The 288,358-nt window shown below is 44.0% G+C and overlaps 1 protein-coding gene across 2 annotated transcripts; it reads right to left on the bottom strand.

The window, feature by feature from the left end:
- Nucleotides 1–67,558: 67,558 nt before the first annotated feature.
- Nucleotides 67,559–193,334, bottom strand: LOC130356404 (potassium voltage-gated channel subfamily C member 4-like). Of its 2 annotated transcripts, XM_056557928.1 has the most exons (4): nt 191,972–193,334; nt 190,351–191,281; nt 154,405–154,540; nt 67,922–68,062 (listed from the first exon to the last, which is right to left on the bottom strand). In XM_056557928.1, the coding sequence occupies exons 1-4, from the start codon at nt 192,578–192,580 to the stop codon at nt 68,056–68,058; spliced, it is 1,683 nt and encodes a 560-aa protein (XP_056413903.1). In that variant the 5' UTR covers nt 192,581–193,334; the 3' UTR covers nt 67,922–68,055. The 2 variants fall into 2 exon arrangements, with proteins under 2 accessions (XP_056413902.1, XP_056413903.1); XM_056557927.1 differs by lacking the exon at nt 154,405–154,540 and having other exon boundaries at nt 67,559–68,062; nt 191,972–193,223.
- Between the last annotated feature and the right edge of the window lie 95,024 nt (nt 193,335–288,358).

Genomic DNA, 288,358 nt, shown 5'->3' with positions numbered 1-288,358 from the left:
CGCCCAGTTTAGAAGAGGTTTGCTATGGGGATTTGCTTCTAAACTGGGCGTTTCCCGAGACAGGTCCCATAGGGGACTATAACATGCAATCCTTTGATTGCATACACTGAAAAATGCTATGCCATGGCATAGCATTGATCAGTGTTATCTGTGCTCGATTGCTCAAGCGATGATCGGACAAGGGGAAGGAAGGTAAGTACCCTCTCACGGTCCTCTGAGCTGTTCGGGACACCGCGGCGTTCCCGAACAGCCCACTAAGCTAACAGGCAATGGCAAGCTCCCGTTTTAGACACCGCAATCAACTTTGATCGCGGCTTCCAAAGGGTTAATACCAGACATCAGCCCGATCGGTGATGTCCGGTATTAGCCGCGGGTTCTGGTTGCTCATAGCAACTGGGACCCACCGGGTATGATGCGTGCTCCCCTGCTGAGCGCGTGTCATTTGGCGGGATCCCGCAGTGGACGTGAATGTACGTCCATTTGCGGGAAAGGGTTAAAAAGTACAACTGTCACCAAAAAATAAGCCTTCATATGGCTCTGTAATGAAAAAATAAAAGAGTTGTGAATGGTTCTCAGAAGGCAAGGATTTACAAAAGTGCCAAAAATTGCTGTTGGGTGAAGGGGTAAAGTGATATGCCTTCATGGATGTCCCATATGTTTATTATTGTATCATTTTTGACACAAAAAGGTTTTCTCAACCCAATATATTTAAACCTGGCAAGTTTCACCGTATGGGTTAGCCTTCATTCCCTATGTGCATCAGTGTGCCTTGGGCAACCCTGACCCTCTTGCTGGTTCACCATTCATCCTTCCTTGGACCACTATAAGTCGTTCCTTGCCATTGCGTTCTGGGAACACCCCACAATATCTACCATCTTGGAGATCCTCTGACACCAGTCCAGCTAGCACAACTAGATCCTCAAATCCTTACACATGTTAATTATTCCTGCTTCCAAAACATCAATTTTAAAGTGTACCTGTCGTCAACAAAACTTTTTATATAATGTAGATAATACAATTATATGTATATTTGTAATATACATTGGTTAAAAAATGTGTATATTTATGGGTCAAAAAGTGCTGTCCCTGCAGCTATTGCCTGTGAGGAGTCCAAATACAGGAAGTGAGGACAGGACAAGCTTGTCCTCACTGCACAGAACCCTGCTTGTCCACCCTCCCATTCTGTATTTGGACTCCTCATAGAGACACAAAGGCAATAGCTGCAGGGACAAAAATATACATATTTTTTAACCAATGTATATTAAAAATATACATAAAATGGTATTATCTATGTTATATAAAAAGTTTTTGTTGATGACAGGTACACTTTAAGAAGTGACTGTACCTTTTCTGGCTAAGAAGTCCCACCTCTTGACGTATGTCTTAAGATAGTTAATGTTACTCACCTGTAGGTGGTTTTAATATTATGGCTGATCAGTGTTTATGAATATACACCCTTTTAAGTATTCTTACTTTGTTTTAAGTGCAGGGTTTTCTGTTTACTACTTTGCATCCTTATTTTGCATTAGGAATGCAGCCCATATTTGCTTAGTACTGTTATACCATTAGGAATAATTTAGCACCACAACAATACCCCATAGACCATTAACCTAAATGTACTGTAAATGTTCTCTAGCATGGTAGCACTTATTAAATATTTTTTTTCTTCCTTTCTCTATAAGTCTATAAAGTTACATGCATTAAATATGAAAATAAAACTATCAAAGGAAATAGGAACATGCTCCCTAATTGTACCATTTGAAAAAGATGGACCTAGTTTTAAAGCTGTAAATTTCACAGGTCAAGAAGTTAACCAGTCTTAGTAATCATTTTATAAATATATAAAGTGTCCTTCACCTACTACTGTATGTGGATGTCATTGAAGTGATAGATGAATTTGTCCCAAACGCCTCTCAAAGTGACTTCTTTCACTGAGGTCACCACTGCTATGATTTGAGGTCATCCAGATTAGTCACAGGTTGTAATGTCTTGGGATCTTTGGGGCCAAGAGTGTTGCATCAAGTCTTGGGGTTCTATGTAACCCATCCAACCTTTAGACAGTGTGTCATCTAGAAAGAGTCTGCAGATGCCAATGTTGCATTATTTGCTAAAAAATGAAGACATCAGAATGTTCATTAAGTTATTTAAGAAAAATCCAGTTCAGCATACAATGACGGATGACAGCATACAATGACGGATTATTTGACAAAACATTACTTAATCACTAAAATATGGTAAGAAGATGTCGTCCTCTATCTTCTGTAACATTGCATCACTAAATTGCACACACTTTCCTTTGTCACCTGCATAAAAAGCCTGTACCAGTTGCAACCAGTATGGGCCCATGAGTAAACGTCGCCTTAATAAACACTAAACTGGAGCTTTCCAAACTTTTTTTTTATGTTGGTGACACCCTCTCTAGACATGCTTGGTTTAGTGACTCACTCCTAGCCGTACCGCCAGTGTCATGCTGCTAGCCCCCTGTGCCAGTTTATCACCACCTTCATCTTTCCCTGTGCCATTTCATCCTGTTTTCATCAGCTCCCTGTGCCAATTCATCTTCCCCTCTTGATCACTCCCTGTGCTACAACATTACCATCCTTTGATCCCACCTTATTCTATTTCAATCCTTCCCTCTATCACCCCATGTAACATGTCATTCACCGCTCTAATCCCCCTGTACCATTTAATTCCCACCTTTATCCCCCTTTGCCTTTTCAAGTTCCCTCTTTAGCACCCCCTATGCCACATCATACCCCCATTTTCCTACCTCTGATCCCCCGCTGTGCCACTGGCCTGTGTTTCCTGGTTCGCTCCCACAGCTGCAGGTCCAGGCTCACCGTCCTTACCACGACATTAGGGGTGCGACTTGTCAGTCCTGGCACTCACAGCTGGTGCTGACGAGTGGCAAGACAAGTGAACTTTCGTGGGCTAAGACTGAGATCTGGTGACTGTAGAGGCCATTGGAGAAGAGTGAACTCATTGTCACGTTCAAGAAACCAGTTTGAGATGATATGAACTTTGTAATATGGAGCATTACCCTTCTGAAAGTAGCCATCAGAAGATGGGTACACTGTGGTCATAAAGGAATGGACATATGGTCAGAAACAATATTTAGATAGGCTGTTGAATTTAAACAATGTTCAATTGCTTTTTTTTTCCCCGACAATATAAATTTTAGCATATTAGCCACCAAGGAGATTCATGACCATATAAAGTAGAGGCATACCAAGTGTATTTAAACAGGACATGGAACGCCAAGGGTTTATTTAATATTGAATAAATAAAAAGATAGCCCAGTCTAAACCACATGGCCCTTGTGGCAGGCAGGGAAACACATATAATGGTATAATAGTATTAAAAAGGAAATATAAAATGATTACATATTCTTATTTTTAGTAAATTTTTTTTACAAATAATTTTTTTTTAGTTAGTTACATACGTCCCTGGAGTGTGAAATATTTAAGATGTTTCCGTGAATATGTTGCTGTTATTTGATCTTATCTCATGGCAAAAATGTTAACAACCGTAAAACAATGTCGTAGTAATGGCAGAATCTGTTAAATTAACCCCTTAAGGACCCAGCCAATTTTCACTGTAGGACCCGCCCATTTTTTGAACCTCTGACCACTTTCACTTTAAGCATTAATAACTCTGGGATGCTTTTACCTTTCATTCTTATTCCCAGAATGTTTTTTCGTGACATATTCTACTTTATGTTAGTGGTAAAATTTTGTCGATACTTGCATCCTTTCTTGGTGAAAAATTCCAAAATTTGATGAAAAAAATTGGCTCTATGGGGGCTTTGTAAACATACGTGGCCTTCAATTCCAGACAAATTTTCTCTTCAAAATCCCAATGGTGCTCCTTCTGTTCCGAGCATTGTAGCGCACCCGCAGAGCACTTTACATCCACATATGGGGTATTTTCTTACTCAGAAGAAATGGGGTTACAAATTTTGGGGGGCTTTTTTCCTATTTTTCCTTGTGAAAATGAAAAATTTAGGGTAACACCAGCATTTTAGTGAAAAAATATTTTTTTTCATTTTTCCATCCAACTTTAATGAAAATTCGTCAAACACCTGTGGGGTGTTAAGGCGCACTATACCCCTTGTTACGTTCCATGAGGAGTGTAGTTTCCAAAATGGGGTCACGTGTGGGTATTTCTTTTTTTGCGTTTATGACAGAACCGCTGTAAAATCAGCCACCCCTGTGCAAAGCACCAATTTAGGCTTCAAATGTACATGGTGTGCTCTCTCTCCTGAGCCTTGTTGTGCGTCCGCAGAGCATTTTCATATGGGGTATTTCCATACTCAGGAGAAATTGCGTTACAAATTTTGGGGGTCTTTTTTTCCTTTTAACACTTGTGAAAATAAAAAGTATGGGGCAACACCAGTATGTCAGTGTAAAATGTTTTACTTATTTACACTAACAGGCTGGTGTAGCCCCCAACTTTTCTTTTTCATAAGGGGTAAAAGGAGAAAAAGTGTTGTTTTGCAACAGCTGGAGGCTCCGTTTTGGAAACACTGCTGTACAATACGTGTTTCATTTTTATTGGGGGGGGGGCAGTGTAAGGGGGTGTTTATGTAGTGTTTTACCCTTTATTATGTGTTAATGTAGTGTAGTGTTTTTAGGGTACATTGACACAGGTGCAGGTTTACAGTGAGCTTCCCGCTAGAAATTTGCGCTGCGGCAAAAAAATTTGCCGCAGCTCATACTTGAAGCAGGAAACTTACTGTAAACCTGCCCGTGTGAATATACCCTGTACGTTCACTTGGGGGCAAACCTCCAGCTGTTTCAAAACTACAACTCCCAGCATGTACTGACAGACCGTGCATGCTGGGAGTTGTAGTAACAATGTAATTATGTTACTGTATGTTAACATATACTATACAGTATTATACTGTACAATATACAAGAAGACTGCTATCTCATTATGAGTATTCTCCTGTATATTTATATATATAATGTGATTCCTTAATAAGTTAATGTCACAAAATGCAGATCTAATCTTTAAAGTGTTAGTATAATTTAAAGAGTTAAAGAGACCTCTCAAGAGTTTTGATCAGTCAGTGGGCGTAGCCCCCCAGGATCAATAGAGAGCTGAGCACTTTTCCCCAGATTTTATAAACTTTCTGTAAAATTTACTGTATCTCCTGCTAAGGGAACAGCAGGGAGATGAGTGGTTAGCTCAGCTATTCTTTCTGCTCTCGCTACAGTACTCCCCCCTCATGCTCCCGTTTCTTGGGACCAACACGAGAGAAGGGCAACGGCAAGTCCAATAAACATGCATGGGTCAGCAGACAGACAGGCAGACTGGTTTCAGGACACAGAGACTTAGCAGAGCAGGAAGGACAACCAGAATTCAACCTTGCTGAAGTATCAGACAGTAGGTAAGGGATGTTTATATAGGGAGTGGCAGGCAGGAGGAGCATCCATTAGGCAGTGCACGCTGACTCTATAAAACACAGCCAAAATTTGCCCGCGGCCCCTAGTGGACCGAGTGGAAACAGTAAGAGACACACCCGATCAGAAAGACCAGGAAACACAGCAAACGTAGGACACAGAAAGCATAGACCGATGCTGGTAAGACCCAGGACACATGGTACGGAGGTGGTTACCAACCAGCAGCATAACAGATGTTCACTGCCACAGGCAAAAGCATTGAATGAATATTACAGTGATGTTGGGTAATTTTGGAAAGCCTGTTTCTTGCCTTTTTTGATTATTATTGCAATGTGTACCATTTTGAATGATTTTATCAAGATCACACTTGACAGTGTCTTTGGATATAAGTTATTACACACACTGTTTATGATAGTTATTACTCCTGCAAGAGACTACCCTCTGTTATTTTGTGACTATTGTTACAGTTCCTAGGGGCTAGGGTATCTAGGGTGGGCTTGAGTATGTAATTGCCCTTATCAGGGAACCTTGCAATGATCAGAAGCCCCGTAGAGAATCAACGGAGTGCTAATGGAGTGCTAATGTTTTTATGATTGGGTGAAGTCCCAGTGGTCGGATCCCCACCCATCAGCCAGTTATCCCCTGTCCTATAGAAAATAGCTCATAGGATAATGATAGCCCTAATTGGGTTACTTTACACAACAATACTGCATTTAATCATATTATTTTTTATCTCCTTTACAGTCTTGCAGGCATGATCTTATGTTACCTGGAATATTACAGATCAACATAGCATACAATCAGAAATGTCAAATGCTGAAAGTCCGTGTTTTCTGGGAAATGTGTAATTTCTATTATCATTATGCAGGTCAAATGAATGTCATTCAGAACAGAAATTTCACATAATAGACACTTGTTGCAGTGCTGGTGTTACTGTATTAAAATAGACAGGTCTTCTATGACAGAATCTGTGAGTGAGTATAAAAGGCAACTGTTGAGTCTTCTCCATAGATTGAAAGGACTGGACATAATCAAAGTGCTCATGACAATAATAGAAAATGCTGTTCATACATAATCTGGACTTCAGATCATAAGTCATCCAGGGTGAGCAAAAAGAGATGAAGCTGGCAGAATCCTCAGTACACAAATACATTTTCACGAAATGCGACTTAATTTGTTGTGGATTTACCAACAGAAATGTTGCCGATTTTCGCTGTAAAAATTCTGCTCTATTTTTGTCCCATTTTGCCTGTCCCATGTGTCTCACTAAAATAATGTTTTCCTTTTAAGGGGGTGCACTGGGGAAGTTAAGAAAAAAAAAATCCCTCAAAGCCACCACAATACCTGTTCTGTATCCCCTGTAGTTATCCATGTGATTTTACCAGCTCCTGTGGCCCCTGTTGTCTCCTGAATATCATTTTTTCTTGCTTGCAGCCCATACTACAACTCCCAGCAGTCAGTGCAGCTCTGTGCAATGGCTGGCAACCAATTGCTTTTACTATCTGTGTGCATGCGGTGTGCATGCTGCACAGTGTACAGGTTTTTTCTTTCAAAAAGAAGCTGAGAGAAAGAAGAAGGCAGCATGGAGAGCGGGGTAAGTGACAGGCTGGGATTCACATGCGGGTGCGTCCTGCGATGCCAATCCCAGCCCCGCCGGCAGAGTAGGAGAGGGAAGGAGGAGAGTGCTCACGGCCAGAGTGTCTGGCCAGAGTGCAGGACGTGACAGTACCCCCCCTTTGGTCTCCCCATCTCCTTTTGGTTCAAGAAATGACTGAGAAGTTTATAATACAAGATATTCTCCTCCGGCTCCCAAGATCTTTCCTCTGGACCAAAACCTTTCCAGTCACTCAAAAAATATTGTCTCCCCCTCATAGACTTAGTCGCCAGTATCTCTTTGACCACAAAAATGTCCGAGGACCCAGACACCGGAGTAGGGGCGATGTGCTTTTGAGAAAACCTGTTGATTATGAATGGTTTGAAAAGGGAGCCGTGAAAAGAATTAGGGATGGCAAGGAAGGAGCTGGCAGGAAGATGGCAAACAGAGATTATAGGAGACCAGATTAATTTTCTGCATGACCTCGAAGGGACCCAGGAAACGAGGACCCAACTTGCAACTGTAAATTTTAAAACGTATGTATCTGGAGGATAACCAAAGTTTATCACCGGGAGAGAAGGACGGAGGAGGTCTTTTTTTTCTTATCTGCCTGGATTTTCATAAGGGTAGAGGCTTGAGAGAGAAAATGCAGAGTCTGTTGCCAGATGGAGGAGAAGTCATGAACAAGTTCGTCAACAGCTAACACACCAGAAGAGACTGGAATGGGTAGAGGAAAACGGAGATGATGACCATAAACAATGAAAAACAGAGAAGTCCTCATAGATTCATTATCTTTAAGATTATAAAAAAACTCTTCCCAAGGTAGAAGGTCGACCCAATCGTCCTGTCGAGTAGATACAAAATGTCGGAGATACCCTTCCAGGATTTGATTCACCCTCTCCACTTGACCATTGGTCTGAGGGTGGTAGGCAGAGGAGAAGTCCAAATTGATGTTCAGTCGGGAACAGAGAGCACGCCAGAACTTGGAAACGAGCTGTACTCTTCAATCTGAGACAATGTGATTAGGGAGACCATGTAGGCGGAAAATATGCTGAATGAAATGTTTCGCCAGTTGTGGAGCAGATGGAAGACCTGGTAACGGAATGAAGTGAGCCATCTTGGAGAATCGATCAACCAACACCCAGATGACCGTATTATTACGGGAAGGTGGCAGATCGGTGATGAAGTCCATAGCAATATGAGACCAGGGAGTCTCTGGAATGGGCAAAGGCTATAAGAGTCCTGCAGGTCTCTGCAGAGAGGTCTTGTCACGGGCACAGGTAACAGGTAACACAGGAACAGACAAAATCTGTGACATCATGTTCAAGGAGTGGCCACCAGTAAACAAAGTGACCAGCCAACAAAGAATCTCCCCAATTTAAGACTTTACGTCTCAGTTCCCAGGGGGAATTTGCTGAAGATAGGCAGGAGCTCCAAAAATTAAATGCTCCGAAGGGATAACATGCTTTGGCGTGGAGTCCAATCTTATGACATCGGAGGAGCTGGAAAGAGTATCAGCTCTGACAATCTTGTTTGCGGGCCAGAAATGAATGAAAAAATTAAAATCTGGAAAAGAAAAGAGACCGTCTTGCCTGATGGGGATTTAAATGCTGAGCAGACTGGAGGTATAAGAGATTCTTATGGTCTGAGTAGATGAAACCGGATGAGGAGACCCATCTAGCAAATGTCGCCATTCTTCCAAGGCAAGCTTAATAGCAAGGAATTCACAATCTCCAATGGAGTAGTTCCTCTCAGCAGGCGAGAAAGTCTTGGAAAAGAAACCACAGGTTACAGTCTTGCCCTTGGAGTTTTTCTGAGTAAAAATGGCTCCGGCTCCTACGGATGAAGCATCTACTTCCAAAGTAAAGGGTTTCTCTGGATCAGGTCTAGTAAGCACAGGAGCAGAGGCAAATGCTGTCTTTAAGCAAGAGAAGGCCACTTTGGCGTAAGGAGGCCATGACTTAGGGTTAGAGCTCTTTTTAGTAAGAGCCACAATCGGAGCGACCAAGGAGGAGAAATGTGGGATGAAATGACGATAATAATTGGCAAATCCCAAGAAGTGTTAAATAGCCCGAAGTTCAGTAGGGCGAGGCCAATCTAGTAACGGAGTCAGTTTATCAGGATCCATCTGAAGGCCTTGATGAGAAACAATGTAACCGAGAAACGGAAGACTAGACTTCTTGAACAGGCATTTCTCCAGTTTGGCATATAGATGATTCTTCCGAAGGCGCTTAAGGACCAGACGAACGTTAGATCGATGCTTCTCTAAGTTGAATGAGAAGATCAAGATGTCATCAAGATATACAACTTCACAGGTGTAAAGAAGATCTCGGAAGATATCGTTGTCAAATTCTTGAAAGACGGCTGGAGCATTTCAGAGGCCGAAAGGTATCAGGAGGTACTCATCGTACTCATCGCAAATCCAATTTGGAGAAGATCTTAGCACTCCGTAGACGATAAAAAAGTTCAGAGATTAGAGGTAGGGGATAGCAAATTTTAATCGTGATCTTGTTAAGACCCCTATAGTCAATACATGGACAGAGAGAACCATCCTTCTTCCCGACAAAGAAGAAACCAGCTAAGGCCGGGGAGGTAGATTTTCGGATGAATCCCTTTTGGAAGTTCTCCTGGATTTATAGCTTGAGTCTCTGGAACAGATAATGGATATATTCTTCGAGGAAGCATGGTCCCAGGCTGTAAATCAATGGGGCAATCGTACGGACGATGTGGTGGTAAGGTCTCGGCCTGCTTCTCGCAGAATACATCTCAATAATCTTGATATGGAAGAGGCAGACCTGGCATAGGAGGACGAGAAGAGACTATTTTTGACTGTACTGGCACAAGACAGTGATTATGACAAAAGTGTCCCCAGCGTGTGATTTCACAAACTCCCGTCAAGTTGCAGAGAATGCCCTTGGAGCCAAAGTAGTTCAAGAAGAAGCTCCGAAGTACAATGAGGAAGCACATAGAATAACATTTTCTCTTTATGCAAGACTCCCACTTGCATGACGAGAGGCTCTGTGCGGAATAGCCCCTTACAGTCCAGTATTTGTCCATTAACAGAAGAAATGAGCAAGGGCTTTGGAAGCCGAGTCACAGGAAGATCGTATTTGTTTACCAAGGAGGAATAAATTAAGTCACCAGGGGAACCAGAGTCCAAAAATGCAGAAGCGATCAATATAGACTTGGCATAAGTGTAGATTTAAACAGAAATGGTGAAACGAGGAGAGGTAGTAATCACACCTAGGGACGCCTCTTCCACGTGTCCTAGGTGCGAACATTTCCCGAACGCTGTGGACGTATAGAACAGTCTTTGAGAAAGTGCTTCCGACTGGCACATTATAGGCCAGTCTCATTGCGTCGTCTGGATCTTTCCAGCTGCGATAAGCGAGATCGGTCCACTTGCATAGCATCTTCGGCAAGAGACAAATAAGATTGTAGAGGTGGACGTTGGAACATGGGAGCCAAGCGAGGGCAGGTTCTCTTTCCATGCGAAGTTCCTCCGGCCTCTCGGCAAAATGCACATCAATACGAGAGGCTAAAGGATTAATTCACACAGGGTAGACGGAGGATCTCGTGCAGCGAGAGCATCCATAATTTTGCTAGAAAGTCCTTTTTTTAAAGTTGCACACAAGGCCTAATCGTTCCATGCCAGTTCAGAGGCAAGAGTGCGAAATTAAACTGCCTAGTCGCCAACGGAGGAATTCCCTTGGCTGAGGTTCAGAAGAGCTGTCTCAGCAGAGGAGGCTTGTGCGGGTTCTTATAAAACACGGCGAAATTCAGCTAGGAAGGCTTTCAGGTTTGAGGAGACTGAATCATTACGATCCCAGAGAGGTGTAGCCAAAGCCAGGGCCTTTCCGGACTACAGACTGACCACGAATGCCACCTTAGCTCGTTCCATCGGGAACTGATCCGCCATGAGCTCCAGATGCATGGAACACTAAGTCACGAAGCCTCTACACATATTTGGATCACCATCATACTTCATGGGTAAGGGTTAACGAAGTTTGGATCCGGATGAATTGACTCAGTTGTTGCGCCTGAGGGGCTAACTGCTGCGACTGACGAACCACGATGGAGGGGAGATGCGAAACTTCAGGCACAGCTTCCAAGTAGGACATGTTTTTGATTCCCTGTCACTGAAAAATATACTTGGTGACAGTACAGAGCACAGGGACGGCCCTTTTCTAGATACCATATTAACACCTTCCCCAACAATTTCTTTTAAGATTGGATCCACCTCTAACACAGGAATATATTTCTCTATAATCCTTCTAATGCTACTGAACTGTATACTGTATGCTGTAATGAAAGTGGGTTTTCTACCACTAACACTCTTTTTTTTTTTACTATTAGAGCTAGTTAGTAGATCCCTGTTCACATTATTAATTCTGTTTTTCCCACTGTTAATAGTTTTATCCTTATAACCTCTTTCTTTTAATCGGGTATGAAGATACACAGCTTCTGCTTCAAAGGTACTAGCACTAGAGCAATTACTTTTTAAACGACACAACTTCCCATATGGGATGTTATTTACTACATGCCTGGGGTGGCACGAGGATGCTTTCAGGAAGTTGTTGCTAACTATACCTTTTCTATATGGAGAGATTACAATTTTATTGGAAATGTTAATGTCCCAAAAATTTACTGTGGTTTTATGATGGTGTGATGTAAATCTCAAATTGAGATTATTTGAATTGATGTAATCAACACACTCCTCAAACTCTGTGCCCCTCCACACCAACAGGAGGTCATCTTTAAAACATCCCACCCATTGTATATGTTGAAAAAATGGGTTAGATGGTGTGAAGATGTACTGGATTTCCCAACTGATCATAAAGATATTTGCCATGGACAGCGAATATTTCGCGCCCTTGGGAGCTCCCCTGGTCTGAAGGTAGTATTATCCCTCGAACATGAAGAAATTATGATGTAATAAAAAATCAATTGCTAAGATGAGGAACTCCTTCAAACCAGGGGAGTATGTGCTGAATTGATCCAAGTGTCAGGAAAGAGCCAGCAGACTTCCTCCCATTGTATGGAAGCGTACAGAGCTATGACATCACATGTTGCCCATAAGCAATCTGACTGCCACACCACATTTTCTAATGTGCCAATGACGTGTTTAGTGTCACGGATATAGGTAGGGGTCACCTGTGTGAGAGGTTGTAAAAAGTGATCCACCCACTCACCCAATTTCTCCACAAGGGAACCTATCCCTGTCACAATAGGTCTTAAAGGTGGCAGGAAGGCTCCCTTGTGGACCTTCCCGCCATTTGGAATGCCATTTTTATTTTGAGTGTGACTCCATATCCATGGGTTGATAAATTTGATTTCCATTGCTAATTTTTGTGTGATTTTGTTGTCAGCACATTCAACTATGTAAAGAGGAAAGTATTTCATATGATTAGTTAATTCATTCAGATCAAGGATGTGTTATCTTAGTGTTCCCTTTATTTTTTTGAGCAATGTATAAAACATATGATATAGGTCATTTAGACATTATGAAATACAAGAAACACTTATGGAGTCTATTATCTTATTGTGTTTTATCTATGAATTATAACTGCTGCGGAAGATAATACAAAAGATGAAACCTTGGGTTCAGACGTGTTGCATTAACCTCAAGCTTTTATGAACAGCGAATAGTGCTTTTGTTTATAAACATTGAGAGAATAAGGAATACACCTCTATCAGTATTCCTTCTTTTGTATCTTATGCAGGAACATATGCTGAATTACGTTTGCTATGTCATTGGGCAAAAGATTGCGCCTGCAACATCTGTGCATAAGGATTCAATCTTGTAAAGCTGCTCAGAAACCTTCTGTGATTGTTACTATTTGCATTTTTATTGACATCATCAGAATTTATTTTTATCCACATTATTAAATAGACAATCAATGTTAAAGCGGGACTGTCAGCAGTAAAAAAAAAAAAAAAGGGGGTATTAATAAACACATGGCAAGCCCATGTTCTCTTTATCTGGTGGCTGTCATTCATATGGGGTAACCGGAAGCAAGCAATGACTGTAATATAGAGGACATTGGCTGGACTTACCTGTACTCTAACCATGCTGGCTTTAAAACTCTTGCCCTTAGCTTTAACCCCTTAATGATGCAGAGATTTTATATTTTTTCTCGTTTAAATTTTTTTCCGCTAGCCTTTTAAAATCCATTACTATTCCGAATTATAATTATTTTTTTTAATCAATTTTCCATCTATAGGGCTTTTTGTTTGCGGGACCTATTGTGCTGTGTAATGACATCCCTCATTTTTACCACAAAATGTATGGTAAGCCAAAATAAGTTATTTGTGGGGAAAATTGAAAAAAAAAAATCAAATTTGCAACTTTTAGGAGGTTGCATTTCTATGTATTGCACTTTTTGGTACAAATGACACCAGGCTAGAGGTGGCCCAACATTGTACTAAAGTCTCCTCTCTCCAATAAACTTATCCTTGTGTTGTAATCAAATCACTTCCATACATCATCATTACATTCACAAATATAAAGTTTAATTCCAGCAATTCCTTTGTGCGACATTTATTTATGTGTTTTTTTTTTGTGTAAATCTGCACCTTTGTTTCCTTGCTTAAGGGGTACTCCAGTGGAAAAAAAAATGTTTTAAATAACCTGGGGCCAGAAACTTAGAAAGATTATTCAATTACTTCCATAAAAAATCTTAACATTTCAGCCACTGTATGCTCCACAGGACGTTCTTTGCTTTTTAAATTTATTTTCTGTCTGGCCACAGTGCTCTCTGCTGACACATCTGTCCATGTCAGGAACTGTCCAGAGTAGGAGCAAATCCCCATACCAAACCTATCCTGCTCTGGACAGTTCCTGACATGGACAGAAGTGTCAGTAGAGAGCAATGTAGTCAGATTAAAAAATAAATAAAAAAAAGGAGCATACAACAGCTGATAAACACTGGAAGGATTAAGATTTAAAAAAAAATGTAATTTACAAATTTGTTTAATTTTGTGATTTAAAAAAAAAAAAAACAGTTTTCCATCGGAAGGGATACTTAAGGGTTTTCTGTACAACCAGTTTTAACCCCTTAAGGACTCAGCCCATTTTGGCCTTAAGGACTCAGACAATTTAATTTTTACGTTTTCATTTTTTCCTCCTCGCCTTCTAAAAATCATAACTCTTTTATATTTTCATCCACAGACTAGTATGAGGGCTTGTTTTTTGCGCGACCAGTTGTCCTTTGTAATGACATCACTCATTATATCATAAAATGTATGGCGCAACCAAAAAACACTATTTTGTGGGGAAATTAAAACGAAAAACGCAATTTTGCTAATTTTGGAAGGTTTTGTTTTCACGCCGTACAATTTATGGTAAAAATGACATGTGTTCTTTATTCTGAGGGTCAATACGATTAAAATGATACCCATTATTATATACTTTTATATTATTGTTGCGCTTAAAAAAAATCACAAACTTTTTAACCAAATTATTACGTTTATAATCCCTTTATTTTGATGACCTTTTTTGCGCCATGATCTGTACTTTTTTTTGATACCACATTTGCATATAAAAAACTTTTAATACATTTTTTATAATTTTTTTTTAATAAAATGTATTAAAAAAGTAGGAATTTTGGACTTTTTTAAATTTTTTTTCGTTCATGCCGTTCACCGTACGGGATCATTAACATTTTATTTTAATAGTTCGGACATTTACGCACGCGGCGATACCAAATATGTCTATAAAAATGTTTTTTACGCTTTTTGGGGGTAAAATAGGAAAAAACGGACGTTTTACTTTTTTATTGGGGGAGGGGATTTTTCACTTTTTTTTTACTTTTACTTTTACATTTTTTTACATTTTTTTTTACACTTGAATAGTCCCCATAGGGGACTATTCATAGCAATACCATGATTGCTAATACTGATCTGTTCTATGTATAGGACATAGAACAGATCAGTATTATCGGTCATCTCCTGCTCTGGTCTGCTCGATCACAGACCAGAGCAGGAGACGCCGGGAGCCGCACGGAGGAAGGTGAGGGGACCTCCGTGCGGCGTTATGAATGATCGGATCCCCGCAGCAGCGCTGCGGGCGATCCGATCGTTCATTTAAATTGCGAACTGCCGCAGATGCCGGGTTCTGTATTGATCCCGGCACCTGAGGGGTTAATGACGGACGCCCGCGAGATCGCGGGCGTCGGCCATTGCTGGCGGGTCCCTGGCTGCGATCAGCAGCCGGGATCAGCCGCGCGTGACACGGGCATCGCTCCGATGCCCGCGGTTATGCTTAGGACGTAAATGTACGTCCTGGTGCGTTAAGTACCACCTCACCAGGACGTACATTTACGTCCTGCGTCCTTAAGGGGTTAAAAGGCCGGCTGTTGTCTGTACAACCAGTTTTAAAAGGCCGGCTGTTGGATTAGGAAAATATAAGATGTTTTTCTGCTCCTAGGGCAAAACCCTCTTAAAGAAAAAGAAACTTAAAGAGTAACTTTGATGTTGGTCCAGTGGCAGGATACGAGTTTAAAATTGCTGGCTACTTTGTAGCCGGGGACTTGCCTACTGCTAAAGTGAGAAGGCTAAGAATTTGCTTGAAGTCCCATAGATTAGCATGAGATTTCCTGCAAATCTGTATCCTGTTCACTTTAGCAGTGGGCAAGTCTCAGGCTACAAATTTACTGACAGTTTTTGGGTCAGTTAAAATGTGTGCATTTTCTGGGCAGCAAATTGGCATCTGCTGGAGCAAATTGGCAGCTGAAATTACAGATGTGTGAACTGACCCTCAAACTAATATATTGCTGCTGGACCAACATCGGCATTACAATTTAAGTTTTGTTTGGGATGTTGTGCACTCTGATCCCCAGGGCATGTTGCACACTAAGCTCTGAGCCCCATTGTAAAAACTGGAAAAATGCCCCTGTCTACCATGTGCCATTAACCACTTAGGGACCCAAGACGTTCAGGAACGCCTTTGCTCCCTGGTACTTAAGGATCCAGGGCGTACCGGGCAGGGATCGGACCGGGGTGACTGCTGATATCTATCAGCAGGTACCCCATGCAAATGCCCAGGTGGTCCTGAGACCCCCCATGTCGGTGATCACACCGGAATTCACACCGGCGATTTGCGGTGATTCCGGTCATACGGGTCATGTGTGACCTGATGACCTGGAGATACATGGTGATCGGGGGGTAGAATCACCAATCACCACCTGCATCTATGGGGACGTCACCCCCCCCCCCCCAGGAGCGCTGCTATTGGCTGGACGATCGTCCAACTAATAGCAGCCGGCAGAGGAGGGGTTAATGTCCCCTTCTCGCAGCTCTGCTAGCCCACTGAGTTCAGTCAGCGGGCAGAGCTGTGAGAAGGAGCCAGGGATCTCTGCCGAGATCGGAGCCCCTCAGGACCGAAGAAGGATCCTTTAGTCAAGGTGAGTTTTTTCCCCCCTTGACCCCCTAATAGGTCCTCAAGGGTCTGCCGCAGTTTTTTCAGCATGACCCGGGTCCTATTAGGGGTTCAGGGCGCTGCATTTGACCCCTCATTTTTTTTGCAACAGCGTTTTTTTTTTGTTTTGTTTTATAACGGTGTTAAAGGAGTAGTCCAGTGGTGAACCCAGTGGTGAACAACTTATCCCCTATCCTAAGAATAGGGGATAAGTTTGAGATCGCGGGGGGGTCCGACCGCTGGGGCCCCCTGCGATCTCCTGTACGGAGCCCCGACAGCCCGCGGGAAGGGGGTGTGTTGACCTCCACACGAAGCGGCGGCCGACACGCCCCCTCAATACAACTCTATGGCAGAGCCGAAGCGCTGCCTTTGGCAATCTCCGGCTCTGCCATAGAGATGTATTGAGGGGGCGTGTCGGCCGCGCTTCGTGCGGAGGTCGACCCCCGCTATCTGGCCGGAGAGCCTGGCCCCCGTACAGAGAGATCGCAGGGGGGCCCAGCGGTCGGACCCCCCGCGATCTGAAACTTATCCCCTATCCTTAGGATAGGGGATATACGTTTTTCACCACTGGACTACCCCTTTAATCACACACCGTTATATAAAGTATACACCAAACACACACACACACTACATACTTCCAAGCTCCCCCCCACACACCCCCTCCCCACGCCATTTCCCCCTCCACCACCTTAGAAAAAAGACGATAGCTCGCCGGGCATTTTCAGCAGAGGAGGCATACGCTTTACTGGCCTCCGACTCCGAATCTGCCAGTGAGGACAAGGATGATCCTACTTTCCTGTGTTCCTCCTCGTCCTCCTCATCATCTAGCACTGATGATGAGTCCCCTGTATGGTGGTGGAGACGCCGCAAGGCGAGGCCACGCACCCAGTGGCTGACACTAGTACGAGCGTCCATGCCGCTTGTAATAGGAGTCCGACCCCCAGACAAGCATACCAGAGCCCCCTTCCAGTGAACCTGTCTGGAGACCCCCAGAGTGATATCAGCCATGGATTCCTGAGTTTGTTAGCGACTAAGGAATCCGTATTGATACGGCCAGATACACTGAAATTGACTATTTTAGTAACTTTTTCAGTGACAGCTTTGTCAATCTAATGGTGGAGCAAACAAACTTCTACACCCAGCAGTTCATTGCAAACCACCCTGATTCTTTTTTGGCAAGGTCCAATGAATGGTACGCCATTGATGCAGCCGAAATGAGAACATTTTGGGGCTTCGTGCTTCATATGGGCCTGGTCAAAAAAAACAGTGTCAAACAGTTCTGGAGCGGGAACGTCCTCTACCAAACCACGCTTTACAGTATGGTCATGACATGGAAGCGGTTCAAGGCCATTCGGAAATGCCTCCATCACACTGATAATGCGGCATGTCCCCCCCCCGTCCCCCCCCCCCCCCGAAGTGATTCCGCCTATGACCGGCTTTGCAAAGTGAGGCCGGTCATCGATCACTTTGGGGCCAAATTTTTGGAGGCCTACGTACCCTTCAGGGAGCTCTCGATAGATGAGTCTCTTATCTGTTTTAAGGGGAGACTCATCTTCCACCAGTATATTCCCTCGACCCCCTAATAGGTCCTCAAGGGTCTGCCGCAGTTTTTTCAGCATGACCCGGGTCCTATTAGGGGTTCAGGGCGCTGCATTTGGCCCCTCATTTTTTTTTGCAACAGCATTTTTTTTGTTTTGTTTTATAACGGTGTTAATCACACACCGTTATATAAAGTATACACCAAACACACACACTACATACCTCCAAGCCCCCCTCACACACACCCCCTCCCCACGCCACCGCCCCCTCCACCACCTTAGAAAAAAAACGATGGCTCGCCGGGCATTTTCGGCAGAGGAGGCATACGCTTTACTTGCCTCCGACTCCGAATCTGCCAGTGAGGACAAGGGTGATCCTACTTTCTTGTGTTCCTCCTCGTCCTCCTCATCATCTAGCACTGATGATGAGTCCCCTGTATAGTGGTGGAGACGCCGCAAGGCGAGGCCACGAACCCAGTGGCTGACACTAGTACGAGCGTCCATGCCGCTTGTAATAGGAGTCCGACCCCCCAGACAAGCATACCGGAGCCCCCTTCCAGTGAACCTGTCTGGAGACCCCCAGAGTGATATCAGCCATGGATTCCTGAGTTTGTTGGCGACTAAGGAATCCGGATTGACACGGCCAGATACACTGAAATTGACTATTTTAGTTACTTTTTCAGTGACAGCTTTGTCAATCTAATGGTGGAGCAAACAAACTTCTACACCCAGCAGTTCATTGCAAACCACCCTGATTCTTTTTTGGCAAGGTCCAATGAATGGTACGCCATTGATGAAGCCAAAATGAGAACATTTTGGGGCTTCGTGCTGCATATGGGCCTGGTAAAAAAAAACAGTGTCAGACAGTTCTGGAGCGGGGATGTCCTCTACCAAACCACGCTTTACAGTATGGTCATGACATGGAAGCGGTTCGAGGCCATTTGGAAATGCCTCCATCACACTGATAATGTGGCATGTCCCCCCCCCCCCCCCCCGAAGTAAACCCGCCTATGACCGGCTTTACAAAGTGAGGCCGGTAATCGATCACTTTGGGGCCAAATTTTTGGAGGCCTACATACACTTCAGGGAGCTCTCTATAGATGAGTCTCTTATCAGTTTTAAGGGGAGACTCATCTTCCACCAGTATATTCCCTCGAAGCGGGCGCGGTATGGCGTGAAAATCTACAAACTTTGTGAGAGTACCTCTGGGTACACTTACAATTTTAGAGTATATGAGGGACGAGATTCCCGTATTGAACCCCCAGAATCTCCCCCACTCTGGGTGTTAGCGGGAAAATCGTTTGAGACCTTGTGCACCAATTGCTGGATAAGGGTTACCACCTTTACGTGAACAACTTTTATACCAGCATCCTTCTGTTCACATCCCTTGCCACCAGATCCACGTCCATTTGTGGGACCGTGCGGAAGAACCAGAGAGGCCTCCCTCTAAATTTTGTTAAGACACCTATGCCTAAGGGTCCCTTACCCATTTACTTACCAGCCTGTTGCTGGTCAGGTATAAGGATAAGAGGGATGTCCTTATGCTGACCACAATTCATGATAACCTATCCCTGTGCGAGGTACCACAACAACGGTCCTCAAGCCCGATTGTATTCTGGACTACAATCGGTATATGGGCTCAAATCCTCAAGCCATACAACGCCATGGGTATGTTACAAAAAAGTTGCGGTCTACTTGGTTCAGGTTGCCATGTACAACTCTTTTTTACTGTCCCAGCACGCTGGCAACACAGAGACATACCTTCAGTTCCAAGAAGAAGCCCTAAAGGCCCTGATCTTTGGCATCCGGGAAAGAGCAGGCCGGAGTTCCCAAGGAACTGAAGTTATAGGTGCCAGGATCGTCCCAGGCCAACACTTTCCAGGTGAAGTCCCCCACACTGGTAAGAAGGGACGATCCCAGAAAAAATGCAGAGTGTGTCACAAGAGGGGGATACGGAAAGACACCACCCCTCAATGTGACACTTGCCCCGATCATCCGGGCCTCTGCATTAAAAACTGCTTTCGGGAATATCACATTTCCATGGAGTACTAAATTTTCCCTTTTCATTTTAATTTCCCATAACTTTACCCCAATGTACCAAGTCCATAGTACATTCCAAGTTTTAACCTCCTTCTGAGCCTTGTAGTGCACCCAAAGAGCACTTGACATACACATATGATGTATTTCCTTACTCGAGAGAAATTGGGTTACAAATTTTAGGAAGATTTCTTTCCTCTTACACCTTGTAAAAATTCAAAAACTGGGTCTACAAGAACATGCGAGTGTAAAAAAAGATTTTTGAATTTTTTCCTTCAATTTGCTGCTATTCCTGAGGAACACCTAAAGGGTTAACAAAGTTTTTGAATGTCATTTTAAATACTTTGAGGGGTGCAGTTTTTATAATGGGGTCATTTATGGGGAATTTCTAATATGAAGGCCCTTCAACTCCACTTTAAAATGGAACTGGTCCCTAAAAAATTTTGTTTTGAAAATTTTGTGAAAAAATTGAAAATTGCTGCTAAATTTGAAGCCTCCAAAAGTAAAAACATGTCAACTTTATGATGCAAACATAAAGTAAACATATTGTATATGTGAATCAATATATAATTTATTTGGAATATCCATTTTCCTTATAAGCAGAGAGCTTCAAAGTAAAAAAAAATGCAAAATTTTCAATTTTTTCATTCAATTTTTGATTTTTTCACCAAGAAATGATGCAAGTATCGATAAAATTTTACAACTTACATAAAGTAGAATATGTCATGAAAAAATGATCTCGGAATCAGAATGAAAGGTAAAAGCATCCCAGAGTTATTAATGCTTAAAGTGACAGTGGTCAGATGTGCAAAAAATGGCCGGGTCCTTAAGGTGAAAATGGGCTGGGTCCTTAAGGGGTTAATACTGCTTGTGCATTCTTATGGGGCAAAAGTGCCTTGGAGTCCCCTCAGGCTCCGGGGCCCCAGTGTGACTGCTAACTCTCCGCCCCTATAGTTACATGTCACAGTTTTCACCTTTTCTCCATTCCACTACTTGCCTTTTTGGCAGACAGCAGTCTTAATACTAACAAGCAGCATCTTGTTTCCCTAACTACCAGCTAATTAGCCAGGCCTTTCCCTACTGGGCCCTGCCTATTTAACTGCAGCAGTTTATAGTTTGCCTCTGCCCTTGTGCGGTCTCTGATCTCCAGGAGAATTCATGATTGTGATTCTGTGTATGACCCTGACCTTGGTGACATTCACTCTGGTTCCTCATACTGGTTCAGACTGACTATGCTGCATCGGGTATCCTGACTTCAGCTATTTCTGTTTTGGCTGCTGACCCCTGGCAGTGTTTGACCAAGTCCATGGATTCTATTGTTTTTTTTTACTTTAGTATTTATTATTATTTTATTAAAGGTGTGATTTGTAATGCATCTGGTTTTGTGGTTCCTGTTGTGACACATTTTAACGTGCAGAAGACCTAGGATTTGTGCTTTGTAATATTTAAGTTTTTCTTTAGCTGCTTCTCAACATTTGAATCCCAGCCATTTAATCCCTCTAGATGCCATTGCTAATATCAATATCAGCATCTAAGAGGTTACATGCTGGTTGCTGCTCCTGTCTGGGCTGTGATTGCCCGGGGGCAATTTGAGGCAGAGTAATTATTATTACTTTTCTTAACCCATTAGGACGTACAACGTCCTCTTCTGTGATGCGCGTTCAGGAGCTGAGCGGGCGTCATAGCAGGATGGTCCCAGCGTCTATCAGCTGCTAAAACCCATGGCTATTGCCAGATCTCACCGATCAAGATGATGCCTTAACTATTGTGATGCTGTGAGTAACCCTTTAAGGACCAAGGACGTACAGGTACGCCTTTGCTCCCTGGTACTTAAGGACCAAGGGCGTACCTGTACGCCCGTGGGAATTTCGGTCCCTGCCGAGCGGGGACCGGACGGGGGTGACTGCTGATATCTATCAGCAGGCACCCTGCGCAAATGCCCAGGGGGCCATCAGACCCCCCCATGTCGGCGATCGCCGCAAATCGCAAGTGAATTCACACTTGTGATTTGCAGCTATTCCGGGTCATACGGGTCTATGGTGACCCAGTGACCCGGAATATAACGGGGATCACGGTTGTCCAAGACTTTCAGTTTCCCCGTTCTGCCCACCCACAATAGGCGGGGCAGAACGCGGAACCGATATCCGGCGCCGACGTCCACTTACCCCGCGGGTGAGGCTGCGGGCGACCATCGGTGGAGGAGATCGGAGTCCGGCGATGTCGTGCGGCTGGCTCCCTGGATCTGACGGAAGCCGATAAGTTGCCTAGCAACATCTGGAGGGTACAGTTTGAGACCACAATACAGTGGTCTCTAAACTGTAACCCTCCAGATGTTGCAAAACTACAACTCCCAGCATGCCCAGACAGCTGTTAGGGCATGCAGGGATTTGTAGTTTTGCAACAGCTGGAGGGCCCCAGTTTGGAGATCACTGGCAGTGATCTCTAACTGTGGCCCTTCAGATGTTGCAAAACTGCAACTCCTAGCATGCCCAAACAGCAGTTTGCGCTCAGGACATGCTGGGATTTGTAGTTTTGCAACAGCTGGGGGTCCACAGTTTGGAGATCTCTAAATTGTAGCCCTCCAGATGTTGCAAAACTGCAAATCCCTGCATGCCCTAACAGCAAACAGCTGTCTCGGCATGCTGGGAGTTGTAGTTGTGTACCTCCAGCTGTTGCATAACTACATCTCCCAGCATGCCCTTTGGCGATCAGTACATGCTGGGAGTTGTAGTTTTGCAACAGCTGGAGGCACACTGGTTGGTAAATACTGAGTTAGGTAACAGAACCTAACTGAAGGTTTTCCAACCAGTGTGCCTCCAGCTGTTGCAAAAGTACAACTCCCAGCATGCACTGTCTGTCAGTGCATGCTGGGAGTTGTAGTTTTGAAACAGCTGGAGGTTTGCCCCCCCCCCCCATGTGAGTGTACAGAGTACATTCACACAGGCAGGTTTACAGTAAGTTTCCTGCTTCAAGTATGAGCTGCGGCAAATTTTTCGCCGCAGAGCATACTCCTAGAGGTAAGCTCACTGTAAACCGCCGCCAGTGTGAATGTACCCTAAAAACACTACACTACACTAACACATAATAAAGGGTAAAACACTACATATGCACCCCCTTACACTGTCCCCCCCAATAAAAAAAAAACGCATTGTACGGCAGTGTTTCCAAAACAGAGCCTCCAGCTGTTGCAAAACAACAACTCCCAGCATTTACGGACAGCCACTGACTGTCCAGGCATGCTGGGAGTTTAGCAACAGCTGGAGACACCCTGTTTGGGAATCACTGTCGTAGAATACCCCTATGTCCACCCCTATGCAATCCCTTATTTAGTCGTAAAATGCGCATGGCGCTCTCTCACTTCGGAGCCCTGTCGTATTTCAAGGAAACAGTTTAGGGCCACATATGGGGTATTTCCGTACTCGGGAGAAATTGCACTACAAATTTTGAGGGGCTTTTTCTCCTTTTACCCCTTATGAAAAAGAAAAGTTGGGGTCTACACCAGTGTAAAAAAAAATAATAATAATTTTACACTGGTGTTGGCCTTTTTATTTTCACAAGAGGTAAAAGGAAAAAAAGACCCCAAAATTTGTAACGCAATTTCTCCGGAGTACGGAAATACCCCATATGTGGGCGTAAAATGCTTGGCGGGGGCACAACGAGGCTCAGGAGTGAGAGCACACTATGTACATTTGAGGCCTAAATTGGTGATTTGCACAGGGGTGGCTGATTTTACAGCGGTTCTGACATAAATGCAAAAAAAAAAAAAAATACCCACATGTGACCCCATTTTGGAAACTACACCCCTCATGTAATGTAATAAGGGGTACAGTGAGCATTTACGCCCCACAGGGGTCTGACAGATTTTTGGAACAGTGGTCCGTGAAAATGAAAAATTTTAATTTTTCATTTGCACAGTCCACTGTTCCAAAGATCTGTCAAACGCCAGTGGGGTGTAAGTGCTCACTGCACCCCTTATTAAATTCTGTGAGGGGTGTAGTTTCCAAAATGGGGTCACATGTTGGGGGAGGGGTCCACTGTTCTGGCACCACGGGGGGGCTTTGTAAACGCACATGGCCCCTGACTTCCATTCCAAACAAATTCCCTTTTCAAAAGCTTAATGGCGCTCCTTCTCTTCTGAGCATTGTAGTGCGCCAGCAGAGCACATGACGTCCACACATGGGGTATTTCCATACTCAGAAGAAATGGGGTTACAAATTTCGGGGGTCATTTTCTCCTATTACCCCTTGTAAAAATTTTAAATTTGGGGAAAAACAAGCATTTTTGCATTTTTTTCATTTACACATCCGACTTTAACAAAAAGTAGTGAAATACCTGTGAGGTGTTAAGGCTCCCTGTACCCCTCGTTACATTCCTTGAGGGGTGTAGTTTCCAAAATAGTATGCCATGTTTTTTTTTTTTTTTTTTTTTGCTGTTCTGGCACCATAGGGGCTTCCTAAATGTGACATGCCCCCCAAAAACCATTTCAGAAAAACTCACTCTCCAAAATCCCATTGTCGCTCCCTCCCTTCTGAGCCCTCTACAGCACCCGCCGCACACTTGACATACACATATGAGGTATTTTCTTACTCGAGAGGAATTTTTAGAGTTTTTTTTTTCCTTTTACCTCTTGTAAAAATTATAAAACTGGATCTACAAGAACATGCGAGTGTAAAAAATGAAGATTTTGAATTTTCTCCTTCACTTTGCTGCTATTCCTGTGAAACACCTAAAGGGTTAACACACTTACTGAATGTCATTTTGAATACATGCCGTTTTTATAATGGGGTCATTTGTGGGGTATTTCTAATATGAAGGCCCGGCAAATCCACTTCAAACCTGAACTGGTCCATGAAAAATTCCGATTTTGAAAATTTGGTGAAAAATTGGAAAATTGCTGCTTTACTTTGAAGCCCTCTGATGTCTTCGAAAAGTAAAAACATGTCAACTTTATGATGCAAACATAAAGTAGACATATTGTATATGTGAATCAAAATATTATTTATTTAGAATGTTTATTCTCCTTACAAGTAGAGAGCTTCAAAGTTAGGAAAATGCAAAATTTTCAATTTTTTCATCAAATTTTGGAATTTTTCACCAAGAAATGATGCAAGTATCGCCAAAATGTTACCAATAACATAAAGTAGAACATGTCATGAAAAAACTATCTCGGAATCAGAATGATAGGTAATAAAAGTTATTAATGCTTAAAGTGAAAGTGGTCAGATGTGCAAAAAACACTCTGGTCCTACAGTGAAAATTGGCCTGGTCCTTAAGGGGTTAAAGTTGATTGCGACGTCTAAAATGTAAAAAACAATAACACGGTGATTAGTTGGGCTGATTGGGATCACCGCGGTGAAACCACGGTGCCCCTATCAGCTGGGAGGACGGGGGGAGGGCCCTTATCTGCCTCCTCGCGGTCTGATCAGTGCTACTGTGCTCCAGTCAGCCATGGCAGGCTGGAGCAATCGAGCACCAACACTGATCAGGGCTATGCTGTGGCAATGCATTGAACAGTGTATGCAAGTCAAGGATCGCATATATAATAGTCCCCTAAAAAATAGTGTAAAAAAAATTGAAAGAAATGTGATTTAACCCCTTCCATAATAAAAGTTTGAATCATCCCCTGTTCCTATTTAAAAAAAATATGTAAACAAAATAAACATAAGCATATTTTGTATCGCCATGTACGTAAATGTTCAAACTATAAAAATATAATGTAAATTTTACTGGAAGGTCAATGGCATATACGTAAAAAAATATCACTTTTATGGTCACTTGGTATACCACAAAAAAATGTATAAAAAGTGATTAAAAAGTCCCATCAAAACAAAAATGATACCGATAAAAACTACAGATCATGGCACAAAAAATTAGCCCTCACACATCCCCTCATACGAAAAAAGAAAAGAGGACAATTTTAAACATACAATACTAATTTTCGTACAAAAAGTTATAAGCCAACCTATATACAGTGGGGCAAAAAAGGATTTAGTCAGCCACCAATTGTGCATGTTCTCTCACTTAAAAAAAGATGTGAGAGGCCTGTAATTTTCATCATAGGTATACCTCAACATAATGAGAAAATTATGTTGCTTGGGCGGTGTGTTTGGTATCATTGTCCTGCTGGAAGACCCAGCCACGTTTCATCTTCAATGCCCTTGCTGATGGAAGGAGGTTTTCACTCAAAATTTCACGATATATGGCCCCATTCATTCTTTACCTTACACGGATCAGCCATCCTGGTCCCTTAGCAGAAAAACAGCCCCAAAGCATGATGTTTCCACCCTTATGCTTCACAGTAGGTACGGTGGGGATCAAAAGTTTGAGCACCCCAGGTAAAAATTGGTATTAATGTGCATAAAGAAGCCAAGGAAAGATGGGAAAATCTCCAAAAGGCATCAAATTACAGATTTGACATTCTTATAATATGTCAACAAAAGTTAGATTTTATTTCCATCATTTACACTTTTTAAAATAACAGAAAACAAAAAAATGGCATCTGCAAAAGTTTGAGCACCCTGCAGAATTTATAGCATGCACTGCCCCCTTTGCAAAGCTGAGACCTGCCAGTGTCATGGATTGTTCTCAATCATCATCTGGGAAGATCAGGTGATGTCAATCTCAAAGATTTTTTATTGCCCAGAAATGGCAGTCATCAGGAACAGCGGAAGTTAAAGCAAGATCTGTAAGACCAAGAAAAATATCAGACAGAACAGCTTGCAGGATTATGAGAAAAACAATTCAAAAACCACGTTTGACTGCACAATCCCTCCAGAAAGATCTGGCAGACACTGGAGTTGTGGTACACTATTCCACTATAAAGAGATACTTGTACAAATATGGTCTTCATGGAAGAGTCATCAGAAGAAAACCTCTTCTACGTCCTCACCACAAAAATCAGCATTTGAACTTTGCAAATGAACATATAGACAAGCCTTATGCATTTTGGAAACAAGTTCTGTGAACCGATGAGGTTAAAATTGAACTTTTTGGCCGGAGTGAGCAGAGATACGTTTGGAGAAGAAGGGGAACCGAATTTAATGGAAAGAACCTCTGTCCAACTGTTAAGCATGGGGGTGGATCAATCATGCTTTGGGGTTGTATTGCAGCCAGTGGCACAGGGAACATCTCACGAGTAGAAGGAAAAATGGATTCAATAAAATTTCAGCAAATTTTGGATGCTAACTTGATGCCATCTGTGAAAAAGCTGAAGTTAAAGGGGTATTCCATCAACTGGCTCCAGAAAGTTAAACAGATTTGTAAATTACTTCTACTAAAAATCTTAATCCTTTCAGTACTTATGAGCTTCTGAAGTTAAGGTTATTCTTTTCTGTCTAAATCCTCTCTGATGACACGTGTCTCGGGAACTGCCCAGTTTAGAAGAGGTTTGCTATGGGGATTTGCTTCTAAACTGGGCGTTTCCCGAGACAGGTGTCATCAGAGAGGATTTAGACAGAAAAGAACAACCTTAACTTCAGAAGCTCATAAGTACTGAAAGGATTAGGATTTTTTAATAGAAGTAAATTACAAATCTGTTTAACTTTCTGGAGCCAGTTGATATATAAAAAAAAGTTTTTTCCTGGAATACCCCTTTAAAGAGAGGATCGCTTCTACAAATGGATATCCACGGTGGATTACATCAAGAGGCGTAAACTGAAGGTTTTGCAATGGCCTTCACAATCTCCTGACCTCAACTTAATTGAAAATCTATGGATAGACCTTAACCCCTTAAGGACTCAGGGTTTTTCCGTTTTTGCACTTTCGTTTTTTCCTCCTTACCTTTTAAAAATCATAACCCTTTCAATTTTCCACCTAAAATCCATATTATGGCTTATTTTTTGCGTCGCCAATTCTACTTTGCAGTGAAATTAGTCATTTTACCCAAAAATGCACGGCGAAACGGAAAAAAATCATTGTGCGACAAAATCGAAAAAAACGCCATTTTGTAACTTTTGGGGGCTTCCGTTTCTACGCAGTGCATATTTCTGTAAAAATTACACCTTATCATTATTCTGTAGGTCCATACAGTTAAAATGATACCCTAAATCATAACTACATGCAGGAAAATTTATACGTTTAAAAATGTCATCTTCTGACCCCTATAACTGAGGACTCATTTTTTGCGCCGTGATCTGAAGTTTTTATCGGTATGATTTTTGTTTTGATCTGACTTTTTGATCACTTTTTAATTCATTTTTTAATATTATAAAAAGTGACCAAAATAAGCTTTTTTGGACTTTGGAATTTTTTTGCGCGTACGCCATTGACCGTACGGCTTAATTAATGATATATTTTTATAGTTCGGACATTTACGCACGCAGCGATACCACATATGTTTATTTATTTATTTTTTTACACTGTTTTATTTTTTTTATGGGAAAAGGGGGGTGTTTCAAACTTTTATTAGGGAAGGGGTTAAATGACCTTTATTAACACTTTTTTTTAAACTTTTTTTTTGCAGTGTTATAGGTCCCATAGGGACCTATAACACTGCACACACTGATCGCTCATCCTGATCACAGGCGTGTATTAACACGCCTGTGATCAGCATTATCGGCACTTGACTGCTCCTGCCTGGATCTCAGGCACGGAGCAGTCATTCGTCGATCGGACACCGAGGAGGCAGGTAAGAGCCCTCCCGGTGTCCGATCAGCTGTTCGGGACGCCGCGATTTCACCGCGGCGGTCCCGAACAGCCCGACTGAGCAGCCGGAATACTTTCAGTTTCGCTTTAGAAGCGGCGGTCAGCTTTGACCGCCGCTTCTAAAGGGTTAATACCGCACATCGCCACGATCGGCGATGTGTGGTATTAGCCGCGGGTCCCGGCCGTTGATTAGCGCCGGGACCGACGCGATATGATGCGGGATGGCGGCGCGATCCCGCTTCATATCGCGGGAGCCGGCGCAGGACGTAAATATACGTCCTGCGTCGTTAAGGGGTTAAAAGAGCAGTGCGTGACAGACAGCCCAGAAATCTCAGAAGAACTGGAAGACTTTTGTAAGGAAGAATGGGCAAAGATACCTCAAACAAGAATTTAAAGACTCTTGGCTGGCTACTAGTGTTGAGCGGCATAGGCCATATTCGAATTCGCGAATATTCATCATATATTCGCGAATATTCGCATATTCGTAATATTCTCATTTTATTTTCGCATATGTGAAAATTCGCGTATGCGAAAATTGACAAATGCGAAAATTAGCATATACAAAAAATAGTGTAAGCGAAAATTCGCATATGCGAAAAGTTGCATATGCAAAATTTCGCATATGCGAAAATTCACACACCAGTCTCACACAGTAGTATTAGAGCCTTCTTTACACCACACAAGCTGGAAGCAGAGAGGGATGATCACTGTGATGTGTGCTATGAAAAAAAAAAAAAAAACGAATATTCGTCTTTACGAATATATAGTGCTATATTCGCGAATATTCGCGAATTCGCGAATATGCTATATTCGCGAATAAAATTTGCATTGTGAATATTCGCGAGCAACACTACTGGCTACAAAAAGCATTTACAAGCTGTGATACTTGCCAAAGGGGGCAGTACAAAATATTAACTCTGGAGGGTGCCCAAACTTTTGCAGACACCATTTTTATTTCTGTTATTTTGAAAGTGTAAATGATGGAAATAAAATCTAACTTTTGTTGACATATTATAAGAATGTCTAGTCTGTAATTTGATGCCTTTTGGAGATTTTTCCATCTTTCCTTGGCTTCTTTATGCACATTACTACAAATTTTTACCTGGGGTGCCCAAACTTTTGATCCCCACTGGTGTTCCTTGGATGCAACTCAGCATTCTTTCTCCTCCAAACACGACGAGTTGAGTTTTTACCAAAAAGTTCTACTTTGGTTTCATCTGACCATATGACATTCTCCCATTCCTCTTCTGGATCATCCAAATGCTCTCTAGCAAACTTCAGATGGGTCCGGACATGTACGTGGAGCCCCAGATCAAGAGAGATTATCAGTGGTGTTGTATGTCTTCCATTTTCTAATAATTGCTCCCACAGTTGATTTCTTCACACCGAGTTACTTGGCTACTGCAGATTCAGTCTTTCCAGCCTGGTGCAGATCTGCAGTTTTGTTTCTGGTGTGCTTCGACAGCTCTTTGTCTTGGCGATAGTGGAGTTTGGAGTGTGACTGTTTGAGGTTGTGGACAGGTGTCTTTTATACTGATAACAAGTTCAAACAGGTGCCATTAATACAGGTAATGAGTGGAGAACAGATGAGACTTTTAACCCCTTAACTACCTTTTTTTTTTTTCCGTTTTTGCACTTTAGTTTTTTCCTCCTTACCTTGAAAAAATCATACCTCTTTAAATTTTGCACCTAAAAATCCATATGCTGGCTTTTCTTTTGCGCCACCAATTCTACTTTGTAATTAAATCAGTCATTTTACCCAAAAATCTATGGGGAAACGGAAAAAAAATCATTGTGTGACAAAATTGAAGAAAGAACACTATTTTGTAACTTTTGGGGGCTTCCATTTCCAGGCAGGACATTTTTCTGTCATCTTCTCTTCATTCTGTAGGTCCATACGATTAAAATGATCCCGACTTATTTAGGTTTGATTTTGTCGTACTTCTGGAAGAAATCATAACTACATGCAGGAAAATGTATACATATAAAATTGTCATCTTCTGACCCCTATAACTTTTTTATTTTTCCGGATACGGGGCGGTATGAGGGCTCATTCTTTGTGCCGTGAACGGTACCATTTTTGTATAGATTGGACTTTTTGATCGCTTTTTATTCATTTTTTTATGATATAAAAAGTGACCAAAAATACGCTATTTTGGACTTTGGAATTTTTTTGCGCATACGCCATTGACCATGTGGTTTAATTAATGATATATTTTTATAATTCGGACATTTCCGCACGTGGGGATACCACATATGTTTATTTTTATTTGCACTCTTTTTTTTTTTTTTTTAAATGGGAAAAAATATATCATTCTTACTTTTATTAGAAGGTGTTAAATGATCTTTGTTAACTTTTTTTTTTCACTTTCTTTTGCAATGTCATAGCCCCCATAGGGGGATATAACACTGCACACACTGATCTTTTACATTCATTATTGTTATCCCCTAGGATAACATTGACCAATAATTCTGCCGCTTGACTGCTTATGCCTGGATCTCAGGCACGGAGCAGTCATTTGGCAATCGGACATGCAGGAGGAAGGTAGGGGACCCTACACGTGTCCTCCAGCTGTTCAGGATGCCATAATTTTGCTGCCACGGTCCAGAACAGCGCACTGAGCTAGCCGGGGGTAGTTTACTTTCACTTTAGACACAGCGATCAACTTTGAACGCCGCGTCTATATGGTCAGTGCCGTATGGAAAAAACTACGCTAGGGTAGTAAGGGGCCAAAATCAGACTCAATAACTAAACCCCAAGGCCGAAGCCCGGGGTGTAAACCCCTATTGCTTACCCCTTAAAAGTTAACTTTTATTAATATTGGTTAAAAAGTAATTCCCACAACAAAACGATTAAAACTGACAACCATGTGATCCAAATATATCAGTGGGTGCATCTATAGGATCAATGTCCTCTCAGGTACTAGGTAGCCCTGCAGTGGCTGCCTGTTCAGGGGATCACTCTGGTGTCGCTTAAAAAATACACACAATTGCCGCCTCTACATGTTTCGCCGCCTCCGCGGCTTTCTCAAGAGGCAATGGTGGCAATGGCAGCTGCCAAAATGGCGGAGGGGGTATATATAACCCATCCCTCAGATGTCATCAATGTGGGCCCAGTCATGTTCTCCAATGTAGTCCATTGTAACAAACATTGCCACTAGGGCAACCAATAAAATGTAACTTGTAATCAGCACCATCTGTGTGCGAAAATCATTCACCAATGCGGGACCTGAATTACCTAATCCGACGATCCCACGTCATACTCCGTCATCAATTGATGTCAGCACTTACTACCGACATCATCAAGATGCGCGGCGCATGTCAGAAGCCGTCTACGGAGAACTTCAAACATCCGCCGGCCTGCTGGAATCAGCTGCGCCTGCGCTAATGTCTCCACAAATATTCTCAAATAGAGGCCGCGCATGCGCTAAAACTTAGAAAAAAACAGTGACTTGATGCTCTCTCATAGTTAGCAAATACATAATTCTAAATGCCCTCAATCTAACCCTTAGCCTTATATATAAAATACATAACGACCAGCTCTTTAAGGTAACAGTATATAGCTGTCAAGAAAAAAAGAAGAAAAGAAAAAAGGGGGAGGAAGGGGGGCATATAGTCATTTATCTTATCAGTTAGTAACCTTGTTATAATATTCCCATTCAAAACATAATAGATATAAGACAAATGGGATGAATTAACAGTGTACAACGGGGTTGGTGAAAAAAGAAATAGAGGAGTGGGGTATATAGTCATTTCACATTAGGCATATAACCTCCTTATAATGTGCCAACTTGGAACACAATAAGCAGCACAATGAAGATTCCAACTATTCCTCAAGGTATATGGACTAACATCTAAAAAAAAGGGGATCATGACGGGACTGCCGATACAAAATAAAATAAATTTATTAATATTAGGTCAGTTGCCAACCGGCTGCTACCAAAAAAATAGTAAATATAACTTGGGGAAATTGATAATATGCACTTATTAGAAAATATTTATAAGAAAGCTGCGAAAGAAAAGCCTTCATTCAGGCCCAACGGTGACTGACTACGTAGTCGCCAAATCCATCTCGCCTCTTCTTGTAAGAGGCGAGTATCTATGTTTCCTTTTCGGGGTCCTAATTTCAATTGGCAAAGCCCAGCAAATTTAAGATCCTCCAATCTCCCATTATGGATTGCGAGCATATGCCTCGCCAGGGGAGTATCCTTACCCGTTCTAATATTGCTTAAGTGTTGTGAGATGCTCTTCCTTAGTTCTTGGGTTGTTTTTCCCACATAGATTTTGGGACATGTGCATTTGGCCACATAGATGACATTATGTGAGCTACAGTTGATGAACTGCCTAATTTCATATGTACGGCCATCCACCGGATTAGTTATTTCTTTAGTCTTTTGAACATGACGGCATAGGTTACAGTGGCCACAAGTATACATACCCACTGTCCTAGTTTGTAGCCAACTTTCCTTATTGGCTGTGGTTCTGAGATGACTATGTACCAATTGATCTTTGAGGTTAGGACCTTTGCGGAATGTCACGCTCGGGGTCTTGCCTATGACTGGCAAGAGATCCATGTCTCTTGCCAGTAAATGCCAATGTCGTTTAAGGACAGCCATAACTTGATCTGTATGGCCATCGTAAGTACCAATGCATCTGACTTTTTTTGAGGTATCGAATACCCTTGTTTCTGTTAGTAGTCGATTCCTTTCTGAGTGACAAGCTCTGTAATAGGCTCTCTTCAGATGCTTACGGGGATAACCCCTCTGTCTGAATCGATTAAACAGGTTCGAACTCTCCTGTTGGAAACTGGTTTCTTCAGAACAGTTCCTCCTTGCCCTGAGATACTGGCCAACCGGGATACTCTTTTTAAGAGACCCCGGGTGCCAGCTATCCCAGTGCAGGAGAGAATTAGTAGAGGTGGGCTTGCGATAAATATCCGTCTGGATATGGTTCTCCTCATCGATGTAGATTCTCAAATCCAAAAAGTTGATGCTTCTACCCCCGATCTCCGAAGTGAAGGTCATACCAATATCATTGATATTTAATTTGTTGGTGAACTCCTGAAAGAGCTCAATCGGTCCGTCCCACAGTATCAGGACGTCATCTATATATCGTCCAAAAAATAAAATGTGCTCTGTGTATAAACTCAACTCATCGGAAAAAACAAACGTGCTCTCCCACCACCCTAAAAACAGATTTGCATAATTTGGTGCACATGAAGCCCCCATAGCTGTGCCCTGTATCTGGTGAAAAAAGGTGCCATTAAATAAGAAATAATTATGTGTAAGAATAAATTCCAAAAGTGCTAAAATAAATTTATTGTGCCCGTGAAAGCGAGTGCTCTTGGTGCTTAAATATCTGGAGACTGCGGCAAGTCCTAGCTGATGCCGTATATTACTATACAAACTCTCAACGTCCAGACTTGTGAGTATGGTAGTGTCTGTGACAGTAATATCTGTCAGTTTGAGGACAGTGTCCTTAGTGTCCCGCAGAAAGGAAGGAAGTGTGGTGACAAAGGTGAAAGTATGTGATCCAAATAAAGACTACCCCCATGTGTGAGACAGTCATTCCCCGAAACTATAGGTCTACCTCTAATGGGGATGGTGGACTTGTGCATCTTAGGTAGTGCATAAAACGTGGCTATAGTGGGACGGGAATTGAATATAAATTTAAATTCATCTTCGGAGATAAATCCATCATCTCTAGCAGTAACCAGAAGGGTTTTATATTCTTGCAGATAGGCTGTAGTGGGATCTGATCTCAGTTTTTCATACTTGGTGTGATCCGACAGTAAGTCCGTTACCATCTCAATGTATTTTGGTCTATCCATAACAACCACATTGCCGCCCTTGTCACTGGGCTTAATCACAATGTCCTCATTGTCTCTCAATGTGGTTAGGGCTAGTTGTTCCTCCTTCTCCAGATTGGAGTTAATTCTTCTCCCTTCTGGTCGAATCTTACTTATTTCTTGAGTGACAATGTCAACAAAAATATCAATAAAAATATCAACATCTCGCAGGGTGCACGAGGAGGCCCGATACATACAGTGGGCAATCCAATAACACCTATTTCCCAGGGGCCATCATCCCAGATAAACACTGTACCAAATACTTCTTTTTTAGGGACACTCCCTTCACTTTTTCCACCTCCGACACTCTTCTAATTAATGCAGGTGAAAATAAAGAAACATCCCACCCTAAAGATACACTTCAAATCTTTAATATCTCCAAATACGCCCTAAATGAGGCGGAGAAATCTCTATTGGGTAAGGGGCTGTCCTTCACTCCAGTACCGAGATTTGATCACTTTACTTGGGTGAAGGACGTCAACCTGTTTGCACGCAAATTGGCGTTGCATAAATGGCATACACAAAGAGAACGAGACTCTAGATCACAGCTGCAACAAGATGAAATGGTTAGACATACTTTACACGAACTATTGTTGGAAAGTGAAGGGAATGACCCAGGTTTTGAGGCACCCATAACGGGACTCAAACCCAAATCCAAATTGACTCCTTGCTTCTCCCAGTATCCAAATATTGATATTTTTGTTGACATTGTCACTCAAGAAATAAGTAAGATTCGACCAGAAGGGAGAAGAGTTAACTCCAATCTGGAGAAGGAGGAACAACTAGCCCTAACCACATTGAGAAACAATGAGGACATTGTGATTAAGCCCAGTGACAAGGGCGGCAATGTGGTTGTTATGGATAGACCAAAATACATTGAGATGGTAACGGACTTACTGTCGGATCACACCAAGTATGAAAAACTGAGATCAGATCCCACTACAGCCTATCTGCAAGAATATAAGACCCTTCTGGTTACTGCTAGAGATGATGGATTTATCTCCGAAGATGAATTTAAATTTATATTCAATTCCCGTCCCACTATAGCCACGTTTTATGCACTACCTAAGATGCACAAGTCCACCATCCCCATTAGAGGTAGACCTATAGTTTCGGGGAATGACTGTCTCACACATGGGGGTAGTCTTTATTTGGATCACATACTTTCACCTTTTGTCACCACACTTCCTTCCTATCTGCGGGACACTAAGGACACTGTCCTCAAACTGACAGATATTACTGTCACAGACACTACCATACTCACAAGTCTGGACGTTGAGAGTTTGTATAGTAATATACGGCATCAGCTAGGACTTGCCGCAGTCTCCAGATATTTAAGCACCAAGAGCACTCGCTTTCACGGGCACAATAAATTTATTTTAGCACTTTTGGAATTTATTCTTACACATAATTATTTCTTATTTAATGGCACCTTTTTTCACCAGATACAGGGCACAGCTATGGGGGCTTCATGTGCACCAAATTATGCAAATCTGTTTTTAGGGTGGTGGGAGAGCACGTTTGTTTTTTCCGATGAGTTGAGTTTATACACAGAGCACATTTTATTTTTTGGACGATATATAGATGACGTCCTGATACTGTGGGACGGACCGATTGAGCTCTTTCAGGAGTTCACCAACAAATTAAATATCAATGATATTGGTATGACCTTCACTTCGGAGATCGGGGGTAGAAGCATCAACTTTTTGGATTTGAGAATCTACATCGATGAGGAGAACCATATCCAGACGGATATTTATCGCAAGCCCACCTCTACTAATTCTCTCCTGCACTGGGATAGCTGGCACCCGGGGTCTCTTAAAAAGAGTATCCCGGTTGGCCAGTATCTCAGGGCAAGGAGGAACTGTTCTGAAGAAACCAGTTTCCAACAGGAGAGTTCGAACCTGTTTAATCGATTCAGACAGAGGGGTTATCCCCGTAAGCATCTGAAGAGAGCCTATTACAGAGCTTGTCACTCAGAAAGGAATCGACTACTAACAGAAACAAGGGTAGTCGATACCTCAAAAAAAGTCAGATGCATTGGTACTTACGATGGCCATACAGATCAAGTTATGGCTGTCCTTAAACGACATTGGCATTTACTGGCAAGAGACATGGATCTCTTGCCAGTCATAGGCAAGACCCCGAGCGTGACATTCCGCAAAGGTCCTAACCTCAAAGATCAATTGGTACATAGTCATCTCAGAACCACAGCCAATAAGGAAAGTTGGCTACAAACTAGGACAGTGGGTATGTATACTTGTGGCCACTGTAACCTATGCCGTCATGTTCAAAAGACTAAAGAAATAACTAATCCGGTGGATGGCCGTACATATGAAATTAGGCAGTTCATCAACTGTAGCTCACATAATGTCATCTATGTGGCCAAATGCACATGTCCCAAAATCTATGTGGGAAAAACAACCCAAGAACTAAGGAAGAGGATCTCACAACACTTAAGCAATATTAGAACGGGTAAGGATACTCCCCTGGCGAGGCATATGCTCGCAATCCATAATGGGAGATTGGAGGATCTTAAATTTGCTGGGCTTTGCCAATTGAAATTAGGACCCCGAAAAGGAAACATAGATACTCGCCTCTTACAAGAAGAGGCGAGATGGATTTGGCGACTACGTAGTCAGTCACCGTTGGGCCTGAATGAAGGCTTTTCTTTCGCTGCTTTCTTATAAATATTTTCTAATAAGTGCATATTATCAATTTCCCCAAGTTATATTTACAATTTTTTTGGTAGCAGCCGGTTGGCAACTGACCTAATATTAATAAATTTATTTTATTTTGTATCGGCAGTCCCGTCATGATCCCCTTTTTTTAGATGTTAGTCCATATACCTTGAGGAATAGTTGGAATCTTCATTGTGCTGCTTATTGTGTTCCAAGTTGGCACATTATAAGGAGGTTATATGCCTAATGTGAAATGACTATATACCCCACTCCTCTATTTCTTTTTTCACCAACCCCGTTGTACACTGATAATTCATCCCATTTGTCTTATATCTATTATGTTTTGAATGGGAATATTATAACAAGGTTACTAACCGATAAGATAAATGACTATATGCCCCACTTCCTCCCCCTTTTTTCTTTTCTTCTTTTTTTCTTGACAGCTATATACTGTTACCTTAAAGAGCTGGTCGTTATGTATTTTATATATAAGGCTAAGGGTTAGATTGAGGGCATTTAGAATTATGTATTTGCTAACTATGAGAGAGCATCAAGTCACTGTTTTTTTCTAAGTTTTAGCGCATGCGCGGCCTCTATTTGAGAATATTTGTGGAGACATTAGCGCAGGCGCAGCTGATTCCAGCAGGCCAGCGGATGTTTGAAGTTCTCCGTAGACGGCTTCTGACATGCGCCGCGCATCTTGATGATGTCGGTAGTAAGTGCTGACATCAATTGATGACGGAGTATGATGTGGGATCGTCGGATTAGGTAATTCAGGTCCCGCATTGGTGAATGATTTTCGCACACAGATGGTGCTGATTACAAGTTACATTTTATTGGTTGCCCTAGTGGCAATGTTTGTTACAATGGACTACATTGGAGAACATGACTGGGCCCACATTGATGACATCTGAGGGATGGGTTATATATACCCCCCTCCGCCATTTTGGGCAGCTGCCATTGCCACCATTGCCTCATGAGAAAGCCGCGGAGGCGGCGAAACATGTAGAGGCGGCAATTGTGTGTATTTTTTAAGCGACACCAGAGTGATCCCCTGAACAGGCAGCCACTGCAGGGCTACCTAGTACCTGAGGAGGACATTGATCCTATAGATGCACCCACTGATATATTTGGATCACCCCGCTAAAGGGAGAGAACTCAGGACGTACTGGTACGTCCTGGGTGATTATGGGTTAAAGAAGAACTTACAGGTCTGTGAGAGCCAGAAATCTTGCTTGTTTGTAGGTGACCAAAACTTATTTTCCACCATAATTTGCTAATAAATTCTTAAAAATCAGACAATGTGATTTTATGGCTTTTTTTTCTCATTATGTCTCTCATAGTTGAGGTATACCTATGATGAAAATTACAGGCCTCTCTCATCTTTTTAAGTGGGAGAACTTAAAAAGGGTATCATTTTATTAATCTTATGGACCTAAAGAATAAAGATTGTGTGTTATTTTTATCGAAAAGTGCTCTGCGCAGAATCAGAAGCCCCAAAAATTTACAAAATGGCATTTTATTTTACATTTTGTCCCACAAATTTTTTTTTGTTTCACTGTAGATTATATGGTAAAATGATTTATGTCATTACAAGGTGTTATGATATTTAGGATGTCCGGAGGAAAAACAAAAGTGAAAAAATTAAGGAAAAAAAAATGTGAGTCCTTAAGGGGTTAAAACAAGTACAACATAACAGATAATACCTTCATGCGGCTCTGTCCGTAAAATAGTTATGGACATAACTTCACTGTAGGCCATTGCTCATTCATTAACCCCTTAACGACCCAGGGTTTTTCCGTTTTTGCATTTTCGTTTTTTCCTCCTTACCTTTAAAAAATCATAACTGTTTCAATTTTGCACCTAAAAATCCAAATGATGGCTTATTTTTTGCGCCACCAATTCTACTTTGTAATGACGTTAGTCATTTTACCCAAAAATGTACGGCGAAACAGAAAAAAAAATCATTGTGAGACAAAATAGAAAAAAATGCCAATTTGTAAATTTTGGGGCTTCCGTTTCTACGCTGTAAATTTTCGTTAACAATGACACCTTATCTTTATACTGTAGGTCCATACGGTTAAAATGATACCCTACCTATATAGGTTTGATGTTGTCGTACTTCTGGAAAAAATCATAACTACATGCAGGAAAATTTATACGTTTAAAATTGTCATCTTCTGACCACTATAGCTTTTTTATCTCAGGCACTGAGCAGTCATTCGGCGAGCGGATAGCATGGAGGCAGTTTAGGGACCCTCCGGCTGTCATGTAAGCTGTTCGGGATGCCGCGATTTCATCGCGGCGATCCCGAACAGCTCTCTGAGCTAACCTGCATTAGTTTACTTTCATTTTAGACGCGACGTTCAACTTTGAACTCTGCGTCTAAAGGGTTACTAGCGCGCGGCACCGCGATCAGTGCCGCGCGCTATTAGCCACGGGTCCCGCCCATTGTTAGAGGCAAGGCCCCGCGTTATAGAATGGGAGCGGACTCATGACGTACCGGTATGTCATGGGGTCCTTAAGGGGTTAAAACATGACTAGGGTTTATCCTCAAAGGAGAATTTCCTCCAAAAAGATTTACCCACATTACCCCCTATTACCCACTACCTAAGAACCAAATGAAACTGGATGAGGATGATGTTTGATTGGAGGGAAATATGTCCCCAGTCAGCCTGAAATGTCTGTATTAGGGGACAGCGATCTTTGAGCTAATAAAGTTACAATATATATAATTAAATAATGATGAAAGGTTTTCGCAAGTAATTTTCTTTTCATTTTCTATTTTTGTTGCCAAGCTGTAACCTTTATTGTAGCTTAAAAATGAACATTCTGTATCATCAGTAATATTTTTGTAATGCTTTCCCTTTTATCTTTTTCTTACCATTGATGTAAGCCACATAGGCTTTGATTTTATTTTTTTACATTTAATCCTCACAGGAATTAGCCGACTAAGTGGGTTTTTAAATCCCTAAAAAGGATTTTTATAGTTTTTCTCCTTGCTCATATTTGAGAAAACCATGTCCCCGTTTATAGACAGAGTGATTCTCTCAGCTTAGAAATTGGTCTATCAAGACTTTTTACTTAATTCCTATTGCCATATTTCATACATGATGCAAATCAAGGGTGCACAACCCAATAATTGTACCTGCATCCTGTACAGAAATACAGCTAGTCCACGTGCTCTGCTGTGTGCTCTGACTACCAGAGAAGGAAAGAAACCCCCATCCTGTTATATTTATCATGGGTAGCTCTCCAATCCCTAGCTACTCCATAGAGAAGAAAGAGGAGAAGGAACCAACAGAAAGGGTCCAACCCAGTCATACACACCAAGTACCAGAGGGACTTTCCTGCCCTGAAAATGGACCCCCCAATTCAGGGTCAGTGCAAGGATTTTTTCCTACACAGGCAAAGGTGCACTTTGATGTCTCCCCCCCACCACTGATATAAGGTAGGTTGAAAGCCCCCGGGGCAAAGGCAGAATATTTTGCATCTCCCTGGTATGTAAATGTAAGGTTATGGTGATGTATACAGTGTATGCATCGCCGCTCACCAGAGGTGCACACATGATTTTCACAAGGGTTGGGGTTTAACCCCTTCAGGACCAAGCCCATTTTGGCCTTAAGGACCAGAGCGTTTTTTGCACATCTGACCACTGTCACTTTAAACATTAATAACTCTGGAATGCTTTTAGTTATCATTCTGATTCCGAGATTGTTTTTTCGTGACATATTCTACTTTAACATGGTGGTAAATTTTTGTGGTAACTTGCATCCTTTCCTTGTGAAAAATCCTAAAATTTTATGAAAAATTAGAAAATTTTGCATTTTTCTAACTTTGAAGCTCTCTGCTTGTAAGGAAAATGTATATTACAAATAAAAAAAAAATTTATTCACATATACAATATGTCTACTTTATGTCTGCATCATAAAAGTGACGAGTTTTTACTTTTGGAAGACACCAGAGGGCTTCAAAGTTCAGCATCAATTTTCCAATTTTTCACAAAATTTTCAAACTCACTATTTTTCAGGGACCAGTTCAGGTTTGAAGTGGATTTGAAGGGTCTTCATATTAGAAATACCCCACAAAAGACCCCATTATAAAAACTGCACCCCCCAAAGTATTCAAAATGACATTCAGTCATCATTTTAACCCTTTAGGTGTTTCACAGGAATAGAAGCAAAGTGAAGGAGAAAATTCACAATCTTCATTTTTTACACTCGCATGTTCTTGTAGACCCTATTTTTGAATTTTCACAAGGGGTAAAAGGATAAAATTTATACTTATATTTGTAGCCCGATTTCTCTCGAGTAAGCACATACCTCATATGTCTATGTAAAGTGTTCGGCAGGCGCAGTAGAGGGCTCAAAAGCGAAAGAGCGACAAGGGGATTTTGGAGAGTACGTTTTTCTGAAATGGTTTTTGGGGGCATGTTGCATTTAGGAAGCTCCTATGGTGCCAGAACAGCAAAAAAAACCACATGGCATACCATTTTGGAAACTAGACCCCTTGAGGAACATAACAAGGAATAAAGTGAGCCTTAATACCCCACAGGTGTTTCACGACTTTTGCATATGTAAAAAAAAAAAAATTTGTTTTCACTAAAATGTGTGTTTCCCCCCAAATTTCACATTTTTCCAAGGGTTAATAGCAGGAAATACCCCCCAAAATGTGTAACCCCTTCTCTTCTGAGTATGGAGGTATCCCATAAGTTGACCTGAAGTGCACTATGGGCGAACTACAATGCTCAGAAGAGAAGGAGTCATATTTGGCTTTTTGAGAGCAAATTTTGCTCGGGGGGCATGTCGCATTTAGGAAGCCCCTATGGTGCCAGAACAGCAAAAAAAAAACACATGGCATACCATTTTGGAAACTAGACCCCTTGAGGAATGTAATAAGGAATAAAGTGAGCCTTATTACCCCACAGGTGTTTCACGACTTTTGCATATGTAAAAAAAAAAAAAAATTTCCACTAAAATGTGTGTTTCCCCCCAAATTTCACATTTTTTGCAAGGGTTAATAGCAGGAAATACCCCCAATATTTGTAACCCCTTCTCTTCTGAGTATGGAGGTACCCCATAAGTTGACCTGAAGTGCACTATGGGCGAACTACAATGCTCAGAAGAGAAGGAGTCATATTTGGCTTTTTGAGAGCAAATTTTGCTCGGGGGGCATATCGCATTTAGGAAGCCCCTCTGGTGCCAGAACAGCAAAAAAAAACCACATGGCATACCATTTTGGAAACGAGACCCCTTGAGGAACATAACAAGCGGTACAGTGAGCATTTGCCCCCCACTGGTGTCTGACAGATCTTTGGAACAGTGGGCTGTACAAGTTTTCATTTTCACGGACCACTGTTCCAAAGATCCGTCAGACACCTGTGGGGGGTAAATTCTCACTGCACCCCTCATTACATTCCGTGAGGGGTGTCGTTTCCGAAATGGGGTCACATGTGGGGTTTTGTTTTTTTTGCGTTTGTCAAAACCGCTGTAACAATCAGCCACCCCTGTGCAAATCACCTCAAATGTACATGGTGCGCTCTCCCTTCTGGGCCTTGTTGTGCGCCCCCAGAGCACTTTGCGCTCACATATGGGGTATCTCTGTAGTCGGGAGAAATTGCGTTACAAATTTTGGGGGGCGTTTTTCCCTTTTACCTCTTGTGAAAATGTAAAGTATAGGGCAACATCAGCATGTTAGTGTAAAAAATTAAATTTTTTTACACTAACATTCTGGTGTGGATCCCAACATTTCCTTTTCATGAAGGGTTAAAGAAGAAAAAGCCCCCCAAACCTTGTAACGCAATTTCTCCAGAGTACAGCGATACCCCATATGTGGCCCTAAACTGTTGCCTTGAAATACGACAGGGCTCCAAAGTGAGAGCGCCGTGCGCATTTGAGGCCTAAATTAGGGATTTGCATAGGGGTGGACATAGGGGTATTCTACGCCAGTGATTCCCAAACAGGGTGCCTCCAGCTGTTGCAAAACTCCCAGCATGCGTGGACAGTCAACGGCTGTCCAGCAATACTGGGAGTTGTTGTTTTTCAACAGCTGGAGGCTCTGCTTTGGAAACAGTGGCGTACCGGACGTTCTTATTGGGGGAGGGGGGCTGTGTAGGGGTATGTGTATATCTAGTGTTTTTAACTTTTTATTTTATTTTGTGTTAGTGTAGTGTAGTGTTTTTAGGGTACAGTCACAGGGGCGGGGGATTACAGCGAGTTTCCCAGCGCAAAATTTGCTGCATCTCAAGATGCGAGAAACCTACTGTAAAAGCCTCGCCCATGTGAATGTACCCTGTACATTCACAGGGGGGGGGGGGGGGGGGGGTGCACCAGCACCAGCTGTTGCAAAACCACAACTCCCAGCATGCATGGTCTGTTAGTGCATGCTGGGAGTTATAGTTTTGCAACAGCTGGAGGTGTGTCTCCAGTTGTTCCAACCAGTGTGTCTCCAGTTGCTGCAAAACTACAACTCCCAGCATGCCCAGACAGCTGAAGGGCATGTTGGGAGTTGTAGTTCGGCAACATCTGAAGGGCCAGATGTTGCTGAACTAAAACTCCCAGCATGTCTGGACAGTCAGTGCATAATGGGAGTTGTAGTTTTGCAACAGCTGGAAGAGCACAGATTGGAGACCATTATACAATGGTCTCCAAACTGGGGCCCTCCAGATGTTGCAAAACTACAACTCTCAGCATGCATGGTCTGTTAGTGCATGCTGGGAGTTATAGTTTTGCAACAGCTGGAGGCACACAGGTCAGGAAACACTGAGTTAGAAACAATGTTTCCCAACCAGTGTGTCTCCAGTTGTTGCAAAACTACAACTCCCAGCATGCCCAGACAGCTGAAGGGCATGCTGGGAGTTGTAGTTCGGCAACATCTGAAGGGCCAGATGTTGCTGAACTAAAACTCCCAGCATGCCTGGACAGTCAGTGCATGCTGGGAGTTGTAGTTTTGCAACAGCTGGAAGAGCACAGATTGGAGACCATTATACAATGGTCTCCAAACTGGGGCCCTCCAGATGTTGCAAAACTACAACTCCCAGCATGCCCAGACAGCCAAAGGCTGAGGACCATATACTTACCTGCCGGTCCTGTCGCTGCTCGCCCACGTGGCCGGTCCCGCAGTGCTCCTCGGTCCCGCCAGGTAAGTCCGCCGGTCCCCTGATGTTCCCCCCCCTATGCCGCAGGTCCCCGCAGCCATCGTCCCCCGTTCTGCCCGACTTCCAGGGGCGGGCAGTGCGGGGGATCTCAACTTTCACCCCAGATCACTGTGATTGGTCCACAGGGACCAATCACAGTGATCGCTGACCAGGACCATCAATGGATGGTCCTGGGGGTGAAGCAGAAGTTGTCCCCTGCTGGAAACAGCTGGACTTCTGCCAGTTAACCCGTGCGATGCTGCGCATCGCCGGGTTAACTGAATGTCATTTATAAACGCCGGGATGCGCGAACGCACTGCACAACCCGGCGTTTATATATGACATTCTGCAGGAAGGGGTTAAAGACTTGAAATAATGCTTCCACATCAGGAAAAATATTATCACTGCAGTGACTAATACCATTATACTGTTTTTATATAAAACCCACTATACAGATACCAATATCATCACTATACGAAGGATAAATAATTGCACCACACCATGACCACTGCCATGTAGTGACGGGATACAACAACAACTACTACTTCTGTACTGATACTGAATAGAAACCTCTGTACAGTGTACACATGATATAACAGATTAAAGTGCAGTTAAAGGGGTACTCCGGTGGTTATGATTTTTGGCTATGTTACATTCTTTTAATGTTCATGTTTTTTTTGCAATTGACATGTATTATATGTTTGTGTAGCATGTGTCTTTTTTTCCTGTTTGTGGGCCAGGAAGTTCTGTAGTTCTGTGTTGGATCTCTTACTGTTGTCCACCACGTCGGCCATGTTAGGATTAGGCTGTGGACAACACGTCAGGGCTTTCTCTGTTCTTTCAGAGCCCGGAGGACGCAGGTCTGTATGAGAGAAAGAAGCCACGCCCCCTCGTCTCCCCCTCCCGGAGGACATAGGTCTGCATGAGAGAAAGAAGCCACGCCCCCTAATCTCCCCCTCCCGGAGGACGCAGGTCTGCATGAGAGAAAGAAGCCACGCCCCCTCATCTCCCCTTCCCGGAAGACGCGGGTCTGCATGAGAGAAAGAAGCCACGCCCCCTCATCTCCCCCTCCCGGAGGACATAGGTCTGCATGAGAGAAAGAAGCCAGAGCAGAGGGAGAGAGGACTACACAGTTCCTCATCTCCCCTCCCCCTGCTCTGTCTTCTGAGGATGCAGGTCTGCACTTAAAGAAAACAGAGAAGATAAGAGTGTTATCTGAAGGGGAGGATAACAAAGTGCACGGGCTGGGGATGTATAGTCTGCAGGGGAATAGATCTCGGACTGGGGATGATTTTTGTGTGTGATGGGGGGGGGGGACTCTGAATGACACATGCTGGGAGTTGTAGTCCCTGTTATGTGTGTGTGTGTGTGTGTGTATGCTAGTGTTCACAAACCAGTGTGCCTCCAGCTGTTGTAAAACTACAACTCCCAGCATGCCTGGACAGACTTTGGGAATGCTGGGAGTTGAAGTTTTGCAACACCTGGAGGCACCCTGGTTGGGAAACACTGGTGTATGCCCCATAGCGGTGTGGTGAACTACAACCCCCAGGAGCCTACAGAGGTAGCATGCTGGTGTTATACTGAAGACTCCTGAATGACACATGCTGGGAGTTGTAGTCCCTTTTGTGTGTGTATGACAGTGTATCCCAACCAGGGCTGATTGTATAAGGTGGCCGACCCGGGAAAATAGTAGGGTGGGTAAAGGGCGGAACAAAAAAAAAAAAGGAGCCGCCCCAAAGCAGCAAGGCATGTGGCATGCTGGGATTTGTAGTTTTCAGCACAGAAAGAAACAGGAAATAGAAGCAAAGATAGAAAAACAAAGTGGGGGATAAAAAGACAACAAAGAACGGAAATAGAGTAGCCTAAACAACAAGAATAGAAATGAAACAATACAAATAGGGTAAGTCAAAAACATGTTGACCACCGGAGTACCCCTTTAAGTATAGTGACTCACAGGGGGCGTCTTCGTCTTTGTGGAGCCATTCTCTTTCCTTTTCTTCTCTGTCTTGCTCATAACGCCATGATGTCTTCTTTCAACCATAACCTGCCACCACAGAATATGTCAAAAAACATGCTAGGCTCTGAACATTTCCAGCACATTTCCCAACTTTTTCCTATCCTGAGTGACCCAAATAATGCCTCCCTTGGAGCCCTTTATAGTATAAGTGAGTAGGTTAACAAGCTGGGGGAGAGTTGGGGGATTAGTTAATGGAGGGTAGGTATTTTTTTGCCCCCAATAGGTAGGTAGATAATCCCCCAAAGTAGGTAGTAGGTAATCCCCCCCTCCCTATTAGGAAGATGCTCCCAGTAGATAGGTAGGGATTCCAGAGGAATAGGTTGGGAATAGGAGGGATTCCAGACTTCCAGCAAAGCCCCTAGTAGTACACATAGGGGGAAATTTGTCAATACCTGTGCAGAGGAAAGGTTGACCAGTTATCCATAGCAACCAATCAGATAATCAAATCATTTCTTTCATTTATTTTAGGTCTTTTATAAGAATGAAAGAAGCAATCTGATTGGTTGCTATGGACAACTGGTTAACTTTTATTCTGCACAAGTTTTAATAAATCTCCCTCATAGTATACTTATAGTATACACAAAGGGGACCAGTTTTCAATAGCAAACTGTCAGAACCTATAGGGTTAAAAGTTTCTGACAGGTTCTTTGTTGTTTCTTGTTGCTGGGTTACTACCGGCTGTCTGGACTGGTCAGCTGACCTTGATTGGAGCACCTATTCTGGCTCCATATAAGCTGGAAGTCTACTCCCAATCCTTGCTACTGTGTACTCCTAGCTAGCATTTATAGTGTATCTGTTTTATCTGGTATTTTGACCCATTGGCTCCGCTCTCTGACTCTTCTCTTGGGTTTGCGAATTAGCTTATCTGTAACCTCTTTGTATCAACTCGGACTGTGGACAGCGACTTATTGTGTGTATGTTTAGTTATTTTTTTTGTGATTCCATTCTGTGTCCCGACCTCCATCTGCATTATAGTTTATTATTTTAACTGGACTGCCCTCATTTATTGTAATTAGGGACCATCACCATGGTTACGGACCCACTACCTAGGGCGGGTACGTAAGTAGGGCAGGGATAGGGGGAGTGGGCAAGAATAGTGTGCATTCCTTCCCAGACTTGACACAACCAATCAGATTCCAGCTTTCACTTTTCAGAGGCCTTTTTAAAAACAAAAGCTGAAATCTGATTGGCTGCAATGACTGTTTGCTCCCCCACATTATATGCCAGTGTTTTCCAACCAGTTTGCCTCCAGGTGTTGCTACAACTACAACTCCCAGCATGCCCGGACAGCTTTTGGTTGCCTGGTCATTCTGGGAGTTGTAGTTGTGCAACAGTTGGAGGCACCATAGTTGGAAAACACTGGTATATATGTTACAGTTAAAACTAGTTTTTAGTTAAAACTGGTTTTCTCTAGTGAAAACTAGTTTTGACTAAAATGCCTTTGCGAAAATTAGAAATGACTACTTTCCCCAGTGAAAACTACGTTGCTCAAAAAAATAAAGGGAACACTAAGATAACACATCCTAGATCTGAATTAATTAACTAATCGTATGAAATACTTTCATCTTTACATAGTTGAATTTGCTGACAACAAAATCACACAAAAATTATCAATGGAAATCAAATTTATCAACCAATGGAGGTCTGGATATGGAGTCATACTCAAAATCAAAGTGGAAAACCACACTACAGGCTGATCCAACTTTGATGTAATGTCCTTAAAACAAGACAAAATGAGGCTCAGAAGTGTGTGTTTGTGTCCTCCACGTACCATATGATCTCCCTACAACACCTGGGCATTCTCCTGATGAGGTGATCTCCAGAGGGATGTCCTCCTAGACCTGGACTAAAGCATCTGACTACTCCTGGACAGTCTGTGGTGCAACATGGTGCTGGTGGATGGATGTCCCAGATGTGCTCAATCGGATTCAGGTCTGGGGAACGGGTGGGCCAGTCCATAGCATCAATGCATTCCTCTTGCAAGAACTGCTGACACACTCCAGCCACATGTGGTCTAGCATTGTCTTACATTAGGAGGAACCCAGGGACAACCGCACCAGCATATGGTCTCACAAGGGGTCTGAGGTTCTCATCTCGGTACCTATTGGCAGTCAGGCTACCTCTGGCAAGCACATGGAGGGCTGTGCGGCCCCCCAAAGAAATGCCACCCCACACCATTACTGACCCACCACCAAACCTGTCATGCTGGAAGATGTTGAAGGCAGCAGAACATTCTCCACAGTGTCTCCAGACTCTGTCACGTCTGTCACATGTGCTCAGTGTGAACCTGCTTTCATCTGTGAAGAGCACAGGGTGCCAGTGGTGAATTTGCCAATCTTGGTGTTCTCTGCCAAATGCCAAACATCCTGCATGTGGACGTCCACACTTGTGGACACATGCACATTTGTGGCCTGCTGGCAGTGCTTCTCCTTGCACAAAGGCGGAGGTAGCGGTCCTGCTGCTGGGTGTTTGCCCTCCTACGGCCTCCTCCACGTCTCCTAATGTACTGGCCTGTCTCCTGGTAGCACCTCCATGTTCTGGAAACTATGTTGACAGACACAGCAAACCTTCTTGCCACAGCTCACATTGATGTGCCATCCTGGATGAGCTGCACTACCTGAGCCACTTCTGTGGGTTGTAGACTCCGTCTCATGCTACCACTAGAGTGAAAGCACCGACAGCATTCAAAAGTGACCAAAATATCAGCCAGGAAGCATAGGAACTGAGAAGTGTTCTGTGGTCACCACCTGCAGAACCACTCCTTTATTGGGGGTGTCTTGCTAATTGCCTACAATTTCCACCTGTTGTCTGTTCCATTTGCACAACAGCATGTGAAATTGATTGTCAATCTGTGTTGCTTCCTGAGGGGACAGTGTGATTTCACAGAAGTGTGATTGACTTGGAGTTACATTGTGTTGTTTAAGTGTTCCCTTTATTTATTTTTTTGAGCAGTGTAGTTTCGAATGAATGTCTTTGTGAAAACTAGAATTGACTGGTCTTCTCCAGTGAAAACTAGTTTTGACTGAATGCCTTTTTGAAAACTGGAATTTAAGGTTTTTTCTTAGTTAAAACCAGTTTTTACAGAACACCTTTGTTGAAACACCAGTTTTTACTAAATGCCTTCTTACAAACTAGAATATTTACTGAATGCCTTCGTACAAACTAGAATTTACTGCTAATTAAAAACTGAATGTCAATTGAAACTTGTTTAAAGTAGAGAAGAGTAGTTGTAACAAAATGACTCAGTTCAAACTGTTTCCACAGAGGTCAAAGTTCATCTAGCTTACTCGTGGCGCTTGCAATTCTAGTTTTCACAAGGGGTTCAGTCAAAACTAGTTTTCACTGGGGAAAAGCAGTCAATACTAGCTTTCACAAAGGCATTTAGTCAAAACTAGTTTTCACTAGGGAAAACCAGTTTTAACTAAAAACTAGTTTTAACTGTAACATGTTATACAGTAGTATACACACATAATAACACACAGCAGTATACATAGCATATACACATTTAACACACAGATACACAGCTTACACACAGTAGTATACAAATGACTCCCCTTAAAGGGACAGATATTAAGGGCTTTAATAATTCAGCCCCCACTCGGCCTACAAATTACATTCCCCCATTGTGCTGTCTACAGTTAGCTTCTCTCTTGCTGCTGTGCTTATCTTCGGCCGGTTACAGGTGGTGCCGGGACTGCATGGAGCACCGCGCTGCCGCCGCCCACTGCTACAGCGCTGGCAGTCACCCAGCCCCACAATCACTGACAACAGCTATGCTGCCGTGCGCCCATGTTGCTCTGTGAATGAGGGCCGCACGGCGCACACAGCACCCCAGCCTGGCACATGGCACAAGTGATTTAGAAAAAAGTTCATTTTTCCCCCTCAGCTCTGTAATCTCTGTGCCCTAAGGCAGCCGATTGGCCTGCCTTATTATAGCGCCTGGCCTGTCCCAATTTGCCCCTGAGTCTAAACATTCACATGTGTAAGACATCCATTAGGAAACCCGGGAAGAATAGCGGGAGAAAAACTACATCATGCAACGTCTTTTTCTTCTGCTACTCTTGTCAAAAAACAAGGGTGCCCAACGGACCCATAATAGTAAATGGGAGATATCGGGTACTATTGTTGGATGATCTCCGATGGGGCACAATGGCAGTGTGAAAGGAGCCTAAGACAGGTATGTTAAATCACCATAGGTGTAAGTGTGTCTGCTGGAGGCTCTCAACTCCAGTACTCAAGCAGTTCCAATAATAAGACACTTACCACAGAATCCCTTTGCATCAAATTTCTCTTTATCCAGAAATCTTCAAAAATACATACATATATCCAAAAGTAAATATTCACCCAGGTGTGGTCAGCAGAACATTAGGCAAACATGGGATTCATTCACTCCGCATGGAGTCTTTCAATCGCAGTCATTTCCTTGGCGTTCACCGTGGGCTGTGTGTTGCGGTTCTGTACCCCCGTAAGCACCAGTGGATGCACATGCAGAGTGAATGAATCCTGTGTTTGCCTAATGTTCTGCTGACCACACCTGGGTGAATATTTAATTTTGGATATATGTATGTATTTTTAAAGATTTCTGGATAAAGAGAAAGTTGATGCAAAGGGATTTTTTGGTACATGTCTCATTATTGGAACTGCTTGAATACTGAAGTTGAGAGCCTCCAGCAGACACGCTTACACCTATGGTGATTTAACATACCTGTCTTACACGTGTGAATGTTTGGACTTGTGCTAGATTGCTCTAAAGACGAGGCACTGGATAAAGTTTGGGAACATCCATTATTAACATTATTATCTGCTTATTTTTCTCTAATCCTTACTTTTTAAATTTAGGTGTTAACATTTAATGGTGTGTTAGGAACCACTTTTTATGCATCATATTGAAACGAATATCCCAGAACAAAACCTGTGTTGTAACTTGAGGGACCACTATACCTGTCCTATCACTAATGCATTGGCTGTCTTAATAAAAGACTTTGGCCTGCACTAGAGCCCTGCATTGGGTTTGCGATCCTGTGGGTCCCACAAACCTCTAAAATGCCACAGGGGGTTAATGAAAAGGCACAAGAAGGTAATGAAATAGTACAAGGGGTGATGAAATGGAACAAGGGGGTAATAAAATGTCACAGGGGGTAATGAAATGCAGCAAGGGGTACTATTTCTAATAGCTATGATTAAATATTTGGGGGGGAGGGCAAGATTGGACACCAACTGGGCAGTAATGGTCAGAAATCCAGCGGGAACGGGATTAAGAAAACAGTCCTGTGCAGGGCTCATGCCTCCATTATGATCCCTTTAATTGTCTAGTCTGTTCTGCAGCCCATATTTTGTAGTTACCCAAAGTTAATTCAGGCGAAAAGAGATGTCAGATGTAGGGGGCATGATAATGCTGTAAAAGACACAAATAAGGTATTATTACTCTGTGAGAAACAATGTGAGACATTATGAAGTGAACAATTATTGTATGAAAAACAAAAGGTGATACTATTAGACTAGAGCTACATGGCTCCTTTGCCTGTGACATGGGTGATGCAGTTAAAGATTGCCTTGTTGCGCTTCCTGAATCATGCTGCATCTCAGCTAATGTATCTGACTAGGCCCGACTTGCAATGCACAAATTGCCATGGCCAGAAATCCATCATGGATAGAGTTATCGAGTACCTGCTGAAGAGACACATCATCATAGTGTGGTAGCCCTTGGGGGGTGTATGGTAGGGGTGGTATGGTGTTGATATATGAGGGGTTAATATTAACCCTGTCACTCATGATGCCAGGGTGAGGGCTGGTATGCTGAGTCTATATTCTGGCCTATCGCCGCCCTTCCCAGAAGCAGATTTAACTTGAACTTGAATAACTTTACTGCAGTGCTTGCAATATCCAATGCGTAGTAACAGTCTCATATAACAGTTCTTAGGTTGCTTAGCGACTGGCAGAAGTTGCGGACCTTGCATTAAACTTGTAGTCTCTGAATTTAGGGAGTAATGGTCAGATCCGTCCGGATTTAGGGGAATTATTGGTTCCGGTGATACTGCAGAGTGCTTAGGGGATGACAACTCTATAATTTAGATCATTCAGCCGTTGCCGCAAGGCTCAGGCCTAACTCACTGCGATTACTGCGATATAGGTCTTCTCTCATAGAGAGCCAGGAGAAAGAGAGCAAGAAGATGGCCGCCGCTCCCTTATATGGGCAGGGGGCATGGCGATTCTAACTAATCCGAATGTCTACCATTCACCAGTGTTACGATTCGGCAGGCTGGATGTGGATCCTCTGTGTCAGCGAGGGATTGGCGTGGACCGTGTCGGTGGACCGGTTCTAGGGTTGCTACTGGTTTTCACCAGAGCCCGCCGCAATGCGGGATGGTCTTGCTGCGGCGGTAGCAACCAGGTCGTATCCACCTGCAACGGCTCAACCTCGCTGACTGCTGAGAAGGCGTGGGACAGAAGGACTAGGCAGAGGCAAGGTCAGACGTAGCAGAAGGTCGGGGCAGGCGGCAAGGTTCGTAGTCAAAAAGGATAGCAGGAGATCTGGAACACAGGCTTTGGACAGCACTAAACGCTTTCACTGGCACAAGGCAACAAGATCCGGCAAGGAAGTGCAGGGGAAGTGAGGTTATATGGACAGGGAGCAGGTGGAAGCTAATTAGGCTGATTGGGCAAGGGCACCAATCATTGGTGCATTGGCCCTTTAAATCTTAGAGAGCTGGCGCGCGCGCGCCCTAAGAAGCGGAGCCGCGCGCGCCAGGACATGACAACCGGGGGCCGGGACAGGTGAGTGACTTGGGATGCGATTCGCGAGCGGGCGCGTCCCGCTATGCAAATCGCATCCCCGTCGGCAATGTTAGTGCAGCGCTCCTGGTCAGCGGGTCTGACCGGGGCGCTGCAGAGAGAGAGACGCCACGAGCGCTCCGGGGAGGAGCAGGGACCCGGAGAGCTCGGCGTAACAACCAGTACATGGCGTGATGGGATTACTGACGTAAGAGGGCCTCCAAAGGTCCTTAAGCTAAAACCATAGAGTTCACCTTGTCACATGACCCGCAGGTCCTGCAACGCTAATAGAAACAGGTAATTAACCATTTATATACAGAAATAATACTATATACATTATTCTATGGACAAATTAGAAATCTATATACTATAATAGAGGCGACTAGGGGCGGACTGACTAACAGAGATTACTAAGTCCTAGGGACTCTGGCTACGGGGACCCATAGATAAATAAGTACCGTATGAAATGCGGTACTGGGACACCACAATAGCATGATGCTGCTACCATGGGAATGGTGTGCTCAAAGTGATGGGCAGTGTTGAGTATCCGACCGCACACAGTGTTTTTTGGTCTAATCTAACCAGAGACCCTTTTCCACATCTTTGCTTTGTCTCCCTCATGGCTTGTGGCAAACTCCAAAGACGATTTCTTGTGGCTCACTTTCAAAAACAGCTTTCTTCTTGCCACTCTTCCATAAAGGCCAGATTTGTGACATGTACAACTAATAGTTGTCCTGTGGACAGATTTTCCTATGTCAGCTGTTAATCTTTTCAGCTCCTCCAGAGTAGCCTTTTGGTTGCTTCGCTGATTAATTCTCTCCTTACTTGACTTGCCAGTGTGTTTTCTTTGGGGGGGAACCTAACCCTATTTGGACTTCTCCACAACTTTATCCCTAACCTGTTTGATTAGCTCCTTGGTCTTCATGTTGCTGTCCAGTAATGCTCTATGACAAACTCTGAGGCCTTCACAGAACAGATGTATTCATACTGAGTTAAATTGCAGACAGAGGGACCCTATTCATTCATTAATTTTGTGACTTGTAAATGTGACTTGAGAAGGAAGTTGGTTGCACCAGATCTTTTTTTTTAGATGTTTCACAGTAAAGGCAGTGAATACATATGCACACAACACTTTTCACATATCTATTTGTAACTAATTTGTTCCCCACCTTTAAATGATGGACTATTTTTGTGTTAGTCCATTACATAAAATTTCAATTAAATAAATATTAATCTGTGGTTATACCATGACAAAATAAAAAAAAATAACTAGGGGAGTGAATAGTTATGCAAGGCACTGTAATGTCTTGGTTATATTGCATGATAAAGGAAGGAAAGCTTTCTGTGCACACAATAGTGAAGACAATGGATGGGACTTACAAAGCATTGTATATTGGTTTTCTGGTAATGCAAATTATTTTTAGCTCACCTCCATTTGGTCTTGCACGGATCCAAGCTTGGCCACGCTTCATACAAATGAGTAAAGAAAAGTAGGTAGATGATCCAGCAATTCCGTATATAATAGTAGACTTTATTCCAAATGACAAAACATGTAGAACAACACTTTACCTTGTCGGCAACACACCTACAATGGAGGCGTTTTGAACGCATGCGCGTTCATGAACATCAGTGCACGTCATCTCCTCTAAGTACAAGACCCATTTGTGAAAGCCAGCATTGCGCAGCCACGTGTTCACACTTGGCGTTTCAGATGAAACCAGGCTTGCTGACACCTCTGTCCATGTCAGGAACTGTCAAGAGCAGGAGCAAATCCCCATAGCAAACATATGCTATAGAGGTGTCAGCAGAGAGCACTGTGGACAGAGAGAAAAGGATTTCTAAAAGAAAATCATTTCCTGCTATCAAGTACTGGAAGGATTAAGATTTTTATTAGAAGTGATTTACAAATCTGTTTAACTTTCTGGTACCAGTTCATTTGAAAAACAAAATGTTATCCACCTGTAAACTCTTTCCACCATCTAAGACCCTTGCTGTTGTACATGAAAAAGATCCATGGATGTTGAAGGAATATGTGTTTTCTGTACTTTCTCTGATTTATTTTTTAAAAATATTTCTTGAATCTTAAACAATAACAACCCAAAGAAGACAGTCACTTAGACATGTTTCAACTGTGCTGCCAAGGTCATAGTGCTTTTACAACACTTAGACATGTTTTAACAATGTCATTGAGGTCATAGAGCTTTTAAAACATCAGCAACTAATCCCTTAGATTGGAAGTAAAAATTCTAATATGTATAACATAAATTTCAATTTTTCTGCTACACTTAAAACTTATTCCCCTTCCCATGATTCAATTAGAATACCATTTAGCATTTTAAAATAATTGAATATTTTTTAAACTGGTATAGCTTCTATTCCATATGCCACTAAAAACATGTTCTCCAGCTGACCTAATGTGGTCTATAAATTACCGCATCGACTCCCCCCTCTCATCTAGTTCCATCACTTTTTAATCTCCTTAGTAATATGTTCCTTATAACAAATTTCATTATGGTGCAATATGTTTTCTGTACAATAAATATATTAGCTTACTATATAACCAATACCCTATTAAAATCTACCTTTTATTATATCTTGTTAAAATGATATTATAACTTTTTAATATCCCGCAATCTGCTGTATATGCAAATATACAATGATGCTCACCTAGAGCTGATAACTATACATGTCAGAGGTATGTATACTTTAGACAAAAATATATATACAAATTGACAATACAGTGAAGCAATAACGTTAGATGGCCCTTACGTACTGCAGACTGTGCTTTCTTTTCAGTCCTTTGGGAGGAGACTGTCGTAGGATAAGATAAAGTTAGAATAGTGCTCGGATGTATACAATATTGATAATATGATCTAACTAGCACTCCTATTGCAACACAATCTTACCCTACCTAACAGCGGGGGAGGCGCGGTTTGCATTTTATCTTCCTTTATTAATATTTTTTCTATTATCCTATTTTTTGGTGAAGGATTGATTTATTTATTGTTTAATCACTAATTGTACACATAGATGTGCTGTATAATGATGCATCATTATATACATTAAATAATGGCTTTGTATTGTCATGTATGTCTACAATGGTTTTAGTCAGCCTTAGGGAGTGGAGAGTCAACGGTTGAAGTGGGGGCGCCTCCCCCGCTGTTAGGTAGGGTAAGATTGTGTTGCAATAGGAGTGCTATTTAGATCATATTATCAATATTGTATACATCCGAGCACTATTCTAACTTTATCTTACCCTTCGACAGTCTCCTCCCAAAGGACTGAAAAGAAAGCACAATCTGCAGTACGTAAGTGCCATCTAACGTTATTGCTTCACTGTATTGTCAATTTGTATATATATTTTTGTCTATCATTGTATATTTGCATATACAGCAGATCGCTGGATATTAAAAAGTTATAATATCATTTTAACAAGATATAATAAAAGGTAGATTTTAATAGGGTATTGGTTATATAGTTAGCTAGTTTCACACATACCCACAACATATGGTAATTATTTTGTAAGTTTTCTTACAATAAATATATTCCAATAAAGATTTTAGAAGATTTCTCTTAAATACCAGACCTCCCTTATTACACCAAAGCAAAAGGCATGCATGTACAATAGCTAAGGGTGCGTTCACACGGCTGTCTGCCCCCATTTTTTTTATCCTCCTTTGTTTTCTTTTTTGCAGGCTGTAAACGGATTCAAAACGGTTTTAAAAAAATCCCATTCATGTCAATGGGATTTTTTTACAATCCGTTTGCACCCGTTTGGACTCATTTCTGGACGGAAGAAAAAAATACTGCATGTGCCGTTTTTTCTGCCGTAAAAAAAAACGGCACATGCAGTATTTTTTTCTTCCATCCAAAACACGGAAGAAAAAGCGGATACAGTAAATTTAATATTGAAGTCTATGGAAAACGGATGAGCCTTTAATGTCATCCGTTTGCATCCGTTTTTTCAATCCGTTTTTTGATCCGTTTTTACTTTTGAGTACGCTCAGAACAAAAAAATGTTTTACATCCGTTTGCATCCGTTATTGTCCGTTTTTTTAAAGTCCGTTTTTAATTTTGACGGCAGAAGAACGGAACGGGTCTAGACGGCCGTGTGAACGCAGCCTTAAACCTAAAATCCTTCTGCACTGATCCAGAGGAAAGCAAAAAACCCTATGAAGCTGATACCAATTGTCCCATAATAGGCTGTAAGCCAGCACGGTGCACTACACATTATCATTTTACTGGCACCCTGTATATATTGCCTTATCTGTGTACAACTATAATACTAAGCAACTACCCCCCCTTATGAGTAGGAGGTGTGTGAGTGATTGTTCATCAGTATTTTGTACCTGTGCGACCTCCCCTTATATAGCATTGAGACTGATCTACATCATAATGGGAATAGGTGCCTCGACTGCCCTTGTATCAGTAACCAGTAAGTGGCCTTTTTTCTGTGACATTTGCAAAGTGGTTATTATTTTGTATTATGTTTTTTTCTTTGTATAGATTAACCTGTGCCTCTGCTTTTACTGCTGTATGGTAGTACAATTCACATCTTTTAATTGTAAAGGGCTTATTTCTCTATTTAAAGGTCTATAGCAGGGGTAGGCAACCTTTTGGTTGTGCTGTGACCATATTTTTTTCGAAGTCGCTTGGTGTGCCGGATAGATGGGTGTGGCTTATTGTGGGTGTGGCTTATTGTGGGTGGGGTTTGTTTGGGTGTGGCTTGTCACAGGGTGGGTTTTTTTCAGAATTGTTTCCCTATATATTGTTCAGACTATACATTGTTCAGACCCCAGAATCAGCCCCCACCATAACAGACCCCAGAATCAGTCCCCACCATAATACAGACCCCAGAGTCACCACCCACCACAATACATACCCCAAAATCAGACCCCACCATAATACAGATCCCAGAATCAGACCCCACCATAATACAGACTCCAGAATCAGTCCCCACCATAATACAGACCCCATAATCACCACCCACCATAATACAGACCCCAGAATCACCACCCACCATAATACAGACCCCAGAATCACCACCCACCATAATACAGACCCCCAGAACCAGACCTCACCATAATACAGACCCCAGAATCACCACCCACCATAATACAGACCCCAGAATCAGTCCCCACCATAATACAGACCCCAGAATCAGTCCCCACCATAATACAGACTCCAGAATCAGACTCCACCATAATACAGACCCCAGAATCAGACCCCAGAATCAGACCCCACCACAATACAGACCCTCCCCCCCTCCCCCTTTACACAATACAGACCCCAGGATCAGACCCCAGTCAAGTTGCGCAATAATATAAATACAGTTACATTAACTGACTTACATTCACATATTTTACGGTTGGCGGCATCCTCTTTCCCTCTGTTCTCCTTCTGGCTCTGACCACCATGACGACTTCTTCCAGCCAAAACTCATCACTGCAGCATCTGCAAGAGAAACATCTTAGTTTCTGCATTGTTCCAGTGCAGTCCCCAGAAGTGTAGAATTCAGTGCAGTTTATTCCATTTCAAATTGTGTTACAGAGCAAGCTACGTTTCAGCGACCTGTCTTCGCCTGTGTATGAGAGGCGACAAAACATAGCCTGCTCTATATCACTGTTTGAAGTGGAATAAACTGCACTGAATTCTGCAGTTTATACTTTGGTGAGCTATGATTTTCCTTGAATATAAGTAGGTAGGTAGGTAGCTATGCAGGTAGGTAAGTAGATATGGAGGTAAGTTCATAGGTAGGTAGCAAGGTAGGTAAATGGGTAGCTATGTATGTAGGAAGGTAGGTACTTAGGTTGCTATGTAGGTAAGGTGATATGTAGGTAGGTAGCTATGTAGGTAGGTAGCCAGGTGGCTAAGTAGGTGGGTATGTAACCAGGAAATTAATAAGGTAGGTAGCCAGGCAGGTAATTGTGTAGATAGCCAGGTAGGGAAGTAGCCAGTGCACCTTCACATCTAAATCATCATCCCCCTCCCTGTCACCTGCACCCCCTTTTCCCTGTCATCTGCATCCCCCTCCCCGTCACCTGCACCCCCTTCCTCATCACTTGCACCATCACTTGCACCCCCTTCCCCATCACTTACACCCCCCATCACTTGCACCACCACCCCTTCACTTGCACCCCCATCATCACTTGCACCCCCATCATTACTTGCACCCCCATCATCACTTGCACACCCCCCATCATCACTTGCAACCCCCTCATTTTCATCACTTTGCACCACCTCTCATCATCACTTTGCATCCCCTCATCATCATCTCTTTTCCCCCCCTCGTCATCATCATCATCACTTTGCACCCCCCCTCATCATCATCATCACTTTGCACCCCCCTCCCACATCATCATCCTCACTTTGCACCCCCCTCCCCTCATTATCATCACTTTGCCCCCCCATCATCATCACTTTGCACCCCCCTCCCCTCATTATCATCACTTTGCACCCCCCATCATCATCATCACTTTGCCCCCCTCATCATCATCCTCACCACTTTGCACCCCCTCATCATCATCACTTTGCACCCCCCATTATCATCACTTTGCATGCCACCATCATCATCATCCCTTTGCACCCCCCAACATCATCACTTTGCACCCCCTCTCCCCTCATCATCTTGTACCCATCCCCCATCATCAACACTTTGCACCCTCATCATCACTTTGCACCCCCCCTCCCCTCATCATCATCACTTTGCACCCCCTACTCCCCTCATCATCATCACTTTACAAACCCCCATCCCCCCTCCCGTCACCTTGCTTCCCTTGTTCTGCTAATGCCAGGATGATTAAAATAAAACAAACTTGTACTCACCCATTTCCCACTGAAGGTTTTGCCATGGCCTTCACAATCTCCTGACCTCAACATAATTGAAAATCTATGGATAGACCTTAAGAGCAGTGCGTGACAGACAGCCCTGAAATCTCAAAGAACAATGGGCAAAGATACCTCAAACAAGAATTGAAAGACTCTTGGCTGGTTACAAAAAGTGTTTACAAGCTGTGACACTTGCCAAAGGGGGCAGTACAAGATATTAACTCTGCAGGGTGCCCAAACTTTTGCAGACGCCATTTTTTTGTTTTCTGTTATTTTGAAAGTGTAAATGATGGAAATAAAATATAACTTTTGTTGACATATTATAAGAATATCTAATCTGTAGTTTGAAGCCTTTTGGAGATTTTTCCATCTTTCCTTGGCTTCTTTATGCACATTAATACAAATTTTTACCTGGGGTGCCAAAACTTTAGATCCCCACTGTATATATGTTCATCTAACCACCAATATAAGGGTGGGTTCACACCACAGTTTTTCCCCATGGTTTTCTATCAGTTTTTTTTAGTCAAAACCGTATTCCTCAAAACCGGACCAAACTGTGTGCAACTGTGTGCTTAAAAAGAACCCGCATATGGTTTTTAATCGTATAAGGTTTGCATGTTTTTTGTCTGGTTGCATACGGTTTTTAACAATTTCATCAAATCCGGATTTAAGATTTTTGTTCTTTTTTAAATAAAGTTTCAATTGTTCAGTAGGTGTCACTTTAGAATCGCAATGCGCATGTGCAAAGTTAAAAACCGTATAGTTAAAACCGGATTAAACCGTAGACACAGCATGCACTGACAGCCAAAAAGCATGCTGTGAGCTGTAGTTATGCAACAGCAGGAGGCACACCACAACAAATTTCAGCATGCCCTTTGGCTGTCTGTGCATGCTTGAAGTTGTAGTTATGCAACAGCTACTGTTGCATAACTACAACTCCCATCATGCACGGACAACAATAGAGCATGCTGGGAGTTGTAGTGGCATACCTCCAGCTGTTGAATAACTACACCTCCCAGCATGCCGAACAGCTGAAGGTTTGCGCCCCCACCCCCCACCCCTGTAAATGAACATGGTACATTCACATGGATGGGAGTTTACAGTGAGTTTCCCGCTGAAAGTTTGAGCTGCGGAAAATTTTCCGCCACAGCTTAAACTCCAAGCATGGAACTTGCTGTAAACCCTGCCTGTTTGAATGTACCCTAAAAACACTACACTACACAAAATAAAAAGTAAAACACTACATACACACCCTTAGGGTATGTTCACATTACGGATTTTAAACTAAATCTCCGCTTGCAGAAACTTGTGAGTGGAGATTCTATTCTGGCGGCTGACGCCGAAATACTTCTATGGTAGGACCGTGCGTCACTGCGCCGTCAACACTGACGGCTATGTAGTGCTTGCGGACTTCCGCGCAAAGAATGAACATGTTCTTTTTTTGCAAGGAACAATTTTTAATTGTTAAATGTGAACGGGTCTCACGGAAGACCCATTCACACTGATGTTATGTTAACAGCGTGTAATTTCGATCGCGTAATTCCACTCATGGAATTCCGTAGTGTGAACATAACCTTACACTGCCCCCCCCCCCCCCCCCCCTCACAATAAAAATGAAAAACTGCACTGTTTCCAAAATTGGGCCTCAAGCTGTTGCAAAACAACAACCCCCAGCAAATCAATAGTCAATAGCTGTCCAGGCATGCTGGGAGCTTTGAAACAGCTGGAGGCACCCTGTTTGGGAAACACTGTCATAGGGTTTTTTGGTGGCGGAGGCAATTGTAACACTTGCATCCGGGTCCGCCTCTATGCAAATCCCTAATTTAGGCCTCAAATGCGCATGGAGCTCTCTCACTCCGGAGCCCTGTCGTATTTCAAGGCAAGAGTTAAAGGAGTACTCTAGTGCAGAGTATTCCTGCTCCATCCTGCCAGGGCTGCAAAATAAATGAAAACGAACCATCACTCACCTCCCTGGGTTCCCGCGGAGCATCACTACAGCTGATCGGTCCTCCGGTGCATCTCCTTCATACTTCAGGGTGTAACAAAGCGTCACATGGCGCTCAGCCTATCGCCGGCCGAGGCTGAACATCGCGGCGGCCGGCTATAGGCTGAGCGCCATGTGACGCTTCGTTACACCCGGAAGTATGAAGGAGATGGATCGGAGGACCAAACAGCTGTAGTGACGCTCCGCGGGAACCCAGGGAGGTGAGTGATGGTTCATTTTCATTTATTTTGCAGCCCGGGCCGGACGGAGCAGGAATACTCTGCACTAGAGTACTCCTTTAAGGGCCACATTGGGTATTTTTGTACTCAGGAGAAATTGTGCTGGTGTTGCCCCAAAAAAGGACAAAATAAAATTGTAACACAATTTCTCCTGAGTACGCAAATTCCCCATATGTGGACGCAAAGCGATCTGCGGGTGCACTAAAGGGCTCAGTAGTGAGAGAGCACATGTACATTTGAGGCCTAAATTGGTGATTTGCACAGGGGTGGCTGACATGAACGCAAAAACACCCCATGTGACCCCATTTTGGAAACCACACCCCTCAAGCAAGGTAATAAGGGGTATAGTGAGCATTTACACCCCACAGGTGTTTGATGAATTTTCATTAAAGTTGGATGTGAAAATAAATTTTTTTATTTTTTTCACTAAAATGCTGGTGTTACCCCAAATTTTTCATTTTCACAAAGGGAAATGTGTAACCCCATTTCTTCTGCATAAGGAAATACCTAATATGTGGACGTAAAGTGCTCTGTGGTCACACTACAATGCTCAGAAGAGAAGGAGCAAATTTTTTTTTTGGAGAGAGAATTTAGCTGGAATTGACCTGTTGGGGACGAAGGGCGTATGCATACGCCCTTGCGTCCTGGTACTTAAGGACAAAGGGCGTATCCATATGCCCGTGGGAATTTTGGTCCCCGCCGCGCGCCGGGCGGGGACCGGACCGGGGTGACTGCTGATATCTATCAGCAGGCACCCCGTGCAAATGCCCAGGGGGGTCATATAAGGGAATATAAGGGGGATTGCGGGTGTCTAAGACACCCACGATCCCCCTGAAGCGATAGGAGTGAGGTGGCACGGGTGCCACCCCTCCTATCCCTGCTATTGGTGGTCTAGACGCGACCACCAATAGCAGATCGGGGGCGGGGGGGTTTACTTTCGTTTTCCCCGGGCCAGAACGGGGAAGGCGAAGAGGAGTGGCGCCGAAGATCACTTACCCGTCCGGAGGCAGCGGAGCGATGGTGATCGGTGGGCGTCGACGGAGATCTGCAGGCGGCATGCGGCAGAAGAGGACGGCTCCCTGGATGCGACGGAAGCCGGTGAGTTGCCTAGCAGCATCTAGAGGGCTACAGTCTTAGACCACTATAGTGGTCTCTAGACTGTAGCCCTCCAGATGTTGCAAAACTACAACTCCCAGCATGCCCAGACAGCTGTTTGCTGTGTGGGCATGCTGGGATTTGTAGTTTTGCAACAGCTGGAGGTGTACAGTTTAGAGACCACTGCACAGTGATCTCTATGCTGCCCTCTAGATCTTGCAAAACTACAACTCCTAGCATGCCCACACAGCTGTTTGCTGTCTGGGCATGCTGGGAGTTGTAGTTTTGCAACATCTGGAGGTCCACAGTTTGGAGTTCACTGTTCAGTGGTCTCTAAATTGTAGCACTCCAGATGTTGCAAAACTGCAAATCGCAGCATGCTCAAACAGCAAACAGCTGTCTCGGCATGCTGGGAGTTGTAGTTGCGTACCTCCAGCTGTTGCATAACTACATCTCCCAGCATGCCCTTCTGTGATCAGAACATGCTGGGAATTGTAGTTTTGCAACAGCTGGAGGCACACTGGTTGGAAAATACTGAGTTAGGTAACAGAACCTAACTGAAGGTTTTCCAACCAGTGTGCCTCCAGCTGTTGCAAAACTACAACTCCCAGCATGCACGGTCTGTCAGTACATGCTGGGAGTTGTAGTTTTGCAACAGCTGGAGGCACACTGGTTGGAAAATACTGAGTTAGGTAACAGAACCTAACTGAAGGTTTTACAACCAGTGTGCCTCCAGCTGTTGCAAAACTACAACTCCCAGCATGCACGGTCTGTCAGTACATGCTGGGAGTTGTAGTTTTGAAACAGCTGGAGGTTTGTAATGTGAACGTACAGGGTACATTCACACGGGTGGGTTTACAGTAAGTTGCCTGCTTCAAGTATGAGCTGCAGCAAATTTTTCACCGCAGCGCAAATTCCTAGCGGGAAACTCAGCGTAACCCACCAGTGTGAATGTACCCTAAAAACACTACACTACAATAACACATAATAAAGGGTAAAACACTACATATACACCCCCTTACACTGTCCCCCCCAATAAAAATGAAAAACGTATTGTACGGCAGTGTTTCCAAAACGGAGCCTGCTGGAGGCACCCTGTTTGGGAATCACTGGCGTAGAATACCCCTAATTCCACCCCTATGCAATCCCCAATTTAGGCCTCAAATGCACATGGCGCGATCTCACTTCGGAGCCCTGCCGTATTTCAAGGAAACAGTTTAGGGCCACATATGGGGTATTTCCGTACTCGAGAGAAATTGCACTACAAATTTTGTGGGTCTTTTTCTCCTTTTACCCCTTATGAAAAGGAAAAGTTGGGGTCTACACCAGCCTGTTAGTGTAAAAAAAATTTTTTTTACACTAACATGCTGGTGTTGCCCTTTAATTTTTATTTTCACAAGAGGTAAAAGGACAAAAACACCCCCAAAATTTGTAACACAATTTCTCCTGAGTACGGAAATACCCCATATGTGGGCGTAAAATGCTCTGCGAGCTCAGGAAAAGAGAGCACACTATGTACATTTGAGGCCAAAATTGGTGATTTGCACAGGTGTGGCTGATTTTACAGCGGTTCTGACATAAACCCAAAAAAATAAATAACCACATGTGACCCCATTTTGGAAACTACACCCCTCACGTAATGTAATAAGGGGTACAGTGAGCATTTACGCCCCACAAGTGTCTGACAGATTTTTGGAAGTGGTCAGTGAAAATGAAAAATGTAATTTTTTTGTTTGCACAGCCCACTGTTCCAAAGATCTGTCAAACGACAGTAGGGTGTAAATGCTCACTGTACCCCTTATTACATTCCGTGAGGGGTGTAGTTTCCAAAATGGGGTCACATGTGGAGGGGTCCACTGTTTTGAAAAAATGGAAAATTGCTGCTGAACTTTGAAGCCCTCTGATGTTTTCCAAAAGTAAAAACTTGTCAACTTTATGATGCAAATATAAAGTAGACATATTGTATATGTGAATCAATATATAATTTATTTGGAATGTCTATTTTCCTTACAAGCAGAGAGCTTCATAGTTAGAAAAATGCAAAATTTTCTAATTTTTCATGAAATTTTTGAATTTTTCACCAGGAAATGATGCAAGTATCGACGAAAATTTACCACTAACATAAAGTAGAATATGTCACGAAAAAACCATCTCGGAATCAAATTTATAAGTAAAAGCATCCCAGAGTTATTAATGCTTAAAGTGACAGTGGTCAGATTTGCAAAAAATGCTCCCGTCCTTAGGGTCATAATGGGCTCCATCCCCAAGGGGTTAAAGGCCATGTGCAGTTACAAAGCCCCTATGCTGCCAGAACAGTGAAACCCCCCATATGTGACCCCATTTTGGAAAACTACACCCCTCATGAAATGTAATAAGAGGTACAGTGAGCATTTACACCCCACAGGTGTCCGTGAAAATGAAATTTTTTTTATTTTATTTGCACAGCCCACTTTTCCAAAGATCTGTCAAACGCCAGTGGGGTGTAAATGCTCAATGCACCCCTATTATATTCTGTGAGGGGGGGGGGGTAGTTTCCAAAATGGGGTCACATGTGGGGTTATACTGTTCTGGCACTATGGGGGCTTTGTAAACACACATGGCCCCCGACTTCAATTCCAGCAAAATCCTCTCTCTCCAAAAGCCCAATGGCACTCCTTCTGTTCTGAGACCTGTAGTGCACCAGAAGAGCACTTTGCGTCCACATTTGTGATATTTCCATACTTGGGAGAAATTAGGTTTCATATTTTGGGGCCTTTTCCTCCTTTTACCCCTTGAGAAATGAAAAATTTGGGGTAGCACCAACATTTTAGTGTTTAAAATCAAATTTTTCATTTTCACGTCCAACTTCAACGCGAAGCCATCAAACACCTGTGAGGTGTTAAGGCTCACTATACCCCTTGTTCCTTGAGGGGTGTAGTTTCCAAAATAGTATGCCATGTAGAGTTTTTTTTTGCTGATCTGGCACATTGGGGCTTCCTAAATGCAACATAACCTCCAAAAACCATGACAGCAAAATTCGCTCTTCAAAATCCTACAGTTGCTCTTTCCCTCTTGAGCCGTGTTGTGAGCCCCCAGAGCACTTTATGTCAATATATGAGGTATTTCCATACTCGAGAGAAATTGGGTTACAAATTTTGGGGGGCTTTTTCTCCTTATACCACTTGTAAAAACAAAGAAAAAAAAAATGTGGCTACAAGAACATGTTAGTGTAAAAAAGGCCCCTCAAATCCACTTCAAACTTATTTTAGACAGAGAAATGCATTGGTGCTGAATTTATCAAAAGTGACTTTTCAGCGACAAGTCGCATCGGCTGAAAGTACGCCGAAATGTCAGTCCATGTTGGAGCAGGTTTAAATACAGTCTAGAGCATAGATCCTGAAGTCTGTGCGCAGAATTTATCAAGAGCTTTGTGGCTTTTGATAAACCAGGCGCACAATAGACCAGCCTAACTCTCTGTAGTTTGGTCTATATTGATGCGAGACATAGACAACTTTGATAAATCTCCCCCATTTTATATGTGAATCAATATATATCATTTATTTGGTATGTCCATTAATTATAAAGATAGAAAAATGCTAAATTTTCAAAAAGTTTTGAATTTTTCATCAAGTATTGACAAAAATTTACCACCAACATAAAGTAGAATATGTCACAAAAAAAAACAATCTTGGAATCATAGGGGGAGATTTATCAAAACCTGTGCAGAGGAAGAGTGGTGCAATTGCCCCTAGCAACCAATCAGATCACTTCTTTCATTTTTAAAGAGGCCTGTGAAAAATGAAAGAAGGGATCTGATTGGTTGCTATGGGCAACTGCACCAGTCTTCCTCTACACAGGTTTTGATAAATCTCCCACATAATGATTAGTAAAAGCATCCCAGAGTTATTAATGCATTAAGTGACAGTGGTCAGATTTGCAAAAAAGGGCTGAGTCCTTAAAGGGGTACTCCACTGGCCAGCATTCGGAACTAAATGTTCTGAACGCTGTTTTCGCGCTGTGGAGGTTGGCCACGCCCCTCCTATAGACTTGCATTGATGGGGCGTGCCGTGACATCACAAGGGGCGTGGCCAACCCCCACAGCGCGAAAACAGCGTTCAGAACGTTTAGTTCCGAACGCTGGCAAGTGGAGTACCCCTTTAAGGTGAAAATGGGCTGAGTCGTTAAGGGGTTAAAACAGTTGTCTATACTAATAGCATAGCTGTGGATCCAAGGTTGTACTCAGCAGAGCTCTATGGGCCCCATCTTTTTAGAAACTTACAAGCACCTCAGCTCTTGCGCCCCCCTGATGAAGTCTACTAGTGTGCCTCATTGACACGTTAAAAGAGAAAGTGGGAGCCACATGTGAATATTTTTGCAGTTTATTTTATTTTCTGACACAGAACAAATTTATTTAGATTTTCTTTCAGACAAAGATAAAAGATATGAATAAGAAACATTTTACCACACAGGTGACCAGGAACAAATTGTAGCACTTCACCTATGCACTTTTCATCAATTTTCTATGGGAAGACTATGAAATTGATGTTAATATTGATGTTAATATTACATCCAGGTCAAAATTACTATGGAATATTTCTTTTATGAGGGACCTAGGAGAATCTGTGAGTCCATCTCTATATCTATATCTCGTAAACCTTTCTTTATTCCACCATCAGCAGCACAGGAATAATCTCCAGAACTCAGCAGAAAGCATGAGGCCCCGGACTTGTTTTTGTCTTTGGCACTGGCACGACGAATAATTCGCTTGTCTTCCAGCGGATGAAATGGTGGAGGGTCTTCATGGTCTTCATCTGACATCACTGTATTGGCATCCCCATTTTGCTTAGAATCTGAGAAAAACATGAAGTGTCAAATAATAAGACTATATTAATAAAATTAAGTATATTTTATATGACATGTAACACCATGAGGGAGATTTATCAAAACCTGTTTAGAGGAAAAGTTGCCCAGTTGCCCATAGCAACCAATCAGATCCCTTCTTTCATTTTTAACAAGGCCTCTACAAAATGAAAGAAGCAATCTGATTGGTTGCTATGGGCAACTGGGCAACTTTTCCTTTGCACAGGTTTTAATAAATCTCCCCCCATATTCTTAATGGAATATTATAACAGATGAATGCAATCTTATAACACCAAAAGAAAAACTAGAGTGTAAATACCTTTAAAATCACAAAAACTTTATTACAGCAATTGATAAAATACACTATAAATGGACGAGATGAATAGTAGAACAATACCTGGACTGCTGCCAAGGCACTAAATAATCATGTATCATATAGCCAATAGCACTATGCAAGAAACAATATACAAATGTAGTCTAATAGTTCACACTGGGCAACGATACCAAATACAATTATAAACAGAGAGTGAGCTAACAGCGTACCACATATCGGAGACTCTAAAGTGCATCCGGCATCCTCTCAAAAAATAGCGAGTCCTGCTGCATCAAGCCAAACTCTAATGTGCAAAAATAAGCGAATTGTAAACGCATTAGTAAAGTGATCAGGGCTGTAAACAAAAATGATCTAAAGCTAAGTGCTGAGTGCTTACCCATCTTATGTCAGCGTGCCTCATCTCCCCAACGCCGTTTCCTTCCCTACTTTTTCAAGGAGCTGCCATTATATGGCATGATGTATAGACAAGAAGGGTGTCAGTTTGGGTTCTTTTGGTGTTTATGTGAATACAATCTTATGTAGATACCATATTTGTATAGGCAGTCTTTATTGTGTTCACACATATTATGTTCTGAAAGAGAAGTATAGCAGAAGCTGTATAGCATCCTCCCTCCCTGTCTAACTGATATAATCCATGGGTCCTGCTGGAAAGCATATCACTAAAAGTGAGGCAACACTTTCCCAGAACTTGACGCTCTCTTTATTTTACCTTCCTCAGCCAGCATTCATTTGTAACAAGATAAAAATAGAAGGAATATGTTGACTTTTTGACTTGGCTTTCTTCAGTCTTAAAAAAAAATCATATATTTTATTCTTTTGGGAAATGGTCTCATCTTTTGTCTTACAAACAGTTTAGTTCCTCACCAATACAGCCTGTGAAATGGAGGAATATGTTTCTAATGTTTCTATGTTAACCATTTAAAAGTATAGGGTGTATTGCCTCATACCTAATCACCTAACCAAAAATCATTAGCAATTATTCACTTCCTAGTTTAAGCCCCTTTAATGGGGTAGTCCAGTGGTGAAAAACGTATCCCTTATCCTAAGGATAGGGGATAAGTTTGAGATCGCGGGGGGTCTGACCGCTGGGGCCCCCTGCGATCTCTCTGCACGGGGGCCAGGCTCTCCGGCCAGATAGCGGGTGTCGACCCCCGCACAAAGCGGTGGCCAACACGCCCCTCAATACATCTCTATGGCAGAGCCGGAGATTGCCGAAGGCAGCGCTTCGGCTCTGCTGTAGAGTTGTATTGAGGGGGCGTGTCGGCCGCCGCTTCGTGCGGAGGTCAACACGCCCCCTTCCCGCGGGCTGTCGGGGCTCCGTACAGGAGATCGCAGGGGGCTCCAGCGGTCGGACCCCCCGCAATCTCAAACTTATCCCCTATACTTAGAATAGGGGATAAGTTGTTCACCACTGGGTCTCCACTGGACTACTCCTTTAACATGCGTAGGGTCCGCGATGAAACGTTTGTTCTTCAGCTGATTTATTCTTTTGTGCAGCCAATAAAATGATTGTAATGAATTTAATGGGCCACACGAATGAGCCTTGTAAACCATGCAAACAAGCGCAGATTATTCAGGACAGTCTCAGCTGCCAGTTTGTAAGAAGAGGAGCCAGCATCAGCACAGACCCAAATAGATCCCGATGTTAACATTGGGGTGGCATAGTGTTGTGCATTGGGGTGCTGACACATGAGGACTCAAGGAGGTGCCTGGCAATCTAAGCAAAGTCATTGGTGAAGCCCCAGTTAAGCGTCTTAGGGGGGATATGATAAACGTATATAAGTATATTAATGGCCCATACAAAAAATATGGAGAAAAACTGTTCCAGGTTAAACCCCCCCAAAGGACGAGGGGGCACTCCCTCCGTCTGGAGAAGTAAAGGTTTAGTCTAAAGGGGCGGCACGCCTTCTTTACCGTGAGGACTGTGAATTTATGGAACGGTCTACCTCAGGAACTGGTCACAGCAGGAACAATTAACAGCTTTAAAACAGGGTTAGATACATTCCTGGAACAAAATAACATTAAAGCTTATGCAGAATTATAAAACTACATCCCTTTCCCTTATCCCCTTACATCCTTCCCTTCAATCCCCTGGTTGGACTTGATGGACGTATGTCTTTTTTCAACCACACTAACTATGTAACTATGTAACTATGTCTTAACTACTTTAGAATGAACAAAAGCCAACAGTCACTTTGGGCAGAACCTGACTGTTAGACATGTTAAAGCTCCTCATGATCTCTGGACCCGGTATATGGACCACTGAGAAATTGGTTATGCCAATAATGTTCTGCAACCATTACATGAACTGAGACACTAAGTGTATTCTGAAATCATCGTGCATATTGTGCCACTGTTGTTGAAGATTTTCAACTGCAAAAATTCTCCTGTGGCATGTGGCTGTAAGTATCATAGATGTGGCTAGCAATTTTATTGGAGCATGCAAATGTTGCATCCATGTTAACAGGGTACTTCACCCCTAGACATCTTATCCCCTAGCCACGCCTCCTCCCATAGACTTATATTGAGGTGGCAGGTCGTGACATCACGAGGGGCGGAGCCGTGACATCATGATGCTCCGGCCCCTGTATTGCCCATCATTACGTACAGAGCGAGTTTCTTCTGTGCAGTAATGACAGCGGGGGGCTGAAGCCGAGAACCCAGGGGTCCCCAGCAGCGGTACCCCCGCGATCAGACATCTTATCCGCAATCCTTTGGAAAGGGGATTAGTGTTGAGCACAAATATTTGTTATGCAAATTTTTATGGCGAATATCGGGACTTCGTGATTTTGCGGATATTTAGAATATAGTGCTATATATTCGTAATGACGAATATTTGTTTTTTTTGGGTTTTTTTCACATGAAAATTTTTATGTGAATTTTTATGCGAAGTTTCCATGCCTATTTTCATCTTTTTCCATGCTAATTTTTATGCAAATTTTCCATGCGAACAAAAAAGAGAATGAACATAGCGAATATGCTAATTTCGCAAACATAGGACGAATAATAGTTAATATATTCGCGAAATATCGCAAATTCGAATATGGCCCCTGCTGCTCATCACTATAGGGGATAAGATGTCTAGGGGCAGAGTATCCCTTTAATGCTTTAGAAGACCTGTTGAAAATTATACTGCATATTCTCCCGATCAGCACCATGTCAACAAGTAAACCTCTTAACAGCTTCGCTGAGCTTTCATAACACAACCCATTCTACTTTACCAATTTCTGGAAGATTTATTTATTCCCCACAAAAGAGTGTTGTGCAGCCCCTGCAGAAAGGACAATGCTTCCTGGAATTCAAATCATTGATTTTATTGAGAAAGGGATGCAGGAAGGCATGTACAATTCTGAATACAACACTGAATAGGATATAAGAAAAGCTGTGAAGATAAGCAAAGCAATGTTCTTGTGTAAATGTCTCCCTTGTGCCAAACAAAAACAGTACAGTAACCGGAAAGAAAAAACTGTATCATTCAAAAGTTAAAATATTCTCTTCCTTTACTGGTTAGCCCAGGGGTCCTCAAACTTTTTAAACAGGGGGCCAGTTCACGGTCCCTCAGACTGTTGGAGGGCCGGACTATAGATAAAAAAACATGAACAAATTCCTAGGCACACTTATATATCTTATTAGTGGACTACCCCTTTAAGTACGCAGCACAGTTCCCCCCACATTAGGTTGGCAGTATAGATCCCCCACATTAGGTTGTAGTTCCCCCACATTAGGGTTGACAGTACAGTTCCCCCACATTAGGTGTAGTACAGTTCCCCCACATTAGGTGCAGTACAGTTCCCCCACATTAGGTGCAGTAAAAATTCCCCCACATTAGGTGCAGTACAGTTCCCCCATATTAGGTGCAGTACAGTTCCCCCACATTAGGTGCAGTATAGTTCCCCCACATTAGGTGCAGTATAGTTCCCCCACATTAGGTGCAGTGTAGTTCCCCCACATTAGGTGCAGTACAGTTCCCCCACATTAGGTGAAGTACAGTTCCCCCACATTAGGTGCAGTATAGTTCCCCCACATTAGGTGCAGTATAGTTCCCCCACATTAGGTGCAGTATAGTTCCCCCACATTGGGTGCAGTATATTCCCCCACATTAGGTGCAGTATATTCCCCCACATTAGGTGCAGTATAGTTCCCCCACATTAGGTGCAGTATAGTTCCCCCACATTAGGTGCAGTATGTTCCCCCACATTAGGTGCAGTATAGTTCCCCCACATTAGGTGCAGTATAGTTCCCCCACATTAGGTGCAGTATAGTTCCCCCACATTAGGTGCAGTATGTTCCCCCACATTAGGTGCAGTATGTTCCCCCACATTAGGTGCAGTATGTTCCTCCACATTAGGTGCAGTATAGTTAACCCCCATTAGGTGCAGTATGTTCCCCCACATTAGGTGCAGTATAGTTCCCCCACATTAGGTGCAGCATGTTCCCCAAATTAGGTGCAGTATAGCTCCCCACATTAGATGCAGTATGTTCCCCCACAGACATACAGCCTCCAGCCATACAGTGTATGGCTGGAGGCTGTGTGCCTGTGTTCTGCCCCACTTCAGTGCTCTGACCCCTGCTCCTCCGGTCCGGACATAGCAGTAAGTCCCGGGACCGAAGGAGCGGTGGTCGGAGCACCGAAGCTGACGTGCTGCTGGTAACACTTATCAAGCTGGCCAGCGCACGTCCTCATCGCTGCCCCGCTCGTCCACGCCTCCGCGCTCCGTTGCTATGGGCGCATGCACGGGACGTCAGTGACATCCCTGCGTGTGCCACCTTCCCGGCAGCCCCTGCGTTTGTAAAGTAAACGTGGGACCGCCGAGAGCGCATCCCTGTGTCCCGGGATGTCCTTAGGCAGCGGTGGGCTGGATAATTGTCCTCGGCGGGCCGCATGTGGCCCGCAGGCCATAGTTTGAGGACCCCTGGCTTAGCCTATTAGAAGCTAAGGTTATTATCTTTAAACTAGAGACGTAAGTTGTAACTTCTTGGCCCCGATGCTAAATCTGCCAAAATATGCCATGTGCCAATTATAACACTGGACTTTTATGAGGCAGATGTGCTTTGGGGCCCCCTAGGCACCAGGGCCCCAGTGCGACTGCTACCTCTGCACGCTCTATAGCTACATCCCTGCTATAGACAACTGTTCATTGGTGATACTTTCCCTAACATCACATTCAATAATATTTCAAACACATTCAATAATATTTCTGATCAGTGCAAGACACAGACAAGTGGGCTCTCTTCTGTCATCACGCAGCTTAAATCTTCTTATTTTTCTAGTATCCAAAAATCATAATGACTGAAAAAAAATATTAATGCTAAACAATCTTCATGTCCCCAAAAGCAGGGACCTTTATAAATCCCTGTGTATGAAAAACCTGATCACAGTGCTCATTTTTCTAAGGTTGGACAATGAAAGCAGCAGCCTGTTTAGATGCTTTAGGCAGAGATGTTCAAAGTTCTGTGGTGTCCCAGTATGAGATATGGTCCTTCTGTCCCGTCAGGTTGAGTCCCTGTCTGTCCCCAGGGCTCTCGTGTACTGTCTCCCCCTGTGTATATAGGTTTCACATAAAGGGTTTTCACATAAAGAGTAAAGGACCTTTATTGTTTGCCACATGATTATATTTGTACCACATGATTGTGTTTAAGTCACATGTTCAAGTCATATGATTGTATTGTTACCCAGAGAACACCAGTGACCAGGTGACCTCGCTAGTAACCTATGGGCTCCTTGCACAGCCCCCTTTATAAGATAGGGAGGAGCTGCAATCCCTCTCTTTGATCACACTTCATTTCCTGCTGAGGTCAAGTCCAGTCATCTGTCCCAGTGCCTGTGTCCAGCCATTGGCGGCCTCAAGCCTAAAGTCTGCAGCCACCTGTCAATTGCAAGTAAGCTCAAGTCATCTAATAGTCATCAAGTCAGTCAAGTCAAGTCTACTGTCTATTCACTGCGGCCTGCATTATAGTCAGTCTACCTACTGCAAGTCCCAGCAAGCCTGCGAGGTCTCTGTGTCACTGGCCACCTCTCTGGGATACTGAACTGTATAGACTGTAACCCTGTCTAACCTCAGTAAAAGCTACTGTTACCCTTAACCTGGCCTTGGACTCTTTATTGCCCCTGCCTAACCTAGGACTAGGGGTACTACCTTCGGGTGGTTACATAGGCAAACAAAGGGGTTAATACCATCTACCCCTGGGCAACACCATCTGCCCCTTACACCTCACTTCACACTGCGTGGCTCACCACAGTTCTTTATAATAGAAAAGTGCAAACACAGAAGATACCATAGACCATTAAGAACAGTTCACCTGCTTGCTAACAAAAGAGCCTAATAGAAGCATCATAGTTCTGCAGTCCACTCTTTCTTCCTATAGTTCATCTTGGTACAATCTCTTTCCCAGGTAAGCAATACATATACACCTGACCATTCACATGCTGTAAAAAATAGCTTGATTTATTAGATCAGACCATCTTCTTCCATTGATCAGTCCTCCAGTTCTTATGTTCACATGCCTACTGCAGATGCTTTTGGTGGTGGACAAGGTCACTCTGACCGGTCTGCCAGTACGAAGCCCCATACCCAGCATGCTGTAATGAATGCATGTTCTGAAACCTATCATAAACACTAGTAACTTTTTTTTCTCTCTTCTGTGGGATCAGACCACACTAGCTAGCCTTCACTCTCTATGTGCATGGTGACCCTTTGACACCCATTACCCTGTTACTGGTTATCCAGTTTACCTTCTTTGGATCACATTAACCTCTTCAGGACATAGGGCGTATGGATACGCCCTGCATCCCGAGTCCTTAAGGACCGAGGGCGTATCCATACGCCCGTGGGAATTCCGGCCCCCACCGCTAGCCGGTTGGGGACCGGAGCCGGATGCCTGCTGAAATCGTTCAGCAGGCATCCCGGCATATCGCCCAGGGGGGTCATTATGCCCCCCCCATGTCGGCGATCGCCGCAGATCGCTGGACAATTAAGTCCAGCGATCTGCGGAGATTCCGGGTCAATCGGGTCTCCAGTGACCCGATGACCCGGAATTACTGGCTGTTCGGGGCCGTCTCTGATGGCCCTGAACAGCCAGAGCCTGCAGGGGTGAGGTGGCACTGGTGCCACCTCACGATCGCCCTGATTTGTCGGCCGGATTACCGGCCGACCAATCAGGGCGCCTGCTGCGGGTGTCACTCCCGCACCCGCTCCGCCCCTCTTCTGGAGGACGTTAGCGGGTGCGGGACGTGCACCCCGGGTGCTGGGGACCCCGATCCCCGGCGTTAATGTTGGGATCGGGGCCCCAGGAGCAGCGGCGGCGGCGGGACTGACCTGCACCGTCTGGATCGTTGGAGGTGAGTGACAGCCTCCTGCTGTTGCTTAGCAACAGCTCCCAGCATGCAAAAAGGGCATGCTGGGAGCTGTAGTTATGCAACAGCAGGAGGCAGACCACCACAACTCCCAGCATTCCCTTATGGGCATGCTGGGACTTATGGTTTTGCAACAGCTGGAGGCACATTCTTTCTATGGAAAAGTGTACCTTCAGCTGTTGTATAACTACAACTCCCAGCTTGCACAAACAGCTAAAGTGCATGCTGAGAGTTGTAGTGGTGCATCTGCTGGTTGCATAACTACAACTCCCAGCATGCCCGTTGGCTGTCGGTGACTGCTGAGAGTTGTAGTTTTGCAACAGCTGAAGGCACACTAGTTGTGAAACTCAGAGTTTTTTTTTTTACCTAACTCAGTGTTTCACGACCGGTGTGCCTCCAGCTGTTGCAAACTACAACTCTCAGCAGTCACCGTACACCATGCACCGTACATGCTGGGAGTTGTAGTTTTGCAACAGCTGGAGGCACACTGGTTGTGAAACACTGAGTTAGGTCACAAACTCAGTGATACATAACCAGTGTGCCTACAGTTGTTGCAAAACTACAACTCTCAGCAGTCACCGACAGCCAACGGGCATGCTGGGAGTTGTAGTTATGCAACAGCTGGATGTCCCCCCCCCCCCCCCCCCCAATGTGAACGTACAGGGTACACTCACATGGGCGGAGGATTACAGTAAGTATCTGGCTGCAAATTTGAGCTGCCGCAAACTTTCTGCTGCAGCTCAAATTGCCAGCGAGAAACTACTGTGAACCCCCCGCCCGTGCGACTGTACCCTAAAAACACTACACTATACTAACACAAAAAATAAAATAAAAAGTAAAAAACACTACGTATACACATACCCCTACACAGCCCCCCTCCCCTCCCCAATAAAAATGAAAAACGTCTGGTACGCCCCTGTTTCCAGAACGGAGCCTCCAGCTGTTGCAAAACAACTCCCAGTATTGTCGGACAGCCGTTGACTGTCCAGGCATGCTGGGAGTTTTGCAACAGCTGGAGGCACCCTTTTTGGGAATCACTGGCGTAGAATTCCCCTATGTCCATCCCTATGCAAGTCCCTAATTTAGGCCTCAAATGCGTATGGCGCTCTCACTTTGGAGCCCTGTCGTATTTCAAGGCAACAGTTAAGGGTCACATATGGGGTATCGCCGTACTCGTAAGAAATTGGGTTACAAATTTTGGGGGGTATTTTCTGCTTTTACCCTTTTTAAAAATGTAAATTTTTTGGGAAAACAAGCATTTTAGGTAAAAAAAATTTTTTTTTTTACATATGCAAAAGTCGTGAAACACCTGTGGGGTATAAAGGTTCACTTAACCCCTTGTTACGTTCCCTGAGGGGTCTAGTTTCCAAAATGGTATGCCATGTGGTTTTTTTTTTGCTGTCCTGGCACCATAGGGGCTTTCTAAATGCGGCATGCCCCCAGAGCAAAATTTGCTTTCAAAAAGCCAAATGTGACTCCTTCTCTTCCGAGACCTGTAGTGCGCCAGCAGAGCACTTTTCACCCCCATATGGGGTGTTTTCTGAATCGGGAGAAATTGGGCTTCAAATTTTTAGGGGTATTTTCTGCTATTATCCTTTTTAAAAATAAAAACATTTTGGGAAAACAAGCATTTTAGGTAAACATTTTTTTTTTTTTTTACATTTGCAAAAGTCGTGAAACACCTGTGGGGTATTAAGGTTCACTTTATCCCATGTTACATTCCCCGAGGGGTCTAGTTTCCAAAATGGTATGCCATGTGTTTTTTTTTTGCTGTTCTGGCACCATAAGGGCTTCCTAAAGGTAACATGCCCCCCAAAAACCATTTCAGAAAAACGTACTCTCCAAAATCCCCTTGTCGCTCCTTCCCTTCTGAGCCCTCTACTGCGCCCGCCGAACACTTTACATAGACATATGAGGTATGTGCTTACTCGAGAGAAATTGGGCTACAAATTCAAGTAAAAATTTTGTCCTTTTACCCCTTGTAAAAATTCTAAAATTGGGTCTACAAGAACATGTAAGTGTAAAAAATGAAGATTGTGAATTTTCTCCTTCACTTTGCTGCTATTCGTGTGAAACACCTAAAGGGTTAAAACGCTGACTGAATGTCATTTTGAATACTTTGTGGGGTGTAGTTTTTATAATGGGGTCATTTATGGGGTATTTCTAATATGAAGACCCTTCAAATCCACTTCAAACCTGAACTGGTCCCTGAAAAATACTGAGTTTGAAAATTTTGTGAAAAATCGGAAAATTGCTGCTGACCATTGAAGCCCTCTGGTGTCTTCCAAAAGTAAAAACACGTCAATTTTATGATGCAAACATAAAGTGGACATATTGCATATGTGAACCAAAAAAAATGTATTCGTAATATCCATTTTCCTTACATGCAGAGAGCTTCAAAGTTAGAAAAATGCAAAATTTTCAAATTTTTCATCAAATTTACGGATTTTTCACCAAGAAAGGATGCAAGTATCGACAAAAATTTACCACTATGTTAAAGTAGAATGTGTCACGAAAAAACAATCTCGGAATCAGAATGATAACTAAAAGCATTCCAGAGTTATTAATGTTTAAAGTGACAGTGGTCAGATGTACAAAAAACGCTCCGGTCCTTAAGGCCAAAATGGGCTCCGTCCTGAAGGGGTTAAAGGGGTACTCCCGTGGAAAACTTTTTTTTTTTTTTTTAAATCAACTGGTGCCAGAAAGTTAAACAGATTTGTAATTACTTCTATTACAAAATCTTAATCCTTCCAGTACATTTTAGGGGCTATATACTACAGAAGAAATGCTTTTCCTTTTGGATTTCTCTGATGTCACGACCACACTGCTCTCTGCTGACCTCTGAGAAATAATTTTATCCAATGTAACTAATGGCAACACGTTATATGGGGTAAAATCTGCTTTCTCTCCAGTTGTTCTCCACACTCGTGAAGATGGTTGCCCTGATTTATCATGTGTGCGAGAAAAACTGGAGAGATATAAGTCTCGGGCCATTTTTCATTTTTGCACTTATGTTTTTTTCTCCTCACCTTCTAAAAATCATAACACTTTCAATGTTCCACGTAAAGACTCATATGAGGGCTTGGATTTTGCGCCACCGATGTTCTCTACTGGCTCTGTGTCATATGATCACAATGCAAAAAAGCTATGTAATATGGGTATTTTTTTTTAATACACTGCTCAAAAAAATAAACGGAACACTTAAACAACACAATGTACAGTGATCCCTCAACATACGATGGTAATCCGTTCCAAATGAACCATTGTTTGTTAAAACCATCGTATGTTGAGGGATCTGTGCAATGGAAAGAATAAGAAGTTATACTCACCTATCCCTGCCGCTCCGGACCGTCACCACTCGTCACCGCTGCCCTGGGTGTCACCCTCCATCGCTGTGGCCACGTCCCCTTGGTGTCCCCGAGGCTCCCAACGTCTCTGCTTCCCCAGGATCCTCGCTCTCCGTCGCTGCCATCATGTCACTACGCACACCGCTCCTATTGAATGACGGGACGGTGTGCACTGCGACGTGATGACGAAGGAGAGCGCCAGCGATGCAGGGGATCCCGAATAGGACGCTCCGGAGCCCTGAGGACAGGTAAGAGACTATCACCGCAGCACACGGGGCACCGTAAACGTTTATGCGATGGCCCCGACATACAAAAGCATTGTGTTGATGCTGCCTTCAACATGCGATGGCCTCTGAGAGGCCATCGCATGTTGAAATTATCGTATGTCGGGGCCATCGTAGGTCGGGGGGGTCACTGTAACTCCAAGTCAATCACACTTCTGTGAAATCACACTGCCCACTCATTAAGACACCCTTAATAAAGGAGTGGTTCTGCAGGTGGTGACCACAGGCCACTTCTCAGTTCCTATGCTTCCTGGCTGATGCTTTGGTCTCTTTTGAATGCTGGCGGAGAATTCACCCTAGTGGTAGCATGAGAGGAAGTCTACAACCTACAAAAGTTGCTCAGGTAACGCAGCTCATCCAGGATGGCACATCAATGTGAGCTGTGGCAGGAAGGTTTGCTGTGTCTGTCAGCGTAGTGTCCAGAGCATGGAGGCACTACCAGGAGACAGGCCAGTTTATCAGGAGACGTAGAGGAGGCTGTAGGAGGGCAACAACGCAGCAGCAGGACCGCTACTTCCGTCTTTGTGCAAGGAGGAGCAGGAGGAGCACTGCCAGAGCCCTGCAAAATGACCTCCAGCAGGCTACAAATGTGCATGTGTCAACTCAAACGGTCAGAAACAGACTCCATGAGGGTGGTATGAGGGCTCGATGTCCACAAGTGGGGTTGTGCTTACAGCCCAACACCGTGCAGGATGTTTGGCATTTGCCAGAGAATATCAAGATTGGCAAATTCGCCACTTGCGCCCTGTGCTCTTCACGGATGAAAGCAGGTTCAGACTGAGCACATGTGACAGACGTGACAGAGTATGGAGATGCCGTGAAGAACATTCTGCTGCCTACAACATCCTCCAGCATGACCGGTTTGGCGGTGGTCAGTAATGGTGTGGGGTGGCATTTCATTATATGGTTTAAGGGGTACTCTCCTGCTCTGCATTTGGAACAAACTGAGCTTGTAATGTCATAGCCCCACCCCCTCAATGCAAGTCTATGGGAGGGGGCATAATGGCTGTCACGCCCCCTCCCATAGACTTGCCTTGAGGGGCTGGGACATGATGTCACGAGGGGCCGGGGCTATGACATCACAAGCTCCCGGCGCCAGCTGCAGAATTCGGAACAGTTTGTTCTAAACGCTGAGCAGCGGAGTACCCCTTTAAGGTGATTATGGTAAAGGAAATGTAAAATTGGTCCCGCAAAAAACAAGCCCTCATGTGGCTCTGTGGATGGAAAAAGAGGTGTTAAAAGGAGAGGAGAAAAAAACACAAAAGTGTTGATCCTTAAGTGGATAAATGTTTTTATAAGGGGTTAAAATCCCCAAAATGTTATTCTCAGCAAGTTTTTTTTCTCATTTAAGCACATGGTGGGCTTAATTGGCCTTGTTGCCCAAACCATAAAATTAAATCTCTGCATATACAGTATACCATATTTATTGGCATATAACATGCATTATTTAAACTAAGATACTTACTGGATGGTCACTTACAAAAGCAGTTCTCTTTGCTACCTTGTCCTTTTCTCTTAAACAACTCATCTTTCCTTTTGGTCCATTCTCACATATAGTCACTTCTGTATATAATTCCCCGTCTTGCAGCAATGAGCTGATACCATTTTCTAGCTCCAAAAACCTTTCTACATGTCTGAATACTGTCCTGTACTCACTCCTGAGTGTAATCACCTATAATACACAATAAAAGGGAATATTACAGTAGAATCTCCCAGTGTCGTTTCATCTCCCTTCATCACCCCCTGTATCATTTCATCCCCCTTTTATACCCTGTGCCACCTTATTCCCCCATGCATTGTGCCAAATGATCCCCCCTACCCCCTATGCAACATAATTTCCCCATGATCCCCCCTTCCCATTCCATGAATTTACACAGAGGGCATTAAAGGGGGAATTAAATAGCACGGTGGGGATCAAGAGGAAATAATATGGCACAGGGGGTAATAAGGGGGGGGTGATTTGGCACAAGAATGAAGTGGCACGGGAGGATCAGGGAAGGAGGGGGGGGTGAATGATTTGGCAGGTGGATGTACAGAAGCAGGAGACCACTATTTAAACATTAGGGGACACCTCCCAATAGCTTCTGTGCTGGGGCTTCTGCAGGGGGGGTGCAGCAGGGGCCTGGATCCCTTACTGGGGAATTGGCTGTACCCCCTTACGATGGCCCTGTGTACAAGGTAGGGCCAGCACATAAGCCTGATTGTCCCCTATTGGGAGTATATAGAAGCAAAATGGGCTATACACTTAATTCAAATGAATTCCAGTACAGCTTTGCAGTCTAGCAGAGGTCTTAGTTCACTAGCTGGGAGCCATCAGGGTCATGACGCGACGTTTCGGGGGACCTCCCCCTTACTCATGCGTACTAGATCCTGGATATCGGAAGGAAGATATAGGAGTCTCACACCTGATTGACATTTAATTAGTACCGGGAAGGTAGGAAAGCTAATGGGAGTGTTTTGTCCCCTACTGTCACCTATTGGGTGTGTTTTGTCCCCTACTGTCCCCTATTGGGAGTGTTTTGTTCCCTATTGTCCCCTATTGGGAGTGTTTTGTCCTCTAATGGGAGTGTGTTTAGTCCCTTATTGTCCCCTATTGGGTGTGTCCGCATCCGCTATTGGGAATGTCCCCTATTCAGAGGGTGCAAATACATTAAGTTTTATGGGACCCTGCTAGGGAATTAAAAACTGTCCACAATTGGGAGGTGTCCGCTATGGGAGATTTTATTGTTTTTGAGCTACCATCAGGATTGGTATTAATACACATCTTCTGTTTTAATATCCATGCCTGGATTTGGATAAAAAATAGTGCTGAGCGTGAATATTCGAATAGCAAATTTTTATCGCGAATATCGGCACTTTGCGATTTTTCATGCAAAAAATCTTTTTTAGAAATAATCAATAAAATATACATAAAATAGAACTGGTACAGTATGATAGCAACATGGATGACAATGACATGGGGAAGGTTGTTACATAGTTACAAGCCATAGAGATCATAAAGAGCAACCTATCATGAATTCATAAATGGAATACAAGTGTACATAATAATCAGATAGGGAACATAAATAAGGAACCAGTACCCACAGATATAGAGACCTTACCCAGGTCAATGTCAGACCCCCTACATCCCTAGCAACCAATAGGAAAGTAGTTAGTTGAAAGATATAATTGCGCATGTGTATTTTGCGAATTTTATTATGAATTTTGCATGAAAACATTTACGAATATGCGAAATTTGCGAATATAGGATGAATATGTGTCCATATATTCGCGAAATATTGCGAATTCGAATATGGGCTATGCCGCTCATCACTAATAAACAACACTATAGTGAAAGAACTGCATGAGACACATTACTGTGCGTTCCTGACCTAAAGGTTCCCCCGTATTCTAGGTTGAATTTATACAGGGAATTGTATAATGAAGCTTTTTTGCTAGACTCAAAGCAAAAGCAATTTCTATAAAGAGCTCTTTGTACATAATATGACTTTACATGGTTGGCAGGTTGAAGAAAGCGCACAAATTATTTTCACCAGAAATGTTTGTATAGCTCTACAAATATTTTTGGTGTTTATATAACATGAAGGTATCATTTCAGAATAATAAGACACAACCTTTTTGGCTAGGATAAATGTAATAGACTTTAAAGCGTACCCAAACAAGTTGTTACGCCGAGCGCTCCGGGTCCCTGCTCCTCCCCGGAGCGCTCACGGCGTCTCTCTCCCTGCAGCGCCCCGGTCGGTCCCGCTGACCGGGAGCGCTGCACTGACATGGCCGTCGGGGATGCGATTCGCACAGCGGGACGCACCCGCTCGCGAATCGCATCCCAAGTCACTTACCCGTCCCGATCCCCTGCTGTCATGTGCTGGCGCGCGCGGCTCCGCTCTCTAGGGCGCGCGCGCGCCGGCTCTCTGAGACTTAAAGGGCCAGTGCACCAATGATTGGTGCCTGGCCCAATTAGCTTAATTGGCTTCCACCTGCTCCCTGGCTATATCACATCACTTCCCCTGCACTCCCTTGCCGGATCTTGTTGCCTTGTGCCAGTGAAAGCGTTTAGTGTTGTCCAAAGCCTGTGTTACCTGAACTCCTGCTATCCATCTTGACTACGAACCTTGCCGCCTGCCCCGACCTTCTGCTACGTCTGACCTTGCCTCTGCCTAGTCCTTCTGTCCCACGCCTTCTCAGCAGTCAGCGAGGTTGAGCCGTTGCTAGTGGATACGACCCGGTTGCTACTGCCGCAGCAAGACCATCCCGCTTTGCGGCGGGCTCTGGTGAACACCAGTAGCCTCTTAGAACCGGTCCACCAGCACGGTCCACGCCAATCCCTCGCTGACACAGAGGATCCACTACCTGTAAGCCGAATCGTGACAGTAGATCCGGCCATGGATCCCGCTGAGGTGCCGCTGCCAAGTCTCGCTGACCTTCCCACGGTGGTCGCTCAGCAATCGCAGCAGATTGCCCAACAAGGACAGCAGCTGTCGCAGTTGACCGCCATGTTACAGCAACTTCTGCCTCTGCTACAGCAGCAACCATCTCCTCCGCCAGCTCCTGCACCTCCTCCGCAGCGAGTGGCCGCTCCTAGCCTCCGCTTGTCCCTGCCGGACAAATTTGATGGGGACTCTAGACTCTGCCGTGGATTTCTGTCTCAGTGTTCCCTGCATATGGAGATGTTGTCGGACTTGTTTCCTACAGAACGGTCTAAGGTGGCGTTCGTAGTGAGCCTTCTTTCAGGAAAGGCCTTGTCTTGGGCCACACCGCTCTGGGACCGCAATGATCCTGCCACAGCCATAGTCCAGTCCTTCTTCGCTGAGGTCCGTAGTGTCTTCGAGGAGCCAGCCCGAGCTTCTTCTGCCGAGACTGCCCTGCTTAACCTGGTCCAGGGTAATTCTTCAGTGGGCGAGTACGCCATCCAATTTCGTACTCTTGCTTCCGAATTATCATGGAATAACGAGGCTCTCTGCGCGACCTTTAAAAAAGGCCTATCCAGTAGCATCAAGGATGTGCTGGCCGCACGAGAGATTCCTGCCAACCTGCAAGAACTTATCCATTTGGCCACCCGCATTGACATGCGTTTTTCTGAGAGACATCAGGAGCTCCGCCAGGAAAAAGACTTAGATCTCTGGGCACCTCTCCCACAGTATCCTTTGCAATCTACGCCTGGGTCTCCCGCCGAGGAGGCCATGCAAGTGGATCGGTCTCGCCTGACCCAGGAAGAGAGGAATCGCCGTAGGGAAGAAAATCTTTGTCTGTACTGTGCCAGTACCGAGCATTTCTTGGTGGATTGCCCTATTCGTCCTCCACGTCTGGGAAACGCACGCACGCACCCAGCTCACGTGGGTGTGGCGTCTCTTGGTTCAAAGTCTGCTTCTCCACGTCTCACGGTGCCCGTGCGGATTTCTCCTTCAGCCAACTCCTGCCTCTCAGCAGTGGCCTGCTTGGACTCTGGTGCCTCTGGGAATTTCATTTTGGAGTCTTTGGTGAATAAATTCTGCATCCCGGTGACCCGTCTCGTCAAGCCGCTCTACATTTCCGCGGTCAACGGAGTCAGATTGGATTGCACCGTGCGTTACCGCACAGAACCCCTCTTGATGTGTATTGGACCCCATCACGAAGTGATTGAGTTCTTCGTCCTTCCCAACTGTACCTCTGAGGTCCTCCTCGGTCTGCCATGGCTCCGGCTTCATTCTCCCACCCTTGACTGGACCACCGGGGAGATCAAGAACTGGGACTCTGCTTGCCATAGGAAGTGCCTCTCCCCCCCTCCCAGTCCCGTCAGGCAAGCCTCAGTGCCTCCTCATGGCCCCCGTCCTGGTGACACACTGCCCCGTGCCAGGCTTCGCCCTCTGCCCTCCCTCCCCATTCCCACTCCTGCTGTACTGCCTGCCTTTGAGGAAACCCTCCATTCACTCCCGGTGTCCTCGTCCCAGGTAAAGCAGTTGTCGGACAAAAAAAGGGGGAGACCTAAGGGGGGGGGGGTACTGTTACGCCGAGCGCTCCGGGTCCCTGCTCCTCCCCGGAGCGCTCACGGCGTCTCTCTCCCTGCAGCGCCCCGGTCGGTCCCGCTGACCGGGAGCGCTGCACTGACATGGCCGTCGGGGATGCGATTCGCACAGCGGGATGCACCCGCTCGCGAATCGCATCCCAAGTCACTTACCCTGCTGTCATGTGCTGGCGCGCGCGGCTCCGCTCTCTAGGGCGCGCGCGCGCCGGCTCTCTGAGACTTAAAGGGCCAGTGCACCAATGATTGGTGCCTGGCCCAATTAGCTTAATTGGCTTCCACCTGCTCCCTGGCTATATCACATCACTTCCCCTGCACTCCCTTGCCGGATCTTGTTGCCTTGTGCCAGTGAAAGCGTTTAGTGTTGTCCAAAGCCTGTGTTACCTGAACTCCTGCTATCCATCTTGACTACGAACCTTGCCGCCTGCCCCGACCTTCTGCTACGTCTGACCTTGCCTCTGCCTAGTCCTTCTGTCCCACGCCTTCTCAGCAGTCAGCGAGGTTGAGCCGTTGCTAGTGGATACGACCCGGTTGCTACTGCCGCAGCAAGACCATCCCGCTTTGCGGCGGGCTCTGGTGAACACCAGTAGCCTCTTAGAACCGGTCCACCAGCACGGTCCACGCCAATCCCTCGCTGACACAGAGGATCCACTACCTGTAAGCCGAATCGTGACAGTAGATCCGGCCATGGATCCCGCTGAGGTGCCGCTGCCAAGTCTCGCTGACCTTCCCACGGTGGTCGCTCAGCAATCGCAGCAGATTGCCCAACAAGGACAGCAGCTGTCGCAGTTGACCGCCATGTTACAGCAACTTCTGCCTCTGCTACAGCAGCAACCATCTCCTCCGCCAGCTCCTGCACCTCCTCCGCAGCGAGTGGCCGCTCCTAGCCTCCGGAGCAAGACCATCCCGCTTTGCGGCGGGCTCTGGTGAACACCAGTAGCCTCTTAGAACTGGTCCACCAGCACGGTCCACGCCAATCCCTCGCTGACACAGAGGATCCACTACCTTTAAGCCGAATCGTGACACAAGTGTTGAAAATGATATTTCTCAGACATTTTAGGGGCTGCACTTTGTGCTAAGGCACTTAAAGCCATTGCTGATGTCTTAGATACAAGTCTTTCCAATTCTCTTTAGAATAGCATCCATTTAACTTTTACTTTGGCTTCAAGTCATACACCCCACTCCCATGAGAAAGTTCTCATTACAATTCTCCACATGCTCGTGTTACATTTTACTTGGAGAAATAAAACAATGTGGACTCTGTGCCATAAAGCTTATCTCCAAAATTGTTGGAGACAAAGGAGATAATTTATTATAAGACAGGATGCTTATATGTCACCTGGATTGGTGGTACAGATGGTATAGCCACGGCCATTTGGTAGTCGTGATCTAACCCTTGATAGAAGACCTTGACTAGAGTGGCATTTTTGCCCTGCCTACCTCCACGGCGGGGAGTCACTACAATTTAAGAAGAGGGGCTGCATCTCATTTTTTAGTCCTTAGTCCCCTGGGGCAATCCCTGGTAAACAATGTCCTGGCTGGTGGTAAGTGGCATCTCCTTGGTGGTCTACTAGTTGGGACCGAAAAACCAGAAATCAGGGAATTGTTTCTAAACAGGTTACTTTACTTAAAGAGGCACTGTCATTGTTAAAAACTTTTCATATATTGCAGGACTCATTATAATATGGCATTTCACAATATACACCTGTTACATTTTTTTTTAATGTTCACCTGAAATTCAAGCTCAAAATAGCCACCACTAGGGGGTTGCCTGTCTTTTAGCCAGACAGACTAGTCTAGATTTTACAGCATACTGGATACCGGCCGTAAAGCATATCGGTATCCAGTATAGGAGATTTATATTGTGTATGCAAAACTACAGATAAAGGATGTGTGGACATGCTTGGAGCTGTAGTTTTAAAACAGCTGGAGGCAACACTGTTCTAAAACAGTTATTTACAAACATTGCAGCTTCAGTTGTTACTAAACTACAACTCCCAGCATGCTGAAATAGTCAAAGCTTTCTCGGACTCCTTTGATCAGACATTCAGGAGTCTGTGAAAGATGAATGACACACATAGGACAGCTATGCTGATTAGGATCCAGCTTTATTAGGAGAAGATAAAACAGATAGAACATGTATTCATAAAAATGCTGTACTTAAGTCCCAAAAAAAAATTCTTGCACTAATTTTTATAAAGATCCATTCTTATATTTATACATTTTATCCTGTTATGAATTCACCATAATGTCTTCTGATTACTGCAGGCAAGCTCCAAGTATCTTCCTCTGACACATGACACAGCATAAAACCAGAGAGGAAAGGGTTACAGAGTAGAGAGTACTGATTGGCTGATTGCTCAGGCTTCCTCCTGTGAGGGAGACAGACTGACACGCCCCCTCCAGCCTGCACAATGAAAAAGTAACTCACCAGCAGATAAATTCTTATATCTCTGGATATATAGGTCCCAGACACATAAAAATGATATGCACATGATCAGGATTGGGTCCTGAGTAACATATCACTTTTTATCATTTTTTTGCACTATGACAGGTACGCTTTAAACATAAAAACTTAAAAGTAGCTTAGGGGTGGAGAAGGAGATAGCAGAATTCTGGGCAATTAATAAAGGATCCACGGGGATACACATTGTGTGGGACACATTAAAGGCCTTTTTTAGAGGTAACTTAATTAAAAGAAAAGCAAATTTTAGAAGGAAATGTAAAGAAAAAGAGAATCAATTGGTGAAAGAAATTAAAGAAATAGAAACTATATACTCACAAACTAGGGAACCTAAAGACTGGAAGAATTTGATGTTAGCACAAAATAGATATAAAGATTACACGTTGGAAAAAGCACAACATATATTATTTTTTAGGGGACAAAAGCAGTATGTAGAAGGGGGTAAAACAAATAAATGGCTTATGGGTATAATTAAAAACCAAAGAACAAACCAAGAGATAAAAGCTGTAAAGGACAAAAACAAAAGATTCATTTATACTAAGGATGGGATAGAGCAGATTATTATTAATTATTGTAAAGAACTGTATAAGAGCGAAAGTTCTCAAATAGACCTTAACACAGAAGAGTACTTAGGAGGATTAAATTTATCAAAAATTCTTGAAGAACAAAAACAGGAAATAAACAGGGAAATTAGTTTGGAGGAGCTTAAAATAGCATTAAAATCATGCAATGGGAATTCCACCCCAGGGAGTGACGGATTTATGTTAGAAATATATAGAACATTTGGGGCTACTCTATTACCTTATTTTCTGGAATTATGTAATGAATCCTTGGTTTTGGGGAAACTATCCCCTTCAATGGCGGAAGCCTGTATTGTTCTTATTCCAAAAAAGGGTAAAGATGAGCAAGAAGTGGGGTCCTACCATCCAATATCTTTGCTGAACAAGATTATAAATTGTTTGCAAAAATTTGGGCTCTCCGTTTACAGAAAGTGATTAAGGGCATTATTGGTGAAGAGCAAAGAGGTTTTATACAAGGTAGAAATATATATAGCAACATTCAGAGAACCTTTTTGAATATACAGATCAGATCAGATGAGCCCCACTCTATCCTATCCTTAGATGCTAATAAGGCGTTTGATAGGGTAGAGTAGGGATATCTTGAAAAAGTAGTGGAAGAGATGAACCTGGGTGACAGTAAAGAGGGCTATAAAAGTAATATATCACTCCCCTACTGCAAGAATAAAAATAAATGGAAACATATCATCCAGTTTTACCTTGGGAAGAGGCACGAGACAACGGTGTCCACTCTCACCCACCTTATTTGCTATCGCGATTGAACCATTGGCCCAGATGATCAGAAATACTGATAAATTTGAGGGGTTTGGGATTAATGGTACAAAAGAAAAATGTAACTTTATGCAGATGATGTCCTACTTTTTGTTAAAAATCCATCTGAGAAAAGGTTATAAGAGAAATACGGTAAGCACTCCGGTTACAAGATTAACTGGTCAAAATCAGGTCTTCTTCCACTAGATAACCAATCAAATCCGCCGGTAGATAATATACCCATCTTTAGGTCAAATGAAGTACTGGAATATCTAGGAACTAAAATCACAAAAGATTTTTCACAATATATTAACCCCTTAAAGGGGTAGTCCAGTGGTGAAAAACGTATCCCCTATCCTAAGGATAGGGGATAAGTTTGAGATCGCGGGGGGTCCGACCACTGGGGCCCCCTGCAATCTCTCTGTAAGGGGCCCCGGCTCTCGGCCCAGATAGCGGGTGTCGACCCCCGCACGAAGCGGCGACCGACACGCCCCCTCAATACATCTCAATGGCAGAGCTGGAGATTGCCGAAGGCAGCGCTTCGGCTCTGCCATAGAGTTGTATTGAGGGGGCGTGTCGGCTGCCGCCTCGTGCGGAGGTCGACACGCCCCCTTCCTGTGGGTTGTCGGGGCTCCGTACAGGAGATCACAGGGGGCCCCAGCGGTCGGACCCCCCGCGATCTGCAACTTATCCCCTATCCTTAGGATAGGGGATAAGTTGCTCACCACTGAGTCACCACTGGACTACTCCTTTAAGGACGCAGGGTTTTTCAGTTTTTGCATTTTCGTTTTTTCCTCCTTACCTTTTGAAAATCATAACCCTTTCAATTTTCCCCCTAAAAATCCATATTATGGCTTATTTTTTGCGTCGCCAATTCTACTTTGTAGTGACATTAGTAATTTTACCCAAAAATCCACAGCGAAGCAGAAAAAAAAATCATTGTAACTTTTGGGGGCTTCCGTTTCTACGTAGTGCATATTTCAGTAAAAATGACACCTTATCTTTATTCTGTAGGTCCATACCATTAAAATGATACCCTACTTATACAGGTTTAATTTTGTCGTACTTCTGGAAAAATCATAACTACATGCAGGAAAATGTATACGTTTAAAAATGTCATCTTCTGACCCCTATAACTTTTTTATTTTTCCATGTACAGGGCGGTATGAGGGCTAATTTTTTTGCGCTGTGATCTGAAGTTTTTATTGGTACCATTTTTGTTTTGATCTGACTTTTTGATTACTTTTTATTCATTTTTTAATGGTATAAAAAGTTACCAAAAATACGCTTTTTTGGACTTTGGAATTTTTTTTTTTACGTGTACTCCATTGACCGTGAGGTTTAATTAACAATATATTTTTATAGTTCGGACAATTACACTCGCGGCGATACCACATATGTTTATTTTTATTTACACTGTTTTATTTTTTTAATGGGAAAAGGGGGGTGATTCAAACTTTTATTAGAGAAGGGGTTAAATGATCTTTATTAACACTTTTTTTCCTTTTTTTTTTCAATGTTATAGCTCCCATAGGGACCTATAACACTGCACACACTGATCTTTTAGACAGATCACTGGCGTGTATTAACAAGCCTGTGATCATTGTTATCGGCGCTTGACTGCTCCTGCCTGGATCTCAGGCACAGAGCAGTCATTCGCCGATCGGACACCAAGGAGGCAGGTAAGGTCCCTCCCTGTGTCCTGTAAGCTGTTCGGAACACTGCTATTACACCGCGGCAATCTCGAACAGCCCGACTGAGCAGCCTGGATACTTTCACTTTTGCTTCAGAGGCGGCTTTGATCGCCATGTCTGAAGGGTTAATACAGGGCATCACCGCGATCGGTGATGTCCTGTATTAGCCGTGGTTCCCGGGCCGTTGATGGGCGCCGGGATCGACCCGATATGACACGGGGTCACCACGTGACCCCGCGGCATATCGTGGGAGCCGGCGGAGGACGTAAATATACGTCCTTCGTCGTTAAGGAGTTAAATTTAATATTTTACCAACCATATAAAAAATTTAAAGTAAGATTAATATTTGGAATAGGTTGCCGTTATCTTTTGCTGACAGAATTACATTAATAAAAAGTATTCTTTTACCGATATTACTCCACCCACTTAGAGCAGCCCCAATTTGGGTCCCAGATAAATATTTTAAATGGGCACTGTCATGAAAACAAAAAATTGATATGTTGTAGTACTTAAGTACTACAACATATCTCTAATATAGTTTAATTAAAAAAAGTGATTTTAAAACAGTTTAAAATCACTTTTACATTCGGCCACTAGGGGTCGGGCTGCGGGCTGCGTGACGGGGAGCGGTATGTGCTCCGGTGTTCACCTATACAGGGTGCCTGCAGTTGTTTCCCCACTACAACTCCCAGCATGCCCTGACAGCCAATAGACGTCAGGGCAAGCTGGGAGTTGCAGTGGGGAAACAGCTGGAGGCACCCTGTATAGGTGAACTACGGGCGGAAGTTTCGGCCCCAGCAGGCATCAGTGACGTGGTGCCTGCTGGGGAAGTCTGCCTGGTAGTGAGCATACTACCAGGCAGACAAAAAAGCATTTTTAATATGTAAAAAAAAAAAAAAATTAAAGGCAGGTAGGGGGTTAGGGATAGATGGGTAATAGATGGAGGCAAATAGGCACTATCTCATTGTCTCTTAAAGGAAAAGTCTCATGCTCAAAATCTTTCCCTTATCTAAATGATAAGGGATAAGCTTTAGATCGCGAGGGGGGGTCCGACCGCTGGGGCACTAGCACAGGAGCGCATCACGACCTTCGCCTGAAGCGGAAGCCGCCACGCCCCCTCCATATAGTTCTATGGGAGAGCCGCGCTCTTGTGCTAGTGCATGAGAGCTCCAAACAAGTGATCGCAGGGGGCAGCAGTGGTCGGACCTCCCGCAATCTAAAACTTCGGATAGGGGAATTGTTTTTGAGCATGAAACTTATCCTTTAATCAGGGTGCCTCTAGCTATGGCAAAACTACAACTCCCACCATGTCTACATTGCCAAAGGCATGTTGGGAGGTGTAGTTTTGCAACAGCTGGAGGCACCCTGGTTGAGAAACAATGAGATGGAGGTTTGTAGGCACTCTCTCATTGATTCTTAACCAGGGTGCCTCCAGCTGTGGCAAAACTATAACTCCCAGTATGCCCACATTGTGTAGTATGGGCTAGCCAGTTCAGAGGACACTGAGCTGTACCCACTGCCCTGGCTGCTATATATATATATATATATATCAGGTACCTCACACAGCTTAGCAGTATATCACTCCATACCAATGTCTGTGCTGTGCCCTCCGGCTGCCCCATACTGCATATACTACTTTGTATATAGTGTAGGCCAGACAGGTCGTAGGGCACAGCACAGACTGACATTACATCATACATGCTGCCAGGCCCGGCCACAGTCACTTGGACTTCAGGACGGGCTGACCTCCTACTGACCTGCTGCTTTTTACAAAGATGCCGGCACCGTTACAGGGGCATCCTGGAGCTCCTCTTAGGCTGGGTTCACACCACGTTTTTGCAATACAGTTTTTTTTCAGTTTTTTTAAATAAAAAAACAGATTCCTCATAACCTGACTAAACTGTATCAAAACGTGTGTACAAAGTTTTATCTGTATATGGTTTGAAAAGGGATGTCCGGTTGCATCCGTTTTTTAAGAAAAAAAAAGCATGCGTTTTGAACTTTTCACTCCATTATGATTAAAGTTTCACTTGTTTGATTGAAATTCCAAGAAAAAAAAATGTGCAAGTCAAAAACCGTATGGTAAAAACTGGATGGAACTGTACACACATACAGTTCTGTACAGTTCCCATTGACTCCCATGTTAAAAAAAAAACGTATACGGGTCTATACGGTTTTTCACCTGGACCAAAAACCGTGGTAGGCCACGGTTTTCTGTCCAGAATTTTTTTTTTTTAATCATGTGGTGTGAAAAACGGAGACAACCGTATGCAATACGGTGCATACGGTTTTGAATGGAAAGTCTATGGGCACGGTTTTCTGTACAGTTGCATACGTTTTTTTTTTTTTTTTTAAACCGTATCCAAAAACTGTATAGAAAATTGTGGTGTGAACCCACCCTTACAGGTGGGGAGGCAGAGCCACAGAGGGTGTGAGGCAGTGTCCGTCTGTTTTCTCTCTGAGGTGAGCAGGGGGGGTCTGGGGGGTTTCAGGAGGTCTTTCATCAGTCCTTTTTCCGATCAGCAGCAGTTTCTATAGCAGGCGACCAGCCCCAGCAGCCCTTTCTCTTAAAGTGGCGGAGGATCAGCAGGGGCGGGTCGGGCGCAGCGCTGGGGCTCCCCGTCTGCAGGCAGGAGGGAACCGGAACTGCTGTATTAAACTTCAATCCCGGCGGTCAGCCGGAGAGTGAGGAGTAACTTGAGCTAGTCGGGGCCCTGAGCGAGGCCCCCCACTAACGCGAGGACTGAGGCGGTGGCCTATTATGCTAGAGCCACCTCTGCTGTCTGCTGGCCAGCCTGCTGCAGTCAGCCCAGGAAGCTCAGTGGAGGGCGCCTGCAGCCCCGGAAATCTGAGGGCATAACACACCTGGTAATGCTCGATCTCGCAATTGATCGTGCAAAGGTAGGGGGTTATTAAAGCCTCTTGGGTACTGCTGAGGCCTACTCTTGACTGCTCCTGGTGCAATGTATGGGGTAATTAAACACTCTTGGGTAGTGTTTTTTTTTTTATTAACGGATAATTTTATCGGTAATTAAATTGAATTTTCCAGAATGCTAATCGTTACACAACGGAACGCTTGTTGCGTGTGATTTTTTCATGAAAGTAAAAAAAAAAACGGACAGGGATTAACTCTGCTTCATCATTTTGGGCGAAAAAAGTCCTTTGGTGATCTGATCTTTTGGAGACAGATGCGCTTACACACATATTGAATTAGTTTTTGTAAAAAAATTTCAAACATTGTGTGGTTTATTATTTTTGAGAAGAATGTCTTTGGGTGGTCCTCCGTCCTGCATTATAGAGTCTTGTGAACTGTTGAATATGAGCTTGTTCTTACACAAAGGTATTTCTTTAAAACATTTCTAAAAAGTTGTTGTTTTTTGGAGGGGATTGTGAAGCCCGGGTGTGTACTGGTGCATCAGCCAACTCCAGGCTGTGTCCTTCAAGCAATATATGGGTTCCTGATGCCGCAGAGGTGGGGCCTGGGTCTTGAAATTTCTAATTTTTGGATAGCGGGTGCTACCTATGAGAAATCTTTGTCAAAAATTTCATATATTGTGTTGTTTTTTGGTGGGGGATTGTGAAGCCCTGGTGTGCACTCTTGCATCAGCCAACTCCAGGCTGTGTCATGCAGGCAATATATGGGTTACTGATGCCGCAGAGGTGGGGCCTGGTTTTGGAAATTTCTAATTTTTGGATAGCGGGTGCTACCAATGAGAAATCTTTGACAAAAATTTCTCATTGTGTTGTTTTTGGAGGGGGGATTGTGAAGCCCTGGTGTGTACAGGTGCATCAGCCAACTCCAGGCTGTGTCCTTCAGGCAATATATGGGTTACTGATGCCGCAGAGGTGGGGCCTGGGTCTGTTAATTTTAAATTTTTGGATTACGGGTGCTACCAATGAGAAATCTATGTCAAAAATTTCATATATTGTGTTGTTTTTTTGGGGGGGATTGTGAAGCCCTGGTGTGTAGTGTACTAGTGCATCAGCCAACTCCACGCTGTGCCATTCAGCCACTAAATGGTCTCCTCTTGCTGCCAACATGTCCACGCTATATCATTCAGTCACTATATGGTCTCCTGACACTGATGCCACCACCAGGCTCTGTCATTGTACTACTGTGTGGCAGTGATTCTAAGAGCGATGCCGGTAATCTGCATGCTATTCTGAATAACAGTATTATTTCACTACCCCAGCACACTCCATATGCGTTTTAGGACACAAGAAAGTGTTCTATACCCCTATAGAGGCTGTATGTAGGCTAAAAATAGCCTTTTTTAATATCGATTCGCCACAAACAAATTCGGATCGAAACAAACCTTTCGGGAAAATTCGGCGAATCGGCCGAATCGAGTATGGAAATACCCCATATGTGGATGTAAAGTGCTCTGCACGCACACTACAATGCTCAGAAGAAAAGGAGCTTTTGAAGAGAGAATTTGGTTGGAATGGAATGCGGTTTTACAAAGCCCCCATGGTGCCAGAACAGTGGAGCACCCCCACATGTGACCCCATTTTGGAAACTACACCACTCACAGAATTTTACAAGGGGTGCAGTGAGTATTTACACCCCACTGGTGTTTGACAGATCTTTGGAACAGTGGGCTGTGCAAATAAAAAATTTAAAATTTCATTTTCACTGTTCCAAAAATCTGTCAGACACCCGTGGGGTGTAAATGCTCACTGTACCCCTTATTACATTACATGTGGAGTGTAGTTTCCAAAATGGGGTCACATGTGGGGGGGTCCACTGTTCTGGCAGCATGGGGGCTTTGTAAATGCACATGGCCTTCAATTTTAGCCTAATGCTCTCTCCAAAAGCCCAATGGCGCTCATTCTCTTCTGAGCCTTGTAGTTCACCAGCAGAGCACTTTACATCCACATATGGAGTATTTCCATACTCAGAAGAAATGGGGTTACAAATTTTGGGAGTCTTTTTTCCTATTACTCCTGGTGAAAATGAAAAGTTTGGGGTAACACCACCATTTCAGGGTAAAGAAATTTTTTTTTTATTTTCACGTCCAACTTTAATGAAAATTTGCTAAACGCCTGTGGGGTGTAAAGGCTCACTATACCCCTTGTTACATTCTGTGAGGAGTGTAGTTTCCAAAATGGGGTCACATGTGGGTATTTTTTCTTTTGTTTTTATGTCAGAACTGCTGTAACCAGCAGCCACCCCTGTGCAAATCACCAATTTAGACCTCAAATATACATGGTGCGCTCTCACTCCTGACACTTGTTGTGCGCCCACAGAGCACTTTGCGTTCACATATGGGGTATTTCCATACTTGGGAGAAATTGCGTTACAAATTTTGGTTGTCTTTTTCTCCTTTTACCTCTTGTGAAAATGAAAAGTATGGGGCAACACCAACATGTAAGTGTAAACATTTTTATTTTTTACACTAACATGCTGGTGTAGCCCCTAACTTTTTCTTTTCATAAGGGGTAAAAGGAGAAAAATCCCCCCAAAATTTGTAACACAATTTCTCCTGAGTACGGAAATACCCCATATGTGGCCCTAAACTGTTGCCTTGAAATACGATAGGGCTCTGAAGTGAGAGAGCACCATGCGCATTTGAGGCCTAAATTGGGACTTTGCAATAGGTTGTGGACCCGGATACAAGTGTTTCCCAATCAGGGTGCCTCCAGCTGTTGCAAGTCTATGGTTGTCCGGCAATGCTGGGAGTTGTTGTTTTGCAACAGCTGGAGGCTCCGTTTAGGAAACACTGCTTAATGAGACGTTTTTCATTTTTATTGGGGGGGACGTGTGAGGGGTGTATATGTAGTGTTTTATTTTTTATTATGTGTAAGTGTAGTGTAGTGTAGTGTTTTAGGGTACATTCACACAGGCGGGGGTTCACAGTGAGTTTTCCACTGGAAGTTTGAGTTGCGGCGGAAAATTTGCCGCAGCTCAAACTTGTAGAAGGAAACTCACTGTAAAACCTGAGTGGAATGTAGCCTGAGAGGTCTCAGGACCCTCCTAGGCATTGCCATGGGATGCCTGCTGATAGATATCAGCAGTCATCCCCATCCGATCACCGCCCAGCGAGCGGCGGGGATTGGAAATGCGGAGGGCGTACAGGTGCGCCCGCCGTTCTTAAGTACCGGGATGCAAGGGCGTATCCATACGCCCTCCGTCCCCAACAGGTTAAGGGAAATCTCTCACCAGTGTCACCTGCACTAACCTGTCGGTACCTTCAGATGTGCAGGTGACACTGATGACAATGGTACTCCCCTTTTCCCGTTCTGTGCAGGGGATCTCCGGTAATCTCCTCCATTAACTTCAGCTCTGACCCGGCTTGGGGCCCGGGCGGAGCTTAGTGACTTTACTGCTGTCCTCTAGCAGCGGGACACAGCAGAGGTAACGTCGCTAAGCTCTGCCCATGCCCCAAGCCGCTGCCACTTTCTGCTGGCGTCCACTGCTGGAGAACAGCAGCAGTGACATCACTAAGTTCCGCCCGTGTCCCAAGCCGGAGCTGAAGTTAATGGAGGAGATTACTGGAGATACCCTGCACGGAACAGGACAAGGTACGTACCGTTGTCATCAGTGTCACCTGCACTACCTGTCGCTACCAACAGGTTAATGCAGGTTTCCATTAAGGTTTGGGGGGGGGGGGATTTATCAATAGGGTGGGCATTCCATTGATGAATCTGTACCTGTCTAAATGCTAGTTTGGATATGTTGCACAGTGCAGAAGCCTTACTCCAAACACCATCATTTCCATCCTATTTCTCTCAGAATACTGGTGTAGATATATTAAAAAATCTGCCATAGGGTGCTAATTTTAATTTAATTTGGAACCAAATAATATTTGAATGCTGCAGCCTATAACCTGCTTTGCAAACAATCTATACAGACAGAATGCATATGTACACATAGACTATAGGTTTTGGGGTGCTTTGGGGGCTATGCAAGTGCAACTGTGGATGTATTAACCCCTTAAAGCACACCTGTCAGATCACCAAAAAAAATTAATAAATAAACTGTTATATGTTGCTCCGTATCTCATCCTAATCATGTACATATAATTTGTATGTGTCTATGATCTATATTTCTCTCAGAATTAGCTTTATTTCTGAATTACCTTAATGTTGTCGACCAGAAGCAGGGGGGCGGGTCCCTTTCTTCTCCTCAGGTGATAACCACTCCCCCTCCTCCCCCTCCCTCACTTTCCTCAGTCACTGGTCTCGGGAAGTGAGATTTGCAACCCTTTCCTATCTGGTTTTATTCTATACACACACACACACACACACACTGTGTGCTTACAGCTTTTGCAAAACTACAGCTCCCAGCATGCCCACACATCCTTTTAGTTGTAGTTTTGCAACAGCTGGAGGCATATGATTGGTAAAACTCAGATTTACAGCAGTGTTGCTGCAGGTTGTGTTCCCCCTACTGTTGCAAAACTACAACTCCCAACATGCCCACACATAATTTGGCTGTGCAGGCATGCTGGGAGTTGTAGTTTTGCAACAGCTGGAGGCATATGATTGTAGTCCCCCTGTATTAGATACACACACACACATTGGCCCTCATTTACTAAGAGTGAGTGTAGGTTTCTTTGTGGGTTTTAATTCCCTACAATTTATTTTCCACGGTATTTACTAAGGTTTCCCTACAGTTTCCCCTTTCCCTACACTTTGCTTTTTTTTTACACATGCTCTGATCTGTAGGGGTTTCCTCAGCTCAAATCCAGCACATTTTATGTGGAAACCTTAGTAAATATGTTGGGTTTTTGTGAAAATGTTGGGAACACGCCCCTTTTCGGAGACCACTCCCCCTTTTCCCGGCGGCCATGCCCCTTTTTTCATTTTTTCTTAGCAAAATGGAGAGATAGTCGGGGTTTCTTCAATTCTGGTGCAAATTCTGGCGCAGATTCTGGTGCAGACAGAATTTCTGGCGCAATGCGACAGAATCTGGCGCACAACCCGACAAAACATGTCGGGTTTGCAATAGTAAATGAGGGCCATTGACTTCATTTATTCATACACATGCACACTACCTAGACAACACAGATTTACACACATACATATATATCCACACACATATATACATGCAGGGACACTAGCTTCTTAAAGAAAAAAATACTCCATTCAGTCCCCATCTTCAGTCACCAGCTTCTTTCATCATCTGCTCACAGGCAGCAGTGTACTCCCGCCCCTGCCCCCTTATCCTCACAGAGGAGACTGTGAAGTAAACACAGACAGTGAGGGTGCCGATCACAGCCGCTTTAGATCTGCAGATCTGTCAATGATGAAGTGGGTCCATGACGTAGGTGATGATCAGTGGACACAGCCAGGTTGTTATTGATCCCAGGGGTCAGGGAGGCAGTTTTATGACTGGCTTTTTCAGTATGAAATACTGATTTTTTTTTTTTTTTATGAAAGCAATTGCAAAACCTATTGGTTTTGCATGCTTTACCACATATCAAACATTTTTATATCTGACAGTGCCCATTTAACCTTTTAAAGGGGTACTCCCACCCTAGACATCTAAGATGTCTGATCTTGGGGGTCCCGCCGCTGGGGACCCCCGCAGTATTGCATGCGGCACCCATCTGTTTTTTGTCCTTAAGCGCTGGAGGGTCTGAGTCGCGACTACGGGAATGGAAGTCCGTGACGTCAGGACTCCGCCCCGTGTGACGTCACGCCCGTCTATGGGAGGGGGCGTGGCGGCCGTCACTCCCCCTCCCATAGACTTGCATTGAGGGTACGGGCGTGACGTCACACGGGGGCGGAGTCCTGCTGTCACGAACTTCCGTTCCCGTAGTCGCGACTCAGACTCTCAGATAGATAGTCGCGACTCAGACCCTCAGATGGGCTGACAGCTCTTCAACGGAGGAAAGTGAGTTAAAGTTTATTTTGTTTATCTTTTGCAGCCCGGGCATAGGGATACAATGTACAGTACAGAATTCCAGCGCCGGCAGCCCGCAACAAACAGGAGGAAGAGGAGGGCAGCACTTGTGGGTCACATATGATTGGTTCCCCGATGTGGGGACAGCGCAGCGCTGGGTTGATAATTCATTCATTCCCTAGGGGGAAGGGGTTAATGTGTGTTTTTAAACTTTGTAAAACTTTTTTTTATAACACTTTTAGTCCCCTTAGAACCACATTGACCTGTGTGCTCTGCGCTCGATTGATAAAGTCTGGTCCTGCTAGGCTTTATTATTGTCAGAGCCGCAGCCAACATATGACGTCAGGTAAGCCCTACGGTTACCTTCACAGTGGATTGCGGGGGGGGGGGGGGGGGGGGGCATGCGATCCACCCCACTGGACCACCAGAGAGCAGTTAAAGGTACCTTTAGACATTGCTGTCAGCTATTAACGCCGGCCCTCAGCTACAAGAATCAGCTGTGGGCCGGTATGGCGCCATACCTGTCAGTCGGGAGCCCGCGCCATACCGCATGTATAAACGTCCATGGTAGTTAAGGGGTTAAAGCCAGGGTTTTTAATTGATGTTTTATTCTTAGCTTACACCATCAATGCATGATCAATGGGGATTAAGACAGCTTACTAATTATCACAATGAAGGAAGCATGCAAATCCCCATAGCAATTCCTGACATGGACAGATGTGTCAGCAGAGAGCACTGTGGTCAGACAGAAAATTAATTAAAAAAGAAAATAAATCCTGTGGAGCATAAAGCAGCTGATAAGTACTGGAAGGGTTAAGATTTTTAAATAGAAGTAATTTACAAATGTGTTTACCTTTCTGGCACCAGTTGATTAACAAAATGATTTCCACTGGAGTACACCTTTAACCCCTTAACGACCACGGACGTATATTTACATCCATGGCCGGCTCCCGTTATGCCGTCAGGAGCTGAGCGCACTTCGTACCTGTTGGGTCCTGGTTGCTATCAGCAACCAAGACCCGTGGCTAATACCAGACATCGCTGATCGGGCTGATGTCCGGTATTAACCCTTTAGCGGCATCTAAACCGGAAGAAAATACTGCCGGTTTGCTCAGTGGAGCTGTTCAGGACCGCCGCTGTGAAATTGCGGCAACCCCAACAGCTGAGAGGACAGCGGGAGGGGCCTTACCTTGCTCCTCGCTGTCACATCAGCATTTGATTGCTCCAAGCCTGAGATCCAGGCTGGAGCAATCGAGCACATATTACACTGATCAATGCTATGCTATGTCATAGCATTGTTCAGTGTATGCAATCAAAGGATTGCATGTAATAGTCCTCTATGGGGGCTAAAAAAAAAGTGTAGAGAGAGTAAAAAATAAAAGTGAATAACTGTGATTTAACCCCTTTCTGAATAAAAGTTTGAATCACCCCCTTTCCCCATTTAAAAAAAATATACCGTATATGTAAACAAAAATAAACATATGTGGTATCGCTGCATGTGTAAAAATATAATGTAAATTAAACCGCATGGTCAATGGCGTACACATAAAAAAATTCCAAAGTCCAAAATTGCGTACTTTTGGTTAAAAAAAAAGGGATCAAAAAGTCCCATCAAAACAATTATTGTACCTATAAAAAGTTCAGATCAAAAAAATGAGCCCTCATACCACCCCGTATGCGGAAAAATGAAAAAGTTATAAGGATCAGAAGATGACAATTTTAAACATACTAATTTTGGTGCATGTAGTTATAATTTTTTTTATGTAGTAAAATAATTTTTTTTTAAATATAAATTGGGTATCATTGTAACTGTATGGATCTACAGAATAAATATGTGGTGTCATTTTTACAGAAAAGTGCACTGCGTAGAATCGGAAGCCCCCAAAATTTCCAAAATAGCATTTTTTGCCCAATTTTGCTCCACAAATATTTTTTTTCTGGTTTCACCATAAATTTTTGGGTGAAATGATTGATGTCATTACAAAGTACAATTGGTGGCGCAAAAAAAAAGTCCTCATATGGGTCTGTAGGTGCACAATTTAAAGCGTTCAGATTTTTAGAAGCTGAGGTGGAAAATACAAAAGTGCAAAAACGAAAAAACCTGTTGTCCTTAATGGGTTAAGGATACAAACTGGGAAGAACTATAGGATGGGCAGGCAATTCTTTCTCAAATTCTGGAGTCAGCTTGAATAGCCATTCACTGACATGCAAAAAAAAAAACTTCAAAGTAGATAGATAGAAACAAAAAAGAAGATAACTGCAGTACTCCAGGTAATGAATAAAGTGAGTAGCGTTTATTCCATCAAAAAACACAGGGCACCGTTTCAGCTGTTACAAGGCAGCCGTTCTCAAGAGCTTTAGAATGGCTGCCTTGTAGCAGCTGTAATGTTGCCCAGTGTTTTTTGATGGAATAAACGCTACTCATATTATTCATTACCTGGAGTACTGTAGTTATCCTCTTTTGTGTATCCTGAACCGGAGTCCTGCGACCAAGGAACTTCGCACTACTATGCACCCAATTCCACCTGTTTACTAAGAGTGCTGCTACCTTCTTTTTTCTACTAGATAGATAGATAAAACTACAATAGAAATAGCACACCCATAATTGTAGTCTTTCAATAGAGGGTATGGCAGGTATAGGACTGTGGTTACATGCTCCAGTAGGGACATGCACACATAGGACTCAAACTGGGCTCTAGCCCCTGCCCTTTTTATGCCCTTTTTTTCCCCCAAAGATGTTGTCCCAGCAACCCAACCATTACAAGCACACTCCCCCGGTCCGCTCTCGGCACTGCCCCTGGCCACCCTCCCCGGTGTTGCAGGAACGGATCCAGAGTCTAGTTTCGGGAGGGGCACTATTAGAGTATTTTGTGTTGGCGGACGGAAAATAAGGTGTTGCTTAACCACTTAAGGACCGGGGTTTTTTCCGTTTTTGCATTTTCGTTTTTTGCTCCTTGCCTTTAAAAAATCATAACTCTTTCAATTTTGCACCTAAAAATCCATATGATTGCTTATTTTTTGCGCCACCAATTCTACTTTGTAATGATGTCAGTCATTTTGCCCAAAAATGTACGGTGAAATGGAAAAAAAAATCATTGTGCGACAAAATAAAAAAAAAAAAAAAACGCAGTTTTTGGGGCTTTCGTTTCTGCGTAGTAAATTTTTCGGTAAAAATGACACCTTATCTTTATTCTGTAGGTCCATGATACCCTACTTAGATAGGTTTGATTTTGTCGTACTTCTGGAGAAAATCATAACTACATGCAGGAAAATTAATACGTTTAAAATTGTCATCTTCTGACCCCTATAATTTTTTTATTTTTCCACGTATAGGGCGGTATGAGGGCTAATTTTTTGCGCCGTGATCTGAAGTTTTTAACGGTACCATTTTTGCATTGATAGGACTTATTGATCGCTTTTTATTCATTTTTAAATGATATAAAAAGTGACCAAAAATGCACTATTTTGGACTTTGGAATTTTTTTGCGCGCACGCCATTGACCGAGCGGTTTAATTAATGATATATTTTTATAATCTGGACATTTCCGCACACGGTGATACCATATATGTTTATTTTTATTTACACTGTGTTTTTTTTTTTTTTATGGGAAAAGGGGGGGGATTCAAACTTTTAATAGGGGAGGGGTTAAATGATACTCATTCACTTTTTTTTTTCACTTTTTTTTTGCAGTGTTATAGCTCCCATAGGGACCTATAACACTGCACACACTGATCTTTATCATTGATCACTGGTTTCTCATAGAAAACCAGTGATCGATGATTCTGCGCATGACTGCTCATGCCTGGATCTCAGGCACTGAGCAGTCATTCGGCGATCGGACAGCGAGGAGGCAGGTAGGGGCCCTCCCGCTGTCCTGTAAGCTGTTCGGGATGCAGCTCTGAGCGTGCGGCTAAAGGGTTAATAGCGCGCGGCGCCGCGATCGGCGCTGCGCGCTATTAGCGGCGGGTCCCGGCTTCACTATGAGGCCGGGCCCGCCGTGATATGATGCGGGGTTACCGTGTAACCCCGCGTTATATCACCGGAGCAGGACCAAGGACGTACCAGTCCGTCCTTGGTCCTTAAGGGGTTAAGGTACTTACAATATTATTAAATGTATCATACAGTCCTAACCTTGTTTAAGACTTACAGGCCAAGTTCACACGTCAGAATTTCCAATGTGGAATTCGGCACGGGCATTCCGCTGTAACAGAGTCCTGTTGAATTCAACAGGATTATGCTGCTCTGTGCACGTGGCAGAATATCCATGTCAGGTGTTTCCAGCACGGAAATTCAGTTTTCTGGATCCGTAGAAAGAATGAACATGTTCATTCTTTCTGTCGACACCGCGCGGAATGCTTAGCCATCTAGGAGACGGCTGTCCGCGAGATTTTCCCTGCAGACATTCTGTAGTGTGAAAATGGCCTTATATTACAAACAGATAGGATATGTATATAAACAGATATAGCAATATTACAAAAGTCATAAGACATTTTAAGCAGTTTACGTATAATATATTAAAATGTTTACATAAACAGGACTACACAAAGGACACATGGTCACATATTTAGTGGGAGATTTATCAAATCCTGTCCAGAGGAAACGTTGACCAGTTGCCCATAGCAACCAATCAGATTGCTTCTTTCACTTTTCACAGGCATTTTTAAAAATGAAAGAAGCGATCTGATTGGTTGCTATGGGCAACTCAGCAACTTTTCCTCTGGACAGGTTTTGATAAAGCTGCTCCTTAGACTGGAAGAAAGGTGATTTTGTCTAAGACAAAGGAAAGGGTTTTTTACACTAAGAACAATTAGGATGTGGAATCTTCTGCTGCAGACGCGGTTTTATGAGAGTCTATGCAGACGTTTAAACAGCAACTGGATGAATACTTGCAAAAACATAACATTAAGGGATATAGGCCCTAATTTTTTTTTAGCATGTTTAAAAAATTATTTCCAGTACAATAAATCAAATATATCAATTGCCACAGAATGGAAAAGTGCTGAAGAAGTTTTTACCATTTAAAGCTACATCTCCCAGAATGACTTAAGCAGTGGTAAGGTTATGCTGGGAGTTGTTGTTTCACCCATCATTACTGCAAAACTTACAAGTGACTCAAGCTCTGATAGGACATAGTGAGGAGAATACACAATAATATCAGTGACTACATGTGATGTCTTCTCTATAGTGAGGAGAATACACAATGACATCAGTGACTACAGGTGACATCTTCTCTATAGTGAGGATAATACACAATGATATGAGTGACTACAGGTGACGTCTTCTCTATAGTGAGGAGAATACAGAATGATATAAGTGACAACAGGTGAAATCTCTATAGTGAAGAGAATACAGAATGATATCAGTGACTACAGGTGACGTCTCCTCTATAGTGAGGAGAATACACAATGATATCATTGACTACAGGTGACGTCTCCTCTATAGTGAGGAGAATATAGAATGATATCTGTGACTTCAAGTGACGTCTTCTCTATAGTGAGGATAATACAGAATGATATCAGTGACTACAGGTGACGTCTTCTCTATAGTGAGGAGAATACACAATGATATCATTGACTACAGGTGACGTCTTCTCTATAGTGAGGAGAATATAGAATGATATCAGTGACTACAGGTGATGTCTTCTCTATAGTGAGGAGAACACAGAATGATATCAGGGACTACAGATGACGTCTTCTCTATAGTGAGGAGAATACAGAATGATATCAGTGACTACAGGTGACGTCTTCTCTATAGTAAGGAGAATACACAATGATATCAGTGATTACAGGTGACATCTCCTCTATAGTGAAGAGAATACAGAATTATATCAGTAACAACAGGTGATGTCTCCTCTATAGTTAGGAGAATACACAATGATTTCAGTGACTACAGGTGAGGTCTCCTCTATAGTTTGGAGAATACATAAGGATATCAGTGACTACAGGTGACGTCTTCTCTATAGTGAGGAGAATACACAATGATATCAGTGACTACAGGTGACGTCTTCTCTATAGTGAGGAGAATACAGAATGATATCAGTAACTACAGGTGGCGTCTTCTATATAGTGAGGAGAATACAGAATGATATCAGTGACAACAGGTGACGTCTCCTCTATAGTGAGAAGAATACAGAAGGATATCAGTGACTACAGATGACGTCTTCTCTATAGTGAGGAGAGTACACAATGATATCAGTGACTACAGGTGACGTCTTCTCTATAGTGAGGAGAATGCAGAATGATATCAGTAACTAAAGGTGGCGTCTTCTATATAGTGAGGAGAATACAGAATGATATCAGTAACTACAGGTGGCATCTTCTCTATAGTTAGGAGAATACACAATGATATCAGTGACTACAGGTGACGTCTCCTCTATAGTGAGGAGAATACACAATGATATCAGTGACTACAGGTGATGTCTTCTCTATAGTGAGGAAAATACAGAATGATATCAGTGACTACAGGTGACGTCTTCTCTATAGTGAGGAGAATACACAATGATATCAGTGACTACAGGTGATGTCTTTTCTATAGTGAGGAGAATACACAATGATATCATTGACTACAGGTGACGTCTCCTCTATAGTGAGGAGAATACAGAATGATATCAGTCACTACAGGTGACATCTTCTGAATAGTGAGTAGAATACAGAATTATATCAGTGACTACAGGTGAAGTCTCCTCTATAGTGAGGAGAATACACAATGATATCAGTGACTACAGGTGAAATATTCTATATAGTGAGGAGAATACAGAATGATATCTGTGACTACAGGTGACGTCTCCTCTATAGTGAGGAGAATACACAATGATATCAGTGACTACAGGTGACGTCTTCTCTATAGTGAGGAGAATACACAATGATATCAGTGACTACAGGTGACGTCTTTTCTATAGTCTTTCCTTATCTAATTCAGATGGAACATACCACCATGACTTATTCCAGCTAAATGTTCACTCAGCAGAACTTGACGCCTAGATGTCTCCTCATTATTTCAGTGGATTCGGATCCTCTATATGAAAACAATACCTATTATAATACTGCCAAACACTGTGTCCTTTGAATATAATACTAGCACACACCCTCTGAATATAATTCTGACACACTGTACACACTCTGAAAATACTACAACATACTGTACCCTCTGAATATAAATACCCCACACCGTACCCTATATATATAAAGCCGCCACACACCGTAACCTCTGAATATAACACTACTACACACTGAAGGCTCTGAATATATTACTACAACACACTGTACCCTCTGAATATAATACTACCACATACTGTGTTCTCTGAATATAACTTTACCTGAGGGGCGAGATATTGCAGAACTAAACTACAATGCCCAGCATCCCTGACTGTCTGTCTATACGGTGGTCTTCAAAATGTAGCCCTCCAGATGTTGCAAAACTACAATTCCCAGCATGCCCAGACAGTCAGGGATGCTGGGCGGTGTAGTTCTGCAATATCTGGCCATTCACATGTTGCAGAACTACAACTCCCAGCATGCCTGGACAGTCTGGACATGCTTGGAGTTGTACTTTTGCAACATCTGAAGGGCTAAAGTTTGGAGACCACTACTTAGAGGTCTTCAAACTGTTCTTCCCCAGTTGTTGCCTAACTACAACTCCTAGCATGCCTTTCGGCTGTCAGTGCATGCTGGGAGTTGTAGTTTTGAAACAGCTGTAGGCACACTGGTTGGGAAACACTGAGCTAGAGTCTGTTTCCTAACTCAGTGATTACAGCTGTTGCAAAACTACAACTCCCAGAATGCACTGACAGACCATACATGCTGGGAGTTGTAGTTTTGCAACAGCTGGAGGCAAACTGGTTGGAATCACTGAGCTAGAGTCAGTTCCCTAACTCAGTAGTTCCCCACTAGTGTGCCTACAGCTGTTGCAAAACTACAACTCCCAGCATCTACAGTCATTCTGTAAGTGCATTCTGGGAGATGTAGTTTTGATACAGCTGAAGGTTTGGGGCCCGGGGCGCGCCCCCCCATGTGACTGTACAGGGTACAGTCACACGGGCGGGATTTAACGTGGGTTTCCTTCTACAAGTTCGAGCTGCTGCAAATTTTCCGCCGCAGCTCAAACCCCCGCCCAAATAAAAATTAAAACACTACATACAAACCCTTACATGTTCCCCTCCTAATAAAAATGAAAAATGTCTCATACGGCTGTGTTTCCTAAACGGAGCCTCCAGCTGTTGCAAAACAACAACTCCCAGTATTGCCGGACAGCCATTGACTGTGCTGACAGGCAGGGAGTTTTGCAACAGCTGGAGGCACCCTGCTTGGAAAACACTGCCTAGGGTTTTGGTGGAGACAAGCCCCATCCTTGAATCTGGGTCTGCCCCTATTGCAAATTCCTCATTTAGGCCTCAAATGCGCATGGCGCTCTCTCACTCCGAAGTCCTGTCGTATTTTAAGGCAACAGTTTCGGCCCACATATTTTTCTCCTTTTACCTCTTGTGAAAATGAAAAGTATGATTTGCACATAAATAAATCACAGAGTGTTAATAACAAACCAAAGCACTTACAAGATAATGATATTAGTGCAACGTCTCGTCTGTAGGTTAGTAAAGGTCAGCTAGTGTCAGGTTAGGTCACTATCAGTTTAGTAGTTAGGTAAATAACCAATATAGTAGCAAAGAACCATAATTAGATAAAGAACAACATTTCAAATGGGTGAACTGATATAACACCAAGTGGTCCATAGGGTACAGATAGCACTTGAATTGAGTTCCTGCCTCAATTATGGTAAATTCATATAAATGCAAAGACCCCTGTTATTTCTTTGGAGTATATAAAAGAGTATGATAATTAATAGGTCCAGATGGAGACCGACCAATTATAGACAGTCACCCCAGATATAGGGCGAAAGTAAGAAAAGGAGCGGGCAGGCAGTGATAGAGTTAAACGTGATATGAGTCACTGGGCTTACGATGACATAAACCAGGAAGAGTGATGATATAAAGAACTGTGAAGATGGTCCAATAAAGACATAGCCGCCAGATATAGCAGAATCACAGAACTGATGTAGAGGTTCACATGTGCGCACTGCCAAGATGCCCAAGGACGCCACTGTAAATGCTCACTGCACCCCTTATTACATTCTGCTGTGAGGGGGGTGGGAGGTTGGGGTAGTTTCCAAAATGGGGTCACATGTGGGGGGTCCACTGTTCTGGCACCATGGAGGCTTTGTAAACACACAAGGCCCCCGACATCCATTCCAACCAAATTCTCTCTCCAAAAGCCCAATGGCGCTCCTCCTCTTCTAAGCATTGTAGTTCGCCAGAACTACCTCTGGGATATTTCCATACTCAGAAGAAATGGGGTTACACATTTTTGGTGGCTTTTTCTCCTATTACCCCTTGTGAAAATGAAAAATATGGGGTAACACCAGCATTTTATTGCAATTTTTTTTTTTTTTATACATCTCACTTTAACGAAAGTTTGTCAAACACCTGGGGGTGTTAAGGCTCACTTTACCCCTTGTTACGTTCCTTGAGGGGTGTAGTTTCCAAAATAGTGTGCCATGTGTTTTTTTTTTTTTTTGCTGTTTAGGAACCATGGGGCTTCCTAAATGCGACATGCCCCTCCAAAAACCATTTCAGCAAAATTCGCTCTCCAAAAGCCCAATGCCGCTCCTTCCCTTCTAAGCCCTCTAGTGCACGCACATAGCACTTTACATCCACATATGAGGTATTTCCTTACTCGAGAGAAATGGAATTACAAATTTTGGGGGGCATTTTCTCCTATTATTCCTAGTGAAAACGAAAAGTTTGGGGTAACACCAGCATTTTAGTGTTAAAAATAAGATTTTTCATTTTCACATCCCACTTTAACGAACGTTTGTCAAGCACCTGTGGGGTAAAAAGACTCAATTTACCCCTTGTTACATTCCTTGAGGGGTGTAGTTTCCAAAAAAGTGTGCTATGTGTTTATTTTTTTTTACAGTTCTGGTATCATGGGGGCTTCCTAAATGCTACATGCCCCCAAAAACCATTTCATCAAAATTCGCTCTCCAAAATGCCATTGTCGCTCCTTCCCTTCTGAGCCCTCTAGTGCACCCACAGAGCACTTTACATCCACATATGAGGCATTTCCTTACTCGACAGAAAATGATTTACAACTTTTGGAGGGCTTTTTTTCCCCTTACCCCTTGTAAAAATGAAAAAAATGGGGCTACAATAACATGTTAATGTAAAAAATGGAGATTTTGATTTCTCTTCTCCATTTTGCTGCTATTCCTGCGAAACACCTAAAGGGTTAACAAACTTTTTGAATGTCATTTTGAATACTTTGAGGGGTGCAGTTTTCATAATGCGGTCCATTATAGGGGATTTCCAACATAAAGACCCTCATATTTACTTCAAAACTTAACTGGTCCCTGAAATATGCCAACATTTGGAAAATTGCTGCTATACTTTGAAGCCCTATGATGTCTTCAAAAAGTAAAAACATGTTAACTTTATGATGCCAACATAAAGTAGACATATTGGGGGATATTTATCAAAGTTGTCTATGTTCCGCATCAATATAGACCAAACAACAGATGGTCAGGCTAGTCTATTGTGCGCCTAATTTATCAAAAGGTGCACGGCTCTTAATAAATTCTGTGCACAGACTTTGTGATCTATGCTCTAGACTGTATTTAAACCTGCTCCAACATGGTCTGACATTTCGGCGTACTTTCAGCCGATGCGACTTGTCGCTGAAAAGTCGCTTTTGATAAATTCAGCACCAATGCATTTTCCAATGCATTTCCATCTAAAATAGACTGGAATGCATCATGTTCTAAAAATCCTCTAGAGCAAATGTTGTAAAAAAGTCACACATATTTAGACTGCGACTTTCTGTGCGACAAATTTAGACAGGAAAAACCAGTCTAAATTCTTTGATAAAAATCTCCATTGTGTATGTGAATCAATATGTAATATATTTGACATGTCCCTTTTCCTTACAAGCAGAGAGCTTCAAAGTTAGAAAAATGCAAAATGTTTACATTTTTCCTGAAATTTTGTAATTTTTCACCAAGAAATGATGCAAGTATCAACGGAAATTTACCACTAACATAAAGTAGAATATATCACAAAAAAAACTATCTCGGAATCAAATTTATAAAAAAAAAAAAAAAAAAAAGCAACCCAGAGTTATTAATGCATAAAGTAATAGAGGTCAGATTTGAAGAAAATGCTCTCGTCCTTAGGATCATAATGGGCTCCGTCCCCAAGGGGTTAATAAATTTGGTGTTCTTACACTTAACCACCACACAAAAAAGGTGTAGAAAAAGGTTTCACTTACACCTATAATGATAAATGCCGGCCTATACCTCTGAAATGCAAAACACTCTGTGCCCCTCATATATATATATATATATATATATATATATATATATAGCAATAATGCCCCATCCTGTGCCCCCACATATAATAGTGGAAGCCGCAGTGTGCGGTGAAACGGTCGTTGGCCCGTCCTCCCATCTCCATTCCCGATGTCTGTATCTCCCCATGTCTGAATAAAGAAACACAAGTGTTCCAGCATATTGAGTGCCGTGGTATTTCGTTCTTCCAGTCCTGTATAACAATTATAACCCCTCCTGTTCCCCCCCACATAATAATAATGCCCTCTGTCCTGTGCTGTGCCCCTCACATATAATGCCCCTGTCACGTTCCACTCACATATAATGCCCCCTGTCCTGCCCCCTCAGGGGGCATTATATGTGAGGGGCACAGGACATGGGTCATTATATGTGAGGGGCACATGACGGGGGCATTATAAGTCAGAGGCACATGTCAGGGGGGCAAGTTTTAATAATTCCCCTGCTTCATATAGCGCCCGAGCACCTCTCTACAGCTGTCACCTCTCTCACACTCCACAGCTGTCACCTCTCTCACACTCACCTCTCTGCTCCATTCTTGCAGTGTAAGAGCCGCGGGGATGTGATCTCTGGGCGCCGATGCGATGATGTGATGTCATTGCGCCGGCCTTTTGTGGATGCGTCCCCGCGGCTCTCACACTGCAAGGATGGAGCAGAGAGGTGAGTGTGAGAAAGGTGAGGGAATGGTGGAGTGGGACAGCTCCTGCTCCACTGTGCTATAGTACAGGAGGGGCAGCAATGGGGGGGGGTTATTGATGGACAGGCAGCGCAAGTCTTCTGGAGTCCGCTCACTCACATGTGCATGATGACAGGGTCCTTTAAGACTGGCGCAGGGGCTGCCTGGGTAGCAGATGTGCGTGCCGCAGGTCGGCTGCATCATGTGACCCATCCTAACGGGATAAATGCGGAGCCGGCCTGTCTGACTCCCTCTTCCTTCCTTTAGCGCCTGTCTGCCCTGGTAATGTATTTTTTTTTTTGTGTGTGTGTGTGGAAATTCCAGCATGCAAAGGAACAACAGTTTTAGTGCTTTGCCCCTTTGCATACTGGGAGTTGTAGTACGTTGACCCTTTGCATATTGGGGATTGTAATGCTTTGCCCCCTTAGTACAGACTCTCATGTGCAAAGGGACAAAGCACTACAACCCCCAGGATGTTAAGCGAGAATTAGATTCTGTAGTCAAGACTCTAATATGGAAAGGGAGAAAGCACTACAACCCCCAGTATGTAAAGTGACAATGCATTACAAGTTCACAACCTCCAGCACGCTAGTCAAGAAGGCACTACAAAGTCTGTAGTGCCTTCTTGCTTTGCTGCTGAAGGTTGTGGGTTTGTAATGCATTGTCACTTTACATACTGGGAGTTTTAGTGCATTGATGCCCTGAATACTGGAGGTTGTAGTACAAAATAGTTAATAAAATATTTTAAAAAGTGTTAATAAATGTAAATAAGCCACCCCCTAATAAAAGTTTGATTCATCCCCTTTTCTCTTTTTTCAAATAAGATAATGTAAACAAAAATAGGAATATGTGGTATCTCCCTGTGCGGAAATGTCCTGTTAAATTATAATGTTCATTAAACTGCACGGTCAATGGTGTAAATGTAAGAAAGATACCTTAGTCCAAAAGTGCAGATTTTTAGTCACTCCATGCATGAGAAAAAGTCCAATCTAAGCAAAAATGGTACCGATAAAAACTACAGATCACGGTGCAAAAAATGACCCTCATACGGATAATAAAAAAGCTATAGGGGTCAAAGGGGACAATTTTAGGCTAACTCATTTTCTTAGAATAAATCTATAGTGGGACATTTAGCAATGGGGGTAGATTTTTGCTTGCCTTGGGCGCATTAAGTGTCGCTGGTGCGCCTAAGCATAGATTTGTGCGACAATTCATTAGGTCCAGAACTTAAACAAGTTTGTGTAAATGCTTTGCGTGAAGTGGTTTAGGAATTTCACTTTGCAATCCTAATGAATTTATCAAATGTAGCTTTCTCATAAAATGTTGCAAACCCCTTAACGACGCAGGACGTAAATGTACGTCCTGGTGACGTACATTTATGTCCTATGCATAACCGCTCGCATCGGAGCGATGCTCGCATCATGCGCAGCAGGTCCCGGCTGTTGATAGCAGCCAGGGATCCGCCTGTAATGGCGGATATCTGCGATCGCGCGGATGTCCGCCATTAACCCCATCTGCAGCATCGCGGTCACTGAAATGGATTATCGGATCGCCCGCAGCGCTGCCGTGGTGATCCAATCATCCAGCTTGGCAGCCGGAGGTCCCCTCACCTGCCTTCCACGGGTCTTCTGCTCTGGTCTGCGATCGAGCAGACCAGAGCAGAAGATGACCGATAATACTGATCAGTGCTATGTTCTATACATAGCACTGAACAGTATTAGCAATTGAATGATTGCTATAAATAGTCCCCTATGGGGACACTTTAACATACGTCATGAGTCCCGGTCCTGCGATATAACGCGGGGTCACACGGTGACCCCGCATCATATCGCGGCGGGCCCGGCGTCATAGTGAAGCCGGGACCCGCCTCTAATAGCGCACGGCACTGATCGCTGTGCCGCGCGCTATTAACCCTTTAGCCGCGCGCTCAACGCTGAGCCGCGCGGCTAAAAACGAAAGTAAAAGTGCCCGGCTAGCTCAGGGAGCTGTTCGGGATCGCCGCGGTATAATCGCGGCATCCCGAACAGCTGTAGCACAGGAGGAGGTCTTCTTACCTTCTCCTGTGCTGTCCGATCGCCGAATGAATGCTTCAAGCCTGAGATCCAGGCTTGAGCATTCAATCGCCGAAAACCCTGATTGATCCATTCCTATGGAGATGGATCAATCAGAGTAAAAGATCAGTTAATGCAATGTTATAGCCCCCTATAGGAGCTATAATATTGCTTAAGAAAAGTGTTAAAAAAAATCATTAACCCTTTCAATTATCCCTTCCCCTAATAAAAGTTTGAATCACCCGGCATTTCCAAAAATAAAAAAAACATTATGTAAATAATAATAAAAATAAACATATGTGGTATCGCCGCGTGCGGAAATGTCCGATTTATAAAAATATACCGCTTTTTAAACCGCTCGTTCAATGGCGTACGCGCAAAAAAATTCCAAAGTCCAAAATAGTGCATTTTTGATCACTTTTTATACCACAAAAAAGTGAATAAAAAGTGATCAAAAAGTCTGATCAGAACAAAAATCATACCGCTAAAAACTTCAGATGACGGCGCAAAAAATGAGTCCTCAAAGTGCCCTGAACACAGAAAAATAAAAAAGTTATAGGGGTCAAAAGATTACCATTTTAAACGTATAAATTTTCCTGCATGTATTCATGATTTTTTTCGGAAGTGATACAAATTCAAACCTATACAAGTAGGGTATCATTTTAACCGTATGGACCTACAGAATAAAGATAAGGTATCATTTTTAACAAAAAATGTTCTGCGTAAAAACAGAAGCCCCCAAAACTTAGAAAATAGTGTTTAGTCATCAATTTTGTCGCACATTGATTTTTTTTCCCGTTTCACCGTAGATTTTTGGGTAAAATGACTAATGTCATTACAAAGTAGAATTAGTGACGCAAAAATTAAGCCATTATATATAATTTTTGGTGAAAATTTTTAAGAGTTATGATTTTTTAAAGTTAAGGAGGAAAAATTGAAAATGAAAAAACGGAAAAAGCCCGGGTCCTTAAGGGGTTAACCCCTTCAGGACGGAGCCCATTTTGGCCTTAAGGACCGGAGCGTTTTTTGCACATCTGACCACTGTCACTTTAAACATTAATAACTCTGGGATGCTTTTAGTTATCATTCTGATTCCGAGAATGTTTTTTCGTGACATATTCTACTTTAACATAGTGGTAAATTTTTGTCGATACTTGCATCCTTTCTTGGTGAAAAATCCGTAAATTTGATGAAAAATTTGAAAATTTTGCATTTTTCTAACTTTGAAGCTTTCTGCTTGTAAGGAAAATGGATATTACGAATACATTTTCACATATTCACATATACAATATGTCTACTTTATGTTTGCATCATAAAATTGACGTGTTTTTACATTTGGAAGACACCAGAGGGCTTCAACGGTCAGCAGCAATTTTCCGATTTTTCACAAAATTTTCAAACTCAGTATTTTTCAGGGACCAGTTCAGGTTTGAAGTGGATTTGAAGGGTCTTCATATTAGAAATACCCCATAAATAACCCCATTATAAAAACTACACCCCCCAAAGTATTCAAAATGACATTCAGTAAGTGTTTTAACCCTTTAGGTGTTTCACACGAATAGCAGCAAAGTGAAGGAGAAAATTCACAATCTTCATTTTTTACACTCACATGTTCTTGTAGACCCAATTTTTGAATTTTTACAAGGGGTAAAAGGACAAAATTTTTACTTGTATTTGTAGCCCAATTTCTCTCGAGTAAGGACATACCTCATATGTCTATGTAAAGTGTTCGGCGGGCGCAGTAGAGGGCTCAGAAGGGAAGGAGCGACAAGGGGATTTTGGAGAGTACGTTTTTCTGAAATGGTTTTTGGGGGGCATGTCGCATTTAGGAAGCCCCTATGGTGCCAGAACAGCAAAAAAAAAAAAAACACATGGCATACCATTTTGGAAACTAGACCCCTCGGGCCTCGGGGAATGTAACATGGGATAAAGTGAACCTTAATACCCCACAGGTGTTTCACGACTTTTGCAAATGTAAAAAAAAAAAAAAAAAAATAATTACCTAAAATGCTTGTTTTCCCAAAAATTTGTAAGTTTTAAAAAGGGTAATAGCAGAAAATACCCCTAAAAATTTGAAGCCCAATTTCTCCTGATTCAGAAAACACCCCATATGGGGGTGAAAAGTGCTCTGCTGGCGCACTACAGGTCTAGGAAGAGAAGGAGTCACATTTGGCTTTTTGAAAGCAAATTTTTCTCTGGGGGCATGCCGCATTTAGGAAGCCCCTATGGTGCCAGGACAGCAAAAAAAAAAACCACATGGCATATCATTTTGGAAACTAGACCCCTCGGGGAACGTAACAAGGGGTTAAGTGAACAGGTGTTTCACGACTTTTGCATATGTAAAAAAATTTTTTTTTTACCTAAAATGCTTGTTTTCCCAAAAATTTTACATTTTTAAAAAGGGTAAAAGCAAAAAATACCCCCCAAAATTTGTAACACAATTTCTCCCGAGTACGGCGATACCCCATATGTGACCCTAAACTGTTGCCTTGAAATACGACAGGGCTCCAAAGTGAGAGCGCCATGCGCATTTGAGGCCTAAATTAGGGACTTGCATAGGGGGGGACATAGGGGAATTCTACGCCAGTGATTCCCAAACAGGGTGCCTCCAGCTGTTGCAAAACTCCCAGCATGCCTGGACAGTCAACGGCTGTCCGACAATACTGGGAGTTGTTTTGCAACAGCTGGAGGCTCCGTTCTGGAAACAGTGGCATACCAGACGTTTTTCATTTTTATTGGGGAGGGGAGGGGGGCTGTGTAGGGGTATGTGTATACGTAGTGTTTTTTACTTTTTATTTTATTTTTTGTGGTAGTGTAGTGTAGTGTTTTTAGGGTACAGTCGCACGGGTGGGGGTTCACAGTAGTTTCTCGCTGGCAGTTTGAGCTGCAGCAGAAAGTTTGCAGCAGCTCAAACTTGCAGCCAGATACTTACTGTAATCCTCCGCCCATGTGAGTGTACCCTGTACGTTCACATTGGGGGGGGGGGACATCCAGCTGTTGCATAACTACAACTCCCAGCATGTCAGTTGGCTGTCGGTGACTGCTGAGAGTTGTAGTTTTGCAACAACTGTAGGCACACTGGTTATGTATCACTGAGTTTGTGACCTAACTCAGTGTTTCACAACCAGTGTGCCTCCAGCTGTTGCAAAACTACAACTCCCAGCATGTACGGTGCATGGTGTACGGTGACTGCTGAGAGTTGTAGTTTGCAACAGCTGGAGGCACACCGGTCTTGAAACACTGAGTTAGGTAAAAAAAAAAAACTCTGAGTTTCACAACCAGTGTGCCTTCAGCTGTTGCAAAACTACAACTCTCAGCAGTCACCGACAGCCAACGGGCATGCTGGGAGTTGTAGTTATGCCACCAGCAGATGCACCACTACAACTCCCAGCATGCACTTTAGCCGTTTGTGCAAGCTGGGAGTTGTAGTTATACAACAGCTGAAGGTACACTTTTCCATAGAAAAAATGTGCCTCCAGCTGTTGCAAAACCATAAGTCCCAGCAATGCCCATAAGGGAATGCTGGGAGTTGTGGTGGTCTGCCTCCTGCTGTTGCATAACTACAGCTCCCAGCATGCCCTTTTTGCATGCTGGGAGCTGTTGCTAAGCAACAGCAGGAGGCTGTCACTCACCTCCAACGATCCAGCCGCATGAGGTCAGTCCCTCGTCGTCGCCGCCGCTGCTCCTGGGGCCCCGATCCCAACATTGACGCTGGGGATCGGGGTCCCCAGCACCCGGGGTGCACGTCCCGCACCCGCTCACGTCCTCCGGAAGAGGGGCGGAGCGGGTGCGGGAGTGACACCCGCAGCAGGCGCCCCGATTGGTCGGCCGGTAATCCGGCCGACGAATCAGGGCGATCGTGAGGTGGCACCAGTGCCACCTCACCCCTGCAGGCTCTGGCTGTTCGGGGCCGTCAGAGACAGCCCCGAACAGCCAGTAATTCCGGGTCACCGGGTCACTGGAGACCCAATTGACCCGGAATCGCCGCAGATCGCTGGACTGAATTGTCTAGCGATCTGCGGCGATCGCCGACTTGGGGGGGCATAATGACCCCCCTGGGCGATATGCCGCGATACCTGCTGAACGATTTCAGCAGGCATCCGGCTCCGGTCCCCAACCGGCTAGCGGTGGGGGCCGGAATTCCCACGGGCGTATGGATACGCCCTCGGTCCTTAAGGACTCGGGATGCAGGGCGTATCCATACGCCCTATGTCCTGAAGAGGTTAATAGTCCCCTATGGGGACTATTAAAGAGTAAAAATAAAAGTAAAAAAAATGTAAAAAAACCCCTCCCCCAAAAAAACGTAAATTGTCCCATTTTCCCTATTTCACCCCCAAAAAGTGTAAAAAAAAAAATTTTATATACACATTTGGTATCACCGCGTGTGTAAATATCCCAACTATTAAAATAAAATTTTAATGATGCCGTATGGTGAACGGCGTGAACGTAAAAAAAAAAAAAAAAAATCCAAAATAGCTGCTTTTTTTTATAACATTTTATTCCAAAAAATATTAATAAAAAAAGTATTCAAAGTTTTATATAAGCAAATATGGTACAATAATTGTATTCTAATTGTTACACATCCACACCGTTTATCTGGTGTAGGATTCTATTGTGGCACTTGTAGTCCGCTGCAGGCATCCTCCATTGTATGGATTTTTATGCTTGGGATCGCCCCTAGCAACGGACTACAAGGGCAGGATCTGCTCCCCCAGTATATATGCACAACTGCATTTGGGGTTGAGCACCTCCAGCCATTTGAGACCTCGTCTTTGTTGTTGTTTAAAGCAAATATGGTATCAATAAAAAGTACAGATCATCGCCGCTTATACGGAAAAATGAAAAAGTTATAGGTCTTCAAAATAGGGGGATTTTAAACATACAAATTTAGTTAAACAGTTTGAGATTTTTTTTTAAGCGCAACAGTAATAGAAAAGTATGTAATCATGGGTATCATTTTGATCGTATTGACCCAAAGAATATAGAACACATGTCAGTTTTACTGTAAATTGTACGGCGTGAAAACAAAACCTTCCAAAATTAGCAAAATTGTGGTTTTCTTTTTAATTTTCCCACACAAATAGTAAAACTGCCTTTGGAGAGCATTTAAAAAAAGTTGCACATTTGTTGCAGCGGGGTAAAAAATTGCAGAAAAGTCGCAAAGGAGAGGAGGAATCATACAAAATAGTGTTCTAAAATAATTTATTGTTTTTTCATTTTTGCCCCAAATCTATCAACCCACCCTGCGATAGTATGATAAATATGTCGCACATAAGCAAAATTAACCTCTTAAGGACGTAGGCGTACCTGCAGGCCCGTCAGAAGAAGACAGGCAAACTAAGCAATTGCTTGGGGCCCCGAGCTGGCCCGGGGCCCCGAAGCAGAGCCTGTGTTTGCCTGTCCTCCTTCCCTATCCCGTTCAGCAGGCAGCTCGCCCTGTCGGCCTGCCGGGCCAGCAGTGCTAGAGCTTGTCTGGAGCGGGAGGCAGAGACTGAAGTCGCTGCCTCCGGCTCCTTTTGTGCCCCGCCCCGGCTCACCTCTGGTCCGGACTTCATATGTTCGTGCGTCACATGACGTCACGCTGAGTCCCAGGGCATCCTAACGCCGGCCGTAGAGCGTGATGTGACGTGTCACGTGACTGTGCGCGTCGTGTGGCGTCAGTTACATTTCAGTGACTCTGACTGTGGTGAGTACCCCTAGCTACTTGCCTACTGGGTCTGGGGGTAGGGGAGGGGTTTAGTCTGGGGTACAACCTGCCTATTGGGGGGAAGGGGATTAATCTGGGGTACTACCTTCCTACTGGGGGAGGAGGGGGTTAATCTGGGGGTACTACCTGCCTACTGGGGGGAGGGGGGTTAATCTGCCCCCCCCAGTAGTCAGGTAGTACCCCCAGATTAACCCCCTCCCCCAGTAGGAAGGTAGCACCCCCAGATGAACCCCCTCCTGTGGTACAGGGGGTACTACCTGCCTACTGGGGGGGGGGGGTTAATCTGGGGTACTACCTTCCTACTGGGTGAGGAGGGAGTTAATCTGGGCCCCCCAGTAGTCAGGTAGTACCCCCAGATTAACCCCTCCCCTCCAGTAGGAAGGTAACACCCCCAGATGAACCCCCTCTGGGGTATAGGGGGTACTACCTGCATACTGGGGGGGGGTTAATCTGGGGGTACTGGTGGCCTACTGGGGGGAGGGGGTTAATCTGGGGTACTACCTGCCTACTGGGGGGGGTAATCTGGGGCCCCCAGTAGGTAGGTAGTACCCCCAGATTGACCCCCTCCCCACCAGTAGGAAGGTAGTACCCCAAGATTAACCTCCACCCCCGCCCTGTAAGAAGGTAGTACCCCCAGATTAACACCCTCCCCCCCAGTAGGAAGGTAGCACTCCCAGATTAACCCCCTCCTGGGGTACAGGGGGTACTACCTGCCTACTGGGGGGGGGGGGTTAATCTGGGGGTACTACCTGCCTACTGGGGGGAGGGGGTAATCTGGGGCCCCCCAGTAGATAGGTAGTAACCCCCAGATTAACCCCCTCCCAACCAGTAGGATGGTAGTACCCCCAGATTAACCCCCACTCCCCCACCCTGTAGGAAGGTAGTACCCCCAGATTAACCCCCTCTTCCCCCCAGTAGGAAGGTAGCACCCCCAGATGAACCCCCACCTGGGGTGCGGGGGGTACTACCTGCCTACTGGGGGGGAGGGGGTTAATGTGGGGGTGCTACATGCCTACGGGGGTTAATCTGGGGGTACTACCTGCCTGCTGGGGGAGGGGGTTAATCTAGGGGTACTACCTGCCTACTGTGGGGAGGGGGTTAATCTGGGGGTACTACATTGTATCGAATATACATTAAACATTTGCAAAAAACACCACTGTACCACACAATTTGCATGGTACAGTGGTGTTTTTCGCAAATGTTCATTTATTGAAAATGTTCAAATTTCATGCACATTAAATGCAACAGCAGTATTTGCACAGTGCAAATACTGCTATTGCATTTAATGTGCATGGAAATTGCAATGTTAATCTCCTTTTTTATTTATATAAATTGTGGGTAAACTTAAACTGTATGGCTATGCTGTGGTTCCTGTAGGCTTTGCGTGGGGGGGGGGGGCCTCCATGTCTATTTTGCTTGGGGCCCCCAAATTCCTTCAAACGGCCCTGTGTACCTGTACACCTTACGCCCGGTCCCAGTGATTGAAACGGGGTCAGTCTGGCTGATCGGGACACCGATCAGCTAAGACGCGAGTGGAGGTCCCCTTACCTGTCTCCGCGGCGTCCGATCGGGGTTTGATTGCTCCAAGCCTTAGATACAGGCTTGAGCAATCGAGCCCCTATCTCGCTGATCCATGCAAAGCTATGGCTTTGCAGGGATCAGCATAAGAGATCAGTGTGTGCAGTGCTATAGCTCCCTATGGGATCTATAGCACTGCAAAAAAAAAAGTGAAAAAAAAGTTAACAAAGGTCATTTAACCCCTTCCCTAATAAAAGTTTGAATCACCCCCCTTTTCCCATAAAAAAAAAATGTAAATAAAAATAAACATATGTGATATCACCGCGTGCGGAAATGTCCAAACTATAACAATATATCATTAATTAATTCGCACGGTCAATGGCGTAAGCGCAAATAAATTCCAACGTCCAAAATAGCGTATTTTTGGTCACTTTTTATATCATGAAAAAATGAATAAAAAGCGATCAAAAAGTCTGATCAATACAAAAATGGTACCAATAAAAACTTCAGAACATGGCGCAAAAAATGAGTCCTCATACCGCCCTGTATGCGGAAAAATAAAAATGTTATAGAGGTTAGAAGATGAGAATTTTTAACATGTAAATTTTCCTGAATGTAGTTAGGATTTTTTTCCGAAGTATGACAATATCCAACCTATATGAGTAGGGTATCACTTTAACCGTATGGACCTACAGAATAAAGATAAGATGTTATTTTTACCGAAAAATGCACTGCGTACAAACGGAAGCACCCAAAAGTTACTAAATGAAATTTTTTCTTAAATTTTGTCCAACAATGAATTTTTTTTTCGTTTCACCGTGGATTTTTGGGTAAAATGACTAATGTCACTGAAATGTCACTGTGTTGGGAATTACTTGCGGTAGAAAGGATTTGTGTTACGATACTACGTGTAAAATGCTGTCATAATTCCATTAGACAACAAGGAAAATATACAAACTCTTCTGGCATACATGCAAAATATTGTTTACAATCAGTAATAACCATGAATTCTCTATACAGCATTTAATCAGACACTATTTACCACAAATTCTATTACTGTTTCTCATTGTGGTACATTTCACTTTATTATTGGCTATTCCTAAATTGATGCCATCCATTAATTATGCATACACAGAATCTGAATATCGTACGTATAATATTCCTTTTTAGAATATCCAAGTATTAATATCTCCTGTCTTTTACCTTAAAATGAAATCTACTAACAGACTACCTTGGGAATTTGGAGGCCATGCCTTCTTGCAAAATAACTGTAAGTGAAGATCATAGCAATAATTGGATATAATATATTATGCTGCCTTTGGCTGTCTGGGCATGCTGGGAGTTGTAGTTTAGCAACAGCTGGAGTCTCCCTGTCTTGGAACACACCGCCAGAAGGGTCTGTTCACATTTTACAAAACATACAATATGAAAAGAGTCTCAGACTTACCAGCCTAGCTCCTGAATGAAGCTCCGCTACCCCAAATGACATCATCACTAGGGGGTGAGCTACACGGACCTAGCCGGGATTGGAGGGAGGTAAGGGGACTTCTTTGTCTTCTGTATACACTATATACAGCTATCTATAGATAGCTGTATATAGTGTATACTGCCTAAAGGGTTAACCTACACTGTCCAGCAGTGTAAGTTAACCCTTTCCTTGCTGGGCTGGCACATAGCGCACAGCTCAGCAAGGGGTTAAGTGAGCCAGCAATGTGTATACTGTATACACATTGCAGGCTCACTGTACGTTCTTGCTGGGCAGTAGATATAGGACATACATCTACTGCTCAGCATCAGCTGTTCTCCCGGCTCTGTAGCCTGAGCACAGCTGAGTCCCGAATTTCACATCGGGACAATCGCAACAGGTGTCAGGAGTGACACTTGCTGTGATCTGTCCCTTACTACAGGCACTACTGCTCCCAACATGGAGCACACTCTGCTCCATGCTGGGAGCTATAGTACCTGCATTAATAGACAGATCGCAACAGGTGTCAGCAGTGAAACCTGCTGTGATCTGTCCTTAACTACAGGTACTACTGAATGTAGTTAGGATTTTTTTCCGAAGTACGACAATATCCAACCTATATGAGTAGGGTATCATTTTAACCGTATGGACCTACAGAATAAAGATAAGATGTTATTTTTACCGAAAAATGCACTGCGTACAAACGGAAGCCCCCAAAAGTTACAAAATGAAATTTTTTCTTAAATTTTGTCCAACAATGAATTTTTTTTTCGTTTCACCGTGGATTTTTGGGTAAAATGACTAATGTCACTGAAATGTCACTGCGCAGAAATGGACCCCTAAAGTTGCTAAATTGTGGGGTTCTTTTTATTTCACCCCTCAAATTATATTTATTCATTTTGCTTTTGTGGTGAAATGATTGATGTCATTACTAAGTAAAATTGGTGACTAAAAAAAACAGGCCTCATATGGGTCTGTAGGTGAAAAATTTACAGACTTCAGCTATTATAGGGGTACTCTTTTTTTTTTTTCAAAATCCTTCCTAGGTCAACGTATCAGACTGCAGCTGAGCTAATCATTGGCTGCAGTCAGCGTGACATTTTAAAGGAAAACGGTCATCCCGTTTACCCACACTAAACCCAATTCAGTGGGTTATAGTGCGGGTGAACAGGAGACTGATGTCGGGTCTCTGACTAATAAACATACCTGCAGCCCGAGCGGTGTCCTTCTGAAGATCAGCTTCTTTCTTCTGTGAATTGCGTGCTGGAGATGGGCCCGGCGGGTGAATTTGAATATTCATGGGAGCTGGTAACGCTCAGTAGGCCCATGCGCTCACGTGACCAGTGACCATGAATATTCAAATTCATCCCCTGGGCTCGCCTCAGCGCACATTTTACAGAAGAAAAAAGCGGACCTGCAGAGAGACACGGCTCCAGGCTGCAGGGCTGCAGGTACATATGTTAGTCAGAAACCCTGCACTGGTCCCCAGTGTATTGGGTTTAGTGTGGGTGAACAGGATGACCGTTTTCTTTAAGTCCCAGGATCTGTCATGGCTCATCTCAATAGCTCACACTTCCGTATCATGTAGCAGAATTAGACCTATAATTATTTGTATGTGCATTATTGTTTGATGCGCTCGTCCAATCTTTGGTAGGTTATATACTTATATACTAAAGGCAACCAATTTCTGATTTAATTTGTGTAAAAAAAAAAACTGTCTTAAATGACTTGCACCTCATTTACTTTGAGTTTTGTCACCATGACGCCATCTATTATGAGGGAATGACCATGTTACTGTACAACGTGTGCAGCAGCTCTGGATGTTCTCTATACAGCTCTGCTGCTCCTCACTTATTAAAGGAGTACTATGATATTGAAAAAAAATTCCCCATAGAATAGGGTATCTAAATACCTTTAAATAGTGGTTCTCCCGTTACAGCCCGCTCTAATTTCTCTTACTTCCGGGTAGTGTACGTCTCAAAGTAACGTCATGATTGACGCTACCCAGCATTCATATTGCCTGTCCCTCTGGTCTCAAGCCCTCCTTCACTGTAGCTCCCCACCCCTAATAATATTCAGCACTCTCTGCCTCCCCTTTCCCTAACCACCCCCCCATCCGCATGGAACTTGTTCTCTACCCATTACATTATGCGTAAGATGATTTGTGAATCTAACTGATAGTTACGCTGACGTAACTATCAGTTATATTACTGGACGAAAGTAATCACATGCCCGGTCCGAAGATGCTGCTGAGTGCGCAGGCGTGCGACTCGCAGCATGATAGGAGGGAGGTTAGGGAGGCATTTCCTCAGCAGAGCGAATGCCGGCTGAGGAAACGAGAGGGGTTATGAATATTCAGACGGGGAGGGACCGACTCGGGCTTGTGGGGGCCGGCAGACTGCGGGGAGGATCACAGAAATGATGACGTTTCGTTACAAAGATGGTGACAGATGGCCAGAACATGCGGAACGAGCGTCATAGCTCACAGTCAGAGGATGAACTTCCGGATTATGTGAAAACACGGTATGCTTGCTATATAGGTTATGTAGGTCATTTAGACTATTGTATAACCTGATAAATGATTGCTAATGGCAGTTAAATGTTTTGATTTAGAGTACTCCTTTAATAATAGACCTGGGTAAGGAGCAGCAGAGCCTGTATAGAGGATATAATATACTATCATGTCTGATGGATTTGTTCTCTACACAGCTTCGCTGCTCTGCCACCTTTCACAACTGCCTGTAGGGAGAGAACCTGCATTCAGAGACAGCAAAGCCGCAGCAGATATTTGGAGGTATAATTCATGACAATTTAACCTGTCTAAGATGAAGTGATAGTTCTACAGTATGAGTCTGTATTTGTAATGCACTTTATATAGTTCATTTTTATTATCACATTAATATCTTTTTGGAACACCTAGAGAGTGCACCAAGACTTTGAAGCAAGCTCAGGAGCCGAGTTCTCTTTAAAGCCAGTGAGTAATGGCTGCTATCAGCAGCCAGGACTCACAGCTAATGCCAGACCATGGCAATCATTCCGATATCCAGCAACACTTTAATGCGGCATCTAAAAGTGCAAATTACTGTTGCAAGTGGGCTCTGAGGGGGGGGGGGGGGTAGTTGAATGGTACCTCTGTGGGGTGATGCTGGGTCCTATTCAGTAGTTAAAACAGAAAAAAGTCGTAGATCAGCTCACCACTCTTGAACAGCAGTAGGTACTCCCATGGAAAACATTTATTTATTTATTTTAAATCAACTGATGCCAGAAAGTTTTAACTCCAAAAAAGAAATGCACTTCCTGTGATGTCATGACCACAGTGCTCTCTGCTGACCTCTGCTGTCCATTTTAGGAACTGTCCAGAGCAGCATATGTTTGCTATGGGGATTTTCTCCTGCTCTGGACAGTTCCTAAAATGGACAGCACAGGTCAGCAGAGAGCACTGTGGTCATGACATCACAGGAAATGCATGTCTTTTTTGGATTTCTCTTTAGTATACAGCCCCTAAAAAGTACTGGAAGGATTAAGATTTTTTAATAGAAATGATTTACAAATCTGTTTAACTTTCTGGCACCAGTTGATTTAAAAAAAAAAAGTTTTCCACAGGAGTACCTCTTTAAATGTGGTCTGGAAGCACGGATGTAGGGAACTGCTATTCTCCGTAGACATAGAGGCATGAAAAAAGTGGTGAGGATCCGCCCCTCAATGCAAGCCTATGGGAGGGGGCGTGATAGCTATCACGCCCCCTCCCGTAGGCTTGAATTGAGGGGCGGAGCGTGACGTCACACGGGGGCGGAGGCGTGACATCACACGCCGCCGGCCCTGCAGTCGACCGTAATCAGATCCGGAGCGAACACGCTCCGGGGACTGATTACAAATGGGATGCCGCGAGCATGATCACGGGCGTCCCCAGCTGCGGGACTCCCGCGATCAGGCATCTTATCCCCTATCCTTTGTATAGGGGATAAGATGTATAAGCACCGGAGTACCCCTTTAAGTCTTAACTCCTTTAATTTTTATAAACAGGGGTTAAAAGGACTAAACAAGAGGGAAAAAAACACCACACTCCTAAACAAAAAATGGGGCGGGAGGGCGGGAAGCTGTCTCTGCTGGACACATGGTAGGATGGAAAAGGACCTGGGAGGGGAGGGACAACCCCCCTATGTGACTACTATATCCTTACTCATTGGCTCCCTAAACGCCATGGGGTAAAGGGGAAAAAGGAGGGGAGCTGCTTCACCCTTCTTGCACCCACCATACCCACAGTCAGTGGCCCCTAGCCCTATTCGGCCCGGCGCCACATATTCTGGCAATGCCCTAGGCATTGACTACTTGCAAAGGGAAGACTTAATGAGAATTTACATACAGCGCAGAACATTTATAAAGCATGATTTCTTAAGACTACTGGCATCATTTCAGTTAACGTACCCATAACCATGTGACCTATCCATCCCCACCAACCCACTTTCATACATACTTTACTGTGCATGATTCTTAACGGTAGCGTTTATAAAGCTTCTCAAGATTACCAGAGGTGACTACTTGCAAATGCCACTGTCACGATTCGGCTGCCAGGAGGTGGATCCTCTGTGCCAGAGAGGGATTGGCGTGGACCGTGCTAGTGGACCGGTTCTAAGCTGCTACTGGTTTTCACCAGAGCCCGCCGCAAAGCGGGATGGTCTTGCAGCGGCGGTAGCAACCAGGTCGTATCCACTAGCAACGGCTCAACCTCTCTGACTGCTGAAGATAGGCGCGGTACAAGGGAGTAGACAAGAGCAAGGTAGGACGTAGCAGAAGGTCGGGGCAGGCAGCACGGATCGTAGTCAATATGGCAATAGCAGGAGGTCAAGTACACAGTATGCACAAACACAGTAAACGCTTTCTCAAGGCACTAAGGCAACAAGATCCGGCAAGGGAGTGCAGGGGGCAGTGATCAGATATAGCCAGGGAGCAGGTGGAAGCCAATTAAGCTAATTGGGCCAGGCACCAATCATTGGTGCACTGGCCCTTTAAGTCTCAGAGAGCTGGCGCGCGCGCGCCCTAGAGAGCGGAGCCGCGCGCGCCAGCACATGACAGCAGGGGACCGGGACGGGTAAGTGACTTGGGATGCGATTCGCGAGCGGGCGCGTCCCGCTGTGCGAATCGCATCCCCGACGGCCATGTCAGAGCAGCGCTCCCGGTCAGCGGGACTGACCGGGGCGCTGCAGGGAGAGAGACGCCGTGAGCGCTCCGGGGAGGAGCGGGGACCCGGAGCGCTCGGCGTAACAGTACCCCCCCCCCTTAGGTCTCCCCCTTTCTTTGTGCGGTAACTGCTTCCCATGGGATGAGGACACCGGGAATGATTGAAGGGTTTCCTCAAAGGCAGGCCGTACAACAGGAGTGGGAATGGGGAGGGAGGGCAGAGGGTGAAGCTTGGCACGGGGCAGGATGACACCAGGACGGGGGCCATGAGGAGGCACTGAGGCTTGCCTGACGGGACTGGGAGGGAGAGGCATTTCTTGTGGCAAGCAGGGCCCCAATTCTTGATCTCCCCGGTGGTCCAGTCAAGGGTGGGAGAATGAAGCCGGAGCCATGGCAGACCGAGGAGGACCTCAGAGGTACAGTTGGGAAGGACGAAGAACTCAATCACTTCGTGATGGGGTCCAATACACATAGGGAGGGGTTCTGTGCGGTAACGCACGGTGCAATCCAATCTGACTCCGTTGACTGCGGAAATGTAGAGCGGCTTGACGAGACGGGTCACCGGGATGCGGAATTTATTCACCAAAGAATCCAGAATAAAATTCCCAGAGGCACCAGAGTCCAAGCAGGCCACGGCTGAGAGGGAGGAGTTGGCTGAAGGAGAAATCCGCACGGGCACCGTGAGACGTGGAGAAGCAGACTTTGAACCAAGAGACGCCACACCCACGAGAGCTGGGTGCGTGCGTGCGTTTCCCAGACGTGGAGGACGAATAGGGCAATCCACCAAGAAATGTTCGGTACTGGCACAGTACAGACAAAGATTTTCTTCCCTACGGCGATTCCTCTCTTCCTGGGTCAGGCGAGACCGATCCACTTGCATGGCCTCCTCGGCGGGAGGCCCAGGCGTAGATTGCAACGGAGACTGTGGGAGAGGTGCCCAGAGATCTAAGTCTTTTTCCTGGCGGAGCTCTTGATGTCTCTCAGAAAAACGCATGTCAATGCGGGTGGCCAAATGGATAAGTTCTTGCAGGTTGGCAGGAATCTCTCGTGCGGCCAGCACATCCTTGATGCGACTGGATAGGCCTTTTTTAAAGGTCGCACAGAGAGCCTCGTTATTCCATGATAATTTGGAAGCAAGAGTACGAAATTGGATGGCGTACTCGCCCACTGAAGAATTACCCTGGGCCAGGTTCAGCAGGGCAGTCTCGGCAGAAGAAGCTCGGGCTGGCTCCTCGAAGACACTACGGACCTCAGCGAAGAAGGACTGGACTGTGGTTGTGGCAGGATCATTGCGGTCCCAGAGCGGTGTGGCCCAAGACAAGGCCTTTCCTGAAAGAAGGCTCACTACGAACGCCACCTTAGACCGTTCTGTAGGAAACAAGTCCGACAACATCTCCATATGCAGGGAACATTGAGACAAAAATCCACGGCAGAGTCTAGAGTCCCCATCAAATTTGTCCGGCAGGGACAAGCGGAGGCTAGGAGCGGCCACTCGCTGCGGAGGAGGTGCAGGAGCTGGTGGAGGAGATGGTAGCTGCTGTTGCAGATGCTGTAGCTGCGACTGAAGTTGCTGTACCATGGTGGACACTTCCGACAGCTGGTGACTTAGATGGGCGATCTGTCGGGATTGCTGGGCGACCACCGTGGTGAGGTCAGAGACAGCTGGCAGGGGAACCTCAGCGGGATCCATGGCCGGATCTACTGTCACGATTCGGCTGGCAGGAGGTGGATCCTCTGTGCCAGAGAGGGATTGGCGTGGACCGTGCTAGTGGACCGGTTCTAAGCTACTACTGATTTTCACCAGAGCCCGCCGCAAAGCGGGATGGTCTTGCAGCGGCGGTAGAAACCAGGTCGTATCCACTAGCAACGGCTCAACCTCTCTGACTGCTGAAGATAGGCGCGGTACAAGGGAGTAGACAAGAGCAAGGTCGGACGTAGCAGAAGGTCGGGGCAGGCAGCACGGATCGTAGTCAAAATGGCAATAGCAGGAGGTCAAGTACACAGTATGGACAAACACAGTAAACGCTTTCTCAAGGCACTAAGGCAACAAGATCCGGCAAGGGAGTGCAGGGGGCAGTGATCAGATATAGCCAGGGAGCAGGTGGAAGCCAATTAAGCTAATTGGGCCAGGCACCAATCATTGGTGCACTGGCCCTTTAAGTCTCAGAGAGCTGGCGCGTGCGCGCCCTAGAGAGCGGAGCCGTGCGCGCCAGCACATGACAGCAGGGGACCGGGACGGGTAAGTGACTTGGGATGCGATTCGCGAGCGGGCGCGTCCCGCTGTGCGAATCGCATCCCCGACGACCATGTCAGAGCAGCGCTCCCGGTCAGCGGGACTGACCGGGGCGCTGCAGGGAGAGAGATGCCGTGAGCGCTCCGGGGAGGAGCGGGGACCCGGAGCGCTCGGCGTAACAGCCACACTGCCCAGGGGACTGCTTGATGAGAATTTACATACAGCATAGGACTTTTAAAAAGGTTATTTTGTCAAGATTACAGCTATCATTCCAGGATATAAAAACATGGTAGGAACATTTGTTTACAGCTATAGAACGTGTTGTTATTGGTTACAGGGGGTTAAAAGTAGTGACAAGTTCCCTTTAAGGGCAGAAACTAAGGGTACAAATATGGCTAGCTAACTAGAATTGGTTTAGGTCCACCTCTTTCTCCATGAGAGGAGGGTTGGACTTGGGACTTGCTCCTGCAATTACTGGACAAGAGCTGACACATGACCAAATCATTCTTCAGCTGCAGAATGAAATGCAAGACATGTGAGAGGCAACTCTAATGGGTAGCAGTTGGAGCTGCACATACATGCAAGGGCAGGCCATTATTATAACCATTGGAAAACATTTACCAGCACTGGCCTTCTCAAGTGATTAATGCCAGTGCAGGGCTAGTGCTTTAGGGGCCAAGTGGCAACCCTATAGGATATGGAGAACTGTCTGGAGGGTCATGGAAAGAATACAGTAGTGATCACAAACACCAGGCCCTTCTTTCCTAGGTGGCAAAGCTGGGCCCTGTTATGCAGACCCATTTCAATCTTTGCTACAGGGCCACTCTCTTCTTTGTAACTCGCCCATAGAAATGATGACACATGTAGATCTCCGTGTGACAGCAATGGGGCATCAGACACTGTTAACTTGCTCAAAAATGTTATAATTAAACTTAATAATATTACCAATGGGAAAAAACAGATAAACTTGTATGGCTGTTGTTTACACTGCACAAAAGGGATCAAAAAGTGTTGGGAATTACTTGCGGCAGAAAGGATTTGTGTTACGATACTACCTGTAAATAATGTCATAATTCCATTAGACAACCAGGAAAATATACAAACTCTTCTGGCATAGATACAAAATATTGTTTACAATCAGTAATAACCATGAATTCTCTATACAGCATTTAATCAGACACTATTTACCACAAATTCTATTACTGTTTCTCATTGTGGTACATTTCACTTTATTATTGGCTATTCCTAAATTGATGCCATCCATTAATTATGCATACACAGAATCTGAATATTGTACGTATAATATTCCTTTTTAGAATATCCAAGTATTAATATCTACTGTCTTTTACCTTAAAATGAAATCTACTAACAGACTACCTTGGGAATTTGGAGGCCATGCCTTCTTGCAAAATAACTGTAAGTGAAGATCATAGCAATAATTGGATATAATATATTATGCTGCAGTAGTTGACTGGTGACAATCAAATTACAATACAATAGATTACACCTCGCAAGGAAAGTATTTAGGGGATATTGTGCTTCTGATCCCCTCAGATTCATAGATTTTTTTTTAGAATTAAGCTATAAAAAAGGAGAGCCCTTAGTTCCCGAGCACTGTAAATTAAACATTTTCCAATAATATGTTGTTTCATCTAAAATTTTATAATTTTAATAAGGAAAACATGAGAATAAACACACCAACAATTTCTCCTGAGTGCAGCAGTACCACATATGTGGTCATAAACTGCAAGTTGGGCAAATTGCAGGGCCTAGAAGGGTGTATTTAGGCAGGGGAGAGCAAGTAACAATAGTCATAGCCCACCCTGGTAATGTCAGGCTGTTGCTACTTGGTTGGTATCTGGCTGAGAATAAAAATACAGGGAACCCTACGCATTTTTATTTATTAAAAAAAAAAATCGCATAGGGTTCCCCGTATTTTTATACATGGACCTGAAATGAGAAGAAAAAAGAAAAACAAAAAGTTGGTTAGGACATTTTTTTTTGCGCTCTCCGCTGGGGAGAGCGCCCATAATGCAATGTCCTCCCAAACAGAGGTTCTACAATTGTTGCAAAACTACAACTCCCAGCATGTCCACACAGCCTTTGGCTGTCTGGGCATGCTGGGAGTTGTAGTTTAGCAACAGCTGGAGTCTCCCTGTCTGGGAACACACCGCCAGAAGGGTTTGTTCACATTTTACAAAACATACAATGTGAACAGAGTCTCAGACTTACCAGCCTAGCTCCTGCCTGAAGCTCCGCTACCCCAAATGACATCATCACTAGGGGGCGAGCTACACGGACCCAGCCGGGATTGGAGGGAGGTAAGGGGACTTCTTTGTCTTCTGTATATACTATATACAGCTATCTATAGATAGCTGTATATAGTGTATACCGCCTAAAGGGTTAACCTACACTGTCCAGCAGTGTAAGTTAACTCTTTCCTTGCTGGGCTGGCACATAGCGCACAGCTCAGCAAGGGGTTAAGTTAGCCAGCAATGTGTATACTGTATACACATTGCAGGCTCACTGTACATTCTTGCTGGGCAGTAGATATAGGACGTACATCTACTGCTCAGCATCAGCTGTTCTCCCGGCTCTGTAGCCTGAGCACAGCTGAGTCCCGAATTTCACATCGGGACAATCGCAACAGGTGTCAGGAGTGACACTTGCTGGGATCTGTCCCTTACTACAGGTACTACTGCTCCCAACATGGAGCATACTCTGCTCCATGCTGGGAGCTATAGTACCTGCATTAATAGACAGATCGCAACAGGTGTCAGCAGTGAAGCCTGCTGTGATCTGTCCTTAACTACAGGTACTACTGGTCCCAATGTGGAGCACACTCTGCTGGGAGCTGTAGTACCTGCATAAATAGACAGATCACAGCAAGTATTACTTCTGACACCTGTTGCGATCTGTCTATTAATGCGGGTACTATAGCTCCCAGCAGAGTGTGCTCCATGTTGTGAGTAGAAATACATACAGTTAAGAAAAGATCACAGTGGGTGTCACTCCTGTATAATGTATAGATGCGGGCAGCCGGACTCTATTCTATGGTCCCCTGCACTGACATATATATAAACACCTATTCATATTTCCCACAGAGAGTTGTGATTGGCTGGAACCATTCGGCCAATCACAGCTCTCTGCAGGAAATATGAATAGGTGTATATATACCGCAGTGCTGGGGACCATAAAAGAGCAGCCGGCCGACCGACTGCATCTATAAATTATACAGGAGGATTGCAACGGGTGTCAGAAGTGACACCCGGTGTGATCTGTCAATTAGTACAACTACTACTACTCCCATCATGGAACAGTGTGTTCCATGTTGGGAGTAGTAGTACTACCTAAAAAATTAAGAAAAAAAAGTGAAAAACACACACACACTTTATTCAACATGTTATTAAAATACCGTATTTATCGGCGTATAACACGCACTTTTTAGGCTAAAATTTTTAGCCTAAAGTCTGTGTGCGTGTTATACACCGATATACCCCCAGGAAAGGCAGGGGGAGAGAGGCCGTCGCTGCCCGCTTCTCTCCCCCTGTCTTTCCTGGGGTCTAGAGCGCTGCTGTCGGCCCTTTTCACCCCCTGGTTATCGGGCCCTTTTCACCCCCTGAGTCGGGTCCGCGCTGCTCCAGGCCTCCGTCGTGCGTCCCCGGCGTCATTGCTATGCGCTGAACGGCGCGGCGCTCTGACGTCATGCGCCGCGCCGTTCAGCGCATAGCAATGACGCCGGGGACGCACGACGGAGGCCTGGAGCAGCGCGGACCCGACTCAGGTAATTATGCCACCGGGGATGGGGGGAGGCAACGGGGCAGCGGCGCCGGCAATGGGTGCCGCTGCCCCTTCTCTCCCCCTGGCTGTCGGCGCCGCTTCTCTCCCCCTGGCTATCGGCGCCGGCACCGATAGTCAGGGGGACAGAACGGGCAGCGGCGCCGATAACCAGGGGGTGAAAAGGGCCGACAGGAGCGCTCTAGACCCCAGGAAAGGCAGGGGGAGAGAAGCGGGCAGCGACGGCCTCTCTCCCCCTGCCTTTCCTGGGGGTATATCGGGGTATACACGCGCACACACGCACCCTCATTTTATCATGGATATTTGGGTAAAAAACTTTTTTTACCCAAATATCCTTGGTAAAATGAGGGTGCGTGTTATAGGCTGGTGCGTGGTATACCCGGTACATTATTAATAAAAAGTTTAACAAAATTAATTATAACAAATACATAATTTTTACATTTAAATGGCCCCTTTCTAAATTTTTCTTATTGTCGGCTACATTTTTAGTTCCCTACCAGTCCACATAAATTGTTCCCTGTTTAAAAATTAATAAAAATTTTGTTATAAAAACAGTTAGTTAAATACAATTTTTCCATCACTACTGTATCTTTTTTTTAATTAATTTTTTTGATGGTACCTTATGAAATTTTATCAAAAAAAGGTATCTACATCACTTTTTTGGATTGCTGAATTACAAAAAAGAATAAAAAACGCCTGCAAAAACTTAAAACTCACATGGCGTTTTTCAGCTATTTTTGGCTCCTTGGCAGTTTTTTAAAAATGATCACTTGTTGAGAATTTGGCGTTTTTTTAAGGAAAATCTTGGAGTTTTCCTTAAAAAAAAAAAACTAATTCTCAACAAGCGGTCATTTTAAAAAAACTGCTAAGGAGCTAAAAAGAGCTTAAAAATGCCAAGTCGATCAGGTATTTTGCAATTCCCAATTGACTTGCAGTTAACATCTGGCCGCAGCATTTTTTCACAAAAAATAAAACCGCCATGGGCGTTTTTATTGGCGTTTTTGATAAAATAAAATAAACAAGTGGAAACCTAGCCTAAGGCAGGCTTTAGCAATTGAGTGCCAAGAACATTGATCAATGTAATGCAATAGCGTAATTTATATCACCCTCCTATTTTTTTAAATAAAACACTGTAAAAAAAATAAACAAATTTGGTATTACCAAATGCATAACTGTGCAGACTATTACATTTAATACATTCATGATCCCCCATGGTCAACATCATAAATGTAAAAACAGCAAACACCAAAATTGCTGATTTTTGGTCACATAAGATCCCAAAATTAATGTAATAAAAAGTGATCAAAAAGCCATAACTACACAAAAGTACTACAGCTCATGGGGCAAGAACACTAAATCCGGCTGAGTAGGAGGAAAAAAGTTATAGGCATAAGAACACAGCAATGAACAGATTTTTTTTTTCAAGTTTTCTATTTCTTTTAACCATAACACGAAATATAAAATATCCATGTTTGGTATCAATGGAATCATGCTGACTGAAAGAATAAAGTTAACATTGCCCCACAAAATTGTGCAGTTGCAATTTATTTTTTTATTTATTTAAATTTTGCCTTACATAAAGTTTTTTATGGCTACCTAATACATTATAAGATAAAATAAAATCACAACTTGCCCCACAAAAAATAAGCTCTAATACAACTTTGTCAGTGGAAAAATAAAAAAGTTTTGGGCCTTAGAAGAGGAGGAGGTAAAAAACGTAAGCCAAAATAAATAAAAAAATATCTAAATCGAAATTTGGAACATGAAAGGGTTAATGTTTGAAGAATTTTCTGTCATGCTAAATACACTTGGACATGCAAATCATTAACCCCTTAAGGACGGACCCATTTTTTTTCTTAATGACCAGACTTTTTTTTTTAAATTTGACATGTGTCTTTTTAAATGGTAATACCTTTAGAGCGTATTTTTTTATGGCGTTCACTGTGCGGTAAAGTGATGTTATATTTATTCTGTGGGTCCGTACGATTATGGTGATACTCATTTTATATAGCTTTTTATGTTCTTTTTCCTTTTTCTGAGCAAAATTCTTTCCCTTTTTTGTGTTATCCTTTTCTGATAGCCGTAACTTTTCTATCTTTCGGCTGACGCCATTAAGTGAGAGCTTATTCTTTGCGTACATGGTACCTTATGATCTTTTTTATTCAGCTATTTGTATTAGTATTGGCAAATTTTGCGCTTTTTTGTTGTTTTTTTTACGGCGTTTACCATGCGGGATAATTTACATTATAGCGATATGGTACATGTTATAGTACAAGTACAGGGCTTTTATTGGGAATGTTGCTTTTTTTTTTTTTTAACTTCATACTTTTATTGAAGAGCTTTTTATTTTATAAATTTTTTTCACTTTTTACAGGTTATACTATGCTGAAATACATTTGTACTGCAGCACATTATGACCTAATCAGCTGCACACAGTACAGCCTGTGGCTGGATCTCACAGGCTTCCATAGCAGGCAGACAGGAAGTCATCATCTGACCTCCTACTGCCATAGCAACCAATGGCAACCCGCGAATCGCGTCAGGGAGCCGCTGTTGGTGAACCGCATTGACCGCAGCACTGAAGGGATTAACTGTCAGGATCAGAGCGCAGCTCCACTCCTGACAGCTGCGGCGGGTGCCCGGCAATATGCGATCGCCGGCCTCAGCCGCCGATCACCGCCCACACGCTCGCGGCGCCGTGATCGGGAATGGACGTATATATATGTCCATTTGCGTTAAGTCACGGGAATGGACGTATATGCACGTCCATTTGCAGGAAGGGGGGAAGCTTCTTTTGCAGTTGCTGACCAATGATGTCCCTGATGTGCTTGATGGGAGACAAGTTTAAAGACACTGCAGTACATGGAAACACATATAGGCCTTGCAGGCTGCTCACAGTGGAGCGCATTTACTAAGATGTGATGTAGTTTATTTTTCAGTTCTTATTTTTTTTCGTGACTCCGGCAAATTTATTAAAGGGTACCTCTCATCAAAAAAACTTTTGATATACTATAGATTAATGTATGCAGAACAACTTTACAATTGCATGTTATTAAAAAATATGCTTCTTTCTATTTAATTTTCCACTTTGAAGAAATGACCACTAGGGGTCTCCCTACCAGTCCTGGCAGCAAGCATTTCAGACTCATGCTGGAGTCCTAAACACTACGAGCTGCCAGTCTGCTTTGTTCACAAAGGAGAATACTCAGAGCTGCCAGCCTGCTTTGTTCACAGCCTGTTTGGCTGTGAACAAAGCAGGCTGGCAGCTCTGAGTGTTTAGGACTCCAGCATGAGTCAGAAATGCTTGCTGACAGGACTAATCGGGAAAAATACAATAGAAAGAAGCATATTTTTCATTAACATGCTATTGGAAAGTTATTCAACATTCATTAATCTAAAATATATCAAAAGTTTATTTGATGAGAGGTACCCTTTAAATGGTAACAGGGCATTTGATACATTTTGTGGAGGATACACATTTTATGAAATTACACTCTTCACATGCACCAAAACGCAACGCTCAGTCTGGGCTGGTGTAGTTTAGAGACTTTTTAGTGGTTTTGTGCTTTTTTTTTTTTTTGCACCTTTTCGCAAAAAGTCTCAGTTGATAAATTAATTTCCACTGCACAAGACTAACCTCAACAGCTGGTCTGTACACACTTTAAAAAAAAAGTGTAAATGGGAAAAGGAGCAAGAAATAGCCTGAGGTGCAGCTCTGCGCCAAAATAGAGACAATTCTACACACAAAAACAGATCTAAAGACAAAGGTAAATGCCCCCAAGTAGCACAAGCAACATGCAGCATGGCATCATGTTGAAAAACAACACTTTGGTAAAATGGATGTACTACTGGTTAAACATCCAAGTCAATGTAACACCAGTACATGGAATAAAGACTAGGAGGCCCAGCTACCCTTCAGTATGCCACACCATAATCTCGGGAGTAGGATAAGTCAGCTCATTTTTGCCCTGTGTCCGGTTTTGTGACCGACCGGTATACCATGAAAAAATGAGCGACCGGAGTCACTATCTGACTCCGGCGGCTCATTCAAATGAATGAGATATGGGCCTGGTCAGGCTGGAATACTCGAGCACGCAGTTTCCACAGCTCTCAGCCGGATCCGGTCCCCGTATGTGATAAATGTAGTGTGAACCCAGCCTAAGACTGTACTGAATTGATCTGATATTTCATGTGGCAAAAAAAAAAAATTGCTTTTTATCTGACTTTTATACCACTGACAGACTGAAGCTAGGTGCTTGAAAATGTGATTACTTTGGATTTTAATGACACCTGCTGCATCACCTTACAGCTTGTCCTTCTTGGTGTTGAAATCTCAATGTTGAGGAGGGTATATATATATATATATATATATATATATATATATATATACACACACACACACACATATATATATATATATATATATATATATATATATACACACACATATAGACAGTATACTACAGGGTGGGCCATTTATATGGATACACCTTAATAAAATGGGAATGGTTGGTGATATTAACTTCCTGTTTGTGGCACATTAGTATATGTGAGGGGGCAAAATTTTCAAGATGGGTGGTGACCATGGTGGCCATTTTGAAGTCGGCCATTTTGAATCCAACTTTTGTTTTTTCAATAGGAAGAGGGTCATGTGACACATCAAACTTATTGGGAATTTCACAAGAAAAACAATGATGTGCTTGGTTTTAACGTAATTTTATTCTTTCATGAGTTATTTACAAGTTTCTGACCACTTATAAAATGTGTTCAATGTGCTGCCCATTGTGTTGGATTGTCAATGCAACGCTCTTCTCGCACTCTTCACCCACTGATAGCAACACCGCAAGAGAAATGCTAGCACAGGCTTCCAGTATCCGTATACACTGCTATATACTACTATATACACCGCAGGAGAAATGCTAGCACAGGCTTCCAGTATCTGTAGTTTCAGGTGCTGCACATCTCGTATCTTCACAGCATAAACAATTGCCTTCAGATGACCCCAAAGATAAAAGTCTAAGGGGGTCAGATCGGGAGACCTTGAGGGCCATTCAACTGGCCCACGATGACCAATCCACTTTCCAAGAAACTGTTCATCTAGGAATGCTCAGACCTGACACCCATAATGTGGTGGTCACCATCTTGCTGGAAAAACTCTGGGAACGTGCCAGCTTCAGTGCATAAAGAGGGAAACACATCATCATGTAGCAATTTCGCATATCCAGTGGCCTTGAGGTTTCCATTGATGAAGAATGGCCCCACTATCTTTGTACCCCATATACCACACCATACCATCAATTTTTGTGTTCCAACAGTCTTGGAGGAATCTATCCAATGTGGGTTAGTGTCAGACCAATAGCGGTGGTTTTGATTGTTAACTTCACCATTCACATAAAAGTTTGCCTCATCACTGAACAAAATCTTCTGCGTAAACTGAGGGTCCTGTTCCAATTTTTGTTTTGCCCATTCTGCAGCCCCTGAAACTACGGATACTGGAAGCCTGTGCTAGCATTTCTCGTGCGTGTGTGAAGAGTGGAAGAAGAGGGTTGCATTGACAATCCAACACAATGGGCAGCACATTGAACACATTTTATAAGTGGTCAGAAACTTGTAAATAACTCATGAAAAAATAAAGTTACGTTAAAACCAAGCACATTATTGTTTTTCTTGTGAAACTCCCAATAAGTTTGATGTGTCACATGACCCTCTTCCTATTGAAAAAACAAAAGTTTGTTTCAAAATGGTCGACTTCAAAATGGCCGCCATGGTCACCACCCATCTTGAAAAGTTTCCCCCCTCACATATCCTAATGTGCCACAAACAGGAAATTAATATCACCAACCATTCCCATTTTATTAAGGTGTATCCATATAAATGGCCCACCCTGTATATACACACCTGCACATACGCATGAGTACACTGTATACTAGATGAACATCTGTACAATGTATAGTACACACCACTAGTTCACTGTATAATGCATACACAGCTGTACATTGTAAACTATATGCTCACCTTTAGACTGTGTACTATATACAGACCTCAAACACACACAGGCATACACACACACTTGTATACTACAAACATGTCTGTACACTTTAAACTAAACAAAGTCTGTATACTACACACACCAGACACTACAGAAACATCATATACTGTATACTTCATCTCTCTGCAAACAGTTAAGTCTTGATAGTGTAGGCTACACTTGTGGGGGAGAAGATGAGCAAAATAAGCAGATGTAAAATATGACATTTTATACCAATAAAACAAAAAAATATATATATGTATGATTATATATATATTAACCCCTTAATTACCAAGGACGTATATTACGCAGGGTCACGCTATTAACCCTTTAGACACGGCGTTCAAAGTTGAATGCCGCATCTAAAACGAAAGTGTAAGCTGCCCGGCTGCTCAGTGGGGCTGATCGGGACCACCGCAGGGAAAATGCGGTGTCCCGATCAGCTGGGACACGAGCGGAGGTCCTCTTACCTGCCTCTGGCGTGTCCCTTCGGCGATTGATTGCTCCAAGCCTGAGATGCAGGCTTGAGCAATCGACCGCCGATAACACTGATCACTGCAAAGCTATGGCTTTGCAGTGAACAGTGCTGGCAATCAGTGTGTGCAGTGCAATAGGTCCCTATGGGAGCTATAACACTGCAAAAAAAAAAAAATTTATAAATGTCATTTAACCTTTTCCTTAATAAAAGTTCAAATCACCCCCCTTTTCCCATAAAAAACACCTTGTAAATAAAAATAAATATAAACATATGTGGTATCGCCGTATGCGTAAATGTCCGAACTATAAAAATATATCATTAATTAAACCACACAGACAATCGAGTATGCGCAAAAAAACTCCAAAGTCCAAAATAACGTATTTTTGGTCGCTTTTTATATAATGTAAAAATGAATAAAAAGCGATCAAAAAGTCAGATCAATACAAAAATGGTACCACTAAAAACGTCAGATCACGGCGCAAAAAATTAGCCCTCATACTGGCCCATACGCAGAAAAATAAAAAAAGTTATAGGGGTCAGAAGATGGCAATTTTAAACATATAAATTTCCGTGCATGTAGTTATGATTTTTTCCAGACGTACGACAAAATCAAACCGATATAAGTAGGGTATCATTTTAATCGTATGGACTTACAAAATAAATATCAGGTGTCATTTATACTGAAAAAATTACTGCATAGAAACGGAAGCCCCAAAAAGTTGCAAAATGGCATTTTTTCTTCAATTTCGTCGCACAATGATATTTTTTTCTCTGTTTGGCTGTAGATTTTTGGGTAAAACGACTGATGTCACTGCAAAGCAGAATTGGTGGCGCAAAAAATAAGCCATCATATGAATTTTTAGGTGCAAAATTGAAAGGGTTATGATTTTTAAAAGGTGAGGAGGAAAAAACTGCAAAAACAAAAAAAAACTCAGTCCTTAAGGGGTTAAATCCATTACATTATCTGTATACTACACATGCACACCTACATATGGTATACTATCAGGGCTGATCCTGGGTGGGTGCACTGTATCTAGGATCCAGGGGAGCTGAAGACGAATGGTCAATGCCCCGGGTGCCAATGACTGAAGGTGCCAAGCAGTGGTATACCTAACATGCCTACAAGGCAGGGTACACCACTGCTATGGGGCCCAGGATTCTGATACAAGTGCTGCATTCAACCGTGCATACATCTTTAAGACACAAACATAGTTGAATGTAAGCTGTGTTAGTGACAGGAACAAGCTAACAGCTCCATCATGTCACTTTAGCCGTAAGCTTTCATTGTGTGCGAGGAGAGTGAGGGGCCTACTTCTATATAGGTGTGGATACTACTATACCGCCATTCTCACATTTCTTTTTCCCAGCATTTATCCTGTCATATCAGTAACTATATACTTGGTAATACCAAATATGTACAGTTTTTTTTTTTATCTTTACGCTTTATTTTTTGGAGGGCAGGATGAGGGAATTTTATATTATTATTTTATTAAACTCTATTAAAGTCCCAGTAGGGTACCGTCACATACGATCTGCTGCTTAAATACATTGAACTACTACTGTAGTGCAGCATATTATGCCTTATGCTTTATGCTGATAGACTATATATATATATATATATCCATACGTATATAGGCGCATATATGGCAGGCCTGAGGCCCTTCAGGCCTCTGGCTACCATGGAATAAACCCATTAAAAGGGTACTCCGGCAGAAAACATTTTTTTAAATCAACTGGTCCCAAAAATGTAAACATATTTGTAAATTACTTCTATTAAAAAATCTTAATCCTTCCAGTACTAATTAGCTGCTGTATACAGTTCTTTTCTTTTTTAATTTCTTTTCTGTCTGTCTACATTGCTCTCTGCTGACACCTCTGTCCATTTTAGGAGCTGTCCAGAGCAGCATATGTTTACTGTGGGGATTTTCTCCTGCTCTGGACAGTTCCTGACATGGACATGGACAGAGGTGTCAGCAGAGAGCAATGGCACTTTCTGGCACCAGCTGATTTAAACAAAATCGGTTAAACTGCCAGGAATGGAGGTTTCTTTAGTTAGCATGGGGCCAGGCTGTTAGAATGAAGGGAAACTCGTCCCAGGAGGCTAGGCTGCAGCTGTAAAAAAAAGGGAGCAGTCTGGCCTAAGGGCCCTTAGTGACCACCCTAAAAACTCATATGGCTAGTCACTAAGGGGTTAATAAATATTCTACTTCCTACACCAACAAAGAAGTGATTTGAAACAGGATATTATAATGATTTATTAATAGAGATGTTATAGGAATATTAATAAAGCTTTGATACATTACATTAGCATCACTATTGACAAATCAGTACAATATTGTCAGGACACTCACCATCTGTTTTAAATCACTTATTCGTGTAGTAAAGTTTTTATTGAATAGCAAAAAGAAGTTTTATCAATTATAAAAGCATGGTGGAGTATAGCTATTCTTTGCCTTAGGACAATAGGAATTTTCATGTACACCCTTTATCACATATCAACAGGCACATACATTATATAGACAATGTAATCGCAGCTGCAGGGATCGGCTTGTTTCCTTTTATCCTGTCTGCATGTGGACAGGAGCGGAGGACGTAGAGTAAATAGCAGTGGTGGCCATGGGGTGCCCCCATCATGCAGTAAGGGTTTAGCTACTGTATATACAAAGTGTTAAATGATGTAAGCTATTAGGATTGAATTCTCTTTACTTATACCGTCCAATATGATTATGTTAATTTCAGACAGTCTTACCCTCAAAGCTATTTTAAGTAATCTTCCTTTGAAACTGTACGGTATTACAGCTTAATTTTCTCAACAGATTACACAGCAGAATCAGAGCCTGTGTTACGCCTAGCGCTCCGGGTCCCCGCTCCTCCCCGGAGCGCTCACGGCGTCTTTCTCCCTGCAGCTCCCCGGTCAGTCCCGCTGACCGGGAGCGCTGCACTGTCATGGCCGTCGGGGATGCGATTCGCACAGCGGGACGCGCCCGCTCGCGAATCGCATCCCAGGTCACTTACCCGTCCCGGTCCCCTGCTGTCATGTGCTGGCGCGCGCGGCCCCGCTCTCTAGGGCGCGCGCGCGCCAGCTCTCTGAGACTTAAAGGGCCAGTGCACCAATGATTGGTGCCTGGCCCAATTAGCTTAATTGGCTTCCACCTGCTCCCTGGCTATATCTGATCTCCTCCCATGCACTCTCTTGCCGGATCTTGTTGCCTTGTGCCAGTGAAAGCGTTTAGTGTGTCCAAAGCCTGTGTACCTGAACTTCTGCTATCCATCCTGACTACGAACCTTGCCGCCTGCCCCCGACCTTCTGCTACGTCTGACCTTGCCTCTGCCTAGTCCTTCTGTCCCACGCCTTCTCAGCAGTCAGCGAGGTTGAGCCGTTGCTAGTGGATACGACCTGGTTGCTACTGCCGCAGCAAGACCATCCCGCTTTGCGGCGGGCTCTGGTGAAAACCAGTAGCCTCTTAGAACCGGTCCACTAGCACGGTCCTCGCCAATCCCTCGCTGACACAGCGGATCCACAACCCGTAAGCCGAATCGTGACAGCCTGTTATATTCCCTATTTGTAATGTAACGTCAATTGTTAAGTAATATCAATATCATTTTATCATACATTTTAATGTAACTTGCAGGCAAAGTACTGTAGATAATACAAATAATCAGGTATAGGCATACAATGACCAGATCATTTATCTCTGGTAGAAAACTGTGCATTTACAATAGAGCTATTTATATATATGACCTCTCCTTTCAGCCATGTTAAGGCTAGATCCTGCAATAGATTATGTGTGTCTATAAGCGCACAAGATAGGGGACACGGATAACTGAAAACAAAGAAATCTTTGACAATGTCAGAAATTATACAGAAGTGAGTACACTCCTCATATTTTACAAATATTTTATTACATCTTTTCATGTGAAAACACTGAAGAAATTACACTCTGCTACAATGTAAAGTAGTGAGTGCACAACCTGTATAACAGTGTTAAGTGTTGTGTCCCCTCAAAACACAGCCATTATCTCCATAAGCTGTTAAGGACAAAGGTGTACAGGTACGCCCTCGCGTCCCGCTACTTCAGGACGGAGCGTGTACCTGTACGACTCTTGCCAGGCAGTGATTGGAAATATGGAGGTCGTACAGGTACGCCCTCCTTCCTTAAGTACCGGGACGTGAGGGCGCACCTGATATGACTGCTGATATCTATCAGGAGCCATCCCGGCAACCCCTGCCATTGGTCGGTCAGGACTGACCGACCAATTGAAGATGGGGGCGAGGGGGAGTTAAAATTAATTTCCCCTGCTCTGCCCACCCATGGAAGCACGGGCAGAGTGGGGGAGAAAAGTGACAGGCAGCTTACCTGCCTGCAACGATGATCCGGCAGCAGCGGGCGGAGGCAGGTGGTTGCAGAGACGTTATGCAGCTGGCGGCCATCCTGAAGGTCTGTCTGTGGTCTTGCCTCTGGAGAACCACAGTTTGGAGACCACTGTGCAGTGGTCTCTAAACTGTGGCCCTCAAGATTTTGCATAACTACAACTCCCAGCATGCCCAGGCAGCTGGTTGCTGTCTGGGCATGCTGGGATTTGTAGTTTTGCAAGATCTGGAGGGCCACAGGTTGGAGATCATTGTGCAGCGGTCTCTAAACTGTGGCCCTCAAGATCTTACAAAACTACAACTCCCAGCATGCCCAGACAGCAAACGGCTATCTGGGCATGCTGGGAGTTGTAGTTGTGTGCCTCCAGCTGTTGCATAATTACAACTCCCAGCATGCCCTTCGGCTGTCAGTACATGCTGGCGGCGATCCTGAAGGTCTGTCTGTGGTCTTGCCTCTGAAGTACCACAGTTTGGAGACCAATGTGTAGTGGTCTCTAAACTGTGGCCCTCAAACGGTAGTTGTGTGCCTCCAGCTGTTTTACAACTCCCAGCATGCCCTTCATAATTACAACTCCCAGCATGCCCTTTGGCTGTCAGTACATGCTGGGAGTTATAGTTTTGCAACAGCTGGAGGCACACTGGTTGGAAAACACTGAGTTAGGTTCTGTTACCTAACACAGTGTTTCCCAACCCGTGTGCCTCCAGTTGTTGCAAAACTACAACTCCCAGCATGCATTGACAGACTGTGAATGCTGGGAGTGGAAGTTTTTCTACAGTTGGAGGCACACTGGTGGGGAAACACTGAGTTAGTCTGTTACCTAACCCTGTGTTTCCCCAATAGTGTGCCTACAGCTGTGGCAAAACTACAACTCCCAGAATGCACGGTTAGTCAGTTTTGCAACAGCTGTAGGCGGTTTACAGTGAGTTTCCCACTGCAAGTTTGAGCCGCCTCAACTCAAACTCCCAGCGGGAAACTCGCTGTGAACCCCCGCCCGTGTGAATGTACCCTAAAAACACTACACTACACAAAATAAAGAGTAAAACACTACATGTACACATACCCCTACACAATTACCCTACCCCCTCACCCCCCAATAAAAATGAAAAACGTTTTGTATAGCGCTGTTTCCAAAACGGAGCCTCCAGCTGATGCAACTCCCAGCATTGTCATTGACTGTTCAGGCATGCTGGGAGTTTTGCAATAGCTGGAGGCACTCTGTTTGGGAAACACTGCCGTAGGGTATTTTTGGTGGCGGAGGCAAGTGTAACGCTCCGGGTCCGCCCCTATGCAAATTCCTAAGTCATGCCTCAAATGCGCATGGCGCTCTCTCACTGTGGAGCCCTGTCGTATTTCAAGGCAACAGTTTAGGGCCACATATGGGATGTTTCCGTAATTGGGAGAAATTGCATTAGAAATTTTGGGGGGCTTCTCCTTTTACCCCTTATGAAAAGAAAAAGTTGGGGGCTACACCAGCATGTTAGTGTAAAAAAATATATATTTTACACTAACATGCTGGTGTTGCCCCATACTTTTCATTCTCACGATAGGTAAAAGGAGAAAAATACACCCACAATTTGTAACACAATTCTTCCTGAGTACAGAAATACCCAACATGTGGACGTAAAGTGCTCTGGGGGCGCACAACAGGGCTCAGGAGTGAGAGTGCACCATGTACATTTGAAGCTTAAACTGGGGATTTGCACAGGGGTGGCTGATAGTTGCAGAGATTCTGACATAAAGGCAAAAAAAAAAAAACACCCACATGTGACCCCATTTTGGAAACTAAACCCCTCAAGGAACATAATAAGGGGTGCAGTAAGCTTTAACACCCCACAGGTGTTTGACGAACTTTCGTTAAAGGGGGATGTGAATATGAAAAATGTGGTTTTTTTTTTCACTAAAATGCTGGTGTTACCCCAAATTTTTTATTTTCACAAGAGGTAATAGGAGAAAAAGCCCCCCAAAATTTGTAACCCCATTTCTTCTGAGTATGGAAATACCCCATATGTGGATGTAAAGTGCCCTGGGGGTGCACTACAATGCTCAGAAGAGGAACTTAATTTGTTTTTTGGAGAAGGAATTTGTCTGGAATTGAAGGCCATGTGCGTTTACAAAGCCCCATGTTGTCAGAACAAAGGACCCCCCCCCCACATGTGACCCCAGTTTAGAAACTACACCCTCACGGAATGTAACAAGGGGTGCAGTGAGCATTTACACCCCACAGGTGTCTGACGGATTTTTTGAACAGTGGGCCGTGAAAATTAAAAAAAAAAAATGTTTTATTTGCTCAGCCCACTGTTCCAAAGATATGTCAAACGCCAGAGGGGTATAAATGCTCACTGCACCCATTATTACATTCTGTGAGGGGTGTAGTTTCCGAAATGGTGTCACATGTGGTGGGTTTCCACTGTTCTGGCACTATGGAGGCTTTTTAAATGCGCATGGCCCCCAACTTCTATTCCAACCAAATTCTCTCTCCAAAAGCTCAGTGTCGCTCCTTCTCTTCTGAGCCCTGTTGGGCGCCTGCAGAGCACTTTACATGCACATATGGGATATTTTCATACTGAGAAGAAATAAGGTTACAAATTTTGGCGAGCTTTTTCTCCTATTACCCCATGTGAAAATGAAAAATTTGGGGTAACACCGCATTTTAGTGAAAAAAAAAATCTTTCTTTTTCAAGTCACACTTTAACGAAAGTTTGTCAATTACCTGTGGGGGTGAGGGGTTTCCCAAATAATGTGCCATGTTTTTTTTTTTGTTTGTTTGTTTTGCTGTTCTGGTAAAATAGGGGCTTCCTAAATGCGTCATGCCCCCCAAATACCATTTCAGCAAAATTCACTCTCCAAAAGCCCAATGTCGCTCCTTCCCTTCTGAGCCCTCTAGTGCACCCACAAATCACTTTACATCCACATATGAGGTATTTTCTTACTCGACAGAAATTGGATTACAAACTTTGGGGGGCTTTTTACCCTATTACCCCTTGCAAAAATGAAAAAAAAAAAGGGCTACAATGTAACGTTAGTGTAAATAATTGAGATTTTGAATTTTCTCCTTCACTTTGCTGCTATTACTGTGAGACACCTAAGGGGTTAATAAACTTGCTGAATGTCATTTTGAATACTTTGAGGGGTGTAGTTTTCATAATGGGGTCCACTATTGGGGAATTCTTACATAAAGACCCTCAAATTCACTTCAAAGTTGAAAAATTTAGATTATGAAAAATTGTAAAATTGCTGCTATACTTTGCAGTCCTCTAATGTCTCCAAAAAGTAAAAACATCAATCATAAAGTAGACAAATTGTATATGTGAATCAATATATATTTTATTTGGCATGTCCATTTTCCTTACAAGCAGAAAGTTTCAATGTTAAAAAAATGCAAAATTTTCAAATTTCGGGAAATTTTGGAAATTTTCACCATGAAATGATGCAAGTATCTACGAAAATTTACCATTAACATAAAGTAGAATATGTCATGAAAAAAATAGGTCAGATTTTCAAAAAAAAATAAAAAATGCTCTCGTCCTTAGGGTCAAAATGGGCTTTGTCCCCAAGGGGTTAAGGACACAGTCTATTTTGGCCTTGAGGATGCAGCCAATTACATTTTTGCATTCATAACTCTTCTATATTTCAATCTCTTGACCCATATGAGGGCTTGCTTTTTGTGCAATGAATTGTACTTTGTAATGACACCACTCATTTTACAATATAATGTACGGCAAAACCAAAACAGTATTATATGTGTGGGTACATTTATGTCCAAAGTCCTTAAGGGGTTGATTTTATGTCACTTGGTAACAAAAGTGAGTACACCCCTAAGTGGTAACTTAGTGGTGAAACTTGGGGCCAATTAGCCATTTTCCCTCCCCGGTGTCATATGACTCATTAGTGTCACAAGGTCTCCTGTGTGAATGAGGAGTAGGTGTTTTAAATTTGGTGTTATTGCTCTTACACTCTCTAATATAGATCCCTGGAAGTTCAACATGGCACCTCATGACATAGAACTGTCTGAGGATCTAAAAAAGAAAAACTGTTGCTATACATAAAAATGGCCTAAGCTATAAAAAGATTGCCAAAACACTAAAACTGAGCTGCAGCACCATGGCCAAGACCATGCAGCAGTTTCACAGGACAGGTTTCAAGCCTTGCCATGGTCGACAAAAGAATTTGAGTGCATATTCTCAGCATCATATCCAGTGGAAATAGACATATGAGTGCAGCTACATAGGTTGAAGGTGTAAGGGGTCAGCCTGTCAGTGCTCAAACCATATGCCGCACACTTACATTTGTTTACATAGCTATTGTACCAGAAGGACTATACACAGTGATGTCACAGTACAGGGATAATACACTTAGTGATGTCATAGTGCAAGTATAATAAACAGTGATGCCACAGTACAGGGATAACACACAGTGATTTCATAGTACAGGGATAATACACAGTAATGTCACAGTACAGGGATAATACACACAGTGATGTCACAGTACAGGGATAACACACAGTGATTTCACAGTACAGGGATAATTCACAGTAATGTCACAGTACAGGGATAATACACACAGTGATGTCACAGTACAGGGATAATACACAGTGATGTCACAGTACAGGGATAATACACAGTGATGTCACAATACAGGGATAACACACAGTGATGTCACAGTACAGGGATAATACACAGTAATGTCACAGTACAGGGATAATACACACAGTGATGTCACATTACAGGGATAATATACACAGTGATGTCACAGTACCTGGGAGAATAAACAGTAATGTCACAGTATGTTGGGCAATACAAATGGGGAGCTTGTAAAGGGATGGGGATAGTGCTATAGGAAGAAACCTAAATGCAGGGATGTGGAATTTCTATCGCCCAACACCTAGGACATGCAGTTCCGGGTGCCAGGCAGTTGAATTTATCCGGCCCTTAGCCCAGCTTCGGGGAAGCAAGGCCGGACCTGACAAGCGCGGAGGCGCTCAGCAGTCTGTATAGAGCGGGCTCCCGACTCCAGCCCGCTCCATACTCTGCAGCTCCCGGCTGTTTTCAGTAGCTGGGGGCCGCCAACCCTTTAGATCACCGCTGTCAAAGCTGACAGCGGCGTCTAAAGGGATATGTGAATGCTTCCTGGTGGGCTAGTGGGGTGTATCGACCCCCCCCCACCCGCTGCGCGATCGTGGGGGGTCCACTATAGAGGTAGCTGGAGGGCTTACCTCTGCTTCCCTGGTATCTGTGGCTCTGTCATTGATAGAGCCTAGCTGGACTAGGCTCTATCAATGGATCGCAGAGCACACAGATCAATGAAGTTCAATAGAACTCTATTGATCTGTATGAGGAATCTAATGATTCCTCCTTAAAGTCTAATAAAGTGTAAAAAAAAAAAAGTTTTAATAAAAGTTTAAAAGACACACATGTTAAAAGTTCAAATCACCCCCTTTTCCTATATAAAAACAAGTAAACATAATAAAGATAAACAAATTTAGTATCGCTGTGTGCGTAATTGTACAAACTCTTCAAATATAACATTATGCATCCCATACGGTAAATGACTTAAATGTAAAAAAAAATACCAAACCACAGAATTGCAATTTTTATAATATCCTAGAAAAAAAAGTTAAAAAGCTATTAAAAAGTCAGATCAATATCAAAATTGTACCGCTGCAAAAAACAGATGATGTCACAAAAAATTAGCCCTCATACAGCCCGGTATGCCCACTGGCTAGGAGTCTATTTGGCTTTGGTATTGATGTCCTTCCATGTTTGGAGTGGGTAGTCTAATTTTTTCTTTGTTTGTGTTCTCGGATTTAGCATCTGTTTTTTTTGAGTGTTCTGTGTTCAGTGTGAACTGTGTTTTATGTTTCCTGACCTGTTTAGTGTTTGACATTTAGTTCATCTGTCCATCCCTGCATCTCCTGGTTTCTGCTGTATACTTATTCCATATCTAGTCTTGCACATTTATTCATATCTGCCATTTATATTGATTCCGGTTTCTGAACTGTATGTTAGTACGCTATATACGGCCCTGGTTGTATATTTATATCCTTCCTGGTTTATCTGGTGGTTTTTCCATTAAATCTGACCTATCCCTGACCTATCCCCGACATTTTGGCCTTAAAGGGGTATTCCAGGCAAAAACATCTTAGGGGATAAGATGTCTGATCATCGCGGGGGGCCCGCTAAAGCCCCCCCCCCTGTGATCTCCATGCAGCACCCACCTTCTATGCAGGGGCTGCGTCTCGCCACGCCCCCTCCATCCATGTCTATAGAATGCGGGTGCTGCAGGGAGATCGCGGGGGGTCCCAGCAGCGGGGGATCCCAGCAGCCAGCCCCCCACAATCAGACATCTTATCCCCCATCCTTTGGATAGGGGATAAGATGTTTTTGCCCGGAATACCCCTTTAAAGGGGTACTCCGCCCCTAGACATCTTATCCCCTATGCAAAAGATAGGGGATAAGATGTCAGATCGCCGGGGTCCCGCTGCTGGGGACCCCCGGGATGGCTTCTGCGGCACCGTGCTATCATTAATGCACAGAGTGAGTTCGCTCTGTGCGTAATGACGGGCGATACAGGTCTATGGGAGGGGGCGTGGTGGTCATCACGCCCCCTGCCATAGACTTGCATTAAGGGGCGGGCCGTGATGTCACGAGGGATGGAGCCGTGACATAACGATGCTCCGGCCCTCCTCGACTTCTAACAATCATAAATCTTTCATATTTTCATCCATAGACTAGTATGGCGCTTTTTTTTTGCGCAACCAGTTGTCCTTTGTAATGACATCACTCATTTTACCATAAAATGTATGGCGCAACCAAAAAAATACTAGTTGTGAGGGGAATTTGATAAGAAAACTGCAATTTTGCAAATGTTGGAAGGTTTCGTTTTCACGCTGTACAATTTACAGTAAAATAAACATGTTTTTTTTATTTTGTATATTTTTTATTAATTAGTATGTTTAAAATCCCTCTATTTTGCTGACCTATAACTTTTTTATTTTTCCGTATAAACGGCGGTATGAGGGCTAATTTTTTGTGCCATGATCTGTACTTTTTATTGATACCACATTTTCATATATAAAACTTTTAATAAATTTTTTATAAATTTTTTTGGGGAATAAATATGTTATAAAAAAGCAGCAATTTTGGATTTTTTTTTCCGTTCACTGTACATCAATAACATTATATTTTGATAGTTCGGATATTTACGCACGTGGCAATACCAAATATGTTTATAACATATTTTTTTTACACTTTTTGGGGGTAAAATGGATAAAATAGAACAATTTACATTTTTATTGGGGGATGGGATTTTATACATTTTTTTTTACTTTTTATTTTTACTTTTTTTTACTTTTATTTTTACACTTTAATAGTCCCCATAGGAGACTATTCATAGCAATTGTTTGATTGCTAATACTGTTCAGTGCTGTGCATAGGGCATAGCACTGATCAGTATTATCGGTCATTTTCTGCTCTGGTTTGCTCGATCTCAGACCAAAGCAGAAGACCCATGGAAGGTGGTGGAGGCCACCATGCTGGATGATCGGTGGTGCGTTAAGTATCACCGCTTCTTACGGCCGGAGAATGCTTCAAACCCATGGGTCCCGTCCGCACGGTCGATGGCGTACACATAAATAAAATACCAAAGTCCAAAATTACAGGGGGGATAGACATTACACTTTGGAGTGATGCAGTCCACCATTTTGACTCCCAAAATGCCTATTTAGCGCAGCTTATTAACATAGCAAATGGTGAGCCAAGAGGATGGCAACTGCAACTGCTCGATCGTGATTTTACTATTCCGGAATGTTGGAAGGTGTTGGTTTTTCATCAGTGGCGAGTGCAGTCCCGTTCTTACTTTCTGGACATTACTTTCTCATTTATTGTATTGTTCCTGGTATATTTATGGGCCCTGTGACTAATTTTCTATATTACTGATATTGACAATTACAGCTGACAATATTACTTCTTCAGAAGCAGAACATGACTCAATTTGACGTGTTTTCTAGGTGCCCATGGTAAAGCTGGCATGCAGCTGGCTTCTGACATTGGTGTTAGTGGATATTAATTCTGTCTTATTCCAGGATATTGGTTGTATGTGACCATTTATAAACTGGAATAATAAATACTGCAGACGTACTAACTGGCATTGCTTGCTGAGCTCCGCTATTATTGTTATTGCTCTCTATGCTGCTGATGCCGCACAGTGATTCATACTGGATTGTGTAAAAACTGTCATGTTTGTAAATATTCTGAACTGCACTACTTCATACTATTAATAGGTTTTACCATGTAAATAATAGGTGAGCTCATGCAAATATGGAAAGACGCTGTGTTGCTTTCCGAGCAGCCAGTGAGATAAACAAATAGGCTTCATGCACGGTAATGCATGTGCTGACTCCAGCTATAGTTCAACCAATCTTCTGACTGGTAAATTAATACAATATATTCTTTTCTGTTTCAATAGACAATAGCATTAAACACTAAAAACACAAACACATTTTTGTTGCATGCTATAGCACCCTTTAATTTCTTTCCTATGCCAACATAAATTTTATGGTAAATTTGTACCCTCGGAAAGGCACTAAGGGAGATTGGTGGCAGGTGGCATGTTTGTTTGTTTTTTTTGTTTGTTTTTTACTCAGCACTTTTTTATATACAATACAGGGGTGTGGAAATTTTATTTAAAAAAAAACTACTTGTCCACAGGACTAAAACGGAGAAAAATCTATTTGTCCCTCATGACGATCCACTTGTCTTGGCCAATTTTCGCTTTTACACTCTCGGTTTTTCCTCCTCACCCTATAATAGCCATAACTAACTACTATAATGATACCTTTTCATTTTTCCATAACATATGCTCCAAAACAAAAAAAAAAATTAATAAATATTGGTGAAGTGAAATCGAACAGTAAAAGATAATTTAGCAAATTTGGTGGTTTTCTTTTCTACACCATTTACCTTGTGGTTGAGCTAACATGTTATTTTGATACTTTAGGCCAGCCTGATTACAGCGAGACCAGATTTGTATAGTTTCCGTCATGTTTTACTAATTAAAAAAAAATTCAGAACTTTTTTGAATTAGTTTTTTAATTGCCATTTTCTGACCCCTGTAGCATTTAACCCCTTAACGACAATGGATGTAAATGTACGTCATGGTGACGTGGTACTTAACGCACCATGACGTACATTTACACACCACCATGATCCGTGGTGTCTGTGGCTCTTCATTTGATTGAGCCTGACTACCAAATGAGCACAGGTCACACATATCAATAGAGTTCTGTGGAACTCCATTGATCTGTATGAGGAATCTAATGATTCCTCCTAAAAGTCTCCTAAGGGGACTAATAAAGTGTAAAAAAGTTAAATAAAAGCTTAAAATACACCCAATAACCCCTTCCATAATCACCCTCCTTTTCCCATTTTCCATATAAAAAATGTAAAAAAAATTATAGAAATAAACATATTTGGTATCGACACATGCGTAATCGTCCCAACTATTAAATTATTATGTTTCTGATCCTGCAATGTGAACGGTATAAACGCAAAAAATTCCCAAGCGCAAAAATTGCTGATTTTGGTCACATGACTTCCCCCCCCCCCCAAAAAAAAGTAATAAAATGTAACAAAAACTATATATATATATATATAATAAAAAAGGGGGCGGGGCAATTCATTTTCAATTTCTGTTTTCGGCCAAGCACAAGGCCTAAATTTCGGTTTGGGTTTCCTGTCGGTGTATCCCTAGACATTTGCAAATGAAATGACAATAAGGCACTCACTGTTTCTTTCTATAGTTGCTGGTTGTGCGGCTGTTCTCTAAAGTATGCTTGCGGTACCACTGAACGGGTCCAGTCGAAAGAGAAATCCCAGGTTGAATGCAGGGCACACAATGCTGATAGCAGAAAACCACGGGCACTGTGGATTATAGATAAAAGTTATTTATTTTATATGGACGACGCATTTCGAGAGCAGCCCGCTCTCTTTTTCAAGTCTAATGACTTGAAAAAGAGAGCGTGCTGCTCTCGAAACTCATCGACCTGCTTAGCGGTACCGCAAGCATTCTCTAATTACCCCCTGCAGGTGGATCCAGGTCAGGAGGCAGCCTTGCTAAGGAATCGCTATTTTATGCTTCTATAGATGTTGAGCTCTGAGCCTAACTGCATCTTACCTTTGGTAACGGCACAGGGCAGCGCCTTTGGTTGTCTGATTTATGTCTTCACATATTCCTGTGTTCTCAAAAGCACAGCATTGTCCTCAGCTTCTCCTATCCTTGCTATCTAATAGGAAAGCAGAGTATTTCCACTCACTGTGTAGCTTTCCCTCGCTGTCCTGCCACAGTGTAACCTGAGCTGATGTATAGTAAAAGTTACACACTGGACGCCTCACATGGCTGGCCTGGATTATGAATTCATTTTGAATTGAGAATTTATTTGGTGTAGAGAAACAGTCCGAGACAGCAGACAGGGAGCATAAGGATACCCAGACACAACAGCATGATGCACAGACAGCAATAGGACCACACTGCTAAAAATAAAGATAAGACAAGAAACTGCTGCCCTACATTGCAGTTCATATTATGTTGTGTGATTTGTTACTTATTATTAAATATATAAATAGTAACTAATCACACAACATAATGTAATACTATTTAGAGACAGAAAGAGAGAGATTGAGACAGTCACATGAATGGTGGTCGGGAATCACTATATTTTCCTAGGGTACCTGCCATATGTAGCTACCAGGTTCCGGGAGGTACATATCTCATCCAGGGAAAGCTGGGTGAGGTATGGAAAATATGGACATGGAAGATAGTGTTAAAGCTGCTAAGGAACCTTTAATAAAGTCTGTTTTCGGGCCGAGATTTTTATAGAATGAAAGGCGGATTGGTAGTGAGGCCTTTCATTTCCTCCCTGCTTAGTCCAAGTACTCACTGGGGTTCTGGGTTAAAATTTTACCATCATCCAACACATCCTCTCTGCACCCTTTGTCTGGGATTGCACTTTCTATATAGGATCCTGTTCCAATTCGCCATCTGCACCCACACATTGTCTGCAAAGTGTTGCACCTTTTATATGGTCAGTACGCACAATTACATTATTTTTGATTACACAATTTTATTATTCTAGACAGATGTGTCAGTTCTATGTATTTATATGCCCTTTTTTATTTTATTTAACAAGACCTGTATATCGCTGATTTCTATATTTCTATTACGGTACAATTGGAAATATTTTAGTGTAGCAATACAGGCATAAGAGTCATTAGAAGCCCTTGTGTATAATATTCTATTTACATTTTGTACTACATGTTGCTTTTTTTTCAGTTGTGTTTTCCTCATTGCAAGTCATGTGATTCTCTAATCATGTCATTTAGGATCTCAATTGAAGCATACAAAAAAGAAAGAAAATAGCAACTAAAAGCAAAAAAAAAAATGTTTTTTTTACCCATGGAGAAGAACCTATGGAGGTCTAAAAATAGATTTTTACTTGTTTTTTTTCTTGTGTTTTTTTGACCAAAAAACAAAAAAACTGCCCTGTCATATTGTATTTTTATTCTTGCCCTTTTTTTCCTTTGTTTCTTCTGCGTTTTTATCATGCCAAGTCATGTGATTCTTTCATCAAGGATTTCTCAAGGATTTTTATTGAAAATATGGAGAAAAAAATGCCTGCCCCACATGGCATTTTTTCCCCCCATAGACATCTATGGAGAGAAACACCAATATTTTGTAAAAAAAAATAAAATAAAAATAAAATAAAGAAACGCCATAGTCTCAACATGCTGTAATTTTGGAAAACTGCCATTGAGCCAAAAACTGCAGAAAAATGGCGAAGATGAGTTAATGAATACCAAGTGGGTTTGGCGTTTCATTGTTCTGACTTTCAACTAAAATCTGACTGCAGCAATTTTCAGTGTGGCATTTGTGGCCTTTTTTTGGGGACTTTGTGCAGAAAAATAAACTATTTAGTCACAAACTTTGTGAAAAAACGCAATAGGTATAGCGTGCTGCTCTTGAAAAAACTGCACAGAAAATGCTACACCTTAAGGCCATGTTCACACCATAATTTGTGGGGACATTTCTCACATTTAAATAATATTGTGAGCGCTAGGACTGCTCTGAAATGCGCCGTCTCATAGACGGCAATGCCCTTCCGGGCAAAATCTGGAAAAAGAATAGACAACTCATTTCTTTTTTTGCAGATGCCAGAATCAGGATTTTCATGACAGAAATATCTGCAGCGGACATTTCATCATGTGTAGAGTGCAGCAGAATGTCTGTGCAGAATATTCTGGCAAAATTCTGCTTGGACATCCCACCGTGTGATCAAACCCTTAACTAAGAAAAAAAGGCCACAAACAAAAAAGCATTCTAGGTATATTTTTTATATTTACCAATTGACTTCCAGATTTCTAAGGAAAATGCCATGTATGAAATCATGAATTGAAGTCTGGAAAATTGTCAAAATGATAGGAATTCCAGCACTGAAAAGGGTTTACTGCCCAAGAGCAAAAGGTCTCTTTACTGAGCTGGGCCCTTGGCTGTACCGCTACAGGGCAAGCTAGCACTGAGCAGGAGGCATAGTTTGTATGCACCCTGCCCAGTTAGTCAGTGCATCACCACCTAACACTTTTGGGGTCAGACACTAAGCAGTGATCTATATAGATCCCTCTTTACTGCCCCCTGCTGCTTGTTGGGCTGAGCGCTCTGCACCTGGCCCAGTAAAGCAATGAATAAAGTTGTCAGCATCACCATCATCTGCAGATCACTGCTTACTGTAGAGGAGCAGAACACCTCTCAGAATGATGAGTGTTCTGCTTCCCTATGGGGACTTAACACTTACTCCTCTTGCTCCTGGCTGTATCCTGAATGCCATCTTCATCTGCACTGCAGCCTCAAGAAATCATTTAATAGTCCCTAGAGGCTGCAATATAGATGAAGATACCAGCACGGATATACCCAGAAGTGAGGAGGGGTGAGTGTTGGGCTGTATTCCCATGTAGCTTTTTTTTTTTAATGTGCATTTTTTAGAAAACGCATGTTAACAACATAATGTGGGAAGACAGTCCTTTAACACTTTTTGGGTGCTATTTACAACTGCACTGGCAGCCTCAGCTAGCACATGAATTCACAACTGCACATGCTAGCCACCGCCACTAGCTCAGAAGGGAATAGTGCCCTATATTTACTAACACTATATTTCTCTAAAATGGTCAATACAAGATGTGGGGGTGTTTTTATTTCAATATTTTCTTCACAGGTGTTATTTATTCCCTTGACTTTGTAGTGGAGCCATTTGGCAGCATTGATTAATAAATTGGGGCTTAGTGTTAGCACATAGAACTTCTGACCATAACTCTCAGCATTGTTACCCCTGTACCCACTGCCACAGGAGTACTGGGAAGAGCATGGTACTATCACCCCAGAGCGCCAACAAATGGTGCTCCAGGTCTGGGGAGGTAGTAGGCTAGTATTATTAAACTGGGAAAGGCCAAAATAAATGGTAGTACCAGGCTGCAGCTGCATGTTTATTTTACCTGCTTGATAAAGGGAAAGTAAGAGCCTTTTTTTTTACAAAAATTATTTATAGAAAAACTGAAGTAAGCATAAACTCACCTGTAAAGCTAAAGTGAGCATTACCTAGTCTTTCTGTGATGGATGATACAGGAAATATGCAGTAACATAATAAAAAAAGAAACAACCTCTAGGCAAATACCATTAACATGACAATATATTAGACTGATGCTATATGAATATGATTTTTGGTGACAGGTTGCTCCAACAATATTACTATGTCAATATTGCCTTTCTTTTATTGCAAACAAAATATTTTTGCCACCCAAAAATCAATGAATGCTTAGTAATGCACACTACTTTAACCCCTTAAGGACGGCGGGCATGTCCATACGCCCCCATTTTAAAGTTCTTAACCCCTTAAGGACATAGGGCGTATCCATACGCCCCCATTTCCAAGTCCTTAAGGATCGAGGGCGTATGGATACGCCCTGAGCATTTCCGGCCCCCACTGCTAGCCGGAGGGGAGCCGGGGCCGGATGCCTGCTGAAATCGTTCAGCAGGCATCCCGGCATATCGCCCAGGGGGGTCATTATGTCCCCCCATGTTGGCGATTGCCGTAGATCGCTGAACAATTCAGTCCAGCGATCTGCGGCGGATTCCGGGTCAATCGGGTCTCCAGTGACCCGATGACCCGGAATTACTGGCTGATCGGGGCCGTCAGAGACGGCCCCGAACAGCCAGAGCCTGCAGGAGTGAGGTGGCACTGGTGCCACCTCACGATCGCCCTGATTCGTCGGCCGGCCGACCAATCAGGGCGCCTGCTGCGGGTGTCACTCCCGCAACCCGCTCCGCCCCTCTTCCGGAGGACGTGAGCGGGTGCGGGAAGACGACCCCGGGTGCTGGGGACCCCGATCCCCGGCGCCCCTGTTGGGATCGGGGCCCCAGGAGCGACGGCGGCGGCGAAGGACTGACCTGCAGTGTGGATCGTTGGAGGTGAGTGACAGCCTCCTGCTGTTGCTTAGCAACAGCTCCCAGCATGCAACAAGGGCATGCTGGGAGCTGTAGTTATGCAACAGCAGGAGGCAGACCACCACAACTGCCAGCATGCCCTTATGGGCATGCTGGGACTTGTAGTTTTGCAACAGCTGGAGGCACATTCTTTCTATGGAAAAGTGTACCTTCAGCTGTTGTGTAACTACAACTCCCAGCTTGCACAAACAGCTCAAGTGCATGCTGGGAGTTGTAGTGGTGCATCTGGTGGTTGCATAACTACAACTCCCAGCATGCCCGTTGGCTGTCGGTGACTGCTGAGAGTTGTAGTTTTGCAACAGCTGAAGGCACACTGAGTTAAGTAGTAAACCAGTGTGTCTCCAGCTGTTGCATAACTACAATCCCCAGCATCCCCAGCCAATGTAGTATGCCTCCGGCTGTTGCATAACTACAAAACCCAGCATGCCCTTCCGCTGTCCGTACATGCTGGGGGTTGTAGCTTTTGCAAAAGCTGAAGGCACACTGGCTGCAAAACACTGAGTTTGTTACCAAACTCGGTGTTTCACAACCTGTGTGTCTCCAGCTGTTGCAAAACTACAACTCCCAGCATGCACTGAGAGACCGTACATGCTGGGAGTTGTAGTTTTGCAACAGCTGGATGTTCCCCCCCCCCCCCCCCCCCCCAATGTGAACGTACAGGGTACACTCACATGGGCGGAGGATTATAGTAAGTATCCGGCTGCAAGTTTGAACTGCAGCAAATTTTCTGCCGCTGCTCAAACTGCCAGCGAGAAACTACTGTGAACCCCGCGCCCGTGCGACTGTACCCTAAAAACACTACACTACACTAACACTAAATAAAATAAAAAGTAAAAAACACTACATATACACATACCCCTACACAGCCCCCCTCCCCAATAAAAATGAAAAACGTCTGGTACGTCACTGTTTCCAAAACGGAGCCTCCAGCGGTTGCAAAACTACAACTCCCAGCATGCACTGATAGACCGTCCATGCTGGGAGTCGTAGTTTTGCAACAGCTGGATGTTCCCCCCCCCCCCATGTGAACGTACAGGGTACACTCACATGGGCGGAGGATTACAGTAAGTATCCGGCTGCAAGTTTGAACTGCAGCAAATTTTCTGCCGCTGCTCAAACTGCCAGCGAGAAACTACTGTGAACCCCCCGCCCGTGCGACTGTACCCTAAAAACACTACACTACACTAACACTAAATAAAATAAAAAGTAAAAAACACTACATATACACATACCCCTACACAGCCCCCCTCCCCAATAAAAATGAAAAACGTCTGGTACGTCACTGTTTCCAAAACGGAGCCTCCAGCGGTTGCAAAACTACAACTCCCAGCATGCACTGATAGACCGTCCATGCTGGGAGTCGTAGTTTTGCAACAGCTGGATGTTCCCCCCCCCCCCCCCATGTGAACGTACAGGGTACACTCACATGGGCTGAGGATTACAGTAAGTATCCGACTGCAAGTTTGAGCTGCAGCAAATTTTCTGCCGCTGCTCAAACTGCCAGCGAGAAACTACTGTGAACCCCCCGCCCGTGTGACTGTACCCTAAAAACACTACACTACACTAACACACAATAAAATAAACAGTAAAAAACACTACATATACACATACCCCTACACAGCCCCCCTCCCCTCCCCTCCCCAATAAAAATGAAAAACGTCTGGTACGCCACTGTTTCCAGAACGGAGCCTCCAGTTGTTGCAAAACAACTACTCCCAGTATTGCCAGATAGCCACTGACTGTCCAGGCATGCTGGGAGTTTTACAACAGCTGGAGGCACCCTGTTTGGGAATCACTGGCGTAGAATTCCCCTATGTCCACCCCTATGCAATCCCTAATTTAGGCCTCAAATGCGCATGGCGCTCTCACTTTGGAGCCCTGTCGTATTTCAAGGCAACAGTTTAGGGACACATATGGGGTATCGCCGTACTTGGGAGAAATTGGGCTTCAAATTTTGGGGGATATTTTTTGCTATTACCCTTTTTAAAAATATTAAATATTTGGGAAAACAAGCATTTTAGGTAAAAAAAAAAATTTTTTTTTTACATATACAAAAGTCATGAAACACCTGTGGGGTATAAAGGTTCACTTAACCCCTTGTTACGTTCCCCGAGGGGTCTAGTTTCCAAAATGGTATGCCATGTGTTTTTTTTTTTGCTGTCCTGGCACCATAGGGGCTTCCTAAATGCGGCATGCCCCCATAGCAAAATTTGCTTTCAAAAAGCCAAATGTGACTCCTTCTCTTCTGAGACCTGTAGTGCGCCAGCAGAGCAATTTTCACCCCCATATGGGGTGTTTTCTGAACCGGGAGAAATTGGGCTTCAAATTGTGGGGGGTATTTTCTGCTATTACACTTTTTAAAAATGTAAAATTTTTGGGAAATCAAGCATTTTAGGTAAAAAAAAAATATTTTTTACATATGCAAAAGTCGTGAAACCCCTGTGGGGTATTAAGGTTCACTTTACCCCTTGTTACGTTCCCTGAGGGGTCTAGTTTCCAAAATGGTATGCCATGTGTGTTTTTTTGCTGTCCTGGCACCATAGGGGCTTCCTAAAGGTGACATGCCCCCCAAAAACCATTTGTCGCTCCTTCCCTTCTGAGCCCTCTACTGCGCCCGCCGAACAATTAACATAGACATATGAGGTATGTGCTTACTCGAGAGAAATTGGGTTTCAAATACAAGTAAAAATTTTCTCCTTTTTACCCCTTGCAAAAATTCAAAAATTGGGTCTACAAGAACATGCGAGTGTAAAAAATGAAGATTTTGAATTTTCTCCTTCACTTTGCTGCTATTCCTGTGAAACACCTAAAGGGTTAATACACTTACTGAATGTCATTTTGATTACTTTTGGGGGTGTAGTTTTTATAATGGGGTCTTTTATGGGGTATTTCTAATATGAAGACCCTTCAAATCCACTTCAAACCTGAACTGGTCCATGAAAAATAGCGAGTTTGAAAATTTTGTGAAAAATTTCCAAATTGCTGCTGAACTTTGAAGCCCTCTGGTGTCTTCCAAAAGTAAAAACTCATAAATTTTATGATGCAAACATAAAGTAGATATATTGTATATGTGAATCCCAAAAAAAATTATTTTGAATATCCATTTTCCTTACAAGCAGAGAGCTTCAAAGTTAGAAAAATGCTAAATTTTCATTTTTTTCATCAAATTTGAGGATTTTTCACCAAGAAAGTATGCAAGTTACCATAAAATTTTACCACTAAGTTAAAGTAGAATATGTCACGAAAAAACAATCTCGGAATCAGAATGATAACTAAAAGCATTCCAGAGTTATTAATGTTTAAAGTGACAGTGGTCAGAATTGCAAAAAACGCTCCGGTCCTTAAGGTGAAAAAGGGCTCGGTCCTTAAGGGGTTAAGGACTGATACCGTATGGGTATGCCCGTGGGAATTTCGTTCCCCGCCGCTAGCCTGTCAGGGACCGGACCAGGATGCCTGCTGAAATCATTCAGCGGGCATACCGTGCAAATGCCTAGGGGGTCTGGCGATTTGCGTCAATTCCGGGCTGATTGGGTCTCTGGTGACCCGATAGCCCGGAAAATAGGGATGATTGGAGAAGTAAGAGACATCCCCGATGATCCTGAAGGATAGGAGCGAGGTGGCAGTGATGTCACCTCCTCCTCTCCCCTGCCATTGGTCGGTTAGGACTAACCAACCAATGGCAGTTGGGGCGGTGTGGGGTTACTGTTGAAATCCCCGCTCTGCCCGCCCCTGGATGTCGGGCAGGGCGGGGGAGGTGTTGACGGTTACCTGAGTCCACGGGACTGGTGATCGCAGCGGGATCAGTGCATGCAGCGACAAGATCGGCGGTGGGATCGGCGGCAGTGAGGAGGCGGTGCAGCGGTGGAGGCAGCAGTGAAGATCAGTAGTAAGTGATCTTCACTGCTGCCTTCTAGAAGTTGCCATACTACAACTCCCAGCATGCTCAGACAGCCCATACTGGTAGTTGTAGTTTGCAACATCTGGAGGGCCACAGTTTGGAGACCACTGTACAGTGATGCCCAAGCTATAGCCCTAAAGATGTTGCAAAACTATAACTCCAAGCATGCCCAGACTGCCCAGGCATGCTGGGAGTTGTAGTTCTGTAACATCTGGCCTTTCAGATGTTGCAGCACTACAACTCCCAGCATGCCTTGCAGTCTCAGCATGCTGGGAGTTGTAGTTTTTCAACATCTGGAAGAGTACAGTTTGGACACCACTATACAGTGGTGTCCAAACTGTAGCGCTCCAGATGTTGCAAAACTACAACACTAAGCATGCCCAGACTGCCCAGGCATGCTGGGAGTTGTAGTTCGGCAACATGTGGCCCTTCAGATATTGCCGAACTACAACTCCCAGCATGCCTGGGCAGTCTGGGCAGGCTTGGAGTTATAGTTTTCCAACTTCTGTAGGGCTACAGTTTGGACACCGCTACACAGTGGTCTCCAAACTGTTCTCCTCCAGTTGTTGCCTAACTACAACTCCCAACATGCCCTTCGGCTGTCTGGGCATGCTGGGAGCTGTAGTTTTGAAACAACTGGAGGCACACTGGTTGGGAAACATTGTCTGTTTCCTAACTCAGTGTTTCCCAACCCGTGTGCCTCCAGCTGCTGCAAAACTATAACTCCCAGCATGCACTGACAGACCATGCATGCTGAAAGTTGTAGTTAAGCAATAGCTGGAGGCACACAGGTTGGGAAACACTGAGTTAAAGGGGTATTCCAGGAAAAAACTTTTTTATATATATCAACTGGCTCCAGAAAGTTAAACAGATTTGTAAATTACTTCTATTAAAAAAATCTTAATCCTTTCAGTACTTATGAGCTTCTGAAGTTAAGGTTGTTCTTTTCTGTCTAAGTAATCTCTGATGACACGTGTCTCGGGAACCGCCCAGTTTAGAAGCAAATTCCCATAGCAAACCTCTTCTAAACTGGGCATTTCCCGAGACACGTGTCATCAGAGATTACTTAGACAGAAAAGAACAACCTAAACTTCAGAAGCTAATAAGTACTTAAAGGATTATGATTTTTTTAATATAAGTAATTTACAAATCTGTTTAACTTTCTGGAGCCAGTTGATATATAAAAAAAAAGTTTTTTCCTGGATAACTTCTTTAAGTAACAAACTCTCAGTGTTTTGCAACCAGTGTGCCTCCAGCTGTTGCATAACTACAACCCCCAGAATGCACAGACAGCCAAAGGGCATGCTGGAAGTTGTAGTAGTATGCCTCCAGCTGTTGCATAACTATAAGTTACAGCATACCCTTCTGCTGTCTGTACATGCTGTGGGTTGTAGTTTTTGCAACAGCTGAAGGCACACTACTTGCGAAACACTGAGAGTTTGTTACCTAACTCAGTGTCTTGCAACCAGTATGCCTCCAGCTGTTGCATAACTGCAACCCCCAGCATGCACAGACAGCCAAAGGGCATGCTGGAAGTTGTAGTTTTGCAACAGCTGGAGGTTTGCACTCCCCCCCCCCCCCCCCCATGTGAATGTGCAAGGTACATTCACACGGACGGGTTTACAGTGAATTTCTCGCTGCAAGTTTGAGATGCAGCAAATTTTCCGCTGCAGCTCAAACTCCCAGCGGAAAACTTGCTGTGAACCCCCGCCCATGTGAATGTACCCTAAAAACACTACATTACACCTACACAAAATAAAGGGTAAAACACTACATATACATACACCCCTACCCCCAATAAAAATGAGAAATGTCTGGTAAGGCACGGTTTCTAAAATGGAGCCTCCAGCTGTTGCAAAACAACACCCAGTGTTGCCGGACAGCCATTGACTGTCCAGGCATGCTGGGAGTTTTGCAACAGCTGGAGGCACTCTGTTTGAGAAACACTGCCGTAGGGTAATTTTGGTATCGGTGGCAAGTGTAATTCTTGCATCCGGGGCAATCCATATGCAAATCCCTAATTTAGGCCTCAAATGCGCATGGTGCTCTCTCACTTCGGAGCCCTGTCGTATTTCAAGGCAACAGTTTAGGGCAACATGTAGGGTTTTTCCTTACTCAGGATAAATTGCCAACAACTTTTGGGAGGCTTTTTTTTCCCCTTTTACCCCTTATGAAAAGGTAAAGTTGAGGTATACACCAGCATGTTAGTGTAAAAGGAACAGGAAAAAAAGTAAAAGGGAAAAAAGACCCCGAAAATTTGTAACACAATTTATTCTGAGTATGGAAATACCCCATATGTGGACGTAAAATGCTCTGCGGACGCACAACAAGGCTCAGGAGTGAGAGCACTATGTACATTTGAGGTGATTTGCACAGGGGTGGCTGATCATTACAGCGGTTCTGACATAGATGCAAAAAATAAACATCCACATGTGACCCCATTTTGGAAACTACACCCCTCACGGAACATAACAAGGGGTGCAGTGAGCATTTACACACCACAGGTGTTTGAAGAATTTTCGTTAAAGCTGGACATGAAAATAATTTTTTTCCCCACAAAAATCCTGGTGTTATCCCAAATTTTTCATTTTCACAAGATATAACAGGAAAAAAATAAAATAAAATTTGTATCCCCATTTCTTCTGATTATGGAAATACTCCATATATGGATATAAAGTGCTCTGTGGGCGAACTACAATGCTCAGAAAAGCTACACCCCCACTTGCACAGCCCACTGTTCCAAAGATCTGTCAAACGCCAGTGTAAATGCTTACTGCACCCCTTATTAAATTCTCTGAGGGGTGTAGTTTCCAAAATGGTGTCACATGTGGGGGGTTTCTGCTGTTCTGGCACTATGGGAGGTTTGTAAAGGCACATGGCCCCGACTTCAATTTCAGCAAAATTCTGTCTTTAAAAGTCCAATGGCGCTGCTTTTGTCCTGAGACCTGTAGTGCGCCAGCGGAGCATTTAACGTCCCCATATGAGGCATTTTCTTAACTAGGAAAAATTGGGCTTCAAATTTTGGGGTCTATTTTCTCCTATTACACCATGTGAAAATGAAAAATTTTGAGTAAAACCCTAATTTTATTGTTAAAAATCTAATTTTTCACTTTTTTGGCCCACTGTTAAAAAAACCTGTGAGGTGTAAGTACTCACTGTAACCCTTGTTATGTTTCTGGAGGGATCTAGTTTTGAAAATGGTGTCACATGTGGGGGGTTTCTGCTGTTCTGGCATCATGGGAGGTTTGTAAATGCACATGGCCCCCGACTTCAATTTCAGCAAAATTCTCTCTCCAAAAGTCTCTCAATGGCGCTCTTTCTGTTCTGAGACCTGTAGTGCACCAGCAGAGGACTTAACGTCCACATATGGGGCGTTTTCTTAATCGGTAGAAAATGACCTTCAAATTTTGGAGTCCATTTTCTCCTATTACCCCTTGCAAAAAGAAAAATTTGGGGTAAAACCATAATTTTAGTGTTAAAAATCTAATTTTCCATTTCCACATCCAACTTCAACGCAAAGTCGTCAAACACCTGTGAGGTGTTAAGGCTCACTATACCCCTTGTTACGTTCCTTGAGTATGCCATCTGGGGGTTATTTTGCTGTTCTGACACCATGGGGGCTTCCTAAATGCAACATGGCCCTCAAAAGTCATGACAGCAAAATCCGTTTTAAAAAATCCCACAGTTGCTCTTTCCCTCTTGAGCCATGTTGTGAGCCCACAGAGCACTTTATGTCAACATATGAGGTATTTCCATACTCGAGAGAAATTGGGCTACAAATTTTGGATGGCTTTTTCACCTTGTACCACTTTTAAAAATGAAAAAAAAATGGGGCTACAAGAACATGTTAGTGTAAAAAATGCAGATTTTTATTTTTCTCCTCCACTTTGCTGCTATTCTTGTGAAACACCTAAAGGGTTAACAAACTTTCTGAATATCATTTTGAATACTTTGAGGGGTGTAGTTTCTATAATGGGGTCATTTATGGGGTATTTATCACAGAAAGGCCCCTCAAATCCAGTTCAAAATTATCTGGTCCCTGAAAAATTCAGATTTTTTAATTTTCGTGAAAATCTTTAAAATTGCTGCTATACTTTGAAGCCCTATAATGTCTTCAAAATGTAAAAACATGTCAACTTTCTGATGCCAACATGAAGTGGACATATTGTATTTGTGAATCAATATAAAATGTATTTGGAATATCCATTTTCCTCACAAGCAGAGAGTTTCAAATTTAGAAAAATGCTAAATTTGAAAATGTTCATGAAATTTGGGGAATTTCGCCAAGAAAGGATGCAAGTAACAACGAAAATGTACCACTACGTTAAAGTAGAATATGTCACGAAAAAACTATCTTGGAATCAGAATAATCGGTAAAAGCATCCCAGAGTTATAAATGCATAGAGTGACAGTGGTCAGAATTGCAAAAAAGGGTTCAGTCCTTAAGGTGAAAAAGGGATCAGTCCTTAAGGGGTTAAACTGTATAAAGATCTGAAGATGTGAGATCAGATGTTGCATGGGGGCTCTTTTAGAGGCTGATAGGAACTTCCTGCATCACTTTGTGATGCTACTGAGCACCTTCTAAAGGAGTATGCAATCATTATATAACATATTTATAATATAATATGATCAAAAATGTATAATATTTTTATTTTTTATTACAAATTCATCATTAAAACTTATGTGTGCCATTTTAAAATCCTGGAGATACAGCATAGGCCCACAGTAGGCTGTCGATGCTGTTGAACAAAGCCAATAGCCTCTAATGTGCTCATGCTGTATCGCATTGTGCCTCTGAATATATGTGCATAAGGTTTAATGTGGATGAAAAGATGGACTTTGTGCCCCTGTCTTCTTTAGAAGTAACATTGTAAAATAGGAGCATATACATACACAGTTATACTTTCAAATGTTTTTTATTGTGTCACCAAACATGGGTGTGAAGCATGACATTTGGCAGTGCAATGATATTATGAGATGGCATGCTTTCATGCTTAGAAAATGAGGTACACATATGCCATTAGCATTAAACAAGGGAGGCATTATGGGAACTGAATTAAAATAAAATGTTAAAATAAAATTTTTAGTACATACTATATAACATGTCTAGAGTTATCCTTTAACCCCCCCTCCTCCAGAAAAATAAGATGGACAATGAATCAATGAATAGATTTGGCAATTGTAGACGGTTTGCATATATAGCTCTTCAACAACATTGAATGGACAGATTCACAGATTTATGCACAATATTAATGAATAGAATCCCTTATTAGCACCATACCCATAGGAAGACTCATTCATTAATATATTTCCTTAGCTAAGCCTGTAGAAACCTCCACCCTTGTCAAATTAATGAGGTAGCAGAGAGGGGAAGTCTGTTTAAAAGGAAGTCAGACAGTGTAGTTGCAAACGCTGTATGTGAACAGTGAGTGGAAGGTTGCAGGAGGCATAGGTTTAACTGACCAGGAAAAGCCCACCAGTGGATAGTCAGGGCATGCTGGATTGTTTAGTTAATGACTAGACGGTCTAGGTTTTTGTTTGTTCCTGTCTTATGTTTTTATTTATCCTGCAACCTGTCTAAGGGTGCATTCCCACCACGTTTTGTACATACGGGTGCCAGATCCGGCAGGGGGAGGGGCAAATCGGGTGCTCCTGTACCCCAGCCGGATCAGCCCGTGACTCCATTTACGGTCAAACGGTGACTCCGGTCAGCTCAGTTTTGACCCGTATGCGGTTTTGGACCGGACCTAAAACCGGATTCGGCACCCGTATGTACAAAACGTGGTGTGAATGTACCCTAATAAAGCTGGCGAGGGGCCGGACTTGCATAAAGTACTGTTGTTTGCCTGCTGATTGAAGTGAAAACGTGTCCTGTGGCATTGTCAAGGACGATCCCAGAGCTATCCCCAGGGAGAAATCCTTACACGCTTCACACCATAATCACGGGAGTGGGACTGGTGTGATGTTCCCTCCTCAACATTGAAATTGAAACTCTGAGCAAGGCATACGGTTATTGTGCAGAACAAGACTACAATGAAGGCTGGAATGGAGGTCTATACTCTTTAGCTATGATTCCTACTTTTGTTTCTGACCCAATGACAGCCAGAGATTGGTTTGAAGACTACATGGACAATGCCACAAGGAGGCCTTCATGAGGGAATGTCACACCGGCTCTACTCTTGGGATTATGGTGTAGGGTGGCATAATGTATCTAGTCTCCATGCCAGGTAAATTAATAGTTGGCATTATTTTGATTTAGTCATGGAACCAGAGGCACCATCATTTCTCCAAAGTGTCCAAGGAACCATTTCTCAATATGCAAGGCCGCATGCTGCTCATGTTACTGTGAGCAGTTTGCATGGCCAAAAAGGGATACTATGCTCTGCGGTGTCTATGGATTTCTCTCCAATCTGGAACCTGATTGGTCAACAACTACAAAGGCAACTGCCAGCAGCAGACCTTTATGATTTGTGTTCCCAAGTGTGTTCAGAGTTGCAGAACATTTCTGATAGGGGGTCAAGGTATGTATTTCTGCACGTGGTGCACATACTCATTACTGAATGAATTAAGATGTTTTAAATATCTTTTATATATTTTTTCAACATTTGCATATAATTTACATGTGTTTTTATCCAATAAGTTCCATAATTTCAAGACTTTTCATTATGGTGTTGCAATTTCAATGTTGAGGAGTGTATGCAGCACAGTTTTTATGTCTGCAGTTTCAGAAGACGCGTTGCACTGCTTTGGTTTTCATTGCATTTTTATTGGCTAAAGTTCTTCCCATAATTCTTATACTTGGAAACAGCAATTTGCTATGTCAAGCTAGAAACAGACCAATCTTCATCTTAGTAACAGTTGAAGAGATATATCAAAACCTGTTGACCAGTTGCCTATAGCAACCAATCAGATTGCATTGTTTTTTTTTTTTTTTGTTCAAAGGTCTTTTTTCAGATAGCATTTTTTTTAGGTCTTAAAAAAAAAAACCAACAAGTCATCTGATTGGTTGCTATGGGTAACTTGTCCACATCTTCTCTGCACAGGTTTTAATAAATCTCTCTGAATAAGTAGGTTATATAATTGACACATCCAGACATTGCACAAGGAGACTAGACAGAAGTCGGTGTCATTAGTTGACCATGATAACAAACTAAATGTGATCAGTTGCAAATTCAAATGTTTCTTCAATTTAAATATTCACATTTTTGAACCACATATGTTAGAATATTTTCAATATTTCCAAGAAAAGCAAATATTACTTTTGTCATCTCCAGCACTAAAAAACAGACACTGAGAATCTTCACATTTCATTAAATAATCAAAGATATAATGTATTATGTTTAAATGAACAATGATATACATGTTGGCAAACGTCATAAAGGTATATTAATTTTTGTAATAATGTAACCTTTATTTTTTTTAGTTCATTCTGAAGATTAGTGATACCCCATCCTTAACCCCTTAAGGACCGAGCCCTTTTTCACCTTAAGGACCGGAGCGTTTTTTGCAATTCTGACCACTGTCACTTTAAACATTAATAACTCTGGAATGCTTTTAGTCATCATTCTGATTCCAAGTTTGTTTTTTCGTGACATATTCTACTTTAACTTAGTGGTAAAATTTTATGGTAACTTGCATCCTTTCTTGGTGAAAAATCCCAAAATTTGACGAAAAAAATGAAAATTTTGCATTTTTCTAACTTTGAAGCTCTCTGCTTGTAAGGAAAATGGATATTCAAAATAATTTTTTTTTGGGTTCACATATACAATATGTCTACTTTATGTTTGCATCATAAAATTTATGAGTTTTTACTTTTGGAAGACACCAGAGGGCTTCAAAGTTCAGCAGCAATTTGGAAATTTTTCACAAAATTTTCAAACTCGCTATTTTTCATGGACCAGTTCAGGTTTGAAGTGGATTTGAAGGGTCTTCATATTAGAAATACCCCATAAAAGACCCCATTATAAAAACTACACCCCCCAAAGTATTCAAAATGACATTCAGTAAGTGTATTAACCCTTTAGGTGTTTCACAGGAATAGCAGCAAAGTGAAGGAGAAAATTCAAAATCTTCATTTTTTACACTCGCATGTTCTTGTAGACCCAATTTTTGAATTTTTGCAAGGGGTAAAAAGGAGAAATTTTTTACTTGTATTTGAAACCCAATTTCTCTCGAGTAAGCACATACCTCATATGTCTATGTTAATTGTTCGGCGGGCGCAGTAGAGGGCTCAGAAGGGAAGGAGCGTCAAATGGTTTTTGGGGGGCATGTCACCTTTAGGAAGCCCCTATGGTGCCAGAACAGCAAAAAACCCCACATGGCATACCATTTTGGAAACTAGACCCCTCGGGGAACGTAACAAGGGGTAAAGTGAACCTTAATACCCGACAGGTGTTTCACGACTTTTGCATATGTAAAAAAAATATTTTTTTTTTACCTAAAATGCTTGATTTCCCAAAAATTTTACATTTTTAAAAAGTGTAATAGCAAAAAATACCCCCCAAAATTTGAAGCCCAATTTCTCCCGATTCAGAAAACACCCCATATGGGGGTGAAAAGTGCTCTGCTGGCGCACTACAGGTCTCAGAAGAGAAGGAGTCACATTTGGCTTTTTGAAAGCAAATTTTGCTCTGGGGGCATGCCGCATTTAGGAAGCCCCTATGGTGCCAGGACAGCAAAAATACACACGTGGCATACCATTTTGGAATCTAGACCCATCAGGGACCGTAACAAGGGGTAAAGTGAACCTTAATACCCCACAGGTGTTTCACGACTTTTGCATATGTAAAAAAAATTATATATTTTTTTACCTAAAATGCTTGGTTTCTCAAAAATTTTACATTTTTAAAAAGGGTAATAGCAGAAAATACCCCCCATAATTTGAAGCCCAATTCCTCCCGATTCAGAAAACACCCCATATGGGGGTGAAAAGTGCTCTGCTGGCGCACTACAGGTCTCAGAAGAGAAGGAGTCACATTTGGCTTTTTGAAAGCAAATTTTGCTATGGGGGCATGCCGCATTTAGGAAGCCCCTATGGTGCCAGGACAGCAACAAAAAAACAACACATGGCATACCATTTTGGAAACTAGACCCCTCGGGGAACGTAACAAGGGGTTAAGTGAACCTTTATACCCCACAGGTGTTTCATGACTTTTGTATATGTAAAAAAAAAAAGTTTTTTTTTACCTAAAATGCCTGTTTTCCCAAAAATTTTACATTTTTAAAAAGGGTAATAGCAGAAAATATCCCCCAAAATTTGAAGCCCAATTTCTCCCGAGTACGGCGATACCCCATATGTGTCCCTAAACTGTTGCCTTGAAATACGACAGGGCTCCAAAGTGAGAGCGCCATGCGCATTTGAGGCCTAAATTAGGGACTTGCATAGGGGTGGACATAGGGGTATTCTACGCAAGTGATTCCCAAACAGGGTGCCTCCAGCTGTTGTAAAACTCCCAGCATGCCTGGACAGTCAGTGGCTATCTGGCAATACTGGGAGTAGTTGTTTTGCAACAGCTGGAGGCTCCATTCTGGAAACAGTGGCGTACCAGACGTTTTTCATTTTTATTGGGGAGGGGAGGGGGGCTGTGTAGGGGTATGTGTATATGTAGTGTTTTTTACTTTTTATTTTATTTTGTGTTAGTGTAGTGTAGTGTTTTTAGGGTACAGTCGCACGGGCGGGGGTTCACAGTAGTTTCTCGCTGGCAGTTTGAGCAGCGGCAGAAAATTTGCTGCAGCTCAAACTTGCAGCCGGATACTTACTGTAATCCTCCGCCCATGTGAGTGTACCCTGTACATTCACATTGGGGGGGGGGGGAACATCCAGCTGTCGCAAAACTACAACTCCCAGCATGGACGGTCTATCAGTGCATGCTGGGAGTTGTAGTTTTGCAACAGCTGGAGACACACAGGTTGTGAAACACCCAGTTTGGTAACAAACTCAGTGTTTTGCAACCAGTGTGCCTTCAGCTGTTGCAAAAGCTATAACCCCCAGCATGTACGGACAGCGGAAGGGCATGCTGGGTCTTGTAGTTATGCAACAGCCGGAGGCATACTACATTGGCTGGGGATGCTGGGGATTGTAGTTATGCAACAGCTGGAGACACACTGGTTTACTACTTAACTCAGTGTGCCTTCAGCTGTTGCAAAACTACAACTCTCAGCAGTCACCGACAGCCAACGGGCATGCTGGGAGTTGTAGTTATGCAACCACCAGATGCACCACTACAACTCCCAGCATGCACTTGAGCTGTTTGTGCAAGCTGGGAGTTGTAGTTACACAACAGCTGAAGGTACACTTTTCCATAGAAAGAAAGTGCCTCCAGCTGTTGCAAAACTACAAGTCCCAGCATGCCCATAAGGGCATGCTGGGAGTTGTGGTGGTCTGCCTCCTGCTGTTGCATAACTACAGCTCCCAGCATGCCCTTGTTGCATGCTGGGAGCTGTTGCTAAGCAACAGCAGGAGGCTGTCACTCACCTCCAACGATCCACACAGGACTGTCCCTCGCCGCCGCCGTCGCTCCTGGGGCCCCGATCCCAACAGGGATGCCGGGGATCGGGGTCCCCAGCACCCGGGGTCGTCTTCCCGCACCCGCTCACGTCCTCCGGAAGAGGGGCGGAGCGGGTTGCGGGAATGACACCCGCAGCAGGCGCCCTGATTGGTCGGCCGGTAATCACTCCTGCAGGCTCTGGCTGTTCGGGGCCGTCTCTGACGGCCCCGATCAGCCAGTAATTCCGGGTCATCGGGTCACTGGAGACCCGATTGACCCGGAATCCGCCGCAGATCGCTGGACTGAATTGTCCAGCGATCTGCGGCAATCGCCGACATGGGGGGACATAATGACCCCCCTGGGCGATATGCCGGGATGCCTGCTGAACGATTTCAGCAGGCATCCGGCTCCCCTCCGGCTAGCGGTGGGGGCCGGAAATGCTCAGGGCGTATCCATACGCCCTCGGTCCTTAAGGACTTGGAAACGGGGGTGTATGGATACGCCCTATGTCCTTAAGGGGTTAAAGAGTAACTATGATTATTAGTCCAATTTTTTAAATTTATGTATTTATGTTTTTGCTATTGTGTAGCCTTGAGCACTATCGGCATTCTTGTCTGACCCTCAGTTTCTCCCAGTTCCAGCAAATGTTAGAACTTTAAGTTCATGTCTATGGCTCTGGAGACAACCTACCTAGAAGACCACCACGAGGCCCTTCACACAGCTCATTCTAACAATTGCTGGGACCTGGGGAAACGGAGGTTCAGAAAAAATATTTACCGCCCAAATTTTTATAGTTGCACTTAGTTATGTTGAAAAAAATGTGAGCCCTATTAACCCCTTAATGACCACGGACGTAAATTTACATCCGCGGCTGGCTCCTGTAATGGGAAGCTTTGTATTTGCTGGGTCCTGGTTGCTATCAGCAACCAGGACCCGTGGCTAATAGCGGAGATCGCTGATCGGGCTGATGTCCGGCATTAACCCTTTAGATGCCGCAATCAAAGTTGATCACGGCATCTAAAACGGAAGAAATCAATACCGGTTAGCTCAACGGAGCTGCTCGGGACCGCTGCGGTGTCCCAAACAGCTGAGAGGACAGCAGGAGGTGCTTTACCTTGCTCCACGCTGTTTGATCTTTGTTTGATTGCTCCGAGCCTTAGATCCAGGCTTGAGCAATCGAGCACATATTACACTGATCAATGCTATTCTGTGGCATAGCATTGAACAGTGTATGCAATAAACATATTGCAAGTAATAGTCCCCTATGTGGGCAAAAAAAAAGTGTAAAAATAGTTAAAAAAAAAAAAAAAAGTGAATAAATGTGATTTCATCCCTTCCTAAATAAAAGTTTAAATCCCCCTCTTTTCCCATAAAAAAATGTGTAAAAAAAAAAAAAATAAACATATCTGGTATCACCGTGTGTGTAAAAAAAAAAAAAAAAAAAAAGGTGTTAATTAAACTGCACAGTCAATGGCGTATATGTAAAAAAATTCCAAAGTACAAAATTGCGTATTTTTGGTCACTTTCTATACCCTAAAAAAATGATAAAAAGTGATCAAAGAGTACGATCAAAACAATCATGGTACCGAAAAAAACTTCAGATCACAGTGCAAAAAATTAGCCCACATACCACCCCATATACAGAAAAATAAAAAAGTTATAGGGGTCAGAAGAGGCCAATTTTACATACTGTTACGTTATGCGCTCCGGCCGCACACGCTGGCTGTGAGCGTATGGTCCCGTTGCTGCTGCCGGCAAGGCCTCGATTCGCATAGCGGGACACGCCCGCATGCAAATACCAGTCCGTCACTCACCAGGTGCTTCTCCTGCCCCCGTCTTTCTGTTCCACGCGTGTGTCCCCTTCCCCTAGGGCGCGCATGTGCCGCAGCTTTAAGATTTAAGGGGAAAGTGTGCCCATTAGTGTAGTACACCTGTGGCTCATTGATAAATTCCTCCTCCTTCCACACTTCCCTGCCATATCTTTGTTGCCTTGTGCCTGAGAGAAAGCATACCTGAGAGTTGCCTTGCCGTGTATCTGATCCATTGCTCTGTGACCTTGCTCCTCTGCCGTCTGCCTACTGACCTCCTGCTTCATTCTGACTACGCTACGGTGCCGCCTGCCCTGACCTTTTGCTATCCTGACTACGAGCTTTCTTATTCCTCCTGTGCCTCGAATCTCCTCACCCGCCTGTGTGGTCGAGCAGTGCCAGGGGTAGCGACCTGGGTGCCACCTGCCGCAGCAAGTCCATCCCGCTTTGCATCGGGCTCTGGTGAAAACCAGCGGCACCTTAGACTCAGCTCCCTGGTACCGTCAGAGCCATCTGCCATACAGGTCCAGCGGATCCACATCCACCGGTGTTACTGTCTTCTGAAACGTGAGTGTTACAGTAAGATCCGGCCATGGATCCCGCGGAGTTACCCTTTCCTGAAGTCACAGATCTTCCCTCCATTGTGGTATGTCCGTCTCAGCAATTGGCGCGACAGGCGCAGCACCTTACCCAACTGTCTGCTATGAGACAACAGCTTTTGGCCTTGCAAAAGCAGCAGCACCCAGAACCTGTCCCACTCCCTCCTCCAGCTCCTGCAGTGTCTTCTGGCTCCCAGCTATGTCTACCATTACCCTCTAAATATGACAGTGATTTCAAGTTATGCAGAGGCTTCGTTACACAGTACTCCATGCATTTGGAGATCATGTCTGAACTGTTTTCAACGGAACGTGCTATGGTGGCCTTTGTTATTAGCCTACAGTCCGGAAAAGCCCTTGCCTAGGCTACACCCTTTTGGGACCGCAGAGATCCGGTAGCTTAAAAACTTAATAGCTCAAGGGAGATGAATGGTAAATGGCCTTCAATACTCATGACGGACATTTTGAGTATCTTGTAATGCCTTTTGGACTCTGCAATGCTCCAGCCGTTTGTCAATGATATCTTCCGTGATGTCCTCTACACCTGTGTTGTCGTATACCTAGATGACATCTTGATCTTCTCTTCCAACTTAGAGGAGCATCGTACTCATGTTCATCTTGTTCTTCAGCGACTACAAAAGAATCATCTCTATGCCAAACTGGAGAAATGTCTGTTCGAAAAGTATAGTCTTCCGTTTCTTCGCTACATTATCTCTCATCGGAGCCTGCAAATGGATCCAGATAAATTGTCTGCAGTGTTGGATTGGCCTCGTCCTTCGGGCCTACGTGCTATTCAACGATTTCTGGGATTCGCTAACTATTATCGTCAATTTATCCTGCATTTTTCGTCCTTGGTTGCTCCAATTGTGGCTCTCACTAAGAAGGCTTCTAATCCTAAGTCTTGGCCTCAAGAGGCTGAAAAGGCCTTCTCCCGTTTAAAGTCTGCATTTGCCTCTGCTCCCGTGCTTACAAGACCTGATCCGGAGAGGCCCTTTGCTTTGGAGGTTAATACTTCAACTATTGGAGTGGGTGCCGTTCTTACTCAGAAAAACGCCAAGGGCAAGACTGTGACTTGTGGGTTTTTCTCCAAGACATTCTCTCCTGCTAAGAGGAATTACTCCATTGGAGATCGTGAACTCCTCGCTATCAAGCTAGCTTTGGAGGAATGGCGACATTTATTGGAAGGTTCTGGTCAGCATCTACTCCGAACATAGGAATCTTCTATACCTTCAGTCTGCTCAGCGTTTGATACCCCGCCAGGCAAGGTGGTCACTGTTTTTTTCTAGGTTCATCTTCTTCATCCACTTCCGTCCAGCAGACAAGAACATCAGGGCAGACGCTCTTTCCAGGTCCTCTGACGTCATTGGTTTGGACTCCACGCCTAGGCATATTATTCCTCCTGACCGTTTGATTCCTGCTGCTCCTGCTGAAATTCAGCAAGTTCCTCCGGGAAAATTATTTGTGCCCGCCAGATTGAGACGCAAGGTACTGAAATGGGGTCATTCTTCCTTGACAGCAGGACATCCTGGAATACACAAGACTCTACTTCTAATCTCCCAGCACTACTGGTGGCCCCATCTTGAACATGATGTTTCTGATTTTGTTCGTTCTTGTGAAACTTGTGCCCATGACAAAACCCCTCGACAGAGACCTGCAGGACTCTTACAGCCTTTACCCATTTCGGAGACTCCCTGGTCCCATATTGCCATAGATATCATCCCCGATTTGCCACCTTCTCATAATAACACTGTAATTTGGGTTGTTGTAGATTGGTTTTCCAAGATGGCTCATTTCATTCCTCTACCAGGTCTTCCTTCTGCTCCACAGCTGGCAAAGTACTTCTTGCTGCATGTCTCTCATTTACATGGTCTTCCTCAGCATATCATTTCGGATTGTGGTGTGCAGTTTGTCTCTAAGTTCTGGCGAGCCCTTTGTAACCATCTGGACATCAAGCTGGACTTCTCCTCAGCCTACCACCCTTAGTCCAACGGTCAAGTGGAGAGGGTTAATCAAATCCTAGAGACTTATCTTCGGCATTTTGTTTCAGCTCGCCAAGATGATTTGGTCGACCAACCCCCCTGGGCTGAATTCTCTTATAATCATAAGGATTCCGAGTCCACGTCCACGCCTCCCTTTTTTGTTGTCTACGGACTCCATCTCCGTTCTCTTCTTCCTCTCCCAGTTTCCTCCAGTGTGCCTGCTGTTGATGAGCTGGTCTGTGACTTCTCCACCATCTTGCAACAGACCCGACAGTCGTTATCCCAGGCTTCTTGACACATGAAGGTGCTAACTTATAAAAGTAGAAGACCTCCTCCGTCCTTCCCTCATGGTGTGGCTTTCATCCAAGTACATCCACTCCAAGATTCCCTGTTACAAGCTTTCTTCCTCGCTACCTTGGTCCCTTCCAGATTCTACAAGAAATGAATCCTGTCTCCTACAAACTCTGTCTACCTGCTACATTAAGAATTCCCAATTCCTTCCACGTCTCTCTCCTCAAGCCTCTTGTCATAAACAGGTTTTCTAAAAAGAATTTTGTCCCCACACCTGTTTCCGGCTCTTATGACATCTACTACAAAGTTAAACAGATTCTTGCCACTAAAACCATGAGAGGTAAACAATATTTTCTGGTCGACTGGGAGGGTTACGGTCCTAAGGAGAGTTCTTGGCCTGAGGAGAATAAGGAGGGGGAGAGCAAAGGGGGGGGGGGGTACTGTTATGTTATGCACTGCGGCCACACACTCTGGCTGTGAGCGCATGGTCCTGTTACCTGCTGCCTGCATGCTAATCCCAGTCCGTCACTCACCAGGTGCTTCTCCTGCCCACGCCTCTGCCTCTCTGCCCCGGTGCGTGTGTCCCTGTCCCCTAGGGTGTGTGCTGGAGCTTCAAGATTTAAAGGGCCAGTGCGCCCATTAGTGTAGTACACCTGTGGCTCATTGGTAAATTCCTCCTCCTCCCACACTTCCCTGCCAGATCTTTGTTGCTTGGTGCTTGAGAGAAAGCATACCTGAGAGTTGCCTTGCCGCATATCTGATCCTTTGCTCTGTGACCTGACCTTGCTCCTCTGCCGCCTGCCTACTGACCTCCTGCTACGTCCTGACTATGCTACTGTGCCGCCTGCCCTGACCTTCTGCTATGCTGACTATGAGCTGTCTTATTCCTCCTGTGCCTCACATCTCCTCAGCCTCTTGTATGGTCGAGCCGTGCCAGGGGTAGCGACCTGGGTGCCGCCTGCCGCAGCAAGTTCATCCCGCTTTGCGGCGGGCTCTGGTGAAAACCAGTGGCACCTTAGACTACGCTCCCTGGTACAGTCTGAGTCATCTGCCACACAGGTCCAGCGGATCCACATCCACCAGTGTTCCTGTCTTCTGAAACGTGAGTGTTACACATACTAATTTTGGTGCATGTAGTTATCATTTTTTTAAAGTAGTAAAATAAAGAAAAACCTATATAAAATGGGTATCATTGTAACCGTATGGACCTACAGAATAAAAATATGGCGTCATTTTTACCAGAAAGTGCACTGTGTAAAATTGGATGCTCCCAATATTTACAAAATGGTGTTTTTTTTCCAATTTTTGCGCCACAAATATATTTTTTCTGGATTTGTTGAAAATTTTGTGGTGAAATGATTGATGTAATTACAAAGTACAATGTGTGGTGCAAAAAATAAGCTTTCACATGAGTCTGTAGGTCCAAAATTGAAAGTGTTATGATTTTTAGATGGTAACCCGTGGTTCTTAAGGGGTTACAGCTCCAGGAATGATCCTAGTCAAGCCTATCAGACTCATCATTCCATACATTTATAGTTATTTCAGAGCAGTGGCGTACCAAGGGGGGGGGGGGGGCGCGGGGGGCGGCCCGCCCCGGGTGCCACTCTCAAGGGGGGTGCCAGGGGCGGACTAACACTTTGCCGCCGCCCGCACTATTTGCCGCCGCCCATGCTCTGTGTTCGCCCGCAAACCCCCCCCCCACAGCCGTGCCCCCAACCCCCACGCCCCCCCCCCCCCCTTTCCTTACCTCCCAGGCAGCCTGCGGCCCTACAGAACCGCTGTGGCTGCCTAGGAGAAGCGTCATCACGTTAGTGATGACGCGTGAGATGTGGTGCCGGCAGAGAGGAGCACGCTGGAGATGAGCATGCACCCTCCAGCAGAATGTTGCAGCGCCAGGCCTCCCTCTACTGTGGCCGTACAGGTAACCAGCTCCCCACCTGCATGGCCTCCCTCCCATCACCATATAGGTAACCCCCCCCCACCTGCCTGCCCCCCTTCTACCTCCCCCTTTCAACCCCTTTGGCTGTCCGGGCATGCTGTGAGTTGTAGTGTTGCAACAGCTGGAGGCACCCAGATTGGCAAACACTGCCTTAGGGCCTAAGCCAGTGTTTCCCAACCAGGGTACCTCTAGCTGTTGCAAAACTACAACTGCCAGCATGCCCGGACAGCCAAAGGGGGGAGGGGAGTGAGGGGGTGTAATTAAGGGGGGTGCGTGTGTGTGGTGGGTGGGGGGGGGGGGGTGCCAAACAAAGGGTCCGTCCTGGGTGTCAAATGCTCTAGGTACGCCCCTGTTTCAGAGAACTGTAATGAATAATAATACAATATAATAATATTAAAAGTATAATTTCACTAATATAATTTAACTTAAATCATAGCACTACTTTTTGCAGTTTTCTGTCAATGTACTCATGCAAACTCCTAAAGATGGTAGTTCGGATGATATTAGTTATACACTTTTTATCTATACCCGTAAAAGAAACACTAAACTAAAAATGATAAAAGTTATCTTAAAAAATAAGTCACCACAGTGTTTGTCAGAAGGATTTTCTGATACTAACAGCCATGTCAAAATCTTACAAAGATCACTGTTGTACAGTGGTCCCTCAAGTTACAATATTTATAGGTTCCAGGACGACCATTGTATGTTGAAACCATTGTATGTTGAGACCATAACTCTATGGAAACCTGGTAATTGGTTCTGAAGCCACCAAAATGTCATCCAAAAATAGGAAGAAGTGAGGATTAAAAAAAAATAAGTAGATAAGTAATACAGATAAAGCAAGTCCTTACATATAAAAGCAAGAAAGAACTGCTGGGAGCTGTAAATCACTGTCCATATCAGTGTTTCCCAACGAAGGTGCCTCCAGCTGTTGCAAAACTACAACTCCCAGCCTTTGGCTGTCTGGGCATGCTGGGAGTTGTAGTTTTGCAACAGTTGGAGGCACCCTCGTTGGGAAACACTGGTCTATGTAGAGGACAGGAGCTTCTTCAGGGTCCTGTACAGTACACACAATGCCCTAAAAAAAGTAAAATGGAGCCACCCTTACCTGGTGTCCAAAGGAGCAGCTAACCATGGCATAGGTTAAAAGTAGTACAGAACATGTAATACTCCCTGTACCGTAGGGGGCGCTACCAGACACCAGTCCGTGCATACACTTCAGTAATACAGGTAAAGAGTACAGAACATGTAATACTCCCTGTACTGTAGGGGGCGCTTCCAGACACCAGTCAGTGCATGCACTTTAGGAATACAGAGGTTTTACCAGTGAATTCCCATTCTGATTGGTCGGTTCTTCCAGCCATTGACATGTTTTGCAGATTCCATAGCATTGTATATTGAGTCTGGTTTCAAGTTACAATGGTCCAGAAAAGACCATTGTATGTTGAAACTATTGTATGTTGAGGCCATTGTAAGTTGAGGGATCACTGTATTTCCTACTGATCTCTTTTATTCTCAGCTGGCAGGCAACTGAACAGGAGAAAGGGGCTTAGCTAAGGGCTGTCTACTGCAGACAACCTTCCAGTCTGAAGTGGGAAAATGGCTGAAACATATAGAAGAACTCTTCAGGTATTTCTCACAGTTATGATTATAATATAATGACACAAAATATTATCAGGCGAGGCAATGATATTAAGGAAGAGATTGCTATTTGGTTGTTTTTTATCTTTTATATATTTTCTATGTTTAGTCTTCCTTTACATTGTACCACACTTAATGTTTTTGTGTTTGTTTCTTAAAACATTTGTTTGAAAATAATTTCATGTTGTCTTTTGAGCCAGTTAGTTTTATAGGTAATAGTTTATAGTATTAAAACCTCACACTAAAAATGATACAGAGACTATTTGAAATCCATAACTTATTATATGAACCATGCTAGGACACATGATGGGTTTATTGAGAAACATATCTTTCGCATACAATGTCACACAATACAGTGATCACTGGTCAGACATACTATATGATCAACAACATATTACAAAACAGAATTTTCATGTGATCCGAATACTTTAGATCTATCAGATGGACATTATAGAAATGTAGACAATGACATTGTTTGTAAGACATTATGGTAGCCTGGTATTAAAGGGGTTATCCAGGAAAAAACTTTGTTTTATATATCAACTGGCTCCAGAAAGTTAAACAGATTTGTAAATTACTTCTATTAAAAAATCTTAATCATTTCAGTACTTATGAGCTGCTGAAGTTAAAGGGGTACTCTGCCCCTAGTCATCTTATCCCCTATCCAAAGGATAGGGGATAAGATGTCAGATCGCTGGGGTCCCGCTGCTGGGGACCCCGGGGATCGCTGCTGCAGCACCCCGCTATCATTACTGTGCAGAGCGAGATCGCTCTGCACGTAATGACGGGCAATACAGGGGCCGGAGCATCGTGACGTCACGGCCCGCCCCCGTCAATACAAGTCTATGGGAGGGGGCGTGGTGGTCGTCACGCCCCTGCTATAGACTTGCATTAAGGGGACGGGCCGTCATGAGGGGCGGAGCCATGACGTCACGCTGCTCTGGCCCCTGTATCGCCCGTCATTACGCACAGAGCGAACTCGCTCTGTGCAGTAATGATGGCGGGGTGCCACAGCGGCGTTTCCCGGGGTCCCCAGCAGCGGGACCGCGGCGATCTAACATCTTATCCCCTATCCTTTGGATAGGGGATAAAATGCCAGGGGCGGAGTACCCCTTTAAGGTTGTTCTTTTCTGTCTATGTGCTCTCTGATGACACGTGTCTCGGGAACCGCCCAGTTTAGAAGCAAATCCACATAGCAAACCTTTTTCTAAACTGGGCAGTTCCCGAGACACGTGTCATCAGAGAGCAGTTAGACAGAAAAGAACAACCTCAACTTCAGAAGCTAATAAGTACTGAAAGGATTAAGATTTTTTAATATAAGTAATTTACAAATCTGTTTAACTTTCTGGAGCCAGATGATATATAAAAAAAAGTTTTTTTCCTGGATAACCCCTTTAATGTTCCTGGTCTACATTGCATACATTTGAAAACTGCTTGTCTTGGAAACCATGCTGTTGTATGTGCATTCCTTGAGATTTTTATACAGTGACCTCCCGACCTACGATGGCCCCGACATATGATCAAATCGACATACGATGGCCTCTCAGAGGCCATCGCATGTCGATGTCAGCATCGACATACAATGCTTTTTTATGTCGGGGCCATCGCATTAAGTGCTATCCGGCAGCGCAAAATGCTTAAGCTGCTGCCTGATAGCAGCTTAATGTTCCCCGTGTGGTGCGGTGAGTATTACTTACCCCTCCACGATGCTCCGGGGTGCCCTCCGGGTCCAGCGCTGTTCCTCCGGTGTCTTCTCGGCCCTCTCCGGTGACGTCACTACGCTGTTGCGCACGCCGTCCCGTCATCCAATAGGAACGGTGTACGCAGCGGCGTAATGACGTCGCTACGCAGGCCCAGTAAGGCCTTGCGGAAGAAAGCGGAGGACCGGAGAAGACAGCGGAGGACCGGAGAAGACCAGGAGAGCCCAGCGGAGGTCCGGGGTCACCATCGGGAGCGGCGGGAACACCATCAGGAGAGGCGGGGACACCATCGGGAGCGGCGGGAACAGGTGAGTACAGCATCCTATACCTAACATTGCACGAATCCCTCAACATACGATAGATTCGACAAACGATGGCTTGTTTGGAACGAATTACCATCGTATGTTGAGGGACCACTGCAATTGCAATAAACATCATATACTGTACATAACTTCACATGGTCAAAAATATGGGAACACTTTGCAATAGTATATTTCTCTATTTTGCCTTGGCCGTGGAAAAGAGCAATGTGCTACCTCAAATCCACATCCTCGTAATCTCTATAGACAGACAACAACATAGCTACTTGTACTGAGTAGACAGTTCATTATTAGGCTAGGTTTCTCTCTGGAGTTCTTTGGATATCTGCCACTGTAGTTTTCGAGCCAAAGCCAGAAGTGTTTTCAAAAGGAATAGGAAACATAAAGGAAGGACTTACACTTCCCACTGGATCCACTTCTGACTATGGCTCAAAAACTGTGTGGAAACCAAATCTCACCCAATTTATCAAATATCTGCCCTCCATGGTTGCCTTAGTCAACTGAAAATGAAATAACGGTGATGTGCAAATATTTGGGAACAACAACAGAGCAGGACTGCCAAGGATTACACATACAGAATAGGACTGCTAAGGACTGCACACACTGTGTAAAAATCTTATGCCCTCAGCTGTATCTCTAGTGTTAATGGATGGGACCTCCATGGCCTAGCAACCACACAAAACACTGAGATCACCTTCACCGTGTACAGTGCCATCTATAACACACAGGTGAACTCTAGAGCAGCAAAATTATATTCTAAAAATACAGTGCTGAGTGCACAGTTTTTTTGGGGGGGGATTATGCACTAAGCTATTGTTTTGTATATTTTTAATTGTTACTCTTATTTGCTGAGAAGGGAAAATCTAAAAAAGGCTGGGCCTGGATGCTCCAGTTATAATTCAAATTGTATGTTCTGTTGTATTAACACAGTGCTATAATGCTATACAACATTCTTTTTATATATTTAGACCAGTGTTTCCCAACCAAGGTGCCTCCAGGTGTTGCAAAACTACAACTCCCAGAATGCCTGGGCAGCGAAAGGCTGCCAAATACAATAAAAGAGAAATACAGTGATCCATGGTGTCATATAGTTAAATACCAAGGAGGATATTTTTAATACGGTAACTGCTCACCTACGTGGGTTGTACCAACCAAGTACAACATTGGAAATAGCGTGTAAGCCGTAGCCGGGACCCTGCAGCCACTCCAAGTCTCGTGTGCAGCATACAAACAAAGAACCTCTGGAGAAAAGGGCTGGATTACAAATGGCACTAAGAGCCAGGTAAGAGTATTGCACATTCATTACCCACAATGCAACGTATTTCGCGGTAATACCGCTTCATCAGGCATCCTGATGAAGCGGTATTACCGCGAAACACGTTGCATTGTGGGTAATAAATGTGCAATACTCTTACCTGGCTCCCAGCATCATTTTTAATCCAGCCCTTTTCTCCAAAGGCTGTCCAGGCATGCTGGGAGTTGTAGTTTTACAAAATCTGGAGGCACCCTGGTTGGGAAACACTGATTTAGACCATATCAATTGGTTTATTAAGCATAATGCACACACAAGAACCTGACTGGACGCCATACTGGGCAGACGGATCAGATCTCAACCCTATACCTTAGTAATCAATAGGAAAGTGACTGTGAACCATGTCTTACTCTTGTGAATAAATACAAATTTACTAAGTCTAATAAAAAGAATTAAGGGAAAGCCTTCTGAGAGTTGATTCTTTTTTTCACCTACAACATATCATTTGCCTATGATTTGGACTGAGATATTTTAGACACATATGAATATGACATGTCCACATGCTTTTAGTGAAAGGTAATAATAATAATGATTTTTTACCAACAATCAATCACTTTCAAGGATCAGATGAAAAGTAATTCTTAAAATATACTCTTAAACGAGGTTAAAGGTTTTTGTACAATTTGTACAGTTCCTACTTGTTAAAAGCCTCTTTGGATAATAAACTGATCACACTGTCTCCACCTACTGGACCTCCAGTGATCAGCTGTATTGTGTAAGCCAGGCAGTAGGTGTTCTACCTCCCCAGAGCGCCACCACAGGGGCAATATTATATGGCATTACACAGTGCCCACTTAAATTAGTGAGTTGTCTGCATAAGGGTCCATTCACACTGCAGAATATCCAAACTGAGTAATTCCGCTCTGAATTTTCAGTGCAGCAGAATCCCATTGATATCATAGGGATTCCGCTGCACGGTGGATATTACGGAATGTAAGCAGCAAAACTTTCTGCTGCTGAAATTCACCTGCCAAAAAAATTTTCATTCTTTTAGCGGAATACTGGCGATGGGGACCTGCAATGTACATGCGGTCCTAGCGCCGACTAATTCAGTCAGTGTCGCCCGCCCTTGGGATCTCCACCAGTGATCAGCTTTAATCTGTGTGCCGTGCATTAGGTGTTCTACCTCCACAGAGCGCCACCACAGGGGCAATACTATATGCATTATACAGTGCCCACTTAAATTAGTGAGTTGTCTGCATAAGGGTCCATGCACACTGCAGAATTTCTGAACAGAGTTATTCCACCCGGAAATTTCAGTGCAACAAAGTCACATTGCTATCACAGTGATTTTGCTGCACAGTGGACATTATGGAATGTAAACATCAAAACTTTCTGCTGCTGAAATTCACCTTTTTGCTGAATACTGGCTATGGGGACCTGCAATGTCCACGGTATCGCCCGCCCTTGGGATCTCCACCTGGTGTTTATCAGCATGGTGATTTGGAAGTGTACATGGACCTATTTGCAGGAAAGGACAGAAGTCCTCTAGAGAACCTTGCTCCACTCAGAATTCCCTGAGAGTAAATTTACAAACCCCGGGTGCACTGCAAATTTTCAGCTTGGTCTGCAGGCGGAAATTCTGAAACATTACAGTAGCAGCAAAGTGGCTGATTTCAATAAATCTCATCCACTAACAGTTAAAAAAAATCTGAGCAGAAATCAGCCTCAGGTTTGGATTCTTCTGTATAATTTATAGATGCTCTTCTATGGTCCCCTGCACTGCCGTATATATTTACACCTATTCATATTTCCCGCAGAGACCTGTGATTGGCCAGATAGTTCCAGCCAATCACAACTCTCTGTGGGATGGGAGTAGTAGTACCTGCAGTTAAGGAAAGATCACAGCGGGTGTCACTCCTGACATCCGCTGTGATCGTCCTTTCTATTGCAGAGATGTGGAGCGGCTCTATACAGCACTCGCATCTCTGCACTATACTCCGGCCAGTGATATGAATAGAACGTCACTCATTCATGTTTCCCGCTGAGAGCTGTGATTTGCTGCAACCATCCGGCCAATCCCCATTCTGGGCAGAAAATATGAATGAGTGATGTTCTATTCACATGACTGGCTGGAGTACAGTGCAGAGATGTGAGCGCTGTATTGAGCCGCTCCTCATCTCTGCTATATTATGGATGATCGCATCGGGCAATATGTCTATTGGTTCAGGTACTACTACTCCCATCATGGAAAAGTCTGTTCCATGCTGGGAGTAGTAGTACTACCTAAAAAGTCAAAAAAGAGAGAAAAGAAAAAAGTGGAACACACACACACACTTTATAAAAAATTAATTAAAATTTTGTTATAAAAAATATAAATTTCATTAAATACATTTTTTTCCATCACTACTGCATCCTTTTTTTTTTGGTACCCAACAAATTTTGGGTACCAAAAAAAGACGCCAAAGGGGCCAAAAATGCAATTTCCACACAAGTGAAAAAACGCCAGAAAAAAACGCCAGACACAGGAAATTGCACTGGCATTTTTTCAGGCGTTTTTTCTTGCGTTTTTTTTCGAACCAAAGAACGCAGGACAAAAAAAACAAGAAGAAACTTAGCCTTAGGATATATTCACACTGCAGAATTTCTAAGCGGAATCCAGGCGGAAAATTCCGCCCGCAGATTACATTGCAGCAGAATCTTGTTATTTTCAATGGGATTCTGATGCACCATGCACGTAGCAGAAACTTCTGCCGTGGAAATTCTGATTCAGCTTCTGCAGAAAGAATTGATATGTCAATATTTTTTGTGGAATCTGCTCAGGAATGCATTGACTTCGATGGAGACAGAACATTTTCAAGCGATCCAAGCTGTCTGTGGAATGAAAAATTTTCCAGGCTGTCATTCTGCCACGGGAACACAGTCTAAGCCTGGTTTCACACTGCGCAATCTCCAGCCGGATGAAATCCGGCCAGTGTGGGCAGCGAAAAAGCATTGCTGCCCCCATAGATGGCAATGTCTGGGGAGCAGGGATATGCCAGAACATTAAATGAGTTCAATCCCGCTCCTGGTGGGATTTCTCGAGGGGATTTTCTGGGCGGAAAGTCCGTCTCAAAACTCTACAGTGTCTACTGTGCAGCGAAATTCCATTGCCAGCAATAGGACTCTGCTGCACCGAAATTTACAAGTGGAATTTTAAAAGGAAATTTCTCTAGGAAAGTCCATACTGTGAAACCAGCCTTAGGGCTCATTCTCATGGTAGAATTTTCTTTACAAATTTCCTCTACTCTTCCATGAGGAAATCCATGCTTATTAGGTAATTTGAGGAAGATTCCTGGCTAAATTTCCATATGGATTCAACCTCAGTTTCTGCTTGGAATCCTCATGGAATTAAAGCTCTATTGATGTCAATGGAAGGTCCTGATGAGGAATATTTTCTGCTTTAATAATTGACATGTCCATTCTTGAAGAAAAATATAATCCTCATCAGGATCTTCCATTTACAATCAATTAGGTAGAATCCTTTTGGAAATTTTGCAGGAATCTGTATAAAATTAGCTAGTGTGCATGGGTTTCCTCGTGGAGAAGTAGAGAGGAAATTTAGCAAGAAAGTAAATTCACATGTGCATAAACCATTGCCAAAATTCCACAATGGAAATTCCGCAACCGAATTTCCACAGGGGATCATGTATGTGTGAACCCATAGGGTACATTTTCACATTTTGATGCAAATTTTCTGCTGCAGATTTTATACTGCAGATTTGCCATTTACTTACCATTAAAAAACTGCTGTGGAAAATCAGCAGTTTAAATACGCACACGTGAACGTACCCTAATAAGGTATATAAAATGGAGTTTCAACACTAAACAATTCCTTTAAAGGGGTACTCCGTCACTAGACATGTTATCCCCTATCCAAAGAATAGGGGTGATCACAGGGGTCTGGCCGTTGGTGACCACCGCGATCTCCACTGTGGCACCACAGTCATGCGGTGCACGGAGCGAACTCCGCTCCATGCCGGAGGACTAGCAATCACAGCCGCTACGTCCCCTCCATTCATGTCGATGGGAGGAGGCATGAAGGCTGTGCACTCGTGCCTGCACTGCAGCATTATAGTCACAGAAGCCTTGGGCTTCCGTGATGTCACGCAACGCCCCCTTCATTCATGTCTATGGAAGGGGCGTGGCGTGATATCACGATCACGGAAGCCCAGGCACGAGATAGTACACAGTCTTCATGCCTCCTCCCATAGACATGAATGGAGGGGACGTAGCGGCTGTGATTGCCAGTGCAGGCACGGAGATCGTGGGGGGTTGCAGTAGCCGGGCCCTCAGTGATCAGACATGTTATCCCCTATCCTTTAACATGTCTAGGGGTGGAGTACCCCTTAAATTACCAAGTCTCCTTTACCAATTCTGTCAAACAGAAAAAAATGCCTCCTTACCCATAGCAATCAATTGCAATACAGCTTTTATTTTTGTTCCTGCCAGGTAAATACTAAAGCTTTACTCTGATTGGTCGCTATTTGTAACCAGGCCAGTTTTTTTATTAGAAAGTTTTGATAAATTATATTTTCTAGAAATACATGGACAAAACTCCACCTTTGCTTTCTAAGGACCCATGTACTAAATAACAAGTAAAATAGCAAAACTATGCACTCTAGCGTTGGCGGTGACTCAAAGGTGGACACAAGCTTCATTGTAGTTCCAGAACTACAATAATGATGGTCTAGCCTTCAGATAAGCCATCAATATCAGATCAGTGAAGGTTGACTCCCAGATTCCTGCCAATTTGCCACTTCTTTTTTTTTTAACCATGCATTGGTATGTACTTTTAGTTGTGTCTCTGCCTGGTATTTCGGCTCAATCCTATTCACTATGACCGAGCTGCAATACCAGGCACTGCCACAAAGTGCGGAGCTGTGCCAGGTTAAACACAAAGAACTCAACAGCTGATTCAGCTGTTTGTCCAGGACCTATAAGTCACATCACCAACTGATTTTAATGGCCTATCCTAAAGATTAGCCATCAATATTGTAGTCTTGGAATCCCCTCTTTAATATTAAGGTAAATATCTCAACAACCCTCTTGTAACACTACATCTTTTGTTTAAAGTAATACCATAAACATTGTAACATTTTATACTTTAGACTGGGTATCCAACACAGTAAAAAAGCATTGTGCTATAATTATCAAAAACGAAACCTACAGAAATCACTGTAGAAAAAACAATGAGTTCCCCGATATCATTGCACATGTCTGTTCATCTTACCTGTCTTCTTTTCTGTGGCATCTTCTCCAGCCAATGGGCAGGATTCACTTTGAGTGCTGTTGCGATGTGACGTGTCCTCAGATTTAGCAGTAGTTGGAGAGTCCAGCTGAATAGGCTTTGGGATATGTTTCTTTTTCTTCTTTGGAAGCTTTTGTTTGGCCATAGCAAGAGAGTAATACATTCCAAAATTATTCACAATGACTGGAACGGGCATTGCAATAGTGAGCACACCAGCTAGGGCACACAAAGCCCCCACCAGCATGCCAGACCAGGTCTGTGGATACATGTCCCCATACCCAAGTGTGGTCATTGTTACCACTGCCCACCAGAATCCTATAGGAATGTTCTTGAAGTGGGTGTGGTTGCTTCCAGTTGGGTCTGATGACTTTGCCCCTATTCGTTCTGCATAATAGATCATGGTGGCAAAAATTAAAACACCTAAAGCTAAAAAGATGATTAGAAGCAGGAACTCATTTGTACTGGCACGTAGAGTGTGCCCTAGAACTCGCAACCCAACAAAATGTCTTGTCAGTTTGAATATACGTAGAATCCGGACAAAGCGAACTACGCGTAGGAAGCCCAGAACATCCCTTGCAGCTTTGGATGACAAGCCACTGAGACCCAGCTCTAGGTAAAATGGCAAAATAGCCACAAAGTCTATAATGTTTAGTAGATTCTTCACAAAGAACAACTTATCTGGGCAGCAGATAATTCGGACAATGAATTCCAGTGTAAACCAAAAAACACAAACCCCTTCTATGTATGTCAAAACTGGTTCTGTTTCCACCTCCTTTACCACTGAGATCTCTGTCACATTTCCCTTAATGACCAGTTCTGTTACATTTATGTCTACAATAAAAGCCTCATGAGTCTCCAAGCAGAAAGTGGTAATAGATAGCAGGATGAAGAAAAGGGAAATAAATGCCACTACCTGCAAGAGAAATGAAAAGACAAGCATGGATTTTCCATTTGTACACATTAAAATTATAGAAAATGTGTCTATGGAACATAAACCTGTCTGCACGAGGTATCAGCGAGTAACACATATCCTATTTACTTGACCTAAAATGAACCATTTTTCATTTGCAGCTTTAGTCGGACTATTTTCTCAGCTCTTAGGCCATTCAGATTGCTGGGCACTGGGCCAGTAGTAAAGTGAGATAACTCGAGTCTGTTTCACTGATTTTGTCTATGTAAAAAGAACTTCAGCTCAGCCCATCCACACTATGTTCTTTATGTGAACAAGTGGAAATCTAAGAAGTATTTTGGGGAGAATATTTTTTTTATTTGTTAAAGAGAATTTGTTACCACTAAAATCTCTAGACCAGATCATGTAATAACAATAAGTTTGTTGAGGCTTTTGCATACCTTAACAATTCCCTAAACCTTTGGTTGTATGTTAAACAATATGTCCCTCCAAGCTGATGTCACATGTCTGGCTCCACAGACTCATTTACTCCTCTCTAGCAACAGGGACAGAAATCAGAATCTCAGGTCCTTACTGAATACTTTTAGTATTAAAATTCTACTACACTTTTGAAGGCAATGAAGACATCAGGTCTGAAGGAGTTATGTGAGTACAAGGGACAAGTTTAGAAATGTAACAAAGCACAAAACTCACCCTGGCAGCTCTAGATGAATAGGGATCTTCTAAAAGTGCCCACATCCTGGACTGCCATCTCTTCCATCGACCTCTGGACCTATCTGGCCTCTCCTCTATGCAGAGTAACTCTGGGGTAGAGTCCTTCTCCTCCTCACCATCTTCTGTTTCTACATTTTCAAATATATCCAGCGCCTCCTCCGCTTCCCGGTGCTGCCTATATGTCATCCAGCAACAAGGCTCCACATCTGTCTCATCAATGCCCCAGAATGCCAACTCCTCCTCGAAGAGAGGTCCACAGATATCTGCCGGGCAGTGCAGCTTCCCTGTGCGGTAGTAGTTGAGGACATAGGAGAAGATACCTGGGTGCCGATCAAAGAAAAGCTCATTCTTTTGTGAGTCGTCATCAAGCTGGCTGGAGGTGTCAGGGTCCACCAACCATGCCAGGCGAGTGCCAGGAAGCGTCCTCAAGGTGCTCCTATAGGTCTCATGTCGGGTGCCCCCCACATTGATGGTAATCTTGCCAGAGTCTTCCCCCGTTGCCATCTCCTCCTTCAGACATGTTTTGGAGGGGGGTTTGTTCCCAGACTTTCGTCCACGGTAAGATGAGACACACACCGAACTAATCATAGATTTCTCCGGGTGAAGACCCCTTTAGACAGTCTCAGGGGGCTCCAGAGAGACTGTCTGGGGGTATGAGACAGCACAGATCTTCCAACAGGTGATGGAGAGAGGAGGAGAGAGCCGCAGAGAGCAAGCTGCTGGGGATGGGAGTGACTGTGCTGATGATGAGGACGAATTGTCTATAGCAATTGGAGAATTGGCTTAGCAATCATGGATACGACGAAAACAAACACGATCGCTGGAGGACACAGGTCTCTGAGCTGAAGGATAGGTCACCTTGCGGATGCTGGGGATTGTAGTGCACTGACCGAGGAGCTCTGCTTCTGATGCAGCAATAGCAGGCAGCTACACTTGTGCCTGCACTACTGCTACTTAGTGTCACTGCTGATGATACAGGGAGTGCAGGCTTAGCCACCTGTAAAAGGACTTATTCACACTGCTGCAGGCTGCTTCATCTAATACCAATAATATTTAGTGATGCTGATGCATGGAAAGCAGCCTCCTCCACCTGTGCTGCAAGAAAGCTGCCTCCTCCACCTATGCTACAAGAAAGCTGCCTCCTCCACCTATTCTGCAAGAAAGCTGCCTCCTCCAACTGTGCTGCAAGAAAGCTGCCTCTTCCAACTGTGCTGCAAGAAAGCTGCCTCCTCCACCTGTGCTGCAAGTAAGCTGCCTCCTCCACCTGTGCTGCAAGAAAGCTGCCTCCTCAACCTGTGCTGCAAGAAAGCTGCCTCCTCCACCTGTGCAGCAAGAAAGTTGCCTCCTCCACATGAGCTGCAAGAAAGCTGGCTCCTCCACCTGTGCTGCAAGAAAGCTGCCTCCTCCACCTGTGCTGCAAGAAAGCTGCCTCCTCCACCTGTGCTGCAAGAAAGCAGCCTCCTCCACCTGTGCTGCAAGAAAGCTGCCTCCTCCACCTGTGCTGCAAGAAAGCTGCCTCCTCCACCTGTGCTGCAAGAAAGCTGCCTCCTTTACCTGAGCTTCAAGAAAGCTGCCTCCTCCTACTTTGCTGCAAGAAAGCTGCCTCCTCCACCTGTGCTGCAAGAAAGCTGCCTCCTCCACCTGTGCTGCAAGAAAGCTGCCTCCTCCACCTGTGCAGCAAGAAAGCTGCCTCCTCCACCTGTGCTGCAAGAAAGCTGCCTCCACCTGTGCTGCAAGAAAGCTGCCTCCTCCACCTTTGCTGCAAGAAAGCTGCCTCCTCCACCTGTGCTACACAAAAGCTGCCTCCTCCACCTAAACTGCATGAATGAAGGCAAGCGGTGCCTAATCTAGCTTGCCCTCTGACCGGTGAACACTTTCCCTTTAAAACAGGCTCCTGTAAGTTTGCTCTCCCCCTCCCCTTGCTACTGTCCAGAGGGGCTGTTTGAGCTGAGCCAATCCTGTCTTGTAGTTTTCCCGGGTCTTGTTGTGCACTTCCCCCCCCCCCTTTGGGACCCAGAGGTTTTGTTCCTTTGTTCCCTGCTGCTTTCCGGAATGTGATGGATGTTGCTGATCTTATCCATGCCTGAGTGGCTCAGGAGGGTGAGAGTTGGCTTTTTGCTGAGCTTGGCTCCTCTCCTGTGGCTGTGCCGGATGCTCAGTGTGCTGTGGGAGGCAGGTGGTCTGCTCCACAATCCCTCTCGTCTCAGCCCCAGCTCCTTTACTGTTCCTGCTTCTGTCCATCTTCTCACAGCCTGCTTCGTCCAGTGCAGCCATGGGAGCCCAGGCAAGTGCAGCCTCCTCTAATGAGTTTGGGATTCCCTCCACCAAGCTGCCTGCTCAGGAGCTTGTTTCATCTGTTCCAGCTCTTGACTCCTCTTTTTCTCCCCTGTTGCCTCCCTCTTCACCTGCTGTGCAGAGCTCCACTCTGGACCCTGCTGCTGCCTCGCAGGCTGTGTTCCTACCTCCTTTCCCTCCTCCCCCTCCCTCTCAGCACTCTGCCTCCAGCTCTGCTGCTTCTATATACTTGGTACCTCCTGTTTCCCTGGTGCAGCCCAGGTTGAGCAGGGAGCCTCTTCCTCTAGGGCCTGGCCTAACTCCCCCTCTACGTCCACAGGGGTGTGCAGACGTAGTCATCGCCACTCTCCCAGCATGCATATGAGGTGTACCAGGCACTCTTCAAGATCTTCCAGGTCTTCCAAGAGAAGTCATTGCTCGAGCTCATCGCAGTGGAGGTCTCCATCATCTTCTTCTGGATCCTCAGATGCCTCCGGCTATTCCAGCATAGTTCCAGGTGGCGCACCTGCTCCAATGCGCGGCCGGCTGCTAGCTCTGTTGCAGCTTTAGCCCCTGGAGGCAGTGTAATGCGCCTGCTGCTGTTTCTTCCATGTCATCAGGAGTTGGTGAGTGCAACTATTCTGGGGATGGAGGGCAGGTTTGGGTCCTAGCCTGGTTCTGGCCCTTTGGGCTCTAGCAGATCAGTTGTCCTCCCCTGGGTCTGCCTAAACCCCCCCGCCCCTCTCAAGCTAGTGTGCATAAGGATGTGTTCTTTTGCTGGGTTAGTCCACTGGGCTCTCATTTCGATGAGATAAGAGTGACAATTTGGGGTAATGGTTACATGGTAATTTGGTCCTTGATCTCTGTGAATCAGCACATGGTGGACAAGGATATATCAGGATTTTATATACTCCTCGTACAAGTCACACTGAGGTTTTGCCTGGTGGCGGTACAATGAGGAGTTCAGGAGGTGTCTGGCCTTTCAGGAGGAGATGGGGTGGGGAGTCAAGGTGTGCAGCTACGTCACATGCTGATACCTTAGTCTGCCCCCTTTCAGTCAGCTGCTGAACAACAACTTGGGCAAGGGACAGCGGCCGTGCGGCGCACGGGGGCCTGCTGGCTCTTCAATGAGGGCACTGTCATTTTTCCATGCTTTGTCCATGCTGCCAGGCAAGCCCTCTAGTTCCAGTAAGCAAAAGGACCCCAGTGAACGCAGCCACTATGGGGCCTTGGCTCGACCTCTATCCTTATAAGGAAGAGGCGGGTCAATTGCATTTTGGTTTCTCATTTGAATTTTTTATCACCTTTGTACTTGATAGGGGCCCCCATTTTTGCAGGGAACACCCGGATGTTTTACGTTACAAGCTGGCGAGCAAAGACCCATGGGTAGGATGGAAGGCCTCGTTTCATCCCTGCCTTTCTTTAACCTCAGTGTCCCCTTTGGGTCTAGTCCCTAAGGAAGTGGGTAAATTTTGGATGATTCATCCCCTGTCCCATCCAACGGGTTCCTCGGTCAATGATGGCATTCCGGAGAGTGATTCTTCCGTGCAATGCGTATCATTTGACAGGGCGGTGGAGTTGGTGAGGCGGGCTGGCCACAGGGCCTTGTTGGTTAAGTACAATATTGAGTCAGCTTTTCGCCTCCTTCCGGTGCACCCGGATTGCCACCATCTTTTGCGTTGCCTTTTTGATGGGTGTTATTTTTATGATGCATCTCTGCCGATGGGCTGTTCTATTTCTTGAGATTTTTGGTTCTTTTCTTGAATGGGTGGTCAGATATGAGACAGGATCTTCATCAGTAATGCATTATTTGGATGATTTTCTCTTTGAAGACTGATCAGGCTGGTCGTGGGTCTTGGCTGTTTCTTTATGCGGTGTCCGGGGATGCATGCCCTTTTCGTTTAATTTCTGAATTTTCTGTGTTGCGGCCTCGTGGCCCCTTTTCTTTGTTGCTTGACGCTGGTCCTCTGACTCATTTTCAATTCCTGTCCGTTTTCCGGCATTGCCTGACCTTTTTGGAGTTTGACCCTTGGGAGTTCGGGACTCATTCTTTTCAAATTGGGGTGACTATGGAGGCCACGGGGGCGTGTCTTTCCGAATCCAAGGTGTAGAGGATGGGTGCTGGCGTTCTGTTATGCATATTACATCTGGCCGGATCTGTTGATTGACATATGAGTTTTAATTTGCAGGTGTTTCCTGGCGGGCGGTTTAGATATTGGGACACTCGTACGTCTTTTGCTCAGAGGACATAGGTGCGTCCTGGCAGCGGGCTACTGGGTTTCCGTAGAATCGGGGTTTGCTGGCGTGGCATAGGTGGGCTCTGCTGGTCTCAAATTTGACAGACGTTGTCTGCATTAGCCATCAGGTGCAAGGTCCTGTTATCCAGGTTTTACATGTGGGGGGAAACGACCTCTGTTCCATTCGATTCCATTCTTCCATGATGAAGACAGACATAGTGCAGTTTCCCATGTTTTTTCTTGGAGCTCCTCGTCGTTTGGTCGGAGATCCTTCCCCAGGTCTTGTGGCACAGAGCTAGGGATGCAGGAGCTATGAAGTGGGCCTGTCGGCAGGTGAATGCACAGATGTCACACTTCGTGCGTCTCTGTTCCGAAGTGGTGATAAGATATCGCCAGTTGGATGGCGATAACAGGGCTCTAATCAGATCCAATGGGGTCCATCTGTCAGACAGTTTACAGTTTACAGAAAGGGGAGGGTCTGGAAATTGGGGGGTGTCAGAGCTTAGTTCAGTCTCAGCAGTCTGGAGGGGCAAAAACTGTGCCTAATCCAGCTTGCCCCCTGAATGATGAACACTTTCCCTTTTGGAGGGAGGGGGCGTGGTGGCTGTCATACCCCCTTCCATAGGCTTGCATTGAGAGGGCGGAGCGTGATGTGACACTGGGGCGGAGCGGGGTGCTGCATGAAAGATTGAGGGGGTCCCCAGCCGCAGGGCCCTCGCGATCAGGCCTCTTATCCGCATCTTATCCCCTATCCTTTGGATAAGGATAAGATGTCTTAGGGCCGGAGTACCCCTTTAAGACAGGCTGCTGTAAGTCTGCTCTCCCCCCTCCCCTTGCTACTGTTCAGAGGAAGGGGGGGGGGGAGTGCTCTTGGAGCTGAGCCAATCCTGTCTTGTAGTTTTCTTGGGTCTTGTTATGCCCTCCCCCTGCTATATATGCTGTGCTCCTCTGTTGGTGCTTCATTCCCCCACCTACCTTTGGGTTTTGTCCCACCCTCCCTCCCTGTTGTTTTCTGTTTGTCTGTCTTTCTCTGGTTTGTTTTCTGCTGTTATTTATTTCGTTTCAGCTGATGTTTGTGAAGTCACAATGGGCCATCAGAGATGGCAAAGTCTGGTATTGAACATGTGCTATGGGGGCAGTACCAGCCAGAGTATTAAGTTTTAAATAATTTTGTTATATTTATAGAAATAAATGCTGTGGCCAACCCCCATCCATTTAAAAGTTTACATTGTTGTCTGGTCTCATTATTTATAACAGAAAGGGGAGGGTCTGGAAATTGGGGAGTGTCAGATCTTAGTTCAGTCTCAGCAGTCAGCAGCCTCCTCTACCTGAGCTGCAAGAAAGCTGCCTCCTCCACTTTGTCCATAGGAAGGCTACCTACTCCACCTTTTGCGCAGGAGAGCTGCTTACTCCACTTGTGTTGTAGGAAGTCTGCCAACTCCACTTATGCTGCAGGAAGGCTGCCAACTCCACCTGTGCTTCAGACAAGCTGCCTCCATTTGTTCTGCATTAACGCTGCCTACTCCAATTGTGCTGCAGGGAGGCTGCCTACTCCACGTGCTGCAGGGAGGCTGCCTACTCCACTTGTACTGCAGGGAGGCTGCCTACTCCACTTGTACTGCAGGAAGGCTGCCTACTCCACTTGTGCTGCAGGGAGGCTGCACTCCACTTGTGCTGCAGGGAGGCTGCCTACTCCACTTGTGCTACAGGAAGGCTGCCTACTCCACTTGTGCTGCAGGGAGGCTGCCTACTCCACATGTGCTGCAGGGAGGCTGCCTACTCCACTTGTACTGCAGGGAGTCTGCCTACTCCACTTGTACTGCAGGAAGGCTGCCTACTCCACTTGTGCTACAGGAAGGCTGCCTACTCCACTTGTACTGCTGGGAGGCTGCCTACTCCACTTGTGCTGCAGGGAGGCTGCCTACTCCACTTGTGCTACAGGAAGGCTACCTACTCCACTTGTGCTACAGGAAGGCTACCTACTCCACTTGTGCTGCTGGGAGGCTGCCTACTCCACTTGTGCTACAGGAAGGTTGCCTGCTCCACTTGTGCTGCTGGGAGGTTGCCTACTCCACTTGTGCTGCTAGGAGACTGCCTACTCCACCTGTGCTGCTGGGAGGCTGCCTACTCCACTTGTGCTACAGGAAGGCTGCCTACTCCACTTGTGCTGCAGGGAGGCTGCCGACTCCACTTGTGCTGCTGGGAGGCTGCCTACTCCACTTGTGCTACAGGAAGGCTGCCTACTCCACTTGTGCTACAGGAAGACTGCCTACTCCACTTGTGCTGCTGGGAGGCTGCCTACTCCACTTGTGCTACAGGAAGGCTGCCTACTCCACTTGTGCTGCTGGGAGGCTGCCTACTACACTTGTGCTGCAGGGAGGCTGCCGACTCCACTTGTGCTACAGGAAGGCTGCCTACTCCACTTGTGCTACAGGAAGGCTGCCTACTCCACTTGTGCTACAGGAAGGCTGCCTACTCCACATGTGCTGCTGGGAGACTGCCTACTCCACTTGTGCTGCTGGGAGGCTACCTACTCCACTTGTGCTGCTGGGAGACTGCCTACTCCACTTGGGCTGCTGGGAGGCTGCCTACTCCACTTGGGCTGCTGGGAGGCTGCCTACTCCACTTGTGCTGATGGGAGGCTGCCTACTCCACTTGTGCTGCTAGGAGGCTGCCTACTCCACTTGTGCTGCTGGGAGGCTGCCTACTCCACCTGTGCTGCTGGGAGGCTGCCTACTCCACCTGTGCTGCTGGGAGACTGCCTACTCCACTTGTGCTGCTGGGAGGTTGCCTGCTCCACTTGTGCTGCTGGGAGGTTGCCTGCTCCACTTGTGCTGCTGGGAGGTTGCCTGCTCCACTTGTGCTGCTGGGAGACTGCCTACTCCACTAGGAAAAATACTGACACAATGACAACCAAAAGCTTTCAGTGCAGTCACCTTTATCTGCTATATACTAAGTGAGCTGCGTTCTTCAGATTCCTTCCCACACAAGTATTAAGACCTTTTTCCTCCCAGGCTTCGCGTAGGCCCCTATATCATAGGTAGAGAACAGGATGGAAGTTGCTGAGATAAGAAGAACACGTTTCCTTGAAGCTGGAGCTGCTAAATCAACAATTGGTCTTCTCCATGATAGAAAGCTTCTCTTGCTGCCTGATCTTGAGAATCTTACAGCAGGCTAACCAGGCACCAAGTCCCCCATTGTAAGCAGGGCCGCCATCAGGGGGGTACAGCCAGTACCCCATGCTGAGAAGGGCAGGACTGATGATGGGACACTCCAGCCTACGAGGGGGCCCGCCGCTGCAGCACCACTTTCTTTTAAAATATTCAGTCTGCAGCCCTTTAATGTCAGTGCAGGGGCCGCACTGACTCTCTGGGAGGAGAGCAGAGAGATGATCCTCCTCCCCTTCCCCCCACACTCCTCTGCGTGCAGGCTGCAGCCCTATTGGAACAGGAGCATGCTTTGCTTCCAGCTCCACCGAGGATTCCGACACCCGCCCGCGCTGAGGCCACCCATCAATAAGGTAACTTTCTGGGGGGAAAGAGGGAAGGGGACAAATTGCTGTTTAGGGGTCAGTGGGTGATTTCTCAATGTTTCCTGAGCAGGGTGCCACCAGCTGTTGCAAAACTACAACTCCCAGCATCCAAGCATTTGCAACAGCTGGAGGCACCCTGGTTGAGAAACACTGATCTATCTATCTCATATCTATCTATCTCATATCTATCTATTTATCTCCTATCTATTTATATCCTATCTATCTCATATCTATCTATCTCATATCTATCTATCTCATATCTATCTATCTCCTATCTATTGATCTCATATCTATCTATCTATCTCATATCTATCTATCTCATATCCATCTATCTCATATCCATCTATCTCATATCTATCTATCTCATATCTATCTATCAATCTCATATCTATCTATCTATCTATCTATCTATCTCATATATCTATTTATCTATTTATGTCATATCTATTTATCTCATATCTATTTATCTCATATATATCTCCTATCTATCTATCTATTGTATCTATCTAGGAAATCCAGAGACAGGGCAGCACTGAGGACAAATATGGTTGTGCAGGCTGTAGTTGACAGTCCACAAGTCCAAGGTAATCCACAAATAAACAATATCAGCAGCACTCAGGGGACGTTTCGGACGTTTCTCACGGCCATTGTCGAGTGTTCAGTGCTTGACAATGGCCATGAGACTGCCAAAACATTGCCTATGTTTGGTGAAAAAAAAAACACACATTCGTCATATCTCCTGAGTTCTGCTAATATTCTTTATTAATCTATCTATCTCCTATCTATCTTATATCGCAGTGTTTCCCGACCACGGTGCCTTCAGCTGTTGCAAAACAATAACTCCCGGCATGCCTTTGGTTGTCCAGGCATGCTGAGAGTTAGTTTTGTAACAGCTAAAGGCTCCTTGGTTTGGAAACAGTGATCTACCTATCTCTCTCATATCTATCTATCTCATATCTATCTATCTATCCATCTCATATCTATCATATCTATTTCATATCTATCTATCCTTCTATCTCATATCTATCTATCTCATTTCTATCTATCCATCTCATATCTATCTATCTTATATCTATCTATCTCATATTTATCTATCCATCTATCTATCTATCTCATATCTATCTATCTATCTTATATCTATCTATCCATCTATCTTCTATCTATCTATCCATCTATCTCATATCTATCTCGTTGGGAAACACTGATCTATCGATCTATCTCATATTTACCTATCTCATATCTATCTCCTATCTATCTTATATCTCAATGTTTCTTGACCACAGTGCCTCCAACTGTTGTAAAACTATAACTCCCAGCATGCCTTTGGTTGTCCAGGAAAGCTGAGAGTTATAGTTTTGTAACAGCTAACGGCTCCTTGGTTGGGAAACACTGATCTATCTATCTATCTCATATCTATCTATCTCATATCTATCTTCAATCTATCTATCTCATATCTATCTTCTATGTATCTATCTATCTATCTATCTCATATCTATCTATCTATCTATCTCATATCTATCTATCTCATATCTATCTATCTTCTATCTATCTATCCATCTATCTCATATCTTTCTTCTATCTATCTATCTATCCATCTATCTCATATCTATCTATCCATCTATCTTCTATCTATCTATCTATCTATCTATCTATCTATCATCTCTCTCATATCTATCTATCTCCTTTCTATCTATCTCATACATATCTATCTTATATCTATCTATCTCCTTTCTATCTATCTATCTATCTATCTATCTTATATCTATCTATCTCCTTTCTATCTATCTATCTATCTATCTCATATCTATTCATCTATCTCATATCTATTCATCTATGTTCTATCTTTCTATCCATCTATCTCATATCTATCTATCCATCTATCTTATATCTATCTATCTCCTATCTATCTATCTATCTATCTATCTATCTATCTCCTATCTATCTATCTATCTATCTATCTCCTATCTATCTATCTATCTATCCATCTATGTTCTATCTATCTATCTCATATCTATCTATCCATCTATGTTCTATCTATCCATCTATCTCATATCTATCTATCCATCTATCTTCTATCTATCTATCTATCTATCTATCCATCTATCTCATATCTATCTATCTATCTATCTATCTTATATCTATCTAACTCTATCTATCTCATATCTAATATCTATCTATCTATCCATCTATCTTATATTTTTCTATCTATCTATCTATCTATCTATCTGTCTATATCTAAGTTATATCTCAGTGTTTCCTGACCAGGGGGCCTCCAGCTGTTGTAAAACTACAACTCCCAGCATGACTTTGGCTGTCCAGGCATGCTGGGAGTTCTAGTTTTGCAACAGCTGGAGACACCACATTGATCTATCTGGATGCATGATCTACCTAGGGACACTATCTACCTACTAAAGGCATTACCTATCGGGGGGGGGGGGGGGCACTATCTACTGGGCATATTACCTACCTTGGGGCACTACCTACTGGGGCACTGCCTACTGTCTACCCATTTGGGTCATTGCTTACAGCCTACCTGGGGGCATCACCTACCCATTGGGGGGCATAACCTACTACCTACATACTGAGGGCATTACCTACTACCTGCCTAATAGGGCATTACCGACCTAATGGGGGCATCTACTTTATAGGGGGAATTCCCTACCTACCTACTGGGGCCACTATCTGATAGGAGTGGGGAAATTACCTAGCTACCACCACCACCCAACAGCTCTACCCTTTCCCCCCAACACACATACTTACTCCCTTATACTCAACAGGCCACCAAGGGAGGAATTATTTGGGGCACCTAGGGTAGGGAGCAGGTGGGTAATGGTGTAGCAGTATTATTCTCACTTGTATACTGGTATTATAGGTAATGATGGTCTCAGTATACAAGATTTGGTCAGTAACAGTATGATGGTAATATGCATGGCGGTAGTATTCCTCCTTGAATACATTTATTATTGGTCAGTATACAGGCTTGGTCAGTAACAGAATGATGGTAATATTCTTTCTATCTTCCTTATTAAAGGGGAACTCTGGGATGTAACAACTTATCCCCTATCCTAAGGATAGGGGATAAGTGTTAGATCGCAGGGGTGCAACCGCTGGGGCCCCTCGCGATCTCCCGAACGGCACCCCAGCTCGCTGTATGAAACAAGCATTTTCGATCACAGCACGAAGCTGGTTTCAGCGATCTCCGGCTCTGCCATAGAACTGCATGGAGTGGGTGTGTCGGCCGTAGCTTCGTGCTGTGATCGAAAATGCTCGTTTCATGCAGGGAGCCAGGGTGCAGTTCAGGAGATCACGAGGGGCCCCAGCGGTCAGACCCCCTACGATCGAACACTTATCCCCCATCCTTAGGATAGGGGATAAGTTGTTACATCCCGGAGTTCTCCTTTAAACTAAAGGGCTCTTATTTTTCTTATCCTGTGTTTTAAAATATCTTTTTCATAGACAATGGGGAAGATATCAGGAAGGCCATGGCCCAGACCATGAGCTGCGTAAGGGGCCCCAAAATTTCTGATGGCAGCCCTGTGTATATGGGGGCTGTGTATGTATATATATGGGGGCTGTGTACGTGTGTGTGGGGGCTGTGTAAGTGGGGGCTGTGTATGTGTGTGTGTGTGTGTGGGGATGTGTATAGGGGCTCTGCACACATGTGTGGGGGCTGTATGTGTGTATGGGGGCACAATTTGAGACAATATTGATGTGGAGTTTGTATAGAGGTGGGGATGGTGTGTGGTGTCTGGGGTGTTGCGATGGTCAATGAACGGTCTGGTGGTATTAACCCTTACTTGTTGTGACGCCAGGGTGCAGTTTTCTTAGTATTGAAGATCCTGCTGCCAACCGGCCCACAAACGGCAGGTATAATAAATGGAATGACCACAGCAGAATTTATGAGATAACTGGGAACTTTTATTTGAACTTTTATGCAACAGTCTTTACAATTAAACAGTTTCTCCTGAGATAACCAGGATGCAGGTTCCTCACAGGCTTTGCTGGGACTAATAGTAATGAGCTTTAAGCAGGCCACTGTGCTACTAATTATAAGATTTGAGTAGAATAGTAGTCACACAGGATTTGTAGGATTGAGCTTTATAACTCACAGTTTTAATGGCTCCTGGTTCTTTAGGCTTTGGCCTAGTTGAGATGAGATTGAAGATATGCTGATTTATGGATTGTGCTTGCTTGATAGTCCGGAACTAAGAGAGTGCAGGAACAAGAGAGAATTTACAGACTACAGCCCTTTATATAATAGGGGGCTGGACTAAGCTCATTGGCCAGCAAACCTGAACCCAGTGAACTCTGGGTACATCACATGACCCAGGAAGGTCCTTGAACAATATGTACATTCACAATTGTAGATCACATGACACTATATACAATACATTGATATGAGGTGACCAAGGGGCAAGCCCTGCAGGAGAGCCCTGTGGAGATGGAGGAGCTCTAGCTGAGGGGACTTAATACAAGGGACAGGACAAGGTCCTGTACCGGGACACCACAAACCCCCTTACTTAAGACAAGTCGACCTCAATGTAGGTCCCCTAAGGTAGAGGGACGGAATGGCCATAGGGCCTGATGCAGTCCTGAGCATTAATACAAATGTCCATATTCAGGCTGGTATGAAGAACAGAAATAGAGTCTCTGCACATTTAGGTAATGTCCATACATGCTCTAAAACGATACACTTACAGGATTGTTAGAGATTGATTCACGAACAGGATAACCTAGATCCTTATTCACAAACAGGATGAATAATTTAGGATGAACATATGTCTTATACCTTGGAGTATCTACATTTTATCTTATTTATCTTATGACACTATGCATGACATTTACTTATGGACTAGCTATAACCTCAACTATAGCTGACAATTTTATTGACATTAGACATTTGATGTAGGTCTGAACATTAATCCTGACTGACACATAGATTTTTGACTGTAAGTATGTATAATGACGGTGATGCTTCTACATACTATAATTAATCTCACAGTTTTTTTTTTCTTTTTGACATTTGATACAATACCACATATTATTTTCTCATGTTATACACTGGTTATGGATTGGGTTGCCTGAGGCTTTCTGTCCATTGCCTTAGCTACTAGGGTCTATCGGTACTACACACTTACTCCTAGAACTCTAGATCTAGATAACAATTAAGCATACTGTTAGCTTTCTGGATATGTGTATTATTTAGTTAGCTACAGGAATACCTTCTGGCCAGGAAGAGCATCCTGAACACTTAACTTCTTGGGGACGGAGGGTATATGCATACGCCCTCGCGTCCCGTCACTTAAGGACGGAGGGTGTATCCATACGCCCTCCATATTTCCGATCACCATTGCTCACCGGGCAGTGATCGGACCGGGATGACTGCTGATATCTATCAGCAGGCATCCCGTGGCAATGCCTAGGGGAGTTCTGAGACCCCCCATGTCGGCGATCGCGGCAAATCGCGGCAAATTCAGACCAGCAATTTGCCGTGATCCGGGCCAATTGGGTCACTGGTGACTCGATCGCCCGGAAAATAAGAATGATCAGAGCTGTCAGAGACAGCTCCGACCATTCTAAAGGATAGAAGCAAGGTGGCAGTGTTGCCACCCCCTCCTTTCCCCTGCCATTGGTCGATCAGGCTGATAACCAATGGCAGTTGGGGGCAGGGGGGTTAGAGTTCATTTCCCCCGCTCTCCCCACCGATCGAAGTCGGGGGAGAGCAGAGAGAACACGGGCGGCGAAGGGGGAGAATGGCCCGGCTTACCTGGACCAGCAGAGGCATCGACACAGGAGGAGCGGACGGAAAGTGCGGCGTGGAGAAGGCTGCAGTGAAGATCGCGGTAAGTGATCTTCTCTGTGGCCTTCTAAAAGCTGCAAAACTACAACTCCCAGCATGCCCACACAGCCAAAGGCATGCTGGGAGTTGTAGTTTTGCAACATCTGGAGGGTCACAGTTAGGAGACCACTGTGTAGTGGTCTCTAAACTGTCGTCCTCTAGATGTTGCAAAACTACAACTTTCAGCATGCACTAACTGTCTGGGCATGCTGAGAGTTGTAGTTTTGCATCATCTGAAGTGGCACAGTTTTGGAGACCACTATACGGTGGTCTCCAAACTGTAGCCCTCCAGATGTTGCAAAAGTACAATTCCCAGCATGGCCAGACAGTCAGGGATGCTAGGCATGTAGTTCTGCAATATCTGGCCCTTCATATGTTGCAGAACTACAACTCCCAGCATGCCTGGACAGTCTGGGCATGCTTGGAGTTGTAGTTTTGCAACATCTGGAGGGCTACAGTTTGGAGACCACTACTTAGCGGTCTCCAAACTCTTCTTCCCCAGTTGTTGCATAACTACAACTCCTAGCATGCCCAGACTGTCCAGGCATGCTGGGAGTTGTAGTTCTGCAACATCTGAAGGGCCAGATATTGCAGAACTACACGCCCAGCATCCCTGACTGTCTGTCCATGCTGGGAATTGTAGTTTTGCAACAGCTGTAGGCACACTGGTGGTGAAACACTGAGCTAGAGTCTGTTTTCTAACTGCTGTTGCAAAATTTCAACTCCTAGAATGCACTGACAGACCGTACATGCTGGGAGTTGTAGCTTTGCAACAGCTGGAGGCACACGGGTTGGAATCACTGAGCTAGAGTCTGTTTTCTAACTCACCAGTTCCCCACCAGTGTGCCTACAGATGTTGTAAAACTACAACTCCCAGCATGTACAGTCTGTCAGTGCATTCTGGGAGTTGTCATTTTGCCACAGTTGAAGGTTTGGGGCGCCCTCCATGTGAATGTACAGGGTGCATTCACACGGGCGGGTTTACAGTGGGTTGCCTTCTAAAAGTTTGAGCTGCGGCAAATTTTCCGCCGCAGCTCAAACTCCCAGCAGAAAACTTACTGTGAACTGTGTGACTGTGTGAATGTACCCTAAAAACACTACACTACACTAACAAATAATAAAAAGTAAAACACTACATATACACCCCCTACACATCCCCCCCCCCCCCCCCAATAAAAATGAAAAACAACTCATACGGCAGTGTTTCCTAAACGCAGCCTCCAACTGTTGCAAAACCACAACTCCCAGTATTGCCAGACAGCTATAGACTGTCCTGGCAGGCTGGGAGTCTTGCAACAGCTGGAGGCACCCTGTTTGGGAAACACTGCTGTAGGGTTTTATTGTAGGTAACCGGGTCCGTCCATATTGCAAATTTCTTATTTAGGCCTCAAATGCGCATGGCACTCTCTCACTTCAGAGCCCTGTGTCAAGGCAACAGTTTCTCCGTACTCGGGAGAAATTGCGTTACAAATTTTTTGGGGATTTTTCTCCTCTTACCCCTTATGAAAAGGTAAAGTTGGGGGCTACACCAGCATGTTAGTGTAAAAAAAAATGTAAATTTGTACACTAACATGCTGGTGTTACCCCATACTTTTCATTTTCACAAGAGGTAAAAGGAGAAAAAGACCCCCAAAATTTCTAACACAATTTCTTCTGAGTATGGAAATACCTCATATGTGTACGTAAAAGGCTCTGCGGACAAACTACATGGCTCAGGAGTGAGAGAGCGCCATGTACATTTCAGGCCTAAATTGGTGATTTGCACAGGGGTGGCTGATCGTTACAGCGGTTCTGACATGAATGCAAAAAAAAAAGAAAAAAAAAACATGTGACCCAATTTTGGAAACTACACCCCTCACAGAATGTAACAAGGGGTATAGTGAGCCTTAACACCCTTTAGGTCTTTGAAAAATTTTCGTTAAAGTTGGACATGAAAATAAAAAAAAATGTTTCCCTGAAATGCTGGCGTTACCCAAAATTTTTCATTTTCACAAGGGGTAATAGGAAAAAAAGCCCCCCAAAATTTGTAACCCCATTTTTTCTGAGTATATCAATACCCCATATGTGGATGTAAAGTGCTCTGCGGGGGATCTACAATGCTCAGAAGAGAAGGGGCGCCATAGGGCTTTTTGAGAGAATTAGGCTGGAATTGAAGGCAGTGTGTGTTTACAAAGCCCCCATGGTGCCAGAACAGTGGACCCTCTCCACATGTGACCCCATTTTGGAAACTACACCCCTCACAGAATTTAACAAGGGGTACAGTGAGCATTTACGCCCCACAGGTGTCTGACAGATTTTTTAAACAGTCGCCCGTAAAAATGAAAAATGTAATTTTTCATTTGCACAGCCTACTGTTCCAAAGATCTGTCAAATGCCAGTGGGGTGTAAATGCTCACTGCACCCCTTATTAAAATTTTTCATTTTCACATCCCACTTTAACGAAAGTTCGTCAATCACCTGTGGGGTGTTAAGGCTGTGGGGTGTAGTTTCCAAAATAGTATGCCATGTGGTTTTTTTTGTGCTGTTCTGGCACCATAGGGGCTTCCTAAATGCCACATGCCCCCCAAAAACAATTTCAGCAAAATTTGCTTTCCAAAAGTCAAATGTGACTCCTTCTCTTCTGAGCATTGTAGTTCGCCCGCATTTTACGCCCTAACATGGGGTATTTCCATACTCAGAAGAGATGGGGTTACATATTTTGGGGGTATTTCCTCCCATTACCCTTTGTAAAAATGGTAAATTTGAAAAAAAATTTAAAAAACCTGCACTTTAGTGAAAAAATGTTTTTTTCATTTACTCATCCGATTCAACGAGAAGTCGTCAAACACCTGTGGGGTGTTAAGGTTCACTGTACCCCTTGTTATGTGCCTTGAGGGGTGTAGTTTCCAAAATAGTATGCCATGTGGTTCTTTTTTTTTTTTTTTTTTGCTGTTCTGACCATAGGGGCTTCCTAAATGCAACATGCCCCTCAAAAACCATTTCAGAAAAATTCACTCTCCAAAATCCCATTGTTGCTCCTTCCCTTCTGAGCCCTCTACTGCACCCGCCGAACACTTGACATACACATATGTGGTATTTCCTTACTCGAGAGAAATTGGGTTACAAATTTTGGGGGGCTTTTTCTCCTATTACCCCTTGTAAAAATTCAAAAACTGGGTCTACAAGAAAATGCAAGTGTAAAAAATGAAGATTTAGAATTTTCTCCTTCACTTTGCTGCTATTCCTGTGAGACACCTAAAGGGTTAACAAACTTTCTGAATGTCATTTTGAATACTTTGAGGGGTGCAGTATTTATAATGGGTTCATTTGTGGGGTATTTCTAATATGAAGACCCTTCAAATCCACTTGAAAACTGACCTGGTCCCTGAAAAATTCTGAATTTGAAAATTTTGTGAAAAATTGCTGCTGAACTTTGAAGCCCGCTGATGTTTTCCAAAAATAAAAACCTGTCAACTTTATGATGAAAATATAAAGTAGACATATTGTATATGTGAATCAATATATCATTTATTTGGAATGTCTGTTTTCCTTACAAGCAGAGAGCTTCAAAGTAAAAAAAAAATGCTAAATTTTACATTTTATCAAAACATTTTGGAATTTTTCACCAAGAAATGATGCAAGTATCGACAAAAATTTACCACTAACATGAAGTCGAATATGTCACAAATAAACAGTCTCGGAATCAGAATGAAAAGTAAAAGCATCCCAGAGTTATTAATGTTTAAAATGACAGTGGTCAGAATTGCAAAAAATGCTCCCATCCTTAGGGTTATAATGGGCTCCGTCCCCAAGGGGTTAAAGACAAAAGAACATATTAGTGCAAGACATTAGTGCATAACAGTGGTACAGACTGATTTAGAAAATGTTACAGTCCCTAAGACTTATTTTCTTTGTTTGTTTGTGAGATATTTTCTGAGTTATGTGTACTGGACTTTATGAATGTACACTAATGAAGTTTATGTACTGTACTATGTGTACATTGAGTTTTATGAATGCATTCAGTCTTGATATCTGATTAATATGTTTCTGATAAGGCGCTACTGAAGGGTGACATTTATTGTTACTCCCAGAGGAGCTGGGAGGGCACCTTTAAGTAACCACTATAACACCCGGAAAAAATAGGTCCTTGTGTACAGGAATTTGATACTTCTGCACAATAACACCACTTACATTTGTTTGACCTTTTATGTCAGCAGACATTTTATTGATTGGATCACAAGGGCTACATGCTAGCAGCACAACACTTGATATATTAAGGCAACATTTACCTGCTGTGTGGGTGCAACATTTCGGGCACTAAAAATATTACTATGAGATCATTTACATAAACAGTCACATAAGGCTCTACAGTCCACCTACGTTACAGAGTCCTCAATGAAACACGGCTGTTGCCGGAGCCGGGAACAACTTATTAGGATCTCTTCGGGCAAGGAGTCTCTCGGCCTGGGGCCGGGCACAAGCTTAGGAAGGTGGTTACATTGCTGAACAGGTGAACTTCTTGGCATAGTCCTGCCAGGCACTTCATCTTGAACTGGATACCAAACTGAAGAAATCTGTAACACAAGTGGGTACTGGTGTACCACACAGTTAACGGCAAGCAAAATACTTTAGAACGAGAACTCTCTTGACTCCCAACCTCGCCTATCAGCGTGCTTCCGGCTCTGAAATATGTAGCGAGGAGCACGAGGTTGGGATTCCCTCATGGGATTTATGGCAGTGTCCCAAGAGACATTTGTGAGTCGAGACTGTGCCACAGATGGGTTCACGCTCACCACAATGTTCATATCAGCTGCTGAGGCCACTGGTACTACTGTTGGTGCCGGTTGGTCCGTCCTCACCTCCTTGGATGGAGTAGGCCACGGCACATCCGTCCGGGCGTGGAGTAGGCCTAGGCAATTCTGTTGGTGCCGTTGCTTAGGCCTCACCTCAGGGGGAGTAGGCCTGGGCACATATGTTGGTGCCCGTTGCTTAGGCATCACCTACTCAGAGGGAGTAGGCCTGGACACATCTTCTGTTAGAGATGCTGTAGAAGGGGACCTTGGCATATACTTAGGATCCATGATGGGCACTCGGTACATTTCCTCTTCACAGACTGTGTAAGGCAGCCTCATCGGCCGGATTCCGTGGGGATGTGCGCCCCAGTCATTTGAAGGGAAGTATTTGAAGGGTATCTGTGTTGGATCTTTAGGTCTTGATACTGCTGCAGCCCATTCACCCCGCAGACTCTTGACTGGGGTGTATTTGACAATCTCCCCTCGCTCCAGGGAGTGGTAACTTTTGGGTAGGTAGTCCCCTTCTGTTGACCAATATGGTCCCTCCGTGTCGGCAGTCCAGGAGAGTCCCGAAGCCTCTGGCCTTGTCAAACTTGACCCCTGTTGCGTGTCGGCGCTGCAAGGGTGCCTCACCCTCTTGGGGGTAGTTCAGCATGCGGATATACAGAGCTTCTACTTTTTGTGTGTCCCTCTGCTGCTCTGTCTGGACTTCGTACAGGAGGCGTTTCGGGCCATACCTCTCCCTATACTGGGCCTTTAATTTTTCGATAACATCGGAGACTTCAGCCTCCCTGCGGGCCCTTTCTACCTCAGCTGTGGGGACCGGTGGATAAGTCTTCCCCGGCAGGGGAAGCACGTGGTCCCACATGTACTGTATCAATGCAGGCTCCCCCGGCAAACACAAGCAAAAGATAACAGTTACACTTTAGCATAGGAATAGCTATATGATGTCCACGCCCAGGGTTGGGACGCAGACAAGCGCGGGACATTTTGGCGCGCTTTTCGGGTTCTGCCTTAACCCTTTCAGGTACATTCTGCAGTGGAGCACATAGCAAGGCTTCGTTCCTAATCTTACACATGGCCACAATATAGTTTTCTTCACCTCCCCCTTACTTTTTCTTGCTCCCAAGCGAAACACAATTTCAGCATTAAAGTCCTGTACACTTTTGGGCGCTCTTTCAGTTGGAACTTGCGATAGTCCCAGACAGTTCATAAAACATATTCCTGCATGGGGGGAGGACTATGGCTCTTGTAAAAATGGCATACACCCGTTTTTCATTTCGTTGTGGGTGGTCAGGGTAGCAAAGTTATTAAAGGCACACACCCGTATCCTGTTCGTAGGACGCCAAAAGAGTTGTGGTGTCTGGGGTGTTGTGATGGTGAATGAAGGGTCTGGTGGTATTAACCCTTACTTGTCGTGATGCCAGGGTGTGGTTTGCTTAGTATTGACGATCCTGCCGCCATCCTGCCCACAAACGGCAGGGATAATGAACGGAATTTCCACAGCAGAATTTATGAGATGACTGGAAACTTTTATTTGAACTTTTATGCAACAGTCTTTACAATTAAACAGTTTCTCCTGAGGTAACCGGGATGCAGGTTCCTCACAGGCTTTGCTGGGACTGATAGTAATGAGCTTTAAGCAGGCTACTGTGCTACTAATTATAAGATTTGAGTAGAATACTAGTCACACAGGATTTGTAGGATTGAGCTTTATAACTTACGGTTTTAGTGGCTGCTGGTTCTTTAGGCTTTGGCCTAGTTGAGATGAGATTGAAGATATGCTGATTTGCGGATTGTACTTGCTTGATAGCCTGGAACTAAGAGAGTGAAGGAACAAGAGAGAATTTACAGACTACAGCCCTTTATATAATAGGGGGCTGGACTAAGCTCATTGGCCAGCAAACCTGTAAGTCCTGAACCCAGTGAACTCTGGGTACATCACATGACCCAGGAAGGTCCTTGAACAATATGTACATTCACAATTGTAGATCACATGACCTGGGAAGGTCCTATAAATGTATGCACTACATAAAATACATTGATATGAGACGACCAAGGGGCAAGCCCTGCAGGAGAGCCCTGTGGAGATGGAGGAGCTTTAGCTGAGGGGACTTAATAAAGGGACAGGACGAGGTCCTGTACCGGGATACCACATGTGCTTTTAGAAAGGAGCCTAAAATGTGTGTTTATCAGGTTCTGCAGAGACAAGTCAGAGCTGGGAGAAGTCTTCATGGAGGTCCAGACCAGTTGGAGATGGAAAGGAAACTTGAACGACTCCGATCAGAGAAGACGTCGCCTGTGAGTCATGTCATTGTAATGGCCTATACTGTCAGCAGACGCTTTCTGGATTCTACCTCTGTATGGTCAGTGGGGGAGATTTATCAGAACCTGTAGAGAGGAAAAGGGATGCAGTTGCCCATAGCAACAATCTGATTGCTTCTATTTATTTTTCAAAGGCTTTCTTAAAAATTAAATAAGCCACCTGATTGGTTACTATGGACAACTTCTCCACTTTTCCTCTCACAGGTTTTCATAAATCTCTCCCAGTATGTGGGAATATTCACAAAATTTTAGGGCAGTTTTACAGTAACCAGAATAAGGTATATTTGATTATAACAGAGTGCGGCACAGTTACATACTTTGCAGCACAGTGTTTTACTGCACTCCCCTCTGCTGTAATCTAATTAACAATACATAATTAGAAAAATAAATTGGGGGGTGGGTCCCTGGATGCAGACTCAGGGACAGGCCACTAGGAGGAATGGTGCCCAGCCGTGAACCTGTGTAAGGGGCACCGAAATCATTGATGGCAGCCCTAATTGTAAGATGAATCAAGCTAAAGTTTGCTCACCAGCACATAGATGTGTTTCGTGCCTTAACCTAGGAGCAGCAGATGTTCCTCTGTTTCCCTCCCGATGTCACTCTTCCTAGGTAATGTGAGCTGGAAGCTAATGGAGAGACGTCACTCTCTGAACTAGGGGCTGCTTGTCCTTGCAGTGCTCCGTTCAGGCTCCAGCAGGTGAAGACAGACTCTTGTCTCTGTAACCCATTTACCCTTTATGCTTTGGTCTGTGCTGTGATCCCAGGATTGCTAGCTGCTTGTCATTTATATTAACACAACCTGTGGGAGGACCTCTGGTATTCTGCAAGGGCAAGCAAAAAAGTGCAAATCAATACATTATTGCTATGATAAAGTGGCCTGTCTTCATTACTAAAGCTTTCAGATAGGATGCAGGACGTTTAAAGAGATGAGGAGTGGATGTTAAAGGACATCTGCAGCGTGATTAACACTTATCCCCTATCCACAGTCCGACCGCTGGGACCCCCTGTGATCTCCTGTACGGGGCCGCGGCTGTCCCGTGCAGGGAGCGTGCCGGCCGCAGCATGACATTGCAGCCGGCACGCCTCCTCCATACATCTCTATGGGAGAGGCGGGGAGGCAGAGTTCGTGCCTCCCTGTCTCCCCCATAGAACTGTATGGGGACGGGGAGGAGACGGGGCGTCACTGTCGACCTCTAGGTCAACGCTACGCACCTTAGCGCTCACCATGAGCGCTAATGGAGGCGCCCCGTTAAGGAGATCGCGGGGGTCCCAGCGGTCGGACCCCCCCAATCAAACACTTATCCCCTGTATGTGTGGATAGAGGATAAGTGTCATACCGCTGCAGTTGTCCTTTAAGATAACATCTGCACTGTATTCTCCTTAACATTAGTCCTTAGTAACAACTTTGTTATGTAAAATAAAATAACAACTTAGGATGATTACGCAGTACATATACTATTATATAAGGTTATATATGTCAGTGTACCAGGACAACCAACTGTAGAATTTGAATGTAGCACCAAGAGAGTGGGGAATTGTTAGTTGTTTTGTTTGCTAATATACAGTTGTCCCTCAACATACGATGGTAATCCGTTCCAAATGGACCATCGTTTGTTGAAACCATCGTATGTTGAGGGATCCGTGCAATGTAAAGTATAGGACAGTGGTCTACAACCTGCGGACCTCCAGTTGTTGCAAAACTACAACACCCAGCATGCCCGGACAGCCAACGGCTGTCCGGGCATGCTGGGAGTTTTAGTTTTGCAACATCTGGAGGTCCGCAGGTTGAAGACCACTGGTATTGGAAGTTATACTCTCTGGACCGTCTGGGCATGCTGGGAGTTGTAGTTTTGTAACATCTGGAGGTCCGCAGGTTGAAGACCACTGGTATTGGAGGTTATACCACTCTGGACCGTCACCGCTCGTCACAGCTGCCCTGGATGTCGCCTTCCATCTCTGTCGTCGTGTCCCCAGGGTGTCCCCGACGCTCCGGCAAGGCCTCTGCTTCCCCGGCATCCTCGCGCTCCATCGCCGCCATCACGTTGCTACGCACGCCACTCCTATTGAATGACTGGACGGCGTGCGCAGCGACGTGATGACGTCGATGGAGAGCGCCGCCGATGCAGGAGATCCCGAAGAGGACGCGCCGGAGCCCGAGGACAGGTAAGTGATCGTCAGCGGACCACACGGGGCACCGTAAACGGCTATCCGGTGGCAGCTGAAGCAGTCTGCGCTGCCGGATAGCCGTTTATGTGATGGCCCCGACATACAAAAGCATCGTATGTTGATGCTGTCTTCAACATGCGATGGCCTCTGTGAGGCCATCGTATGTTGAAATGATCGTATGTCGGGGCCATCATAGGTCGGGGGGGTCACTGTACATTTGTTATGGCACAATATATATAGATTGAACAGTTAAGGACAATCTGTTAAAAGACAACTGCAATGTTATACAACTTATTCCCTATCCACAGGATAAGTGTTTGATCACGGGGAGTCTGACCACTGGGACCCCCCCGCGATCTCCTGAATGGGGCCCCTGCACTAGCATTCATGCACTAATGCTCGTAGGGTCGACCTAGAGAGGTTGATGCACGAACGCTGCCTCCCCGCCTCTCCCATAGAACTACATGGAGGAGGCATGTCGGCAGCGGGAGATCGCGGGGGTCCAAGCGTTAGGACCCCCCACGATCAAACACTTATCCCCTATCCTGCGCATAGGGGATAAGTTGTTTTCAGCCGCAGATGGCCTTTAACATAAAATGATACAGCAATTTTATATTTTATTTTTGCATACTTAGTATAAGTATAAACAATAACACAGTATTCAATTACTTTTTGTATTGAGTAAGTTTAGTTATTATTTTTTTTTTTTTCTTTCTTTTTTTTTTTTTTTTTTTAACAGTAAGGAGCAATGCAAACTGTAAATAAAATCACCAAACCAAATATTTCTTCCTGAGTTATTTTAATAACCGGTTTTAAAATTTATCAGTAAAAAGTCAAATTACAAGGTCACAATTGTGTATCCCACCCAAGACCTTTGCCTTTGACACTGCATAAATCTCTGTAGTTAAGATGGATGGTGCAAACCCTGAAATTACCTACCCTCATTACTCTGACTCGTAAATACTTATAATTTGTTCTTCCTACTAGTAAATAATTCCCATCATCTGTCGTTGGACCTATGACTGACACCCCTGGTCATCTCCATTCTCAACACAGATAGCATTATTCTACTTTAATGAACACGAGTAACTGCATTATATTTTAAATGCTCTTTAACCTGTTAAGAACAAACTACATACAGGTTCACACCTGTGTCATGGTACTTAAGGACCAAGCATATCTTTATGCCCTTGGCATTTCCGGTCACCGCCGTGCACCAGCGAAATTACAGCTTTTTCGTGCCAATCAGGTCCCTGGTGACCTGATGGCCTGGAAAATCAGGGTGATTGGTGTTGTTTGAGACCGCACCAATCACCCTTAAGGATAGGAGTGAGGTGGCAGGGGTGCCACCTCCTCCTATCCCCTGCGATCAGGGCTGACCAATCTCAGATTGGGGGGGGGGGTTAGTTAATAGTTAATCCCTCGCTCTGACCGGACTACCAAAGGTGGGCGGAGTGGAGGGATTAAATCGCGATGTCTCGATCAGCTAGGATGCAAGCGGAGGTCCCCTTACCTGTCTCCGCGGCGTCCGATCGGGGTTGGAATGCTCCAAGCCTGAGCTACAGGCTTGAGCAATCGAGCCCCTATCTGGCTGATCCATGCAAAGCTATGGCTTTGCAGGGATCAGCATAAGAGATCACTGTGTGCAGTGTTATAGGTCCCTATGGGAGCTATAGCACAGCAAAAAAAAAAAGTGGAAAAAAATAAGTTAACAAAGGTCATTTAACCCCTTCCCTGATAAAAGTTTGAATCACCCCCCTTTTCCCATAAAAAAAATTGTGCAAATAAAAATAAACATATGTGGTATCGCCGCGTGTGGAAATGTCGGAACTATAAAAATATATTGTTAATTAAATTGCACGATCAATGGCGTACGTGAAAAAAATTCCAAAGTCCAAAATAACGTATTTTTGGTCACTTTTTATATCATGAAAAAAAGAATAAAAAGCGATCAAAAAGTCTGATCAATATAAATATAGTAAAGATAAAAAATTCAGAACACAGCGCAAAAAATGAGTCCTCATACCGGCCCATACGCTGAAAAATAAAAAAAGTTATAGGGGTCAGAAGATGAGAATAATTAACATATAAATTTTTCTGCATGTAGTTATGATTTTTTTCCGAAGTACGACAATATCCAACCTGTATAAGTAGGGTATCATTTTAACTGTATGGACCTACAGAATAAAGATAAGGTGTTATTTTTAAAAATGCACTGTGTAGAAACGGAAGCCTCCAAAAATTACAAAATGAAATTTTTTCTTCAATTTTGTCGCACAATTAATTTTTTTCCCGTTTCGCCGTGGATTTTTGGGTAAAATGACTAATGTCACTGCAAAGTAGAATTGGTGGCACAAAAAATAAGCCATCATATGTAATTTTATGTGCAAAATTGAAAGCGTTATGATTTTTAGAAGGTGATGAGGAAAAAATGAAAATGCAAAAACGGAAAAACCCTGCGTCCTTAAGGGGTTAAGGATGAAGCCCATTTTGACCTTAAATTGGCACTGTCAGATATGAAAACTTTTTATATGATATAAAGCATTGCAAAACAATATGTTTTGCAATTGCTTTCATCAGAAAATTTTTTGCATTTCATGGTGAAAAAGCCAGTCAAAAAACTGGCCACTAGGGGGTCCTCCTGCCTTCTGGGACACATACCGGTCTGGCCACGTCCAGCCGTCATCACCAACGTCACGGACGCTTTCCTTGGTAGACTGCAGGTCCAGCGCTGCTGTGCTCGCTCCCGGCCCTCTCATTGCCTGTGTGAGCGCACGCATATACATCAGGCACATTAGCAGTATCCTGAGCAGCGGGAGTCGGCAGCATCCCACGTGCAGAAAAGTTGGTATGTGGATATTTATTCATATATGCGTTGGGGCAAGAAGGGGGGAGTCCTCCACTTGGTGCCCACAGAGGGAGTGGCCGATGTGCGAGGCGGGGCTGTGGTGCGCCATCTGTGGCGGTCCTCCAGTTTATGTGCTGCTCCTCCTCTCTCCTTCTCGGCTCGTGATTTCTCCGGCGGAGCAGGATGAAGAGGCAGCCCAGAGTGCCCCCCACAGGAACTGCCGACCCCCGGACAACGCCGCTGGTGAGAGCTCAGAGTAGCAGGGTGGGCAGACGTTTAGAGTACAGTAAACTCTCTGAAACTATAACTCCTATCATGCCCTGACAGCCTGTATATCTGTCAGGGCACAATGGGAGTTGTAGTTTCAAAGAGTGACAAGTTAGAACACTGTTTCCCAACCAGGGTGCCTCCAGCTGTTGCAAAACTACAACTCCCGGCATACTGGGAGTTGCAGTTTTGAAAACAGCTGGAGGAACCCTGGTTGCGAGACACTGGTTTAGGGAGAGAATATATGTGTATATATTTAGTACTGTTCCATATATTTGTATATGTTCTCTCCCTAACCTGTCACTCTCTGAAACTACAACTCCCATCGTGCCCTGACAGATATACAGGCTTTCAGGACATGTTAGGAGTTGTAGTTTTAGAACGACTGCAGATTGTCTATCATGTCCTCACAGCCTGTATATCTGTCAGGGCATGATGGGACTTGTAGTTCCAGGTGATTCATCCACAACTAGTCACTCTCCAGCTGCTACAAAACTACAACTTCTATCATGCCCTTACAGCCTGTATATCTGCCAGGGCATGATGGGACTTGTAGTTTCAGGTGATCCATCCACAACCAGTCACTCTCCAGCTGCTACAAAACTACAATTTCTATCATGCTCTTACAGCCTGTATATCTGCCAGGGCATGATGGGACTTGTAGTTCCAGGTGATCCATCCACAACCAGTCACTCTCCAGCTGCTACAAAACTACAACTTCTATCATGCCCTGACAGCTCGTATATCTGCCAGGGCATGATGGGATTTGAAGTTTTATATGATCCCTAAACAAACAGTCACTCTGCAGCCGCTATAAAACTACAACTCCTATCATGTCCTGACAGCCTGCATATCTGCCAGGGCATGATGGGAGTTGTAGTTTCAGAGAGTGACAGGTTAGAGCACTGTTTCCCAACCAGGGTGCCTCCAGCTGTTGCATAACTACAACTCCCAGCAAGCCCGAACAGCCTTCGGCTGTCTGGGCATGCTGGGAGATGCAGTTTTGAAACAGCTGGAGGCACCCTGGTTGGGAAACACTGGGTTAGGAAGAGAATATATGTGTATATATTTAGTACCGTTCCATATATTTGTATATGTTCTCTCCCTAACCTGTCACTCTCTGAAACTACAACTCCCATCATGCCCTGACAGATATACAGGCTGAGAAGACATGATAGGAGTTGTAGTTTGATATAATCCCTCCACATACAGTCAATCTGCAGTTGCTCTAAAACTCCTAACACGTCCTGACAGCTTGTATATCTGTATATAGTATAAAATCAGAGAGGAAAGGGTTACAGATGAGACTTCTGTATTTGGCTGACTGCCAGTGACTCAGAGCAGAGAGAGGTAGGGGGAGGAGGGGGGTGGTTAGAGGGAGGGGAAAAAGGGGGAGTGGTTATCACACTGAGTAGAAGAGGGACATTCCACACACCCCCCCCCCCCCCCCCTGCTTTTGGTGAACAACTTGTACAGTAAGCAGCATATAAAAGGTAATTCTGAGAGAAATAAAGGTTGTATACTCATAAAAATTACATGTACATGATCAAGATGAGGTACTGAACAACATAGAACAGTTTTTTTTCTTGACTGATCTGACAGGTACGCTTTAACCCCTAAAGGACCAGGCCATTTTACACCTTAGGACCAGAGCATTTTTTGAACATCTGACCACTGTCACTTTAAACATTAATAACTCTGGGATGCTTTTACCTATCATTCTGATTCCGAGATAGATTTTTTCGTGACATATTCTACTTTATGTTATTGGTAAAATGTTGTCGATACTTGCATCGTTTCTTAGTGAAAAATTGCAAAATTTGATGAAAAAATTGAAAATTTAGCATTTTTCTAACTTTGAAGCTCTCTGCTTGTAAGGAAAATGGATATTCCAAATAAAAAAAATTTGGATTCACATATACAATATGTCTACTTTATGTTTGCATCATAAAATTGACAAGTTTTTACTTTTGGAAGACACCAGAGGGCTTCAAAATTCAGCAGCAACTTTCCACAAAATTTTCAAACTCACTATTTTTCAGGGACCAGTTCAGCTTTGAAGTGGATTTGAAGGGTCTTCATATTAGAAATGCCCCATAAAATACCCCATTATAAAAACTGCACCCCCCAAAGTATTCAAAATGACATTCAGTCAGCGTTTTAACCCTTTAGGTGTTTCACAGGAATAGCAGCAAAGTGAAGGAGAAAATTCACAATCTTCATTTTTTACACTTGCATGTTCTTGTAGACCCAATTTTTGAATTTTTACAAGGGATAAAAGGAGAAAATGTATACTTGTATTTGTAGCCCAATTTCTCTCAAGTAAGCACATACCTCATATGTCTATGTAAATTGTTCGGCGGTCGCAGTAGAGGGCTCGGAAGCGAAGGAGCGACAAGGGGATTTTGGAGAGTACATTTTTCTGAAATGGTTTTTGGGGGCATGTTGCATTTAGGAAGCCCCTATGGTGCCAGAACAGCAAAAAAACAAAAACAAATGGCATACCATTTTGGAAACTAGACCCCTTGAGGAATGTAACAAGGAATAAAGTGAGCCTTAATACCCCACAGGGGTTTCACGACTTTTGCATATGTAAAAAAAAAAAGAAAAATTTCACTAAAATGTGTGTTTCCCCCCAAATTTCACATCTTTGCAAGGGTTAATAGCAGAAAATACCCCCCAAAATTTGTAACCCCATCTCTTCTGAGTTTGGAGGTACCCCATAAGTTGACTTGAAGTGCATTACGGGCGAACTACAATGCTCAGAAGAGGAGGAGTTATATTTGGCTTTTTGAGAGCAAATTTTGGTCGGGGCATGTCGCATTTAGGAAGCCCCTATGGTGCCAGAACAGCAAAAAAAAAAAAAAACACATGGCATACCATTTTGGAAACTAGGCCCCTTGAGGAACGTAACAAGGAATAAAGTGAGCCTTAATACCACACAGGGGTTTCACGACTTTTGCATATGTAAAAAAAAAAAATTTCGCTAATATGTGTGTTTCCCCGCCAAATTTCACATTTTTGCAAGGGTTAATAAGAAAATACCCCCAAAATTTGTAACCCCATCTCTTCTTAGTATGGAGGTACCCCAAAAGTGGACATCAAATGCACTACGGGAGCGCTACAATGCTCAAAAGAGAAGGAGGCACGTTTGCAAATTTTGCTGAAATGGGGGGGACATGTCGCATTTAGGAAGCCCCTATGGTGCCAGGACAGCAAAAAAAAAAACACATGGCATACCATTTTGGAAACTAGACCCCTTGAGGAACGTAACAAGGGGTAAAGTAAGCCTTAATACCCCACAGGGGTTTCACGACTTTTGCATATGTAAAAAAAAATAAAAAAAATAAGTTTTACCCCAAATTTTACATTTTTACAAGGGTTAATAGCAGAAAAGACACCCCACAATTTGTAAATACATTTCTTTGGAGTAAGGACATACCTGATTTTTGGATGATTTTGGCTCTGCTGGTGCACACCAGGTCTTGGTATAGGCATAAGGTCAGTCAGGGGCCTTGAGCTTTTCATAGAACAAGATGTGGGACCCCCCCTCAAGGAGCTTTAATGGGGGGAGCACTGAGCCCTAAAATAGGGGAACACTATGGGGGACAACGGGCCGTAACTGGGGTATACAGGTTAGGGTACAGAGGCCCGTAATATGGGGTACAGTGAGCCAGGAAATTATAAATTATAATAAAGAAGGATATATTTCCAGAATGATGACCCAGAGCATAGCCAAAACTAAAAAAAAATATGTCCACCCCAAAACCTATGCTCTGAGTCATCATCCTGGGAATGCGATGTGTGTGGCCGTCCCTAACCTGTTGCCTCAAATGTGCACCCGCTCAGGTGGAGAGAGAGTGCTGCGCATTTGAGGCAACATAAAAAAGTCCCCGATGATAGTGACTTATGACCCATTTTTGATTAAAAAAAAAAACCTACAGAGGTCTTATCAGGTTTTTTTTTTAAGCTTTTTTGGGGCAATTTTGTGGTTTTAGGAGGTTAACAATTTGGAATGTACTCTGGACTTGGTACATTGGTCAGATGCAGATGCTACACACTCTGCATCTTTTCTGGGTTCGTCCCTTCTTTCCACTGTGTGTGATCACACCTGGAAAGTGTTGGCCTGGGACGATCCTGGCGCCTATAACTCCAGACCCTTGGGAAATCCGGCCTGATCTTTCACGGTCGCCAAAGATCAGGAACCTTAGGACTTCTTCTTCGTACTGGAGGAATGTCCCTGTGTTGCCAGCGTACTGGGATAGTACAAAAGCGTTGTACATGGCAACCTGTACCAAGCAGACAGCAACTTTTTTGTACCATGCCCGTGTTTTCCGCATGGCGTTATATGGCTTAAGGACTTGATCTGAGAGATCAACTCCCCCTTTATACCGATTGTAGTCCAGAATACAATCCGACTTGAGGACCAGTCCCACGGTACCTCGCACAGGGACAGGGGTGCTGCCGTTCCCATGAATAGTGGTGAGCATAAGGACATCCCTCTTACCTCTTATCCTTATACTTCACCAACAACAGGTTATCATGGGTGAGGGCATGGGATTCACCCTTGGGAATAGGCGTCTGGACCAAATTTAGAGGGAGGCCTCTCTGGTTCTTCCGCACGGTCCCACAAGCGGATGTGGATCTGGCGGAAAGGGATTTGAACAGAGGGATGCTGGTATAAAAGTTATACACATATACATGGAAACTCTTATCCAGCAATGGGTGCACAAGGTCCCAAAAGAGTTTCCCGCTAACACCCAGAGTGGGGGGACATTCTGGGGGTTCAATACGTCCCTCATACACTACGAACTTGCAGGTGTACCCGGAGTTACTCTCACAAAGTTTATAGAGCTTCACGCCATACCGCGCCCGCTTCGAGGCAATATACTAGCGGAAGATGAGAGACTTAAAACTGATGAGAGACTCATCTACAGAGAGGTCTCTGAGCGGTACGTAGGCCTCCAAAAATTTGGCCTCGTTGTGATCGATGACCGGCCTCACTTTGTAAAGCCGGTCATGGGCGGGATCACCTCGGGGCGGACATGCAGCATTATCTGCATAATGCAGGCATTTCCGAATGGCCTCGAACCACCTCGGTGCCATCGCCATACTGTAAAGCGGGGTCAGAAAGAGGATGTCTCTGCTCCAGTAATGACGAGCACTTGGTTTTTTGTCCAGGCCCATATGCAGTGAGAGGCCCCAAAATGTCCTCATTTCCGCTGCATCAATGGCGCGTCATTCATTGGGCCTGTTCAAAAGTGGATCGGGGTGGTGGGCAATGAACTACTGGGAAAGTTCGTTTGCTCCACCATGTGATTGACCAGGCTGTCACTGAAAAAAAAATTAAAAAGTCCAGATCAGTGAAGCCAGCCGTGTCAATCCGGATTCCTGAGTCGCCAACAAACTCAGGAATCCGTGGCTGATAACCCTCTGGGGGGCTCCGGTGCACTTATCTGGGGGGCCGGACTCCTATTACGAGTGGCATTGCCACTCGTACTAGTGTCGGCCACTGGGTCACTCTCATGGGGAGTGCGTGGTCTTGCCTGGCGGCGTCTCCGCCGCCGTACAAGGGACTCATCATCACTACTAGATGATGAGGAGGACGAGAAAGAACACAAAAATGTAGGATCTTCCTCGTCCTCACTGGCAGATTCGGAGTCAGAGGCAAAAAAAGCGTAAGCCTCCGCTGCCGAAAATGCCCGGGCGGGCGATCGCCTTTTTTCTATGGTGGCGCGGGGGGGAGGGGGTGTGTGCGGGGGGGGGGGGGGGCAGGGAAGTGTGTAGTGTGTGGTGCTTGGTGCTTGTGAAAAGTGTATAGCAGTAATAGAAAAAAAAAAGCTGCGGCCCAAAAAAAAGGGGTGGGGCACGCAGTTCCCTGAACCCCTAATAGGACCCGGGGTAAGGGATTAGACCCTAATAGGACCCTGGGGGACCTATTAGGGGGTCAGGGGGGGGAAGCTGCGGCCAAAAAAAAACAGATGGCGCACACAGCTCCCTGAACCCCTAATAGGACCCGGGGTCAGGGATCAGACCCTAATAGGACCATTTAGGGGGTCGGGGGTGGGGGCTTTTTTTTTTAAACTTTTTTTTAAACTTTTTTAACTTTTATTAACTTCTACCTGTCCCTGCAATCCGCTTTCCCTATTCTAAGGCTCCTGAGGGGACTCCGGAGCTCCGAGGGGGGATCCACGGTCTTCTCCTCACTGCTGCACCCACTGACTGAACACAGAGAGCGGGTGCAGCAGCGGGAAGGGACCTTTAACCCCTCCTCTGCCGCACTGCTATTGGCTGGACGATCGCCAGCCAATAGTAGCGTTGCTGGGGAGGTGACAGTATTGTCACCTCTCCCCAGCAACGGCAGGTGATTGGCGGTGTATCGTACACCGCCGATCACATCTAATTCCGGGTCATCGGGTCACCACTGACCCGAATTACCGGAATCACCGCAGATCGCCCGCGTCGATCGCCGACATGTGGGGGTCCCAGGACCCCCCTCTGCGTTTGCCTCGGACACCTGCTAAACGATTTCAGCAGGCGTCCGGTTTCGCAACCCGCCCGGCACGCATCGGGATGCAAAATTTGCCAGGACGTATGAGTACGTGCCTGGTCCTTAAGACCCTGGGCGCAGGGACGTACTCATACGTGCTTGGTCCTTAAAGGGGTACTCCGCCCCTAGACATCTTATCCCCTATCCAAAGCATAAGGGATGAGATGTCAAATCGCCGGGGTCCCGCTGCTGGGGACCCCAGGGATCGCTGCTGCAGCACCCCGCTATCATTACTGCGCAGAGCGAGATTGCTCTGCACGTAATGACAGGCAATACAGGGGCCGGAGCATCGTTACGTCACGGCTCCGCCCCTCATGACGTCACGACCCGCCCCCGTCAATACAAATCTTTGGGAAGGGGGCGTGGCGGTCGCCACGCCCCCTGCCATAGACTTGCATTAAGGGGACGGGCCGTGATGTCATGAGGGGCGGAGCTATGATGTCACGCTGCTCCGGCCCCTGTATCGCCCGTCATTACGCACAGAGTGAACTTGCTCTGTGCAGTAATGATGGCGGGGTGCCGCAGCGGCGATCCCCGGGGTCCGCAGCAGCGGGACCCTGGCAATCTGACATCTTATCCCCTATCTTTTGGATAGGGGATAAGATGCCAGGGGCGGAGTACCCCTTTAAGGGGTTAAAGGGGTACTCCAGTGGAAAACGTTTTTATTTTTTTTAAATCAACTGGTGCCAGAAAGTTAAACTGATTTGTAAATTATTTCTATTAAAAAAATCTTTATCCTTCCAGTACTTATTAGCTGCTGAATACAACAGAGGAAATTATTTTCTTTTTGGAACACAGGGCTCTCTGCTGACATCATGACCAAAGTGCTCTCTGCTGACATCTCTGTCCATTTTAGGAACTGACCAATATGTTTGCTATGGGGATTTTCTCCTTCTCTGGACAGTTCTTAAAATGGACAGAGATGTCAGCAGAGAGCACTGTGGTCATGATGTCAGCAGAGAGCTCTGTATTCAAAAAAGAAAATAATTTAGTATTCAGCGGTTAATAAGTACTGGAAGGATTAAGATTTGTTAATAGAAGTAATTTACAAATCTGTTTAACTTTCTGGCACCAGTTGATAAAAAAAAAAAAAAAAAAAAATGTTTTCCACCAGAGTATCCCTTTAAGTCTGAACAGTTTCTGTGTTTATTCTCCCTGGTTTGGGAAGAGTTAATGCTTCCAGCCTTCAGCACAGGCAGGATATATATAAGGCCTCTTCAGTTTCTACTCTGGGCTGGTAATTACACCTTATACTCTGACTAGAGATGAGCGAACTTTTGAAAAATTTGATTCGGACGCTTCGCCAAATTTTTCAAAAAAATTTGCTTCGATCCGAATTTATTCACGCCAAATCTATTTTAAAAACAGCAATTTCTGGACTACAGAGAGCCTCAATATAGGTGTAGAACACTTTGCTTTGTTCCAACACGCATATGGAGTGTGCTGGGGTAGTGAAATAATACTGTTATTCAGATTACAGGCATCGCTTTTAGAATCACTCCCACAGAGCGGCACAATGACAGAGCCTGGAGGTGGCATCAGTATGAGGAGACCATATAGTGGCTGAATGACACAGCGTGGAGGTGTTGGCAGCATAAGGAGACCATATAGTGGCTGAGGAGACTATATAGTGGCTAAATGACACAGCGTAGAGGTACTGGCAACATGAGGAGACCATATAGTGGCTGAATGACAAAGCTTGGATGTGGCTGAAGCATGAGGAGACCATATAGTGGCTGAATGACACAGCGTGGAGGTGTTGGCAGCATGAGGAGACCATATAGTGGCTGAATGACACAGCTTGGATGTGTCTGAAGCATGAGTAGACACTAGGCCTTCACAATCCCTAAGATTAAAAGATGAATTTTAATATTTAATTTGAAGATTTATGGTAGCTAGTGCTACCATAAACATTTTTAAGCCCAAGCCCAGCAGCATCAGTAAACCATATATTGACTGAATGATACAGCCTGGAGGTGGCTGAAGCATGAGGAGACCATATAGTGGCTGAATGACGCAGCCTGGAGTTGACTGAAGCATGAGGAGACCATATAGTGTCTGAATGGCACAGCCTGGAGTTGGCAGAAGCATGAGGAGACCATTGAAATTTAAGATTTTGAAATTGAAATTTTAACTTAACTCCCAAGCTTTAGTGTCCCGGCGTGTGGGTACAAAGGACCAAATCTAACAAGGAGTCACATGTCACATGGCAGCACAATGACAGAGCCCTGAGTTGGCTGAAGCATGAGGAGACCATGTAGTTGCTGAATGACACAGCCTGGAGCTGGCAGCAGCATGAGTAGAAACTAGGGCTTCACAATCCCCAAGATTAAAAGATGAATTTTAAAATTTTAATAGAAGATTTATAGTAGCTAGTGCTACCATAAAAATTTTTAGGCCCAGTCCCAGTAGCATGAGTAAACCATATATTGTCTGAATGACACAGCCTGGAGGTGGCTTAAGCATGAGGAGACCATAGAGTGGCTGAATGACACAGCCTGGAGTGTGCTGAAGCATGAGGAGACCATATAGTGGCTGAATGACACAGCCTGGAGTTGGCTGAAGCATGAGGAGACAATATAGTGTCTGAATGGCACAGCCTGGAGTTGGCAGAAGCATGAGAAGACCATTGAATTCTAAGATTTTTAAATAGAAATTTAAGATTTGAGGAAATTGAGGATTTTGAAATGGAAATTTTTACTCCCAAGTTTTAGTGTCCTGGGCCCCGGCATGTTGGTACAAAGGACCAAATCTAACAAGGAGTCACATGGCGGCACAATGACAGAGCCTGAAGATGGCATCAATATGAGGAGACCATATAGTGGCTGAATGACTGCCTGGAGTTTGTGGCAGCATGAGGAGACCATATGGTGGCTGATTGACACAACCTGGAGGTGGCTGAATCATGAGACCATATAGTGGTTGAATTGCACAGCCTGGAGGTGGCAGAAGCATGAGGAGACCATTGAAATTTAAGATTTTTAAATTGAAATTGAGGATTTTTAAATTGAAATTTTAACTCCCAAGTTTTAGTGTCCCGGTCCCCGGCGTGTGGGTACAAAGGATCAAATTTACCAAGAAGTCACATGTCACATGGCAGCACAATGAGAGAGCCTTGAGGTGGCAGCAGCAGCATGAGGGCCATGCCAATTGAGGGTTGAGTCTGAAGAACCCACCGACTGTTGACTGGGGGTGTCTGATGTCACTTCGGATGAAGTGGATGACCGAGTGAACCGATCAATCACGGCTGCTGGGTTGCTGGTCGAGACACGACTGCTAGCTGCCACACGCCACTATATGGCTGCGACCTCTGCCTGCGCCTAATGAATTTACGCTTCTGCCACTCCACTGTGCACGTCCTGGCACTACTCTGCCTGACATACTTATTGTGTATATGAGGGGAGTACAATACGCTTCACAGTATTTGTCTAGAACAGCAGCAGGTGTGTACTATTGGCTGTCCTTTCACAGTATATAGACCCTTGACAGATTAACAGGTACAAAATAGTACGCTACTTAGATGTAGGTATGTTGTATGCACTTATGAGGGCAGAAAAATTTGCTACAGTATGCTTAAAAATACTTATTATTGCCTGTGTCCGCTGTGACTTTTTATATATTTGTCCACGTCTTATACAAGAGTTTTCCTCAGGTCACTTGCTTAAACTGTCTATAACTATTTTATATATTTGTTTGTTAGGAGTCACAATATATGATTGTGTTGATTTGTCATTTTTATTAATATTTGAAAGATTTTGTGATTTAAATAATTATGTGTTTGCAGTCTTGAACTGAATTGACACTTTTCAGCTCTTAAGTGAAAAATGAAGTCAGCACCCTTATCATCTGTTGAGCAGTGATTAAAAAGTGAAATAGTTAGTTTAAAAAACATGCCCTTTGAAAAAGTTTGTAGAGTTTGGTGTTCCCTAACAAAGGGGGGTAAAAAAAAAAAGGTAGTTTTGCACAACACCTGCAGTACACAACAGTGCTGTAGCACACAGTCGCTGTGTAATAAACCCAAAACTGCACCCTCTCACAGACTATTAGGAATGGACTGCTGGGTATGCATTATACTGTCTACGGACTAGTATAACCAGCAGACCATTTGTTGTGGAACAAAGAGGGCAGAAAAATTTGCTACAGTACACTTAAGAAAGTATCTGAGTAAAAACACCAGTCGGTGAGTACTTTTGCCTGGACTTTCACAGTATCTAGGCCCTTGACAGAATAACAGGTACAAAATAGTACACTACTTAGATGTACGTATGTGGTATTCACTTATGATGGCAGAAAAATGCGGTACAGTACACTTAAAAAAAACTATTTTAGTAAAACACCAGCCAGTGATTACAGTACACTTAAAAAAAAATATTTTAGTAAAACACCAGTCAGTGATTACTTTTTCCTCGACTTTCACAGTATCTAGGCCCTTGAAAGATTAATAGGTACAAAACAGTACACTATTTAGATGTAGGTATGTGGTATGCACTTATGAGGGCAGAAAAATGCGATACAGTACACTTAAAAAATATATATTTGCACAACACCAGCAGTACACAACAGTGTTGCAGCACAGAAAAGCTGTGTACTAAACACAAAATTGCACTCTGTCAAAGACTATTAGGAATGGACTGCTGGGTATTATACCGTCTACAGACTAGTATAACCAGCAGATGATTTGTTGTGGAACAAAGACACAGAATTGTGCTGAAAAATTATTCCTGCCTCCTTTGCTAATGTTTATGAAGTTGAGGCAACTTGTTGAAATGTATGAGGCAACACACAGCTATCTGCCCCTCTCTGTAATACGATGCTGAAGAAAGTCACTGGGAGGTTAATGGCTGCAGTAAAAATCATTTTCTTTGAACAAAGCACTGCTCTCTGTCTACCAGAACACTGATGTGACTAGGATGTGAAACGCTGCTGGAGTTAGCTTTTCTGTGTAACACACACAGCTATGTCTGTCCTATCTCTATACAGTGTAATGAATGATATGACGAGCCGCAAAATGTCTGCCGAATATGTAGGGCTGTGACATCACAGAGGTGACTGGCTGCTGATAGGCTGCATCATGCATGTGATTCAGGGTCATCACGCCTTCTTCCCTTCCCACCTTGCCTTCTCAGCAATCCTTGCCCCATGTACTGACATGTGGATCCGTCATTTTAGATGCCCTGGAGCCTGGAACACAGTAAATGGAGTTTAATTAAGTGATTTGCGCGATAGAATCGCGTTGATATTCGTATTCATTACAAATCGAATATTTCATGAAATTCGTAAGGAATTCGGGTTCGTCAGCTTCGATCTCTACCTCTGACCATGTTTGCAATATGTCCACTATCTGTCTGAGCACATGTCCGGAGTTTTAACCATGGTTATCTGTCCTGTCTGATATCTAGATTTTAGCCTGCTTTGTTTTAGTATTTTTTTGTTTATAGTATACTTGTATTCTACGTTCTTCTTTGTGTTTCCTAAGTCCGTATTCACACTGTGCGTTTGTCATTCCCGTTTTGACCCTTGTTTGATCCTGGATATACTAGGATAGAATCCTGTTCTGAGACTTGGGCTAATTCATTCTATCTAGGAATGAGTTAGTCTTGTCTGTACCCGTGTTGGCTTGTATTTAGGATTTTTGTTTCTTCCTAGGCTAATATCTTGTTCACTGTGGAGTGTGCCCGCTAGCTAAAGCTGGCTTTAGTATTGTTATCCCTCCATGATTAGAGTGGGGTGTCCAGTGTGTTCCTTGTTCTGAGTCCAGTGTGAACAGTGCTCTTGATTTCCTGACCTGTTTAGTGTTCTGACATTCAGTTAACCTGTTCATCCCCTGCATCTCCTGGTTTTGTCTGCTTTATACTTATCCTCATATCTAGTATTGTTCATATTATCTTGATCCTGGTTCTTGAACCGTATGTTAGTATGCTATATCCTGCCTGATATATCTGTTGCTTTGAAGTATTCACGTTATGTTTCTGACTTGTTCCCCGATGAGTTTGGTCTGTTTTGTTTGTATTGACGCCCATGCACTTTAGCGCAGTATAGGGACTTTCCTCGTTGTTTTCGATCTGTCGCTTAGGGCGGATGGGAAATAGGAAGGGACAGCGGTTGTAGGAACAGTTAGGGCTCACTTCTTTCTGCTCCCTACCGCCTCCTTTCATGACAGTCTGTACGTAGTATTTCTATATTTTTTTTTCCTTTTTATTTTTGTATCTGTGTTGTGTAACTGAATTATTATTATTTTTAAGTACTGTGAATATTTTTTCTTTCACAATAAATCATTCATTTAGGTTCCGGCCTTTGACTGTTATAAAGACCATACTCTCCTGAAGAGATTCAGAGGGGCATGTGCAAAGCCTCCCCAGCGCACACGCTCTATTACAACAGGCTTGCTGGACTTATGTAGAGGTAGACGCCTCTACATAAATCCAATGAACCCATGCGCCCATACTTAAATCTCCACTAGTTTTCAGCTATAGGACATTTCAACAGCAGTTAACAGTGGTTTGCCATCATAAACTGCCATATGGCTACGATTCCACTGAGGTTTTTTCCCACCAGTAAAAATGCAAGTAAAACTGCCACATCTTTTTCCTGCATTTTGGCAGTTTTTCTGGCATTTTTACTGGTGTGTGGAAACAGCCAAATTTGTACCCTGTGGTGGTGGTTACCTGAGTAATAATTGGAGGTTAGTGCTAGCTGTTTTTGGTGCTGACGCTAAGCCCCGGCTTAGTAATGGATTCCGTCAATAAGACGTCTTCCACTACTAAGCCTGAAAATTCAATTTAAAAAAAAGACACATTGGAAATAATTTTTTTAACCCCCTTAAGGAACCAAGCCCATTTTAACCTTAAGGACCAGGCCAATTTTATTTGAGCGTTTTCGTTTTTTCCTCCTCGCCTTCTAGACCCATATAAGGGCTTGTTTTTTGTGTGACCAATTGTACTTTGTAATGGTACCTCTCATTTTACCATAAAATGTACGTCAAACCCAAATAATTATTTTTTTAGGGAGGAAATGTTAGTGAAAACCACAATTTTGCACATTTTGGAGGGTTTCGTTTTCACACTGTACACTTTACAGTAAAAATGACATGTGTTCTTTATTCTGTGGGTCAATATGATTAAAATGATACCCATGGCTAGATACCTTTATATTTTTGTACCGCTTTAAAAAATCTAAAACTTTTTGTACAAAATCAGTAATCTAAAATTGCTCTATTTTGACCACCTATAACTTTTTCATTTTTCCGTATATAGGGTGGTATGAGGGCTCATTTTTTGCGCCATCATCTGTACTTTTTATCGATACCACATTTGCATATATAAAACTGTTAGATCATTAGATAATTTTTTATTATTTTTTTTTTTGGAATAAAATGGGACAAAAAAAGCAGCATTTTTGTACTTTTTTTTTTTTATGTGTACGCCGTTCACCGTATGGGATCATTAACATAATATTTTGATAGTTCGGAAATGTATGCATGCGGAGATACCAAATATGTTTATTAAAAAATGTTTATGCTTTTTGGGGGTAAAATGGGAAAAACTGACAATTTTTATTGGGGGAAGGGATTTTTCACTTTTTTTCAACTTTTTTTTTTACTTTTTTCAACTTTTTTTTTTTACACTTTTTAACTTTTTTTTTACACTTTTTATGTGCCCATAGGGGACTATCTATAGCAATCATTTGATTGCTAATACTGTTAACACTGATCAGTATTATCGGCTATCTTCTGCTCTGGTCTGCTCGATCTCAGACCAGAGCAGGAGACGCCGGGAGACGGACGGAGGCAGGTGAGGGGACCTCCGTCTGCCATTACAGAGGATCGGATTGCCGTGGCAGCGCTGCGGGCAATCCGATCATCTATTTTAACATGCGCGTTGCCCCAGATGCTGTGATCTGTACTGATCACGGCATCTGAGGGGTTAATGGCGGACATCCGCGTGATCGTGGATGTTGGCCATTACCGGGCGGGTCCCCAGCTGCTGATAGCAGCTGGAACCTGCCGTGTATGACGCGAGCACCGCTTCGATGCTCACGGTCATACACAGGACGTAAATGTACGTCCTGGTGCGCGAAGTACCGCCAAACCAGGACGTACATTTATGTCCATGGTGATTAAGGGGTTAAAAAACAACCACCACAGCCCTCGTAGTCATTAGCCATTTTATTAAAAGAAAAAAAATCGAGTTCATCGCCACAATCCACCAAATCCGAAGCAATCCTTTGCAAATATGGATCTGAAAAGAGAAGAAAAAAGAAACACAAAAAATCTGTTAGGACATTTTTGGCTCTCTCCCCTGAGGAGAGCGCACAAAATGCACTGTCTTCCCAAACAGAGCCTACAATTGTTGCAAAACTACAACTTCCAGCATGCCAAGACAGCCTTTTGCTGTCTGAGCATGCTGGTAGTCGTAGTTTAGCAACAGCTGGAGTCTTCCTGTCTGGGAAGGCACTGGCAGAAGGGTCTGTTCACATTATACAAAACATTCAATGTGAACAGAGCCTCATACTTACCACTCTGCCTCACGTCTGTAGATCCGCCCCATAATGATGTCATCACTAGGGGGCAGAGCTACATGGACCCGTCAGGGACCGGGAGCGAGGGAGGTAAGGGGATCTCCTCTTCTGTATACACTATATACAGCTATCCATAGATAGCTGTATATTCTGTATACTGCCCAAAGGGTTAACCTACACTGTTCAGCAGAGTAAGTTAACTCTCTCCTTGCTGTGCTAGCGCATAGCGCACAACTCAGCACAGGGTTAAGTGAGCCACCAATGTGTATACTGTATACACTTTGAAGGGTCACTAGTTCTTGTTGGGCAGTAGATATACAACGTATATCTACAGCTCAGCATCTGGTGTTCCCCCGGCTCTGTAGCCAGGAACATAGCTGAGTCCCAAAATTCACATCAGGACGATTGCAATAGGTGTCAGGAGTGACACTTGCTGCGATCTGTCCCTTTATTTATATCACAGATCATATTTTCTGCAGAGACCTGTGATTGGCCAGATGGTTCTAGCCAATCACAACTCTCTGTAGGAAATCTGAATAGGTATATATAGGGCAGTGCAGGGGGACAAGAGAAGAGCTGCCGGCTGCATCTATACATTATTCAGGACGATCGCAGCAGGTGTCAGGAGTGACATCTGCTGTGATCTGTCCTTATTTGCAGGTACTACTGCTCCCAACATTGAGCACACTCAGCTCCATGCTGGGAGTTGTAGTACCTGTACTAATAGATATATTGCAGTGGTGTCATTTCTGACTCCCGTTGCCATCTGTTGATTAATGCAGGTACTACAGCTCCCAGTATGGAGCTGAGTCTGCTCCATGTTTGGAGCAGTAGTACCTGCAAATAAGGACAGATCACAGCGGATGTCACTCCTGACACCCGCTGCGATCATCCTGTATAATGTATAGATGCAGCCGGCATAGTTCATATTTCATATTTCCTGCAGAGAGTTGTGATTGGCTGGAACCATCTGGCCAATCACAGCTCTCTGCGGAAAATATGATCTGTGATATAAATAACTTCACATCGCAGAAAATAGTGCAGGATAGCGGAGAAGAGCGGCCGGCCACCAGCATCTATACATTATATAGGAGGATCGCAACAGGTGTCAGAAGGCACCTGACACCAGTGGCGATCTGTCAATTAGTACAGGTAGTACTACTACCATCATGGAACAGTCTGTTTCATGCTGGGAGTAGTAGTACTACCTAAAAATTTTAATATATAAATAAAGAAAAAAAAAGTGAAAAACACACACACACTTTATTAACCCCTTTAGGACTCAGGGTTTTTCCGTTTTTGCACTTTCGTTTTTTCCTCCTTACCTTTTAAAAATCATAACCCTTTCAATTTTCGACCTAAAAATCCATATTATGGCTTATTTTTTGCGTCGCCAATCCTACTTTGCAGTGACATTAGTCATTTTACCCAAAAATGCACGGCGAAGCGGAAATAAAATTCACTGCGCGCCAAAATAAAAAAAAAACGCCATTTTGTAACTTTTGGGGGCTTCCGTTTCTACGCAGTGCATATTTCGGTAAAAATTACACCTTATCATTATTCTGTAGGTCCACACGGTTAAAATGATACCCTACTTAAATAGGTTTGATTTTGTCGCACTTCTCGAAAAAATCATAACTACATGCAGGAAAATGTATACGTTTAAAAATGTCATCTTCTGACCCCTATAACTTTTTTATTTTTCCACGTACAGGGCGGTATGAGGACTCATTTTTTGCGCTGTGATCTGAAGTTTTTATCGGTATGATTTTTGTTCTGATCGGACTTTTTGATTACTTTTTATAAATTTTTTTAATGGTATGAAAAGTGACCAAAATACGCTTTTTTGGACTTTGGAATTTTTTTGCGCGTACGCCATTGACCGTGCGGTTTAATTAATGATATATTTTTATAGTTCGGACATTTACGCTCGCGGCGATACCACATATGTTTATTTATTTTTCTTTTTACACTGTTTTATTTTTTTTATGGGAAAAGGGGGGTGATTCAAACTTTTATTAGGGAAGGGGTTAAATGACCTTTATTAACACTTATTTTTTTTTTATTTTTTTGCAGTGTTATAGGTCCCATAGGGACCTATAGCACTGTGCACACTGATCTCCTATGCTGATCACTGGCGTGTATTAACACGCCTGTGATCAGCATTATCGGCGCTTGACTGCTCCTGCCTGGATCTCAGGCACGGAGCAGTCATTCGTCGATCGGACACCGAGGAGGCAGGTAAGGGCCCTCCCGGTGTCCGGTCAGCTGTTCGGGATGCCACGATTTCACCGCGGCGGTCCCGAACAGCCCGACTGAGCAGCCGGGTCACTTTCAGTTTCACTTTAGAAGCGGCGGTCAGCTTTGACCGCCGCTTCTAAAGGGTTAATACTGCACATCGCAGCGATCGGCGATGTGTGGTATTAGCCGCGGGTCCCGACCGTTGATGAGCGCCGGGACCGACGCGATATGATGCAGGATCGCGGCGCGATCCCGCTTCATATCGCGGGAGCCGGCGCAGGACGTAAATATACGTCCTGCGTCGTTAAGGGGTTAAACACATTATTAAAATACATTACTAATAAAAAGTTTAACAAAATACATTTTAAAAAATATATTATTTTTACATTTAAATGGCCCCTTTCTACATTTTTATTATTGTCGGCTCCATTTTTAGTTCCATGCCCGCCCACATAAATTGATCCCTGTTTAAAAATGAATAAAAATTTTGTTTCAAAAATATAAATTTAGTTAAATACATTTTTTCCATCACTACTGTATCTTTAATTTTTTGTTTTTTATGATGTCCTAAGACATTTTAATTAAAAAAAGGTATCTCCATCCCTTTTTGGAATCGCTAAAGTTAAAAAAAAGAATTAAAACCGCCTGCAAAAATACTATTTTTGAGTAAAAAAAACCTTAGTGGAATTCCAGCGTAAATTCGAAAGTTGGAGCCCAGAACCATGCACCTTTTCCAATAGGCCCCGCTTCTTTAGCTAACACAGAAATTGTGTGACTATTTGCCATTTTTGGCAGAAGGAAAAAATTTGCATATGATTTACCTAAATGTTGGGCTAATTTTTAGGTCTGGGTGATCTTTTCCTGTTTGTTCTGTATTTTGTATGAAAACTTAATAAAAAGAAATTCAAAAACAAAACAAAGTAAAAAAAAGAAACCATTCTAGCAGGCACAGATAATACGTTTTTTAATTGTCATATTACCAACATAACTCAAGTGCCCATTTGGAGTAGGTGAGTTTGTGATAGAGACCACTGGTAAAACAACAATAATAATGATAATAATAATAATAAGAAGAAGTAATAAATATAATAGCAGTTTATGTACAAAATGTTACATGTTTGGAGGTCTGCATTTATTCCTAAACTCTAATCAGATGCCCGATGAAGCCGTCCTACTGTGAGAGATATTGCATCATGGGTGAATAAGCTTGAGCTCCCTTAATTGTGTGTCCAGCGCCTTGAATCCCGTCGACTGGTTGGAGGTCATTTCTGTTGGTTGTAAACTCTAGTTTGGTATACGTTAAATGTTTTCCCCTTGGCAATGGCATTTATTTGGTTTTCCTATATTGTGAATGTGATATGTAGGGAAAATTTGTCTGGATAGAAGTGTAACTTTTTGTAGGTGACCTGACATTGAAAGTTAATGTTTTAGTTAATGAAATCAATTCCCTTCCCTCTTGGAATTTTGAGTTATTGATTTTGGAACCTGAATCACTGAAATGCTTTTAAAAGCTTTCACTAGAATGTGCAGGGAGATTTAGGGCAAGCCTACCAACAAGCTATCATCTTCAGCTAATAAAGTCAACTTGTGACTTGGCATATTCCTTTTTTTTTTTTTTGCAGTGATATCTAATAAAGTTTCCAAATAGTTTTAGGGAAAGATTAAACTGTATATGCATTATGTATTCTCAATAATGTGAAACCTATCACTGTTTAAGAAATTTGAGAACTCACTCCAGTCTGAAAGTTTATGGTCTCTGAAAATCTAAATAACTTTCTTATAATGATTTTTAGACATTTAGATCCAAAATAATGGATGAGGTTTTGGCAGCAGGATTGTTAGGTTAACTCCTTTCTGTACAGTGATTTTTGTGGTATCTATTGAAGAACCATATAATGTATTACAAACTTTTTTATGTCAGAAAAAATGCAAATATGTCTTGGTTTTTTTAGTTTGTTTTTATAAAGTTCAGTGTGCGATATACCTATTAAGTTTGCATTATTCTGCAGATCAATATGATTATTGTAAAAATCTGCTTTCTGTCATCATATTTTGAAACCTGTAATTTTTCTTTTATTCTTTGTCCATGGACCTATCTGAGGACAAATTTGTGGGAAGGTAATAAATCTACCAGTCCTGTTAGATTTATTACCTTCCCACAAAATTGTCCTTAGATGTATAAAAAGTGATAAAAAATTCCCATCAAAACAAAAATGGTACTGACAAAAAATTAGCTTTCATATGGTTATAGAGGTGTATGTCCTGTGGCCGCTCCTGTGCTATGACGCGAGGTCATAGCGGATCGGGCCCGGCACCTAGCAAATGGAACTAATTAAAATTCAGATCATAGCACAAAAAATGAGCCCTCATACATTCCTGTCTGCGGAAAAAATAAAAAGTTATAGAGGTCAGAAGAGGACATTTTTACACGTATTTATTTTCGTACATGTAGTTATGATTTTTACTAGAAGTAAAACAAAATGAAACATTTATAAGTAGTGTATCAATTTAATCATATGGACCTACAAAATAAAGATTAGGTGTCATTTTTACAGAAAAATGCACAACGTAGAAACGGAAGCCCCGAAAATGGCGTTTTTTTTGTCAATTTTGTCCCATTAATATTTTTTTGGGGTGTGGCAGTGTGGCAAGGAAAGGGTGTATTTCCCTTGCTAACTCTGCTGAATGCTCCACCTGTGGCCTGATTAATGAGGTATCAGGAAGGGAAAGTGTGTTTAACCCCTTAAGGACCAGGCCATTTTACACCTTAGGACCAGAGCGTTTTTTGCACATCTGACCACTGTCACTTTAAACATTAATAACTCTGGAATGCTTTTAGTTATCATTCTGATTCCGAGATTGTTTTTTCGTGACATATTCTACTTTAACATAGTGGTAAAATTTTGTGGTAACTTGCATCCTTTCTTGGTGAAAAATCCCCAAATTTGATGAAAAATTTGAAAATTTAGCATTTTTCTAAATTTGAAGCTTTCTGCTTGTAAGGAAAATGGATATTCAAAATATATATTTTTTTATTCACATTTCCAATATGTCTACTTTATGTTTGCATCATAAAATTGACGTGTTTTTACTTTTGGAAGACACTAGAGGGCTTCAAAGTTCAGCAGCACTTTTCCAATTTTTCACAAAATTTTGAACCTCGCTTTTTTTCAGGGACCAGTTCAGGTTTGAAGTGGATTTGAAGGGTCTTCACATTAGAAATACCCCACAAATGAACCCATTATAAAAACTACACCCCCCAAAGTATTCAAAATGACAATCAGTAAGTGTTTTAACCCTTTAGGTGTTTCACAGGAATAGCAGCAAAGTGAAGGAGAAAATTCACAAACTTCATTTTTTACACTCACATGTTCTTGTAAACCCAATTTTTAGAAGGGGTAAAAGGAGAAAATGTATACTTATATTTGTAGCCCAATTTCTCTCGAGTAAGGACATACCTCATATGTCTATGTAAAGTGTTCAGCGGGCGCAGTAGAGGGCTCAGAAGCGAAGGAGCGACAAGGTGATTTTGGAGAGTACGTTTTTCAGAAACGGTTTTTGGGGGGCATGTTGCATTTAGGAAGCCCCTATGGTGCCAGAACAGCAAAAAGAACCCACATGGCATACCATTTTGGAAACTAGACCCCTTGGGGAACGTAACAAGGAATAAAGTGAGCCTTAATACCCCACAGGTGTTTCACGACTTTTGCATATGTAAAAAAAAAAAATAATTTTCACTAAAATGTGTGTTTCCCCCCATATTTCACATTTTTGCAAGGGTTAATAGCAGAAAATACCCCCCAAAATTTGTAACCCCATCTCTTCTGAGTATGGAGGTACCCCATAAGTGGACCTGAAGTGCACTACGGGCGAACTACAATGCTCAGAAGAGGAGGAGCACCATTGAGCTTTTGGAAAGATAATTTGGAATGGTAGTCAGGGGCCATGTGCATTTACAAAGCCCCCCGTGGTGCCAGAACAGTGGACCCCCCACATGTGACCCTATTTTGGAAACTACACCCCTCACAGAATTTAATAAGTGGTGCAGTGAGCATTTACACCCCACTGGCGTTTGAAAGATCTTTGGAACAGTGGGCTGTGCAAATGGAAAATAAAATTTTTCATTTTCACGGATCACTGTTCCAAAAATCTGTCAGACACCTGTGGGGCGTAAATGCTCACTGTACCCCTTATTACATTACATGAGGGGTGTAGTTTCCAAAATGGGGTCACATATGGGGGGGTCCATTGTTCTGGTACCATGGGGGCTTTGTAAACACAAGTGGCCTTCAATTGCGGACACATTTTCTCTTCAAAATCCCAATGGCGCTCCTTCTCTTCTGAGCATTGTAGTGCACCCAGAGAGCACTTTACATCCACATGGGGTATGCTCTTACTCAGAAGAAATTGGGTTACAATTTTTGGGGGGCTTTTTTTTATTTTCCCTTGTGAAAATGAAAAAGAGTTCTCAGCCTAAAAATGAGCCTGTGAAGGTCGGTGTCCCTAAAGAAAGGGCTAATAAGAAAGCAGAGTCCTTAAAAAGAGGTCACTGTGATAGAAGACTGGGTCGTGGTAGAAACCCTGAGAGGCACTGGATTAGTTCCAGAAAACACTGGAAGAAAGTCCGCAGAAGTAGAATTTGGAGAAGAGTCCCTCTCATGGAAAAGATGGACAGGTGCATTAAAGGGAAGCCTCCTGAAATTGTGGAGGATGTCTTAGAAATCCTGCAAATGGGTGATACAGGCTCGGTTGGCCACCAGCAAAGTTCGGGCGATGGTCATACCAGTGACAGAAGAAGACAATGGCCTGGAGCATCTGCCTTGTCCACACCTAGTGTCCAGAGCACTGCACAGACCAAGATGAAGAACCTGGTGATGGAAAGGTGTGACATGAAGGGAGCTTTTTTACAAGGAATTTGTCAAAGATTACCAAAAGTCTTGTGCTTGGTGGCTGATGAAAGTGCGAATGAAAGAAGGGTGCACCATTGAAGTGGTGCAGATAAAATCTACTGATGAAGGAAGCCAAGTGCCTCAAAACCTGTTGGACCTAGTTGTTCAAGGAAAAGGAAAGGCAGTTGGACTCTGCCTTTTGAATACAAGTGCTCCTTCCCGGTGGTCTGAGCAGAGGAGGGGATATGTGGCAGTGTGGCAAAGAAAGGGTGTATTTCCCTTGCTAACTCTGCTGAATGCTCCACCTGTGGCCTGATTAATGAGGTATCAGGAAGGGAAAGTGTGTTTAAAAGGAAAAGAAACAGAATAGTTGGGGCTCTCCCTGGGTAAAAGCATGTCGCTGTAGGGGGAGACACATGGACCCTGTTGAGGAAACACACAGCGAACTGTGAGTGGTCCAAGAAGTGAAGTGGTGTGAACTGTGAGTAACAGGTTGCAGGGGCACATGTTTTATGCTGGCTGAGGGTAGCTCACCAGATAGTAGTCAGGACATGCTGATATGTGTAGTCAGTGACCAGACGGTCTAGGACTTTGGTTTGTTCCTGAGTTATGTTTTGTTTTACCTGCAACCTGTCTAAATAAAGCTGGCAAGGTGCCAGGCTTGCATGAATAACTGTTGTCTGCGGGTTTATTGAGTGGAAACGTGTCCCGTGGCAGTGTCCAGGACGATCCCGGAGCTAATCCCCAAGGATGAATCCTTACAGGGGGTTTTGCCGTAGTTTTTTTTTTTTGTAAAATGACTGATGTAATTACAAAGTACAATTGGTGGCGCAATAAACAAGCCATGATATGGGTCTGCAGGTGCAAAATTGAAAGGGTTATGATTTTTAAAATGTAAGGAGCAAAAAAATTAAGTGCAAAAACTGAAAAATTTGAGTCCTTAAGGGGTTAAATATGGGATAAAACGACACATAATTTGTATAAAAAATATATTTTGATGGCCTATTGCTAATACATTTTCTCAAACAACTGTGAGTTTAAAATACTTACTACACTCATCAATAAAAAAACATCTTAATAAAATTGAGGCCCCCAAAGTTAACTATGTGTGCCATCATGTCTGAGGCCTGTTATTGAGTCAAGAAGTGCACTAGAGCCACATATGGGATTTTTTATTTTTATTTTTTTAAATCTAGTGTTGTATTTCTGTGGTAATATCTGCTGTATTAGTTACATATCTGCCAAAAAGGCACTTAAAGTGTACCTGTCATGTCAGGTGACTTGTAAGGATAAGCTGCCCTGTGCGTACATGGAGCACCACTATTTTTGGCCTTTATATAACTTGTAAATGGCATTTTCTGCATATTTCTGCTCTGCAGGCTTCATGTATAATTTGTACTCTTCCCAGAGCTGGTGGGCCCAGCCCCCCACCATAGACTTGTATTGCAGATACAGAACAAAGCTGAGCAGATTTTCAAGATTTGAGCAGCAGCAGGGGGCCAGTGGAATGTTTCCTAACAAGAGAAAGAAGGGTTTTAATATAATATATATATAATATATATTACAAAGTTTCTTATATTTGCCTGTAGGAGATACTATGCAATGTTTGTTTAAAGGAGAACTCCAGCAAAAGTTAACTTAACCCCTATCCACAGGATAGGGAATAAGTAGCTGATCTGATCACTGCCCCCCACCCCCCGCAATCTGTGGGACGAGACCACGGCTCTCTAAGTGAGGAGCATGTGTTGTCTACTGGTAGATGGCACACGCTCCATTCAATTTTAGGGAGCGCCTATCATGCACGATTGCTGTACTCGTTTCCTTTCAGCACTTCTATAGAAATGAATGGAGCTTGTGCCGTCTGCAGCACCTATTCCTCACTGAGCGCCGGAACCTGTCCTGGAGATCGCGGAGGGTCCGACATGATCTCTGGATAGGCGATAAGTAAATTTTTTCTCAATGTTCTCCTTTGCCTATGTTCACACCTCAAAATCTCCATGCAGAATTCAGCATTGGAATTCTGCACAAAGATTCCGCAGGAGCAGAATCCCGTTGAATTCACTGTGCACACAGCAGAATTTCTGTGCCAGATGTTTCAGGTGTGGAAATTCCGACTCCGTTGTCCGCAATAAAAAATTTACCTGTCTATTCTTTCTGCGGACTCTGCACGGAAAGCATTGCCGTCTATGAGAAAGAACGTTTCCGTTTGATCCTAGCATGGTATGTAATGCCGGCACCTGCAGTCTGTGGAATGTCCACACAGAGATTTTCTGTGCGGACATTCCCACATGTGAACATAGCCTTAATGGAGAAATTTAAATTAGGAGATGAATTGGGGTTTCTAACATACAGAGGCTTATTAAATCCAGGACAGAACTAAATTGATCCCTAAAAATTTTTATGTTTTGGAAATTATTTTAAAATTTAAAAATTGTTGCTAAACTTGTAAGTAATGATGAGCAAAAAGATTCACAACAAATTAGCTAGGTAACGTAATACTCATCTAGTCCACTTTGATGCTGTACTTCAGGGACTGACCGGCCGGTCCATTCGGACGTGGTCCAAGGGCCCGGTCGGGTAAAGGGCCCGCTGCAGCTGCTCAGGATCCAGGAGACTTGTCCCGGATCCCCAATCAGACAAGCGCTACTTTCCCTGATGTTCTTTTATATGTAAATATCCCTGTGCTGCTCCTGGTCTGTGTATCGTTAGCAGAGACACACAGCAGCAGCGCAGGGATGATAGGTACCTGATGATTGATGGCTCCGCCTCCAGCACAGGAGAACAGGGGCCAGGAGCTGACAGGCCTTCCGGGAACACTGCAGAGCGGCTGCTTCATATGAAGGTTAGTAATATCACTGTTTCCTGCTTCTCTCCCCTCTGATCAACAGTGTAATCTGGGCCTGGGTGATGTGTATAATAGCAGCCCAGTGGGGTCACTTTCCCTCCTCCAGTGTCCACAGGTCACATTACCAGAACAATTTTTGGAAAAATGGTGGCCAAAATGGTGCGGTTTTACCATGAATTTTCAAAATCGTGGTAAAACCGCACCATTTTTGCCGCAATTTTTCGAAAGATTTTTCTGAAAGATTTTTCTGGTAATGTGACCTGTTGGTGACCTGTGGACACTGGAGGAGGGAAAGTTACCCCACTGGGGTGACAACATGTGAACACACTGCTTGTTTATTTATCATTAATCCCTTAACCCCTTAAGGACGCAGGACGTAAATGTACGTCCTGGTGAGGTGGTACTTAACGCACCAGGACGTACATTTACGTCCTATGCATAACCGCGGGCATCGGAGCGATGCCCGTGTCATGCGCGGCTGATCCCGGCTGCTGATCGCAGCCAGGGACCCGCCGGCAATGGCCGACGCCCGCGATCTCGCGGGCGTCCGCCATTAACCCCTCAGGTGCCGGGATCAATACAGATCCCGGCATCTGCGGGAGTTCGCGATTAAAATGAACGATCGGATCGCCCGCAGCGCTGCTGCGGGGATCCGATCATTCATAACGCCGCATGGAGGTCCCCTCACCTTCCTCCGTGCGGCTCCCGGCGTCTCCTGCTCTGGTCTGTGATCGAGCAGACCAGAGCAGGAGATGACCGATAATACTGATCTGTTCTATGTCCTATACATAGAACAGATCAGTATTAGCAATCATGGTATTGCTATGAATAGTCCCCTATGGGGACTATTCAAGTGTAAAAAAAAATGTAAAAAAATGTAAAAGTAAAAGTAAAAAAAAAGTGAAAAATCCCCTCCCCCAATAAAAAAGTAAAACGTCCGTTTTTTCCTATTTTACCCCCAAAAAGCGTAAAAAACATTTTTTATAGACATATTTGGTATCGCCGCGTGCGTAAATGTCCGAACTATTAAAATAAAATGTTAATGATCCCGTACGGTGAACGGCGTGAACGAAAAAAAATTTAAAAAGTCCAAAATTCCTACTTTTTTAATACATTTTATTAAAAAAAAAATTATAAAAAATGTATTAAAAGTTTTTTATATACAAATGTGGTATCAAAAAAAAGTACAGATCATGGCGCAAAAAATGAGCCCCCATACCGCCGCTTATACGGAAAAATAAAAAAGTTATAGGTCATCAAAATAAAGGGATTATAAACGTACTAATTTGGTTAAAAAGTTTGTGATTTTTTTTAAGCGCAACAATAATATAAAAGTATATAATAATGGGTATCATTTTAATCGTATTGACCCTCAGAATAAAGTACACATGTCATTTTTACCATAAATTGTACGGCGTGAAAACAAAACCTTCCAAAATTAGCAAAATTGGGTTTTTCGTTTTAATTTCCCCACAAAAATAGTGTTTTTTGGTTGCGCCATACATTTTATGATATAATGAGTGATGTCATTACAAAGGACAACTGGTCGCGCAAAAAACAAGCCCTCATACTAGTCTGTGGATGAAAATATAAAAGAGTTATGATTTTTAGAAGGCGAGGAGGAAAAAATGAAAACGTAAAAATTAAATTGTCTGAGTCCTTAAGGCCAAAATGGGCTGAGTCCTTAAGGGGTTAAAAAGGCATACTCCGGTGGAAAACTTTTTTTTTTTTTAAATCAACTGGTGCCAGAAAGTTAAACAGATTTGTAAATTACTTCTATTAAAAAATCTTAATCTTTCCAGTACTTCTCAGCGGCTGAATACTACAGAGGAAATTCTTTTCTTTATGGATTTCTTTTCTGTCACGACCACAGTGCTCTCTGCTCACACCTCTGTCCATTTTAAGAACTGTCCAGAGCAGGAGAAAATCCCCATAGCAAACATATGCTGCTCTGGACAGTTCCTAAAATGAACAGAGGTGTCAGCAAAAAGAAAAGAATTTCCTCTGTTGTATACAGCCGCTAATAAGTACTGAAACAATTAAGAATTTTTTATAGAAATGATTTACAAATCTGTTTAACTTTCTGGCACCAGTTGATTAAAAAAAAAAAAAAAAAAAAAAAGGTTTCCATTGGTGTACCCCTTTAAGGATACATTCACATGTACAGGATCTGCTGAATATTTTTGTGCAGCTGATTTTGCAACCCATTAGCTTCAATGGTAGTAAATCAGCTGCAGTAAATATACAGCAGATCCTGTACGTGTGAACGTACCCTAAGGGCTCATTCACACAGACGGATCTGCAGCATATTTTACGGTGCGGATCCGCCGACAATGGACCCTACAGTCCTGCTCCATCTGTGCCTGCTCATAGCGGCAATCCACTGCTATGAGCAGACACGCTGCGTGTCGCCACGTGCATGAGCTGTGTACTCGAACACATCGCGGCCACTCCTCCTGCTCCCTGAGCTAGGCCGAGAGCAGCCGCGATGTGTGCAAGTACACTGTACATTTTAGGTGACTCGCACATTGAAGCGTGTCTGCTCTTAGCGGGGCGGATTGCCGCTATGAGCAGGCACAGATGGAGACAGCACTGTAGGGTCCATTGTCGGCAAATCCGCACAGTAAAATACGCTGTGGATCCATTCGTGTGAATAAGCCCTACAAGGCATACATGTACGCATTGTGTCTGCTCCCACTGTGTTATATAAATCATTAGCTGGAACCCTCGGCTAAAGCCAGACCTCACCAATCAGTCCGACATTAACCCTTTAGACGCCACTATCAAAGTTGATGGCAGTGTCTAAAAGTGTTACAACGCATGTGCTAGTCAGTTAGGGAAGCTGATAGGGACCACCGCTGCAAAATCGCAGAGTCCCAATCAGCTGAGAGGAAGGCTGAAGGGGCCCTCCTTGGCTAAGTGTCGTCAAATCGGCGCTCCAAGAATATAGGCAGCCTGTATAAATAGAAAACCAATAACACTGATCAATGCTGTGCTATAGTACAGCTTTGTTCAGTGTTTGCAAACAAAAGCTGACATGTGACAGTTCACTAAAGGGACTAAAAATGGTGAGAAAACTTTTAATATAGGACTCAGGGCTTTTTCATTTCTCCTCATCTTCTAAAAATCATAACGCTTTCAATTTTCCACCTACAGAACTATATGAGGGCTTGTTTTTTGCACCACCAATTTTGCTTTGGAATGGCATCAATCATTTGTCCAGAATTGCTGAGTTTTGGTCACTTCATACACCTTAATTTATATAAATTAATGAAAAAAAAGATCAAAAAGTCCAATCTGGACAAGAATGGTTCCGTTAAAAACTACAGCTCATTAGCCCTCATACATCCCCATATACAGAAAAATAAGAGTTATAGGGGTAAAAGAATGATTTGAAACATACACATTTTCCTACAAAGAGCTATCATTTTTTAAAAGTAGTAAAATAATACAAAACCTATATAATGTGGGTATCGTTGTAATAATATCATATTATTATTATAAAGATAATGACCCAGATTTTTCAACCTGTGTGAGAGAAAAGATACAGTTATTTTTCCACAACGACTAATCACAGCTCAGATAACGAGCTCTGGTAAAGATAAAGCTGAGCTGTGATTGTTGTTGTGGGAAAATCACTCCACTCCACTTTTTCTCTCACACAATTTTATAAATCTGGGCCAATGTCTCATTTTGTGTAGTAACAAACCCCTCCAAAATTTGCAAACTGCGCTGTTTTTCCAAGAAAATTCGACCCACAAATTGTATTTTTGGTAACTTTTTATACCATAAAAAATGAATAAAAAGCAATCAAAAAGTCTGATTAAAACAAAATGGTACCGCTAAAAACTTCGGATCACAGTGCAAAAAAGGAGCCCTCGAACCGCCCCGTAAGTGGAAAAATAAATAAGTTATAGGGGTCAGAAGAGGACTATTTTAAACTTATAAATTTTCCTGCATGTAGTTATGCTTTTTTTCAGAAGTAATACAAAATCAAACCTATATAAGTAGGGTATCATTATAACCGTATGGACCTACAGAATAAAGATAAGGTGTCATTTTTACGGAAAAATTTTCTTTGTAGAAACGGAAGCTCCCAAAATTTACAAAATGGTGTTTTTTCTTCCATTTTGTCGCACAATGATTTTTTTTAGGTGCAAAATTGAAAGTGTTATTATTTTTAGAAGGTGATGAGGAAAAAACAAAAATGCAAAAACTGAAAAACCCTCCGTCCTTAAGGGGTTAAATGAGCATCACATGCCTGAAACAATCTTTTTTTTCCACAATTTTGAAAGGGTGCCAATAATTTTGTCCAGCCCATTTTTGGTGTTTGTTGTGACATTATGTCCAGTTTCCTTTTTTTCCTTCCTTTTTTGGTTTAGTTCCAATGCACACAAAGGGAATAAACATGTGTATAGCAAAACATGTGTATGCAATCCTTTTCTGTGAGAAATACTTAAAGGGGTTATCCAGGAAAAAACTTTTTTTTTAAATATCAACTGGCTCCAGAAAGTTAAACAGATTTGTAAATTACTTCTATTAAAAAATCTTAATCCTTTCAGTACTTATGAGCTTCTGAAGTTTAGGTTGTTCTTTTCTGTCTGAGTAATCTCTGATGACACGTGTCTCGGGAACCAGCCAGTTTAGAAGTGGTTTGCTATGGGAATTTGCTTCTAAACTGGGCGTTTCCCTAGACACGTGTCATCAGAGATTACTCAGACAGAAAAGAACAATCTTAACTTCAGAAACTCATAAGTACTGAAAGGATTAAGATTTTTTAATAGAAATAATTTTCAAATCTGTTTAACTTTCTGGAGCCAATTGAAATATAAAAAAAAGTTTTTTCCTGGAATACCCCTTTAATTTTCTTGAAAAATTTCAGGAGTGCCAACATTTACGGCCATGACTGTATGTTTTGGCTTGAAGAAGTCGACATGGCGGTCTGATGCGGACAAAAAAAGAAAACTAAAAAGGACGACACTGATCAGAAAAATGTTGATTGTGAGTCCTCAAATGTAACTGTAATAATTTAAATGGAATACACATCCTGTGTACAGCTGGTATCTATCTCTATATGGCCCTGTATATAATCACTTATATGGTATACAGATCCTGTGTACAGCTGGTATCTACCACTATATGGAAATTGTATGGGGGAAGACTGGTGTGTGTATAGTAGTTTAATTTAGTACAATATGTTGGTATTATCCAGTTATTGTGTGGTGGTATATATTTCCTCCTTGTATACAGGTATTATTGGTCATGGAAAATTATCTTACCTACGTTATATATATATTTCATTTTATTTTGTATATAGAAGTGGTGCATGAGGAGGGATTTGGGTAAAATAGGGGCAGGGCAGAGGTGTGGCCAGGGGCCGACTGGGGGCCCTTGCTTTATTTAGTCTGGGGCCCTGAGTGTTGTCAGTCCGCCCCTGCTGTACTTAAGTTCCTTACTCCTGCATATGAAATCCTGATTGTTGATAGCATTTCTTTTTAAGGAATGTCCTAATATTAGGAGCTTCATTTGTGATCATTGTTAAATTTCCTTAAAGTATTCCACCTTGTCAAGTATAATACACAGTACATGCATGCAAGAATTAGTGTTTTCAATTTGTACAATATATGTGCAATGTGTTTGTATTTCTGTACCTTTTCACAAATACAGTAGTAATTCTTTATTTCAGTGACAGAAACAGATATGTCTTTTTTTCTGCTCTGTACTATTTCCTGTTCATTATAAGGCCTTAAAGTGATTGTTGGAGAAGTTTCAGTTTTTGTAACAGGGAAATAATAGAAATTCATGAAATATTAATGCTTGGTTGAGTGCATTGCTTTCATTCTAAGTAAATATAATCATTTAGAAGGTTTATACATGATCAGTCTATCTAGTCGATGTTGCGTTAAATTTGTGTGAAGGCCATTATGACAACAAATATTAGTGAAAATGTTATCATTGTGTCAATACACCATTTTAAATGCATTAGAAATACAGTGTATAAGTGCATGTGATGCTACTTACAATGAGGATATTGAAATCTTTATCCATTTGCTGATCCTTTCAGCATGAGCTTTATAGTTGTTCCAAAAACACAGCTTCTAATATTGCTATAGACATTGCATACATGAGATGAAGTGCACCCTTAGACATAAGACATTATCTTACATATTAAATTAAGCAGGTCACTAAGAGGATAATTTACTTTAGAACAGTAAACAGTAAGCTGAGATTGTGCGAACATTTTTGCTGTTATTCCATGAATGAGGTGATGTCAGTCATTCTTGATTTGGAAGATTTTTGGGTTATCCTCTTTTGACCCCTATTACTTTTTTATTTTTTCGTATACAGAGATGTATGAGGGCTAATTTTTTGCAGCATGATCTGAATTTTTATTGGTGGAATTTATGTTTTGATGGGACTTTTTTTTAAATGTTTTTTATAAAAAAAATTTATAGTGTATAAAATGACCAAAAATATGTAATTCTGGACTCTGGTATTTTTTACCATGTACACCACCAATCATGTGGCTTATTTATTATTATATTTTAATAGTTCAAACATTTACACACATGATACTATGTGTGTTTATGTTATTATTTATTTATTAATTTTTACTATTTTTTAGTCTCTATAGGGGATTATTACATTCAATGTTTATTTTGGATTATCTTGATAAAAATTAATGTATGACCCCATAATAGCATGGGTTTATGGGATCAGTCCTGTCAAACTAACCTGATCAGCTTTTATGAGGAGGTGAGCTCCAGACTGGACCAGGGGAATCGCTGGATGTCGTATATCTGGATTTTTCCAAAGCATTTGATACGGTGCCACATAAAAGGTTGGTGTATAAAATAAGAAGGATTGAGCTGGGGAAAAATGTGTGTAAGTGGGTAAGTAACTGGCTCTGTGATAGGAAACAGAGGGTGGTTATTAATGGTACTTATCCTGATTGGGTGACTGTTACTAGTGGGGTACCACAGGGGTCAGTCCTGGGTCCTGTTATATTTAATATATTTATGCTCCTTGATGAAGTCAGTACCGGCATATACTCAGGCATACCGACATCATAGGTGGGCATGTTACAAATGGTGTGAAAGATTAAATACATTAGAATAGAATAATTCATTATACAAAGTGCAATAGTATAACAGAATTGTTGTACTATTGCATTTTGTATTATGAATTATTCTGTATTTAAAGAAATATGCCTAGGTCTATTTTGTCATTAAGACCTAATGTTCCCTGCACTTGTGTGCACAGTATCCATCTCACTTCAGCTTGAAGGAGAGTTTTATTTTACGATCTAAACGGTCTTTAGGGGGATTCTCTCTATGCCGAAGAAAGTAACGGCAGTGGGAATACTTTTCTGTACTTGTTGAAAGTGTTCAGTAACTCTAGGGAATCCTTTACCTGATTTCAGAGAATAAAGGTGCACGATCAGGCGTATGTAAAGAGACCTGCCATACGATACAGGCAATTTTTAAGAGTGCGGAGAATAAATAGTACACAAGTCAGTTTTGAAATTTAGGCCAAAGAACTATATATGAGATTGCAATCTAGAGGTTATCCAAATCATGTACTTGATATAGCTTATGCAAAGGCGAACAATCAGGATAGAAATATCTTATTAAATAAAACCTATAAAAAAAGAAAAAATTATAAAAATCATGATGAAAATAAAAATGCATCTCGATTTTGCTTCTCTTTTAAGCACAGCCCTATGTCTCATGCCATCAATCTATCTAATATAAAGAGTCTTTGCGCATAATGAAATGTCCTTGCAAGCTCCAAAATTTTCTTTTATATATTTAGATGTACCAACAAAATTATATTACATTACTTTAGTTACAGGATTGGAAGTACTAGTGAATTCACAAGTAGGTTGTAGTATCCATGAATTCACGAACAGAATTTCATGAACACGATTGTAGAGGGTTATGAATACTATGAATTCTTGAACAGGATAACTAGGATAATTATGAATTATTAGTTCCCAACCTGGATTTTCCAAGCAGGATTACTTTAGAATATTTTTAGAAATCCCTTTACTATCACCATTTACCTTATTATGACTATGCATGAGTTTAAGTGCTGGCTAACACTGTATTATTTATTAATTATTTTTTTCTTTTTACTGACAATTGACTATCACCAGAAGTATGTAATATGAATTGCAGGCTTCTACATCCGAGAACAACAAGAATCTCACCTTCATTTTATTTATACCACATTTGATTACAGTTATTTCCAGTTTACTACAACTTCTGCTGTGGACAATCAGTTATTCCTCCCTATCATTCCTGGGATGGGTTTTGGTAGGATATATATATATATATATATATATATATATATAGAGGAAGCCCACACCCTGGCATCACGACAATCAAGGGTTAATGCTATACCCTGCAACAGTACTCTGCAACACCCCTGTCCACCCTACATCCCCCAAGCTCACCATATAGCTTTTTTTGACGTCTCAAGAACAGGATATGGGTGTATGCCTACAGCTGTTGCCACCATTAAAGAGTACTCCCCCATTAAGAACTGTGATTAATGAACTCTGCAAAGATTTCGCAATCTGCGAATAATTGTGCGCACACGTGTGTGCGGGAATGTGCTTATAATACTGTGTGTGAGAGGTGCGCAAGAAAAGTAAGGGGGGGAGGAGAAGATTTATTTGCTGCAAGGATGTGTAAAGTGCTTAGCGAAGCCATGCTACGATCCTCTGGGCCATTCAACCCTGAAGGGGTTAATTACTTGCCCGAAAAGCTAGCAAAGAAAGCCCACGCTGCTCCACGACCCGCCCCTGGGCGTGGACACCAAGTGCCCGTGTCGCAGCCGAAAGGGAACTTAAATTCAGTGGTGTTGTTTGCCGGGGGACCAGAAGTCGGAGCTGCACCGATGACGTCCTTCCGGCATCCATTTTACAGACATGGTGGAGAGCAGTTTTCCACGTGGAGGGAGTTCCAAGATGGCGCCTGAACAACAGGAAAGTTGCCGCGGCTGCAGCACAACTGTTGCATGACTTGGCCGACCGCCTACAACGATTGTCGCTCGGCATGAAGGGGACCTGTGATCTACCTCCATTGCCCGATGACGACAAGTGGACAGCTACCCTGACAGGGGGATCTCCGGGGACTTCCAGAGCGGCATCACCAGTGAGACTGTCCCCTCACCACCGGACATGGGGGTCCTGGGCCGAGATCCCGACGGAGGAATCCAGTGTGAGTACCCCGGCAGAAGCCGCGTTTTCCTCCTCCTCCAGCCCAGAGCCAGAAGTCCCCCTGTCCCAGGTCCCCCTTCCGAGTTCACGCCCGCGCTCACCCCCCCCCCCCCCCCTGCCAAAATGGGTGTTCGGGGACTAACCGGAGCTGATCCAATTCATGCGGGACACTGTCCTCCCTCAACCCGGGAAGCCACATCCACCGGTCCCCACAGCACAGAGAGAGAGAGCCCGCAGGGAGGCTGAAACCGCCGCAATCATAGAGAATTATTATATTATATAATATATATATTATGTATTATTTATTAATTATTTTTTTCTTTTTACTGACAATTGACTATCACCAGAAGTATGTAAAATGAATTGAAGGCTTCTACATCCGAGAACAACAAAAATCTCACCTTTATTTTATTTATACCACATTTGATTACAGTTATTTCCAGCTTACTACAACTTCTGCTGTGGACAATCAGTTATTCCTCCCTATCATTCCTGGGACGGGTTTTGGTAGGATATATATATATATATATATATATATATATATATAGAGGAAGCCCACACCCTGGCATCACGACAATCAAGGGTTAATGCTATACCCTGCAACAGTACTCTGCAACACCCCTGTTCACCCTACATCCCCCAAGCTCACCACATAGCTTTTTTTGACGTCTCAAGAACAGGATACGGGTGTATGCCTACAGCTGTTGCCACCATTAAAGAGTACTCCCCCATTAAGAACTGTGATTAATGAACTCTGCAAAGATTTCGCAAGCTGCGAATAATTGTGCGCACACGTGTGTGCGGGAATGTGCTTATAATACTGTGTGTGAGAGGTGCGCATGAAAAGTAAGGGGGGGAGGAGAAGATTTATTTGCTGCAAGGATGTGTAAAGTGCTTAGCGAAGCCATGCTACGATCCTCTGGGCCATTCAACCCTGAAGGGGTTAATTACTTGCCCGAAAAGCTGGCAAAGAAAGCCCACGCTGCTCCACGACCCGCCCCTGGGCGTGGACACCAAGTGCCCGTGTCGCAGCCGAAAGGGAACTTAAATTCAGTGGTGTTGTTTGCCGGGGGACCGGAAGTCGGAGCTGCACCGATGACGTCCTTCCGGCATCCATTTTACAGACATGGTGGAGAGCAGTGTTCCACGTGGAGGGAGTTCCAAGATGGCGCCTGAACAACAGGAAAGTTGCCGCGGCTGCAGCACAATTGTTCCATAACTTGGCCGACCGCCTGCAACGGTTGTCGCTCGGCATGAAGGGGACCTGTGATATACCTCTATTGCCTGATGACGACAACTGGCCGGCTACCCCGACAGGGGAATATCCGGGGACTTCCAGAGCGGCATCACCGGTGAGACTGTCCCCTCACCACCGGACATGGGGATCCTGGGCCGAGATCCCGATGGAGGAATCCAGTGTGAGTACCCCGGCAGAAGCCGCATTTTCCTCCTCCTCCAGCCCAGAGCCAGAAGTCCCCCTGTCCCAGGTCCCCCTGCCGAGTTCACGCCCGCGCTCACCCCCCCCCCTGCCAAAATGGGTGTTCGGGGACTAACCGGAGCTGATCCAATTCATGCGGGACACTGTCCTCCCTCAACCCGGGAAGCCACATCCACCGGTCCCCACAGCACAGAGAGAGAGAGCCCGCAGGGAGGCTGAAACCGCCGCAATCATAGAGAAGCTGAGAGCCCAGCACAGGGAGCGTTATGGGCCAAGGGATCTCCATCTCCCCTATGAGGAAAGGGTTAAACAGCAAACAGACACAAAACAGCTGGAGGCCCTTTACATTCGAATGTGGGACTACCCCCGAGAGGGTGACGCACAGCTAGAGCGCCGACGTGCTACAGTCATAAAGTTCGATAAGTCCAGGGGGTATGGTACCCTTAAGGATTGCAGGCACGGGGGTACCATCCTGGTGAACCGAAGGGCCGTCCAGAGGGTCCAGAGAAATCACTCATTGGAAGAGGGGGTAATTGTGAAGTACACCCCAGTTAAAAGTCTGCGGGGTGAGTGGGCTGCAGCGGTCACGAGGCCCAAAAACCCTACACAGCTTCCTTTCAAGTATTTCGCCTCTGATGACTAGGAGGCGGATCCATTTGGACTCAGACCGACAAGGCCTTCTACAACTGCCTGCAGAGAAATGCAAAGCTTCAGTTCCCACAACATGGATCAACCGATGGCCCCACCAAGATGTCTCCATGTCTGGAGGAGGTGAGGCCTAAACAGCGGGCACCGACCACTGTGCCTAGGACTACTCCTTGCTTGGAGGTTTGGCCTGATCACAAGGCACCTACAAAAGTGCCGTGGCCTACTCCTACTAAGGAGGTGAGGCACCAACCAGCAGCAGCTGATAACTTCATTTTTAATGTGAACCCATGGGTATCCCAGTCCAGGCTCACGAATGTTGCCTGGGATACAACCATTACCAGAGGGGTAAAAATCCAATCAGGCGACGGTGGGGTATGCGAAGAGATTTCAAGTAGAGCCTTATTAACTCTCTTGGTTTAGTGTCTTTTGTTTCCGCAGTCTGTTATGGATGCAACATGTTCAAGAAAGTGCATGGCAGGACTGTGCCACGAAAAGTTCCTGTTATGTAACGTAACCATCAAGCTTTTGCCCGGCCCATGGCCGAGAGACTCCTAGTACTGGAAGATTCGTAAGTGTGTGCCCGGCGTATGTGGTAGCTGTGTCTTTTCATGGACTCTTAGCACAGGTGGACTGTTGATCCTTGTGTGACTGTTCTATTGTATATACCTCTGGAGTAATATATTTTCAAGTTGTGCAGCAAATTTGCACTAATGTCAGGTGAATGCACCTGAAAATGCCTGTGTCTAAAATAAAATTTATGGTAAAAAGTGGAGACCATATAAATGGTCATTGTACAGGGATTTAAATTTCTGTACACAAGTACACAATTTTCTTGTAGGTGTTGTAGTAGTTGGTCTTATGTGGCCCTCCCAGCTCCTCTGGGAGTAGCATTTTTGTCACCCCTCACTAGCACCTTCTGAAAAAAAAAAACATTCCCTTAAGATACCAAGACTAACTTCATATAGTTTCATGTACACATAGTACATCTCATAATTCTACTAGTGTAACTACCTCATGCTAAATTTCAATACAAATAAAACAAATAAATATCTCACACTTCCAAAATTCAAGCTTTAGGGACTGTAACAATCCATTTTTCAGTTCCATACCACTGTTTGTACACTGATTTGTTCTTTTTCTTTCCAAAGTGTTCAGGATGCTCTTCCTGGCCCGAAGATGCTCCTCTAAGCCTAAGTAAAAGCACATAACCAGAAAGGTAACTCTCAGTAAGTGTTATCTAGGAAGAGTTCTAGGGATAAGAGCATATAGCTAATAGACCCTAGTAGCTAGGTATTGGTCAGAGAGCCACAGGCAAGCCAATACAAAATCAGTGTATAAAACAAGTAATCAAATGTGGTATAAATAAAATAAAGGTGAGATTATTGTTGTTCTCAGATGTAGGAGCTTTCAATTCATTATACATACTTCTGGTGATAGTCAATTGTCAGTAAAAAGGTATATACAATAGAACAGTCACACAAGGATCAACAGTCCACCTGTACTAAGAGTCCATGAAAAGACACGGCTACTACATATGCCGGGGCACACACTTACGAATCTTCCAGTACTAGGAGTCTCTCGGCCATGGGCCGGGCAAAAGCTTGATGGTTATGTTACATAACAGGAACTTTTCGTGGCACAGTCCTGCCATGCACTTTCTTGAACATGTTGCATCCATAACAGTCTGAGGAAACAAAAGACACTAAACCAAGAGAGATAATAAGGCTCTACTTGAAATCTCATCGCATGCCCCACCCTCACCTAATTGGATTTTTACCCCTCTGGGACTCAGAGCGAGGTGAGGAGACCCCTTTACAGGGTTAATGGTTGTATCCCATGCAACATTCGTGAGCCTGGACAGGGATACGCATGGGTTCACATTAACCATGAAGTTAACAGCCGCTGCTGGGGCCACTGATACCATGGTTGGTGCCAGTTGATCTGGCCTCACCTCCTTAGTAGGAGTAGGCTGCGGCACTTTTGTAGGTGCCTGGTGATCAGGCCAAACGTCCAAGCAAGGAGTAGTCCTAGGCACAGTGGTCGGTGCCCGCTGTTTAGACCTCACCTCCTCAGTGGGAATAGGCCTGGGCACATTCGCAGACATGGAGACATCATGGTGGGGCCATCGGTTGATCCATGTTGTGGGAACTGAAGCTTTGTATTTCTCTGCAGGCAGTTGTAGAAGGCCTTGTCGGTCTGAGTCCAAATGGATCCGCCTCCTAGTCATCAGAGGTGAAATACTTGAACGGGAGCTGTGTAGGGTTTTTGGGCCTCATGACCGCTGCAGCCCACTCACCCCGCAGACTTTTAACTGGGGTGTAGTTCACAATTACCCCCTCTTCTAACGAGTGATTTCTCTTAGGTAGACCCTCTGGACGGCCCTTCGGTTCACCAGGATGGTACCCCGTGCCTGCAATCCTGGAGGGTACCATACCCCCTGGACTTATCGAACTTTATGACTGTAGCGCGTCGGCGCTCTGGCTGTGCTTCACCCTCTCGGGGGTAGTCCCACATTCGAATGTAAAGGGCCTCCAGCTGTTTTGTGTCTGTTTGCTGTTTAACCCTTTCCTCATAGGGGAGATGGAGATCCTTTGGCCTATAACACTCCCTGTGCTGGGCTCCCTGTTCTGGGGTCTGTTTTATGGTGGGTGATGATTCTGGGGTCTGTATTATGGTGGGTGGTGATTCTGGGATCTGTATTATGGTGGGGTCTTATTCTGGGGCCTGTATTATGGTGGGGGTCTGATTCTGGGGTCTGTTTAATGGTGGGGTCTTACTCTGGGGTCTGTATTATGGTGTAGTCTGATTCTGGGATCTGTATTATGGTGGGGTCTGATTCTGGGTTCTGTATTATGGTGGAGTCTGATTCTGGGGTCTGTTTAATGGTGAGGTCTGATTCTGGGGTCTGTATTATGGTGGGGACTGATTCTGGGGTCTGTATTATGGTGGGGTCTGATTCTGGGGTCTGTATTATGGTGGGGTCTGATTCTGGGGTCTGTATTATGGTGGGTGGTGATTCTGGGGTCTGTATTATGGTGGGTGGTGATTCTGGGGTCTGTATTATGGTGGGGTCTGATTCTGGGGTCTGTATTATGGTGGGGTCTGATTCTGGGATCTGTATTATGGTGGGTGGTGATTCTGGGGTCTGTATTATGGTGGGGTCTGATTCTAGGGTCTGTATTATGGTGGGGTCTGGTTCTGGGGTCTATATTATGGTGGGTGGTGATTCTGGGGTCTGTATTATGGTGGGGACTGATTCTGGAGGTCTTTATTATGGTGGGTGGTGATTCTGGGGTCTGTATTATGGTGGGGTCTGGTTCTGGGGTCTGTATTATGGTGGGTGGTGATTCTGGGGTCTGTATTATGGTGTGGACTGATTCTGGGGTCTGTGTTATGGTGGGGACTGTTTCTGGGGTCTGTATTATGGTGGGGTCTTATTCTGGAGTCTGTATTATGGTCGAGTCTGATTCTGGGGGTCTGTATTATGGTGGGGTCTGATTCTGGAATCTGTATTATGGTGGGGACTGATTCTGGGGGTCTGTATTATGGTGGGGTCTGATTCTGGGGTCTGTATTATGGTGGGGTCGGATTCTGGGGTCTGTATTATGGTGGGTGGTGATTCTGGGGTCTGTATTATGGTGGGGTATGATTCCGGGGTCTGTATTATGGTGGGGTCTGATTCTGGGGTCTGTATTATGGTGGGGTCGGATTCTGGGGTCTGTATTATGGTGGGTGGTGATTCTGGGGTCTGTATTATGGTGGGGTCTGATTCCGGGGTCTGTATTATGGTGGGGTCCGATTCTGGGGTCTGTATTATGGTGGGTGGTGATTCTGGGGTCTGTATTATGGTGGGTGGTGATTCTGGGGTCTGTATTATGATGGGTGGTGTTTCTGGGGTCTGTATTATGGTGGGTGGTGATTCTGGGGTCTGTACTATGGTGGGGACTGATTCTGGGGGTCTGTATTATGGTGGGGTCTGATTCTGGGGTCTGTATTATGGTGGGTGGTGATTCTGGGGTCTGTATTATGGTGGGTGGTGATTCTGGGGTCTGTATTATGATGGGTGGTGTTTCTGGGGTCTGTATTATGGTGGGTGGTGATTCTGGGGTCTGTACTATGGTGGGGACTGATTCTGGGGGTCTGTATTATGGTGGGGTCTGATTCTGGGGTCTGTATTATGGTGGGGTCTGATTCTGGGGTCTGCATTATGGTGGGTGGTGATTCTGGGGTCTGTATTATGGTGGGTGGTGATTCTGGGGTCTGTATTATGGTGGGTGGTGATTCTGGGGTCTGTATTATGGTGGGTGGTGATTCTGGGGTCTGTATTATGGTGGTTGGTGATTCTGGGTTCTGTATTATGGTGGGTGGTGATTCTGGTGTCTGTATTATGGTGTGGACTGATTCTGGGGTCTGTATTATGGTGGGGACTGTTTCTGGGGTCTGTATTATGGTGGGGTCTTATTCTGGGGTCTGTATTATGGCGGAGTCTGATTCTGGGTGTCTGTATTATGGTGGGGTCTGATTCTGGGATCTGTATTATGGTGGGTGGTGATTCTGGGGTCTATATTATGGTGGGTGGTGATTCTGGGGTCTGTATTATGGTGGGTGGTGATTCTGGGGTCTGTATTATGGTGGGGTCCGATTCTGGGGTCTGTATTGTGGTGGGGTCTGATTCTGGGGTCTGTATTATGGTGCAGACTGTTTCTGGGGTCTGTATTATGGTGGGGACTGTTCCTGGGGTCTGTATTATGGTGGGTGGTGATTCTGGGGTCTGTATTATGTTGGGTGGTGATTCTGGGGTCTGTATTAGAAATGAGCGAACTTACAGTAAATTCGATTCATCACGAACTTCTTGGCTCGGCAGTTGATGACTTTTCCTGCATAAATTAGTTCAGCTTTCAGGTGCTCCGATGGGCTGGAAAAGGTGGATACAGTCCTAGGAGACTCTTTCCTAGGACTGTATCCACCTTTTCCAACCCACCGACGCACCTGAAGGCTGAACTAATTTACGCAGGATAAGTCATCAACTGCCGAGCGGAGAAGTTTGTGACAAATCGAATTTACTGTAAGTTCGCTCATCTCTAGTCTGTATTATGGTGGGTGGTGATTCTGGGGTCTGTATTATGGTGGGGACTGTTTCTGGGTTCTGTATTATGGTGGGGTCTGATTCTGGGTTCTGTATTATGGTGGGGTCTGATTCTGGGGTCTGTATTATGGTGGGGTCTGATTCTAGGGTCTGTATTATGGTGGGGTCTGGTTCTGGGGTCTGTATTATGGTGGGTGGTGATTCTGGGGTCTGTATTATGGTGGGGACTGATTCTGGAGGTCTTTATTATGGTGGGTGGTGATTCTGGGGTCTGTATTATGGTGGGGTCTGATTCTGGGGTCTGTATTATGGTGGGTGGTGACTCTGGGGTCTGTATTATGGTGGTGGGTGATTCTGGGGTCTGTATTATGGTGTGGACTGATTCTGGGGTCTGTATTATGGTGGGGACTGTTTCTGGGGTCTGTATTATGGTGGGGTCTTATTCTGGAGTCTGTATTATGGTCGAGTCTGATTCTGGGGGTCTGTATTATGGTGGGGTCTGATTCTGGAATCTGTATTATGGTGGGTGGTGATTCTGGGGTCTATATTATGGTGGGTGGTGATTCTGGGGTCTGTATTATGGTGGGTGGTGATTCTGGGGTCTGTATTATGGTGGGTGGTGATTCTGGGGTCTGTATTATGGTGGGGTCCGATTCTGGGGTCTGTATTGTGGTGGGGTCTGATTCTGGGGTCTGTATTATGGTGCAGACTGTTTCTGGGGTCTGTATTATGGTGGGGACTGTTCCTGGGGTCTGTATTATGGTGGGTGGTGATTCTGGGGTCTGTATTATGTTGGGTGGTGATTCTGGGGTCTGTATTAGAAATGAGCGAACTTACAGTAAATTCGATTCGTCACGAACTTCTTGGCTCGGCAGTTGATGACTTTTCCTGCATAAATTAGTTCAGCTTTCAGGTGCTCCGGTGGGCTGGAAAAGGTGGATACAGTCCTAGGAGACTCTTTCCTAGGACTGTATCCACCTTTTCCAAACCACCCACGCACCTGAAGGCTGAACTAATTTACGCAGGATAAGTCATCAACTGCCGAGCGGAGAAGTTTGTGACAAATCGAATTTACTGTAAGTTCGCTCATCTCTAGTCTGTATTATGGTGGGTGGTGATTCTGGGGTCTGTATTATGGTGGGGACTGTTTCTGGGTTCTGTATTATGGTGGGGTCTGATTCTGGGTTCTGTATTATGGTGGGGTCTGATTCTGGGGTCTGTATTATGGTGGGGACTGATTCTGGGGTCTGTATTATGGTGGGGACTGTTTCTGGGGTCTGTATTATGGTGGGTGTTGATTCTGAGGTCTGTAGTATGGTGGGGTCTGATTCTGAGGTCTGTTTTATGGTGGGGACTGATTCTGGGGTCTGTATTATGGTGAGGTCTGATTCTGGGGTCTGTATTATGGTGGGTGGTGATTCTGGGGTCTGTTATTATGGGTGGTGATTCTGGGGTCTATATTATGTTGGGTGGTGATTCTGGGGTCTGTATTATGGTCTGGATTGATTCTGGGGTCTGTATTACTCAGGTCTGAGTTAAAATGGTTGTTCTCACTGCAAGGTCCTTGCAGCGAAAACAATATACCGTATTTATCGGCATATAACACGCACTGGTGTATAACACGCACCCCCATTTTAATAGAGAAATTTTTAAGTAAAAAAAAAAATACATATAAGATAAATGACAGACTAAGTGCCATATCATCCCTCTAACTTTGATTTTGCCTGAACTTCAGTTTGGTCCTCCCTTCCAGTGCCACATCATTCCTCCCCTTTTATCAGCCCCTGTGCCACATTTACACCCATCCCCCCCTTACCCTCTCATCATTCCCCCACTGTCTCATCATGCCCCCCTGCTCATCATGCCCCCCTGCTCATCATGGCCCCCTGCTCATCATGGCCCCCCTGCTCATCATGGCCCCCCTGCTCATCATGGCCCCCTGCTCATCATGCCCCCCTGCTCATCATGCCCCCCTGCTCATCATGCCCCCCTGCTCATCATGGCCCCCCTGCTCATCATGGCCCCCTGCTCATCATGGCCCCCTGCTCATCTTGCCCCCTGCTCATCATGCCCCCTGCTCATCATGCCCCCCTGCTCATCATGGCCCCCTGCTCATCATGCCCCCTTGCTCATCATGGCCCCCTTGCTCATCATGGCCCCCTGCTCATCATGGCCCCCTGCTCATCATGGCCCCCCTGCTCATCATGGCCCCCCTGCTCATCATGGCCCCCCTGCTCATCATGGCCCCCCTGCTCATCATGGCCCCCCTGCTCATCATGGCCCCCTGCTCATCATGCCCCCCTGCTCATCATGCCCCCCTGCTCATCATGCCCCCCTGCTCATCATGCCCCCCTGCTCATCATGCCCCCTGCTCATCATGGCCCCCTGCTCATCATGGCCCCCTGCTCATCATGGCCCCCCTGCTCATCATGGCCCCCTGCTCATCATGGCCCCCTGCTCATCATGCCCCCCTGCTCATCATGCCCCCCTGCTCATCATGCCCCCCCTGCTCATCATGGCCCCCCTGCTCATCATGCCCCCCTGCTCATCATGCCCCCCTGCTCATCATGGCCCCCCTGCTCATCATGGCCCCCTGCTCATCATGGCCCCCTGCTCATCATGCCCCCCCCTGCTCATCATGCCCCCTGCTCATCATGGCCCCTGCTCATCATGGCCCCTGCTCATCATGGCCCCCTGCTCATCATGCCCCCTGCTCATCATGCCCCCTGCTCATCATGCCCCCTGCTCATCATGGCCCCCTGCTCATCATGGCCCCCTGCTCATCATGGCCCCCTGTTCATCATGCCCCCCTGCTCATCATGCCCCCCTGCTCATCATGCCCCCCTGCTCATCATGGCCCCCTGCTCATCATGGCCCCCTGCTCATCATGCCCCCCTGCTCATCATGCCCCCCTGCTCATCATGGCCCCCCTGCTCATCATGGCCCCCCTGCTCATCATGCCCCCCTGCTCATCATGCCCCCCTGCTCATCATGGCCCCCCTGCTCATCATGGCCCCCCTGCTCATCATGGCCCCCCTGCTCATCATGGCCCCCTGCTCATCATGCCCCCCCTGCTCATCATGGCCCCCTGCTCATCATGGCCCCCTGCTCATCATGGCCCCCTGTTCATCATGCCCCCCTGCTCATCATGCCCCCCTGCTCATCATGGCCCCCTGCTCATCATGCCCCCCTGCTCATCATGGCCCCCTGTTCATCATGCCCCCCTGCTCATCATGGCCCCCTGCTCATCATGGCCCCCTGCTCATCATGGCCCCCTGCTCATCATGCCCCCCTGCTCATCATGCCCCCCTGCTCATCATGCCCCCCTGCTCATCATGCCCCCCTGCCCATCATGGCCCCCCTGCACATCATGGCCCGCCTGCTCATCATGAACCCCTGCTCATCATGCCCCCCTGCTCCACATGCCCTTTCCCCCCTGTTTTTGATATATATATATATATATATATATTTTTTTTTTATTTTTTTTTTTCCCCCATCTTCCTTACCTAGCCGCCAGGCCAGGTCCGGTGTCAGGTCTTGCGGGCTGCGGTCAGTGAAGCAGGATGAGTAACGCTGCACAGCGTCTGGGACGTCACTCATCATTCGCTGCAGCCGCCGCTGGTCAGTGTGGCCGCAGCAACCGCAGCCATTAGAATAGTCACAGCGGCAGCACCATTGAATGAGTGACGTCCCTGATTGCTAGCTCCGCTGCAAGACCCGACACCAGACCTGGCCTGCTGAACACGGCTAGGTAAGGAAGAAAAAAAAAAAAAAAAAACAATACAATAAAAAGCAAGGGGGAAGGGGAGGAAAATTTTTTAAAAAAACTAAGTTGGAGCCGCGCGCTGGTCACTGATTTAAAGTGGCCGCGGCCATGCTGCTAATCCTTAACAAGCAGACGCTGCTGCAGCCACTTTAAACCAGTGACAAAAAGATTTATCGGCCTATAACACGCAGGCAGACTTTTTGCCTTGAATTTAAGTTGGATTTGGGTGATTCTGGGGTCTGTATTATGGTGTGGACTGATTCTGGGGTCTGTATTATGGTGGGGACTGTTTCTGGGGTCTGTATTATGGTGGGGTCTTATTCTGGAGTCTGTATTATGGTCGAGTCTGATTCTGGGGGTCTGTATTATGGTGGGGTCTGATTCTGGAATCTGTATTATGGTGGGTGGTGATTCTGGGGTCTATATTATGGTGGGTGGTGATTCTGGGGTCTGTATTATGGTGGGTGGTGATTCTGGGGTCTGTATTATGGTGGGTGGTGATTCTGGGGTCTGTATTATGGTGGGGTCCGATTCTGGGGTCTGTATTGTGGTGGGGTCTGATTCTGGGGTCTGTATTATGGTGCAGACTGTTTCTGGGGTCTGTATTATGGTGGGGACTGTTCCTGGGGTCTGTATTATGGTGGGTGGTGATTCTGGGGTCTGTATTATGTTGGGTGGTGATTCTGGGGTCTGTATTAGAAATGAGCGAACTTACAGTAAATTCGATTCGTCACGAACTTCTTGGCTCGGCAGTTGATGACTTTTCCTGCATAAATTAGTTCAGCTTTCAGGTGCTCCGGTGGGCTGGAAAAGGTGGATACAGTCCTAGGAGACTCTTTCCTAGGACTGTATCCACCTTTTCCAAACCACCCACGCACCTGAAGGCTGAACTAATTTACGCAGGATAAGTCATCAACTGCCGAGCGGAGAAGTTTGTGACAAATCGAATTTACTGTAAGTTCGCTCATCTCTAGTCTGTATTATGGTGGGTGGTGATTCTGGGGTCTGTATTATGGTGGGGACTGTTTCTGGGTTCTGTATTATGGTGGGGTCTGATTCTGGGTTCTGTATTATGGTGGGGTCTGATTCTGGGGTCTGTATTATGGTGGGGACTGATTCTGGGGTCTGTATTATGGTGGGGACTGTTTCTGGGGTCTGTATTATGGTGGGTGTTGATTCTGAGGTCTGTAGTATGGTGGGGTCTGATTCTGAGGTCTGTTTTATGGTGGGGACTGATTCTGGGGTCTGTATTATGGTGAGGTCTGATTCTGGGGTCTGTATTATGGTGGGTGGTGATTCTGGGGTCTGTTATTATGGGTGGTGATTCTGGGGTCTATATTATGTTGGGTGGTGATTCTGGGGTCTGTATTATGGTCTGGATTGATTCTGGGGTCTGTATTACTCAGGTCTGAGTTAAAATGGTTGTTCTCACTGCAAGGTCCTTGCAGCGAAAACAATATACCGTATTTATCGGCATATAACACGCACTGGTGTATAACACGCACCCCCATTTTAATAGAGAAATTTTTAAGTAAAAAAAAAAATACATATAAGATAAATGACAGACTAAGTGCCATATCATCCCTCTAACTTTGATTTTGCCTGAACTTCAGTTTGGTCCTCCCTTCCAGTGCCACATCATTCCTCCCCTTTTATCAGCCCCTGTGCCACATTTACACCCATCCCCCCCTTACCCTCTCATCATTCCCCCACTGTCTCATCATGCCCCCCTGCTCATCATGCCCCCCTGCTCATCATGGCCCCCTGCTCATCATGGCCCCCCTGCTCATCATGGCCCCCCTGCTCATCATGGCCCCCTGCTCATCATGCCCCCCTGCTCATCATGCCCCCCTGCTCATCATGCCCCCCTGCTCATCATGGCCCCCCTGCTCATCATGGCCCCCTGCTCATCATGGCCCCCTGCTCATCTTGCCCCCTGCTCATCATGCCCCCTGCTCATCATGCCCCCCTGCTCATCATGGCCCCCTGCTCATCATGCCCCCTTGCTCATCATGGCCCCCTTGCTCATCATGGCCCCCTGCTCATCATGGCCCCCTGCTCATCATGGCCCCCCTGCTCATCATGGCCCCCCTGCTCATCATGGCCCCCCTGCTCATCATGGCCCCCCTGCTCATCATGGCCCCCCTGCTCATCATGGCCCCCTGCTCATCATGCCCCCCTGCTCATCATGCCCCCCTGCTCATCATGCCCCCCTGCTCATCATGCCCCCCTGCTCATCATGCCCCCTGCTCATCATGGCCCCCTGCTCATCATGGCCCCCTGCTCATCATGGCCCCCTGCTCATCATGCCCCCCTGCTCATCATGCCCCCCTGCTCATCATGCCCCCCCTGCTCATCATGGCCCCCCTGCTCATCATGAACCCCTGCTCATCATGCCCCCCTGCTCCACATGCCCTTTCCCCCCTGTTTTTGATATATATATATATATATATATATATATATTTTTTTTTTTTTTTTTTTTTTCCCCCATCTTCCTTACCTAGCCGCCAGGCCAGGTCCGGTGTCAGGTCTTGCGGGCTGCGGTCAGTGAAGCAGGATGAGTAACGCTGCACAGCGTCTGGGACGTCACTCATCATTCGCTGCAGCCGCCGCTGGTCAGTGTGGCCGCAGCAACCGCAGCCATTAGAATAGTCACAGCGGCAGCACCATTGAATGAGTGACGTCCCTGATTGCTAGCTCCGCTGCAAGACCCGACACCAGACCTGGCCTGCTGAACACGGCTAGGTAAGGAAGAAAAAAAAAAAAAAAAAACAATACAATAAAAAGCAAGGGGGAAGGGGAGGAAAATTTTTTAAAAAAACTAAGTTGGAGCCGCGCGCTGGTCACTGATTTAAAGTGGCCGCGGCCATGCTGCTAATCCTTAACAAGCAGACGCTGCTGCAGCCACTTTAAACCAGTGACAAAAAGATTTATCGGCCTATAACACGCAGGCAGACTTTTTGCCTTGAATTTAAGTTTTAAAAGTGCGTGGTATACGCCGATAAATACGGTATATGGACAATTCTGTAAAATTGTTCCCTACACCCCCACAAACCCCACCCACATCTAGCCACACCCATGTTGCCGGCACACCAATCGACTTTAAAAAATAATTTGGGCACAGCACTACCAAAAGGTTGCCTACCTCTGGTCTATACCTTGCGGTTGTTGTGGAATATGTTGTAAACCTGCAAAACGAATATCATAAATTTTTCCATCATGATGGTCATCTATATGAGTAATGAATGGAGTGGCACCTATTTTTGTTCGTAAAGAATATAGGTGTTCTCAAAATCTAACATTAAGGTTTCTTTTAGTTTTTCCTATATAGAAATAACCGCAAGTGCAAGTTAAACAATAGACTATAAAGTTGTATCTACACAAAATAAATGGATTCATTTTAACTGTGTAACTGCCTAATTGGATGTACTTATTTTTATTATATGATTGCAATAGTTGCAGTGCCCACATGGAAAATTACCGACTGGTACATTTTTTGTAAGCCAGTTGGATTCAGTATGTGTTTTTGATGTTTTTTTTATTTTTGATATAATCATGAATAGGTTTATTTTTTCTAAAAGTTACTATGGGTTTGTTTTTAGCTATCTTATTAAGTAGTGGATCTTGTTCTAACATGAAGCCAATTTGAAAAAATTGAATTTTTTATTATTCTGTTCACTAGGGTTTTTTTTTTTGAAAGAAAACATACATTTTTTATTTCTTTTCTCCCCTTTTCTTTTTAACCTATTAGGAACCAGAAGCTCTTCTCTATCTCTCTGTTCTGCTTTTAAAAATGCTTTTTTAATAATAGATTTAGGATACTTTCTCTCTTGTAATCTGTGTTTCAATTCTTCTGCTTGTATGTGATATTGAGTATTATCACTGTTAATTATTTTTAATCTGATAAATTCTGAATAAGGAATATTGTTTTTTATGTAGAAAGGATGAGAACTGTGGTAGTGTAGCAATTAATTTTTTGCTATGGTTTTTCTGTAACAAGTAGTCTTTATATTGATTTCATCAATATTGAGTGTGATATCAAAAAATTCAAGGATTTTCCTCCATAATCATGTGTAAACAACATATTCATATCATTATTGTTGAAGTATCTGACAAAATCTTCGAAATCCTTTTTTGTACCATCCAAAATTATTAAAACGTCATCCACATATCTCAGGAACCGCTTCAAAAATCGGGTGAATGGGTTCCTGAGGGTGTGGACATACTTTAATTTGAAAATAGCAAGATAAATGTTTGCTAATGTACATGATACCAGGGACCCCATTGGGGTAGCATGAATTTGTTTGTATCAAATATTATCATAAATAAAGGTATTATTGCTAAGAACAAATAACAATGCCTCTGCAACTAAATTTATGAATTCTTTGGATTTACCTGAATAGGAGAGAAAATGTGTCATGGCGTGTACACCCGCATCCTAAGGGTTGTGGGTGTAAAGAGCCTCGACATCTAAAGAGACCAAAGCATAAGATTCATGCCAAACAAAATCATCCAAATTGCTCAAAAGATCACTGGTATCTCTAACGAATGACGGGATACCGGGAAGGAGGGGAGAGATAAGCCATTCTAGGAAACTCGAAAGTGCCTCAGTCGCTGACCCGATCCCTGCGACAATGGGACGTCCCAGGGGGCGGGTAAGCGACTTAGGGACTTTGGGAAGCAGGTACCACTTAGCATATGCTGCAAAAACCCCGACCCTCACAAATGGGGGTAGTTAAGGGTTAAATTAACTATCCTATATTTTAAGTGGACATATAAGTAACATGTGACCAAGTATTATCGAAATATCTCCAGGCGTTTGGAAGTTATGCAGTAACATATATTTCCCATTGACTTGTATGGGACTTTAAACATAAACCCCGCCCCTGGCAAATGGGGGTGAGTAAGGGTTAAATCACCTATCCTATGTTTGTTGTTGACATATAAGTAACGTGTGCCAAGTTTCATGTTAATATCTTTAGCCGTTTGGACGTGATGCTGGAACATACACACATACATACATACAAACATACATACACACACACACACACGTTGAGTTTTATATATATAGATATAGTTTTATATATATATAGATATATATATATAGATATATATATATATATATATATATATATATATACATATATATTCTGCGAGCTATGTATTTATGTTGGTGAAGGGTCACTCCTCCCCCTTTTCCTTTATATACCTGGCTGGTAATCCAATGGATCAGAAACCGGATGATGCGTCACTGACACGAAACCGCGCTGTTGTTTTTCTGTTACGCTCTGGCTGCCGGCAGGTAGCCGCCTTCCCTCCCTGCACCTGGGTGAACTTTACCTGTTTATGGACATTGCTTTGTTTGTGTCCGAATATGTTTTGTACACGGACATTACTTCAATAAAGTTTGAACCTTCTTTGTCTTATATGGTGAGTGCAGACATCCTTTCTTCCTTCTTGGATATTTTTGTGGAATTGATGGTTCTACTATTGTCTGGCACCCCATAGACAGCGTCTATTGCTGTGCTGCAGAAAGGCTATTACACACATGTACAGTGCCCATCCCTTGCTCTCTTTCCATTTTATCCATCACATTATCATCACCATCCCACCATACCACTTGTGCACAAAAATTAATGAAATTATATAATGTATATGCAATGTACTATCTTTAATGTATACAGCAGTTAAGCACTACTATTATCAGAATCCAGTTATTTTCATATATAAAAAAGAAATGATTTCAACAGATTGAACTTAATTTAATTAAATCCACAAGGTGTTAAACACTGCCCTCTTGTGTCCTGCATGCAAATGTATCATGAAAATATGCCAATGATTCTGAAACTTGTTTCCTGTTCAATAGTTCTTTGACTTTTTTTAAAATACAATATAATTACATATAAACAAACAAAATAACAAAGTTACGTACATGTTACATACTGTTTTTCTAAAGAAATTGAAGGTATAATTTTAAGAATAAAAACATAAGGTTTTATGGAATCAAAAGTCCGAGATAGGGTGACTAATAGGAATGTAAAAGTGTACAATATCTAATATAAATATAATAATATGTGGTGTCCCAGCAACAAAGGCTGTCCTGTGGGCTGCGGATCTCCTCGGGCATGCCTGCTGCTCTTGTTTTGGGCACACTGTTAAAATGTTTACTATGTTCACTATGTTCATGCACTTTATTATTTTTCCTATATTCACTGCATTTTTTATGTTATTTATGTACTTTGCCTTTAAGCCAGAGATGCAGTAGTAACCAGGTGACCCCTGCTACCCAATAAGAACTCCCAAATTCTCCTGTATATAGTGTAGGGAGGAAGAGTTGCCCCAGTTTAGTGCAGAGCTTCATCTGAGATACAGTGTGGAAAGGAGGTGGAAAATGTGTGTAGTGAATTCAGAGGGAAGCCTAGGAAAATCTCTAAATCAAGTCAGCCCGCCATTATACAAGTGTTCCCTGTGCAGTGGTGAGTCAAGCCCTGGCGGTGTTAGTAATTTTGTATCCTAGCAAGCGTGGGATTACTTCAAGTCTCAAATCTCAAGTCTATATAATTACAGTGGGTGAAAATCAATCACAATAAGTCAGAGCAAAGCAACCGGGCTCCCCTGAGTTACATTGCATGCCTTCTACTCTACTCAGTAAATAACAGTTATCCGTAACCCGATGTCGGTGTGTTTTTTACCCTCTGTCTGGTCCAGGAGAAGCCATCTCCACCTTGGACCATGTATAGGCTAATGGAGCCCTGGTGTCATGAATTGACAAGTCTACCTTGTACCCCCTATCACCACAATACAGTAGAAATATAAATGAATAAATCTTGTAGGGGAGAATACATCTATAAGTACTAAATCAGATATAGCTTGGTATAATATTGCTGTATGAATTGGTAAAATCCCTCTGTATAAAATCAGATGCATACATTGGAAGAAAAGAGGATTCACGATTGCCTGATGAAGCTGCGCATGTGCAGTGAAACGCGTTGTATGCTGCACCATTAAAGTTACTCACCTGAAGGGTTGTCCTGATCTCCTTGTTCCATTTAACGCCGGGTGATCCTGTGTATTTCCAAAGTCCTCTTTGATCTATATACTCTTCATGTTTGTCTATGGAAGATCTATTGTCATAAAGAGCTGAAATACAGCTGCCATGCACATGACTTTTTGAACATTTACAGATTTGGTCTGAACTTTGGACTCTTTTATTCAAAATAAAGAAAGTTGTCCAGCTGCTGACATATTTGTTATGTAAGTCTGATAGGAGAAAGTTGGGAAAAACAAAACAAATTATTTTGATAAAGTTGCAAGTGAAGGTTATCGTCCACACAGCCATAAATCAATACGTCAAAGCCACTTAATATCTAATACTAACAAATAAACTGCCCCTTCAGGAGCCCCACCAAACACTAAATGTCAAATGGAGCCGAGTTCCTTAGGAATTACACCTCTAAGAGGCAATCATGGATTCATGAGTAAGTATAGTACTCTTGATACCCAGTAGTGTGTGATCAAAGGATTGGTCATTCTGTTTTTTAATATCAGTTCTACAGCTTCACAAACATTGACTTTGAAATGCTGAGCCTTTCATCCTAGTTGACACAACGCTTCAGAGACCATGCTGTCCTCTTTCATTTTCTTCTCCAGACTACCATGACGACTTCTTCCAGCCAGGACTTCATCTCTTCAGCAGCTGCAGACTCCACATTTTTCTAGTGCCTTGCCCACCTCTACACAATCTCTTCCTCTATAGGCACACAAACTGTGATAATGCCCCTTTAGTATCCTGCACAGTAAATGTGGGTAGAATAGTAGTTCCCACATTAAGTAGATATATCCCCCTACAGTAGGAAGGTAGGTATGCCCCACAGCAGTTAGTTCCCTTATTTGGGAGTCCCTCCCATAGGCAGGTATACAGGGAGGTAGATCGATCCCCCTAAGTAGGTAAATGTATTTGAGGTAGGTAGGTAAGTAGATAACCAGTTAGATAGCTAAATTTGCAGGTACGTATTTACTTAGGTAGGTAGGTATGTAATTAAGTAGATAAGTAGGTAGGCAGCCAGGTATGTCAGTAGGTAAATAAGTAGGTAGGTAGCTTGGTAGATAGCAAAGGAGGTAGCAAAGTAGGTTGATAGGTTGCTATGCAGGTAGATAACTAGGTAGGTAGCCAGGTAGGTAGCTATGTAGGTAGGAAGGTTGGTAGCCAGGTAGGTAGCTGGCCAGGTAGCTAGCTAAGAAGGTTGGTTGCCAGGTAGCTAACCATGTAAATAGGTAGGCAAGTAACCATCTATCTAGGTAGGTGGTCAGGTAGCTAGCTATGTAGATAGGTGGCCAATAGCTAGCTATGTTGGGAGATGTAATGAGCTATGTAGGTAGTTGGCCAGGTACCAAGCTATGTAGGTTAGTGGCCAGGTAGCTAGCTATGTAGACCGGTGGCCAGGTAGCTAGCTATGTAGGTAGGAGGCTAGGTAGCTAGATTTGTAGGTAGCAGGGGCATTGCTAGGCCTCCAAAAGATCTGGGGCACGGGCCATGGACATGGCCGAGGGCAGAGCCAAAAAAGGAGGGGCAATGCAACGGGCCGCTCAGTGGGTGAGGCCACTCTGGAGTATAATACAGGATATAACTCAGGATCAGTACAGGATAAGTAATGTAATGTATGTACACAGTGACCTCACCAGCAGAATAGTGAGTACAACTCTGGAGTATAATACAGGATATAACTCAGGATCAGTACAGGATAAGTAATGTAATGTATGTACACAGTGACTCCACCAGCTGAATAGTGAGTACAGCTCTGGAGTGGGAGCCAATCAGTTGCGGGTGTGGTTCTGCTTCAGTTCAGCTGTGTAGTGTCTGCTGTGCCTCCTGAGCTCCAGGGAATTACCACCTGTTCCACCTGGGACCTGCTTTCTCCTCCCCAGGGAGGGAGTGGGTTTCCAGGGATGAGTGAGGGAGGCGAGGCCCAGGCTTCTGCCTCCCGGAGTAGGCCGCAGGGAGGCAGGAGAGGCCAGCAAGCGGCCTGTACATCAGAAGATCTGGGGGTTAGGCGATCCACCCGGAGTCGCAGCAATGTCACTCCAACACCCCCCACAGAGGCAAGAGGCCGAAAGGTTTCTGGAAACGAGGATCACAATTTGGGAAAGCTGGGTGCTGCCAGCAGAAAGCCAAGGTCATCTGGAGGAAGGCAGAGTACTCACGGAGGTGAAGCCGACCTCAGTGAGGAAGGCTGGGGAGTGCTGAGGACCCGGGAGTCTATTTCCACCTATACTACCCGGGTCGTAAGTCACCTCCGTGAGTATGAAGACGCCAGGAAAGCTGTGAGGAGGCTTCAGGAGGAACTTCGCCATGTCCGTTCTAGGCTGGAGGTTACCCCAAAGAAGAAGAAGCCTGAAGTCCAGGCACAGATAAAAGGTCTGATGGCTGAAATAAATGCTTTGGAGGAAAGAAAGGAGGAATTGCTGGAGATGAGTGGACCATTTAAAGAAAAGCTGAAAAATCAAGAGCGTTTCAGAGATATGGATGAAAAGAAACAGAGAAGGTTGATGGGGCTGCAACCTGAGAGCCAGGTGGATGATGAGGAGGAGATAGAGGGAGAACAACAGCCAGATCCACCTGGTGGCCTGTCGCAACAGCAGCAGGCCCAGTACAGTGGGCCCCCTGCACAGCAGCCAGCAGTATCACCTGCCGACTCAGGGGAAGACAGTGACAACAGCTACCAGGGAGGGGCGCTAATGGCCCAGATACGTATGCTGGAATCCCCAGTGTGTCCTCAGAATCTGGTGTTCGGAGATGAGCTGCCAGATGAGGCACCTGGGGGTAAGAAAAAGAAGACCAAGCCAAAGCAGCAAGAAGTGGTGAGTTACATCTACACCCCCCTCCCTGTAAACCCTGAGTCGGCCGCAGGGTCAGCTCATTGTGCAAGCCCCGTTACCCAGCCCAGCCCGTGTTCTGTGGTGGACTCGGTGCAAAGGAGCGGGGAGAGTACAGGTACTAAAAGGGCGCAAAACTCCATGCCTGTTTGTAGTAGCAGGGATGGAGTAGAGAAGGCACTGGCCGCAAGGCCGGACAGTGAGGGCAGCCCAGCAGTGGGCATAGAGGCAGACTCCGGGGCTGTAGTTCGCTCCCCTGTGGGAGGGGGGGGTGATTCAGTGCCTGAGGTAGTCGCGGTGACTACAGATGTAGCAGACGCTCCCAAAAGAAAAGAACAAATCTTATTTTGTATTGGCGCCGCTGATCCCATTGATCAGCGGCGCCCTGATAAGACTGGAGAAATTGCTGATGAGGCGGAGGGCACTAATAAGAACAGGGCTGGGGCCTCCTCTAGACTGGGTAAGCATGCTGCCCGGTCCCTTAAAGGGCCAGCGGAGGTTGTCCCAGCTCTAGTGCCCCGTGATGCCGAGGCAAAATGGAATGAAAATGTATCAACATCACCATCATCATTTGCCGGTTTACCTGTTGCTGGTCCAGCCAGTGTGAGTGATGGGGTAAATGGGGTTGGGGGATGTATGACTGGAGAGAGGATGGAGATTGATGTTACTGGGGAAGGTGTTTTTGGGGGAGGTGGTGACCATGTTATTGGAGTTGGTGCTAATGTTGTCATTGGGGGTGGTGGGGATGTTGTCATCGGCAGTGGTGTAGGTGCAGGGTCTGGTCCGGTTGCCCCCCCAGTGGTGACAGACCATAGGAGTTATGCCAATGTCACTGCTGGGGGAAGTAGAATACTTTCCTCGTCTCCTGACTCTAGGGACGGTTTATTGCAGCGACGTCTCCTGGAGGCTCTGAAAAAGGGGGAAAGGTCGATTAATGTAGAGGGTAGAGCAGTTGATCTGTCCTTCTGGATAGAGAGACACGGTCTCTCTGCCTTCCGAGAGGAAAGAGGGGGCGATACTGTGTGGTCCCTCCCAACAGCCGGGGCAGGTAGTAACCGTAGGAATGTGGTCCGTCTTCGGTGGCAGGGCGAAGATATGTGTCCTTCAAGGACGAAAGTGGTTGAGCTCTTGCTAAAGATGGGCTTCAAGGCAGTTGATATCTTCGCCTTGATACATCCCTACGGTACTCCTGAATTCGATATCAGTTTTGTTCGGTCGGAGGGGCTTGAGCTTTTCTGGTCGAATTATGAATTGGTAAAGAATGAGCCCGGCTGGCGAGACTTTGCCATACAGGCATTGTCTCGCCAAAACGAAATCAAGAGAGTGACCGTTTTGACCCGTAACGAATCACTCTCTTGTGTTGACATCATCACCTGGTTAGGACGGTATGGCGAGGTAATGGGGGTCCCACAGAAGAACAGGGACGAGTTTGGCATCTGGTCAGGAGCCTGGACGTTTTTGGTAAAACTTAAACGTTCAGGAAATACAGTTACCCATATTCCATCCTCTGCCTTTCTCGGTAGGGATCGTATCCAGATTTTCTACCGGGGTCAGCCGAAGCTCTGTCACAGATGTGGTGACCCCACACACTTCAGTGCAAACTGTACGGTGCAGAAATGTGCCTTGTGTGGGGGTGTAGGCCATCTTGCCGCATCTTGTGCAGAGATTAGGTGTCACCTGTGTGGTGACTTAGGTCACCCATTCAGTAGTTGTCCTCGTTCTTTCGCTAATGCAGTCTTGTCACCAGCGGGTGAAGATCACGAGCCGGAATCTGCTGGGGGGGGGACTAGCAGGGGTGGAGGAACTGAGGGGTCAGTGAGGAACAGCAAGAAAAAGACACCAGCCCAACTAAGACGTCTTGATAAACGCCAAAGGGATAGGGTGATGGGGAAAGCCCGGGTTACCGGGACAACCTCTCATTCTGTCCCAGAGGCCAACCTTGCTGCTGAGACCCTGAGGGATGGCGAGCTGAATGAGGAGGTCAGGAGGATCCAGAATGAGGAAGGTGCCATCTCCTCAGATAGCGTGGAGGAGGATGATGGGGGATGGCAGAAGGAGACACGAAAGCGGGGTACAAGTAGGAAAAAAAAGGGAGATTTAAGATCTTCTCCCACCCTGGTCCAGGTGCCACAGGAAGGCAAAACTGACTCCCCTCTGGTTGGCCTTTCCAATCGATTCCGACCCCTCAGGGACATCTCCTCCTCTTCTTCGGAAGGGGAGGATGAGGGGGAGGTGGCAGAGGAGCTTCCAGGGGGCGCCGAGTCCTCTTCCCCTGGGGAGGTTATGTCCTCGGGGGAAGGGACTGGCCTGGAATCCGGAAACGAGGAAAGTAAAACGACGTCTGGTGAGATGGACACTTCTATTTCTCTAAAGAGGGTGAAGAGTTCTTCTGATGTGGAGGGTGAGAAGGGGAGTGGGAAAAAGAAAGCTGTTTAACTCAATCACCCTTGATGGCGGCACCCTCTCCATTGACGCTGGCGTCCATTAATGTCGCCAGCATTAAGTCAGATACGGCTCGATTTGCTGCCTATGATTTTTTTGCCCATATTAATGCTGATATTTTATTTTTGCAGGAGACCAGGCTAACAGACATGTCATCTATCTACAAGGCTAAAAGAGAGTGGAGGAATGGGCCCTCCTACTGGTCTCTTGGGGCCGAGCCGTATAGCGGAGTGGCGGTCCTTTTTACCGCAGCGGTAGAATGCCGACGGGTTATCGAGTTAGAAATGGGGAGGTGCCTGATCTTAGATGTCCTCATGAGGGGACAAGAACTTCGCCTTATTAACATCTACGGCCCACAGTCTAAGTGGGACCGGAAGTGTCTCTTTATGAGGATCAAGCCCTATCTTTTTACAAGTCGGCAGGTGGTCTTTGGAGGGGACTTTAATGCTGTCACGAGGCCCCAAGACAGGGGAGGTGCCAGAGACAAGCTGACTTATGATAGCGTCGCCCTTAATAGCATAGCGAGTGAGGCTCGCCTGGTGGATGTCCACATCCGGCACACCCCAGGCCACGCGGGATTCACCTATCATAGGGGTAGTTGTAGGTCTAGAATAGACAGGTTTTATTTAAAGGAGGAAGCCGTCTCTTCAGCAGTGTCTGTTGTTGAGGTGGAGTTCTCCGATCACTGTTTAATTTTGTTTTCTCTGAATGTCACAGAGACCCCCCGGATGGGCAGAGGCTATTGGAAGCTGAATTCGTCTCTCTTGGAAGAAGCGGAGATAAGACAGTCCTTTGAGGATTTTCTTCAGAGCCAGGTACCATTGCTGGGCCTTTGTAGCAGTAAGTCAGAGTGGTGGGAGATCTTCAAGGAAAGGGTTGCGAGATTCTTCCGCCAGCTCTCGGGCCTCAGAAGCCTAAACAGGTACCGTTTGTACCAGGGCCTGAGGAAGAAACTTGAGAACCTTGTCTCGACTGGAGGTAGTCGTGATGATATCTCCAGAGTGAAGTCCTTGCTGATGAAGTGCCAGTACGATAGGCACGCATCTTTGGTTTTTGAGAGGGATTACGGGAAGTACCGCTCGCCCGACTCTTACAGAAACTGCAAGATGTCAGTGAATAGTAAAGTAGTCTCAGGACTGATTGATAGTACGGGATCCTTGAAAAGGTCCAGATCAGGGATCCTGGAGGTCGTCAGATCCTTCTACTCGCACCTCTTGGGAAGGAAGGATCTAGATCGAGATAAGGTATCAGCTTTCTTGGCTGAAACCGTCCCTGAACCAGGAGTAGACCCCTCTCTTGACGTTTTGACAGAGATGATCCGGGAAGAGGAAGTCAGGATGGCTATTGATGGGCTTGCCCTCAAGAAGTCACCCGGGCCGGATGGCTTAACATCTGAGTTCTATAAGACCTTTAAGGACACTTTGGTTCCCCTCTTGACCGCGGTTTTTAATGAGTGTCTATCCTCGGGCACTCTGCCAAAGTCAATGAGGAGGTCAGCGCTGATCATCCTGTCAAAGGGTAAAGACCCGTCCCACATTGAGAATTGGCGTCCCATAGCGCTTCTCAATGCGGACAGAAAGATTCTGGCAAAAGTGCTGTTTAATCGGCTGGTGGAGTTTGCACCCCGGCTCCTTTCGGGGGCTCAGCATTGCTCTGTTCCGGGCCGCAGTACATTCAGTGCTGTGCTCAGTGTCCGAGAGGCTGTGGAGCAGGGTAGGGCTGGCCACTGGAAGGGGTACTTGCTTTCCTTGGATCAGGCAAAAGCGTTTGATCGGGTTAACCATGAGTACCTCTGGTCTGTCCTTCTGAGATATGGCCTGCCAGGGGGGTTTGTTGATTGGCTTAAGACCTTGTATGTAGGGGCAGAGAGTTTCCCGCTTGTGAATGGTTGGATTGGCTGCTCTTTTGAGGTTGGGTCTGGTGTCCGTCAGGGTTGTCCTTTGAGCCCTTTGCTGTACGTGTTTGCAATCGATCCTTTCCTTAGAGGGATTGATTGTGGACCGTTGGCGGGGGTGAGAATGGACCTGGAGGTGCGTGATTCGGCTCTGAGGGCGGTAGCGTACGCTGATGATGTCACCGTGTTTGTCTCCTCACAAGAGGAGGGCAGATGGGTGATGTCAGAGGTGGACCGCTACTCGGAGGCATCCGGGTCAAAGATCAATCAGGATAAGTGTGAGAGTCTCTGGCTGGGAGGGGGAGATCCTGATTTTGATCTCCCGGACGCCCTTCCAGAGCCCCAGGAATCCGCAAAAGTCCTCGGCATCGAATTTGGTCAAGGGGATTACCCCAAACAAAACTGTGACAGCAGGCTTAAGATCGCCGCTCAGAAGGTAGATCAGTGGAAGGGTTGGTCTTTGACCCTCCGGGAAAGGGTTAACCTGATGAAAACTTTCCTGCTCCCTTTGCTGATATATCTGGGCAGTGTATGCATGTTGCCAGAACCTCTCTGGACCCGGGTCTACAGTGTGTTCTTCCAAATGTTATGGGGGAACAGACTGAACCTAGTGAAGAGGGAGGTTACTTACCGTACGAGGAGACTAGGGGGGTTGTGTATGGTCAACCCTGTGGTGTTCCTAGTGAATACCTTTCTTAAGACCAATATAGCAAACCTCTGGTCAGAGAGGGCTCCTCCGTGGGTATCCTCCTGTAGGGGATGGTTTCGGCCTTTCTTCCAGGAATGGGAGACAGGAGGGCAAGTGAAGGATCTTCGCACACCACACGGGCATCTCCCGGCTTATGCTACCCCGGTTCTGAAGGTTATTCGTCGGTGGGGTCTGGGGATGTGGGAGATTAGGACTCTGTCGAGGAAATTCCTTGACAAGAGGGTCCTGTCTTCTCATTTCCAGAGGCCATTGGCACTCAAGGACTGCCCAAGTCGGGATCTGGAGGTGGGATTAGAGCTTTTGAATTCTATCAGGATCCCCTTGAAGTTTTGGGACTTGACTTGGCGCTGCTTCCATGGGAAACTGTGTGTGAGGGACAATCTGAAGTGCAGGAGCTCTGATGACCGGGGATGTCCCCGCGAAGAGTGTGGAGGCATGCTGGAAAGCATGGAGCATTTTCTGCTTCATTGTCCCTTTAACACAGAGGTTTACAACAGGGTGGGCGCTTCCATTGGTTGGCCTCGGCTGGCCAGTCACTCCTATGCGGAATGGGCCTATGGGGCATTCAGAAACCTTGGAGGCTGGGACCGGTGCACTTTATTCCTAGTCAGCTCAGTGGTCAGGTATTACACGTGGAACGCACGGTGTTTAGTGTCGACGCAGCGTAAAATCCTCCCTCTGGGTGAGGTGGTTAGGAACATTCTTGGTGACCTGGTGAAGGTGCGTTCTCTGGAGTACGAGAGGCTGGGTGCTGGCAGGGCCTCTCGTCTGTGGAGGGGCTCTGCCTTTAAAGTGCCTTAGCCTGTTGTCTCCCCCTGGTGGTGGGCTGATGCTGGCACATTAGTCTTTTTGTTTTGTGCTGTAGATATATGGTGATATAGGGCTTGCAGGCACTGAACTTGAGCTTTAGGGGTTTGTGTGATTGAAAAGCCTTATTGATGTTTGTTGTTTGGTTTGTATTATTTTGTATATATTTGTTTTGTTTGTACATTTATGTATATGTGTATATATGTATATATATATTGTATTTTTTTTCTAGGGGTTGTGTCGTGTTGGGGTTTAGTGTTAGGTTGGGTGGTGGGTAGATGGGGGGAGGGGGGATTCTGTGTGGGACTTTTTATTTAAAAAAAAAAAAAAAAAAAAATCCTGGACTGGTTCATGGACGTCTGTTATCATGTACTGGGGGCATGGGATGCGGGACCAGCTCAGGGCCAAAAAAAAAAAAAAAAAAAAAAAATTATATATAAAAAACATTGTATATTCGGTTTTTCTTATTGTGGTGTTTGTTGGTGGTTTGACACATATTTATTATATTTATTATTTTGGGTGGGGAAATGCAACCGGATCAGTTTTTAGTTATTATTGTTATTATTATTACTGTAAGTATTATTATTATTGTAGAGTGTTTAGTAGTTGTTGTTATTATAGCGGTGTGTTTGATGAGAATGAGGCTGGACCAGAAGATACTTGGTTGGACATTTTTGGACTAATATGGACTCATTTTTGTATATATTATACAGGTGTATGTTGTTTGTATTATTGTTATGGTGATGTTTATTCTTTTTGTAATGTTTTATATTTTTTAATAAAAGATCTACAGGATATAACTCAGGATCAGTACAGGATAAGTAATGTAATGTATGTACTCAGTGACCTCACTAGCAGAATAGTGAGTATAGTGAGTGGGGTCACTATATGAAATTACATTGCTTACCCTGTACATGGGTTTACATTATTAGTGTCTATGCTGTATTAGTGTTGAGCGGCATAGGCCATATTCGAATTCGCGAATATTCGCGAATATATGGACGAATATTCGTCATATATTCGCGAATATTCGCATATTCGTAATATTCCTGTTTTATTTTCGCATATGCGAACATTCGCGTATGCGGAAATTAACATATGCGAAAATTAACATATACAAAATTAGCATACGCAAAAATTCGCATATGCAAAAATTAGCATATGCTAATTTTCGTATATGCGAATTTTCGTCCGGCAGTCTCATACAGTAGTATTAGAGCCTTCTTTACACCACACAAGCTGGAAGCAGAGAGGGGTGATCACTGTGATGTGTACTGTGAAGAAAAAAAAAAAAAAAAACGAATATTCGTAATTACGAATATATAGCGCTATATTCGCGAAATTCGCGAATTCGCGAATATGCGATATTCGCGAATAATATTCGAATTGCGAATATTCGCGAGCAACACTATGCTGTATACCAGTATTTCCTAACTAAAGTTCTTCCAGCTGTTGAAAAACAACTACTTTTGCAACAGCTGGAGGCACCCTGGTTGCCCCCTCTTTATACTGTATCAGTGCCCCTATTATACAGTAGCCCGACCCCCCCCCCCCAGTATTACATACACTTTGTACAGATACACACTCACACACATGCACTTTATATATTCATACACAAGCACATTACATAGACACACATATATACACACATACATATATATCTACACACACATGCTCACACACATATGTAGGGACACTTGCTTTAAAAAAAAAAAAAATCCTCTATCCAGTCACCATCTTCTTTGTAGATCTTTCCCCTGTTCACAGTCACGGGCAGCCAGGGCCGGACTGGGACCAAAAAAAGGGCATACTAGAATATGCAGCCCATTTATTTTTTGGTGGGGGTCCTAGCAGTCAGACTCCCACCAAAATAAAATGGGCTGCATAGTCTAAAACCCCCAGGTTGATCTCCAGCTGTTGTAAAGCTACAACTCCCATCATGTCTGGAGCCTCAGGCATTATGGGAGTTGTAGTTTTGTATCAGCTGGAGACCACAGATTGGAGTACAGTGTCAGCCATCATCACTGCAGGACTTAAAAGTGACTACAGAAGTGATGGGACAGTTAGGAGAATACACAAGGATATCACTGACCTGAGTGACGTCTTCTCTGTTGTCTTTACTTTTCTTCTTCATCTGGTCCAGACACCAGGATTTCTTCCATCTTCTCTGCAGAGTCTGACACCTGGACATCATTGGTTCCTTAATTTGTCAGTAGATCCTCATCCTCTGTATGATGACAATAATCATTATAACCTTGCCAAATACTGTACCCCCTGAATATAATACTGCCAACCACTGTACCCCCTGAATACTGCTAACCACTGTACCCCTGAATATAATACTGCCAACCACTGTACCCCTGAATATAATACTGCCAAATACTGTACCCCTGAATATAATACTGACAACCACTGTACCCCCTGAATATAATACTGCCAAATACTGTACAAATGAATACAATACTGCCAACCACTGTACCCCCTGGATATTGCCAACCACTGTACCCCTGAATATAATACTGCCAACCACTGTACCCATGAATATAATACTGCCAACCACTGTACCCTTGAATATAATACTGCCAACCACTGTACTCCATGAATATCCAGATATTAGGTCTTCTTCCAGCTCCATCTTCTCTGTAGAGTCTGACGCCCGGACATCACTATGTCAACAGATCTACATCCTCTGTATGAAGACAGTAATCATTATAACTCTACCAAATACTATGACATCTGAAAATGATTTTGCCATACACTGTACCCCCGAATATAAAACAACCTTCCACTGTACCCCAGAATATAATACGGCCACACACTTTACCCTCTGAATAATATACAGCCAACCACTGTACCCCTGAATATAATACTGCCAACCACTGTACCCCTGAATAATATACAGCCAACCACTGTACCCCTGAATATAATACTGCCAACCACTGTACCCCTGAATAATATACAGCCAACCACTGTACCCCTAAATATAATACAGCAAATCACTGTACCCCTGAATAATATACAGCCAACCACTGTACCCGTGAATATAATACTGCCAACCACTGTACCCCTGAATATAATACTGCCAACCACTGTACCCCTGAATAATATACAGCCCACCACTGTACCCCTGAATAATATACAGCCAACCACTGTACCCCTGAATTTCATACGACCAACTACTATACCTCTGAATATAATACTGCCAACCACGGTACCCCTGAATATAATACGACCAACCACTGTACCCCTAAATTTAATATGACCACACATTGTACCGCTAAATATAATACTGCGAACCACTTTACCCCTGAATATAATACGGCCACACACTGCACCCCTGAACATAATATGGCCACACACTGTACCCCTGAACATAATATGGCCACACACTGTACCCCTGAACATAATATGGCCACACACTGTACCCCTGAACATAATATGGCCACACACTGTACCCCTGAACATAATATGGCCACACACTGTTTCTTCTGTATGGCAGAATCTCCCACCCTGTACTTTCCTCACCCAGACTCCAAAGTCCCCCAAGACCCATCTTTCCCCTCCTCCTTCAAACCCCTAAGGGCTCGTCCACACTGCAGACAATCAACCGGTGGAATGTCCGCCTTCTGCAGGCGCTGCTGGCAATGCATTCTGGGTGAATTCTGCCCACAGAATGAACATTCTAATGGTTGGACGTCCATTCCAGTGGCAGAATTGCCCTGTAGTAATTCCACAATGTGCACAATGCATTAGTAACCCGGAATTTCGTTGGCAGAATGTCCACAGTGTGGATGAGCCCTAAGTCCCCCCCAGACTTATATCTACCCTCTTCTTTCAGACACTTAAATCCCCCCAGACAAATCTGCCTCCTCCAGACCCCTAAGTCCCCCTTTAGAAAAGGGTCGCCACCTTTCTTGCAAAAAAATACCAGCCATACTGATTAGCATAATTAATTTTATATGCGTGACATCACAGGATACACATATGCAGGGAAATTTCGTCCTATTCTGACCCCTATAACTTTTTTATTTCTCCTTATACGTCCTGTATAAGGTAATTTTTTTGCACCCCGATCTGTAGTTTTTAACGGTTCCATTTTTGTTTTGATGTGGCCTTTTGATCGCCTTCTTTTGTCTTTTTGATTCAATTCTGGAGTTGCAGTTAGTTACTAACTACAATCCCCAGCATGCCCTGATAAAGCCTGTGGCTCAGCAGCTGCCCCAAACAAAAACTACAACTCCCAGCATGTTGGACTATAAAGTAGTATATAGTATGGGTCAGTGTTTCCCAACCATGGGTGCCTCCAGCTGTTGCAAAACTACAACTCCCAGCATGTTGGACTATAAAGTAGTATATAGTATGGGTCAGTGTTTCTCAACCAGGGGTGCCTCCAGCTGTTGCAAAACTGCAACTCCCAGCATGCCCAGACAGCCAACAGCTGTCCTTGCATGCTGGGAATTGTAGTTTTGCAACAGCTGGAGGCACTCTGGTTGAAAAACAATGGTATAGTATATGGTGCAACATGCAGGGAGTTATAGGATTGGTTGGATAAATACCGGCCAGGTGGCAACCCTACCTTAGACCCCTAAGTTCCCCCCAGACCCCTCTTCTCCCTGCTCCCTGCCCCCTCCTCAAGTACATTCCTTTGCCCCTTCCTAGACCCCTTTGCCACCACTCCTTTGCACTGTTCTGTCCCTCCACAGACCCCCTCCCTCTGTATTAACAACCCCCCCCCCTGGAAGCGAACAGCTGGGGCAGGGAGCACGCCTGCGCACAGACTTCTGCTACTCTTAAAGTAGCAGTGTCCCGACTCCCTGCCCTGGCCTAATAAACTTGGGACCGGAGGACCGGCCCTGAGCGAGGTCCCCTTCTGGCTTCTGCGCACCTGCGAAGGGGACATTACAGAGGACAGATCGGCCCCACTGTTTAATAAATATATATATATAAAAATGTAAAGATTTTTAAAAAAAAGTCCAGGGCAGCTGACATTCGGGGCCTGTGTGCTAACATCCGGGGCCCTGGCCCCAGATGAAATGACCTAGTGACACCCCTGATAGGTAGGTGACCATGTAGCTATCTTTCTAGGTAGGTGGCCATGTAGTTAGCTGTGTAGGTTAGTGGCCAGGTAGGTAGGTAGTCGCCAACCTCCCTCCTCCCTAAGATGCCAAGATAAGGGAAAAAAAAGAAAAGAAAAAAAAGATATACCCATCTCATGTCCCACCCAGCAATCTTCTCCGCAGTGCAGGCTGGCTGCATTCTTCTCCCTCTACAATGCAGGTGCCAATGAGTGACTCTCAGTGAAGGCCTTAGACTGAGAGGAAGCTTTCAGCTGTGTGCACGTGAGAAGGGGTTTACATCATTCAATGTTTTTAGTCTTTACATTAGTATTTATCATAAGAGGGGCTCACGAGATTTGTTGATATTCTGAAAGTGCAGAGATTCAAAAAACTTTATGACATATCCATTCAACAGAGTTTTGCCATTTAAAATGCCTTAATGCCAATACAAACAAGTGGCGGTCCATCTACCAGGAACTGACCTTGGAGTGGGAATGTCCAAATTGTCAATGTCTCTGGACCATATTTGACTCCTTTATTACCCAGGAATAATAGCTGACACAAAAGGCTTTACCATTTATACCAATAAACCTGAAATTTGCATACAATAAGTAAATATTTATTGTTATTTTAATATAGAGACCCACTTGTGGATTTTTTTTGGATGCATACATGCTTTCCATTTACTGCACAATGCAGAGATGATCCTATAGACGTCATCTTCAGCCACTATTGTCAAGGTGGATGAGAATAAATTCAGACTGAAGAACAATCCATAGAAAGTCATGTTTTGTAGGTAGATAAAAATGCCAGACAAAATGTCATGTGGGAGATTTAAATTATAAGTTGCCCAGTTGCCCATAGCAACCAGTCATATTGCTTCCTTCATTTTTAAAAAAGTCCTCTGAAAAATGAAAGAAGCAACTGGTCAACTTCATTGGCTCGTCTGCACAGGTTTTGATAAATCTCCCCCATGTGTGTATATATGTATATATATATATATATATATATATATATATATATATATATATATATATAGTGGAATTTTGCCCCCTAATTCTTCAATAGAAATCATTGAGTCACATGACTTAAAAAAAAAAATAATATATATATATATATATATATATATATATATATATATATATATATATTAATACACACTGATCGGGATTTATCATTGTTAAACCCACACTTTCTTAGGTTGTGAGACACAATTTTAGCTCATTGCGCAAAAATAGTTTTTTTACTTGTCCCAGAGACTCAGACCCTACAATTTGCATTAGGTTTTAAAAATAAAAGGGGCGTGTCCTCGGTCAGGTTTACAAAACAATCAGATTGTTCATTTTAACTCTACAAAAAGTGTCAGTTTAGAGTCTACATATCATTTCTTGTTGTATCTTATTGCACTTTGTAGAAAAATGATATTTTTCAATTATTTCATTTTATTATTTCTGCTGGGTTTATTTTTTGTTTGTTTGTTTTTTACATATACATTTTTCTATGTTATTAAATGTTATTTTGGTGGGACAAGTTGTAATTTTTATTGCCAACAGTTTGGGGGTCATGTATCTTATTTATTTCATTTATTTATTCATTTTGGTCATGGGGATGGAGGGGGGAGGAATTTTAAAAATGTAATTTTTTTTGCTTCTCAATTGTGCCACCATAGGGTAATGTTCACAGTATGAAATTGCCTAGTGGAATTCCATTCAGGAATAGCGCTTGGAAATTACAATGAATCCCAACCTAGTTCCCCAGAATTCTATTGTCTCTGCATTCTAAGGGTACATTCACACATTGATAAAGGTGTCCTGCTATGGGAAATTCACTGTTACATTTATTGCCATTAACTTCAATGGGTCTGTGGAAAATCAGCCATAGTAACAAACTTGCAAATTGCCAGCGGATGCATTGAAGGGAATTTTGGTGAAACTTACAGTGGATTATCAATGTGTGAATGTACCCTAAGTAAAACCCCTTCATAGGTATCAGCATCCTAAGACCAGTATTTCATACATCATCTTATGTAAAACCTTGTTCGTGACAGCTGTGGTGAATTTATTGAAAGGCGCATGCGATCTGTGCTTTCCCCTGCAGCAGTCTAAGAGATCTACACAAGCTACAGGCAGGTGTAGATCTCAACTATAATTTACCCCAGATACTGAAGTAAATTATAATATCACCCCCTGTGCCCAGGGCTGAAGCAAGGATTTTTGCCACCATAGACAAAAGTAAATGTTGCTGCCCCCTTGACTCCGCTCATTGGCTCCACCCTTTGACACGCCCCGTCTTACTACTGGGGTGACACACTATAACAAACCTCATCCTCCTCTAATTACTTTACTACTTGGGTGAAACACTGTAACAAATCTCCTCTTCATGTAATCTCCTCACTACTGGGGAGACATGCAACCTCCACTCCAGCTCAGGTCAGCCCCACCTCCTCCCAAGCATCACACAGGTCTTTTAGCCATAATTTCTTCTATCCTGCACGGCTCAGCTCCACCCCCAAAATATGACTGGTCACATAATGGTGACATCATCACAGGTCCTATACCACCAGCATTTAGAAAGCCAGCTGGTGAGAAGAAGGGGGTAATGTGACAGTGCTGTGCTCAGATAGACAGATGGTGAAGCGCAGCGCCGGCAGTCTTGTTTTAGGGCAACAACTTCACAACGTTACATGGCAACATCAGCACACAGCTTTATTTTAATAAAAAAACAAAAATAGGGAAACCGAAAAATAGCCGCACATCCACAATATGTATTTTGATCTATTTGTTTCTCAGCATAAATTCAAAAACCAACAGGTTGTTAGTATACATTTTGATCAAAAAGTACAAGCCCACTCGCCATGTCAAGGCCACCTATTCAGTGTGAGTTTTACAATTGTAGTCTCCTTTCTCCCCCCTTTCATAGCCAGCACTCTGCTCCACCCATTTGGCCCAGGCGTTTTTAATTAGCAGGAGACTGTATATGGGATTCCTTCTAGCATTCTCCCAGCCCTGTGGCAGGGAGCAAATGGTAGGTGTTCACACTGGTGTGGTGACTTTCGGTGGTCATTGCTACTGTGATGCTTTGTCTGTGGGGTGGAGCAGCCAGGTACCAGGGGCTTGTTTGGGCAGCAGTGGGGCTTGCCTGGCCCCTGGGTCGTTCCCGCTGTGGGCATGGTGTTGGGGTGGCATTGGTCGCCACACGGCGCTACACCGGTGTTAGGTTAAGGACCCACTCTAACTAGGTGGCCTTGATGTGGCGAGTGGGCTTGTACTTTTTGATCAAAATGTATACTAACAACCTGTTAGCGTTTTAATTTATGCTGAGAAGCAAGTAGATCAAAATACACATTGTGGATGTGCGGCTATGTTTCTGTTTCTCTATTTTTGTTTTATGATTTTAATTAAATATATCGAAGCGCTGGTGTGACACTGTGCAGGAACTTTGTTGCGGTGGGCAGTGTGTCCCCCATCAAAAGTGCGCTATAGGCGGTTGCCTCCTAAGCCTATAAATGGAGCTGGACCTGCCTGTGCCACAATGCCCTGCCCACTTTTTAAAATCCTGATGCAAACATCTGCAATGTTTATTGTTCTTAACACCAAGATTCACCATTATCTGCTTGATATAGTGCCCCCTATGTTACTACAGGTATATGGAAGTCCTGGCTTTCCTGACTGCCACTGTTTCTGTCATGATCATGTTATCATGCCACCTGTGTCCTCCCCAGTAGCTAGGCCTAACTTCTCTAGGTGACAGTAGACAGGTAAATATGTTTTATTTGAGCCAAGGTGTGTGATTAATTAATTTCAGAGTAGAGTGTGCATTTTAACCCCTTAACTCCTTTGCCTGTTTTGACCATAAGGACCAAGGCAAATTTTTTAAATCTGGCATTTGTCCACTTATGTGGTAATAACTTTTGTAATGGAGCTGGATGTGGATAGTCTACCTGTGTGGCTGATGACTCTATGATGCCATTGGGCTTCACCAGAGTCTGCCACAAGGCAGGATGGGCTTGCTGTGGCAGGCGACACCCAGGTTGCTACCCCCGACATGGCTCAACCACACAGATAACTGGGCAAGGCGAGGCACCGAAGGAAGAAGCAGTAGCGTAGTCAACATAGCAG

Source organism: Hyla sarda, chromosome 2 (genome assembly GCF_029499605.1).
Source record: "Hyla sarda isolate aHylSar1 chromosome 2, aHylSar1.hap1, whole genome shotgun sequence".
Taxonomy (NCBI): Eukaryota; Metazoa; Chordata; class Amphibia; order Anura; family Hylidae; genus Hyla; species Hyla sarda.
Note: the sequence above shows the minus strand (reverse complement) of the source record. Positions and strands in the feature narration are given on the sequence as shown.

Coding starts and splice junctions, on each gene's coding strand:
- LOC130356404 (XM_056557927.1), bottom strand. CDS start 192,580: ATGATTAGTTCGGTGTGTGTCTCATCTTACCGTGGACGAAAGTCTGGG. Junction 191,282..191,971: donor ATTCATCTAGAGCTGCCAGG/GTGAGTTTTGTG, acceptor TTTCTCTTGCAG/GTAGTGGCATTTATTTCCCT. Junction 68,063..190,350: donor TGCCACAGAAAAGAAGACAG/GTAAGATGAACA, acceptor TGTTTTTCTCAG/ATTCTAAGCAAAATGGGGAT.